This window comes from Callorhinchus milii, unplaced genomic scaffold, assembly GCF_018977255.1.
Source record: "Callorhinchus milii isolate IMCB2004 unplaced genomic scaffold, IMCB_Cmil_1.0 Scaffold5, whole genome shotgun sequence".
In the NCBI taxonomy this organism is placed as follows: Eukaryota; Metazoa; Chordata; class Chondrichthyes; order Chimaeriformes; family Callorhinchidae; genus Callorhinchus; species Callorhinchus milii.
The window spans coordinates 8,098,030-8,365,133 of record NW_024704746.1 but is presented as its reverse complement, the minus strand read 5'-3'; the positions used below and the strand labels follow the sequence as shown (position 1 = coordinate 8,365,133).

At 42.3% G+C, this 267,104-nt stretch overlaps 10 protein-coding genes across 10 annotated transcripts in view; 5 read left to right on the top strand and 5 right to left on the bottom strand.

Moving 5' to 3' along the window:
• The window catches only part of cunh1orf112 (chromosome unknown C1orf112 homolog), a 19,901-nt gene extending 19,450 nt beyond the window's left edge, over positions 1-451 (bottom strand). Inside the window, exon 1 of the mRNA XM_042334910.1 lies at positions 417-451. The gene's annotated coding sequence lies outside the window, so the exon portion shown is untranslated. The remainder of the gene's footprint in view (positions 1-416) is intronic.
• Positions 452-9,573: 9,122 nt separating this feature from the next.
• LOC103180066 (E-selectin-like) lies at positions 9,574-19,247 on the top strand. The gene is made up of 14 exons (XM_042335869.1): positions 9,574-9,706; positions 10,151-10,244; positions 11,247-11,636; positions 12,188-12,295; positions 12,726-12,911; positions 13,022-13,207; positions 13,533-13,718; positions 14,139-14,324; positions 14,745-14,930; positions 15,337-15,522; positions 15,692-15,811; positions 16,202-16,229; positions 16,410-16,476; positions 17,190-19,247. The coding sequence occupies exons 2-13, from the start codon at positions 10,163-10,165 to the stop codon at positions 16,459-16,461; spliced, it is 1,896 nt and encodes a 631-aa protein (XP_042191803.1). The 5' UTR covers positions 9,574-9,706; positions 10,151-10,162; the 3' UTR covers positions 16,462-16,476; positions 17,190-19,247.
• Positions 19,248-30,951: 11,704 nt separating this feature from the next.
• Positions 30,952-37,308, top strand: LOC121849170 (P-selectin-like). Its single transcript, XM_042334962.1, has 7 exons — positions 30,952-31,010; positions 32,604-32,984; positions 35,077-35,184; positions 35,791-35,976; positions 36,092-36,277; positions 36,410-36,536; positions 37,305-37,308. Exons 2-7 carry the CDS (start codon positions 32,612-32,614, stop codon positions 37,306-37,308), a joined length of 984 nt encoding a protein of 327 aa, XP_042190896.1. The 5' UTR covers positions 30,952-31,010; positions 32,604-32,611.
• A 3,311-nt stretch (positions 37,309-40,619) lies between these two features.
• LOC121849169 (L-selectin-like) lies at positions 40,620-44,805 on the top strand. The gene is made up of 5 exons (XM_042334961.1): positions 40,620-40,764; positions 42,266-42,451; positions 43,247-43,363; positions 44,123-44,150; positions 44,631-44,805. The coding sequence occupies exons 1-5, from the start codon at positions 40,620-40,622 to the stop codon at positions 44,662-44,664; spliced, it is 510 nt and encodes a 169-aa protein (XP_042190895.1). The 3' UTR covers positions 44,665-44,805.
• A 2,822-nt stretch (positions 44,806-47,627) lies between these two features.
• dusp12 (dual specificity phosphatase 12) lies at positions 47,628-57,370 on the bottom strand. Its single transcript, XM_042335728.1, has 6 exons — positions 57,072-57,370; positions 55,574-55,687; positions 55,361-55,479; positions 52,376-52,466; positions 51,373-51,550; positions 47,628-50,857 (listed from the first exon to the last, which is right to left on the bottom strand). Exons 1-6 carry the CDS (start codon positions 57,320-57,322, stop codon positions 50,696-50,698), a joined length of 915 nt encoding a protein of 304 aa, XP_042191662.1. The 5' UTR covers positions 57,323-57,370; the 3' UTR covers positions 47,628-50,695.
• A 2,078-nt stretch (positions 57,371-59,448) lies between these two features.
• On the bottom strand, positions 59,449-85,440 carry LOC103179971 (P-selectin-like). The gene is made up of 24 exons (XM_007895535.2): positions 85,253-85,440; positions 83,261-83,348; positions 79,785-80,171; positions 78,623-78,730; positions 77,500-77,685; positions 76,357-76,542; positions 75,423-75,608; positions 74,645-74,830; positions 73,715-73,900; positions 72,618-72,803; positions 71,497-71,682; positions 70,826-71,011; positions 70,167-70,352; positions 69,312-69,497; positions 68,622-68,807; positions 68,073-68,258; positions 67,326-67,511; positions 66,762-66,947; positions 66,157-66,342; positions 64,894-65,079; positions 63,498-63,620; positions 63,068-63,092; positions 61,385-61,434; positions 59,449-60,831 (listed from the first exon to the last, which is right to left on the bottom strand). The coding sequence occupies exons 1-24, from the start codon at positions 85,253-85,255 to the stop codon at positions 60,827-60,829; spliced, it is 3,765 nt and encodes a 1,254-aa protein (XP_007893726.2). The 5' UTR covers positions 85,256-85,440; the 3' UTR covers positions 59,449-60,826.
• Positions 85,441-92,828: 7,388 nt separating this feature from the next.
• Positions 92,829-98,082, top strand: LOC103180065 (NPHS2 stomatin family member, podocin). The gene is made up of 8 exons (XM_007895683.2): positions 92,829-93,187; positions 93,739-93,842; positions 94,451-94,523; positions 95,430-95,512; positions 96,003-96,206; positions 96,528-96,583; positions 97,110-97,188; positions 97,608-98,082. Exons 1-8 carry the CDS (start codon positions 92,863-92,865, stop codon positions 97,890-97,892), a joined length of 1,209 nt encoding a protein of 402 aa, XP_007893874.2. The 5' UTR covers positions 92,829-92,862; the 3' UTR covers positions 97,893-98,082.
• Positions 98,083-98,708: 626 nt separating this feature from the next.
• On the bottom strand, positions 98,709-139,656 carry axdnd1 (axonemal dynein light chain domain containing 1). Its single transcript, XM_007895534.1, has 29 exons — positions 139,610-139,656; positions 138,389-138,488; positions 136,119-136,280; positions 135,649-135,818; positions 135,111-135,214; positions 134,059-134,158; positions 132,622-132,710; positions 131,933-131,989; positions 130,544-130,652; positions 129,222-129,343; positions 128,173-128,313; positions 126,202-126,306; positions 123,611-123,731; positions 122,885-122,986; positions 121,333-121,499; positions 120,419-120,497; positions 119,212-119,446; positions 116,642-116,858; positions 113,960-114,053; positions 113,310-113,500; positions 111,643-111,739; positions 110,470-110,616; positions 109,846-109,923; positions 108,361-108,453; positions 105,448-105,564; positions 104,250-104,378; positions 102,801-102,892; positions 102,449-102,591; positions 98,709-98,882 (listed from the first exon to the last, which is right to left on the bottom strand). The coding sequence occupies exons 2-29, from the start codon at positions 138,474-138,476 to the stop codon at positions 98,761-98,763; spliced, it is 3,471 nt and encodes a 1,156-aa protein (XP_007893725.1). The 5' UTR covers positions 138,477-138,488; positions 139,610-139,656; the 3' UTR covers positions 98,709-98,760.
• Positions 139,657-146,888: 7,232 nt separating this feature from the next.
• soat1 (sterol O-acyltransferase 1) lies at positions 146,889-180,892 on the bottom strand. The gene is given in 17 exon segments (XM_042335822.1): positions 146,889-147,247; positions 148,308-148,453; positions 148,741-148,854; positions 148,857-148,875; positions 149,824-149,922; positions 150,674-150,771; positions 151,708-151,837; positions 152,952-152,997; positions 153,672-153,756; positions 154,712-154,787; positions 155,655-155,937; positions 156,082-156,189; positions 157,030-157,089; positions 157,902-158,053; positions 164,678-164,736; positions 178,942-179,090; positions 180,850-180,892. Coding segments are annotated over 16 exon segments (1,653 nt in total). The 5' UTR covers positions 179,063-179,090; positions 180,850-180,892; the 3' UTR covers positions 146,889-147,190.
• Positions 180,893-192,994: 12,102 nt separating this feature from the next.
• abl2 (c-abl oncogene 2, non-receptor tyrosine kinase) lies at positions 192,995-263,177 on the top strand. The gene is made up of 11 exons (XM_007895532.2): positions 192,995-193,208; positions 243,759-243,929; positions 244,786-245,081; positions 249,803-250,075; positions 251,546-251,630; positions 251,832-252,009; positions 252,795-252,979; positions 253,348-253,500; positions 253,719-253,808; positions 255,915-256,076; positions 256,947-263,177. Exons 1-11 carry the CDS (start codon positions 192,995-192,997, stop codon positions 258,677-258,679), a joined length of 3,540 nt encoding a protein of 1,179 aa, XP_007893723.2. The 3' UTR covers positions 258,680-263,177.
• Positions 263,178-267,104: the final 3,927 nt, after the last annotated feature.

Here is a 267,104-nt window from a genome sequence, read left to right as displayed (position 1 = left end):
ATACCAACTGAGAGATGTCAGAGGCTGCAAGATTGAGTACTGGATTGGGTCCTAAAATGCATCACTTAGCTCAGCTAATCTAAATAACTCTCTAAATGGAGAATTTCCATACAGTTACATGGGGAGGGACAGGGATTGAAGCTTACATTGAAAATGTTTCTGCCTTTCATTATTAAAAATTTTAGACGTCTCAACGACGTGATAAAGTGCTATATCAATTGCAAGAATTATTATTATTACATGACTCTTTCGGGAACACTATAATTTTACTCTACTCCCCTCTCGTGCAAGTAACTTCTCCTTTATGCAAGAAACATTTAAATGAAAAGTAAGTTTCATGTTGTGTTCAGTCTACATTATACTGCATACAGAGAAACATACAATAATTCTGCTGGGGTTACAGAATCAATACTTACGTATTTGCTCACTCCAGCTGGTATTGCACTGGTACATGGAGTAAGTGCTATTAAGGAGAATACTTAATGAGTGACCAAATCTGTAACTTTTTTTTAAGAGTTTATGGAGTCCTGTAGCTCAGTGGTTATAGCACTCGCCTCGCAAGCGAGAGACCTGGGTTCGATTCCCGGCAGGGCGAAACCTTGGGTAAGCTTCCTTACTCCACACGCTTGATAATAATCCCTCAAGAAAAAAATAAATAAATTGATCACTTCAATCCACAACTTTTGTGGGACACTTCTGTGCGCAATTGGCTGCTGAGTTTCCCCCACAAATATCATAGAATCATAGAATCATAGAATGTTACGGCACAGAAGGAGGCCATTCGGCCCATCGAGTCTGTGCCGGCTCTTTGACAGAGCAACTGACTTTTATTAACCCCACTCACCAGCTTTCTCCCCATAACCCTGCAAACCTGTCTTCTCCAGATACCTATCCAGTTCTCTCTTAAAAGCTGTTATCGAATCGGACTTCACTGCCCTTTCGGGCAGATCATTCCAAATTCTAACAACTCGCTAACAACTTTACAGTATATTCTGTGAAGCGCTTTGAGACATCTGGAAGGCATGAAAAGTGCTATATAAAAATACAAGGATTATTTATATTATTATAAGGGATTATAACCCTAGGTTAGCGATCTGCCAATTGACTAACAAATGGATTCCTGCTTGGTGAACATACTTGTGCAGTAGAGAAACATGCCTAAGGTTTTGCCCTGCCTGGGAATTGAATCCGGGTCCTCTTGCTTGCTAACCAAAGATGCAGAAATTATCCGCAGCATGTTACATAACTGTGGCATATCCCATATCATAGAATGTTACAACACAGAAATGATTCATTCAGCCCTTCAAGTCTGTGTTTGTTTTCTCCTTACAGCCTTTGAGTCACCTAATCTAAAATAGGAAAATAGGCTCCATAAGAATGAGAAGATATGTGATTCAGGATTTTGTTCATATCCCTGGAGCCTTTTTCGGGACACGCAGTCTCGCTATGCGAATGCGATGCATTGCAAACAGGATGCTGGCATCTTGGATCAAAGATGACTTTTTCTGCTCTCAGTGGAATACAAAGATCCTCCAAAACTCTGCAAGGAAACTTACCATTTTAAAAAAAACAATGCAGTTTGGAACATCTTTATTTCTGATTGATAATAGAAGAGGTAGCAGCAGCTGAAGGTCAGTATGATTGACACATGAACAATTGAGACTGAAAGAGAGGATTAACATGCGTGAGTTCTTTCAATTCTTCTGCTTAGTTCATCAGGTTCCGGTCTATTCCATGTCTCCTGCCTGACCCGCCCTACCATCGGTGTCCGGGCTTTCAGCCTCTCTGCCCCCACACTCTGGAACTCCATCCCACAGCCCCTTCGCCTCGCTTCCTCCCTTGCCTCCTTCAAGGCCGGTCTCAAGAGCCTTCTCTTTGACCGTGCCTTTGATCTCCCTCCCACCTCTCTGGCTTCCCTCACCCCTACACCACCACTCCCCAATGCTCAGGCCCCGACACCTGACTGTTCAGCGCTTTGGGGAGTCCTCCCAACGTGAAAGGCGCTCTATAAATGTAATTTTGTTGTTTTTGTTGTTGTTAGTAATAATAATGGAGTCCTGTAGCTCAGTGGTTAGAGCACTCGCTTTGCAAGCGAGTGACCTGGGGCAAGTTTCCTTACTCCACATGCCTCTGTTTACCTAGCAGTAAGTAGGAACCCGGTTGATCGTCGATTGGCGGATTGCTTTTCCGGGGGTAATAATTGCTTCAAAAAAAATTATAATTGTTCACTCAATCCACAACTGTTTATGGGACACTGCTATGCGCAATTGGCTGCCGCGTTTCGTCCACAAAGTATACAGTCAATTAACTTTACAGTATATTCCGTGAAGCGCTTTGAGACGTCTCGAAGACGTGATAAGGCGCTATATGAAATGCAAGGATTATTATTATTATTATCACCATATAATGTCATCATGTCTAGCCCCAAAACAATCAGAGTATCTTATTAGAAGTAACAATGTATCTGAATACATCAATTGGACAATTTGTAAACACTTTGATATTGAGGTAAAAATCAACTGGTATGATCATCAACCAGTAAACATGACATCAAAAGGCAACATCGGAATAATCTGTGACTCACAAGTGCATACAGACAGAACAGACCAGATATCATCATAAAAATCACTAGATTGTACATGCAGTATTATTGATATGGCCATTCCAAGTAACTACAACGTACAAAATAAGGAACTAAAGAAGATCAGGATGTATGGTGTTCTACAAATTGAATGTGGAGCCATGTGGCCTTACAAGACAATCATAGTTGCTATAATCAGTCGTGCAACTGGGACTGTTAATAAGACAATTCAGAAATAGCTTGACAAAATGTCCACCTCCTGCAGAAAATAGTTATTTTAGGAAGTTCAAACATACAAAGAAAAGTAATATGGTAATGTTATTGGTGTGAATGACCATCACTGAGAACCACTTAGAAACTACTTTTATAGTGATTCAAACTTTAATACCATAAAAATAATAATAATCCTTACATTTGGATTATTATTATTTTTATGCAACCTTTAACACTGGGAGGACATCCTAAAACTTCATAGGATATAATGTAATATGCAGTGACTGCATTTTGTGGGCGAAAGCAGCAGCCAATTTGCACACAGTTATGTCCCACAAACAGCCATAGAGTGAGTGATCAATTTTATCTGAGGAATTCCGGGAGAGAGAAACTCCCTCCACTTTTCGAATAGTGCTGTGGGATCTTTGACGTCCACCTGAAGAGGCAGAAAGAACCTCAGTTTAATGTCTCATCCAAAGGACAGCACTTCTGGACAAAACAGCACACCTCCAGCACTGCCTTGGAGTGTCAGCTCAGACTACATGATTTCCAAGTCCCAACATAGGGCTTGAACCCACACTCTTCTGACTCAGAGGTGAGAGTGCTACCTACCAACTGAGCCAGGCTGCCACACACATTAGAACACCAGGGTAGAGATTTGTGAGACAAAACAACCTGAACTTATAAATTTTCTGATTTCTTGTACGGTTTCGTGGATTCTAGTGCAGGAGAATGATGGCAAGTAGTTTACATCCTAAAACTATCCAAAATAGAGTCCTGTAGCTAAATGGTTAGAGCACTAACCTCACAAGCAAAAGGATCTAGATTCAATTCTCAGGCAAGGCGAAATCAATAGGCAAGTGTCCTTACTCCGCAACCCTCAGTTTACTTAATAATAAGTAGAACCCAGTTGTTAGTGGATTGACGGATCACTTTCTGGGGGTAATAATCCCTTTAAAAAAAGAAGAATTTGGTCAATCCACGACTGTTTGTGGGACACTGCTGTGCGCAATTGGCTACTGCGTTTCCCCACAAAATACACAGTCGATTCACTATACAGTGTATTCTGTGAAGCGTTTTGAGTCGTCTCAATGACACATTAAGGAGTTGTATCAAATGCAAGGACGATTATTATTATAAATAACTGCCCGCACAAATTATAGATAAAAACTATCCCCGAGTATTATGTCTAGAATTTGCGGTCTTGGGATATATTCTGATGAGACAATGTCAATAGCAGTTTCTCATAGGTGTTTCCTCTTTCAGTATCCAAACAGGAAAGATTGACTGCTCCGACAATCTACTTATGAGAAATCTGGCTTTAATCAACAGAGCAATATTCTTTAATGAGTTGCCAAGATAAATTTTACTGGAACTGAATTTCTCTGTAACTTCTTTTTGTGGGAATCTTAATTTCAATAGAGTATTTGGGAAAGAAGCGCTTAGTTCCAGGAGCCTTTTTTTATGTGATAATCTTTGCCAGAGACGTTCAGGTGACAATCCCTCCCTGCATGGACCCACTGATCACCTTCTACTACATCTACTACATCTACCACTTGCAGAGTCTATAGAGTATTGTTTAGAGCACTCGCCTCACAAGCAAGAGCACCTAGGTTTGATCCTAGAGCAGGGCAAAATGTTAGACACGTTTTCTTGTTAGTCGATTGGTGGATCACTTTTCTATGGGTAACAATCCCGTAAGAAAAAATATAAAAAAATAATAGTTTGGCACTTAATCTATTACTGTCTGTGGGACACTGCTGTGCACAATTGGCTGCCGCGTTTCACCCACAAAATATACAGTCAATTCACTTTACAGTATATTCTGTGAAACGCTTTGAGATGTCTAGAAGATGTGGTAAGGCGCTACATCAAATGCAAATGTAACATCTCGTAAGCGAGGCTAAACTGAATTAGAAAGTGAACGCGTAAAAGAGAATATGAAGAATTGCTAACTGATTTCTCAAAACTGATAAATTCTATTGTGAACAATTCCTTTATTCTATCCTTTGCTTAATTCTTGATTCTGGACTGTATGTACAGTAACAACAACAACTTGCATTTATATAGCGCCCTTCATGCAGGGTAGCATTCCAGAGTGCTTGTCAGTGGCGAAGCACGATGCCAAGCCAGGGAAAGTGGGGAGGTGACCATAAGTACAGTTAAAGATGGAGGTCTTCAGGTGTGACCTAAAAATAGGGAAAGGAGGGGAGAGGTAGAGTCAACGGGGTCAACGGAAGAGTGTTCCAGAGTTTCGGGGTAAAAACTAGTAGTACTTTTAATAATTTTAATAATTATTAAATTATTTTCAGTAGAACTTTTAATAATTCTGTATTAAATTTATAACAATGTATTGTATTGTAACTTGGACAAAAAACATTTAGGAGCTGTGAGCTATACCATGTACCCATGGCAAGTCAGCATGTGACATATGCCATTAAAGGAGCATTTGGGGGTTCATCTACAGAAGTTGATGACAGTTGATCAACCGGTAAGTTGAAACTCGGTACTAAACAATGTGGGTACTAAACACTGCCATAAATGCCTCCCATACTCCTTTCCTGCTCTGCATTGTATTTCTCTTCATATCTGCTCCCTTGACCCCATCCCTACCCCTTTCCTTACCTCCCAGCTCCACCTCCTTGCCCCTCAACTCACAGACATAATAAACCTCTCTCTGTCCACTGGCACCATTCCCATCCCTTTAAAAATGGCCGTGATCACTCCTATCCGTAAAAATCCTCCCTGGACCCATTCCTGCTCTCAAACTACTGCCCTATCTCCAACCTCCCTTTCCTTTCCAAGGTGCTGGAATGAGTCGTTGCTTTCCAGCTTCACTCCTTCCTCTCCCGCCACATCCTTCACAAACCCCTCCAATCGGGTTTCTGCGCCGGAAACTGTCAGACATTAAGTTCTGGATGAGAACTAACTTCCTTCAGTTGAACGTCAACAAGACCGAGGCCCTCCTGATTGGCTCCCGTCAGCGCCTCCACACCTCAGGCGCTGACAGCATCACCATCCAAGGATGCACACTCCACCTTGCTAATGCAGTCCGGAACCTTGTTTGACTCTCAACTATCCTTTCTACCACACATCCGTGCCATGACTCGCTCTGCCTTCCCTCACTTCCGCAACATTGCACTGTCTCATACCGCAGGCCACTGAAACCCTCATACACGCATTCATAATATCCAGGCTTGACCATGCAAACTCCTTGCTTGTTGGTCTCCCCAACTCCTCCCTCCATAGGCTGCAGATCATCCAGAACTCTGCAGCCCTTGTCCTCTCCCACACCAGGCTCCACGACTCTATCACCTCCCATCCTTGCCTGGTCCTCACCTTCAAAGTCCTCCATGGCCTCACTCCCCCCTAATTCTGCGACCTCCTATTCCCCTACCAACCTGCCCGTTCCCACCGTTCAGCGGGCTCAGGCCCGCTTCACGTGCCCCGCCTCGCCTGCCCACCATTGGTGGGTGGGCCTTCAGCCACTCTGCCCCCACCCTCCGGAACTCCATCCCGCAGTCCCTCCGCCTCGCCCCCTCCCTTGCCTCCATCAAGACCCATCTGAAGACCTTCCTCCTTGACTGTGCTTTTGATCACTCTGCTTCCCCCCCTGACCTCCATCCTCCCCAATCCCAATCCCCAGCTTGGGTCCGAACCACTAACTGTCCAGCACCTTGGATGTCCTCCCGACGTGAAAGAAGCTGTACAAATGTAATTTGTTGCTGTTGTTGTTGTATCTGTATTGAGAAACATCAAAGTTCATTACCCAGGTTCGATTCCTGGGCAGGGCGAAACCTTAGCAAGTTTCCTTAATCCTTGTTTTCCTAGGGGTGGGTAGGAACCCGGTTGTTAGTCGATTGGCGGATCACTTTCCAAGGGTGAACAATCTCTCAAAAAAAATTATTTTGTTACTCAATCCATGACTCTTTGTGGTACACTACTGTGCACAATTGGCTGCTGCTTTTCCCCCACAGAACATACAGTCAATCCACTTTTCAATATATATTCTGTGAAGCGCTTTGAGATCTCTCATCAACGTGATAAGGCATTATATAAATGTAATTTGTTGTTGATGGTGAATCCAACAGTTAGAGGACATTGAAATAATATTTGTGTTTTGTTGCTCAAAAAAAGTCAAATAATGACAATTAAAAAAGGATTAGATAAATAGGTGAAGAAAAAATGATTTGGGTAAAAGTACAGAAAATGGGATTAAAGTAGTTGGCTTCACTGGAGTAAGTGATTGTATAGTATCCCCTCAATTCCTGAAACATTCTGAGTCCCAGATGCGTTACAGTTGCCGCTGGATCAGTGTTCAGTCTGGAAGGTCCCAATATCATTGATCGTCTCACGTCGGTAGCACTCTTACCTTTGAGCCAGAAGATTGTGGGCTCAAGCCCCACGTACAGACGTGGAAATCTATGCTGACACTCAATGCAGTATGTTACATTGTTGGAGGTACCGTCCTTCGAATGAGTTGTTAAACCAAGGTCCTGTCTGCCTGTTCAGAAGGATAGTATTGATACATGACACTATTAAAAAAGATAAGGGAGTTTCTCTTGGCATCCTGGCCAACAATCTTCCCCCCAAAATTAATCACTCACTCTCAGCTAACCCGAGACTGAATGGAGACATGGAATAACAATACCATTTGGGAGCTGTGTTTTATCCAAGGGTAAAAGTAGTTGTCTGGCACCTCTTGCTCGACTGTCAGGAAAAGGTTGAGGAGGTCAGTGTTGGAAAAACACATTCTTCCTTCCTTATAGTAAGAGCTTCAATTACAGTACATGAGTAGACACTTTTGTCTCGCAGGTGGGAANTTTTTTTCTTGGCTAACAAGATGTGCGGAAATTCATAAAAATTGGAGGAAGTTTCAATGGCAAGATGTGTTTGAAATGGGCAGGATTTTCAAAGGACGATTTTCTGGAAGGAGAGTAAGATTAATTGGCATAGATAAAATGAAAGTTCTCCGAACCTCTCCCATCAAAATAAATATATGATTTTTGTGATTGAATAAACTGAAAACTCATTACTCTCAAGGGGAACAGAGTGGAGAGTTTGGCATATGTACAAAGCCTGTGTTTCAGTGTGGCGAAGTATAGCGCTCTCTTCTCTGAGTCAGAATTATAAGATTATAGCCAAAGGTGATTTTGCTTAATACAAGTCAACCAGTTTTGTTTTATTTAAAGTTTTGAATTACACACATCAAAGTTACATTCGCTGCATTAACATATACATTATATTGTAATATTGGCGTATCCCATTATCTAGCATAACAACCCAAACAATATTACCTGCGACCCTCCGCCGCGGAACTGTTCAGTTGGAGAAAGACGTCCTTTCTTGCAGACCTCGATGCCCCTCATCTCGAGTCTTTCTGGATAACTCTTCTACTTTGTGCCTTTTATTTCTGTCATCCACGATTTTTAGCACTGACTCTGCATTCCTTATTCACCTGCACATAGCCTTCTAATTACTACAGGATAGGTGTTACTATCTTAACCTCTTGGTGTAATAGATCATCCCCACTATGGCCTCCATGTTTCACGTGATTTATCCTGTAACTGTTTCTTGGACATTTTTCCCTTATCGTGGCATGTGGTCATTTCTTTTAATTGTTATGTGTTACTTATAAAAAGTAATAATAATCCTTGTATTTGATATAGTGCTTTTCACACCTTCTAATCATCTCAAAGCGTTTCATATAGCCCTGCAAACTTGTCTTCCCCAAATAATTATCTACTTCTCTCTTAAAAGTTGTTTTTGAATCGGACACCGATTTAAAATAGTTGCTAAAAGAAAGAGAATTTTTTTCACACAGCGAGTTGTTCGGATCTGGAATGCTTTACCTGAAAGGGTGGTTGAAGTCGATTCAATAATAAATTTTATCAACGTGGTGGCTGAAGGCACGGCCGCTGATGGTGGAGCAAGGATTCGAGGGACAAGGGGGAGACCAGAGCCAGTATAACGGAGGCAGTGGGTAGTGCCATGAGGAGGTTGGAGAGATAGTGGGGTGCCAAGGCGTGGAGGGATTTAAACACTAGAGTGAGGATCTTGAAGTCGATCTGCTCTGTGACAGGGAGCCAGTGGAGTTGGGAGTTTAGTGCGGGTGAGAATGCGGGTGGCGGAGTTTTGGATGAGTTGAATTTTGCGAATGGTGGAAGAGGGGAGACCGGCAAGGAGGGTGTTTGAGTAGTCCAGCCGAGAAGTGATGAAGGCGTGGACAAGGGCAACTCAATCTCTGCGCATTCCAGGTATTCAAACACATTCAAGAGCTCTGAGACGCCATCAGGCGTGGAAGGCGCTATATGAATCCAAGTTGTTGTTGTTGTTGTAACAGGAGGTCTTGTGTTGTCTCGTTTCAATGTAATCCAGGGGTAGAGGAGATGTTCTCCTTAAAATTCAAACAGAGGCTGCCATTATAATAATAATATAATAATAATCCTTGCGTCTGATATAGCGTCTTATCATATCGTTGAGACATCACAAAGTACTTCACAGAATATATTGTAAAGTGGATTGAATGTGTATTTTGTGGTTGAAACGTGGCAGCCAACATGACAAATTAACAATTATATAATGTACATAAGTGATAAAAATGGATAGCTGCCAACCTTTCCCTGGTTGGCGACAGTGTTTCCGAAATTTGACGTACGCTTATGTATGGAAACCAAGATCCGTACGCATCACTGGGAATTTCCAGGAAGGCTGGGAAATGGCTGAGTGGTTGAAGATATAAGGCTCAGGGCTCCAGTGGAAGTGTCAAATCTGTGGAAGTTGAGCTGCTGAGTGCTGCCTTCCTGAACCGACACAGACTGGGAAACCATCAAATACAGTTCATTCAGCCTGAGCCAAAGACTCACAGAGTATCAGAACTAATAACCCTGAACTAAAGAGGAATCTGCTAAGGTAAGCAAGCTCCTCTCAGTGTGGTGATGTGTAAAGGCAGGCTGACTGCACTGGAATGTGAGTGCTAGCAAAGGGTAAATGTTTTTATATAAAGGATATTTTAAGTAAATTTCACTGTAAATTAGAAAGCCAAATCTATATATTGTGATGTACTACAGTATTATATATATCTTAATGAAGGATAAGGCAGCAGAACAGGTTATTCTGGACTTGAACGCCATCTGCTTCTGGTGACTTTGTGTATGTCAGTACTGTATTTGCTTTGTGTTAGTAATATAAAATCCACTTATACATAACTTTACATAAGTCATATATATGACATAACTCACATGTTGCATAAATCAAATTAAGTATATGGTCCCAACTGATATGACTTATGTGAGGTTTACTGTGTTATACTTATAGTTATGAATAAAAACATGATTTTGGTTTTGTCCCCTTTAGATTTATTCCAAGATGAAAACTGGAGCAAATCAACATTCTCTGTCCATTGGAGGAGGTTTCAGCTGCCTGTGGCTCTTCACTATCATGGTCTATGGTAAGATAAATTAATCCTAAAGATCCTTACATTTAATATAGTGCCATTCACTTAAGAAGCAAGGCTTCACAGGATTAACTCTGAAGTGTAGTGAAGTGCAGTAACTGTCCACTGCGTCGGTCAACATGGCAGCCAATTTGCATGCAACAATGTCCCATAAACAGTTGTAAAGTGAGTGATTGATGTTATCTGAAGGATTACTGTCCAGGGCACCAAGAGAAACTCCCTTCTCTTTTTGAATAGTGCCGTGCGATCTTTAACATTCATTCACCTGATCGTGCAGACGGGACCTCGGTTTAATGTCTCATCGTAAGGACAGCTCCTCCAACAATGCAGCTGTCCCTGAGCATTGTATTGGAGTGTCAGCCCAGACTGTGTGAGTTCAACGTCCTGACTTAGGACTTGAATCCATGACTTTCTGACTCAGAGGCATGATTGCAAAACCAAATGAGTCAGTTTACGTTACCCAATATGTCAGTGGTTTGTTCTGTTGTATTATAGACACTGTCCCAGTTGTTGCTAACATCTGTGATATATTGACATATTGGGGTGCAACAATTGGTCTCTGCACACCTGATTTATGGAAAGTGTGTGTGAAGGGGGGAGGGGGGCTGTAGAATTATTAATTTAAGAGGAAAAGGTAGAGAAAGGCAAATGAAACAAGCTTAGGGAAGGGGGACTATTTTACTTTGGTCTTGGGTGTCTGACACATGCAAAAACTCATCACTATGCTTAAAAGTATCCAAACCAAATTGAGAATTCCATGCATCCCACCTACACATGGAAATCCTAGAGATAGATTGTTGAAATGGAATGCACACCCTTTCCCTGGAAGGACACATCCTGCTTACCCAATTACTTACCTACTTCCAAAAAGTATTTGGAAATATTAGTCGATACATTAGTACATTTATTAGTATACATATTTGGAAAGTATTAGAAGATATTAGTATTGGAAGAGGCACTAATGCAGGGAATTAATAGGGAATGCATTCTCTACAGAACTAATGCTGGTAGGAAGAATCAATGGCTGGACTTATCATCATATTAAAGAAAATATGGAATGGACCAAGGCAAGAGATTTCTGTCAAGAACACTACACCGATATGGTTGCCATCCAAAACAAAGCCGAAAATCAATATTTGAATGACTTTCTGCCCTTCGTTCCCTCTTACTACTGGATTGGGATAAGGAAAGTCAACAGTGTTTGGACCTGGATTGGTACCAACAAGACCCTGACCAAAGAGGAAACCAACTGGGCTCCTGTAGAACCCAACAACAAGGGCAAAAATGAAGAAGACTGTGTAGAAATTTACGTTAAAAGGAAGCAAAACCCAGGGATGTGGAATGACATTTCCTGCACTAGGAAGAAGAATCCTTTGTGCTATCAAGGTAAGAACAGGAAGTGATCTTGGGTTAAAAAAAGAGTGCATGGGATGTAGTTTTACACACCATTGCAATTGGGTCATTTAAAGGGCTGGGCTGGGCTGCTTATTGAATCTTCTGAAAACAAGACAATATTCTGTATGGATCTAATTTGTGATATTTCTTTAGAAAAATGTAATCATTGAATTTCAAAACACCCAATGTGCTGAAGAGTGCATTCAATAATGTTTGATTTTTTACCCAACACATTCTATCAGCACATTGGATGTTCTAGACTTTAATACAGATTTTCCATTGAAACACTGCAAGTTAACACCCCATAGTCTCTGAATACAAGGCTCACAAATTCTCTGGAAAGAATTGCAAGTGAGTGGCCTGTAATTTGGATTTATAATGGAGCCTACCCTTAATTACAACATACAGAAGTACTTTACAACATTGGACTGTGATAGCTGCCATGTTAGGTGCTATCCATTCCTGTTCACTTTGTGCACATATTCTGTGGCTTGTATATCAAGGTTCTCAGTATGTATTAATTCCCAAGTTCTTTTTGACAGCTTCATGCCAGAACTCTACATGCAGTAGTCATGCAGAATGTGTGGAGACTATTGGAAATTATACATGTAGGTGCGATAAAGGATACTATGGAATAAACTGTGAGCACGGTAAGAACATGTTCCCTTTAAACCTGAGTAAGATTGAAGTAACCTGAACTAGCCTTTAGTGTGGAAAAAGTACAAATTCAGGCACTTTTTCCAAGTCAAATCCTATCAATTACAAGAAATTAGCAACACTTTCCCTGTGCACAGTTGGCTGCTGCGTTTCACCCACAAAATACCCAGTCAATCCACTTTACAATATATTCTGTGAAGCGCTTTGAGATGTCTCAATGATGTGATAAGGCACTATATCAATGCAAGAATTATTATTATTATTATTTATATGAAAAGTGGAATCAAATGAAGATTCCCAAATAAATTGGTTAGATGATTGAGTCAACGACGATACAAAATTAGGAAATGATGAAAATTATAGCGAAAAGGTTAGTGAATCTGGCACCAAAATTAACTAATTGTTACAATGTTTATTACCCAGTGGTTGAGTGCAATGATCTTCTGGCTCCTGAACGTGTGATCATGGACTGCACCGATCCGATTGGAAACTTCCGCTACTCCTCTACATGTGATTTCCACTGTGAGGCAGGGTTTACCCTGAAAGGGAAACAGAGAGCACAGTGTGCTGAGACAGGACTCTGGACGGAACAGACACCCACCTGTGAAGGTACAGTCTTGTCTTCAATCAAAAGCAGGGGGTTGTTTTTCTTTTCATTTTAGCTGAATTATACAAATAACATTCTGTGCATTTGAGCTCACATCCCATTTCTGTTGCAGCTGTTAAGTGCAGAGACCTGGAGACTTCTGTGGTAGGATCCAAGAAGTGCTCAGATCCCTTGGGAGATTTCAGCTACAACTCAACCTGTGACTTTAGCTGTGATGAAGGGTTTGAGCTCCGTGGGTTAAGGAGACTGGAGTGTGGAGCCTCTGGAGAATGGACAGCACAGACACCCTCCTGTACAGGTACGTTCAGTTCACAATAATACCAGAAAATATCAGGCAGAAGGAAGACTGCCCTACCGTGAATAAAACTCTAATGTAATAATAATAATCCTTGCATTTGGCATAGTGCCTTATCATGTCGGAAGGGTGACTTAAAGCACTTCACGGGATTTACTCTGAAATGGAGTGACTGTGATTTGTAGGCAAACATGGCAGTACAATTGCGCTCAGAAATGTCCTACAAACTGCCAAGTCATATCTGTGTATTAAAAAAAAGTGGTTATATTATACACGTTAAAATGTGTTTATATTATACACGTTAAAATGTGTTTAATTAATGTTTCAGCTGTAAAATGCAGCCACTTGGAGACTCCAGCACAAGGGATCATGGAATGTAACCATCCCACAGGAGACTTCAGCTTTAACTCAACCTGTGACTTTAGCTGTGCTGAAGGGTTCGAGCTCCTTGGGTTAAAGAGCCTGGAGTGTGGAGCCTCTGGAGAATGGACAGCACAGACACCTTCCTGTGCAGGTACACTTAGATTACCCTTATAACAGGGCATATTAGCCAGAATGAAAACTGTCTAATAATAATAATATAGTAAGAATAATCCTTGCATGTGATTTAGCACAATATCAGATTGGAAGGATGTCTCAAATCACTTCGCAAGTTATACTGTGAATAAAAATAAATATTCGCTCTCACTTGCGAGGCAAGCACAAGAAAGGAAACTTGCCTAAGATTTCGTATTTGATATAATGCCATATCATGTCAGTAAGACATCTCAAAGCGCTTCAGAGAATATATTGTAAAGTGTAGTGACATTTTATATGTGAAATGCAGTAGCTGTTTATTTGTAGGCAAACATGGCAATACAATTGTGCACAGCAGTGTCCTTCAAACAGCCAAGTCATATGCTGTGTATTGAAATGTGTTTAATTAATGTTTCAGCTGTAAACTGCAGCCGCCTGGAGATTCCAGCACAAGGGATCATGGAATGTAACCATCCCACAGGAGACTTCAGCTTTAACTCAACCTGTGACTTTAGCTGTGCTGAAGGGTTCGAGCTCCTTGGGTTAAAGAGCCTGGAGTGTGGAGCCTCTGGAGAATGGACAGCACAGACACCTTCCTGTGCAGGTACACTTAGATTACCCTTATAACAGGGCATATTAGCCAGAATGAAAACTGTCTAATAATAATAATATAGTAAGAATAATCCTTGCATGTGATTTAGCACAATATCAGATTGGAAGGATGTCTCAAATCACTTCGCAAGTTATACTGTGAATAAAAATAAATATTCGCTCTCACTTGCGAGGCAAGCACAAGAAAGGAAACTTGCCTAAGATTTCGTATTTGATATAATGCCATATCATGTCAGTAAGACATCTCAAAGCGCTTCAGAGAATATATTGTAAAGTGTAGTGACATTTTATATGTGAAATGCAGTAGCTGTTTATTTGTAGGCAAACATGGCAATACAATTGTGCACAGCAGTGTCCTTCAAACAGCCAAGTCATATGCTGTGTATTGAAATGTGTTTAATTAATGTTTCAGCTGTAAACTGCAGCCGCCTGGAGATTCCAGCACAAGGGATCATGGAATGTAACCATCCCACAGGAGACTTCAGCTTTAACTCAACCTGTAACTTTAGCTGTGCTGAAGGGTTCGAGCTCCTTGGGTCAAAGAGCCTGGAGTGTGGAGCCTCTGGTGAATGGACAGCACAGACACCCTCCTGTGCAGGTACTAATATCTGTCTTTCAATAGCTAAAATTAATTTGATGAGAATTTTACTAAACAATAGATAGATAAAAAGCTTTAAAAAGCTTTAACCCACAGAGCTGGATCTCTTCTAAATTGCTAGAAATAATCGACAACAACAATAGATTACATTTGTATAACAATTTTCACGTAAGGGGGATGTCCCAAGGCGCTGGATATTCAGGGATTTGGCCCCGAACTGGGACTTGATATCAGGAGGGTTGGAGGGATGGAGAATAGGAGGGTGATCGAGGCACGGTCGAAGATGAGGGTCTTGAGATGGGTCTTATAATCGTCATAGAGTGATATATAATAATGGGTATGCACTAAATGGAGTTTATGTTCAGCACTGAGCGCTCATGTTCATGTTATATCCCACCCACTCTAGCTGTGAGATGTGATGCTCCAGAGATTCCGAATAGTGGAGGCATGAACTGCTCCCATCCGAATGGAAACTTCAGTTATAGTTCGACTTGTAACTTTGGCTGCATGGACGGGTTCTGGCTGAATGGTTCAGAGAGCCTCAAATGTGACTCCAATGGAGCCTGGACAGGACCTGCGCCAACCTGCCAAGGTGTGTTGAAGATTAACACTATTTTTTTTAAAAGCTGAACTTAATTATTTGATGTAAAACACTGTTAAAATTACCTGCACAATTTCCAGTAATGCAAACTTTAAGTCATGAAACTGAAACAGAAATAATACCAAGTTTTTAACCTGGGGGCATTTTGTGTACTCTTTAGATTCTTCTCCTAAACTCAGCATTGAGAATCACATACCCATACTCCTAGCCTCTGGAGGTTTAAGTCTCATCTCTGCCGTGAGTGTCATAATTTGGATTGCAAAACAGCTCCGAAAGAAAGGTAATTACTAAATTGCATAAATTCCTTTTCATAGCTGTAGATTCAAAAATAGAAGTGAGTTTTTTTCTTCCGGTGTCATGGCCAACCATCCCTCTAATAAAATTGGTCACTTAATTCACGTCTGTCTGTGGGACACTGATGTGCGCAATTGGCTGTCTCATTGCCCACAAAATACACAATCAATCTACTTTACAGTATATTCTATGAAGCGCTTTGAGACGTCTCAATGACACAATAAGGCACTATATCAAATGTAAGGATTATTATTATAGAATTCTATCCAGATTTCCCCTTTTTTCTGATATCTGTTTAGTACTGTTGGTCAAAAGTCTTTTGAGATCATTTAACATTCCCCTCTAAATCATGAATTCATTTTCTTTTGTCTTTTAGCAAAAGCATCAAAGTTTTCCCTTCTAAGGTAAGAATTTATACTCTTTCATTTTCTGATCACTTCAAAGTCACGTACTGATATGTGACTCTATGTAAATTCAATGTCGGTGATGTTCAATATAACATCTGGCTTTGCTGACTGTTAATTGTTTGGCATTCAATTCATATCAAAACGTGCAATCATTTTGATCTCCTTTCCTTTTTACAGTGATACACAGAATAAACCACCGGGAATTTACAAGTCGAACAGTGAGGTTTAGTCATCATATGCACAGGTAAGGTACTTATAGTTAGCTAATCGCTTTAGTTAGCTAAAATCTGTACGGAAGCTGATTATATAGCTTGCCAATTGCCCCTAGCAATCATCGAAACTCTCAGAAGGCATTTTTCTTTGCCCTTTCATTCCTAACAGTGCTGGGGTATTGCCCCACAAACTAGGCCACTCTCCACTATCTTTGCTGAAGTAAACTGTCCTCCTTTGTGAGCCAACACACCTTGGCAATGGGCTATTTGACATTCCATGGCAATTGAGAATTAGAACCAGGGTTCATGTATTTTTCCCCACACTCCCTATCCCAAGCTATGAGTTGTTGCTTCTACGGCCACTCTGGCAGAGACCAAAAAATGCAGTACAAATCAGTCTTTCTGGATCTATATAGTTCAGTTCCACACAATTTAGTGATGTTACCAACTGAGCACGTCAGCACAGCTATCAGTAAAGGTCCAGTGGAACTTCTGATTCTAAGGGCGGGGGCTATGTGGGTCATTTGGATATTGATCCAGCAATGTCCTACCATTTGGACCAGGGTAGGACATTGCTGTGCACAGTTGGCTGCCGCATTTTCGCCCACAAAATACACAGTCAATGCACTTTAAATTATATTCTATGAAGCGCTCTGAGATGTCTCAACAACGTAATAAGACGCTACATCAAACGCAAGGATTATTATATTATTATTTCTAATTATATTTTACATATTATTTGCAGGTCGTTCATAATTTTATTGGAAGAAAAGTCGAGAGAGAAAAAGCTTTTTGAAGTTTTCCAAGAATCATTGGGTTTGCACCCCAGACCTTCCAAAGAACCGTCTAACAATGAGGTGGATCTAAATTCACTTAAGATAAAATTGGACTGGACTTTCAGCATTCAGAACAAACTACGCTGTTCAGAAACGTTTTGCCCAAATACCAAGCTTCTCTGTAGAGCTATAGTCTTTGAAAGACATTTACTGAGATACAATGTAAGACTTATTCCTATTAGGGTCATAATGGGATCATATTAATTGTTTTGGCAAATCGGGTATAGGCACCTTTCTGTGTAGAACTGACAATGTGTTAACCACATAAAGTATTTCACCTTAGAGGGCCAAGCGTGGGTTATTGTATGATCAATGCAAAGTTGCTTGTTGGCTCAGCAACTATGGTGTCAGTGCAGTTTTATTTCTGCACTATTTGCTGTCCAAGTAGCCAGTTAGAGGATTCCTACAATTTATTCACTGAGACAAGTGAAAATTTGTGGTGAGTAATTGCATTCACCCTGATGCTCCCACTCAGCCCACCCGAATCCTGCATTCAATGTTCTGTCTTCAGTAAGTCTACTTCCAGGGTACTAATTGGCTCAGGAGACAATTTTCCTTCAATATTTCTCTTGTCTCTGCTCTAGTTCCAGTTCCAGTTGATGGTGCTGTTGAGTTGAGATAAGAACTGTAGGTGTTGGGCATGCTGCAATCTGAGTTGTCATTGCTGCATTCACTCTTGCAACAAACATCATCACAAATCTTTGAGTGTCCCAGCTACAACCCCAATCTAACTGCAATTTAACCTTTATGAAAACAAAGCCTGAAAAGAGCTGATGGGTTAACAAATAGACATTGAGCTGGTTGCAATTCTAATGAAGTAAGAGTTAAGCAGCACATTGTGAACCAATTGAATGGTTCTTTATCTGCACAAATGTATTACAATGTAATACAAGGATGCAATACAAAAATGTATTATGACTGGTATATTAATTCAGTACAGTGGCCCCAAAGTGTCTTCGGGCTCAGGATAATAATTGAAAATTGCGCACCGTCCAGATTTGGTTTGAATCTAGCTTGCCCAATTTAATATGTATGTTACATGTAAGTAAATTATATTTATTTTTAGTTTATTTAATTCCTTCCTCTGGGATGTGCCAAGAGATAGGATGTTTGGATGAAGTGTTAAGATTTTCCATGTTAGTATAATCATTTAGACTCAGGTTCTCCTGGTTGATGTAACAACCATACAAAGGTTTTGTATCTGTGTTGTGCAACTCAGAACTGCCAGGATGTACAAGTTCTCTTTCTCTCTTTTTGCATTAATTTCTACGTGTTCCTCAAAATCCAACTGGAGGAAAAACTCACCATTGTTCAGCCTTGCTTCTTTCCATTAACAATGCAAACTAACTCAGTTTAGTCATGTGAGCAAAAATGTAGCAATGTCTACCAAAAAAAAGCACTGGTTTTGTTCCCAGCATTAAGAATTTTTTGCGGCTCGTTCATCAGAGCTTCTAATTTCACAGAGAAAGCTGACGTCACATTTTTCAGTGACTTCCAATCTTTCAGTGAAAAAATTTGACAAGATCTTCGCCTGACAAAATCTCTGCTAAGTATAGAGTGTAGAACATGTAAAAGCATCATTTTCAGTGAGGTTATGCATTAAATGTGTTTGTTGAATTTAAAGTGGGAAAATTGTCTGCTTATCTGTGTGTGTGTGTGTTTGTATGAAATGAAACAACACATCAGACAGTTTAACAACAATAAATGTATATATGTATAAGGCACTTTTCTGGTCGGGAAGATGTCCCAAGGCCTTTAGATCTGCATGTTAAACCTGGCCTGTGTTTTAAAACCCAGCCCATTTGAAAGCATTATGTATGAAAGTGGAAAATAAAGAAAGGTGTTGTTTAAATGATTTTATGCTACTGTATTTGTGTATGTAATGTGGCTTATTTGAGGTGGATTCAATAACTTATTTGTATAAGTTGAAACCACACCTGTATGAATTTGTATGTTAATTATAATAAAATGTGATTCCTGAATATAAACTATCGGCTGCTAATCGCTTCCTATATCACCAAAGATTGAACGGGACAAATACATGGACATCTTTAGCTACAACCTTACCCTATATTCTTTACCCTTGTCCTTTTATCTGTTAAATTGAAGGTTAATCCACACTTTCCCATTTCTTGCTCCAAAGCAGCTTTGTTGCCAGCATTAGAATGCTATCAATAACCTCTAATAATAATAATAATCCTTGCATTTGGTATGGCGCCTTATCACGTCTTTGAGATGTCACAGAATATACCGTGAAGTGAATTCACTGTGGATATTGTGGGCAAACACAGCAGCCAATTGCGCACAGCAGTGCATTGAGTGACCAAATATTTATTATTTGATGTATTAAACAATAAAATAAATAACTGTTATTTAATTATTTTATTAATTACAGTAAAATCATGTAGTGCAAATGTGTAAATAACTGAAAGTTAATAGAGGTGACCTCCTCTGCAGTTCTCGCTGTAGAAACCAGTCTAGTGCAGCAGTCCTGTCTATCACTTTCAACAACAAAAACAAATTACATTTGTATAGCTCCTTCCATGTTGGGAAGACGTCCCAAGGCACGAGACAGTTAAATGGTGGAGCCGGGCGATTTTGCGCAGGTGGGGGAAGGCAGAACGGGTCATGGTACTGATGTGGGGTCTGAAGCACAGTTGAAAGACACCAAGACTCCTCACTGGCTCAGTAAGGTGTAGAGTGCATCCATGGATGGTGATGCTGTTATTGCCTGAGGTGAGGAGGCACTGACGGGAGACAAACAGGAAAGCTTTGGTATTGTTGACGTTCAACTGGAGAAAGTTAGCTCTCGTCCAGGACTTGATGTCTGACAGACCATCCATCAGGACAACAGTGGCCCTTTCAGTATTGCTCTCAGCAAACAGTCAGAGCTCGGTCTTATTGGGCAGGAAGTTCTCAGATAAACACTGTCAGCATATCTTGGGAGCTGTTACACAGTGTCTTGTTAAATGGTGCGGTAACTGCACTCCTATACCATTATCTTACTCTGTCAGGCATTTCCCGGTGTTTTCTGTCTGGTTTTCCTGTGCTCACAAAATCACACAGGGCCATAAAGGATATTTATAGCTACAATTACACTTTTGTTTTTTGTTGTATTCTCACTTACATCTATACTTCACCCACAAAATGTACAGTCAATTCACTTTACAATATATACTGTGAAGCGCTTTGAGACGTCTCAATGACGTGATAAGGAGCTATATCAAATGCAAGGATGATTATTATTATACTTGAAATTTATTGGCCTAAGCTTATGTTTTGTTATGTATTGGTTATCTTTCTTTGCATGCTGATTTTCCTTTTCTAGTTCTTTCTTTGTTCATTTTCTGTTTCCTCTTTCCCAACCCCACGCTTTTCTCTACTCTTTTATTCATTGATCACTTGAATGGTCTCTTTTGCTCCCTTTTCAGTGGTATACTATCCTCCTTGGAGCCACCTCAGCATCTCCCAGGAGGGAGTAAGTCTCCTTGATGCTGAGGTGGCTCCAATATGCTTGGCAACAGAATGTCGGAATTGAGTCATTCCTCTGTGGCGGTCTCGGTAATCCAGTTCCTGAGATAGGCTGGTCTATCGTATTCCAGGGCACTGCTGATGGCAGCCCAGCCAGCTGGCTTGTCACAACAGGACTTGAAGAAGCAGAGCATTCACCGGGAAGAGCGATTCTACCCACTCAGCTCCTAAGCCAAAACACTATGGGTGAGTGGTCCTTGCTGGATAAGCAGGGTTCACTGTGGCAAGCTATGTGATTTTAGCTAATTAAACTCAAGCAGTACCTGTATACACTGTCTGGGATCCCCAATCCTTGGTTCTTGCCAACCTGCGCCTAATACTCTTCAAAATTAGGTGAACAAAGTGCGTCTCTCTGGGAAGAAAGCACCTATTCCATTCCAGACACAGGGAAATTTCCATGTGTCGGTGATAATGTACAACTCGGGCTGGTTTGGATACTCTTACGCACAGCAATGGATTACCGCAAGTGATAGAGACCAAGCTGATCATTTCAGTGAATTCTACTACCTCGTTGGAATCTATTCTGCAAATAGTGATATGGGCCTGAGTAGTTAAATTAAATGTGGGTGAAGCACAAAGGAAATGGCAAAATAACTGCAAGCCAGACTCAAATGCCTGATTTCCACCAGAGAGATTTTCCCAAATGACAAGAAAATGGGAAATGATTTGAGAACATAGGGGAAAACATTAGTAGTAAATGAGCTTTTGTACGCACTTTATTCAACACCTAATTAACAGTTTCAAAACAAAGCTCAGAAAATTCTATCAGATGAATGCAATACATTCAGTCCACTTCCTTTCCTATACAATTCAGAGAACTTAATAATTATTTTTGTGGCTTTAACATTATAAAGTTAAAGCTGTGTTTGTGTTAAGTAAGAACTCTTGATCTCATAATGATTTATTTAAGAGCATGCTACCCTCAGATTTAATCGGCACTGCCTAATTTTTATCTTCTCCCACTCACTTCCTCCACCTCTTTCTCAGCCTACGACCTTGTTGAGGGCTGGGCTCTCCCCTGGGCCAAGGGGTGTGTGACCAATGTTCCCACTCCTCCAGCGCCGGCTGAGCGTCTCTGTTTAGACGTCAGCTAAACTGGAGCATGGTTGCCATTCTCCAGGGAGGAACCAAACAACACGCAACAAGTTGATTTTGTATGTTTTTTCTTTAGATTAACCCATACTATAACTATAATAATAATATTAATAATCCTTGCATTTGATACAGCACCTTATCATGTCATTGAGACGTCTCAAAGCGCTTCATGGAAAATATTGTAAAGTGATTTGTGGGCGAAACCGGCAGTCAGTTGCGCACAGCACAAACAGTCATGGATTGAGTAACCAAATTATTATTTATTTAAAAAATTACCACCCCTGGAAAGTGATCCGACAATCGACTAACAACCAGGTTCCAAACTTACTGCTCGTAAACAAAGGTGTGTGGAGTTAGGAAACTTGTCTAAGGTTTCGGCCTGTCCAGATCCTCTCGCTTGCGAAGTGAGCGTGTGCTAATTGCTACGGGACTCCAAACACTTCATTGCGGTTCATTTTAATGGGCGAAGTTGTTCCTAAACCCTTAAAAAATTAGAATTTAATTCTGTGGAGCTACCTACATGGCAAAGAGGTGGCAATTTTTCCATGCTTTAATGGGATAGATGATGCCCCAATAGACCAACTCATAGTTTTTCCATGTGACTATATCCAAGGTAGAGTCTGTGAATAAAAGGGAACCTTGGAAATAAGAAGGCATTCAGCTCACTGAGCCACTCTGCCATTGAATATTCAATTATGTATGTAAAACCTCTCCCTTATCCCACCACAATATTTTTTACTATCTACCGATCATTCTTTTAACCAATTTCTCCTCTGGTTTTCTGGGGCCGTGCGCTTCTGATTCATATCACTCACTCCGAGATGAAATCCCTTGATCCTAATGGCCCTTTACCATAATGGTGAGGTCCCATTCCTTAGTAACTGATTGATCTAACCTCACAACATCCTGAAAGCACTCGTGTTTGGGGATCACTCACATAAACCACTGGCCGCAGAATAGGAATAAGACACTGGTCTATTTGGCTACCTGACTCAGGCTGGGGTCAGGACCTTGTGTAGGCCTACTGCTGCCAGGGATTGTCCAGTAACTCAGCCGTTGGGTAAAATTTAACAAAAGTCTTTTTTTTCTGTTTGTAATCAATTACACTCACTAGTGTAATTGATTACAAACTGTGTAACTTGTTCCACCTTTCAAGAGTTCCCTTCATGGAAACTTGTCTTAGGTTTCATCCCATCCAGGTCTTCTCGCTTGTGATGGAGCGTGTGCTAATCACTATGGCTATGGGACTCCAAACACTTTATTGCAATTCATTTTAATGGGCGAAGTTGTTCTTCTAAACCCTTAAAAATTAGGAATTTAATTTTGCCCACAAAATATACAGCATATTCTTGAAGTGCTTTTAGACGTCTCAAAGATGTGATAAAGCATTATATCAAATGCAAGGATTATTATTATCGTCGTGCTCAGCTCGCTGCTTGGACTTGTGTTCTGTTCCATTTTCAGGAAAGGTGACAGAAAAATTCCCAACAACTACAGAACCATTAGTCTTGCCACAGTAATAGGAAAACTAAGTAGAACTTTATACACCACAGAAGAACGAGAAGATCCACATTCCCCATGAGAACAAAATCCAGCCTGTTCCTTTCTGATTACGCCGTGAGCCATCATATGTTTCATGTCTACTTGACGCACCATCTACCGAGACACTGGAACCAATGAGATCCCTCAATGGTTCTTGGTCTAGCTAACCTTTCTTGTAGATACATATCACAAATGTATTCTCAAACACTAATGGTATGTGTATCTCAGACAGGATCATTTTGACCATCTTTAGTAGGGCAGCCCCATGGTGAGTTGACGTTCGTGGTATTGATATGTAAGATCGCCCACCATTCTCCATCCCATCCCTCTGAGCATCTTTTACAAACCCAAGATTAATACTGTCCACACTCGCTGGCTTCCCATTAGCAAGGCAACTGTCTCAGTGTTGAATCTACATCTTCTCTGAGAGACAGATCATAAAGTCCTTCAATATCAAGGATAAGACATGGACGTGGATTATTAACTGTCTGAGAAAAAGAAACAAGGAGAACTGATTAGGGGAGCTGGGTCAAAATGGGAAGAGATAATAACAGTAATAATAACAATAATAATAATAATCTGTGCACCTTTCAAATCAGGAGCACGTCTTAAACCCCTTCATATGATTTATTGTAAAGTTACTGACTGCATATTTTAAGTGAAAGCTACAGCGAATTTGCACACCACAAAAAGCCATGAAGTGAGGACCAGGATCCATGCTGGAGCCCATCCTGTTCCTTGCGTATATGAATGACCTGGAGTTGCAACGTCACAATAGTTACATTTGCAGAAGACACCAAGATAGAGGGAAACTATGAAATCAGCGGAGTCAAACAAGATCTTACAAAGAGAGCTTGACAAGGTACCCAGCTGGGCTGATCTCTAGCAAATAATGTTCATTAATGACAATATACTGCATGTCTATATTCTAAAAGTACCATATGTAGGAAGTACAAATAGGTAGGTATGTATACTCCACAGATGGGATAGAACTTACAAAGTGAGTATAAAAAGATCTCAGAGGCTGGTTTATCATTCTCTATGTCCAAACAATGTGAGGCAGCAATAAAATAAGCAAACAGGATATTGTGGTTGATTGCTAAATCAGCTGTGCTCAGATCCTTAGACGTTATGCTCAAATGGACCTGTGCTCTTTGCATCAAAGTTAAGCAACACTTGAGTGCAGGTGCACTTTTGGTCACTGTGACATAAGGCCTTTTAAAGTAGATTTACCAATATAATAGTCTCCAAGTGTAAGAGGATGAGGGGTGAAAGATAAATAGATTAAACAGTCTTCAAAAGCCACAGATCACAGAGGACCTTAGAGGTATAAACAATTCTAAATGGGATTCAGATATCAAATTTAGAAGAATACTTTCAGATGTGTCAAAGCAGCAGAACAAAACAACAAGATAAAGTGCTATATCAAATGCAAGGATTATTATTATTATTAACAAGAAAGCACAGGTGAAGGACAAGCTTTGGTTAGATATCAGGAAGTATTTACAATTCAACAATATTGATACAGTGACTTTTGGGAAGTTTGGAGGGCAGCGGGGGAAGCAGGGTGATCGAAAGCACGGTCGAAGAGGAGGGTCTTGAAATGGATCTTGAAGGAGGCAAGGGAGGGGTGAGGCAGAGAGACTGCGGGATGGAGTTCCAGAAGGTGGAGGCAGAGTGGCAGAAGGCCCACCTGCCAATGGTAGGGCGAGTGAGGCAGAGGATGTGAAGCAGGCCAGAGCCAGCTGAGCGGAGGGAGCAGGCAGGATGGTAGGGTGTTAGGAGGTCGCAGAGGTAGGAGCAAGACCATGGAGGGCTTTGACGGTGAGGACCAGAATCTTGAACTGTATCCTCTGTGTGATGGGAATCCAGTGGAGTCGGACGAGGATGGGGGTGACAGTCATGGACCTGGTGTGGGAGAGGACATGGGCTGCAGAGTGTTGGATGATCTGCAGCCTATTGAGGGAGGAGTTGGGAAGGCCGACAAGCGAGGAGTTTGCATAGTCGACCCTCGACGTAATGAAAGTGTGTATGAGGGTTTCGGCGGCCTGCGGCATGAGACAGTGGCGGAGCCGGGCGATGTTGTGGAGTTGAGGGAAGGCAGAGCGGGTCATAGCACAGATGTGGGGTAGAAAGGATAGTTGAGGGTTAAACAAGATGCCAAGGTTCTGGACTGGCTTAGCAAGGTGGAATGTTCATCCATGGATGGTGATGCTGTCAGCTGGAACAAGTTACCAGAAAGGTTGATAGAAACCAGAATATGGCGACTCATTCAGCAAAAGGCTTGTAGTTGTCATAGGAAGATGGTAGGATGGAAGGAAGAGATAAAACTATAATCTTTACATTTAGTATAGCAACTTTCACATTGGAAGGATACTGTAAAGTGCAGCAACTGTGTTTTGTGGGGGAAAGGGCTTTTTATTTGATTGTCTTTTGGGATCAGAAATTGCTTTATTTGTTTGCTCAACTAAATTCTTAGTTAGGATTAATCCACTGGATGTTTTCTTAGAATTGAATAGCATTAAATTGCCCTTATTGACTCAAGTAAGTGCTGCATATATCTACGAAAAATAGTCACTCTGAAGCACTCTGAGATGTTTTGATGTAATAAGACACCATAAAAATGCAAACATTTTCTTCTCTGTTTATCTGAAAGCGAGTTGGACCTATTTCTGTTAAGAAAAGAGAATCAAAAATTATTGTAATGGTAATAATTCTTGCATTTGGTATAGCGTCAAAGTGTCTCAGAGTACTTCACAGTTAATTTGCTGTCAAGTGTACTGACCGAAGGCAAACATGGCAGCCAATTTGCACACAGCAATATCCCACGAATAGGCATGAAGTGAATGATTAGTTTTATTGATTTCAATATCCTCATCCTCGGTTTACAACAATAATGATAGCAATCCATACAATTGGTACAGTGCCTTTCACATCGGGAGGACGTCTCAAAGCCCCTCACAAGATATAAGTAGAGTAACTGTTTACTTCCAGGCTGGAGCAAATTTGGGCACAACAATAAGGCGCAAACATCCATGAAGTGAATTTTTAATATGGGGGATTATTGTCCAGGACACCGGGAGAAACTCTCTTCTCTTTTTGAATAGTCTCACGGGATCTTTCAAATTCATTTCAACACGCAGATGGGACCTCAGTTTGTCTCATCCAAAGGATGGAATTTCTGACAATACTGTGCTTCCGCAAACTGTCAGCCTAAAGGTTAACACAGGAATTGACTCACAACAACAACAAATTACGTTTGTATAGTGCCTTTCATGTTGGGAGGATAGCCAAAGGAGCTGGACAGTCAAGGATTTGGACCTCATCTAGGGCTTGAGATCAGGAGGGGCGGAGGGCAGGAAGGGGAGGGATAGGAGGATAACCGAAGGTGCGGTCGAAGAGGATGGTCTTGAGATGGGCCTTGAAGGAGGCAAGGGAGAGAGCGAGGTGAAGGAACTGTGAGATGGAGTTCCAAAGGGTGGGGGCAGAAAGGCTGAAGGCCCAACCACCAAGGGTGGGGCAGGCCAGGCGGGGGACATGGAGCAGGTCAGAGCCCACTGAGCGAAGGGAGTGGACATTTCTGTAGGGACAACAATAACAACTTGGATTTATATAGTGCCCGCCACGCCGGATGGTGTCTCAGAGCGTTTCACAGTTTAGGATCCCGGGACCGGGAGATAGCTTGTCACAGAAGTAAGGAGGAACAAGACCGTGGAGAGCTTCGAACTCTATCCTCTGAGCAATGGGGAGCCAGTGGAGCTGGACGATGATGGGTATGATAGGTTTACGGAATAGGAATGAATAGCTCAAGGGTTCACTATTTACAAATCCTTTTTCTGCAAGTATCACAGATTAGTGAACCATGTTGATAATCTTTCAACTTTGATGATGTGTATGAGACTGAATCAAATCATTTGTAGTTGAATGGGTTCCCAACAGAAGATAAGATCTATCTTGTGTGGTTTTGATTATGAGAATTGTAGGAGAAACACTCAATTATTTAATGCTAATTGTTTGACGTCACCCTTGGTTGGTAGGAAGTAGTTGTGAAGGGGATATAAGACTGAACGTGCCAACAGCAATCTTAGACTTTAAGGACAGTCTCACTCAGAGTAGTACTGGTTGGAGTCCAAGCAAGCTGTAATTCTTTCAAACTGAATAGTTGGATGAAGAATTGAAGCATTGAAAACGAGTCTCTCCTGGGCAACAAGAAATGGTAAGGAACATTAATTATTCTGCTTTGGTTTATGCTTTTATTAATGGAATAATTGAAAATCTATTCCTATTTTATTTTGAAATAGGAAATAAAATCTCTAAAATGGAGATTTTATAAATAAAATTAATTTAAATTAATAAAAATTGAGATTTTATTTCCTATTTCAGTGTCAAAAAACATTGAAATACAAAATAAACAGATGTACTCAGAGCAGAGAAGAATTATATGTGAATTTTTTATTTAGTTATGAACTGTTTGGGACTAACAGACACGAATAACATTGAAAGAAAGTTGAAAGAAACTGTGGCAAGTTAAAAAAAAAAACACCCACAGTAAAATCAATAAACTGAAAGAGAAAAATAATTGCAATTGATTTTATGCTTAAAATATCAAAGAGTCTCAAAGCATTTCAGAGAGATAACAATAACAAATTACATTTGTATAGCGCCTTTCACATCGGGAGGACATAGATATGTTGTAAATGAATGTGTGATTGTAGGTGGATGCGGCAGCCAATTTTTGCACAGCAATGTCCAACAATCATGGAGTGAGTGATCAATTTTAATAGGAGATTTGTTGGCCAGGAACTCCCTTCTCTTTTTGAATAGTGCCATGTCCACATGAACAGGCATACCGGATCTTGGTTTAATGATTGATCTGAAGGATGACACCTCCAACAATGCAGTGCTCCCCCAAGAAAGCACTGAAGTATCAGCCTATTAGCTCGAAAACCTTGACTTGGAGCTTGAGCTCACAACCTTCTGACCTGGAGGTGTTTAGTCCTGCCACCAAGGTAGACATTAGGTACAAATATAGATGGGATGTCCTCCTGATATCCTCCCGACGTGGAAGGCACTATACAAATGCAATTTGTTGTTGTTATTGAGCCAACATAAGTCAGCAACAAGATCTATATTGATAATAATATAATCCTTGCATTTGATATACCACCTTATCACGTCTTCTAGACATTTCAAAGTGCTTCACAGAATACACTGTCAAATGCATTGACTGTGTAGTTGTGGGTGAAACACGGAAGTCAATTGCGCTCAGCAGTGTCCCACAAACAATCATGTATTTGAGTGACCAAATTACTATTTTAAAAAAATTTGAAGGATTTATTACACCTGGAAAACAGATCCACCAATCAACTAAAAACCAGGTTCTTATTTACTGCTAGATAAACAGAGGCATGTGGAGTAAGGAAATTTGCCTAATGTTTCGCCCAGCCCGGGAACTGAACCCAAGTCCTCTTGTTTGCAAAGTGATTGCGAAGCGAAAAGGCATGTTATTCTCCCTGAGATCAGAGCAAAATCTAGAGGGAGTTTCTAAGCAAATGACTAAAATTTAACAAATCTTCCGGTGCTTATTGAGCATAGAAACTAGAAACAAAAACCCCTTGGTTTCTCCCTCTTCAACTCAAAACCTATTGTTGTTTTGTTTCCATTTTGCCTGTGGGCAGGTCAGCAAAACTTTATCATAATTGCTCCACTTGAGCAGAGGGGTTTAATACTAGGAAGGCTAACTTGCATTTCCTTGTAATTGATTGGGTGGTGGGGGGGATATGATAGAAGTTAGTTAAAGATACAGAAGGGACATGCCTCATGGAATCCTGTAGCGTAATGGTTAGTGCTCTCACCTAGCAAGTGAGAGGATCCGGGTTCAAATCCCATGTGGGGCGAAACCTTAGGCAAGTTTCCGTGCTCCATACTCCTCTGTTTACTTAGCAGCAAGTAGGAATCCGGTTGTTAGTCAATTGGCTGCTGCATTTCGCCCACAAAATACATAGTCAATTCATTTTACAATATATCGTGTGAAAGCTTTGAGACATTGTCTTGATATGATAAGGTGCTATGTCAAATGTAATGATTATATTTATTATTATCATAGAGTAAATGGAAAACCATCTCCTGTATTTGGGGAATTTCTGGCAAGTAGGCTCAGGATTGTTGGCAAAAAAATTAGGGTGAGTTTAGATGGGATTTCTTCACTCAAAGGATTGTTAGGGTTTGGCATTCCTTACCACTAGTACTGTATTGAGAATTGAACATCAGAATTGTTCAAAGATAAGTGGATAAGCAACTGAGTGCAAAAAAACATTACGAGGTAAAGAAACAAATTTGGGATTAATAGAGGAGAGAACAATTCAGTAAAACAGATAGCATCAGGCAGACAACAAGAACAACTTGCATTTATATATTGCATGTTGTAGCAAGAGTTCTCACCATTACCAAAGTAGTGGTTAGGGAAGAAATCCACACATGAGTACAGTGCTGTTTCAGCGATGCTGTCTGAACATATTTTTAACATTTGCCTTGTATTATAAATCTATGCTTTAAATCAATGGTTTAGAAATTCATTTTTTAAAAAGCGTTAAACATTTGGGGATTTTTTTTCAGCAAAGAAGAAAATTGTATTCACATTCCCCCCTCCCTTGCCACCTTCAAGACTCATCTCAAAACCCTCTTCAACCGTGCTTTCGATCTTCCTGCTTTCCCCCCACCCCACCCCGCCCTCCACGACCCCTAGCTCGGGTCTGTAACTCTGTCTGTCCAGCGCCTTGGGACGTCTCTGCCCGACTTGAAAGGCGCTTCACAAATGTAATTTAGTTATTGTTGTTGTATAGCGCCCCTCACACAGGGTAGTGTCCAGAGTGCGTAATAAATGGTCCTCTTTTGCTCATAAAACTTCTATTGTTTTAGTTTTAGTAATAATAATTCTTGCATTTTACAAAGTGGCCTTTCACGTCAGGAGGATGCCTCCAAATTACAGAATTTACTGTAAAGTGTAGTGGCTGTGTATTTTGTAGATGAATGCAGCAGCCAATTGCATACATCAAATCCCACAAACAGCCATAAAATCAGTGACCAATTTTATTTGGGGGATTGCTGGCCAGAACACTGGGAAAAACTCCCTTTTCTTTTGCTCAATAGCGCCAAGGGATCTTTAACGTCCATCTAAACAGGCAGATGGGACCTCGGTTTGATGTCTCATCCAAAGGACGGCACCTCCAACAATATAACAATATAGTGCACTCCAAGCACTGCATTGGAGTGCAACCTTAGGCTATATGAGTTCCAAGTCCCTACATGGGGTTTGAATCCACAGTCTTCTGACTGAGAGGCGAGAGTGCTATTTCTACTTGAAAAAAAACAAATTCAATCAGCTGTATACAATGTAAGAGGTGAATTTGGTTTGTTCTTGTGGCTTTATATACTGATTTTGTTAACTTTGAATTGCAAAATATAGATCTGTGGCTTCCTCCTACAGGCATCTTGTGCTAAACAGAGACGACTTCAGATTCAGGGGGTTGCCGCACTCCATTGGCTTTTAATCATTCTCTATGGTAAGGACTTCTACGCTTATTACTTGGGTAACAAAGGGTCTTATTCTTAATGTCTCATCCAACAATGTAGCGCATCGCCAGAGATTTCAGCTGCTGCTCCTGCTTTCCAGAACTCTCTTCCAAAACCCCTTCCCATAACTCCCTCCCTGTCGACTTTCAAACCCTGTCTGAAAATATATCTCATTGACTGTGCCTTTCAACAACTAACCCCACCCAGGTCAGGCTCTCACTCTGTCTTTGTGAAGCGCTTTGAGACACATCCCTTTTTCCATCTCCCAAGTCTCACTTCCAATCCAGTATTTCCATTCTTCCTAAGAACTCATCCTATTGATCACACTCTTGACTATTCACTTTCTCCATGTTTTCGTGAGGTTTCTCAGTATTCCTCTGAGCAATCGTCTCACTACCTCCTTTGAAGGCAGGTAAAAAAAACACAGACTGTGGACTATAGCACTTTGGGCATTAATTCCACTCAACAGTTTATTTTAAACAGGTGACTTTCAAAGCCCACATGGAAGAAATATAGGAAAGTAGAAAAACAAGAGCAGGAGGAGGCCACTCAGCCCATTGCGCCTATGTCACAAATTTGTTAGTGTCTTGCAGATCTTGTCATCCCAATGCTGTATCCTTTTGCCATATCTCTACTTCCCAATATATCTGTTGGGTTCTCTCCTTTCAACTCAGAGGTAAGGTCTCCAGCAAGAGAAAAAACTTTGACTCAGTTGGTTTCAATTTCACTTCTGATTCAGAAGGTTTTAAGGTCAAGACCCAAGTCAGGTCTTTGAGCTTGCAGTGTAGGCTACCATTCCTAACAGCAGTCGGGGTAGGAGTTCGGGTGCCATCTTTGATCCCTTACTTCAATGCCTATCTCTCTTTAGAATAGATTTCTATAAAGCTCTGTTTTCATTGAACTCCCTCTAGCTTACCTTACATCAACCCTCTTCGCCAAGCTCCACTGTCTCACCAGGGTTCTGCAGATTGATTTCAAAGCTCCATTTTTGCATTCAATATAGCGCCTTTCACATTGGGAGGATGTCTCAAAGTGCATCACAGGATTTAAGTGTAATTGTTGTTTATTTCCAGGTAAGTGGAGCAGCTGAATTACACACATAATGAGCCACAAACATCCATGCAGGTGGATTATTGGCCAAGACACCGGGGGGAACTCGTTTCTTTTTGCAAATAGTACCATAGGCTCTTTAATACCCATCTAAACAGGCAGACAGGCCCTCTGTTTAATGACTCACCTGAAAGATGGCACCCTAACTCCTACCCCGACTGCTGTTAGGAATGGTAGCCTACACTGCAAGTTCAAAGACCTGACTTGGGTCTTGAACCCAAAACCTTCTGAATCAGAAGTGAAATTGAAACCAACTGATTCAAAGTTTTATCTCTTGCTGGAGACCTTACCTCTGTTGCTCGGCAACGTTCTTTCTTCTATCCTGTGAAAGCAACAATAGACACATAAGTGCCAAAGCCAGATGAAGCATAGCTCTTTGCCCGAGAGTCCTGAAAATCATTGCACAAATCTGTAAATAAATTATGTTCAAGTAAGTTCACCCTTAACGGGACATTATACTGTCATTTTCACAGAGTTACTGATGGGGGAAGGAGCCTGTGGCTGGCAATACAGCTATTCAAATGACAACATGGCCTGGACAGATGCCAGACAGTACTGCCAGAAGACTGCAACAGACCTGGTTGCAATACAGAATGTTGCAGAAAATAATTACCTGAATAGGGTTGTACCACTAAATCGAAATTACTACTGGATTGGAATTAGAAAGATAAACAATATTTGGACATGGGTTGCTAATAATAAGTCATTGGATGAAAAAGTAAATCTATGGGCTACTGATGAACCAACTCCTGGGTCACAAGATTGTGTAGAGATTTACATAAAGAGGCCACTGGACACAGGAATGTGGAATAATGATCCGTGCACAAAGACTAAAAGAGCACTGTGCTATAAAGGTAAGAATAAGAACTCACTGCAGATACATTATTACAGTTTATTGAGCAAATTCAACAAGCTCTGAATGCCAAAGTGTGTATCTAACTCTAAACCACGCATTAACTAGAGAAGCATGTATGTCATGCGATGGAATGAGAGGAAGAGTCAAATCACCTTGATTAATTCTCAGTCTTATGTGTTGTGTGATTCGGCTACAGCAGTATCAAGAAGTCACAGAGGCTGATGTATTTTTGTTGCTCAAAGCTGTGGTCCATTCACCATGTGATCATGTGTGAACCCTTTCAGTATAATCCTAGCATTTTGCTTTGTTCATCCCTCCCAGCAAGTAAAAATAATCCTTCCATTTGATAATAATAATCCTTGCGATTGATATAGAGCCTTAACAAGTCTTCAAGATGTCTCAAAGCGCTTCACAGAATACACTGTAAAGTACATTGACTAAAAGTAAAGTTTATTGTGTGGGTGAAACATGGTAGCCAATTGCACACAGCAGTGTCCCACAAACAGTCGTGGAATGATTGACCAAATTATTATTTTCTTTTGAAGAGTTTATTACCCCCGAAAGCGATCTACCAATTGACTAACTGCTAGATGAACTAGGTAAACAAGGGAGTGTGGAGTAAGGAAACTTGCCTTATGTTGGTCGAAGCAGTACCTTTCACGTCGGGAGGATGCCTCAAAGCACTTCCCAGGATTCATTGTAAAGCATAGTGAATGTGCATTTTTTAGGCAAACAAGCAGAAAAAGCTTCCCAGTTCATTCCTGAGTCAATCTCTGTCTGGGCTCGCACATGACGAATGGAACTGCACTCCAGTGTGAATCAGTGATTTCAGGGGAAAATCACAAATAAAATAATAATCCTTGCATTTGATATAGCACCTTATCACATCATTGAGATGTCTCAAAGTGCTTCACAGAGTATACTGTAAATTGAATTGACTATGTATTTTGTGGGTGGAATTTTTTTTAAAGCAGAGGCTCAGTGGTATAGAATCACAATTTGTTTGCTTAATTGAGAGTAAATGACTAGACTCACAAGATATGCTCAGAGGTACATTTCTTATTCTTATGCCTCGTCATAAAAATCTTGACACCTCAAGCGACATTATGCTTTCCATAAGAAGGAAGTCTCATCTCCTTTTCTTCTATATTGGTTGTGAATCATACATAGAGAATTAGATTAAACTTGGGTCAAGTTATTAAAACGTACCACTTCAAGTTAAACAATCCTATGCGATGACTGGAGTTTGAGGCCATTCCAGTCGCTGTACCAGAATGACCTAAACAGATCCAAGAACTTTCAGTAACAAAAAAAAATTCAATACCTCCCAACCCTTGCCAGTTCTTGGTACTGAGGTAGAATTATAGAAACATGGAAATTTGTAGATTAAGTATTAACCCATCTTGGTTAGAATTTATTACTATAGATTGTGAAGACTGTACAGACTGGGTGGAGGGAGGGGGGGGGGGGGGGGAGGAGTGGGGGAGGGGGGCAGAGTTGGGGTGGGAGGCAGGGGAAGTCAGTAGGATCTCTTTCAGCTGAGATGGCTCCAAGGTACCATGCCTGCAATGGATTATCAGAATCAAGGTTGTTCCCCAGTATTCCAGGGCACTGCTGCTGACAGTCCAGCCAGCTTGACTCACTGGAGGCAGGGATTCTTCCCATTTGGCTCCTGATAACCCTGTAAGACAAAGGGTTGGGCAATGCTGAATCAACAAGCTGCAGGAAATTTCTCTCTCCCCGTGTCCCAGCCAACAATCCCCCAGATAAGATTGGTCACTCACTCCATGGCTGTTTGTGGGACGGATATTGGTTTGCATAAAATGCCACCTCAACTGCAAGACGTTTAAGATGCTTCAGAATTTGGTAAGCAGAGTGCATCCCTCCTGGGAGAGAGTGGGCACTCCATTCCAAACACAGGGAAATCTCCACGGACATGGTCTGGATACTCCTAAAAATGGCGATAGGATTCTGCATGTATCAGACACCCATCTTGTTGCAGGCTGAGGGCATTCTTGCTGATTTATTTATGAGTCTGTTTTTCCCTGAATAGATGTAAACTCCTTTGTTTATGCCAATTTCTTTAACAGCTTTGTGCCAGAATGATTCGTGCAGCAGCCACAGTGAATGTGTCGAGCATATTGGAAATTATTCATGCAAATGCAATGAAGGTTATGAAAGGCCTAGGTGTGATCATGGTAAGAGTTCTCGTTACTTTAAACTGAAAAAAACCCCAGGGCGTAAAGGGGATTTGGCATCAGTAGCCCTTTCAGTGAAATAGACTCCCACAACTTGGGATCTTTTGTATCAGCCTGCTTTGTTGGAAGCATCCTCACCTCTGAGTCAGAAGGTTGTTGTTCAAATCTACTCAGCGGGACTTGGAATTCATATCGTCTGTCCTGACATCCCAGTATAATGCTGTGGGTGGGCAGTGTTGCATTGTTGGTGGTGCCATCCTTTGGATGAGTCATTAAAACAAGGTCCCGTCTGCCTGTTCAGGTGGATGGTAAAGATCCCATGACACTGCTCAAAAAGATAAGGGAGTTTCTCCAGTGTTCTGGTCCAACAATCCCTCAGATATAATTGGCCATTCACTTCGTGGCTGTTTGTGGGATATTGTCGTGTGCAAATTTGGTTTGCACACAAAAGCTGATAACCCTGTTAAGCACAGCTATTGTACTTTACCATATATCCTGGGAAGTGCTTTAAGAATTATTATTTTATTGTTAACCTTGTTTTTTGGGGGGCAGTCAACCAATGTGTTTTAAGTCTGTGGAACCTGACGTGCTAAATGTATGTTTCAGCAATAAAATGCAAGGATCTGACATATCTGAAACGATTGACCATAAGCTGTTCGCATCCCATTGCACAGTTCAGCTTCAAGTCAAACTGTAGCTTTAGCTGTGGTGAAGGGTTTAAGCTCCAGGGACTAGACACGCTGCAGTGTAAAGGCAATGGAAAATGGAACGGAAATATACCAACTTGTAAAGGTACAGACTCCACTTGTCTTTCCACAAGAAGCGCAGGCTTGATTTTACAATGTGTTAAAGACTGAATGGTACAAAATGTTCTGTGCATTTGAGCTCGCACCAGTGTCTCTTTCAGGTGTTTCATGCCCGAATCTGAAAACTCTTGAAAATGGAAACAGAATATGCTTACATCCCTTTGGAGATTTCAGCTTAAACTCAACTTGTAACTTTACCTGTTCTGAGGGATTTAATCTCCGAGGGGCAAATAGTATAAGGTGCACAAGCTCCGAAACATGGACAGCAGCAGTACCCACCTGTGAAGGTAGACTCAGTTTACAGTTATATCTGAGAACTTGAAAAAGAAGAAGGAACAAAGCCAATCTAATCTGGCTACAGCTATAAAATATCGTCAATGTTTTGTCCTATAATTAAATATGTTCACTGTACTTTTCAGCTGTTCTATGCAAGCCTCTGCTCTATGAGGATCAGAATGTGATCACAGCTTGCATGCATCCCAACGGAAAGTACAACTACAGCTCAACCTGCGAAATTACCTGTCCTGTTGGCTATGAGCTCCAAGGGTCAGAATTGTTGACATGTGAAGCCAATGGAGAATGGTTGGGAAAAATACCCACCTGTCAAGGTGAAATCACTTGATAATAATACACGGGAACCTCGTCATTCACAAAGTAACATCAGCAGCACTTCTGCAACAAGAGCAAAGTGGGTGGGGCTATAACTGGGTTTATCTGTACCTTGGGCAATCTCGGTGGTCCTGCTCCTGAACCAGGTGGGTCCGCAGTATACCAGGGCACTGCTGATGACAGCACAGCCAACCTGGCCCATCGGAAGGACGTGGAAAGGCAGACCAATCACTGAAGGGAGGGATTCTTCCCATTCAGCTCCTATTAACCCTGCGAACCAAGACCCTAATGCGTAGGGTGGTCCCCACTGGACAAGCAGTGGGAAGCTGATGACAATAAGGTTTTGGCTGGTTAAACTCCAGCAGCCTAACCCCAGTAACCCAACTCTGGGATCCATAAACCCTGTATCTTATTCACTTTGAAATTAGGTAAGCAGGGTGCATTCCTAGGGAAGTGAGAGCACATTCCATTCTAGACACAGGAATTTCCATGTGTAGATGGCATAAAAGCTCTCTCAAATTGGTTTGGATATTCTTAACCACAATGATGTGTTTGTGCATATGTCAGACACTCAGCTAATCAAAAAGAATCTGGGAATAAGGGGAAAAAAGGGAAAAAATACAGTCTAATTTGTCTAAAGTTTTAATTCTCATTTGTCATTAGGTTTTTTTCTTGGTATTGAATTGTGTCAAATGTGTGTTTCAGTTAAACAATGCGTAACTCTGGAGTATCCAAAATATGGGAACATGAACTGCACCCATCCTCTTGGCCATTTCAGCTTAAACTCAGTCTGTGACTTTAGCTGTCCTGAAGGATTTAATTTCTCTGGGACAGACCACCTGGAGTGTTCAGAGTCTGGAGAATGGATAGGAAGTGAAAATGGATACCTACCCAGCTGTGAAGGTACACTCAGTTTATACCACCACCTGCCAACATGAGAGAAAGGCTATTTGGTCCATGTTGCCTGTGCTGCCTCTCAGAAATTCAATTTTGTTCCATGCCTCCTGCCTGCTCCCTCACACTTTACATATATTTAAGAACATAAGAATTTGCTGGGCAAAAGAAGACCGCTATCTGACCTGTTCCTCAGATACATGGACGACTGCGTTGGGGCTGCTTCCTGCTCTCGCAATGAGTTGGAAAATCACCAATTTTGCTTCCACCTTCCATCCCTCCATAACATTCACATGGTCCATCTCCGACGCTTCCCTTCCCTTCCTCGACTCCACCATTTCCATCTTGGAGCATAGATTATCAACAGATATCTTTTACAAGCCTACCAACTCCCAGTTACCTGGACTACACCTCTTCCCACCCCAGCTCCTGTAAAGACACCATTGCCTTTTTCCAGTTCTTCCGCCTCCCCTGCATCTGCTCTGATTATGTCACCTTTCACATCAGAGAGGCTAAACATGTCTTCCTTTATCCTCAACCGAAGATTCCCATCCACTCTGGTAGGGAAGGCCCTTGGCCATGTCTGTCCTATTTCCCGCAACTCTGCCATCACCCCTTCTCCTTCTTCCCAGAACTGTGATAGGGTACCTCTTGTCCTCACTTTCCACCCCACCAGCCTCAACATCCAAAAAATAATTTTCCGCCTTTCCGGCACTTCCAGCGTGATCCAACCATTAAGCATATCTTTCCCTCCCCACTCAGCATTCCAAAGGGACCATTCCCTCTGAGACTCCCTGGTTCATTCCTCCATCACCACCAACAGATCTTCTCTTCCCCATGGTACCTTCCCATGCTAACACAGGAGATGCAATACCTGCCCTTTCACCTCCTCCCATAACACTGTTCAGGGCCCCAAACACGGATTTCAAATGAGACAATGACTTACATGTACTACACCCAATGTAGTTTACTGCATTCCTACTCACAATGTGGTCTCCTCTACATTGGAGAGATGAAACATAGATTGAATGACCGATTTGCTGAACACCTCTATTCTGTTCGCGAGCACAACCCTGGGCTTCCAGTTTCTGGCCAGTTCAACACTCTCTCCCACTCGCACTCTGACCTCTCCATCCACGGTCTCCTACGCTATTCCAGTGAGCTGTAGCTTGAGAAATAGCACCTAATTTATCTGCTAGGGACCTTACAGCTCTCTGGCCTCAATATTGACTTCAACAATTTCAGACCATACCAGCTCACTGTCTCCTTCTCCTGACCATTACCACATCATCTTGGTCCAGATACACCCTTTCTCTCTCTGGTCTGCCTATTTTGTTGCAATTTTTCCCCCCTCAGTTTGTCAGTATTAACACCTCTATTCCCCTGCTCTGTTGCAATCTCCCCCCATTGTTTCGCATCATTTAATCCATCATCCCCTGTCCTCTATCCCATTTTCTCCTTTGTCTTCCTTGCCCTGCCCTCCCCCCTCTCTGTTAGCCCTTACAAGCCTCTCCCTCCCAACATGCCCCAGTTCTGATGAAGGGTTGTGGACCCGAAACATTGACTCACTTTCCTTTCTACATAGATGCTGCCTGACTTGCTGAGTGTTCCCAGCGATTTCTATTTTTGTTTTAGATTTCCAGGATCTACTGTGTTTTCATTTTGTTAAAAGAAGACCAAGTTCAGGTTCCACATTCTAGCAGTTGCATGACACATTGTGTCCCAAGCTATATATTGTATCCCGAAATATTATTTCCTAACAGAAATCTATCTAATTTGTTCTTGAATGATTGAACACTTTCTGCTTCCACCGTCTCTCTTGGGAGCCTGTTCCATCAGTCTATTACTCGCTCACTGAAGTAGTGTTTCCGCAGATTTGTTCTGAATTTACCATCCTCCAACTGCAGGCCGTGTCCTCTGGTTCTACTGTTCAGTACCAGATGGTGTACATTTAGGCACATTTTAGGTGTTCAGTTCCCTTTTAAAACTTATTACAAATTCTACTTCAACCTATTCTACAGCCCCAGTTTCTCCTCATAACCCTAACGACACGACTGCTCACTTCACTCAGTGGGCACCAGTTTGCTTAATTGCTATTTGAAAAGAGAAGAGTCCTGTCTTGACCAATAATCCCCCAATAAAATTTGCACACGTTCCCGCCTCCCTCCGTGCCACTATCAGTACCCGAGCCTTCATTCACAATGCTCTTCTGGAGCTCCTTGCCTCTATGCGGTACTGAAGATCCATAGCATAGTAGTTAGAGCACTCGCCTCAAAAGTGAGAGGAAGGGTTTGATTTCCTGGTGGGGCGAAACCTTAGGCAAGTTTCCTTGCTCCACATTCCTCTGTTTACCTAGTAGTTAATAATAATAATAATAATCCTTGCATTTGATATAGCGCTTTTCATGTCGGGAGGACGTCCCAAAGCGCTTCACAGAACACACTGTAAAGTGAATTGTATATTTGTGGGCGAACGCGGCAGCCAATTGCGCACAGCAATGTCCCACAAACAGTCGTGGATTGAAAATGACCGATTTATTATTGTTTTTTTGTTTTTTTGGAGGGATTATTATTAGGTGTGTGGAGTAAGGAAACTTGCCCAAGGTTTTGCCCTGTGCCTGGAATTGAACTCAGGTCTCTCGCTTGCAAAGCGAGTGCTCTAACCACTGAGCTACAGGACTCTACAGTTAATAGGAACTTGGTTGTTAGTCGATCGACAGATTGTTTTCCTGGGGTAATAATCCCTCAAAAAAAATCTGGTTACAACTGTTTGTGGGATACTACTGTGGCTGCCATGATTCGCCCCCAAAAATACAGTAAATCCATTTTACAATATATTTTGTGAAGCGTTTTGAGACATTTCAACATGATAAGGTGCTATAACAAATGCAAGGATTATTATTATTATTGTCCCGCCACTAAATTCCACCTTAAAACACCATCTATGGTCAATTCCCCCTCCTCTCTTGCTCACATCTATCTGTGAAGCGCTCCAAGATGTGATCTGGGCGAAGGATGCTGCTTAATGCAAGTTGCTGCTGTTGTATATACAACATTTTGACTGTGTATTTCAATGTAAATTCCAGCTTTGCGATGTGACCAACTGCAGAATTCAGAAAATGGGATCATGGCCTGCATCCATCCCATTGCCGAGTTCAGCTACAGATCAAAGTGTACCTTTCAGTGTGTTTTGGGGTTTATGCTCAAAGGATTAGAAGAACTGGAATGCACATCCTCTGGCAGGTGGTCAGCACAGACACCCACCTGTGAAGGTACATTTGATCTTACAATAATACCAGGGAATGATCGAAGATTGTCGGGCTCCGCCACTGTTAAGTACTCCGAGACACTGCCCCCGTGAAGGGAGCTACATAAGTGCAAGTTGTTGTTGTCTATGACTGACTGTGAAGTCATGCAGAATTCTATGGCCTGTGTGGCTAACATCAAGTCCTGGATGAGAGATAATTTTCTACAGTTGAATGTCAACAAGACCGAGGTTCTCCTAATTGGCTCCCATCAGCGCCTCCACACCTCAAGCACTGACAGCATCACCATCCAAGGAAGCACACTCCACCTCACTGAGCCAGTCCAGAACCTTGGCATCTTATTTGACCCTCAACTGTCATTTCTACCCCACATCCGTGCCATGACCCGCTCTGCTTTCCCCCACCTCCACAACATCACCCGGCTCTGCCACTGCCTCACTCCCCAGGCCACCGAGACCCTCATACACGCATCATATCAACCAGGCTCGATTACTCAAACTCCCTGCTTCCCGCCTCCTCAAAACTTTCCTTCCACAAGCTGCAGATCATCCAGTTCTCTGCAGCTTGTGTGTGTCCTCTCCTGCATTGGGCTCCGTGACCCATCACCCCACCCTCGGCTGACTCCAATGGCTTCCCATCCTGGTCCTCACTTTCAAAGCCCTCCATTGCCTCGCTCCTCCCCAACTCTGCAATCTCCTAATTCTCCTAATTGCCTGCTCACTCCGCTCATTGGGCTCGGCCTGCTTCACATCCCCTGCTGCGCCTGCCCCACGATTGGCCGCCGGGCCTTCAGCCACTCTGCCCCCACCCTACCCTGTGCCTCAACCCTTCCCTTGCCTCCTTCAAGACCGGTTTCAAGACCCCCATCTTCGACGATGCCTTCGGCCACCCTCCTTCACCCTGCCCTCCCCAATCACCAACCCCAGCTCGGATCCGAAACACTAATTGTCCAGTGCCTTGGGATGTCCTCCCGACTTGAAAAGCGCTATACAAATGTAATTTTGTTGTTGTTATTGTTGTTGCAGTTGGTATCTGTGCAGGGTATCTATCACAGGATTGTGCGATTAATTCAGATGAAGAAGGCCCTTTGGTCCATATGATCTCATCCCTTCAAAACACCTACCCTACCATCCTCCCATCACAGCATCTATGAAAGAGCTATCCAATTAGCCCCACTCCCCTATTCTTTCCCCATAGCCTTGCAATATTTTGGGTTTTCAAGTAAACATCCAATTCCCCTTTGAAAGTTATTACTGTAACCTGTGACTATATTTAGACTGAGGGTGTATTTGTGTGGGCACTAAATCATTCACGTTTGAGCTGTCCTAACTGTAGATTGATTGAGAAGTTAAAACCTGGAAAATGCTATTCTATTCAAAAATGAATTACTCAAATGCTCAACCCTTGAAGCTCAACGAGGGTTGAGTGTCAAGTTGACACTTTTGATGCTCACCCTTATCATCAAGGTTCAAAAAACCCTGAGTTTTTCATCTTTCTCCTGTTCCAGATGTGATTTGCCAACCACTGATGATTCCTACAAACGGGACCATGAACTGTTCCTATCTGATCGAAAATTTGAGCTACAGCTCAACCTGTGCCTTTAGCTGCTTGAAGGGGTTTTCACTGAAAGGACCTACATTTCTCCACTGTAATGATCATGGAATCTGGAATGAGCCAACACCAAGCTGCGAACGTATGTATTAAAATGAAATGCTTCAGAGATGAGAACTTTTGATCTGTAGTTACTACACCAGGTCGAATCCTGTAGCGTAGTGGTTAGTGCATTTACCTCTCAAACTAGAAGGCCCAGTTAGATTGTCGGGTCCCCTCCACAACTGTTTGTGGGACACTATTGTGCGCAATTGGCTATCGGGTTTTCTCTCACAAAATATACAGTCAATTCATTTTACACTATATTCTGTGAAGCGCTTTGAGACGACTCGAAGACCTGATAAGGTGCTAATAATAAACCTTGCATTTGATATAGTGCTTTTCACTTCTTCTAGACGTCTCAAAGCGCTTCACAGAATGTACTGTAAAGTGAATTGACTCTATATTTTGTGGGAGAAGCACAATAGGCAATTGCTAAATCAAATGCAAGGATTATTATTGTTATTATAGTCTACAGCATGAATACAATGGGTTCCAGGTATGATTGGTTCAGACCATGGTGAGGGTGAAGGAGAAGCCTTCTATATCTTGCTAACAGCAAATCTGCAATACAGGAATTTAAACCATTTTAAAGGGGAGAGGATGCGAGCAAGACAGTTCGACTAGATGAGATAGGCAGTGGGCAGAGAAGACCCAATGAAATTCTAATGCCTCTATTTCTGTTCTACATTTCTATGGTTTTGTCATTGAATCCCATGGGAAAATCCCACAAACCTATGCTTTCAAAGCCACTTAGAAGTGAGCGGAATATCACGCTCCGTGCTTCACAACAATTTCAATTAATTTCTGCCCTTTTCTTTATATTCCACTGGTTTAGTAATTACTCTTTCCTGGGTGGACAAATTGCGAAATATTGGAATGATCACTTTAGCAGTGGTCTCCCTTTTGTTCCTGATTCTGATAATCTGGATCATTCTAATGTGGCGCAGAAAGGGTAAGGATTCATAAAAAATTACTTTTTCCTCCAACCTTTCTCAAAACTCTTGACTTATTCTTGACTCTTACTGTGGTGCGTAATTCTCTCTTCGTACCTACTAGAATGATCCCGTGGATAAGGAACTTCAGTTATGTGGCGAGACTAGAGAGGCTGGGTTTGTTCTCCTTGGAGCAGAGAAGGTTGAGGGGAGGTTTAAAAGAGGTGTTCAAAATTCAGAAGGGTTTTGATAGAGTAAATAAGGAGAAGCTTTTTCCTCTGGTGGGTGGGTCGGTAACCAGAGGGCACAGATTTAACATAATTGGCAAAAGAACCAGAAAGGAGATGAGGAGACATTTTCTTCCCCAGAGAGTTGTTAAGATCCGGAATGCACCACCTGAAAGGGTGGTGGAAGCAGATTCTATTGTAGCTTTCAAAAAGGAATTGGATATGTACTGGAAAAGAAAAAAAATTGCAGGTCTATAAGGTAAGAGCACAGGAATAGGAATAATTGGATAGCTCTTTCAAAGAGCTGGAACAAGTACGATGGGCAGAATCGCCTTCTTCTGTGCTGTAAGATTCTATGATTCTACACTTATTGTTCCTCTTTCATTGCATCTCTCTCTTAGTATTTCTCTCCTTATACCTTTCTTCCCGTACCTCTCTTCTTGTGTCTTTCTCCTTGTATGTTTGAATGTCAAGTCGCGAGGCTTGACTGCAGTGACATGCACAAATAATGTGATGTTTGAAAAGTAAATTGTTGTTTTTCTTCCTCTTCAGTTAAGAAAGAAAAAGTTTCACCTTCAAGGTAATAGTTTGTGTATATACTGTACTATAAGTAATCATTTATTTGTTTGAATACTGGTAGGAATCCATTAATCACTCTAGGATTTGGATTGACACTGTCCAAAATGATACTCCAAATGCAGGGCTGGGTGGAGGGGTTGTTTCCTTGTGAGAGGTGCCGTCCTTCGGATGAAACGTTAAACCGAGCTCCCATCTACCTGTTCAGGTAGATGTTAGATCCAATAGCATCATTTGAAAAGAGAAGGATGTTTCCCTTGGTGCCCTGGCCAACAATCCCCCTTGTAAAATGAACCATTCACTACTGTTGCGCAAATTGGCTGTTGCATTCACCCACAAAACACAGTCACTTTAAAGTACATCCTGTGAAGCCACTTTGAAATATTCTCCAAACATGAAAGGCGCTTTATAAAATGTAAGAATTATCATTATTATGTTTACTTAAACCTGACAAGCTAAGGCTCTATTTTGTTTCCTTCCATAGAAGGAAATCCCTGAGAGAAACATCTACAGTTTAGCGGTGTAATGTAATCAGTGTGCTACAGCTCATGTAGGTAAAAAGTGCTTCATATCTGTAAGTTCCTAACATAGAGGAGAGAGAGGGTCGTACAGCAGAAGATTGTGGATGGGAAACACACTCAGCTCTCAATGGTGGCAGGTTGAATTACCCAGAGCCTCGAAATAACATGTCAAATCCTGAGGGGTAACCCACTTTTGCTAAATATTTTGCTAAACAAAGGTTGAGGGGTGATCTGACAGAGGTCTTTAAAATTATAATGAGGTTTGATAGCATCAATAGGAGAAATTATTTCCACTGATCAGTGAGTCAGTGACGAGAGGGCATCACTTTAAGATATTTAGTAAATGAGCAAATGGGAGGTTAGGAGTTTTTTTTCACAGAGTAGTTGGATATGGAATGCCGTGCTGGGAGAGGTAGTTGAGCCAAAATTTTTCTTGGCCTTCAAGAGGAAACTAGACAGAAAACTTAAAAAAGTGTCAACTGCTGAGGTGTGGGGAAAGGGCAGGTAAGAGGGGTTGAAACAATTGTTCTTGATGAGCCGAATGACCTTCTGCTGTGCCATAAATTTCTGTGGTTTTCTACAGTTCTAAATGGATTTCGTTACTAATAATTGTTCTTTATTTTGGAAAAAAAATACTCAGATCTTAACAAATGGATGAATAAACTTCAGATTTTGTGGCAACCTCACAAAGAAGCTACAGCTTTTTAGGAACAAGACACATCAAGCAGCATCAGCTCCAAGTCCTGGCCTTTGACCACAGTACTCCGTTGTAATTCATTGGTTAATCCTGCACCCGTTATGCCCAACCTCAACTCCACTGGCTCCCAGTAGATGGTCTAAGATCCATTTCCTTACCTGCATGGTCTCGCCTCTCCCTAACCACCCAATTTCTTCCATCAACTCCACACCCCAGCCCCTCCTTCCAGGAAGATAGTTCCTTAAGATAGACCTATTTTCTTGCCTGTTTCCTTCATTCTTCCGATTCCGATGTTTTGCTTGTTCCTCACTCCTTCCTTTGGTCCATTCACAGCCAAAGCTTTAGCCATTGAGCTATATCTCTGGAACTCTCTTCCAAAATCTCTTCACCTTGCTCTCCCTGCATTCAAAAATAATGCCTAAACACAAAAATATATTTCTTTGGTAAGCACCTTTTTCCCTGCTCGTTGACCTCTATAAGACTTTTGAGATGTTCATAAAAGTGCTGCGATAAGAAATCTTTTTCAATAAATTGCCTCTTCTTTTGTGTTCCTGGTGCAAATTAGCTGCTATATATTTTACCCAAAAAATATAGTCAATTCACTTTCCAGTATATTCCTTGAAGCGCTTTAAGACGTCTTGAAGACGTGATAAGGTGCTATATTAAATGCAAGGATTATTATTCTTATATTATGTAACATTCCCTTTTATTTGTAATCAATTCAATTTTGTAAAGCATATTTTAGAGCATATTTATTTTTATATGAAAAGTGCTTCATATAATCACTCCATGTTTAATCACTCCAAAATAAGCGCTCCAGAACGCTATCCATATTACGGGTGCTATATAAAGTTAATCCTCCCTCTAAAGATATTTTAGGGACATGCACTTGTTGGATGTCAATGAATCGATTAAGGACTATCTTCCTGGAAGGAGGGTCTGGGGTGTGGAGTTAAGCCTCTTGGGGCTGAGCTGATTCCGAGGTGATGTGCTGGCAATGGGATGTCAGAATTGAGTTAACTTCTGCAGCAGTCTCATGTAATGATCCAATTCCTAAGCTAGGCAGGTCCACAGTACTTCAGGGCACTGCTGATGTTAGACCAACCAGTCTAGTCTGGGAAGTTTGCCAAACAGTGCTCTTGATGCAAGCTGTGAGGTTTTAGCTGGTTAAACTCTCCCAGCACCCTGACACTACGGGGAGCTCTAACCTTGGCTCTCATCAACCATTACCTCATACCACCGCCCCCCAACCCCCACTCCACCCAGGTGGAGAGGGCAGAATATTCACTCTCAAAACAGAATTTCCACCCTAGGCAGCATACATACGTCCAGTTTGGATTCTCTTAAACATGGTGCTGAGTTTCCATGTGTTTTTTAATTTTAATATGAGATTAAGTGATTAAATCTGATATAATGGTCAGATTCTCCACTGCATACATTGTTTACTATTATGCCTCTTAACACTTATCCCTCATGATGTGTCAGCCTGTCTCAAGAGTCAGTAGGTTGTGGGTTCAAGCTGCACATCAGGCCTTTTGAACTCATAATAGAAGTTGACACTCCAGTGCAGTACTGGTGGGGGTGTTGCATTGTTCAGATGAGATGTTAAACACAGGTCCTGTCTACCTGTTGAGGTGGACATTAAAGATCCCATGGCGCTAATTGAAAAAGAGAAAGGAGTTTCTCCCTAACCAACATTCCCCCAAATATTGTAGGAACCCACTTGTTAGTCGATTGGTGGATTGCTTTCCAGGGTTTTAATAATCTCTCCCCACCCCCCCCAAGTTAATTCTTCCTTCACGGTTGTTTGTGGAACATTGATATACTGGAGTTGTAGATGATGAAACAAAGGAGCCAGGCAAGAAGTGCATCAGAGAATATTGAAGAAGTCGATCCAGGAAGTACCAAAGGCCTGAATAAGAACTTCAGTGGAATTTCATGAGATAGGGATGAATGCCAGCCAGCATTGTGGCAAGTTAAAGGAAAGCGGTCTTGGTCAGGGACCAAATTGTGGAATTTGTGGAACTGAGACTGGGTGGCAGAGCTAAACTACATATAAATAGGCAATAACCGCTCTGAATGTAAATGAAAATTAAACAGTGTGCAGTATTATACTTGCAGGGGAAATCTGGCTTTCAAAAAGAAAATCATATCAAATGTAGAATTGCACCTAGCAATACAAGCAGACTTCAGTACTTTAACGAATTAATGATCTATGATATTGGGTTTGTAAATAATCCTATTAAAACCTCTCTTTATCAGGTTGTATTCCAACAAACTCCTTTAATAAGTAAAAGGTGAAAACAGTGATCAAGGGCCCATATTTATCACAAAACTCCACATATTAGACCAACGAATGCTAGTTATATTTGGTATTACCCATTCTGTTCCTATGCACATTAGTGACAAAGTAATGTTGCTAGGATATAGCAATTGATGTACCTTTCAGATTGTAAACACCATTCCAATAATTAATTTTCAGCACCTTATCCAAGTTGGGTTCGTGCAAATTTATTACAATGTACGGTGATGTTCAATAAAATAATTGCTCTGGATGCAATAGTTTGTTATTTTGTAAAAAAAAATCCACCGGTTACTATTCTAACTTTCATTGCATTCCTGTCAGTTCGCTTCCCACTCAAATAACAGGTGGGAAGTTCCTGTTTTCGTGGAGTGGAGGAAAAATATTTGCCTTTCCTGCAACAATATTTGTTCCTCCAATTTTCTCCCCTCCTCTTTATCAGAGGAATTTTGATGACCTCACTTGAATGGATGACCTCACTCTGAGCCAAGACATGAGAGCTGGCAAGTGATATTATTATTATTATTTGACTATGGCAGGTCTCCAATCCGGTCCTCGCTCAATATCTATAGTGATAAGGTGCTATATCAAATGCAAGAATTATTATTACAAGGATTATTATTATTATTTAACCTCAACTGCTGTCCAGTTAAGATCATCAAACTCAATGCAGACTGGGATTCAAACCTGGAATCTTCTGGCCTGAATGATACAAACCTTCTAAACCAAAGTGGGGAGAACAAGCAATTAGTCACCAAGCTGATCCCCAACACCTTGTTAACTTGAGTCCCTTTTAATATACAATGAATATTTAATATACAATGAATACAACAGACATTGTATTACAATCTTACAGACATTGCCTGTAAATGCAGTGAATCAGAAAGCAGTGACGCAGTTTGCTGAGCATTGCGCAAAAGAGGACTACATATTGGGGCAGTTTTATCAGCTCCTGCAGCAACAGAACATCAAGGAAGTTAGTGACTGATAGAAAGAGAACAAATGTGTCACTGCCTTTGCGTAATTGGCACAGTTGTATATTTCACTGTTAATGTGGTTGAAGTGGATATTCTGGGCTACAGTCTGGAAAATACAAGACTAACTTTTTTATTATCAGAAGGAACCAGCTCTTGACTTGCGTCAAGACTATTGAAAGCAAATAGCCAACTATTAATTATTGTAGAAAGATATGAACAAGCTGAGATTTCAAGATCTAGACATTGAGGCGCGTGGGTTATGAGTCAAATTTAGCACGAAACCAGAAAGTATTGCAGTGGGTAATCAATAGCCAGAACGGGGTTACCAGGAAGAGAGATCGAAGCCAGGACACTGGACCTATTTAAGAAACAGCTTTATGCTGTAAAGAGAAAATCATAAGAAAATGAAGTAATAAAGATAATCCTTACATTTGATATTGCGCCTTTTCACATCGTTGAGACTTCTCATAGTGGTTCACAGGATATATTGTAAAGTGGATTGACTGTATTTTGTGGGTGAAATGCAGCAGCCAAACGGGCGCAGCAATGTCCCACAAAGTCATGGGGTGAATGACCAAATTTTTTTAAAACTAAATTACTACCTCCGGAAAGCAATCTGCTTATTGCTAGCTAAACAGTAATGAGTAAAGAAACTTGCCCAAGGTTTAGAGAGTTGATATCTTTAAGATACCCTCGAGCTGAAAGGGCTTTATTGTGAATTGAATTTAAAATAATTTCCATTGAGGTAATAGATTTCTGAGTAAATTTAAAATAACTTCTCATTAGGTATCTGCTTCTCCTCTGAGGGAGGAGTTTGTTAGAAAAACTGAGCTGGCTGAAATCTTGCCTGGTTGCAAACATATATAAGGCCAAAGAAACAGACTGCACATACAAAAATCACACGTCCACTTTTTGAAATCAAACCATTAAATTACAAAGTAATGAGCATTCATTTGAAATACACACATATCCTGTAAAACGCTTTAAGACATCTCAATGGCGTGATAAGGCACTATATCAAATGCAAGTATTATTTATTATTATTGAGAAGGATTCTCCTTTAACTTTTTTTTCTGGCCTAATCGAGAAATAAAATCCAATTCGTAGACAAGTTTGAACAACACTGGACTGACATAAAAACAACAGACTTCACCGCAAGCCTGCAAGATTTCAGCTCGTTTTTTTAAAAAAAACATTGGTAAATGCAGTAATGCTGTACCAGTAACATTGGGCAACAATATTGTCAGATTTCACACAAGACAATGAACTCTATAATTGCACAATTAAACACACAACTACAAAACTCTTCAATGTGCTAGGACACTTTTGATTCATTATTTCATCCAAGAAATCTTCTGTGTTGGATCCAAGCATTTAACCAGTGAGGAATCTGTTAGGATAGAATACATTGCATATCATCTGTTGGTACAATGGCAATTTCAGTCATTTCATTACCAGCTGGGGTGAGGGATAAGACCAAGCCTCAATGCTCCATCTGAAGTGTCATATTCCATACAGCTGCCACTCCTGATTTGATGATGTGAAAGCGTAGCTGGTGCTGACAAATATATAGAGAGCCGGAGCCGCCGAGATGAAATGGAAACGTATCAGGCCTATGAAAATTGACTCAAAGTACTTATCACTTGTCTGAATAATTCTATTAATGAGGAAGCTTTGACCATTATTAGTCACAAAACAGTTTAGTGACATAGACAACCTCACAAAAAAATACTGGCTGGTCATATATCTTAACTACTCATGTTAAGTCAGGAATGATACCAGACTAGAACTGCTTTAAAGATATGTGGTCTGACCCCACGCTTGATGTATTAAATCATTTTTGATGCATTTCACAGTAAGATGGTTCAAACCAAGGCAACTTCCAAAACAAATGCCTGCACACACAGTCTTAATTGGCCCAACAGGGATTACTAATGTGTTGCTGTGTTACACTGTACCATTGTTTAGCTTGAATGTTCTCTGTGGCTCAGCTGTGGTTCAGATGGCTGGAGTCTGTCCTTTTTCAACGTACACTCACACATGTTCTGTCTTTCAACTATTCGTATTTCTCACGCTGGGTAAATGTAAGAGCTTGACTTCATCCACGCGATTTTTATGGATCTGGAAGGCAGGAGTCACCCAGCGAGCACAGGAACATCTCTCCCCGTACCAATTGAAGGAACCCAATTTGGAGTTGCATTTTGGGCAAAGCAGCTGGAAAAGATTTTTTTTTTACAATTTTGACTATATTGTAAATCCACACATTGCACTGTACAAATGTCAGAAAATCATTTTAAAAAAGGTGTTAACTCTCCCACTTTTAAGAGAACCTTTTTTGGGAAGGGGGGTAAAATTTTACTGGGACCATTACGTTTGAAATAAAACTCAAGATCAACCAACCCAAGTGAAAAAAATCCTCACATCTCTCTTTAGTAACCACCCCACCCCTTACACACCCCGTAGCCCTGGCAACATGTTGCTAAGGCTGAAATTTACTGGAGTATTTAGTTTAAGGAGCAGATACAAATATGAGAAGATACATTATATACATATAATGCACACACACACAGCTTACACATGCGTGAGAGTGTCTTGGATACTAACACACAAGTATAAATATATATATCTCATGTTCTGAATTTGCAGCACATTGTGCCTTTAGGCTTCTGCTTTTGTCATGACAACTGAACTTGAACTAGAAAAAAGTCCCCTTTCTGAGGTTATTTTACCTGTCCGTCCAAAACCCCAAGTAGTGCAGGTTCCATCCACTGCACAGGCTCAATAAAATATGACGTACAGTTGGTGTGAATGCCTCCCGCGGTCTGTGCTGTCCTCTTGTGCGCAAAGGCTGTCGGTCCGTTCCCAGACTCGTGACTCAAAACACTCGAGCCACGAAATAAAGAGCGACTGAAATGAAAAAACGTTTCCTGGTTTCGCGAATCTCAAGAGTAACATTAGGAGACGATAATGGGCACAGAAGCAGGTGGAGCAGAGCAAGTTTCAGGGTTGGACTCTGTTATAAGTGCAGTGTTTTAGATAAACTCAGATCCTGTTGATATTGTAAAATCACTGCCACTCAGCGCTTCCCGTTTGGCAGGTCACTGATGATGTCACTTAACTACACTGCGCAGGTGATAAAAAAAAGCCAGCATCCAGTCTCATAAACATTTTGAGGGGTTGCAAGGAAACTTTCTGAGCCTGCATGCTGTACGCCAGTATGCCTTAAGCTTCCAGTACATCACAGATCCGCAGCGCACCCGTGCAACAAATGGATCCATGTTATACTGTATTTATAACAGTTATATCAAGAGGACATATGGGGTAATTCGAATAGGCTCCCTTAGGGAGATGGTGGAAGCAGAAAGTTGTGTTTCCTTCAAGAACAAATTAGATAGATTGTTAGAAAATATCTCGGGATACAATATATAGTTTGGGACACGACATGTCAAGCAACTGCCAGGATGGTGGAATGCTAACTGGATGGATCCTGGTTTTCTTTCACCGAACAAATTCTTATGTTCTTATCGGTGACCAAGCCTTGACCCCTTTCTCTCCAGAAGTCGCCTCCCACGCTCCCCGCCTTCAAAATACTCTTTTTTAAAAAATAACATTCAACACAGTTAAATTTCCCTCACTTTCCAGTTGTTATGGTTTCCTGTTTTTGTGAAGCACTTACAAGAGGTTCACGAAAGGGACTAAAAGGGTCAATCAGCAAAAGCAAAATCCTCCTACCTACACTTTCTGCATCTGTAGAGATCTTCGTTCGTTTTGCCTAGCCTTGTCGGGTCTAACGCAAATACTTCTCGAGGTAAATTCCTTAGCTCTGTGTAGAAAAACCAGCACAAGATTGTAACTAAATGCGGCAACCAGTAATCCTTAAAAAGTGTTGACTTCTTATGGAAACTATACAGTCAATTCACTTTACAATCTATTATGTTAAGCACTTTGAGATGGCTCAACGACGTGATATCAAATAAAAGGATTATTATTATTATTCACAGAAGTTAGACCTTCTCCTCCAGTAACCCCCCACCCCCCACACCATCCCACGAAATACAACGACGACGACAGGGATTTATATAGTGTCCTTCACGCCGGACGGCGTCTCAGAGCACTTTAACAGTTTAGGATCCCGTGACCGAGCCGGGGGAAGGGGAGGAAGGTGACAAAAGGCGCGGTCAATAAGGTCTTCAGCAGAGACCTGAAAATGGGAAGGGAGGGAGCGAGACGAAGGGAGTGAGGAAGGCAGTTCCAGAGCCTCGGGGCATAGTGGCTGAAGGCACGGCCGCCGAGGGTGGAGCGGAGGACTCGGGGGACGAGGAGGAGGCCAGACCCGAAGGAACGAAGGCAACGGCTACTGTGCTGAGGAGAGAGGAGGTCAGAGAGGTAGGGGCGCGCTGAGGAGTGCAGGGACTTGAATACGAGGGTGAGGATCTTGAAATCGATCCTCTCTGGGATAGGCAGCCAGTGCAGTCTGGCAAGGACTGGGGTGATCGGGGAGCGGAGTTTCATGCGGGTGAGAATGTGGGAGGCAGAGTTCTGAATGAGTTGGATTTTCTGGATGGTAGTGGATGGGAGACCGGCGAGGAGGGCGTTTGAATAGTTCAGCCGGGAGGTGACAAAGGCATGGACCAGAGTTTCAGCGGCTTTTTGGGGAAAGGTATTAGCGGAGACGGGCGATGTGTCGGAGGTGGAAGAAAGCGGTACTGGTGAGGGACCGGATATGGGGGAGGAAGGATAATTGGGGGTCGAACCTGACGCCGAGGTTGCATACGAGTTCAGAGAGTTTTAGGGGGAGTTCGGGTAGGTGGAGGTGAGAACCATGAGAGTTTAGACGTTGACGAGAGCCAAAGAGTATGGCTTCCGTCTTGTCAACGTTGAGCTGAAGGAAGTTTGCGCTCATCCAGCCCAAGATCTGACAGGCAGCTGACAGAACATCAGAGGACTGATGGGTGGGGGGGTCGCAAAGAGAACTGGAAAAGTAGAATTGGGTGTCATCTGCATACATGTGGAAGGTACCCCATGTCTGCGGATGACATCCCCAAGAGGGAGCATGTAGATCAGAAAGAGGAGGGGACCAGGTGAGAGCAGGAGGAAAAGCCGTTTATACAGATGTACTGCTGGTGGTTTGTGAGGTAGGACTTGAACCAGGTGAGTGCGGTCCCACTGAGATCGATGACGGAGGAAAGGCGGTGGAGGAGGATGGCGTGACCGACTGTGTCGAACTCGGCGGAGAGGTCCAGGAGGACAAGGAGGCAGAGGGAGCCCTGGTCACAGATAGAGAGGATGTCGTTTGTGACTTTCACAAGCGCAGTCTCTGTACTGTGGGGAGGGCGGAAACCGGACTGGAGGGGTTCGAAGAGGGAATGGGAGGAGAGGTGTGCGCAGAGTTGGTTTGCAGCAACGGGTTCTAGAATTTTTGAGAGGAAGGGCAGGTTAGAAATAGGGCGGTAATGGCTGGGGTTTGAGGGATCTAGGGAGGGTTTTTTCAGGAGGGGGTGATGACAGCAGTTTTGAGGGAGGCAGGGACTGATCCGGAGAAGAGGGACTGGTTGATAATGTCAGCCAGTAGTGCGCAGAGGAGGGGGAGCTGTGTGACTAGTAAGTTGGTGGGGAGGGGGTCGAGGCAGCAGGTGGTGGGTGAAAGGGAGAGATGGGGAGGAAAAGAGTGTAGAAAGGGGGTGGTGGTAGGAGCAGATGATGAGGAGGGAGACAGAGAGTGGTGGGTGGGTGACAAGGGGCAGGTGGATGAGGCTGCTTGGTGGATGTTCAGTATTTTAGTTGAAAAGAAGTCCATGACCTTGATACGAAGATTGAGGAGGCCTGAGGGGGGGCACGGAGGAGGTAGTGAAAAAAAAGATTTTGGGGTTGTGTTTAGCCTCCAAGATGATGTTGGAGTAGAAGGCCGTTTTTGCGCGTCAAAGAACGGCGGTAGCTGTGAGATGCTCGAGCCACAGTTGGCGGTGAATTGTCAGGCCAGTTTACCGCCATCTGCGCTCGAGCAGACGGGTTTGGGTTTTTTGGCGGCGGAGATGGCTGTTGTACCAGGGGATCGGGTGGGTTTGCAATTGGTCCTGGATTTTAGGGGGACGAGGGGAGTTTAAAGTGGAGGAGAGGCGATCATGGAGCAGCTGGACGGCTGCTTCAGGATCTCCGCGGATGGAAGACCAGACGGATAGGTTGTTTGAAGATGAGGACCTTTGTGAGGGTCACAGGGGATAGCCTTTTCCAAGGGCGGTAGAGGATGGTTGAGGGCTTGGTGGATGAGAGAGGGATGTAAGAGGAGAAAGAGATGAAAAAGTGGTCCAAGATGGCCTTGTCCACTATGCTGAGGTCGGAAATGTCAAGGCCATGGATGATGATGAGATCAAGTGCATGACCACAGTTGTGGGTCGGTGAGTTTATATGGAGGGTAAGGTTTAGGGAGGAGAGGAGGGCAATGAAGATACAAAGAACTTTGACATATTTTAAGGACAGAGGAAACAAAAATAGTCACTGGACCTGAATCCAATTGTATATGAAGCCCTTCGGGATGGATTGACATTATAGGTACTGCTCCAAAAGTAAGGATTATTATTAGTAATAATAAAATTAAATTTCAGAGTGGTCCAACCAGCAGACATTTCACAAAGAGGGCATCGGCTCTCAGTAGCCAAAGGTTGGACTATCCTGAAATAAATTATCAGCATTCATTTAGTAGCAGTAATACATGGCTACCTGGGTACTTCTCAGTGACCTTCTGCAGTCGATACTGTTTGTAAATGGCACTAGTTATATCGACCTCACAGCCCATTGCTTCATACAATTTCAGCTGATTCACAAACTCCTCATTTATCCTGCAACACATAAAAAACGCAGACTTCACTTTTAATGCACTTTTAACAACAACATAACATGGAGACAGAATCAGCACAGAAACACGTTACTCACTTGATGTCTGGTTTAACGGCCTGGAGTTTAATATACGCTTCTTCAAAGGGCACCTGATCAGTTTTCATAATAAATGCCGTAACCACAGCTGCACTTCGACTGACTCCTGCATGACTGAGAAGGCATTGGAGACAAAAGATTCCAAAAGTCAGAGCCCACAAAATAGGGATCATTTTTTCCCTTGCTCGGGTCCCTGGCCAATACAATCACAGCCGGGGGTCCGACACATGTGCTTAAAGAGTATCCAAATTGAACTGAGAATTCCCTGCATCCCACCAATACATCTAAATTGGATTGAAATATGCACTCTCTCCCTGGAAGGACCCATCTTGCTTATCCAATTGTGGAAAGTATTAGGCACAGGTTTGCAAGAGCCAAGGCTTGGGAACCAAAGAGTGTGTGTTGGGAGTAGAGCTGGAGACTAACCAGGGGAAGGTGGAGTAAGGAAACTTGCCTAAGGTATTATCCCACTCGGGAATCGGGGCAAAACCGTAGGCAGGTTTCCTTACTCCACACACCTGTGTTTACATAGCAGTAAGTAGGAACCCAGTCATTAGTCAATTGACAGATCGCTTTCCAGAGATAATAATGCCTCCCCCAAAAATAACAATAATAATGCAGTCACTCAATGTTTGGGGGACACTGCGGTGCGCAATTGGCTGCCGAGTTTCACCCGCAAAATACAGTCAATTCACTTTGCAGTACATTCTACGAAGGGTTTTGAGACGTCTCAACAACATAAGGCTAGCGCTATAGATTATTATCATCATCATCGTCCCACTACCTTACCCCCTCTCTAACCTGTTGTTAAATACCACCTCTCCCTTGACGGGAGTCCAACCCCATCACTGTGAAGCGCTCTGAGATATTATGTGTGTGAAGGGTACTGTATAAATGCAGCTGCTGTATGTATGTATGTATGTCTGTGTGTGTGTATGTATGTGTGCGTATGTATGTGTGTGTGTGTATGTGTGTGTGTGTGTGTGTGTATGTGTGTGTATGTGTGTGTGTATGTATGTGTGTGTATGTGTGTGTGTGTATGTATGTGTATGTATGCGTGTGTGTGTATGTATGTGTGTGTGTGTATGTGTGTGTGTATGTGTGTGTGTATGTGTGTGTGTATGTGTGTATGTGTGTGTGTGTGTGTATGTGTGTGTATGTATGTGTGTGTGTATGTATGTGTGTGTGTGTGTATGTATGCGTGTGTGTGTATGTATGTGCGTGTATGTATGTGTGTGTGTGTATGCACACATGTACATACAGTACTTGGGACTGTGTATTTCAATGACAAGTGCAGCGGCGCCAGTGCACGAGGATGATCTGCTGTTGTTGTTGTTGTTGTTGTTAAATTCCAGCTTTGAAATCTCGAGCATCTGCAGCGTCCGAACAAATGGGTTCATCCCCATCGCCGGCGGCGTTCAGCCGCAAGACCTGACCTGTGGACCTGACCCCCACCCCCCGGCGCGGCCGCTGCGTGCGAGCTCCAGGCCAGGCTTACCAGTGCACCAGCACGGCCTCGCTCGCCTTCGCCTCCTGCACGAAGCGCACGCACCGGTCCAGGCGGCTCAGCAGGTCGGCGCCGGCCTCGTCCGGGGCCTCCACGAACTCGGTGCGAGCGACGCCCGGGAGCGGCGGCGGCGGCCGCGAGTCCACCGACAGCACGTGCGAGACGCCCGCCTCCCACAGCGCCCGCGGCTCGCTCACGGCGTCCAGGCCCCCGATGTACAGGCCGCTCCGCACCAGAATCATATCCCCCCCCCGAACCCGAACCCGCCTCAGCGAGAGCGGCCCCGGGACGCAGACGGACAGCGAGGCCGAGGCCGAGGCCCGACGCGCGCAGGGACGTGGTGACGCCACTCGCCAACACGTGACTCTTGCCTTAAAAGGGGCGTGGGCACGTGACCAACAGCCCGGGGGGCCGGGTGGGGGGGGGGGGGGGGCAAGAGCACGTGGTCAACACTGGGGTGGGCGGAGGCCAAGAGCACGTGGTCAACAGCAAGGTGGGGGGCAAGAGCTCATCGTCAACAGTGGGGGGGGGGGGGGGCAAGAGCACGTGGTCAACAGTGGGGGGGGGGGGCCAAGAGCACGTGGTCAACAGTGGGGTGGGGGCAAGAGCTCATCGTCAACAGTGGGGGGGGGGGCCAAGAGCACGTGGTCAACAGTGGGGGTCAAGAGCACATGGTCAACAATGGGGGGGGGGGGTGGGCAAGAGCACGTGGTCAACAGCAGGGGGGGGTCAAGAGCACGTGGTCAACAGTGGGGGGGGGGGCCAAGAGCACATGGTGAGCACATGGTCAGCAGTGGGGGGGGTCAAGAGCACGTGGTCAACAGTGGGGGGGTGGGATGGGCAAGAGCACGTGATCAACAGCAGGGGGGGGGGTCAAGAGCACGTAGTCAACAGTGGGGGGCCAAGAGCACATGGTCATCAGTGGGGGGTTGGGGCATGGGCACGTGATCAACAGTGGTGGGCCAAGAGCACGTGACCAACAGTGTGGGGGGTGGGGGGAGACATGAGCACGTCAACAGTGTGGGGGGGGGGGGGGGGGGAAGAGACATGGGCACGTGACCAACAGTGGGGCAATAGTTTATGTATTCCTGCCTTTATTTCCCATTCCATTTTCTTCCCGTCTCTCCTCGCGCTGCCTCAAACAACCTTGTGAGATGCAGCGCAGAGAGCGACAGGAAGGTGTTGCTGCTAATGGCGCATAACCCCCCATCCCGGTTTTCAATGGTAGGGGACTCATGACAGTGTCAAGGTAGCGGCCGCGTGATCAGGCTAATAATCACGAGTTTTGGGGCCAATGATTGGTCGACTGCCCTGATCAAATTGGGTTGATCGGCTACTTTTGTGGGAAAAGAGAGACAGACTACAACAAAGCACAAATGGATTTGACTATTTTATTTTAACAGTGTAATTTTATTGAACAAAATGTTTCTTTGGTACGTGAATATCTGTACTGCAAAACGTATGAATGCTTGTGTTTTGAAGCATATACAGGCTCTCTAAACATAGCCAGAAACTTCCCCTCCCCCCTCCCCCATAGAAACAGTATCAGGTTGTAGCGGAAAGAAAGAACTTAGCAATATACAGAGGAAAAAGTTAAACGAAGAACCACCCTGGGCTTCACTCTGCATCCACTTCCATCCGGTGGTGATGCTTACATTGGAACATAGGAATTACAAGACAAAAAAAGATTATGGAGGGCTTTGAAGGTGAGGACCAGGATCTTGAACTATATCCTCTGTGTGATGGAAAGCCAATGGAGTTGGGCAAGAATGGGGGTGATAGGGTCGCGGAGCGTAGTGCGGGAGAGGACACGGGCTGCAGAGTTCTAGATAATCTGCAGCCTGTGGAGGGAGCTGTTGGGGAGGCTGACAAGCAGTGAGTTTGCATAGTCAAGCCTCGATGTACTGAAGGCATGTATGAGGGTTTCGGCAGTCTGCGGTATGAGACAGTGTCAGAGCCGGGCGACGTTGCTGAGGTGGGGGAAAGCAGAGCGGGTCATGGCGCAAATGTGGGATAGAAAGTTGAGGGTCAAACAAGACCCCAAGGGTCTGGACTGGCTTAGCAAGGTGGACTGATAGCAATTAATCATGTGTGGGTTAGTGAACCAACACAGTGGAAAGCTTTGGGAACCTTAGATCTAAAGTTCCCTAGTTCCTCCAAGCATGCTACACATGTCATGTAGGTTCTTTAATACCAAGCTAATGCAATTTCAGTCACTTCACACATGTGAAGCGCTTTGAGATGGCCACTGCACAGTCAAATGTCCTAAATCAAATAATGTTATTACTACAATTAACAGCAAGGGAAGGGGAGAACTGTTGTTGTATTTTCAGCCTGGACCTGGACGTCGGGAGGACGTCCCAAGGCACTGGACAATTGGGTCAGGACCCGAGCAGGGGGGAAATGGTCAAGATGAGGGGAGGGAAGCAACAGAAGGCTTGGATCTGTGGCTAAATGTCTGAGCCACTCTTTGCCACTTCTCAGTGCGAGGCAGGCTCTGTTGGTAGCATCCTCGTCTGGGCATCAGAAGGTTGTGAGTTCAAGCTCCACAGTGGGATCTTGAACGCATATAGTCTAGGCTGGGGCTGGGGGTACACCGCTGCAATGACGGATGTGCCATCCTTTGGATAAGATGTTAAGCCAAGGTTTCATATGTCTGTTTAGGTGGATTTTGAAGATCCCACAGCACTATTCAAAAAGAAAAGGGAATTTCTCCCAGGGTTCTGGCCAGCCATCCCCTAATTAAAATTGGTTGCACTCTTCATGGTAATGTTGGTGCTTAAAAAATAGCTGCCAAGTTTGCCTACAGAATGCACAGTCATTAGACATGACAGTATATTCTGTGAAGCTTTCTTCTGACTTGAAAGGTGCTATATCAAATGTAATGATTATTATTTATCAGGAGTTCACAGCTGATTCACATTTGAGCACTTCTTGATGCAGAGTGTTGAAAATATTCAGTTTGATTGAGAGTGATTGAGCCTGTGTCCTCACCACTGCTTTAAAACAATGCCATTCAATGTGATGACTGATCAGTCAATTTTGATCAGTTGTTAACACTCTCCCCATAGGGCCAGATTGTTGTAGATTTGAACCCCACATCAAGACTTGAGATCATAATCGCATGCCGTTCTTCAAACAAAACATTCAATAACAGATTATTCTTATTGTTTGGCTAGAAATTAAAGATTCTGTAGTGCTAATTCAAAGAAGGGTAGTGAATTGTCTCATTGTTCTGGCCAATATTTATCCCTAGCCCAAACCCACCAAAACATATGAAATAATCATTTGTTTCATTGCTATTTGTAGGATGTTACTGGTACAAATTTGCTGGCAATGATATAGATAGCTGCAATACCAGAATGAAAATTAGCCCCAGCACAGGCACAATGTATAAAAAGGCCTCCTTCTGTGTTGCATAGAATGTGGTCCAAGGTGGAAAATCATAGATCTCAGTGATTTTTTTTTAAAGAAGTGGGAAAATTTAAATCCTGACAATGGATGGGTGAAAAGCCATCTGGAATAGGGGTCCAAGTGTGAATTGGTCAACTGCACACCTGGAACGTTTGGAGTCAAGAATATGACTCCAAATATCCAAACCAAGGCTCTTCCCCATTCTCAGGTTAACAGGCTATAGGGTATAGTTATAAAGTGCATGCTTGAAGCAGGGTGAGGCACATTGAAGTATTCTGCTAGACGTTCAATTTGTTTTCACTTGCACGGCCTTTGATGTTAATTTTTCCTCCTCATTCTGTGAAAAAGAGATTACTATTGAGTTACCTCTGCATTCTGTCACAAAACCAAAATCCACTCGCAAAGCTAAAGGTTTGGCTTACAACAAACCCTGCATTAGGGTGTACCTGTATGTATTGGTGTCACATATTCCGGTAAACGTTCATTGGACTATCAAGCAGCTGAATGATGTACCAGTGTGGATCAGACCAAACACGAATGATCCTGGGTTACTTATTTCATCCCGACTTAGACACAAGAATGTGAAAAATGCCTTGCCTGGAAAATTCGCTTGTTTACCTAAAGGTGAAGCAGCTAATATCTGATGTAAACCAAGCAGTTGTCAGTGAAGCTGTGACAAAGTTAGGCAAAGCAAAGTCAGGCGTCTAACGAGTAGGAAAGATTTTAAACAGCTGTAACATACATTATTAGCTATGTGCAGGGAAGGCTTAACATGAAAGAACACCCTCCGTTCCCAGTAAAGCTCGACTTTAAACACATTGACTAGGGCTATACATAGGCAACCATTCAGCGATCAAGTCAGCTAACTTGATTGGGATCTGTGGTCTTACCTATATTGAACGCTGGATTTTCCATCATCTCTAATGTGCTAAGGTCGTCACTGTTAGAAAAACAAGTTATGGTTTACTGTTAACTTTTTTTCTCCCTTTTTAGTTGTTTCATCTTTCGTGGCAAACACAAGGACTACAACTAACCTGTTTTCATTGTTTCCGCTGCTAATACTTTGTAATTAAACAATAGGGGATGTGCTAAAAAGAGGCTTGGGTGATCAGTGCGTTGTTCACTGATTATGATCTCCTCCTTTCGTTTGCCCTCCACTCAGCCACTGAGTGTCTGAGATCAGGAATCTGACTGTCCTGCAGACAGTCAGAGATGTACTTTCACCTGCCGTTTGTCATCAGGCTGACGATGAAAGGTAGAACAAGTTTAAATTAAAAGAAAAGTTAAAAGAAAATTTTTAAGATGACGGGGTGGCAGAGTGCATTTAACACTTCTTTTCACCCCTGGGATCTGGGCTTCAAGCCAATTAGTCTGTGCTGATGGGGTGAACGTTTCTTCATTTTATTGTCTCCAAGGGCGATAGGTAAGACGCGTGACCAGTTCTTGAGCATCTAGTCCCCACAATCCCATCTACCTCTTCAGGTGAATGTTAAAGATTCTATGGCACTATTTGAAAAGAGAAGGGAGTTTCTCCCACTGTCCTGGCCAACAATCTCCGAAATAAAAACTGGTTACTCAGCTTATGGCTGTTTGTGAGAGACATTGCTGTGGGTAAATGGCTTCACCCACAAAATACACAGTCAATTCACTTTATAGTATATCTTGCAAAGTGCTTTGCGACGTCTCAACGATGTGATAAGGTACTATATCAAATGCAAGGATTATTACGATACAAACTATCTGTCTTATTCAGAGATTCCACAAGGAAGATGGAAATGGCAATACACGTTTTTCTGTGCAGATCAGATCATCATGCTACTCCACATATATTGTAACTCTAGACAGAGTGCAGCCTAGATTTATAGAGAACAATTCCTTTAAAAGGTATGTTTTGATAAACTATCAAGAAAGATCGGGCAGGTTGGATGGAGTTTTTGTCTCTGGAGGTGCGACGATTGAGAGGAGACCTAATAGTAGTGTTTAGGATCAAAACGGGATTTGATAAGGTTGGCATTGATGGGATGTTTCTAAAGGTCCATAAATATAAGATAACAGATTTAAAAGGGTGTTTAGGAGGAACTTCTTCTCCCGGAGGGTGGTGAGAATATGGAATCACTGCCAGAAGCTATGGTTGAAGCAAAAAACCATCATGATTTTTAAAAAAATGGTGTGCACGTGTTAAATGTATTTCAGAGGAAATTTGGGGCAGAAGGGAATAGAGAGGTATAGGAGAGGGGGATTAGGAGCGATGGAGGCTTAGATGACTGAGTGACCTGCTTGCATGCTGTATAGAGTCCTGTAACATAGTGGTTAGCTCGCTCGCCTAGCAAGCAAGAGAACTTGCCGGGTTTGGTTCCCGGGCAGGGAAAAACCTTAGGCAAATTTCTTTTCTCCACATGCCTTTGGTTACCCAGCAGTAAGTACGAGTCTGTTTTCAGTCAATTGGTGAATCGCTTTCCTTGGGGGTAATAATCCTTCCCCCCAAAAAACAACATGCCAAATAAAGGTGAAAAACACGACATATCAAAGTTAGGAGAAAATAAACATGAGAAAGGAGGGGAATTAAAATGTACCTGTCCTGCTTGATAATGTATTTATCTGGAAAGAATGGAGAGAGTGTGCACTGTTAAAATTGATATTTTGAAACTTGTATTTTTAATATATTTTTATAAACTTTCATATTAAAGATTGGAGCAAAATAATTTTTTTTATTAATAACCCTGATTTAACTAAAATTTACAGATGATCTGGTGCAGACAGTAAATAGAACTGACCATTAAATAGGACATCCTTCTGACGTGAAAGAAGCTGTAATTTTGTATAGTATTGTAAACCAAATAGCATAATGGGTGACCCACAAACTAAATGCAAAATAATCTCATTCCTTATTCGTCCCTTATGACCTGGAAGTCGGCCATTTTGTTTCGTAGTCGGAAATTAAACAAAAAGCAACCCTAATCATATTGCACTGTAACTCGCTGCTGGCCAGTATAAGCCTCTTACCTTTTTTTTTCAGGTGCCGTCTAATCGAGACCGCAGTCATAACGGTGAAAAGAGCAGCGAGGATAGCCGCCATAACTGCAGCCGTGTATGTCATCACGTTTGCCAGATAGGACCCTGCATCATCTACGAGATACCACAAAGGATTAGACTATCACTAGAGAGAAATATAAAATAATATAAAAGTAATATAATAATCCTTGCATTTGATTCAGCATATTATCATGCTGTCAAAAAGTCTCAAAGTAATTAGTGGGATTTGTTTTAATGGTTTGTTGTGGCAGTCAATTTGCACACAGCAATGTCCCACAGAGAGCAATGACTATTTTTTTTAATATCTGGAAAATTGTTGGCCTGATATCAAGAGAAACTTCCTTTTCGAATAAGTAAGGTTTGGACTTGAAGGCCCCTTTGATCCATTTGCTCTCAACCTTCCGGTACGCTTGCCCTAACATCCTGCATTGCAACATTAAACTGTTAAATGAGCCCAGTATCCCTGCCTCACCCACCATTCCTGGTAACTCGTTTTGGTCATTAATTTCCCTTTGTGTAAAGGAACTTTCTTTGCTCTAAGGAGAACAATCTCAGCTTCTCTTGACTCTGCACATAACTGAAGCCCCACATCCCTGGTATCATTCTGTTCTCCTGCATTTGGATATATAAAAGTATTGTTCTGGGTTTACTTTCTCGAATCCATCCTATACAGAATTTAATACACACCTCTGAGTCTGCAGATTGCAGTCTTGCATTCCACACTCCAAGGTCCCTCCAGGTAACTTCAATTTGTCACAGAATCATAGGAGACTATTCAGCTTATCACATGTGTGGTAGCACAAGCTCTCCCAAAGAAGCTATCTGCTCTAAACCCATTACACCTCTATCTTCTCATAACTTTTATCATTAAGGTCATTCTCAAGACCTGTCTCTTTGACAGCACTTTTGGTCATCTTTCCCCTCTCCACCCCCAGTCAATACTGTTAAACTTTTTGTTTGATCTTCCCGCTATATAGATGTACATTTGTAGTGTATAAGTATCTATTCAATTCTCTCTTAAGATGTTAAGGAAGTTTCTCCTGGTGTCCTGGCCAACAAATCCCCCAAATAAAATTGTTCCCTCGCTCCATGGCTGTTTTGCAGGATATTGCTGTACGCAAACTGCATTTCACCCACAAAATACTCAGCCAATCCACTTTAGAGTATATCCTGTGAAATGTTTTGAGAAATCTCGACGACATGATCAGACAGTATATCAAATGCAAGGACTACTATTATTATCGGACTCAACACTATTAACACCATTCCACATTGTAACCACACTCTGTGTAAATAGATGTTCTATGGCCTCCCCATTCTTTCGTTTGGCAATAAACCTGTACAACTGGATTCTTTGAAATAATACCGTTACAAGTTGGAAGTGGATCCGTCCATTGTCCAGATTCATTGCATTGGAGCCTGGCAGATCCCTTCAGTAGATATCCTTGAGCACAGCTGAAGTTACACGCCGAGCCATAGCTAAAGTTTGCAGCAGAATGTGTACAGTTCATGATCATTGGGGGATGGGTGATCAGGACCTCGCACTTCATGGCTGTGTTGGATTTCAAGAAATAGCATTTTTCAGGCCAACAATAAAAACAACCACAACCAATTACATTTGTACAGCACCTTTCACGTTAGGAGGACATCCCAAACAAATATTGTGCAAGTCAATCAATCCTTTACCTTAATGGCTACAAGTTTTCAAAGCCATAATCTCTCAGGGTCTCTTTTTGAGGCTGAAGCTTACTGGTTTACTTTACAGCCATCAGAGAGAGAAGAATCCATCCCTCAGCCTGGGCTATGATTTCAACATATTACATGACATTATGAAGCCAATACAAAAACAATAACCTCCACAGTGTAAAATATACAAAATAATGTTGTTTATCACAAAATGTTTATTTATCAGAAAATGTCTCCTTAATATGATCCTCAACAATGCCGCGCTCCCTCAGCCTTGTACTGGAGTGTCAGCCTAGATTGTCTGCTTAAAGTCCCGACATGGGGCTTGACCCCACAACCTTCTGACTTAGTGGCATGCGTGCTACTCACTGAGACAGGCTGACACCAAAGATGAACTGTGTCTGGGGCCACATCAGTAGTGGCCTTGATTTTAACTTAACACTGCCACAACTCTGTTTGCTATTCTGCTACTAGAGATTAAACAGACCAAAGCAGGGTGGGTGAAGTGAAGCTCATGAGAGGGTAGAAACACGGAAACATAGAAATCTACAGGACAGAAGGAGGCCATTCAGCCATCAAACCTGCTTCGGCTCACAGAGTAAAGATATCATTTCAATCCCTCTGCCTCTGCCTTAACCCCATTCCTCTTCAAGTCCCTCTCTTTCATTGACTATCTACCTCCCTCTTGAAATGGACTCCGTCTCCACCATCTTCTTGACGGGGTGTTCCCACCTAGGCTCTGGGTGAAAAAAAATTGCTCTTCGTGTAGCTATCTCGCATCTGTTCCCTAGTTACTGCCTCCTCAATCAGTGGAAATAACTTCTCTAAAGAATAGGTTATACATGGTCTGTGGAAGGGGAAGCTTCAATGGGTCAGATGATCTTCTCTGCTGGGAGCAAAGGGTGGGAGGAGACAGGGTGGGGGAAAGGGTTATTGCTGCTACCTTCACAAGTAGGGGTCTCCACTGTCCACTTTCCAGGCACTTGGCACTGAAGCCGGCCCAATCCATCCAGTACAAACCCTTCATCACAGCTGATATCGCATGTCGAATTGTAGCTGAAGTAATCAATGGGGTGGGAACAGTTGATGGTCCCTTGTCGAGGCTGTGTCAGCACCTTACAGAGTACAGCTGAAATACAAACATGAGGATTCAGCCAAAGATGTCACATAAAAGATACTTGTATATGTTTAGAAAAAACAAAAAGCGGTACAATTTTTTAATAACAACAACCTGCATTTATACAGCTCCCTTTGCATAAGACAAAGTCTCAGAGTGCTTCACAGTGGTGCAGTTGGAACAATGGAGAAAGGGAGGAGATGACCATAGGTGGAGTTGAAGAGATATTTTTCAAGGGTAATGTAAGATAGTTAGATAGAGGGGGGAGAGATAGAGGGATAGAGGCAGAGAATTCCAGAGTTCAGGGGTGGAATGACTAAATACTCGGTCGCTGTTGGTGAACAGGAGGGAGCGGGGGACGTGCAACAGGTATGTGTTAACTGAGCGGTGTGGGTTGTACACCAGTTTAAAGTTGCCGCTAAAAACAGTACCTTTACAGGTGGGGACTGACGCTGTCCATTGCCCGTCAGCTCCACATCGAAGTCTATCCGATCCCAGCAAACCAAAGCCTTCACCGCAGCTAAAGTCACACATCGAGTTATAACTGAAGTCTTTGATGGGATGTGAGCAGATCATGTCCCCTCGATCAGGCTGCACCAGGGTCTGGCAGGTCACAGCTGAAGTAAGGTAGAGAAATTCAATACACACTTTGAAATTTAGATGGAATCGAGAAGGTAAACCCAGAACAATATTTTCAGAGACACCAAGGCAGCGGAACAAGAGGTTTGCACCTTCGGGATGGCAAAGGGAAATTCAAGGTTAACTACCAGGAATTATTTCCATACCCCGAGGGTAATTAACAACTGGAATGGATTAGTAGGAAAGGTGGTTTAGGGTAAGATGCTGAACTTATCTAAGTAACAGTAGGATGTGTATTCTGGAAGGATGTGATAATAATAATCCTTGCATTTGATATGGTGCCTTATCATGTTCAGACGTCTCAAAGCGCTTCACAGGATATACAGTAAAGTGGATTATCTGGAGTTCCCAAATACCTTTGCAGGTGGGAGTCTGTGCTGTCCATTCTCCAGCAGCTCCGCACTTCAGCCTGTCTGCTCCGTACAGCACAAACCCCACGGCACAGCTGAGGTTGCACGTTGAGGTGTAACCAAAGTTCGCTATGGGGTGGAAGCAGCTCATCACTGATCGTTCAGGCGGTGACAATATCTGGCAGTTTACCACTGGAATAAAAGGTTGTAATTTTGATCAGAAGGTCTAAAACAAATGCAGACACACATACGCAAACTAATAATAATAATAATTCTTGCGTTTGATATAGTGCCCTATCACGTCGTTGAGACATCTCAAAGTGATTCACATGATATATAGTAAAGTGGATTGATAGTCTATTTTGTGGCCGAAACTACACTTTACAGTACATCCTTTTGAGACACCTTTCCAATATGAAAGGCATTATATCAAATGTAAGGATTATTATTTTAGAAAACACATATTTTCACAAGTACTTTACAACTTCACCCATTGTGGACGCAAAGCCTCAGTGATAAGAAAGCACACATTTAAATTACATTAACAACATCAAGTACAACAAAAATTTGCATTTATATAGCACCCCTCACGCAGGTTAGGGTCCCAGAGCGCTTGACAGTGGCAGAGCACAACGCCGAGCCGGGGAGGTGACCGTGGGCAAAGCCGAATAGGAAGGTCTTCAGGCGCTAGTCACAAAATAATTAAAGGTGAGGTTAGAAATCCCGTTAGAATTTCCAAACGCACAATTATACCTTTACAGGTGGGGTTCTGGGCTGTCCATTGTCCAGAAGACAGGCACTGGAGAGTATCTGATCCTTGCAGAGAAAACCCTTCAGAGCAGCTAAAATCACACTTTGAGCTGTAACTGAAGGTAGTGATGGGGTGGGTACAGTTCATCACCCCTCGGTCAGGTATCATCAGCTTCTCGCAGTTAACAGCTGAAATGAAAAGTTTGCAGCTTTCATGAAGACTTTCATATCAGTTGGTGTTGCTCAAGACTTTTGTACGTTTACTAAACAGCTCAGATTACTATTCATCTCAAAGTTTTTTTTTTTTTAATCGGTCCCATTGCTCCAGCACCTCTGTCTTTTTAACCAGCTAAAACCATATAGCATGCCATTGATATCATTGTTTATTATGGCTTTGGATTGCAGGGTTAACAGGAGCTGAGGGGGATGATTCGCTGCCCTCAGTGACTGGCCTGCCGTTCTAATCCTACCGATGAGCTAGACTGGCTGTGCTGTCATCAGCAGTGCCCTGGAATACATTGCTGTTGAATAAAATACTGTGTTGCTGAATACCTTTGCAGGTGGGAATCTCTGCTGTCCAATATCCAGAAGCTCCACATTGCAGCCTGCCTGATCCGTGCAGTACAAACCCTTCAACGCAGGTGAAGTCACATGTTGAGGTGTAACTAAAATCTCTAATGGGATGGGAACAGTTCACAGCTCCTCGTTCAGGCTGCACCAGTGTCTGACAGTTTACAGCTGAAACGCAAGTTCACAACTTCAATGTAAATTTCAGGGAGTTTTGAAGAGAAACTAGAGTTGGTTACACCAGAGCTAAGATGATTAACGATTTTACAAGGTAGGGCTCTTCAATGTTGAAAGCAGATGCCTCAGATCAGAGCTTACACAAGATTTTATGTGGGATTGAGAAAGTAAACCCAGAACGATACTTTCAGACACACGCCAAAACAAGAGGATACAGTTTGCATTTGCAAAGGGCAATTTCTGGTCAGACACCAGAAAGTATATTTTTACCTGGAGGGCAAGAGAGCAACTTTCAGGGAGTTTTGAAGAGAAACTAGAAAAGTTCGAGCTGTTTATACTCGAGCTAAGAATATAAACAATTTACGAGCAAAGGAAAATAACCAGTGCAGGTCTGATGGGCTGAATGGGCTGTTTCTGTGTTGTAACAGTCATTGTTGAGAAACAATGTCAGCTTTTGTTGAAGGAATTGAGGCAGATTTTCCAAACGCACAATTATACCTTTACAGGTGGGGTTCTGGGCTGTCCATTGTCCAGAAGACAGGCACTGGAGAGTATCTGATCCTTGCAGAGAAAACCCTTCAGAGCAGCTAAAATCACACTTTGAGCTGTAACTGAAAGTAGTGATGGGGTGGGTACAGTTCATCACCCCTCGGTCAGGTACCATCAGCTTCTCGCAGTTAACAGCTGAAATGAGAAGTATGCAGCTTCCATGAAGACTTTCATATCAGTTGGTGTTGCTCACAACTTTTATATGTTTACTAAATAGCTCAGATTGCTATTCCCCTCAAAGTTTTCTATTGGTCCCATTGCTCCAGCACCTCTGCCTCCATTGCTTTGTGCAAAATCACTGTTGAGTTCATATCCAATCACTACATTTCCAGTAAATCCTGTGAAAGGCTTCGAGACATCCTCCCGACATGGTAGGAGCCAAGGCTTGGGGACCCCAGAGTGTGCGTTGAGGTATTGCTGGGGTTTCAACCAGTTAAAACCACATAGCTTGCCATTGATGTCATTGTCTGGCAAGCTTTCCTGCTGCTTGTTCAGCTGGGAACACCCTACTTATTATGGATTTGGATTGCAGGGTTAACAGGAGCTGAGTGGGATGACTATTTGCCCCCAGTGACTGGTCTGCCTTTCCAAGTCCTGCTGATGAGCCAGGCGACCTGTGAGGTCATTAGTATTACCCTGGAATACCACAGAGCCATTATTATATGAATCAATATATCAGCATTATCATATATTAATTCTTATTCCCTGATTCTATGAAGACAGCTTTGGCTACCGCATTCAGTCAATCTTTTAAAACTGAGTAAAATACATTGTTGTTGAGTAAAATACTGTGTTGCTGAATACCTTTGCAGGTGGGAATCTCTGCTGTCCAATATCCAGAAGCTCCACATTGCAGCCTGCCTGATCCGTGCAGTACAAACCCTTCAACGCAGGTGAAGTCACATGTTGAGGTGTAACTAAAATCTCTAATGGGATGGGAACAGTTCACAGCTCCTCGTTCAGGCTGCACCAGTGTCTGACAGTTTACAGCTGAAACGCAAGTTCACAACTTCAATGTAAATTTCAGTGAATTTTGAAGAGAAACTAGAGTTGGTTACACCAGAGCTAAGATGATTAACGATTTTACAAGTTAGGGCTCCTACAAGGTAGGATTTTATGTGGGATTGTGAAAGTAAACCCAGAACGATACTTTCAGACACACGCCAAAACAAGAGGATACAGTTTGCATTTGCAAAGGGCAATTTTTGGTCAGACACCAGAAAGTATATTTTTACCTGGAGGGCAAGAGAACAACTTTCAGCGAGTTTTAAAGAGAAACTAGAAAAGTTCGAGCTGTTTATACTAGAGCTAAGAATATAAACAATTTACGAGCAAAGGAAAATAACCAGTGCAGTTCTGATGGGCTGAATGGGCTGTTTCTGTGTTGTAACATTCATTGTTGAAAAACAATGTCAGCTTTTGTTGAAGGTTTTGGGGCAGAATTTTCAAACACCCAATTATACCTTTACAAGTGGGGGACTGGGCTGTCCATTGTCCAGAAGACAGGCACTGGAGAGTATCTGATCCTTGCAGAGAAAACCCTTCAGCGCAGGTGAAGTCACACGTTGAGGTGTAACTAAAATCTCTAATGGGATGGGAACAGTTCACAGCTCCTCGTTCAGGCTGCACCAGTGTCTGACAGTTTACAGCTGAAACGCAAGTTCACAACTTCAATGTAAATTTCAGCGAGTTTGAAGCGAACCTCGAGAAGTTAGAGCTGGTTATACGAGAGCCGAGAAGATTAGTGATTTCACAAGCTAGGGCTCTTCAGTGTTGAAAGGAGATGTCTCAGATCGGCACAGATACAAGAAAGTAAACACAGAACGATACTTTCAGACACACACCAGAACAAGAGGATACAGTTTGCATTTGCAAAGGGCAATTTCTGGTCAGACACCAGAAAGTATATTTTTACCTGGAGGGCAAGAGAGCAACTTTCAGGGAGTTTTGAAGAGAAACTAGAAAAGTTCGAGCTGTTTATACTAGAGCTAAGAATATAAACAATTTACGAGCAAAGGAAAATAACCAGTGCAGGTCTGATGGGCTGTTTCTGTGTTGTAACATTCATTGTTGAGAAACAATGTCAGCTTTTGTTGAAGGTTTTGAGGCAGATTTTCCAAACACACAATTATACCTTTACAGGTGGGGTTCTGGGCTGTCCATTGTCCAGAAGACAGGCACTGGAGAGTATCTGATCCTTGCAGAGAAAACCCTTCAGAGCAGCTAAAATCACACTTTGAGCTGTAACTGAAGGTAGTGATGGGGTGGGTACAGTTCATCACCCCTCGGTCAGGTACCATCAGCTTCTCGCAGTTAACAGCTGAAATGAAAAGTTTGCAGCTTCCATGAAGAATTTTGTATCAGTTGGTGTTGTTCAAAACTAGTGTACTTTTATTTTAAAAAACACACACGTGTTTCAGCCTGGCATTGTGATATCACTCTCGGTTCTGAGTCAGAAGGTTATGGGTTCAAGCCATACAACTTGGATTCACATCATCTAAGCTGACACTCCAATGCAGTTCTGTGGGTACCGTCCTTTGGATGAGACATTAAACGAAGATCCCATCTGCCTGTTCAGGTGGATCCCATGCCACTATTCGAGATCCCATGCCATTATTCGAAAGGAGAAGGGAGTTTCACTCTCCAATTTTTCCTGGCCAACAATCCCCAATATAAAATTGGTCACTCACTCAATACATAATCATTCCACTTGATAGTATACTGTATGAAGCACTTTGAGACATGTCAACAGCATGATAAGGCACAATATTTAATGCAAGGATTATTATTAAAAATCTCAGATTGCTCTTTGGCTTAAGATTCTCTATCAGTCTTCATTGCTGTAGCATCTGTGCCTCCATCCTGTCCTGTATGGAAAACTGGACTTCCTGTGTTAAGCTGTGAAACGCTCTGGGACACTACCCAGATTGAGGGGCACCATATAAATGCAAGTTATTATTGTACACTCACACACTATTCATCTGCACTGTCACACACTGTTGACCTGTATTGTCACACACTGTTGACTTATACTCTCATCTGCTGTTGACTTCTTCTGTGACACATTGTTGGGCTGCATTCTCACATGCTGATGACCTGTATTGATGTCTCAACAGTGTGTGAGTAAAGGTCAACAGTGTGTGAGCAGAGGTCAACAGTGTGTGAGTAGAAGTCAACAGTGTGTGAGTAGAGGTCAACAGTACATGACAATACAGGTGAACAGTGTGTGACAGTTAATCAAACTTGGCGAGTTACCTTCACAGGAGGGTTCCAATGCAGTCCATTGCCCAAATGCTCCACACCGAAGCCTGTTTGACCCATTCAACATGTAGCCTTCTACACAGTCAAAGTCACAGGTGGAGTTATAACTGTAGGGTCCAATCGGATGGGAGCAGTTTTTGAACCCATGTTTTAGTTTTCCTGGTGTTGTGCACGTCACAGCTAAAACATAAATGATAACATTTTACGTCAATTGAAATTTGCAAGTCAAATTAATTCTGGAGTGTCAAACATAACATATTTTATTAGACCTTTTTTCTATAGGTGGAATGATACATATTTTATATAGTCTGTATCAATACCTCACATCTATTTACACAATAACATTTCCCCTATTTTACTTCTTAATTTTGGGAAAGTTATCAGATTGAGATTGTGGGGTTTTCACAGATAACATAGGAAAGTGTGAAACAAGAAAAGGCTACTTGGCTGGGTAGAGGTGGATTATATTTCTTAGTATTGGGGAAATTAGCTCGTAATCTAACTGTGATGTTTAAAATAATAAAGGGAAATTGACAAACTAGACAACAGTTAACTCTTCCCTCGCACCTACCATTTTACCCATAAAACGCAGTCACTCCACTTTACTGTATATCCTGTGAAGAGCTTCGAAACGTCCTACCGACATGAACAACGCTGTATATTAGTGTTAGATCATAATATTGGTTTGGATGAAAAAGGCCCTTTGGCCCTTCTGGTCTCTTCCCACCAGAATACCCACCTTCTCCCATCACAGGATCAAGCTGCTTTTAACATGAGAGACCAGTGATTATTTACCCTCTAAGTAAAGAAAAACTCTCTGGTGTCTGTCCTAAAATTGCCCTTTATAACTCTAAAGCTATGTCCTCTTGTTCTACTATCCTGGTGAATCCTAAAGTATTGTTCTGGGTTATATTTTTTCAATCCCATTAAAAATTCTATGCACCTCTACGAGGTCCCATCCGAGTTATCTTCTCTCAAGACTGAATTGCAAAAAAATTAAGCTCAGACCCTGGAGCCCAGTGTTGTATTTGGTACAAATTCTGCAACAACAGTCTAGTCGCTATGAGTAGATTCTGAAGACATTGTGATACCTTCACAACTGGGAGTCTCCTGTGTCCAAAGTCTTGAAGCTTGACATTGGAGTCTATCTGATCCATTCAGTACAAACCCTTTGGAGCAGCTGAAGTCACACGTTGAGCTGTAGCTGAAGTCTCCAAAGGCATGACTGCAGTTAATGATCCCCGACTCGGGACTCTTCAGCAAAGGACACTGTACGGCTAGAATAGAAATTCACACAAATCACGGAAAACTCTTGCTCACCCCTTCCCCACAGCAGACAAAATCATGCTTTTTAAAAAAATATAAGTGGTCAAGTACCAATGTGGAACAGAACCAATTTCTCAACCATTTGTTGGATGCCCAGTGTTGGATTGAGCATTCCCAGATCTCTGATCACAAGATAATAATCCTTGCATTTGATCTTTCACGTCATTGAGATGTGTTAAAGTGCTTCACAGAATCTACTGTAAAGAGGATTGACTGTGTATTTTGTGTGTGAAATGTGGCAGCCAATTGCGCACAGTAGTGTCCCACAAACAGTCGTCGTTTGAATGACCCATTTTTTTTGGGGGGAGGGATTATTACCCCTGGAAAGTGATCCGCCAATTGAATAACATCCGGGTTCCTATTTACTGTAAGGTAAACAGAGGCATATGGAGAAAGCAAACTTGCCTAAGGTTTCACCCTACCTGGGAATCGAACCTGAGTCCTCTTGCTTGCGAGGCGAACATGATAACCACTATGCTACAGGACTCTGTAAATGGGACAACCAGGGGGAAGGAGCATTTAAAAAGCAGCTTGATGCTTTGTTGGGAGGATGGCAGGGTGGATATTCAGGAAAGCATTAGAACAATTGGACAAAAAGTCTTTCTTCATCTGATCCTCCTTTACGATCTATTGTGAACATTCACAGTATGTTTAACAGGGAATCTTCATAGATACTAGTCAGCTGCGCATTGTACCTTTGCAGCTAGGTATCTCTGCTGTCCAGTTACTAGATGCTTTGCACTCCAGTCTATCTGAACCATGTAAGATGAATCCATCTTTGCAGTTAAAGGCACATGTTGAGTTGTAACTGAAAGGCCTGAAGGGATGTTGACAGTCCATGAGGAGACTGTGAGAAATCTTCAACTCGTCACACTTCACAGCTGCAATAAAACAAAGGGAGATGGTTTGCATGCCCTTAAACAGACCCAATGGACCCCGAAACAGTTAAAATGTTTTGAGTTAGTAAAGAAATAATATCATTTTTATTGCACCTTACTGATTTGAGATGTCTCATAGTATTTTGAATTACTGTCCCAAGAGGTGATTGTTTTAGTAGGCAAATGCAGCAGCTAAATTTTGCCTATGAGGTCAAAAAACATTCTTGGGTTTGATATAGTGCATTTCAGGTCGGGAGGCTACCTTTAAAGCACTTCACATTCTTTAGAGCTGAACTGGCTCCAAGGTGGCAGGTATGATAAGGGAATATCAGAATCGAGCAATGTCCCACTGACAACTATAAAGTGAATGACCAATTTTAACTGGGAGATTGTTGGCTAGGGCACTTGTTTGAAATAGTACCATGGGTACTTCAACATTCACCTGAATAGGCAAACGGGACTTCAGTCTGCCTTTACAATGCGTTCCGAGCCCCGATATGGAGCTTGAACTCACAACCTTTTAACACAGAGGTGAGCCGCCTGACTCCTAAACTATAGTCAAATCATTACTAAAGCCGTAGAAGTCACACTGTACCTTCACATGTCGGAGCAGGGGCCGTCCACTCCCCAGAAACTCTACAATGAAGTGTGTCCAGTCCCTTTAAAACAAACCCTTCTTGACAGCTGAAGGCACAGGTAGAGTTGTAACTGAAATCTTCTATTGGATGGAAGCAGCGCATGGTGCTGTGGTCAGGTACTGCCAGAGCTTCACATACTTGGACTGCAAGAATCAGAAACAGCACGAGGGTTATTGTTTCACTGACAAAATGGTTAAACACTGTAACATAAACTTGGGTCTGCTGTACATCCCTCACACTCCCCCCAAACCCCCCCCCACACACACACACTCCCTTTCAGCCACTACACCGCTACTCTCTGTAACTTTTTCCCAAGGGTCACGTTTCCATTTCCCACCCCCTCTTACTGTTTTCAAAACTCAGCTAAACCCTGAAGTGCAGAATAATAATAATAACAATAATTCTTGCCTTAATTCTTCCCACTGATATAGTGCCTTATCTCGTCGTCAAAACACATCAAAGTGCTTCACAGGAATTACCTTGAAGTGAAATGATTGTGTATTTGTAGGTAAACGCAGCAGCCCATTTGTCACCAGGAGCGATCCATAAACAGCTATGAGGTGAGTGACCAATTTTATCTGGGGGATTGTCGGCCAGGACAGCGGGGAAACTCCTTTCTCTTTTTAAATAGTGCCATAGGAACTTTAATGTCCACCTGAACAGGTGGATGGGACCTATTTGTAACGTCTCAGAAAGTACCTTTGATAATCCAACAAACCCCAGCACTGCCCCAGACTGTGAATCTAGACTATGAAGTCAATATCCCAGTTTCAACTCATCAATGCCACTTTTGATAACATGATTTTACCATTTAGGAGTGAAATCACTAAGCATTTTTTCACACAAAGGGTATTATGCAATATGCATGCTCCTATAATGCAAACAACGTACCTTCACAGAAGGGATTATGTGCCGTCCATTTTCCAGAGGATAAACACTGGAGTCTGTCTGATCCATGTATCACATAACCTTCTCTGCAGCTAAAAGTACAGGTTGAGTTGTAACTGAAGCGATCAAGTGGGTGAGAGCAGTTCATGAAGTCCAGGTTGGAAATCTCTAACGTGAAACAGTTCACGACTGGAATTGATAGAGGAGAACAACTCACATTTAGACAGTGCCGTTCGGGGGAAGGAAACGTCTCAAAGCACTTTGCAAAATATAATTACAATGAATGATGTATATTTACACAGCACGGAAACAGGCAATTCATCCCAACTATTCCGTGTTGTTGTTTATACTTCTCATGAACCTCTACCCCTCCCTATCCTTCTCCCAATCCACCTTCGATATACAGTAGGGGAGAAGGGAATACAAAGGTATAGGTGGGAGTTGGGAGACTCAAGTGAAGTATAAAACCGGCACGGTCTAATCATGCCGAATGGGCTGTTTCTGTGCTGTAGATTCTATGTAAATCTATGTAAGACGGCGTTGCCTTCTCCCTCATGTGTGTATTAAGTTTCCTCTTAAATGCATTAAATGTAAATTAAATTAAAGTGAGGGTTGTTCTACAGGCAAATGCAACAGCTAAACTGAGCCAGTAACATGCCATGGACAACAATGAGATGAGGAGCTGATTTGAATTTGGGAATAAAAGTTGGGATGAGGAAGACAATGACTATGTTTCTTTCAAATAGCAATAGTAGGCAGTCCCTTGATGTCTATTTGAATCACAAGGCAAACAAAATCTAAATGATTAACACTATCCCAAAACAGGACAATGATCCAGAAATCAATAATAAAGGTGCAAATAATCCAGAACGATATAATGAGGCCAATCTGCGGAGGCAATGTCCCACATTTAACAAGTCAAATTAATTTGTAAATAGAACTAATAATAAAACTTTAATGTAGCATTTTTCACATCAGGAGGGTGTCACAAATCGCTTGACAGCATTTACTTTGAAGTGTGGTGACTGTATTTTATAGGCAAATGCAACACGTATGCTCGTACTGTACTGTACTGCGTGGAAATTAGAGTCCATTAAAGACCTTCTTAGTATATATCACAGCTTAAAGTTGTGACTGTTTCTGTACCTGTGCATTCTGGAGCGGGTGCAGTCCACGCCATAGTAGATGTGCACTGGAGTTTGCTAGTTCCTGTCATTTCGTACCCTTCCACACAGCCAAAGTCACACGTGGAATTGTAGCTGAATTCTCCGTAGGGTTTGGAGCAATTGACAACTCCTCTGTCAGGATTTGCCAGTCTTTCGCATTTCACGACTGAAAAGATTCATTTCAAGATCAAAGTCATGGTTACAAGCCTCTGCTCCACCCCCAACTGCAGCTCCATTTCTGATGCCTCACATTGTCCTCATCTCCCTCCCAAATTCCTAGGCTCTTTTGTGACTGCCTGCCTGATGCCTGATGTCTTGCCTCTCTCCAGCCACTGTTTTGCTGGCTAGGGCAGCAAGGAATAATAATAACAATAATAATAATAACCCTTGCACTTGATATAACAACAACATCAACAGCTTGCATTTATGTAGCAGCCTTTATGCAAGGTAGCATCCCAGAGCGCCACATCACATTGTCGAGACGCCTCAAAGCGATTCACAGGATATACTGTGAATTAGTTTCACTGTGTTTTTAGCGGGCGAAATGTGGTAGCCACTTTGCGCACAACAATGTCCCACAAATAGCCACGGAATGAATGACCGATTTTATTTGGGGGATTTGTTGGCCAGGACAACAGGAGAAACTCGCTTCTCTTCGTTTTCCCCAGCACTGCATTTGAATCAGCTCAAAATCCTGACATGGGGCTTGAATCCACAACTTTCTGACTCAGAGGTGAAGGTGCTACAAACTGAGCCAGTCTGAGCATCAAAATTCTGTTTTAGAGGCAAGGATTTGCATTTGATTGAGATCAGCCTGATTGGGATTAGGGGGTCAGTCTTTGGCCTCATTTACATCAGAGCACAGTTTTCCAAATGTCCTTCTGATCACAACAAGCCATCACTAACACCATCATCATCATCAACAACAACAACAACTTGTATAGCACCCCTCATGCAGGGTAGCATCTGGGAGCATTGAACAATGGCATAGTTTGATGCTGAGCCACGCAGAAAGAGGTGGAGATCGTAGGCACGGTCAAAAAGGACAAGTAGCATTTTGGCGGCAGATTTTTGTATTAGAAAGAAAATCAGTACAGACTCACCATGTTCACAGTAGGATCCGTAAAATCCTTCACTGCAGCTGCATTTAAAATTGTTAATAGTCTCCACACATTCTCCATGACCACTACAGGAGGTAGCATTGCACGAAGCTGACAAAAGATGGCAAAGGGACTTAATATGTTTTATAGCTATTTTTGCAAAACATGTGACTGGTTAATAATATTTTCACACAAAGGTATAATTTGCCACAAGTAAGTGAGCCTTTTTTAAATAAGGAGCCTTGTTAGAATTCACGTTGACCCACAAGACCTCAAAAAATTGATAACGACGGAGCTGAATTCCCACAGGATAGGTTTGACATACTTCCATTTACCAGAAGGAGCCCCATGTGGGACTGAGATTCTTATTAATGGGTTTCCCAGGGATAGGTAAACGATCAATACTTAATTCTCTAATAACCTGGTTGCTACCATTATCGGGCCTTGCGATAATGGGTTGTTGCTCACGGACTGTGGAACTATCAAAGAGCTTCACAAAATTTACTGAAAAGTGAATTGACTGTATATTTTGTAGGCGAAACGTGGCAGTCAATTGCACACAGCAGTGTCCCACAAACAGTCATGCAGTGAGTGACCTTTTTTTTAAGGGATTATTACCCCCATAAAAGTGATCCGCCAATTGACTAACAACCGGGTTCCTATTTACTAATAGGTAAACAGAGGCGTGTGGCATAAGTTAACTTGCTTAAGGTTTTGCCTTGTGTGGGAATCAAACCCAAGTCTCTCGCTTGCTACAGGAAACAATTACACTACAGGAAACAGTTGCTTAATAGACAAATTGCATGCACATTATTTCATCATTAATTAAAAATTAAATTTAAATTTTCCGTAAGCCTTTATATCCCAATTCCTTTGGCACAATAATATCCGGGATTCTATAGTCAATTGAGGTTAGAGTTCATGATTCCATTGGGGGAACTAACACAGTATTTGCACAAATTTACATAATGTACAACATGGATATAGGCCATTCGGACCAACTAATTCATGCTGGTGTTCATACTCCATATGAACCCCTTGCTTCCACCCATAATCTTCTATCCCTTCTCCCTGATATCCGAAGCTGAGTTCCTGCAGCTTGATGGGAATCCAAAGTTTATCTGTTAAAAAAAACCACAACCCAGACCTCAACTTTACAACTGACCTTCGAAACACAATGGCCTTTTCCTTTTCTTACAGGATTCGTCGTTCCATTTCCCAGCAAATTCAGATCGGATGGACTGCATTTCCACACAATGTTCGGTCAATCTTTTGTCATTGGGTTCACCAGGCGCCCAATTCAAGGTGAAATTTTCCACGGGCCGATGAGTGGCAATCCAGGTCCACTTGTCATTGATCTTCTTCAATCCAATCCAGTAGTGTTCGCCTTGTCCTGGCAGAGTATTTTTCAGATACGCGTTCTCCTCTGGGTTCTGGATTGCCACAATGTCAGTGTGGTGGGATTGACAATAGGACCTGGCTTTTGCCCACCTCACTGGTTTATTGGAGTAATGATATGTCCAGCCATGAGTTCCTTGCAGAAGCAGGATTTCTGTAGAGAAAATAGCTTTGGATTTATTATTATTAATACTATTATTAATTAATTATTAATCCACGGCTGATCACCTCTGGGGCCTGGAAGGAACCTGCATGTGGGCCTCTGACATTACTAATAATATTAATATTATTAAGAAGACCGAAAAGCGCTATATCAAATGCAAGGATTATTATTATATTTTGTGGGAGAAACATATCAGCCAATTGCACACAGCACTATCTCACAAACAGTTATGGATTGAGTGACCAAATTATTATTAGTTTAGGGGATTATTACCCCCTGGAAAAGCAATCCGCCTGCAAAAAGTAGCTATTTTAGGAACTTGGAATATACTAAGAAAAATAACATATGTAACGGGGCAGTGTTATTGGTCTGACTAACCATCACTGAAAAATACATAGAAATTACCTCTATAGAGTGATTTAAACTGTAATAACATAGTATAATATAACATAATGATAGTAATAATAATAATCTTTACATTTGTTATTGCTCTTTTCACATTGGGAGGAAGTCCCAAAGCACTTCACAGGACATACTGTGTAAAGTACTGTAAGTGTATATTTTGTGAGCGAATATGCAGGCAATTTGTGCACAGCAACGTCCCACAAACAGCCATGAAGTGAACGACCAATTTTTATTTGAGGGATTGTTGGCCAGGACAGTGGGAGAAACTCTCTTCTCAAATAGTGACATGTCTAGGCAGACGGAGCCTTGGTTTAATGCCTCATTTGAAGAACAGCATCTCCAACAATGCAGCACATCCTCAGTGCTGCCTTGAACGATATAAGATCCACGTGCCACTGTGGAGCTTGAACTCGCAACCTTTGTACTCAGAGGGGAGAGTCATACCAACTGAGCCAGGCTGACAAACCAGTAGAAATAACTTCAGGCCTCTAGAAACAATTGGCAATCAGCCAGTGGAGGTGAAAGTGCTTTTTTTGTTTTGTTTTGTAAGTTGTTTCTCTCTACATATACATCCGGACCATTCACAGCTGATCACCTCTGGGGCCTGGAAGGAAAACTGCATGTGGGCCTCTGACATTACTGCTTTGTAATTTTGCCTGTCCATTAAACCTCTTTTCTGCAATATTTATGTGCTCCCACTCAGCGGTTTCAAAATAGTGGGAAGAGGTGAGAAGGCACTGATCAGAGGGCTTCCATCTCTGACATTCAACTGGAGAAAGTTAGATTTCATCCAGGATTTGATGTATGACAGACAATCTTTCAGGACAGCAGTGATCCTGGAGTTGAGGGTGGTGGCAGAGAGGTAGAAGTGGGTGTCATCCGCATACATGTGGAAGCTAACCCCATGTCTACTGATGATATCACCGAGCGGGAACATGTAAATTTTATAAAGGAGAGGACAGAGCTCTGGGGAACACTGCTCTTGAAGGTATGAGGGCTGGAGGAGGAGCTGCTAATGCATACAAAGTGGAGACGATAGGAAAGATAAGATTGAAACCAGGCAAGGACAGAATCAGAACAGAGAGCTCTGGTCACAGATGGACAGACTGTCATGTGTAACTTTGACTAAGGCTGTCGCTGTATGGTGGGCAGCGCAGAAACCAGATTGGAGGGGTTCATACAGAGAGTGGCAGGAGAGGAAAGTGTCAAGCAACGATTCATTCCAGGTCCTTGGAAAGAAAAGGAAAGTTGGAGATGGAACGGAAGTTAGAAAACACAGATGGGTGAAGACAAAGTCTTTTGAGGTTGGGGGTGATGACAACAACAACAAAATGACATTTGTATATCGCCTTTCACATCGGGAGGACATCCCAAGGTGCTGGATAGTCAGTGTTTCGGACCCAAGCTGGACGTTGGGTTTGTGGAGGGTGGAGAGCAGGGGGGGAAGCTGGGTGATCAAAAGCATGTTTGAAGAGGAGAGTGTTGAGACGGGTCTTGAAGGAGGCAAGGGAGGGAGCGAGGTGGAGGGACTGCGGGATGGAGTTCCAGAGAGTAGGAGCAGTGTGGCAGAAGGCCCATCCGCCCATGATTATTTTTAAGGGGGTAGGAACAATGCCAGACAAAGAGCAGTTGAGGAAACAGAAACTTTCAGCATGGAAGGAGATTTTCTAGCCACTGCGTCTTTACCTATTTTACTAAATCACCACTTTTATTTGATTAATCTCACATTCCAGCTCTTTCCCCGAATCCCTTAATGTTTTTGAGTTGCATTTTGAGTTTCATTCAGGTACCCATCCAGATCCCTTTTGAACGATGCATTTGATGATTGTGGAGTCCTGTAGCTCAGTGGTTAGAGCACTCGCTTTGCAAGTGAGAGACCTGAGTTCAATTCCCGGCAGAGGGCGAAACCTTGGGCAAGTTCCCTTACTCCACACAGAGCCTAATAATAATCCCTCCAAAACAAAACAATAATAAATTGGTCATCTTTAATCTATGACTGTTTGTGGGACATTGCTGTGCGCAATTGGCTGCCGCGTTCGCCCACAAATATAGTCAATTCACTTTACAGTGTGTGTTCTGTGAAGCGCTTTGGGACGTCCTCCCGACGTGAAAAGCGCTATATCAAATGCAAGGATTATTATTATTATTATTATTATTATAACCTCATATACTACTACAGCCTCTATTGTGGTGATGAATTCCCAGCCCCAACAACAAAACAACAACTACCTGCATTTATAGAGGGCTCTACAACTTGCATTTATATAGCACCCTTCATACGGAGCAGAGTCTTGGAGTGCTTAAGGAGGGAAAGCACACTCTGAGTGAACAACTCTCTGAGTGAAGACATTTCTTCTAACCCCACCTAATTTTTTCATTAACAAATCTCAGACAATGCCCTTTGTCACCAATTCTATATTTTGATAGATTATGTCTTGATATTGGATGCAGGTATTAGGCAAGGGTGAGGCTAGCTTCCACCTTATCTTTCTTTCCTAACCTCTCTAATAAGGGTCTTGTCCCTTAATAGATCCTTTGACTTTGACTGGCTAATACTATAATAATGTTGATGATAAGTTATTTTTTGTAAGTGCTCAAATCTAGGCAAAGCAAGAAGATAGCACCAAAACCACAACATCAGAAAATGCAAGGGGACAAAGAAAGTGGAGTCTTACCGTAGCTGAACACAACTAACGCCAGCAGTTGGGGTAACTTTCTCAGTCTCTGCAGATATCCTTTGCTCTGGTAGCTTCTGTGAGATGCCTAAATGTAATAGAGAAGGGAAATCTTCAATCTAAATACAGATTTCCATACCTGGCGTTATTTTATTCGCTTCATCACATCACCGAATTGTCTCAAAGCCACTGGATTTATTGTAAAGTGTAGTCACTGTGTATTTGTTGATGTGTTTTCATCCTCAATCTTTTATCCCCCAAACCTTCACGACATTCACACAAGCAGGGATATGGCTGCCCAAGTTGATTACTTTGACCCAAGTGTCAATTAATAAAATAATAGTCCAAATTATTAACAATTATTATTACTAATATAATTATTAATAATAATCCTTACATTTGGTTATAAAGCCTTTAACATGAGAATGCCATCTTTGAGGATTTACAGGATTTACTACCAAGGGTAATGTTATTGTGGGCGAACACGGCAAGAAATTTGCACACAGCAATGTCCCACAAACAGCCATGAAGTGAATGACCAATATTCTGATAGATATTCACACCGCAGTGTGGGCAGTTCAGAATGTTGCCGAGTCTCTTTGTGTGGGAAGCTGGCCGAATCAATAAGATATAAACGCACCAAAACCTCAGCTGCCAGCGTCAATAGGCTTATCAATTGTATATGAGATAGCCCTGCAGAGACTGCCATTATCCAATGCACAGGTACATTAAATGCAAATATTATTATTACAGCTGTACTCATACATTGCAATTGACCGGTTATCTCAGTGACAATATTAAAAGCTTAATTTTGCCTATCATTCATACGTAAGTAAAACATCATAATAATTGTTGGTCAAGTAATAATAAGAACATAAGAATTGCTGGACGAAAGAAGGCCAAGGTCCATCCAGTTCGCCTTCCACCATTCTGCCAGCACAAACTATATACATGTCATGTCCCAAACTATATACTGTATCCCAAGATATTATTTCCTAAAAGGAATCTATCCAATTTGCTTTTGAAAGAATCAACACTTTCTGCTTCCACCGACTCCCTAGGAAGTCTGTTCCATACATTTCCTACTCGCTCACTGAAAAGTGATTATGCAGATGTCTTTTAAACTTATCCCCCTCTTTTCAAATAGTGTCATGGGATCTTTAATGTCCACCTCAACAGGCAGATGGGAACTCAGTTTAATGTCTCATTCGAACAACAGCACCTCTGACAATGACTACTGCATTGGAGCGTCAGCTTAGACTATGTGAGTTAAAGCACCAGACACAGAAATGAGAGTGCTACCGATGAGCCAAAATAAGATTAATACTAATAATCCTAGCATTTGATATAGTGCCTTTTATGTCCGTCTCACAGAGATTCACAAGCCTTTATACTGTAACCTTTATAACATGCAGTTATGCTATACCATGATGTTGTGAGCACTGCATTTGGGCTGTAATTCCGGTGCATATTCGTCTCCTAGAAAAGAAGGAAATCTAACATTCTTTCCTTTGCTTGCAAAAAGATACAGTAACTTCACTTTACAGTAAATCCTGTAAAGCGTGACGTGAAAGGCTCTATATCAAATCCGAGGATAATTTTTTAAATTTAGTAATAATAATCCTTGCATTTGATACCGTGTCTTATCACGTCTCAAAGCATTTCACAGAATATACTGTAAAAGGAATTGACTGCATATTTTTTGGGTGAAACGTAGCAGCCAATTACGCAAAGCAGTGTCCCACATACAGTCGTGCATTGAGTGACCAAATTATTATTTTTTGGAGGGAATTAGTAAACCTGGAATGTAAAGGTCGGGTCGTCTTTTGTCACTATTTAAAACGTTTAAGTAACTTCCTAACTTCCTGCAAAAGGCAGCAATCACCAGTGTTTTTAAATCTCTCTTAAGTCATCAGAAAAAAGGAATAATTTCACTAAATTATCTCACAAATTCCTATGGACTGCAATGAAGAATGAAAAAACGGGACTCACCATCCTGGATCTGCTCTCAACTTGAGTTTTACTCAACCTCTTGTGATCACTGTCGCAACTGCAATATTAATACTCAGTACACTGCATTTCCTGAATGTAGCAATAACCCATCCCTTTCCCCATTCTTTTTCTGTTCCATTAGCATTTGTTTGCAGTCTCTCCTGTATGTATTATCTACTGGGACCAAACTTCCTGCAGACTATCAATCAACAGTGTAAGCATGAAATATTGAATCATTCAATCTACAGCTGTTTGTGGGAAGTTGCTATGCACGATTGGCTACTGCGTTTCACCCACAAAATACGCAGTTGACACTCCAATGCAGTGCTGGGGTGGGGTGTTGCATTGTTGGAGGTGCTGTTTTTCAGATGAGACATTAAACCGAGGTCACGTCTGCCTATTCGGGTGAACGTTAAAGATCCCATGGTGATATTCAAAAAGAAAAGAAAGGGGAGTTTCTTTCCTGGTGTCCTAGCAAACAATCATCCAAATAAAAAATTGGCCGCTCACTCTAAGGCTGTTTGCGGGACTCTGCTGCGCATACGCATGAGTTCAACGTAGGGCTTGAACCCACAATTCTCTGAATCAGAGGCAAGAGTGCTACCAAATGAGCCAGGTTGACATACAAATGAGGTCCTGATGTGGGGGTGCCTATAACCTTCTTAATGCTAATAACACAGGTGTAAATTGTACAGAAGTTAAGATAATAATATAATAATAATAATCCTTGCATTTGATAGAGCGCTTTTCACGTCTTCTGGACGTCTCAAAGCGCTTCACAGAATATACTGTAAAGTGAATTGACAATATACTTGAGGGCAAAACGCGGCAGCCAATTACACACAGCAGTGTCCCATGAACAGTCATAGATTGAGTGACCTAATTATTATTGTTAAATAATAATAATAATGCTTGGTTCAGGTGTTTATTACACTGTAATTTTCCATGACATCTATCCAAAAGATTTTTACTAACAAGCTGACTTGCACAATTACAAAATTGCAGCAATATAACAAACTGCTAAGGCGTGAGCTTCCTACAAACTTTTCAGAATCGACGTTCAAGGATTCCTATTACTCTCTGGATAATTGACAGGAAGAACCGTGTTTACAATTATACCAACATATCTACAATGACAATAGAATGCTTGACAACTATATTTAGCTCGTCTTATCTATTCCAGTGCAGTTCTGAATTAATATTTTACATTCCATTTCCTGAAAACCTATAATGTGTTGGATAAATACATAGGTTGGATAAATAAATAAATAGGTTGGATGTCCAAGTGTCAACTTGGCTTAGTTGGTCACTCTCACCTCTGGGTTTAAGACCTATGTCAGAATTTGATCTCAAAATCCAGACTTACACACCAGCTCAGTTCTGCGGAAGCGCTGCATTGTCATTTAGATGAGACTTTGACCAAGGCCCCTCATTCATGCCTGTTCAGGTGGATATTAAAGATTTCATGATACTAGTCAAAAAGAGAAGGAAGTTTCTCTTGGTGTCCAGGCCAACAATCTTCCAGATAATTTTGCCCACAAAATATACAGTCAGTTCACTTTACACTATGTTCTGTGAAATGCTTGAACTTCTCGATGACATGATAAGGCCCTATATCAAATGCAAGGATCATTATTATTATTACTTATTATTATTATAAAACTGTGGTTAAAGCAAATAGGATTATTGGGTCTATGTCATGTTTGGATTTCTAGCATTTGGTGTCTGAAGCTCTCAAGTAGTAGATTGTTTCGAAATAGATTTGATATTTCTCAATATTGGGTTGGATATGATGACATTTCTCTTGCTACACAACTACATTTCCTCTGCAAACATGTTCTACAAAAACAAAATAAAATCTTATGTGCAATCTGTACAGGAAAAAACTTTAAGCTTGTGCTGTCCTCCATTGGAAAAGTTCAATACATCAGCCTTGCTTAATTGATAGCACCCTTTATTTTATAAATAATTAATAAGTAATCCTTGCATTTGATATAGCGCCTTATCACATTGTTGGGAAATCTCAAAGAAGTTCACATGATATATTGCAAAGTGGATTGACTATATTTTGTGAGCGAAATGCCAATTGCATTCAGCAATGTCCCATTAACAGTCATGGAGTGAGTGATCAGTTTTATATTAATATAAAAAAATGTGGTCACTCAATCTACGACTTTGTGGGACACTGCTTTGCGTTTCATCCACAAAAAAATAGATACAGCCAATTCACTTTGCAGTATATTCTGTGAAGTGCTTTGAGATGTCTCAAAGACGTGATAAGGCATTATATCAAATGCAAGGGTTATTATTATTTTTAGGGGATTGTTGACCAGGATATCAAGAGTAACTCCCTTCTCTTATCGAATAGTGCCGTGGGATCTTTAATAGCCACCTGAATAAGCAGATGGGACCTCGAAGGACTGCTTTCTGTGGGATGTGGCTGTGTGCAAGTTGCACAACGTTTATCTGCAATTATTTCTTTCCTTTCACTTTCAGATTAACAGTCCTTAGAATTACTCTCCCTTGACAACAACAACTTCCATTTATATATAGAGCCCCTCACACAGGGTAGTGTCCTAATATGCTTGACAGTGGCAGAGCTCAATGCTGAGGAGGAGGGAGATGACCGTAGGAAGATCTTCAGGCACAACCTGAAGATGGGGATGGGGATGGGAATAGGGATAACAAAGTGGAGGGATAGAAGAAGACTGTTCCAGAATTTCGGGGCATAGTAGCTGAAAATGCGGTCACCGTTGGTGGAACGAAGGGCACAAGGGACAAGCAGGATGCTGGAGCCAGTCAAGCGGAGGCAACAGGAAGTGGGTTAGGGAGTAAGCAGGTTGGAGAAGAAAGGACGTGCCAAGGCATGAACGGAATCTGTAGATGAGTGTGAGGATCTTGAAATCAACAATACCAGGAATCCTAATATGGCTCATTCGGCTTCCAGGTATTGTTGGGATGAGAGACAGGAGTTTGCTTTTATAAATAGAGCATTCACTTCTTTTATATGAATTAGAATAATGGAAAGAAAGCAAACATGAATGGATATAAATGACGGAGTGACATTTTTACAGCTGACGTGCATGTTTGATTCACGGGAATTGGCGGAAGTATTAATCATTGAAGAGATAAGCAGGTGTTTACATCCAGAAATGTTTTATTACCAGATAGCTCTCATCAACCTTCACACAATACTTTACAGGATGAGATAAAGAGAGTGCATCCCTCCAGGGAGAACTATTAAGTTCTGTAAATCACTTTGGGATGTCCACCCAGTATGAAATGTGCAATAATGTATCAAATGCAAGGATTATTAAATTCTTAAAAGCCATTGCCAATATTTGCCAAGCCCACAAAACACATAACCACTGCACTTTACAGTATATCCTATGAAGCACTTTGTCCCCCAGAGGTAAAAGGTGCTGCATGAAATGTAAAGATTTTTAATATTATATATTGCTTCATAATACAAATCAACTCGGGTCCTTAATTCTGTGCGCTTTACAAATGTAATTTTGTTGTTGTGTCCTGGCCAACAATCCCCAGATAAAACTAATCATTCACTTTGTGGCTCTGTGTGACATTGCAATGCGCAATTTGGCTGTTGTGTTTGTCTGCAAGTTCAGAGCGACTACGCCTTACAGTATAGCCTGTGAAGCATTTTGAGGTGTCTTATTGATATGATCTGGTGCTTCATCAAAACACCAAGATTACTGATAAACACAGGATGGCATTTATCAAATCAACTTTATCTGTGAACCCCACCTCTCCTCATCTTCTGCTTTTCCCACAAAGCTAGATTATTACTTAGATTGCAACATCTACAGCAGAAAGCAGCTGCTGTCAATCTCCATCCAGCCAGCAATCGCTGCAACACATCTCTGCAAAACTTGGCTACATTCCGTGACACCTCACTCTCTGCACTCTTAGCTTAATAAACACAAAACTCTCCACATTTAACCTGGAACTTTAAGCTTGCATTCTTTTTTATTTGTTTGGGTAAAACTTTTTATTTCATTCTTCTCTTGTGAAAATGCACTGCTGGGTTTCATCACAGAATCTTACAGCACAGACGGAGGCCATTCGGCCCATATGCCTGCGCCAGCTTTTTGAAAGAGCTATCCAACTAGTTCCACTTCCCCGCTCTTACCCCACAACCCTGCTATTTTTACTTTTTCAACTACATGTCCATTTCCCTTTTGAAATCTAATATTGAACATGCTTCTTCGCTGTTTCTGGCAGTGCATTCCGGATCGTAATAACTCACTTGGTGAAAACATGTCTCCTTATCTCCCCTCTGGTTCTTTGCCAATTATCTCCAACCTACTATCACCCTACCTACCTGCCCGTACCCTCGGTCTGCTCCACGTCCCCCGCCCCAATCGCCCTACCATCGGTGGCCGGGCCTTCAGCCTCTCAGCCCCTGGGCTCTGGAACTCTATCCCCCAGTGCCTTCGCCTTGCTTCCTCCCTCTCCTCCTTCAAGGCCGGTCTCAAAACCTTTCTCTTTGACCGAGCCTTCAGCTCCCCTCTCGACTCTTACCCCTCCTCGTTCCCTCCCTTCACCCTGACCATTTCCCCCCTCCTCGCTCCCTCCCTTCCCTCCCCTCACCCTGACCATTTCCCCCCTGCTCGGGTCCTGACCCAACTGTGCAGCGCCTTGGGACGTCCTCCTGACGTGAAAGGCGCTTTATAAATGGAATCTTGTTGTTGTTGTTGTATCGTAAATCTGTGTACTATGGTTACTGACCCACGTGCCAGAGAAAACAGTTTCTCCCAACTTACTCTATCAAAACCCTCATAATTTTGAACACCTCATTCTTCTGATGAGACACTAACCGAGGTCCCGTCTTCCTGTACCTTTAATTGGACATTAAAGATCCCATGGCACTATTCGAAAATAGAAGGAAGTTTCTCACAGTGCCCTAGTCAACAATCGCCCAAATAAAATTGGTACATTTACTTCAAGCTGATTGCAGGACATTTGCTGTGTGCTAATTGGCTGCTGCGTTCGCCTACAAAGTACATAGTCACTACACTTTAGAGCATATTCTTGTGTTGCAGTATAGCAGTGTATCAAATGTAAAGATTATTAATATTAGTATTGTAAAAATTCAATAGAACTTCCTCTAAATTAACAGGTAAATCTTCTCCGCGCCTCTTATTGAGTCTTATTCAATCCGACAAAAAAATAAATTAGTTTTAGCTCCAAATCTGGTAATGTTTTGGACATTGGTGACTAAGCGGACGAGTGCACCTGATCAAATAGTATCTATTTGATTGGCAATTGGGTGTCGCAAAATACATAGTCCATCTACTTTGCAACATATCCTTTGAATCGCTTTGAGATACAAATAAGATAAGAATCATTTCTGTAGAGTCTTGGCATGGGTCTGCTTCCTTCTGAGAACTAATTGCTTGACTATGACATATTCTTTCACTTTCAGTCGAATAGCTTGGTTCCACTCAGAGTCAGAAGTTTTTTGTGGGGTCATGTCCCAGGCCAAACATGTGAACTCACTGTGGTGGACGTAATACTTTTGAGTTTTCCTTCCAGAAAAATAAAAGCTACAGACTTTTTCACAGTCTCAAAGCTCTCGACACTGCTGGCTGGGCACCCGAGCTGGGGTTGGGAGCCAAGGAAGGTGGGTTGGGGAAGGAAAAAGTTATTAATAATAATAATACTTGCATTTGATATAGTATCTTATCACCTCTTTGAGACATCTCAAAGCGCTTCACAGATCGACGGTGTATTTTGTGGAAGAAATGCAGGAGCCAATTGCACATGGTAGTGTATTGAGTTACCAAATTTATTTATTTTTTCTTAATTTTTAAAGGGATTATTTACCCCACAAAAGCGATCCAACAGCTGACTAAAAACTGGGTTCCTACTTACTGCTAGGTAAACAAAGGCGTGTGGAGTAAGAAAACTTGCCTAAGGTTTCATCCCACCCGGGAAGATGACTGAAAGCGCGATCATAAAGTTAGGTCTTGACGAAAAAGGGGAGGGAGGGAACGAATTGGAGGGCCTCTGAGAGTGGAAGTCCAGGGAGCGGGGCAAAATAGCCAGATAAGTTTGATACCCCTGAGGATGACTCTAAAGATGCCACGCGCTATTTGAAAAGAGAAGGGAGTCTCTCTTTCCTGGTGTCGTGGGCAACTATCCTCGGGGCGAAATTGGTTATTCGCTTTGTGGCTGGTTTGTGAGATTTTGCTGTGTGCAAATTGCCTGCCGCATTCGACTATAATTTACACAGTCACCGCAAGTTGCAGGTTTGTGAAGTGCTTTGAGATGTTCCTGACATTATAGGTACTATAATAAACCTTGCATTTGATACAGCACCTTACCATGTCTTAACATGCTTCACAGAATATATTGTAAAGTGAATTCACTGTAAAGTATTTTGTGGGGGAAACAAATTTATTACAACAAATGCAGACTATTATAAACTTTGCACCATCCAGTCTGCCTTAAATGTTCTCCTTTTCTCAATTAGCTTTTGTATGTACTGTGGCCTGTTAATTAAAGCGCCGTGCGTCAAACATTGGATGCTAGGGAGACTCATTTCACAAAAGACCACAGGTCATCTGTCCGACTTATTAAAGCGTCCTTCACCACTAAATTACACTGTGTCCATCAAACAATCCACCTCATTTTTGTGGCCAAGATACTTGGGAATGTTTCCCTCAAATACCAGTCATGCCTGCTGCACAGATATTGCCACACAGTGGTCAAAGGTGATGAGGGAAACACTGAATGGAACATTTTGTGCCATTCTGGCTCAGTGGTAGCATTCTAGCCTCTGAGTCAGAAGGTTGTGGGTTCAAGCTCTATGTCAGGAATTGGAACTCATATAGTCTAAGATGACACTCCGATATAGCGCTGGGGGGGGTGGGGTGCTGCATTGTCGAAGATGTCATCCTTCAGATGTCCCGTCTGCTTGTTCAGGTGGATGTTAACAATCCATGGCACAATTCAAAAAGAGAAGGAAGATTCTCTCTGTGTCCTGGCCAACAATCCCCCAAATAAAATGGCTGTTTGCTATGCACAAATTGGCTTCTACATTTGTTCATGAAACACACAGTGACCACACTTTATAGTATAACTTGCTAGTTAACAAGTAATTATAATCCCTCCAAAACAAAACAATAATAAATTGATCATTTTCAATCCACGACTGTTTGTGGGACACTGCTGTGCGCAATTGGCTGCCGCGTTTCACCCACAAATATACGGTCAATTCACTTTAGTCTATTCTGTGAAGCGCTTTGAGACGTCTAGAAGTCATGAAAAGCGCTATATCAACTGCAAGGATTATTATTATTACTATTATTATATCCCGTGAAGCTCTTTTGGGAGTAAAGATTATTAGTTTCCCATTCCAGCATCTTGAGCCAGTGACTTTAATTAACAACAACAGGAAGGGAGGCTGTTTTCTTTCAAACCAAAGGAAAACACTCATCTTAATCAATAGTGGCTCTTGGCATCTTACCAGATCTGGAAGGATGAGTAGAGGTATGCAGCAGAGCCCGAAAGATAAATAACAAGGGTTGGTTTTCATTTGGTCGGTGGGCAAGCTCTCAGCTGTTGGAATCTGTCGTGCTGTAGAAATGATGGAGAGAAACTCCAGGAGCTTGTCTCACCCCTTAAGGGTTTCACAAAGGAAAAGCAAAAGTTCGTTGGTCAAGGAAGGCAATGCACGGAACAGGGGGTTGAGACCCAGGAGAGGACGGAGTCTCAGGGCAAAGGAGGGGAAGACTGTGCGGGAGGAAAGAAAGGTGATGCAGAAGCCTCAGGGTAACGCAGACAGCCAGGCTAAGAACTTGCTCGGAGCCGCTGAGCCCGTGACAAGGTCCACTGTGGTGGACGTGGATCATGTGCTCAGCTCGGACGACGAACAAGCAGCTCTTATGGAAATCGAGACACATGAGGAAGGTAAGAACAAGCGTGTGGGTGTGGGGAATTACATACATTTTTACTTTATAATAATAATATAATAATCCTTGCATTTGATATAGCGCCTTATTGTGTCTTCAAGACGTTTCAAATCGCTTCACTATCGCACTATAACAGTCCAATAGTCCGATGCGCTATATAATAATTATAATAATCCTTGCATTTGATGCAGCATGTTATCAGACATCTCCAATTACTTCACAGAATATACTGTAAAGTAAATTAACTGTAGATTTTATTGGTGAACCACGGCAGCCAATTGTGAACAGCAGTGTCCCACAAACAGTCATGGATTGAGTGATCGCTTCACAGAATATACTATAAAGTGAATTGACTGTGTATTTTTTGAAAGGATTATTACCCCCAGAAATCAATTCGCCAATTGACTAGCAATTGGGTTGCTACTTACAATAGGTAAACATAAGCGTGTGGAGTAAGGAAACTTGCCTAAGGTTTCACACCACCTGGGAATCAAACCTGTGCCTTCTCATTGCGTGGCGAGTACTCTAACCAATATGCTATTTAATCAGGTTTCAAGCAAAGAAGCCCAGGCATCTGTGAGTGGCTCCTGATGCTCCTCTGTGTGCTGCTGCTCCTTGTCTCATTCCCGGTCTCTATCTGGTTCTGCATTAAGGTAAGCATCTTGTTTGCAAAGGGATGGGGGCATCATGTCTAGGAACGCTGGTAGAGTGGAGGGGCCAAGAGTAGTGCAACAGGCCCAAGTTTGTGGAATAGTGGAGGGTGGTGGGGTGAGGAGGGGGTGATATTACTAGACAGGAGCTAGAATGGGGCTGGAGGAGGTTGCAGAATTTTTTTTTGATGAGCGAGGTTGCTCCCCACCCCTCCAGAAAGCTGAATTAAACCAAATCAAGTTCCTCAAACTGAAACTTGGGTTGGGTTGCCCACCCCACTGCAGGCAACACATCTCCCCACCCAAATCCGAGACCCAAATTGTCAAAGAACGACGCAGACCTGATTCTTTGCATCACGACCACTCGAGCAATTTGATTGTCTGCATGATCCTGCTTATTGAGAGCACTGTCTGGCAAGCTTTCCCACTGCTTGTCCAGCTAGGATTATCCTATCCGCCAGGGCTAGGGCTTCCAAGGTTAACAGGAGCTGAGACAGAAGACTCCCTGCTCCCAGTGACTGGTCTGCTCTTCCAGGTCCTGGGAATCGACAAACACATCTGGCAACAGTATCCACCAGAGTAACAATTGTTCTCTCTCTGTTGTGGTGTAGATAGTCCAGGAATATGAGCGTGCTGTGATATTCAGACTGGGTCGCCTGCTGCCAGGGAGAGCCAGAGGACCAGGTACATCACTGTGCATTCAGATCACTGTAGATAATTATAATAATCATAATAATAATCCTTGCATTTGATATGGCGCCTTTCATGTCGTAGCTCTTCACAGGATATCCTGTAAAGTGGATTGACTGTGTATTTTGTGAGCAAAATGTGGCAATCAGTTGCACACAGCAGAGTTCCACAAACAGCCATGGAGCGCGCGAGCAATTTTATTAGTTTTGTTGTCTAGGACCATGGCAGAAACTCCCCTCCCTTTTCAAATAGTGCCATGGGATCTTTAACATCCACCTGAACAGGCAGATGCAACCTTAGTTTAACATCTCATCCGAAGGATAGCAACACCAACAATGCAACACCCCCTCTAGCATTGCAAGCCGAGCTCGCAATCCAAAACGCTACAGAACTATTAATTCAATTTAATTTACGCTATGGGACTCCATTACGCTACAGGACTCCTTATGTTTCACTTTAGATCTGGTTCTACTTTCTGAATTATAAGAACCTCATATGGACACATTCAAGTAATAATACTGCTGATAACCTTTGCAACTGATGTAACTTTGAGAAATGCTTCACAGCTAAAATATATGCAAGTATAAGGACTGTATTTACAGGAAGGCATTCCAGTCAATATCCCATAATCAGCATGAATTGAATAACCAATTTATCTGGTGGATTGTTGGCCAGGACCAACATACTATGATAAAGTTCTCCCCTTTTTCCAGACTTTCATCCCTTGACTCTTGGGATCAGTTGTCTTATTTTTCTCTGCACTTCTTCTGACACTATATTTTTTATGTATTACCTTTGAGGAATTTGGAAGTGTGGACTGAAGAGAGGACACATAAGAACAGTGAATTCTTTTTTGAAAAAAACGCTTGAAAGCTTTTTTGAATTTAATTCTCATTCCAGGTCTTTTCTTCCTCTTGCCATGTCTGGACACTTACCGCAAGGTGGACCTTCGTGTCAAGACCTTTGAAATCCCATTTCATGAAGTAAGTGACAGCTTAGAGGCAGGAGGAAGGTTTATTTGGCCCTTTGAACCTGTTCTACTATCTTATCAAGTCCTGGAAGATTTTTTAATCATTGGCATTGTCTAATGGGCTAGTTAACTGGTGGTACTTTCTGCAGCTGAGTTGCCATGAGTGGTTTATTTCCGATTACATTCGATGGAATGATGCAGGATGGAAACAATACAATCTGCCCTTATACAGTGCCTTTCATATTGGGAGATGTCCCAAAGAGCTTGACAATTGTGGTTGGGTGGGGGAGGGGTAGTGTTGGCTGACAGAAGGAGACAGACCATTTGGCCCAACTCGCCCATGCTGGGATTCTTAACGAGAGAAATCCCTTTAAGAAACATTGCAAAACTGAACCCTTCTGCAGGACAATGAATGGAAGTGGTTTCTGGGCTGTTGGTGTTTAAATTCTTGGTCACTAATGTGAAATTGTCCCGGTAACTCAGTGCTGATCTTTATTTTACAGGTGGTCTCCAAAGACATGGTGACCGCAGAGGTGAATGCTATCTGCTATTATCGGACGGAGAATGCCTCACTCTCGCTCACGAGCGTGGTCAACCCCTCTAGTGCTGTCTCACTGCTGACACAAACCAACATTAAACGAATCTTGGCACATTGGAAATTCAGTGAAATTCTCCTTCAAAGGAGACATATTGGTGATGAGATTAAGGTGGGAACCATAAAAATGTTTGAACTCCAGATGTAGGAGTTACATGGTTTGCATTGTACCATTCCACGAGCACTTCCAAAGATCCTCCTTCAAATGAAAGAGCAGATAGCTGAGAAGACAGATAGCTGTTAAATGATCAATTGAGGCACTTTAACAGATCCAAATTTTATTAGGGTCAAAATTGGTGATAGTTATCATATCGGCCAAAAACTCAACTCAAAAGAAGTCAATATCCTTTATTTGTACATGACCTAAAATCCTTTGGGCATGTTGCAATTTCTGCCTCCTCCTGATATGCCTAATCCCATGTTTTTTCTGTAGGTGGCATTGGATGCAACAACCTGTCACTGGGGAATTAAGGTGGAACAGGCTGAAATGTAAGTAACATCCAGTGCAATTAAGAAGGGGTTTTACTACTTGGAACCCTTAAAGAGGCAGGGGGAAATCTTACCACAGAAACATTTCACAAATACTTCAATGTGTCAATTGAACTGATATTTGTAACTAAAGGTAGCCCAGTAGTAGTCCTGCAATAACTTTTAATTCATTTACTAAATGTACACATTTTTGTTCATAGTGATGCTGCTTTTGACGTTAAAAACATCTTGTTTATCAATCCCTTACTGATAACAGTGATAATTGCCATCCAATTCTTGATCTTGGGCATCAAGAGGGCTTTGAATCAAGAAGAAGAATGCTGCATTTGATATTGCACCTTGAATCGTAGAAAAATCGCAAAACACATCAAACGATTTTACTGCAGTATAGTGACTGTGCATTTGTAAGCAAACACAGCAGGCAATATTGCCTCTGAGGCTAAGAAAGGTGTAGAAGCCTGGATTTAAGATTATTTGAATGGTTGATAAAGTCAGGCTTCTGATGAATATGTATCTCTGGTTACAGCAAGGATATCCGTCTACCAGCGGAACTCCAGCACTCACTAGCAGTGGAAGCAGAGGCAAATAGACAAGCCAAAGTCAAGGTATGGGAGCCAAACCATCTGCAAAAGCTCCACAGCCAAGCCAATAGCATGAAGGCAACTCATCAGATTGTCCTTTTCAATCTATGAACAGAGATAGATACAGTAGAACATTTTTAAACCAGAAATTGAAGCTTGGGTGCATTTTACCAAATTGCCACCTAATTCTAAAGGCTGCAATGGAAGTTACCTACATACTGGCTGGTTCCTAGTCATTGTTTCTCAGTCAGCTTCTTGTCCTGGATATAGTACAGACTCCTTTTGATTAGACAAATAGAACACGTAACATCCACCAGAACAACAGATACCTTGGTTCTGATTGTCAGCCTAGATACAAAAGTGTAAGAGTTAAGGACTTTTACATTGGAAATAAAATTCATTTGTGCGAATCTAACTTTGCCATCTTTTCCAATAAATCTCAGGTGATCGCAGCAGAAGGAGAGAAGCAGGCCTCAGAAGCACTGAAGACCGCGGCAGACATTCTGTCTGTATCTCCAGCTGCTGTTCAGCTCCGTTACCTTCACACACTTCACAACCTCTCCACTGAAAAATCACCCACCGTCATCTTGCCACTGCCCTTTGATCTCTTTAACATCTTGTCCTCCTCTCCCCATAAACCTTTAGCGGCCAGTGGTGCAGCAGCAGATGTACAGAGACCTGCAGAGCCTCAGAACAAAGAAACAAAAACCGACTCTCAAATGTTGTAGCATCTGGACCAAAGCAGTACCCGATAAGACAAAAGCTATGATAATAATATTCCTTAATTTTGTATCGACCCTTATCACGTCAAGAAGGACATCTCAAAGCGCTTCACAGCAATTACTGTGTAGTGGAGTGATTGCGGATTTGTAGGGAAATGCAGCAGCACAATTGCGCACAGCAATGTACCAGAAACAGCCATGGAGTGAATGACCAATTTTATTTGGGGGATTGTTGGCCAGGACACCAGTATAAATCCTTTTCTTTTTGAATCGTGCTACGTCTACCTGAACAGTTTAGTCTCATTCAAAGGTTGGCACCTCCATCAATGCAGCACACTCTCAGCACAACATTGGATTGTCAATTTAAGACTATGCGAGTTCAGCTCCTGACGTGGGATTTGAAACCATAACCTTCTGACTCAGAGACCACACCTTTCCTTGCAGTAAGAGCCTATGATACAATTTTGCAACAGGCTTTCCGTAGGTTAAGACACACATCTGGTTACTGGCAGTCTTTACTATTTGCAACTCCAAGTCTTTACTATTTGTAACTACATTGTGAGTAGTGCATTTTCAACCCCAATGAAAACCTCCAAAGAAACTTAAATCCTTAAATGCACAGGTGGCAGGAAAAAAATTACTTACTTTGAAAGGTTTTTTTAAAAATTATTTTGGAGTGATGAGTGCCAACTAGCTTCAATGCTTCCTCCCTGATCATGCCAAGCTGTTAGCACAGATACCCACTTCTGACACGCATCTTCATTTGAAACATTGAACTCAGGAAGTCTGGTGTTATGTTGCAAAGGCTTTCAAACAATGCAAACAAGTCAAAGACTCTTTATTGCTAAAGACACAGTATGAAGTCAAGTGACAGCTATGGTTTTTTCAAAGTCTTGAGTACTTGTTTAGCAGGTTTGGTAGTCTTAGATTTTGAACGACTCATCTTTACGCTTGACTTTAATTGCTTAGAGCTCTCCGCTGTGGGCACCTCAACACCTAGAAGAAAAGGGAAATAAACTTGATGTCAAACATATTGTCAGAATATTGGTCGAAAGGCAAGATTTCCAACTGCCCATGCATCAAGTGTGACAAAACATTGGATAAACCTGTTTCCTGTGAAGCTTAAAATGCATGCTTGGAAACCCAAGCTTTTGAAGGCCACATTAACAAGGTAAACAAATAAAATGTAGAGAGTAGCCATGTTGTAATAAAGGTTTGTTGTGCACTGAAAGTACAAATACTGAATTCTTTCTTATAATGTATTGAAATAATGATTTGTTGCTTCGCATGAAAGTGGATATGAAAAAGGTCTCTGCAATCGTTGAATTATTATAACTTTTATTGTTTGGTAGAGGGTATATATTTAGGTTACCTTACTTCTGCAGAAAAGAAAACTGGGATATCGATGATGTGTTATCAGGATCAAATGGGTCATTGGAAGTTCATTGATTTTAGAAGTTAACGATTGCAATGTAGAATTCAAGTTGTCAGGACGGGATATATAGCTTAGATTCATTAGGAGTTCTTTTACCCTAATTTGTTGACAACAACAATACAACTTACTTTCATTGAGAGCACTTCACATGGGGTAGTGCCTCAAATCAAACATAGATCAAACATCAAAATGCATCAAAGGCTCAATTCCACTTTGTCTTTAGCCTCTAACTACATTCATCCTAAAGTCGAAGATTACACAAAATTGTGTAATTTTTAAAAAATATTTCAGTTGGGAGAACCAGTTTTCTGCTATTCTGAGCAATCTTACATTTTAATATAAAAATGTAACTGACCAAGTGGAATTTCAACCTCTGCAGTAGCCCACCATCCTTCCAAATGAGACCCTTTTTAATTTTGTGCTAAGTTAGTGAATATTGATGAGGTCTTCATTCCTATTGTTAACATGTTTGTAACCTGTAGTGACACATCTCACATCACCCTCAAAGGACATCGTTTAGCAATACGTCTCCTTCCCCTGAGCATTTGGACATTTCCTCTTCATCTAGACTCCATTACCTGCATCTGTTGGTTTCAACTTCTTCCTTCGCTTATTCAGTCTAGGTTTTGTGTTCTGTTCGTGTGTCTCTAAGATCCCCACCCAAAGACGATTCAACCTCCTTCGCTATAGCTTTTTACTTGTAACTATATCCCATTGTCTGTGTCCCTTGGTTTCAATTTCTTCCTTTGCTTATTCAGCCTAGGTTTCACTGTTCCTGCTTGTAATTTTTCTAACTTCTCAAGTTCCTTATCTCCTGATAGATTTTCCTGATAGAACCTGCCTTCCCTCTCTTGTCCATCATCCAGAACTTGCAATAATTTGCTCTAATTAACTGGCAACAACACAGGCACACTTCATGGTTCCCTTGTGGCTTTGCATTCATCTCAGTGCTGCCACCAGTATGACATCTGCTGCACACATTACTATTTCTTAAACGCTTCGTATTCTAGCAACAATTCCTCCAAGCGGAAATCTTTTCCTCAAGGAGTGGGATTGTTTCTGTTTGGAAAAGCAACCTCTGTTCTTTCTGAAATTTCCCATGCAAAATATTTCACATTCAGGATTTCTCCGGAGTCTCATTTCAAACATCCGAATTCCCTTCAAATGGTGGACGTCACCACACAAACTAGGAGTTCACAGAACTGAAGAAAACTACCACATTTATTTTAGTAGACAAGAAACATAGTAAAATGCAAAATCAACTTTAGCAGGTGCAATATTTTGTAGATTAGGTTTGTTATTGGTCTGAACAACTGAATGCTTATATTGAAATTATTCTGGTAATGTGAATTTGTTATTGTTGAAGCATTCAAATTGCATTGGGAGCTCATACAATTTGCTATAAAATAAAGGATAGTAAACTGGTTAAAAGGTTGTCTTCCCAGAGGTCCTACCTATCAGGGGTGCACGATATACAAGTGCAGCATATCAGGATTAATTGTGAACAAGCAATCTTGCAAAGGAGATTTTTGTATGAAAATGATATTATGTTGAATGCTTGGTGGCAAAGTTGTTGTATTTATTTACCCTGTCATTTATCTTTATCTGCTTTGTCAGCACAATGATGTTGCCATTACATTACACAAAACTACTATGATAATTCGAGGTGGCGGCTTCTTGACCATTATAATAATAATAATAAATAATAATCCTTGCATTTGATATAGCGCTTTTCACGTCGGGAGGACGTCCCAAAGCGCTTCACAGAACACACTGTAAAGTGAATTGACTGTATATTTGTGGGCGAACGATTTGTGGGCGATTATGATCTATGTGCTCTACTCCCAGGTGGACAGGGAATTATTTTATCAGGTTTTATATGATTTTTAATCCCAGAGAACAAATCTAAAATCAATATTCATAAAACAGCATTGTCTGAGAGGTCACTAGGAAATTTCGATCATAGTTTTGATGCAAGAATGGAAATAGCATGAAGCAAAAAGAGATTTTGACTGTTTAAGATTTGGAGCAAATTGATCTCACCCCAAGTCGCTACTTGAGTCACAATTTCAAGTGGAAGAAAGGAGATTCCTCAAGAAAGACACCAACAGTGTACTAAAGGATGCATGGACTGAAGACTATATGTTTTAGAAGGGTAAAATGACTTTCCACTTGAGTCAATGGTGATCAAAGATAGCAATCCTCCGCTCTTCAGTTACTGTACCAAAATTCTCAACAAGAGGTAAAGCATATTTCTGGTTAGTTAACTGGAAATGTTATATAACTATTTGTATTGGTTATCTCTTCTTTAGCTTGCAGTGATTGAGTTACAACTGTGAATCCATAAGTGTGAACATCAGAGTGCGTCTACAGCACCAATCCGCTCTCCAATGACGTCTACCTCGACGCCCACTAAAGGCACAAAAGTGAAAGCAAGTGAATTAATCACTTAGAGACATGGGTAAATTTTAAAGTTGATAAATGCACGGCAATCAATACTGGAACAAGACAGATTAAGCAGATAGAGCAGGGTTCAGAATAGGGAAGAATGAACAGGCTTGATCAAAGAAATAACGTTTTCTCATTCCATGCTTTCTTACATTCCTGCTGAAAATTGATGACAGTGGCAAAATTAACACTAGGGAGAAGGCATTTGAACATCACTAATAGGGATGTTTATGGGGAATGTAGATTTGCTCGGAAGGTATTAGGGATGAAAGGATATAATTAAGATGAAAAGCTTTAAAAAGCTGGGTCTATATTCACTGGATTAGAAAGGGAAAGAGGTGAAACAATTTAAATATTCACAATTTTAAAATGGTTTGAGAGGGTAAATGTACCAGTTTATTTTTTTTACTAATTGGCGATCAGCAACAAAAGGAACACAAACTCAAGATTATGACCAGAACCACGAAGACGATATAGCCAAAGCAGTACTAATTACTAACGTGAGACTCATTATTGAAGCTGAGTGATTGAAGATATTAAAAAAGTTTGTGGAAAGGGAGGGGAATGTGATTAGAGCAGATATGTGAGGTCGCTGGCATTGTACAGCATGGTATAGCACAGTCGACCAAACGATAGTTAAGAAAGCAACTGCAATGTCTGTGATTGTAAATGCACTCACTCAGCTCAGAAGTCGGCGATGGCGTTTCAGCTTTGCTTTCTATCTCTACTGTCATATCCTTTATTTGTTCCAAAGCGGATCGCAGCTGCTCATCCAGACCAAGCATGCCCTGCTCTGCAAGCTGTGCGCGCTTCTCCGCTTCCCTGCCAAAGAATGCCAAACTAAATTGCTCATGAGATAAAACTTGATGACATAGATTGTTACTAAAGAGGCTTTCTGTTCATTGAGAAAGCTGACCAAGCACTCAGGATCTTTATAGTAAGCATAAAGGATCGTTCCAAATCTTGAATATACATCTGTAAGTTCATGTGGCTACGAGACTAGGAGGGAGGGAAATAATTGCTGTACTCACAGAAGTTGTCCCTGCAGGATTTCCACAACAGCCAGTGACTGGAATATGTGTTTTGATTTGGAATTTTCAGGTCTGACAACCATGGTTCCACCCTGTTGCCAAACAACTGTATTAGGTGAATAATTGATACAGGAAGTATCCAGAAGTCTGCAGCTCATGTTCTGCACTAGGCTCAGCGAGCCTATCACGTCATCTTCAGCCATCTCCACTGGATCAAGTTCAAAAATCCTTGTCTTAACCTTTAAATCACTCTAATGTCTTGCGCCATCCTACCTCTGTCACCATCTCAAACCCTACCAACCCACTCCTTTGGTCCTACCCCTAGCTTGGGTGAAAGCCCTGGACTGTTCAGCACCTTGGGAAGTCCTCCTATTGTGAAAGGCGTGATATAAATGTAAATTTGTATTGTAAGTGCAATGTTCTCCACTGGAGCGTAGAATCTCATATCTGCAATGCTTTCTTGTTCTGAATAACTTCTCCAATTTGGTGAACAGTGTGACTTGTGTTATATTAACATATGCTGAATATATTGGAATACCAGTTTTCCCCAATCATTTGGTTAGTGGAGCTGGGATATAATAAATAATAATATTTCATATTATTATAATAATATTAAATTAATTAATAATAATATTAGGATCTCACCAACTGGCAATCCAATAGCCTGATCTGCAAGTTCAATGTCTGTCAGGCATCTGAGTGCAAATATGATAGCGAGTTGGGGAAGCTCAATTGCTCCCTCTGACTCACCAATTCTGAAAGCAATGACTGATATTGAGATAATGGATCCAATGAAGGTAATAATCATGTCTTCTAGACGTCTCAAAGCACTTCACAGAATATACTGTAAAGTGGATTGTCTGTATATTTGCGAGCAAAACGCTGTAGCCAATTGCACATAGCAGTGTCCCACACACAGTCGTGGACTGAGTGACCAAATTATTTTTTTAAAGGGATTATTGTCCCCAGAAAAGCGATCTGCCAATCGACTAACAACCAGGTTCCTACTTACTGCTAGGTAAACAGAGGCATGTGGAGTAAGGAAACTTGCTCAACATTACACCCTGACAGGAATCAAACCCAGGTCTCTCACTTGCGAGGTGTGTGCTCTAACCACTGAGCTACAGGACTCCACTTAAGGTAACACATTAAGCTGCTGCTCTTTGTACATGTTGGAGAGTTTTGATGAGCTGGTTGACTCTGGGTGTATCACAGCTGAGCCCGTTTAAGGAGCAATGGTCCCGAAGTGGGATTTCTAGTCAACTGACCCTCCCTCTCTCACAATGCTAAAGCTAACTGCCCCATGTCAGATCAGATCTCCAAGGTTCTTAGTTTGTAAAGCTTTCTTCTATATTACACATTTACCCATTGAGGTTTTGATCACCATGCCTGTAATGCCTTGTATTTGCCGTCTGTGACATGAATAATGATGGTCAGTCATATTCTTACCTGTACAACAGGCACCAGAACATCAGTCAGATCCTTTGCATGGATGTTATCATCAAGACCTATGTACCTCACAGTGTCCACGGAGGGCTGAAAAGATCCCGAAGCTGCTTCAGTAGAGTGGCCAGCATCCTATATAGAAGCAATACTTCAGCAATTCCCTTGACAATGTTCAGACCATAATACAATCCCATAATGTCCACCACTATTTCATCTCTGGTCTTCAGTAGACCTGGTGTGTAATGGCGTGTCCAGCTAAGCAATACTGCTTTAGACTCTGTCTCCTCTGCTACCCCATGAGAGTGGATTATTGTGCAACTGTTCTTTGCCTATTTTATGCCAAACTCTTCATTCAGGGCTTTGGCTAGCAGGATTTAGAACATGTCTGCACTTCTATGTTGCTTTGGGTTACCAAAGGTTTGCAATGACATTACTAGTCATGCCTCATTCAAACGGAGCTCTCATTTTATTAACCTTAAAAGAGTGAAAGGCTGAGAGTTAACAGTATTGCCCATGAATCCAACTCAGATCATCTGATCTACTGTAGCCCTGTGATGTACCATGTGCCAGACTAGTGGTGGAAGCTCTATCCTACAGATTTATAATAATTTAAATAACAAATAACACAGTTGTTTCCCCCAATTGACTCTGAAGAAATTCATTATAAAGACGCAGTTGAAATTTTGTGTAGGAGATGTGGGATTAAAAAGCAATGTGTGGTGCAGCCCAGCTACTGAAACCACTTTGAGCACTTTCCTTCATCGTGATATAATAATAATAATCCTTGCATTTGATATAGTGCTTTTCACGTCTTCTAGACGTCTCAAAGCGCTTCACAGAATGTTGTAAAGTGAATTGATTTTATTATTTATTATTATTTTTATGAATTGATATCAACTCATCCTCCCTGCAGTGCAAATACACAGAATCCAAATTGATTCAATATCTTTGAAACATGACCCTTCAAAAGTCTTTTTTCAATCTTATTAACACTCTTTAAAACATATAAGATTACTTAGCAGAGCTGGGAGTGGGTGCAGAGAGCTCTCCTCAGCCTTAGTAAGTTTTTTTTGAGCAGAATGTAAAATACCCACCATGCATCGCCGAATCTCTTCACTGCTGAAAACAAGCTTGTATTCCAGCCGTATAAACTTGGAATAAAAGATACACTCTAAGAAATGGATTTCTAGCTCTACCGTACCTCTACAATCTCAGAAATCTGAGTCTGAAGAACATCAGCAGTCTCAACTAACATCTCAGTTAGCTGATTGGATTCCTTCTCCGATAACTCTGATAAAAATTGCTCAAGGTTTGGATCCTGCAATGATGAGGAGAAATCATGGTGACTGAAACAAATCTGCAACAGTAAATTCATGATACAATTGACCACGAATTGATCACCAAGTCCCACTAGTCTCAGCCCTTGGAAAAACAAGTCTTGGAAAAACAATAATCTAGGAAGCCTTACTGTTTGGACAGAGCAGCAAAATATACTTTGCCAAGATTCTCTGACATCAGACACTACATCTGTCATTTGGTTTCAAAATTTGAAGTAGTTGGACCACAACTTATTTTGGCTTCGCATTTAATTTAATTACAATGGACTATTACGACTGTTGTGGTTGAAGGTTTTTTAAATTATTTATCTTAACATTAAGCCTTTTCCTAATCTCCCGCCAAGTTTTTCTGCTGAATAAAATAACACACAATCTTATTTCCTTACAGGATGACTTCTTGGCATGTCAAATAGGATGGGGGCGGATTAAAGAGTAAAAGAGAGAAGTGCGCATCATACCTTAAATGGTATGCTTGACAGTTTGACAGAAATAATAAGGGCCCCCTTATTCACGTATTCACTGATAAGACAGTGAACATTGTCTTCAGTGTCATTTCCAGGCAATTTCAATTCAACACATCCAAAAGGTTAAGAGGTTAATCCTCTTTTGTATTATATAATAATTACTAGCTGTACCAGTTGCAGCTGCGCTTGCAACCAAAGGATCCAATATGGAATGTAGATTTCAGTGATACCACTCACAAACCATTTAACATGTCATAAACACTGTGTGTACATTTTAAGCAAAACTGCCAAACTTGTGCGTTGAGCTTATTTGGGTCATAGCTCATGAACGATAGAAGATCCTATCAAAGGGTCATAGCTCATAAACGATAGAAACTCCTATCAAAGCTACGCTAACCAAAGGGGTTTACTGTGTGATCTGGCAGGTCCTCGAGTTATTACAAGGCTTTTGTGTAGACAACATTTGAAGTTTTTACTCCTTTGGCCACTATGTACACATTTTGGGATGAACCCACACGTGAGCATCCAACATAAAATTGTCAATGGGAAAAGCAGGGTGTAATCAAGAACAGGCCAGCAACCTTTAAGCTCTGCCCCTGTGCCTTGTTAATTGACATGGCAAAGCACATTCGAACAAGGAGTTGGAGCCTTTTGAACTCAAACAGGCAGTCACTTGGGAGCAGTGGGATGTGAGGAATGAATACATCTTCCCCTTTGAACTGACCGATCAGAATAGTTGCTTCTCTAACATGTGGCATCAACCGCTTTACCACCAACCTTGTGCCATTGCATAGCTTCACTGTATTTAGATTCCTCAGCAGCATGAGTATCCAACCTTCAGTATGAGTTTGTGTGGCGGGATATCCGATGGTGCCAAAGAGTTTAAAAACTCAGTTAGGTAGTTGATAGCATTTTCAATGTCAGGAACAATATCTACAGACTTGTACAGTTTCTTGGCCAGGGATGTCATTGAGTAGCTGGGAACTGATCTCACTGGCAGACTCATTTTTTGGAGTAAGGATTGCTCGTTCACACAACCACTTATGATTTGTGTAGTTATGACTGAGGTTCAGGAAAACTTTGGTTTTGAGCTCTGCTATATCTTGTACAATGTTGTTCTTTGAGTGGGCAATTCAGTTTTCTGTGTTCTTGCATGCCTTTCTGCGTCAAAGTCCAGTCATGCTGTTGTTTGAGCGGGCAATTAATTTTGCTGTGTTGTTGCAGTCGTTTCAGCATTCAAGTCCAGCCATGGTATTCTTTGTTCTTGTTTCATTTAATCGGCCTTCTCTTTTTTGGCTGGCATTTTTATTTGTCCTTGAAAGGCTTGATCTTCACTTAGGTATGTTTATCCCTTAAGATTAAGAACATCTGCTATTGGGAGGATTCCTGGTTGGGAGGACTCTAACTTCCATGACAACCCAAAAAAACTGCTGTACATTTGTTGTAGAATATATTAGTATATGTATCTCTCTAAAAGGGTGTGTACTTTCCTCTGTCACTATTGTTGCAGAATACTATGCATACCTTTTTGGGGGCTTAATTAAAGCACTTTTTAATATTTTTTTAATATAGCTCATCAAAGATAGGAGATCTGAAAAATAATATGCACATGACACTCCCCCATGCAATACTTTTCCGATGAGGTATAAATCATGTCTCTACATCAATCGCTTATTGCGTTATTGGCAGACACAGACACTTTGTCTTTATTAGTATATACTATAGTAATATGACTGAATTCTGATTGGGTGATGTGACTTGCAGCTGGCTGGGATTTTATACCATTGTTGATGGAGAATTCTGCGTCTCCCCAAGAAGGGGGATGGTGGAATTAAATGTGCTGACCGACAAATAACTACATATAACTACACCCTTTCATTATCTGAAGTTAGCCTGGATTCATAACGCCAACCCTAAATTCAGGGTAGTTGGGACGAGTGAACTGTTTCCGTGTCCTGCCACTATGTAACAATACAAAATTACATTTGTAAAGCGTCTTTCATGTTGGGAGAACATCCCAAGGAGCTGAACAGTTATGGATTAGGATCCAAGCGGGGTGGAGGGGGAGTAACCGTTTCAGTTGCCAATTTTAGTGTTGTTCAGAAATAACATGTATTGTCGCAAGTTATTTTGTTGACATTTTTTGTCATTATACTGGATGCAACACCCTAGAGCTTTCACTGAAAACAAACATGCAGTTTGCTAACTACAGCAATGTTTTCACTGTGCAGCTGAAACTTGGCTGAAACTTGTCAACATGGCATGCTAACCTCAAAACTCCTTCTCAAGAAAATGTCCGTTGCATTACATTACCTCCATACTAGCAACCACAGAGGAACGTATCCCTGGTTTCAACAGCTCCAAGATTCGTGGGTCGTGTGAGCTAAGGTTGGTAATGCTTGTCCCCTGTGATATGAAGGGAGGCAGAAGAAGGAGCAACAATAACACAGCAGTCTCAATAACTGGCATGGACAAATAAATAGCGTCCAGAGGGACTTGGGTGTCCTTGTACACCAATCACAGAAGGTTAGTCTGCAAGTGCAGCAACAATTAGGAAGGCGAACGGTATGTTAGCATTCATTATGAAAGGATTAGAGTATAAGAGTAGGGAAGTCTTGCTACAATTGCATAGGACCCTGGTGAGACCACACCTGGAATACTGTGTGCAGTTTTGGTCTCCTTATTTAAGGAAGGATGTACTTGCCTTGGAGGGGGTGCAGCGTAGATTTACTAGGTTAGTACCAGGGATGAAGGGGATGAGTTACGAGGATAGGCTGACCAATTTGGGCCTATATTCTCTAGAATATAGAAGAATTAGAGGGGATCTTATAGAAACCTATAAGATCATCAAAGGGCATGATAGAGTATAAGAACATAAGAACATAAGAATTAGGAGCAGGAGTAGGCCATTCGGCCCTTCGTGCCTGCTCCGCCATTCAATAAGATCATGGCTGATCTTCTCACCTAACTCTGATTACCTGCCCTATCCCCATATCCCCTAATCCCTCTATTTTTCTAGTAGATAGTGGGAGATTGTTTCCCTGGTTGGAGAAACTAAAACCAGGGGTCACAACCTTAAAATCAGAGGCCAGTCTTTCGCACTGAGTTGAGGAAGAACTTCTTCACTCAAAGGGTGGTGAATGTATGGAACTCACTACCACAAAGGGCTGTTGACGCTCAGTCCTTGAACATATTCAAGACTGAGATAGATAGATTTCTTATTGCAAAAGAGATTAAGGGATATGGGGATAAGGCAGGGTCAAGTTATTAGCTGGAGTTAGATTAGAAGATCAGCCATGATTGAATGGCGGGGCAGGCTCAAAGGGCTGAATGGCCTACTCCTGCTCCTACATGTTATGTTATGTTAAATAATGTTCTGAGGTACATAATACAGAAGAAACAGCAACAAGGACATTCTTCATGACTGTACATCAATATGAACATCAAGCTGAGAGTCAGGGAATAAAGTAAAGAAGGGTTTTATTGTGCACAATGTGTACCAAAGTGTACAAACTTCACTTCTTGTACATAACCAACCACTCTCCACTTAATGTATGGAATTTTTGTACTTCTTAGCAGACCACTGCTCAGATGAAATGCACGGGTCTTGCATTCATAACAGGGTCCCATCACACGTGCAATGCTAATGCCTGCAATCTTTGCGTTGCAGACAGACCTCAGTACCACAGATTGCTGCCTCAGTGATGGTTGGCAAATCATATACAATCTTACAAGCAATCTTACACATACTATATAAAGAGTTTGTGAAAGCAAACAGGACTAGTCGCCTGACACTACCTCTGAAGATTCCACTTCCATTGTGATGTCAACATTTCCAGGTTCTCTGGATGGAAGATTGTTGAGCGAATCCAGCCTCTGCAATTAGAAGAAGGTGATGGGAAAGAGTAACATGGTTTAAGCTGGTGGCCAGGACATGAAGTAAAGAATATGCAAGGTCAAGTAACTTTCCCAGAAACTATTGATCAATAATTATGTTGAACTTGTACAGTGACTGAAAAGGAAAGGAAGCAAATACAATGAGAATGCTGGTCTTCTTCACAGAATCTAAATTGTTCAGGCTACAGACATTTTTGTGGTTTGTGATTATGTCACTTTAGTACACCGATAGATATTTAACGCATGGAATTGATTCAGATTTGCATGCTGCAGACCTCCCTCTCAAACACTGATCTCAATCGAGAAGTACATGAAACTAGTCCCACAGCATTGGGTGTCCCAAGATTGAGGCAGCCTATGTCAGAGGCTGCCAAACCCATCCAAAAGATCATTGTTAAGTATTTGAATACATTACCTCATATTGTTTTGATGGAGTATCATAGAAAGCTTACAGCACAGAAGGAGGCCATTCTGTCTGCATTTGTGCTAGCTCCTCCTCCTCTGAGCTACTTCAGCTATGCTTACCATTATACATGGGCCACACTTGTCTAGCATTGTGTTTGGGATGAATGTTTCTTCTTGGGCACTTCCAGTTGGCAGTAATTGAACTGGATCACTTTTAACGTCTGAAAGCAGAAGCTCACAATTCCTTATCCAATTTGTGCGCTCCACCTGATAAATGGAAAGAGAGTGAAAATTATTGTAACCAGCTAATGGAATAACTAAGACCTCACTGGGCCCGAAACCAGTATCATTCGACTCATTGGATTACCGATTTACCTCAACAAAAAGGGTCCAATCCAAGAACTGGCAAGTCCAGTTGTGGCTAGCTTTGAACCTAACTATTAATATGAATTATTAATAATCTTTGGAATTTACATAGTGCCTTTCATATCTGGAGGATGCCTCAAAGCACTTCACAGGAATCACTAAAAAGTGTAGTTACTACTGTTTATACAAATGCAAGGAAATTGCAAGGATTATCTTTGTAGACAAATGCAGCAGACACTTTGCCCATAGCAAAGTCACACAAACAACTTTGAAGTGAATTACAAACTTTACTTTGGACATTGTTGGTTAGAAGACCAGGAGAAACTCCCTTCTTTTTTAAATAGACAAATGGGACCTCGAACTAACATTATACCTGAAGGACGGACAACATTTCCAACAATTCAACACAGCCCAGCAATGTATTGAAGTGTCAGTCTAGACTTACCAACTGAGTTTATTACCAACTGAGTTTATTACCAACTGAGTCAGGTGGATGCCTGGAGTTGGAAAGATGAACAATATTCAAGCAAGTGTTGTAGTTATCAAATGGCTGCATTAAATACCTTTACCATCATTGTGAGAATTATTCCTGCTGTCAACTAAAATATCATAGGTCAGAATATTCACCCCAGTTATTAGACAGCTTATACCATAGTGAAGAAGGGAAGCTTCCAGCAACTTCTTAAATTTCATAGTAACATAGAACAGTATAGAGTCTGATTAGCTCAAGGTGTCCTCCTGGCTCAGTCTGTAGCGCTCTCGCCAGTGAGTTAGATGGCTGTGGGTTCAAGCCGGAATGCATTTTAAGATAAAATGGTCTTCCAGGTTAAGACTAGGTAGAATCTCAGGCCTTAACATATCACTCTAATAATGCATTGTCTTTTACCTGTCTAACATCATTCCTTTCAATTTAGTAATGAAATGTACCTTCATTTTTTCCAGCTCCTTCAGTTCATGGTCTGGAATCTCATCATGCATTACCATCCGTTCCTTAAAAATGGCTTCAACTATGTCACTGCACCAACTGTTAAAACAGACACAATGCATAAGGATATGATCATGCCAATAATTCTCTCTCAACAACTTGGATTTATATAGCGCCCTTCACGCCGGACGGCGTCTCATAGCGTTTTACAGTAACGGATCCCAGGACAAAGCCAGGGGGAGGGGGGGTGGGGGGGTGAAGGTGACCAAAGGCGTAGTCGAAAAGAAAGGTCTTCAGCAGAGACTTGAAAATGGGAAGGGAGGGAGTGAGATGAAGGGAGTGAGGAAGGCAGTTCCAGAGCCTCGGGGCATAGTAGCTGAAGCCACGGTCGCCAAGAGTGGAGCGGAGGACTCGGGGGACGAGGAAGCGGCCAGACCCGGAGGAACAAAGGCAACGGGTACTGTTTTGAGGAGAGAGGAGATCAGAGAGGTAGGGGGGGTGTAGAGGAGTGTAGGGACTTGAATACAAGGGTGAGGATCTTGAAATCGATCCTCTTTGGGATAGGCAGCCAGTGCAGTCTGGCAAGGATGGGGAGCGGAGTTTCGTGCAGAGTTTCTCTCATCTTTTCTAGAGATTTTTCAATATAACAGAATGAGAATTTGGTCATATCTAATTATCAGAAAATATTCAGAATTAGTATATTTATGGAATTGAGTGGAGCTTATTGGATCGAGGTGGCTGCAGATAGAACAGGGAAAAGCAGGGAGAAATGTAGCTGTGACTGGGAAGAAGTAGCTTAAAGTTCAACGCATTTAGAATGTGGAAAAATAAGAACTAACATTGGAAAAATTGGCCACCAGGTGGTTAATAACTGGCTTGAAAGGCTAGTTTTTTTTATTTCTTCAGCCAGGCTTAACTGCCCAAAGATACCATGGTTTCAAAGTGCTAACAATAGCTGTTATAAAAACTCTGCAGTTGATAAAATTATACTAAAATAAAAGTCAGCTGTAGCTCAAATACCCTGTTTGAGGTCAGTTAACTTAGCACCTTCCTAATGATTTGATAAACTTTCTGAACGAGCTCTATCTATCAACCACTATGGCCCCAAACTCTGGAACTCTCTCCCTCAATCCCTTTGCCCTGCCCCATCCTTCTCCATTTTCAGGTCATGCCTGAAGACCTTCCTCTTTGATCGTGCCTACAGTCACCTCTCCACGGCTCGGCGTCATGCACCGGCACTGTCAAGCATTCTGGGATGCTACCCTGCATAAGGGTGCTATATAAATGCGAGTTATTGTTCTTTCTAAACAGTTAGAGACAATAATAATAATCCTTGCATTTGATATAGCGCTTTTCACGTCAGGAGGACGTCCCAAAGCGCTTCACAGAACACACTGTAAAGTGAATTGACTGTATATTTGTGGGCGAACGCGGCAGCCAATTGCGCACAGCAATGTCCCACAAACAGTCGTAGATTGAAAATGACCAATTTATTATTGTTTTTGGTTTTGGAGGGATTATTATTAGGCGTGTGGAGTAAGGAAACTTGCCCAAGGTTTCGCCCTGTGCCTGGAATTGAACTCAGGTCTCTCGCTTGCAAAGCGAGTGCTCTAACCACTGAGCTACAGGACTCCAGACAAGTTATGCATGCCAGTCCTTTCATTCCTACTTGTACATATTTGTGGTGTAGGCATCCATCTGCGGAGCTACTTTTGAAGCTTCCTCCTCTAGTTTAAGGAGTATAGATGTGCTGGATAGGTTATTGAAGTGGTTTCCTGAGATGGCACCGGCAGGGTCTGGTACCAGGTGGAGCAACATATCCACCATCCAGCGAGTCAGTTGAGTATGAAGGTTGTGAACCTGGAGATATAAAGCAATAGAGGACCCAGTGAGACTATCTGTAGACAACAATGGGAATGCAATCATACTCTGGGCAATCCCTTTCTCTGATCTCTTCTTGCCTGCCCGCTAGCAAGCTGATAAGGCTTGGTGCGAGAGCTGCTGAAAGGTGTTATGTTTAGTCCGAGTTTGTGAACACAAGTTTGTGCTCCTATCCTTATGTTCCCTGGCACAATTTTATTATGTGCATGTACAGAGAATGTGCAGGAGGAAAAAACAGCAACAAATTACATTTGTGATATCAAACTGGGAGAACCGCCTAAAGCGCTGAATGCAGGAAGCAAAACAAAAATCAGGAAACTGAACCATATAAAGGGAAAACATTGTGGTTTACGAGAAATATCAGATCATAATCTGGGCTTTCTTGGTACTCCATTTCGTTAATAATACAGCAGAGCATGCATATCCTGCGCGACATACCTCTGTAATTTGGTTGACGTTCACATTTTCTATTAATTCGATTACCCCACGCAGCCAAATGTGCAGACTTTGATTAATTTCTTCTAGTCTCAGCCTGGAAACAAAAAGTTTATGCAAAATGTCTTTTATAAATAGTGCATAGAATAATAATAACAAGTAATAATAATCCTTGCACTAGACATAGTGCCTTATCACATCGTTTAGACATCTCAAATAGCATCACACGATATACTGTAAAGTGGATTGATTGCATTTTGTGGGTAAAATCCAGCAGCCAATTGTGCACAGCAGTGTCCCACAAACAGCCACGGAGTCAGTAACCAATTTTTTATTTGGGTTGTTATTCATAGAATCATACAGCACAGAAAGAGACCATTCGACACATTGTGTCTGTGCCGGTTCTTTGAAAAGAACTGAAAAGAGCTATCCAAATCAATCCCAATTCCCCTGCTCTCTTCCCATAGCCCTGGAAACTTGTCCTCCCCAAATAATTATCTACTTCTCTCTTAAAAGTTGATATCAAATTGGCTTCCACCAGCCTTTCAGGCATTCCAGATCCAAACTTGCTGTGTGAAAAAATTCTCCTCACCTCCCCTCTGTTTCTTTTAACAACTATTTTAAATTGGTGTCCTCGGGTTACTAACCGATTCGCCAGTGGAAATAGTTTCTGTTTGTTCACCATATTGAATCTCCTCATAATTTTGAAAGTTTCTATTAAGTCTCCTTTTAACCTCCTCTGCTGCAAGGAGAATAATCCCAGCTTCTCTATCCTCTCCTCATAACTGAAGTCCGTTATTCCTGGTACCATCCTGGTAAATCTCCTTTGCATCTTCTCCAATGCCTTGACATCCTTCCTAAATTGTGGTGCCCTGAATTGAACACAGTACTCCCTCTGCCTCCTCGTCCTCCTGGATCTCTCTGCTGCATTTGACACAGTCAACTACGCAATTCTCCTCCACTGCATCTCCTCCTTCATCCACCTTAGTAGGACTGCATGGTTCGAGTCCAACTTAACCAACCGCCTCCATTTCATCTCGGCAAATGATTTCTCCTCCCACCCCCGGCCAGTCACCTGTGGGGTACCCCAGGTCTCTATCCCTGGCCCTCTTCTTTTCCTTATCTATATGCTCCCTCTGGGCGATGTCATCCACAGACACAGGGTAAACTTCCACATGTACGCGGATGACACACAAATCTACTTTCCTCCTCCAGTACCAACTCCGGGTCTGCCAATGTTCTATCAGCTTGTCTGGCAGACATCAGGACCTGGTGAGTGCAAACTTCCTGCAGCTGAATGTGGACAAAGTCATACTCCTTGGCTCCCGTCAACATCTTCACTCCTGTGGATCTGAATATTCCTTTACTTTCCTGGGCTCTCCCTCAGACTCACCTAACCAGTGCGCAATCTAGGTGTCCGGTTCGACCCCCAGCTGTCCTTCCTCCCCCACATCCAGGCCCTGACCAGAACAGCCTTCTTCCACCTCCGCCACATTGCCCGCCTCCAACCATACCTTACCCCAAATGCAGCTGAAACCCTCATGCGTGCGTTTTGTCACCTCCACCTGGATTACTCAAATGCACTCCTCACCGGTCTCCCCAGCTCTACTATTCAAAAGATCCAGCTTGTTCAGAACTCTACCACCTGCATACTGACCTGGACCGAACTCCATACCCACACCTAACCAGTTCTGGCCAGGCTCCACTGGCTCCCCATCACCGAACAGATCAACTTCAAGATACTAACACTCATGTTCAAATAAATCCCTTCACTCTCTGCCACCTCCCTACCTCTTCGACCTTCCCACTTCCCAGTCTACCACCCAGCACCACCACTCGACTGACACCAGCCTCCTGCTCGTCCCTCGCACCCTTCCCCCCTACCAGCAGAGGTCACGGTTTCAGTCATTATGCCCCAAAACTCTGGAACACTCTCCCTCAATCCTTCTGCCTTGCCCCCACTCTCCCCTTTTTCAAGTCCTGCCTGAAAACCTTCCTCTTCGCCCGTGCTTACGGCTACCTCCCTCCACCGCAGTTTGAAGTCAGGCTCCGCCACTTTTAAAGCTCTGAGATGCTCCCCTTTGTGTAGGGCGCCATATGAATGCAAGTTATTGTTGTCCTCCAGTTGAGGCCTAACTAGTGTTTTATAAAGGTTCATCATAACTTTCTGACTTTTGTGTTCTATGCCCCTATTTATAAAGCCTAGTATCCCGTATGCATTTTTAACAGCTGCCCAGGACACCAGGAGAAACTCGCTTCTCATTTTGAATAGTGCCATGGGATCTTTAACAACCACTGAACAGGTAGACGGGACCTCAGTTTAACATCTCATCCAAGGGATGGCATCTCTGACAAGGCAACACGCCCCCAGCACTGCATTGGAGTGTCAGCTTAGACTGTGATTCCAAGTCCCGACATGGGGCCTGATCCCACAGATTGGAGCATTACAGACAAACCCAATCCTGCGATGCAGGGGGAACTTTAGATATTGCTCAGAAGCAGGACTCCCGACTGATTTTCCCTTCTTTAATCCAGTAACTCGGAGATCAATTAAACATAACAACTGATGCGCTCAACTAACTCTATACAGATATGAAGCTATTCTAGCCTTCTCCACTGGGTCACTGGAAACCTAATTTAACTACTTTTAAAAATAGATCAATACATTTGTGAAGTTGACGATACCTTATGGGAGGCAGTTTATTCAGTCTAGTACGTAAGGTGTCAGCTGAATCAGGCATTTCCAGAGCCTGTTCCATCAGGTTTATCCAAGTGGGAAATTGGTGGAATAGTTTTAACCAGTCAAATTCTGACAGTCTTGTACTACCTCTCTGGGTGCTGTCAAATTTAATTCGCCAGGATTCCACCATCGTAGTAAAGGACATTAAACTCGAAAGTGAACCTGTTAAAAACAAAGTGATAAAAATCATCCCAGGATTGTCAAACCACGCAATTTGAAGAGTGGTCAAAGACTGAACTGGAATCACCTAAGCTCACGATAGAAAGGAAAAAAGAGTTTGTGCATATATATGACTACAAATTGTAAATATGCTTTCAACATTCTGGGAGAGTAGATATTTGACACCGACTGAGATATTGAATGGGGAGAAGAGAGGGGAAATTCAATTAATCTATAATAATAATATAATCCTTGCATTTGATATAGCGCTTTTCACGTCTTCTAGACGTCTCAAAGCACTTCGCAGAATATGCTGTAAAGTGAATTGACTGTATATTTGTGGGCGAAACCCGGCAGCCAATTGCGCACAGCAGTGTCCCACAATCAGCCGTGGATTGAAAATGACCAATTTTTTATTGTTTTGTTTTGGAGGGATTATTATTAGGCGTGTGGAGTAAGGAAACTTGCCCAAGGTTTCGCCCTGCCTGGAATTGAACTCAGGTATCTCGCTTGCAAGGCAAGTGCTCTAACCACTGAGCTACAGGATTCCACTATATCATGCGGCAAATTTCTACACCAGCATATATATATGACTACAAATTGTAAATATACTTTCAACATTCTGGGAGAGTAGGTACTTGACACCGACTGAGATGTTGACTGGGGAGAAGAGAGGGGAAATTCAATTAACCTATATCATGCTGCAAATTTCTATCTAATTATGACATTTCATCAGTCTTGTGTGTCACATCAACCTGAGCTGTTTATTTGCTGCTCTTAGCAGCTGGTGTGACAGTGGTATTGGCAGATAGCAGAACATTGTCCTATCCACTGGCTTATTCTAGAATCAAAACCTCAGAATCTATTTGGCATCTCGTGACCAGATTCTGGAAACATGCAGGAAATCAAGCTATCCCAAAATGCTGGCAAGTTTTAGCACAGAGTTCTAAATCTCAGCTGTGCTTCTCTTGAGAAATGCCAAGGAGAACTTCTCCAGCAATGAATCATGTTAGGGTATCTCTATTTGCAATTCTCAAGACACTGGCTATAGAATAGCACTGGTTGAGGCCTGGGGAAATACATCCACCTGCCTGAGGTTCACTTGGCGAGTATAATCTGAAAAATAAAGCAAAAATACACTTTCTCCCTTCCGACTTGTCAGACCAATAATGTTCATGTTCTGCAGTCCTCCGGACAATTTTTTCTCAGTCTTTTTGATACCGAGGACCAGATCAGCTTATTCTTCAAATGTTGCAGACTGCTAGTACATGAGTTGATCAGGCCACTCAATTTGAAGGGATCTCAGTTGAGGACTTGCCATTAAGTTATCGCAGACCTTTTGCCAGACATTAGGAAACACTGCTCTAAACTAATTTGCAGGAAACTGCAGTCCTGGATTGGCACGAATGACACCTAATATTATTCACATTGTCTGGCTTTTGCTGCACTTTTCTCTGCTTCAGCTCATGCAAGCCAACACCTTAATGGGTATGGTAACCCCAGCTAGACAAGCAGAAGAAAACTTGCCAGACAGTACATTCTATGGCAAGCTTATGTATAGCTGGTCAAACTGCAGCAGTATCTGGTACACACTCTGGGAGACCCCAAGCTCTTGCCAATTGTACCTAATTCTCTCCGGGAATTAGGTAAGCAGGGTGTGTTCTTCCAGGGAGAGAATCAGCATTGCATTCCAGATGCAGCAATTTCCATATTTAGGTGGCATTCAAGGAACTCTCAGTCTAGACTGAATACTCTTAATTCAGCATGGTGATGTGATTCCGTCTGTGTCAGACACCCGGCTGACAAAACAAAAAAGAATGATCCAATAATTAAGGTTGGTTAAAGTTAGTGGAGTCCTATAGCTCAATGGTGGGAGCACTCACCCCGCAAGCGGGAAACCAGGGTTCGATTCCCGGTAGGGTGAAATTTTGGGCAAGTTTCCTTATTCCTTACACGCCTCTGTTTACCTGGCAGTAAGTAGGAACCTGATTGTTAATTGATTGGTGGATCGCTTTTCCGGGGGTAATAATTCGTTAAAAAAAATTGGTCACTTCAGTCCACAACTGTTTGAGAGACACTGAGGTGCGCAATTGGCTGCTGCGTTTTGCCCACAAAATATACAGTCAATTCACTTTGCAGTATATCCTGTGAAACGCTTTGAGACATCTCGACGACATGAGGCGCTATATCAAATGCAAGGATTATTATTATTATTATTATTAGTTGAGTGATTCCTGCTGAGGAAAAATCCAAATTGGATTCTTACCTTCATCATTGGACACTATATGGTTTTGAGTGGGAAATGAAAAACGTAAGGGAAAAACACTGTATGTAAATAAAATAGGTCTACTGTTACCATTTTTTCCCATTATCCTGGCTTCATACTCATTGCAGAGTTCATTTATAACCATATTTATGTCATCCATTGTCTTCTCCTCAGCAAAGCGAGCCGCATAAGGCTTCTGGTGCCGTCCAAATACAGCCATTGTTAAATCTGTCCATTCCTTTTCTAGGTTGAACAGTTCATTCAGAGCTTCCTGGCTGTCTAAGAGTAATGATCCCTCATACCGCTCACAATCTTGTATAATCATCTGGAAAAGGAACAATACATTCACAATATAATTAAGATTTATATAGCGCCAGTCACACCTCAAAGACGTCTCAAACTGCTTCATACTGCTGGCTGGGCATCCGAGCTGGGTGCTGAAGAACGGGATGAGAGGGGAAAGATACCAAAAGCATATCCAAAGAGGTAAATATTGAAGTCGGCTTTGAACATGGGGAGGGAAGAGGTGAGTCAGAGGAACTCATGGATGGAGTTCCAGAGAGCAGGGGCAGAATGGCTGAAAGTTTCCCCGTCAATGATTAGGTGGATAAGGCAGACCTGAGTTCATTGAGGAAAGTGAGCCGGCAAGTCAGTTGGATTGCATGACGTAACAGAGATAGGGTGGGATGAGGGCATGGAGGGAAGCTGGGAAGCCAGTCATGGTGTGTACATTGGGTCAAGGGAGCAGATTGTGTTCTCCATACAGTAGATGAAGGAGGAGAGGGTTGAGGGGAAAGACAAGGTTGGAGATCCGATAGGAAGGGCAAGTGGGGCCCATGTGGAGGGCGGGGAGGATTCTAGAGGCAGTGGAGAGGGTGGAGACAGTAACGAAAGTGGGTATAGCGGTGGCAGTTGAGTGAATCTTCTTGATGATGGACTCAATGCAGGTAGCAATGTATTATAATATTATTATTATGGTGTCATAACAGAAAATATGTACCAAATAGTTCACCTAATAAACATATGGAGAACAGGAAAGTGCATTAGGAGATTCACTAGAGTTTGAGTGTTACAGTGAAGTATGAGCTACAGAGAATAACTTGTAAATATTAGTCTAATAATAGGAATAATGAGGATTCAATGACAGGAAACTATGGTCTTTTCTAATATTTTTCTGCCTTCCTTTAATCCTTCCTCATTGCCTTCCCCAATTCACATGCCTTCCAAAAATATTCCCAGGCAGTCCAGGAGAGACTGATCTTTTGTGGTCATAAAGCCTGGGAACTGAATCTCTTACCTCTTGCCATCGTATTAAATCAGCATGCAGTGACCGGATGGTATCGGGGGATAAACCTTGGAATCCAATCTGAGGGGGCCTGAAAGCAAATAAAGAAGAAAGCTCAAGGTTGTAAAGCTCACTCGTATCACTCGTATTCCCACAGTGGAGCTACTTCATCAGACCTAGATGACCATGCCGTGGTCAGCTCATTCACAAGGTGAGTCAATTTTCAGCCCCGTTAAATTCAAATGGAATTAGTAGCTTTCCTGCTCCAGACATTAAGCATGAGGGTTGGGCTCACACTCTGGCTGTAATGATCTTTTCAGCTGGATTCAAGGACATAATATTCAGAATGAGGAATTACACCAATCTGTGACCAGCCAACGAAGAACCCACTAGATAGATCTTTTGTATGGTCAGCCGGGAGTCTGACACACGTGAAAACCAATCACTCCACTAAAGAGCAGATAAAATTGAAAGTTCCAAATCTATATGCCACTTACAAATGTAGGTGGCTCATTGGCAGGATCTAGAAGGGCAGACCAATCACTGAAGGCAGGGGTTTACCACACTCAGCTCCTGTTAATCCTGCAAGCCAAAGCCCTAAAGGGTACAGTGGTCCTAGCTGGAAAGCCTGCCAGACAGGGATATCAATGGCAAGCTACGTGGTTTTAGCTGGTTGGACTCCAGCAGTACTCCTCCCCACCAAGAAGGATAATCACTCGTTGGTCATTTGACATCCAGCAAGCATGAACTTGAGCCCTCGCAAAGTCATAAAACATAAGAGCTTTTGCTGTTTGATGCATGAACATAAAACTGAAAAATATGCAAGCAAATACAAATACTAATAGGCAGGAAACTGGAATTGTTTAATCCCATGTCCTGCATGACTTGTTAGCAATGTACCCTCCAATACACCCTGAAATACGCACAGGATTTTTTCGGAAAAATATTTGTGCCACTTCTGAATCTCCGAAAGAACCAGCTTCCGTTTTTCCATGCTTGAGTTCTCAAAGTGTTCCAACTTTCCAGTGAATTTTGACATCAGTTCCCTCCAGTGCTCAATAATTTTCTGGATCACCCCTAAATCTTCTGTATCCTGGCAATGAAGAAACAAAACTGAGAAAGATTTTGGATGTTTTTAAAGATGATTGATTGGTGGTTGGTTGGTAGATGCCAATTTTTGCCAAAAATTATTTTTTGCCAATTGGGTGGGGTTAGGCCTGAAGTCTCTGGGTTGATAAAAAGTTTACTTTTTGGTTTAGGAGAGTAATTTTGGCCCTCTAGGGCAAAAATAATATTAATAATGATCATTCTTGCATTTCATATAGTGCCTTATCACATTGGCAAAATGTCTCAAACTGCTTCACAGAATATACTGTCAAGTGAATTGATTGCATATTTTGTGGATGAAAGGTAAAACAAATATATGCTGGCAAAGGAAAATTAAAGATCCAAATGTAACGTACAACTTTTTCCCCTCACTCTGTCCCTATCTTGATTATTTCACTTTACTACTTTACCCATTTACCTACTTTCACTTAATTTAATCCCAAATGGCATAGTTCTTCGGCAGTCACCAAAAACCATGATCAGCATTGAGAATAGCGGTGGAGAGGGGTTAGGTCTACCATCGATACACCCAGGTAATTTCTATTCAATATTTTAGGAACTTTCAAGTTAAATCAAATTATTGATTAGACTTCAGTGTGTACCCCAAAGCTGTTTCTCTAATTTTAAATCCATCCTGATTGTGACCACAGGGACCACAGAACACCTTCTAGACAGAGTTGTGAACACAAGGCTGACCCATCTGAATTAAAGATACCTATTTTGATACAGCTTTTTATTTTTAAATGAATTTAAAAGATGACAGGTTAAGATGTATATCTACAACAATTGTCCAAATAAATTGATCATTCAGCTTAAGGCTGTTGTGGAACCTTGGTGTTCACAAATTGCCTCCTGAATGCACCTTTCGAATACATATTCACAACACTCTGCAGTCTGGCTCAGTGGGTAGCACTCTCACCTCCGAATTAGAAGGTTATGAGTTCAAGCCCCCGCGTCGGGACTTGGAACTCATATAGTCTAGGCTGACACTCCAATGCATTGCTGCATTGTTGGAGGTGCCATCTTTCAGACAAGACATTAAACTGAAGTCCCATCTGCCTGTTCAGGTGGACATTAAAGATCCTATGCGTTTTCAAAAAGAGTAGGGAGTTTCTTCCCATGATTTGGTCTCCCTATTAAAACTGGTCATTTACTTCATTGCCGTTTGTTGGATACTGCTATGTGCAAGTTGGCCTCCAAGTTCACTCACAAAACACACAGTCTTTACAATATATCCTGTGAAGCGAAGGCACTATATCAAATGTAAGGATTGTTATTATCATAATTACCTACAAAGCACTTTGAGATGTTGATATAATAGGCATGATAGCATATGCTAGTATTATTCTGATTATTAAATCAAAGAGCTACCTTTAAGCTGAGAATTATGGCAAAGTGTTCTCCAAGTTTGGACCAAGACTTTTCGCTGACTTGGAGTCTGCGAGCCAGCTGCAGCCTGTTATCTTCAATCACCTGAAACAGAGCCCAGATCAGGAATTAAAAAACTCAGGCTATATTTGCTTGTGGAAGTTCCAGGGGCTGGCTGGCATCCAACACTGGACAGTGGAGTCATTTTCTTTGTACATCAGCAATTAAACAGTACCACAAAACAAATGACAGTGACAGAATGAGTGCTACAACTAAGGCTTTGAATGGAAAAATCCTGGGGTGCTGACAAATCTCAGCCATGTTGCATTTCCACTTTCATGTATCTGACAAATATTGCAACATTGGAATAATAGTCAAGCTTCACAAGTGGTTCCAATGAAGCATACACTATTGCTACTTGGACAATTTGATGGTTGCATTTACCTGAGTAAGAAATGGCGAATGGGTCAGTAACCCGAGGACAAATGATATAAAATAGTTGTTAAAAGAAACAGATGGGAGGTGAGAAGAAATGTTTTCACACAGTGAGTTGTTTGGATCTGGAAGCATTACCTGAAATGGTGGTGGAAGCCAATTAGATAACAACTTTTAAGAGAGAGAGGTAGATAATTATTTAGGTAGGACAAGTTTGCAGGGCTATGGAGAGAAAGCGTGGAAGCAAGGATAAAGTATAATATGCACTGTATAATATACAATGTAACTGGTTACCTTGAGTGCTAGGCTATAGGCTGCTGCACACCACCAATCCCTTTCCTGGGTTAGACTTCTTATTTGTTTATCTAATCTCCGTCTTTGCAGCTCATATAAGACGTGAAACTCTTCCACCAAACTGAATTAAAAAGACAATTAAGGTATTGTTATTAGTTAAATATTATGTTATTTCTCACCTACATTTGTACAATGGTCAGCTACTGCTGTACAGTCGACCATCTTTATGTATAATGAACCCAATAGTTCTTCAACCATTTGTTAGACAGTGCACTGAGTATTTGCCCTTAGAGATAAATGATTGACAGCGCCAAGCAAGCTGAGGACAGGGCTAATTTGCGGTAAATTTGTGAAAGTCTGTGATCTGGGCTGCCATTCTTCCTGTAGGGAACAAAAAGACTGAATGAAGAAGAGGAGTCTAACCATATGAACACCCAAGTAAACCATTATCTAACCTAATTGGTGCCTTAAACTGGAGGTTATTTGGTACATTAACAAGGCAGATAAATTAGTCTCTTCAATATCCGATGAAATATCTCAGAGAGGGTATTATGAGCTATACAAAACCCCAGACAATTCTTTCAGCTCTTCCAGGGCAACAAGAGTTCACCGGCTCAGGTATGCTGTTGTACGAAAAAGGCAAGTTTAGTATATTGTAAGTTATTTCTTTACATGGGAATGGGTTAAGAGAAACAATGTTTGCAGCCAGAACATTGACTTTTTTTTAAAAAGAAACCACTTGTTGCTGTAATGAAGGCAGTAGGATTTGTATTGTGAAAGAATGAGATTCAAAGGGTCTTCTTCATGTCTTGATCCCAACCTCTTTTGGGATTTAGTCCTGATTAGGTAGAGATAAATTGGTAATAGGGAACAACAACAACAACAAGATTATATTTGTATAGCACCTTTCACGTCAGGAGGACGTCCCAAGGCGCTGGACAGAGTACAGCATTTCAGACCCGAGCTGGGGTTGGGGGGGGGGGGGGGGGGGGGGGGAGGGGAGGGGAAGGGGAGTGGCTGATGGCATGATCGAAGAGGAGGGTCTTGAGGCGGGACTTGAAGGAGGCTAAGGAGGGGTTGAGGTGGAGTGACTGGGAGATGGAATTCCAGAAATTGGGGGCAGAGTGGCTGAAGGCTCTCCCACCTATTGTGGGGCGGGTGGGTCGGGGGACGTAGAGCAGGCCAGAGCCGGCTGAGCGTAGGGAATGGGTGGGTTGGTAGGGGGTTAGGAAGTCACAGAGGTAGGGTGGGGCGAGGCCATGAAGGGCTTTGTATGTGAGGACCAGGTTCTTGAACTGGATCCTCTGAAGGATAGGGAGCCAATGGAGTCGTGCAAGTGTGGGGGAGATGGGGTTGCGGAACATTTATTTAGATACCAAATTGTCCTCTAAAAGATTGACATGGATCAAGGTTGGTTTATTTTGGAATTGCTCCTTGATGTGGGAATCCTGGTCAGAGCAGCAACTAGATCCACTGTTGGATTAAAACAATAACTCATGCATTTCTGCCCTCTAGTGGGAAGAATCATAGAATCATACAGCAGAGAAGGAGACCATTCAGCCCATCATGTCTGTGCCGGCTCTTTGAAAAGAGCTACCCAAATCAATTCCATTCCCCCGCTTTCTCTCCATGGCCCTGCAAACTTGTCCTCCCCAAATAATTACCTACTTCTCTCTTAAAAGTTGTTATCTAATCGGCTTCCACCACCATTTCAGGCAATGCATTCCAGCTCCGAACAATTTGCTGTGTGAAAACATTTCTCCTCACTACCCCTCTTTTACATTTAACAAATATTTTATATCGTTGACCTCAGGTTACCGACCCACCCGCCAGCGGAAATAGTTTCTCCTTGTTCACCCTATCGAATCCCCTCATAATTTTGAAAACTTCTATTAAGTCTCCTCTTAACATTCTCTGCCCCAAGGAGAATAATCCCAGCTTCTCTAGTCTCTCCTGATAACTGAAGCCATTCATTCCTGGTACCATCCTGGTAAATCTCCTTTGCATCCTCTCCAATGCCTTGACATCCTTCCTAAAGTGTGGTGTCCAGTACTGAACCCAGTACTCTGGCTGAGGCCTAACCAGTGTTTTATAAAGATTCATCATAACCTCCTGACTTTTATACTCTATGCCCCTATTTATAAAGCCTAGTATCCTGTATGCTTTTTTTAACAGCTTTATCTACCTGTCCTGTCGCCTTCAAAGATGCACCATCAGCTTATATTGCCTCTCCTCATTCTTCCTCCCAAAATGCATCACTTCACATTTCTCCACATTAAACTTCATTTGCCACATATCTGCCCATTTTACCAGTCTGTCTATGTCCCCTTGCAGTCTGCTACTATCCTCCTCACTGTTTACTACTTTTCCTAGCTTAGTATCATCTACAAACTTGGAAATTGTACTCGCTATCCCAAGTCCGGGTCATTTATATAGATAGATATGAATCTATAAAATGTGGGAACTATGATTAAAATGATTAAATGTGGGAACTATGTATGGTATCATTAACCCTTGTACTATAGAATCTTTTGTGAAATTACATGTTAGCAATGGCTCTGATTAGCTTTATTAGAACATTATACACTTACTTAGCATTTTTCCGGGACTCAAACAGTGCCTTGGCCAGCTCATCCTGTGCTGCCTCTGTCTCCCTTGTCACCTTCAGGTCATGCTCTCGAATCTCACTGAGTTCACTGGGGGCAAGGGACACCAAGCATGCTTCAGCGAATTGAGTCAAAGGAGCCACCTGTGATCTGCAAACTCAAAATAATACTGGCCACCCTCAACAGAGAGAGAGGAACAGGGCCAATATATTCTGGCAAATGTTTACCAGTTATTTAGACTACTTTTATGTACTTATAGTAGTTATGACCATTTTTGAAATAGATGCTAAAATCCTTCAGCATTTTCCAAACTGAGAAAGTTTTCAGGAAAATCTCAGGTTCCGTCTCTAGCTTGGGCTGGGTTAGTTGACCTCAACAAGTAAAATGGTGAGAGTGACAATTTGGTATTGTCCATGAACTGGGAACATTCAGCGAGAATTCTTACCATGAACCACTAGACCTTTCTGGGAAACAGAGCCCACCACCTCACCCCCACACATGTGCATACTAATACACACAAACTCAATCAGTCATTGGTACTTGTGCGCTCTCTCCCTGGAAGTGTGGGTTAGGGTACTATTAGAGTTAAACCATATAAAACTGCATAGCTTGCATTCAAAGCACCATATGCCAAATTCCTACTGCTAGTAGGAATACAGTAAAATACAGTAGTATTTTACAATACAATTTGCATTTATAAGGCCCCTTACATGTCCGGGGGATATCCCAACACTGCTGGCTGAGCACCCGAACTGGGGTTCAAAGTCAAAGCAGGTGGGAAAGGAAAGATGACTAAATGTACGGTCAAAGAGGCACATCTTGAGATGAGGTTAGGGAGGGAGCTTTTCCAGGTAGAACCACTATACCAGTCAAGACTTTGCACTGCAGGGTTAACAGGAGCTGAATGGGAAGAATCCTTATTCCCAGTCACTGGTCTACTCCAAGTCCTGCAATGAGCTAGGCTGGCTGGTCTGTCATTACCAATGCTCTGGAGTATTGTGGAGAGTAACTATTGCTAGGGAGAGGAAGTCACAAATAGGCATTCTGAGTTGCTAAATACTATATAGCTACAACTCATTGGGTGTGGTGGATACATCTTACTTAAATCCAAATTAGCATTGCGTTTAATTAAGTGGAGAAAGATGTATTCTTAGTGATCTAAGTAGAGGGCTTGTATCCAGTAGGTGGTTTATGTATAGAAACAATCAATATCTAAGAGTAAATTACAGGCCAGAATCTAATCATGGGATCCAGATAGTTCAACAAGATAGCCAGTGGAGCATTCAATGGTTATAATCTAATCCAAAGACACTAAATGGTTATGGATGGAAAAAAAAATAACGGCCAATCAAAAGTGATCATAGGCTGCAATGCAACCATTTCACATTGTTCATTGTACTTTGACCTCCATCGAGTGTTTATTCAGTTCCTGGTCTGGATTCTGTTTTATGTTGTGCCTCCTAATCAGATTGTCCATTGATGGATCACAATTAATGTACAATAAAACTCACATAAGTCTGATCTGTATAAATCATATTATTGCTTAAATCACACATCTGTTGAAGTCCTGTTCAAGAGTTTATATTCAATGCAAGTTTGACATAACTCATACTTTGCACAATTAGTCATATTAAATATATGGTCCCAAATGATATGACTTATGTGAGGTTTACTGTACAACAAAATACCTAAAATTTTAGCAAGTGATGATCAGCAGCTGGTTCAGTAAATAGTGTAGACAGTATATGTTGTAAATATAGTACAGTAATGCCCAGAGACCCTATTCTACTTTATGAAGCTGTCACAAATAACATCAACAATGCAGGGAGCATCTTATGGCTTCAATGTTGAACCTGGATAATTTAGAAAAAAAATATTGTTTTGCAAACTGCCCACACATTTACGGACTAGTGGATTGTTCCCACAATAAAATACCCAACAGTCATTGTGCGTTACCCGCTGAGTTCTTCAATTGCCGTCTTGAAGAGAAACAGTTCCTGCACAAGATATCTGTCCAGAGCCCGTTGCATCAAGATTTCATCATGTAGGCATTTCACATGGCGAGGGATGCTGTCCAGTAAATTCACATACCTTTGTCTGAGTCAGAAAAAAAAATCAGAAAGTTAGAGCAGTAGTATCTTTATTATAATTTTAATTATTTTCCCCATTTAATTCTTCCTTCCGAAAAATGCTTCATAATTCACTTTGTGTACCAGCTATCCTTGTGGCCAATAAGTGGCCAAATTGGGAACTGAATTGAAGCTCCACAAAATAATTTCAGATAGGACCATTACAACCATCAGAGAGGAGATTGTAGTTCTATCAATATAAACACAGAAGTCACTGGGAAAACGCAGCAGGTCAGGCAGCATCCATGGAGAGAGGAAAATGAGTTAGGGTTTCAGAACCTATACGCAGAAGCTGAAACGTTAACTCATTTTCCTCTCTCCATGGATGCTGCCCGACCTGCTGCACGTTCCCAGCTGGTTCTGTGTTTATACCGGATTTCCTGCATCTGCAGTACTTTGCCTTTTGTCATTCTATCAATCTATACTGGATTTGAAACCTAGTCTCAGCACAGTGTGTTAACCCACTTTAGCAACTACAGAAACTTCCAATAATATCTTCAGCCTCTTTGAGGAAGGCTGCTTATGCACTCTGGATCAAATATCTCCAATCTTCTGGGAACAATAAAGGAATAGGGGAAGATTATGACTAAAGCTACAAATGTCTTGATGGGAGAACCCTCTGATTATTCTAAGAAAGCTTTTAAATGGGATTAATATTCCATAATGGTACATACTAATAAGCTGTGGACTGCATTTTTTATTTAAAATGCCACCACAGAGATCGAATATCTGTCCTTTGCCTACCTCTAACTAGCAATCTAAAGGACTAAACAGAGTAATAAAGTGGCAGACAAACCAGTAGGTGTATAAGTTTCTCTCTCCAGCAGAATTCAGTAGAATATAACTCCCTATTAATGAGCTCTAGTGGTGACTGACCTGACTTTGGATAGCAATTCTCCTCGTTCTGCACAATCTACAGTGATCTGTCGGATCAGCTCGTGGAACACAATGTTATAAATGTTCTGCTCCTGTTTCACCAGCTCCAGCAAATGATGTAGCTGTGCAAATGGACATTGAAATAGTCTCAGGGTTAGCCTTGGAAGTTCAACTGAGCACAGAATGATTGATATGTAGGCTGTTTAACTGGCAATTTGACACAATATCACAAGAGGTTTGGGTATAGAAAGTCTTTTAATCCAATTTGACTTAATCTTTCCAAGATATTACCCTACCATGTTTCCATTCGAGCATCAAGCGTTTCTGAAATGAGTCCAGAATGAATTTAGCCTATAGCTCAGGTGCAAAACCTTGGGAAGTCCTCCCGAAAGGCGCAATATATACTGGATTAGTGTGTTTCTGTTGAGTCGTGGGCTCAACCACCCTTCCACTTAAATTATTCTAACTATTGATTACCCTTTTTGTAAAGAAATACATCCGGCCCTCTAAACTTGTCCTTCACAAAGTTTCATCCACCTTCATCCCTGCCTTGCCCCCAACAAAGCCAAAACAAACTCTCCTGCGTGCCTTTGTTATTACCAGACATGATTTCTCCAATTCTCTTCCCACTCAGGTTTCTAGCTAAAACCTCTATAAGCTACAGGTTTTCCAGAACTTTGCAGTCTGTATCCTCTTGCAGCTTGTATCCACGAGTCCCAACATTCCCATCCTCACAAGTCTTCACTAGCTCCCTATTCCCTAGTGGAATATTTCTAGGATCCTCATTCTGATTTCCAAAGACCTCTGCAGTCTCCTCTTGTCCTATTCTCTTCACTCTGAAAACAATCAGGCCTGCTGCACATCCCCTCCCCTTTTGCCCCATCATTGGCGGCTGAGCCTTCAGCCAAATGTTCCTAAGTTGCTTCCAAAATTGCTCTACACTGATCTGTCCCTCCCTACTTTAAAACACTTGTAAAAAAAAACAACTTCTTCAAATATGGATCTGATCACCAACCTGCCCCATCTCCCATTTTACTCAGTTTGCTATTCTCTCCCTGTAATCCACATAAAAATATAAGTGTGTTCAAGATGCTAAATAAGTATATGCTGCTGTTGTTGCTGCTGCTGTTAATAAAAAAATATCTACACATACCTCACTACATAGGCAAATGTACAGTCAATTTGTCCAAAGGAGGTTATTGGTTTTCAGCTCCTTAAGCCTACCTAGAACTTGTAGATTTGACATTGCTATTGTCAAAGCCCCAAACTAAACATCATATCTCATTTACAACAATGATGGTTCCACATCATGCTTCCAGTACCTCAGTCTCCCCTTTCACTTCCAACTTCGGATCATTAAGCCCAGCCTTTTCAAACATTGAGTCCATCACTTTAGATAGTTGAATGACTTCAAACTTCTTGTTGGGTTTCCTAGCATCAGATGCAAATCCTAAAATTACTCAATTGTCTTGAAAGACAGACGCCAAGGTATTGTGAAGTTAATGCAATGCTGGAATTTAATAAACTTTACATTTTATAAAGTACCTCATTATGTCATTGAGATGTCTCAAAGCACTTCACAAGAATTACTATAAAGTGCAGTGACTGTGCATTTTGCAGGTGAACACTGAAGATTTTGGTTTAACATGTCATGCAAAGGACAGCACCTCCAACAATGCAGCACATCCCTAGTCCTAGTGTCAGCTTGGACTATGAGCTCAAAGGTTTGATGCAGAGCTTTTGGACTCAGAGACGAGAGTGAGACCAATTGAACTAGGCTGACATAGTTACAAGTGCAACTTATAAGTCTGAGTAATCTTCCCACCGTTTGTCCAGCTAGGATTCCACCCAACTGTTAAGGTGTTGGGTACAAAATATGTTTTGTATCCCTCTCCAACTCCCAATGATAATAGTAATAAATAATAATTTGATAATGGCATCTTTTTACATCCGTGAGATGTCTCAAAGCCCTTATCCCATAAAACAGGCAATTTTATCTCGGACACTGTTGGTCAGGACACCAGGAGAAACTTCCATCTCTTTGAGTAGTGTCATGGGACACTATTCATCTGTTTACTCTCTCCACAACTGTTTGCAGGACACTGGTGTGGAGCACAATTGGCTGCCATGTTTCTCCCACAAATACACAGTAAATCCACTTTACAATATATTCTGTGAAGCACTTTGAAACATCACAACAATGCAAGAATTATTATTCTGATTTTTTTTTACAGGTGTGGGTCTACACCATCAACTGGATACTGAGTTGAAACTTCCCGAATTCTTTTCATTTATTGCACTGACAAGTTAGATTTGCAGAGAAATTATTTAAATAACCTGAAAAGTCATGGGTTGGGGCAAGTCCCCAGAAAAGTGTTCCTGATGTTTGCAAAGATTTGCAGATAATTTTGAGCAAATTTGTCAACAAAACAAATAACCACTGCATTTTATAGTGTATTTTGTGAAGAGTTTGGGGAAGTCCTTCTGACATGAAAGGCATTATGCCAAATATAAAAGCATTATTAGTATTATTATTAAGCGGACAGATAATTAATGCAACAAAGAAGCAGGTTGAAACTTTCACAGGGTTTATTTTAGAGTTTAGAGTTTCTCATTCCTCATGGTAATCGGTTAATACCTCTACTGTTGACAAGGCTTTGTGATTTCACCAAACCCAACAGCTGATTGAGTTCATTAAGGCAAGTACTCACAAAGATGGAAACACCCTCAGTTTCTGCTCATCATCCTGCAGCAGGGTTGTGTATTTACTGAAAGAAAGTTCACGTACAGATCAATGGGTATTCTGATTAGCTTCTTAAAACCATATTCACTTAGATATCAACAGGATATACATACAGTGCAAATTAGTTTTTAAAAGATGACTAGATGATACTTGCAAAAATATACTGTCATTACATACTGCAGGTTTTCACAACACATCAGAGCTTCAATATCTCTTGGCAAGTTTGCTCTCCAATGAATCCTTTTCTTCCTTCTGACTTGGTCATGGATTGCTAAGTACCCCATAGTTGTCAGTAGATCAGGCAAGGCCCTTTCTTACATTCCAAATCCCACTGGCTAATTTGGGATTTAGTGGACAGGCACCCACGCTCAACTCTAGGAGGGGTTACTTGATTTGCGATTATTGTGTTCAATCCTGCTCACCCGAGGTGAAGAGATTAAGCTGTGATCAGAGGTTGAACAATACTGGTTTATATTCCACACAGCTGACGAGGTGGTCTGACTGAGGTCTTCAAAATAATAAGGATAATGCATCTTTCCTCTCGTTGGGGAATCCAGAATAAAGGGATTATAATTTTTCAATTTGATCTAAACAAGCTAGAAGTGGAGAGGGATAAAAACTTCATATCAATATGGGAGATATTAGAGGATTACTCACTCTTCATAGTATTCCAATGGCACAATTCCTTTGTTCTTCACAATGTGATATTCCTCTGGTATCAGACTATCGGGCAACAACAATTGTTTCTGTCACATGAAACCACAACATCAGCACAATTCAACTGAACTGAGAATTGGTACAGCATTCCCAGACCACCTAGCTTAAAAGTTATAGAAGAAAGAACTGGTATCTTGATAGTGCTTTATCACATAGAGATGCCTCAATGCGCATCAAAGGTAAATATCTCATCCAAAAGGTTACACATTCGACAACACAGCACTGCACTGGAGGCTAAGCCTAAACGCTATGCAGGAGATTTCAGCCCACTGATGCACTCAATTAACAATGTTCGCAGACTGATGCAAGTCTGATTCTAAATGTACCAAAAAATAACATAGTCACTCCACCTTACAGTATATCCAGTGAAGCTCTTTGAGATGTCCCCCTGCCATGAAATGCACTGCTCAAATGCAAGGATTATTATTATTGTGAGGAGCGCACCCCCCCCCCCCTCCCCCGAGGGGGATCAGCTCTGTGACCTCCTGCAACTGTACGAATCTGGCTGATCCTTTCAAAGCAAATACTGGCCTGGTTCATGATGACCCCCATCCTACCTCCCTAACCAACAGTGGGCAAGCGTTCAGCAATCCTACCCCCACTCTCCAGACATCTGGTCTGATTTACCTCCTCCTTCGCCACTTTCAAAACCCACCTCTTTAACTGCACTTTCGTTCATCTTCACCCCCTCCCCCCACCCCCCGCCCCAATCTACCCCACTAGCTATGGAAAGTGCTTTGAGACATCCTCCCAAGACGCACAAATTGCATAGTATGCTCACTCTCTCCCTAGAAAGAAAGTATTTTTCTCATTAAATTCCTGAGTTTAAATGAGTTGCAAGAGGTGAGGCTTGGAGACCCAGAGAGTCAGTTGAGCTACTGAACATAAGAACATAAGAATTGCTGGATGAAAGTAAACCAAAGTCCATTCAATTTGCCTTCCACCACCCTGGCAGTTGCATGCACATGTCGTGTCCCAAACTATATACTGTATCCCAAGATTTTATTTCCTAACAGAAATCTATCTGATTTTTTCTTGAAAGATCAAAATTTCTGTTTCCACCATCTCCCTCGGGAGCCTGTTCCATACGCTTACTGCTCGCTCATTGAATTAGTGTTTGCATTAACCAGCTAAAAGCACACAACTTACTATTTCTAACAGTGGTAAGTTTCCTACTACTTGTCCAGCTAGGCCTACCCTACTCATTGGAGCTTTGGTTTGCAGGGTTTGCAAATGGGAAGAATTCCAGCCCCCAGTGCCTAGTATGTTACCTGCTCTCTTGTGCTTGGGCTCAAGTTCATTGCAGGCTAGATAAAAGCAAAGATAACAGCTTTGTTTCTAACCTGTTTGGTCCATCCAAATCTATCACTTACTCACAGAGACAGATTCCTGGGACCGAAAAGCTCTTCGTAATACAGGGCGCTCCAACTTCTCCGAATATTTGGGAGCAAGTGCATCGTATATAAAGGAGATATCCCTACAATAAGATTAAGAATTTGAAAAGTTATAACAAATTGATCAAACTAAGTTATAAAAAAATCTACCAAGAAACAGATGCTCCGTACCGAACTACTCAACTGCTTTGACGTATATGGAGGTTTGAACAAAATACATCGATGATGACATTAACCACATTTCATTTACAAAAGCATGTTCCCTCTTGTTTCAATGAATAAAACTGCATTATTTTAACATGGGGAAGCATAAGCAGGAGACTGGAGCCAGTCAAGTGGAGGCGACAGGCATGAAGGGATTTGTAGACGAGGGTGGGGATCTTGAAGTCGATCCGTTTTGTGATAAGGAGCAGTGGAGCCTGGCAAGGACTGGTGTGATGGGGGCATGGAGTTTAGAGCAGATGAGTATACAGGTGGAGGAGTTCTGAATTTGTTGGAGTTTGTGGATAGTGGAGCTGGGGGGATTGGAATAGTCGAGGCGGGAGGTAATGAAAGCATGGACCAGAGTCTTGACCGCATTGGGTATGAAGTACAGTTGGAGGCAATGTGACGGAGTTGGAGGAAAGTTGGTTAAGGACCAGATGTGGATGCGAAGGTCAGCTGGGGATTGAACCGGATGCATAGATGACATATGGGTTTGGTAAGTCTTAGAGAAAGGCCAGGGAGGCTGAGGAAGTCAGAGCATCAGGAGCGAAGATGTTGATGGGGATCAAGGAGTATGACATTGGTCTTGTTGAGCCTTGGAGGCTTCGCAGGTGACCTGGTGGGGATGGCAGGAAAAAACGTTTGCAGAGACAAAGTGATGGGGTTGGTTAAACAGGACTCGAATCAAGCGAGTGCGGTCACACTGAGGGAGATACTGGATTTAAACCCATCATGGCTATCAATAATAAAAACACTTTTTATAAACAGTGGAGTTTCCCTGTAAAGATGCACTCTCTCATCATCCTTTCACTTTTCCCCCAAATCAGTTACCTTCCAGCTGAAGTAAACGAGACAGGTTGATCTATTAGGAAGTTCAGTTTTGTCCTCCGGGTTGTGTGATGCCATACAGCATCAGCTGGTCGGATACCTCGTATCTGGGAAGGAAGAGAATGTGGTTCATTTGGATGAAGGAGATTGCCCTGAACTGCTGAAAATTCAAGGAGGGCTGTCTTTATCCTATCACTGCCTGTGAAAAATAACATCCCCACATGTAAGGTTTTAAAATTTAAAAGTATGTGAAGTAAGCCAAAAATATTCTGAATGTCCAGATGTCTCTTATTGGAGACATTCCCAAAGATGTAGAAACAAGTTTTTATTTTTAAAACTTACTTTAATAGAACAACCAGCTAGTTGCTGCTTGGTTGAAACCAAGGTGACAAGCAATAAGGCTAAAGTGAAGCAGCATGTTTCCTATCAAACAGGCTACTTGTGCTCAGTGGGATTGCTATTGCAGAGCAAGTTATTAAACAGTCACCATTTTTCTAAAGCACTTGCAAATTTATGAATTTGGAAGATATTATCTCCTTACCTTCAAGTCTTTTGGAGTTTTTGTTAGTTTGGGTGGTCCAATGTAGAAGGGACGAGCACCCTTTACTGATGCATTTGTCAACTCTTGCAATATTTCATCAGGGATGAAGTCACTCCGGAAAGATAACGGAGTCTTCAATTGATTTTCGGGACAGGAAGCAACCTCTATTTCTGCAAACAAAGGTGCAGAACTAAACTAAATTGTGCGACATTTTAATTTGCAAAATAGTCTGAAACTGTATAATGGCAAAATGTGAAACAGTTATTTCTAGTTAATTAATGCAGGGTGATCTCATGTCGAGACATTTTTAAAATTACAGTATTTAAAACATCATTTTGGCCAGTCCACTGACTATCAGGAAAGACAAAAACAAATTGGAAAAATTCTTTGTAATACTAAATAATTATTTTCAAAGGACACGACGACAATGAATTTTGACAAATATGTCATTCCATTTGTTCTGCATTTACCTTCGCTTTTTGTTGGTTCTTCATTGACTTCTGCAACTGTGGGCACTTTCGTTTCTTTGAGTTTTGCCCACTCAGATCCATCCACTTCGTTAGTAACAGTAAGTTCACTAATATCATTGGATATTCTAATGACCCCTTTGTTAGATTCACTTAAACTTGGTCCTAAAAAGCACACAGCATAGCAATCAATAATTTTCAATTACCATTGTACCTATTAGATTATTGTAGTACCTATTTCTACACATAGACAACACACTCAAACACAATATATATGTGAAACAAAATTTTCCAAACCATTTATACCCCTAAATACTTCTTACTAAGTCCTAACTCTGAGAAAGAAAAAAGCCATACATCAATTATGTACTCTACCTGACCCACCCAATCCAATCACCTAAGGCCAGATCTCTCTTACGAAAGGAAAATTATCCACTGCTCCAGAAAGTCTATTTGACTTCAGACGCAACATTATTCAGCATTTTCTTTCACTTCTATTTACTTCTATTCAGACCATAGGCTTTTTTTTAAATGAAAAGTGTGTGGGAACTCCTGCTGTATAATAAAATTATTTTTAAAGCAAATGTTATAAACTCTGTAATCTGTAATTTGTACGATAACATTTAAAATCTAGTGCAACACTAGACCACAGTTAAATTTAGAGTTGGGAGGGGGAGGAGAAAAATCAGCCAAAACCTCCTGCTTCTGATTACAAAATACATAGTCAATCCACTTTACAATACATCCTGTGAAGCGCTTTTAATATCAAATGCTAGGATTATTATTTACAAAGGTGACCATGTGTTGAGGGCTGAATTTCAGCATGATTTGAAGACCATCCATGGGATGGGACCCCCTCCCCCCTCAGAACTCCATATACTTGATAGTTCAAAGCACTGATGCTGCTAACACAAACTCCAACCATCAACTTTAATTCTTCCATCTCCGGTCTGCCACCTTCAATAGTAGCGAAGGTATTGGGGAAGCTGAACAGTAGCTCAGAAAACTATGTCACAAATGATTTAGCCTTATGAAGCTGGTAATTAAATAAAATCGATTCCTAAATAAATATTGGGGAGGTGGGGTATTGTTTTTGCACAAATCCTTAATTATCTTTCATGTCAGTCTGGGGAAATACCCACACTCTGCGGATGCTTCTTGAAAACCTTTCTCTTCAACCGTGCTTAAGGCAACCTCCCCCAACAGGCTTCGCCACTGTTAAGCGCTCTGGAGGACGCTATATAAGTGCAAGTTGTTGCTGTTGAACAGTGTTTAATACACAGTCTTTTCTTTAGAAGATAAAGGCACTGAAAATAAAATTTCAATTAATTTGCCTCATTTTTATTTGTGGGACAATTACTAGTGTAAATATATTAATCCTTATATTTGATAGAGCTTAGAACCATAGAAATTTGAAGGAGCCAGCACAGCACAGAAGGCCATTTGGCCCTCTGTGTCTGTGCTGGCTCCCTCAAGAACCATTGGTCTAGTTTCTTCTTGTTTGGGTTCTCCATCTCAAAACTCTTCCCAAGACAAACTGTAGAGTGTAGTGACTGTATTTTGTGGGCAAAAGTGGGCAATATAATGTCTCACAAAGAGACATGAAGTGAATGATCAATTTTATTTAATTAGATTGGCTGCTGGGTTTTATTTGAGGAACAAAATTCATATACATATTACTGATCATCATCCTTTCATGATTATGTTAATAATTTAAGTTCCATCTGCTCTATAATTCAGTTGAGCATAAAGGGACCCAGCGACTCATACCTCTCCTCCCACCACCACTATTTCAAAGCAAATTGTAGTTTTTCTCTTGATTATTGTGACTTTTATTGCCTCCTCATCCTCAAATTACATGAATTCCGTTTCTCATTGTTTCTGGGTTGTTGTCCAGAACATCTACTTGATTTGCCTATTTAATGGGCCTATTTTGTAAAATGCTTTAAAAGACGTGAAAAGCGCTACATCAAATGCAAGGATTATTATTATTTTACAGATAATGCGCTCTATCATAGAAACATACAGCACAGAAGGAGGCCATTCGGCCCATTGTATCTCTGCCGACTCTTTGAAAAGAGATATCCAATTCAATCCCACTCCCCCGCTCTCTCCCCATAGCCCTGCAAACTTGTCCTCCCCAAATAATTATCTAATTAACTATATAAATGCAAGTTATAGCTGAATCTTTTAAAAGATTTAAAAAGCCCATGATGGTGGCATTTGCACTTTGAATTCCAGCTTGGTCCTTTCAGTCTTTGCCCCACGTTTACCTGATGACAAGGTAATGTCTGAGCTCTGACTAGATATTTCATCTTCAGATTTTGTCTCCTCATGTATGATAGCAGATAGTTTCAACATGTCTAGTAAAACCTGCAGTTAAAACACATGTAACCATTGCTCATTAGTTTCCAATTCAACCATAACCACCATTTGCACATATAGATCGCATCATCCAACACTGCAGATCTAAATCTAAATGTTCCTGAACTTTAAATCCTAAATATCTGAAGCAAAATGGGAAAAGTCCTATCCATCATATCAGTACTTTTCCCAAACCGTCTGATCTCCCGAGGAAAGAACTTCAAAGTTTCTCTCTGTTCCTGATCTCACAGAAAGGTAATTAAGCAAAACTTTACGAGATGCATCTAACTTTGCGCTTAACAATTTTCATCCACTACATTTACGTTTGAATTCGGGTCCAATTACAATTTGTTTTGAACAAAACCTTTGCTTTGTGACTAGCTTTCATATTTTAGAAAACAAAAGGGCTGATGGGCTCAGAACTGCAAGTGCAGACCATCTTCCACACCATTCTTCACAGCGAGCGCGACAGGTTATTTGACGGTGACGGCTAAACACAACGCGTTGTCCTTCCCTCACGTCCCTGCATTCACCTTTTGCAAAAGGGAGGCAGCTTTCCGCAATACCAGGCAGAGCCTTCACCGCAAGGCTTCCCGAGGGTACAGTATAACCTTCGGCGTAAGAGAACGCAACCGTTAATTGTGCTTAAAAAGTGAAGAAGAAAAACAAACTGTGCTTGATGACAACAGGCAAGGCGATGCCCATTGGTTTTGTTCGGCCGCTGAACGCAGCAGAGATTAGGTCTCGCGCTGTTCAACGTTCTCCTTCCCCGGAGACGTATGTGATTTTCTTTCTCCAGAGGTGTGGGTTGACCCTCACCCTCACCCTCACCGCCGCAGTGTCCCGCAAACAGCGGTGGATTGAAAATGACCGATTTATTATTGTTTTTGTATTGTTTTGGAGGGGTTGTTATCCGGGGGGGGGGGGGGGGTGGGGGGGGGGGGTGGGGGTAAGGAAACTTGCCCAAAGCTTCGCCCTCCCGGGAATTGAACCCAGGCGTCTCGCTTGCAAGGCGAGTGCTCTAACCGCTGAGCCGCAGGAGCGAGGCGGACACATGTCAAGAAGGAGATGGTGTGGTGGCTACGGCGCGGGTTAAAGGCCAGAGAGCCGAGAGAGAGACGGTTACCCACCTGGTCGGTGTCCGCGACCACTGCGCAGCCGCCCAGACCGGGCGTCTCCCCGTTGCTAAGCGCGGTCGCTAAGTTACGTGCCCGCGTGGCCCCGTCGCCACGGCAACCGACCGACCGTTTGGAATTTCAAGCCGTTTCAAATCCCGGCGCTCGCTCTCGCTCTCGTTCGCGTTCCGTTCGCCCGGGAAGAATCTTCTCGAACGGCCGCGCGAAGGATTCGGCGGCGTGTGGGAACGGATCGTGGAGTCAGTCGGGCGCGCTGCGGGAGACCGGGGGACAGGGTCCTGCTGTTGCCTGGCGACGTCGGTCGCACGGCGACGGCGTCAACACAACACTGCAACGGGAGACGGCGAAGGTGAATCCCCCCCTCCCACATATACTCCTCCCCCCCCATACTTACACAGCATATGCCTCCCTCCACTCCCCCCCAAATGTATACACAGCATATGCCTCCCTCCACACTCCCCCCCCCCCATATATACACAGCATATGCCTCCCTCCACACTCCCCCCCCATATATACACAGCATATGCCTCCCTCCACTCCCCCCAAATGTATACACAGCATATGCCTCCCTCCACACTCCCCCCCCATATATATACACAGCATATGCCTCCCTCCTCCCTCCCATATATACACAGCATATGCCTCCCTCCTCCCCCCCCATATATACACAGCATATGCCTCCCTCCTCCCCCCCCATATATACACAGCATATGCCTCCCTCCTCCCCCCCCATATATACACAGCATATGCCTCCCTCCTCCCCCCATATATACACAGCATATGCCTCCCTCCTCCCCCCCCCCATATATACACAGCATATGCCTCCCTCCTCCCCCCCCATATATACACAGCATATGCCTCCCTCCACACTCCCCCCCATATATACACAGCATATGCCTCCCTCCCCCCCCCCATATATACACAGCATATGCCTCCCTCCACCCCCCCCATATATACACAGCATATGCCTCCCTCCTCCCCCCCCATATATACACAGCATATGCCTCCCTCCTCCCCCCCCCATATATACACAGCATATGCCTCCCTCCACCCCCCCATATATACACAGCATATGCCTCCCTCCACCCCCCCATATATACACAGCATATGCCTCCCTCCACCCCCCTCCCCCATATATACACAGCATATGCCTCCCTCCCCCCCCCCCCCATATATACACAGCATATGCGTCCCCCCCCATGTATACACAGCACATGGCTCCCTCCACCCCCCATATATACACAGCATATGCCTCCCTCCCCCCATCTTTCCCTGTTCCCCCCCCCCATCTTGTTTTGCATCACACCGGCAGGTTAGTTTGCCATATCAGTGACTTAAAGCTGGAGTCACAGGCACCCACTTTAAAAGAAATGTTTCTTAAGGAGGTTCAAGGCAAAATTGAATTCAGAGAATTCAGACTCTGTGAGACGTCAAGTGATAAGACACAACTAAGTTTATTGGGAATTTTAAAGTACAAGTTACAAGAAACGATTGGTATCAAAATATCCTGCCCACTTCACAGCAGCAACAGGACAGGTTTCCACAGTGACAGTACAAATTGGAAACTGCTGGTACAAGGAGTAGCTATATTTTTGTGCCACTTGTATGGAGTTCTATTGCACTTCGCCTGACAACATAACATGAGCAAAGCCCGACTCAGGAACAAAGAGATAAAGAAAAATAAAAGTTACAAAACAATCACCATGTAACCATATCAGTTTTCCTCAACTCTCCACTTTGTCTACACACAGTCGAACAATCAGGGTTCGCCAACATGGAAAGCACAATCTATATAAAGGAACTGTCTATTCGGCCTAATGCCATCTTCGCATGGTGAGTTTTTGTGAGGCAGCATGCTAAAACATTGCTCCAGCAGTTCTTGGGCAGAATACATTTTTTTTATAAATTGCACAAGGCTGCACACTAAAAACTCTGTATAACAGGTGCCAAAAGAGCAATTCATCTGCCATTATTGGCAGAAAATTAAGATCTTGCAATATCCACAACATAATTTTGCTCAACTGTAGTTAGATTGGTAAGGATGATGCTGTATACTCTCCTAGTCTCTGACTTTGCTTGTTTGACTGAATTCCCAACGAGATCTAGCTAGCACAAACATTTCACCCAAATATTTATCTCCTAGGCATATTTATCAGAATGTAATACTCTTATGTGTGGTTCTATGGAAAACTGACAAAAAGTGGCACAGCACAAATTCGCAAAGAAATGAAACTCCTGCACCGAATTAAGTTTGTAAGCCCATTTCTTATCCAGTTGTACACAAACATTTGTCTTCAACCAATTACCCACTGTAGCTTCTACAGACGTATGTCACAGGTAGTAGAGGAGTCTTCAGTTCACTGGAATATTGGTTTGATACAAAAGAGTTTCTTTAAACAAATGGACATGTTAAATTCTGAAAACTGAATCATTCAATGATCCACATCAAATGGCAGTATGGTGCAATGTCCAAATTAAAGTAGTCACTTTATAACATCATAATTTTGTTTCATTTCAGTTATACATCATTATAAAAGGCAACAATTAAGAACTAGATATGGTACAGGGTATAACTAATGCAGAAACAGGTACTTTACTGATCAAGTGCCTATAAAGACAACTACTGACCCCCGTTCCGTTTTTCAAATTCCACTGAAGCAGACTTTAGTCACCATTCCCAATGGCTTCTGCATGTACAGTGATAATTATTTCTGACCTTATCTTATATCTAAATTAGTTTATCCCCAAGAGGAAAACCTGCTCTTGAATTTCACAAACAGAAAAATCTATCCTCAACAAGCATTAGATGATGCACTTTGATTCCTGTCTAACTAGAGTAAATTACCAATGCGTAGAAGATGCTATCTTAGGATAAACACTATGTAGTCTCAATGATGGGGTCTAATTTGCAGGTTGTGCTAACCATGGAAATTTCCCTGCACCAGAAATGGAATGCATATTCTCTCCCTGGAGAGATGTCATCTGCTTACCTTATTCCAAAATATTAGGTGCAGGTCGGCAAGAGCCAAGGCTTGGGGACTCCTGAATGTGCAATGGGGTACTGCTGGACTTCAACCAGCTAAACTGCAAAGCTTGCTGTTGGTAAATGATGTCCATCCTACTCAACAGGGTTTTGGCTTGCAGGGTAGGAAGAATCCCTGCTTCCAGCGACTGCTCTATCCCTCCCACCGCTACAAATCCTGCCGATTATCCAGACAATGAGGAGGATTAAAATCACTGCAATCCTTTACAATGGCTAATTACGGGCATCTGCAATTCTTCTTTAGACATAATTAGCAGAAACTGCTAAATCAGCCCCCTATATCTCCTTCCTTTTCCCACCCAGGTTAGAAATGTTTGTTACTCTTGCATTAAAAAAAGAAGATCATTTTTAAAAAAACATTTTGGCACAAAATAATAACCTTGGCACAATTCGCTTAATCACAATGATTTGGAAGGACAGACCATATACAGTATATATCACATTAACATCCAGACTGGGGTGTAGATTGGGCAGGGAGGCAGAACAAACGAGATAAAATCTGCATAATACAAGCAGCAGAAAATAGATTCAACAATTCCTCCCCTAAATCATGGAAATGGGAGTGCATTTTTCAAGAACACAGACATTTTAGGCAAGGTCAATCTCTACAGATAAAAACATATCCTAGCCTCCTATAAAGAATCAACGAGTTCTGGTAACACATCACACACAAGTCAAAGGTTTAGGTTACCATAACATTGTATCCGTTCTGTTTTACATTACTCTCACCCTTTTCACATTGGTTCTGTCCTTCCCTCTATGTCTGATGCACAATGCAACACAAGAAAACAAATGTATGATTATTGTAAAATACAAGATCTGTGTCAGTGAAGTGCAAGTCGCAACTCAATCCTTTGGTTCTTCTGATGTCCATAAACCTCTCATGTTTATTTCTTGTAGTTTCTCATCAGAATCACAGTATTCAACTGAATCACTGCCTTACAATTCTCTGGCAAGTTATATATCTTCCATAGGTATGCATGAATTTGCGTGCAAATGTCCGCACACTGGCTGTGTGGTGCAAGGGTCAAGTAAAACAAGTTAAATCAAATATTCAAGTAATCTAACCTCTCCCCCAATTCATACACCTGTTAAAAAGAACATTGATACAAGAATCTGGTACAAATACGGACTGCATATCGAGCCAGCTTTATATATTTTTAATCAGATATTTCTGCCTATTCATGCAATAGCCTGTCTTTCACAAGGGCAGCAGGGACATTTGTTCTGAAAGAAATTCGTCAATATGTGGCTAACAGTGAAAAGTATTTTCTACGATAGACTCTTGGGCAGTGAATGTTTAATATTTAAGTCCAAAATGGAAACTATCCATAACTGAATAAAGTACAGATTTTTCCATGAGATGACACTCTTTGAGATGGAAGTGTCCCATATGTACCTTTGCTGACAAAGGTCCAAGACAACACATTACACAAGGACATTAATATATTGCAGACATTGCGAGACAAACACTTGTGGCGTCGCATATTACTTTCAATTTGTTACTTACTACAGAATAGAGAAAGGAACAAAATGTTGAGATAAAGAAGTTAGAAATGTGCAAGTACCAACAGCCTTTCTTTCCCTTTCCCACCCCTCCAAAAATCATGGTTCATGTAAATAGCACATGAATAAAAATCCCTGCTCTCGCAGTTCAGATGTATTTAATATATACAATTAAATTGCAAACAAGTATAACGGAATTTTGCTAGTCAGCAAAATGCAAGCAACATATGTTTGAGCATTTGTGCTGTAACACTATGAGGCCTCACATGAAGCTCCCACCTGGCAGAACAACAGGGATCCTTCATATCAAAACAGCTCTGTCGCTACAAATCAGGATAAGTGAAGTATGTGAACGTGCACAATAAAGGATAGAAAATCAATGCAATTATAAACCATAATCATTTTTTTACTTCAAATGTTTTTCAGTTGGCTGGAATATACAAGATATACAATTCAGCAGACTTTTCGTGCTCTCCAGTCTGCAATTTTAAACCAATCAACCTATTACTCAAAATGGTTACTAACGGTGGCCTCATTCTGCAGTACTTGGGAGCTGCAAAACAGACTCAAAATAACTTATTGCCTATTCAGTGTCTATAACTCACAAATTAATCTCGAACAAAAATTTTACAAGGTCCCTTTCATGGACACATTCAATCTTCAGTTAAAAGATAGCAACAAACACTGATTTACTGTGTTCCCATTTTACACATCTTTGGATAACATAACTGTGTTACATGTTTTGTATAAGATGTAATTCACATCTGATCTGTGCTCTTTCTCTTAAACCGAGAGCACCTTACTGCGTAATCTCATATTGAAAATACTGCAAGTTAGAACTGAATTATTCCCCCTCCGCTCAACCCCAAAGAGGAACAATATATACATGTTTAAACAAATAAATTGGTGTTGAAATTGAAGATTTCTCTATTGGACAAATAAGTGACTAAAACCAGTGAAGCAGTATACATCTAAGTGTGTGTGGGGAGGGAGGGAAGGTTTCAGAGCTTAGGGAAGTAGCACTTTCATGAGCATCATACATTTTGGTGGTCAAGGAGACATTGACATTAATAATGAGCAGGGACAAGTTGTACTAAATTTACTTAGCAATGCTGCATCCCCCGACCTACCCAGCAATATATATCTTGACTCCAACTTCTTTTATAAGGATTGCAAGGTAGAGTTCCTTCAGTTTACACAATTCACACCTTCTGTTTGAACACGCTATATTGTTTGGAGTTAGACACAAGTCCCAACAAGATGCTCCCAAGAGATCTGAAATGTAGTGAAGTCTTGGTCATTTTAAAGCCACAGCCCTTTCCAGAATTACAGTTATAGTAAATATTTGGTGTTATAATTATTTATGTAGCACTCTGAGAAGAAGGGAGGGCAGGAGAGGTAATCGAATTCGGTTCTAACTTTTACATGTCTCAGTAAATATGCAAAACAAGACTAAACTGATCCCAAACGTTTCATATTCCAACACAATAAAACATAAACTAAATGTGAACTGTAATAAGCAGCCACCTATCTGGAGCAAAGTTATTGCATATGAAATAGTTTTAAAATCCCTACAATTCTAACAAAACCCCACTGGCTTCTCATTATTTAAACTGAAACCACTGAAGGAAACGTCTAACTTATCAGCTACTAAACTGATAGTTCCAGAATGGAAGCCTTGTTCAAAATCCTGAAACTACTCCACATTAAATGCATTGTTAAAAGTAATCGCGCTCCTTTGTGCCTTGTGTCATGGACGGATGATGAAGGCAGTGGAGCTAGAATGCAGCCCAGGATATCAATGGAACAAGCCCTCGATTGCAGGGGCCTGTAGAGTTTTGCACATTGACCTAAACGAGCTAGCATGGATTTTTCTCAGCACCCATTCCCTGAGGCGCTTGGACCTTCATGTAAAACCACCAGTGAGAGGACATTGCAGCTTAAGGCGTGATATGAGAAAAAATAATAATCCTTGCATTTGATACAGCACTTTTTATGTCTTCTAGACGTCTCAAAGCGCTTCACAGAATAGATTGTAAAGTGATTTGACTGTATATTTGTGGGTGAAACTCAGCAGCCAATTATGCACAGCAGTATCCCACAACAGTCATGGATTGAAGTGACCAATTTATTATTGTTTTTTTTCTTGAGGGATTATTATTGGGCGTGTGGAGTAAGGAAACTTGCCCAAGGTTTTTCCCCTGCTGGGAATCGAACCCAGGTCTCTCGCTTGCCAGGCTCGTGCTCTAACCACTGAGCTGCAGGACTCCACAGTGTGAATTACAGACACCCACCAGAATGGGCGCTGACAAAAATCCATGTTAGCTCATTTAGGTCTATGGACAAAACTCTTCAGGCCTCTATAATCAAGGGCTTGTTCCATTCGTGTCCTGGGCTGCTTTCTGGCTGCACTCTACAGGTTTAACACTCATGATATCTTTGTATTGAAAACTCAAATCTTATCAATACTGCATTTTGGTTTGTTCCTTTTAAGCCAGAGAAAAATAAAAGTTGAAATGAGGCTTTTTAAAAAAAATTCAATTGGCACTTCTGCACTCAAGTGAGAATATCTATTGTGTCTAGTGTCTATCGAGAGTGGACATGTGCTTCCAAATAAACAAAAACCTAATCAAAGTTTTCATTTGCACCTCATTTCTTTTACTCAGAGAAAACATTTCAGACCTTCTTCCTTCCCCACCATCCCTTTCAGTCCCCCACCCCCCCCCCACCAACCACCCCATAACCCCAGCATCAGTATTTTGTTTGTAAAACTTTTTCTAACCACCACTGCAGGAGGTGGCTGCTCGAAACAGGCTGCACAGCATTAACTTCAAATACAGCCTGTGATTGACGGTTCAGGGAAATGCTTGGCTCTTGGACCACAAAACCTAATAGAAGACACAAGCAGGCACTATCTGGTGTGACGGAAACATTCATTTGGTTTACGAAGGGCGTTTCCACAGTCCAGCGGACATACATTCCCAAATATCCGCAAGACGAGGGTGGGGGTCCTCTGGTCGGATCCATTAAGAGTGTGAACGGCAGGTCCACGACCGAGGCTTCAGCAGGTCTAAGAAGGAAGGCTGCAGAGAAACAAACAAAAAAAATCCCCTCAAAATTCTACAAAACAGATTAATTGTATTGACAGCGATTAATAAATAATCCTTGCATTTAACATAGGCTCTTATCAGAGTATCAAGACATCTCAAAGCTCTTCACATGTTTTAAAGATCTCATGGCATTATTCAAAAAGAGAAGGAAGTTTCTTCCGGTGTCCTGGCCAATAAATCCCCTCCAAATAAAATTGGTCACTTATTCCACGGCTGTTTGTGGGACTTTGCTGAGTGCAACTGATTGCTGCGTTAGCCCACGAAATAGTCAATCCATTTTACAGTACATCTTGAAGCGCTTTGAGACGTCTTAACAACGTGATAAGGTGCTATATCAATTCAAGGATTATTGTTATTTTACTGTGAAGTGTATTTGCAGGCAAATTAATACTATAGTCCACGTCAGTGATCAGTATCTGGGTCCTCCACCTATCTCTGTGTGAACTGCCAAGAGATGTTACAACTTTTTTTTGCTCATTCACCTCCAAGTGGCTGGTTGAGAGCAGCAATGGCCTGAGAGACGGTTGTCCGGTCAGAGAAGAAAAATGAGATGAGATCTGTATTCATCTATATTGAAAATCCGTCATAGGTAATAGGTCATAATTCATAATACAGTTGCTCACTTCTCTTTTTAACCACTGTCCTCCCCCACCCGTTCATCATAGTGAGTCAACCCCAAAACAATCTGCCTCAATTGTGAAATCTATTGCATCAGACATTTTTTAAAAAATACAATCGAGAGGAACCTTGATGCATGAGAAAGTAGTGAATAAAATAGTGTAGGAGCTTGTTTCAGTGCTGTACGGTCGATGTAGTTCTACGTAACAATTCTTTCAGTCACTAAAGATGTTTGTCTAGACGTAGGCAGTCATTAGACTATTGAGACGTTTTGATGACACGATAAGGCAAGATATCTTTGAACCAGGTATCAAATGTAAGGATTATTATTGTTTATACAATCTACCGTAACTTTATAAGACAGTCCTCCACTCGTAATTAACTTTGCAAACTCAGTTTTGTCGATGAAACTTACATTTTCAAGTGGGCAGTGCTGCTGGGCATACCACTCCTGAGAGTATAAACACACTAACATGCCCTGACCCAGAAACAGTGACGTCCACATCACCACGTTCCACACCGGTCCTTTCCGGCGGTCATGCAGCACAAAATTGAAAGCCACTAATAGATAGAAAAAAGAAAAATGATGGGAGACATAAAACCACAAACACTCAGCAAGAATTTTCCAACATCAGCCCCACAAGTTCTTAATTTATTTCATTGGAATACACAATGGATACCCAATTTTTGTCTCAGATAAATCAAGGGTTGACTTAATTAAGCTGCATTTAATGACCTTTTTGAAATATATACATTTTGCTTTAATACATATACTGATCCCTCAATCACGTCTTAATCCAATATAACCAGACGAACAGCATAATTAGAAGAGAAAAAAAGATACTTACTCCCAAAGCACATGAAGAGGCAGAAAAGGACTGGATAGAAAAACCCAAAACAAACAGCCAACACGTACTCGTGAACGATAGCAGACACCGTGAAGACGGACAACATAGCAGCAGCTTAAACCGGTGAGTAAACAACTGTAAATTGACAAGAAATTCAACAGAGTTAAGTCAGAAATTCAAAACGAGCACTATTGATAAAGTATTCCTTTATAGGCAGCTGGGTAGTCAATGGTTATAAGGTTTACCATTGACCTTTTGATTCTGGTATACTCCAACCTATTCAATTTCTTGTTAGGTAAAAAGATTAGTCTGAAATGGAGGTGGTTTTGCTGGTCTGAGCTGATCAGATCATCTCAACCAAGGTGCTTCTATCCAATGATAAGAGAAGGAACATCAAATCTAATAAACAGCAAACAATTTGCATTAATACAGTGCCCTTCGTGAAGGACAACATCTCAGAATGCTTCACAGTGGTGGGGTTGGATACTAATTGGGATTTGAAAATCGAAAAGAGGGGGTGAAGCGGAGAGTTCCAGATATTGAACAGCAGTATGTGGCAAAGGGTGTTGTCCAGTAATACACCTATGAGCTATTATACACCAAGGCCAAGTGGGTAGAAGACACATACGGAGTCCTGTAGAGTAGTGGTCAGCACACTCACTGCGCAAGCGAGAGGACCTGGGTTTGATTCCTGGACAGGGCAAAACCTTAAGGCACATTTCCTTACTCCACATACCTCTGTTTACCTAGCAGTAAGTAGGAACCTGGTTTTTAGTCGACAGGTGGACCACAGCTGTTGGGACACTGCTGTGAACAATTGGCTGCCACATCTCACCCGCAAAATACACAATCAATCCACTTCACAATATATTCTGTGAAGTGCTTTGAGATGTCTCAACGACATCATAAGGCGCTATATCGAATACAAGGATTATGAAATATTATTATGTGAGAAGAGTTTGAAAGGGTCCGTGAGGAGAGGTTTAATTGTAGAACATTTTTTGATCCGTGTATTTTCAATGACAATTCAGGTTTGATTTTAATGACACCTCAGAGCTTTAAAATGATTGTTAATTCCCTTACCCAAAGGAAGTCCCTGTACGCATAATAATACAGCCAGTCATGGACCACAACGTTCCAAGTGCGGTAATAGTTGGCAAAGGATGTGGAGTTCCACCAGTCCTGAATGGAAACGTACAAAAAAAGAGCATTTATATCTACGTTCATTTCAATTTAGCTCTCACTGTTTGAAAGAAAATATATTCAGTTGAAATGCTGCATCATCGTAATAAGTGGTATAATGGGAAACCTCTCTACACACACCGTTTTTCTCAGTCATACTGGAGTAGAGATTGCACCCTAGTCAAGATTTACTCTGATTTTTCTTAGCATTTCAGCACACCCAGAATTTGGCAAACTCTTCAAAAAAGAGTTAATCTTGAAGTTGGTTTTCTGTAAATTCTCACAAAATTATACTATTGGTTTGGATGAAAAAGACCCCTTGGCTCATCTGATCCAATCTCTCCAGAACATCCATCCTACTGTTCCCCCATCGCCCCAATCACAGCATCAAGCTGCTTTTTAAATGAGTCCAGTGTCCTGGCTTCAACCACCTTTCTGGGCAACCTGTTCCAGTCATTAATAACTCTGAGTAAAGAAAAAGGTGCTGGCAACTATCCGGAAATTACCCCTTTTTCAACTCTAAACCATAAGAATCTCAGGAAAAAAAAAGCTTCAAAGTTAAAATTTAATTAAACAAATTACCAAATTCTGCCCTCTTTGAAACGTCACATAGAGTATATCGAGACTCAGGTGGAAATTCTTCCTCATTATGCTCATTACTGGGAAAGAGTTTATTTATCAGAGAGAAAGTGAGAGAAGGAGATATCAAAATGCTTTCTCAACTTAAAAGGTCAAGACTAAAAAAAACTACCTTGTAGAACATCCTGTCAGCGAATTGTAACATTTCGGCAAAAGCATTCAGCCAGCAGTGGAGGAATGAAAAGAATGCGAGGAACAGCACGAGCACACCTGAAATACAAACCCCAAAAAGGAATCAACAGTGAGGCAAAAAGAAAATAAGTTTTACAAAGTTTGTCATCTTCTGCTCATTTTCTCTTCAGGTCTCCCGCAATCTCAGACAGCTATGTCATTTCGATAGATTCACGGACTTAACCGCATTAATAAAAGGCATGTCCATTCACTCCCTTACATAATTTGCTTCTCACTGAATGTTCCAGATTCCTGTCTGCCATAGCTCTATATAAAAAAATTCTGTGCTCCAAGATATCTGATCAGGAGACAGTCCCGCAACCAATTATCTCTCCTGAATTTTCTCTTACAGAGAGCAAGGGTAACAAAGGGAACAGCGTTGCTCAATGAAGACATATCAGACAGCAGGCAGTGAAAGGGGTTCCCAGTGGACTGGGGGAAACCAGAAAAAAAATTGAAACGTTAATGTCAACCTATATATAAACCTCACTTGGTGTAGTTGCTATCACCATGCAAAAGCCAGAATTAGAGAGGGGTAAATGGATAAAACTCTTCTTAAAGCTAACATGGATTCGGCTTCAACACAGCTCCCGGCCGGGCATTCCATATCCTAATGACAGTGCATGAAAAAATTCTCCTAACCTCCCTATCTGCTAGCTTGCTAAATATTTTAAATTGATTATTATTATTAATAATAATAGTACAATAAGCTTTGAGAGCTGGCTCTTTACAACAACTTGCATTTGTATAGCGCTCCACATGCTGGGTAGCACCCAGAGCGCTTGACAGTGGCGGAGTACGACACTGAGCCGGGGGGAGGTGACGGTCGGAGAGGAAGATCTTGAGGTGCAACCTGAAGATAGAGAAGGGGGTGGCAAGACAGAGGGATCGAGGGAGAGTTCCAAAATTTTGGAGTGTAGTGGCTAAAAGCGCAACCCTTTCACCTCCCCCGAAGATGGGGGTTGAGATGCTAACCTGGCAAGATGGAGTTGAAGATACAAAGAACCAGGACTTTCAGACTGAATGGCTCCCGGCTGATATTCCGAAATAAAGGAATGCAGAGCCGAACAAAAATATAGTAGGCATAAAACAGGCACCCCAAAACCTGTAAGAAACCAGAATCAATGGTCAGCAGAGGAACATTTTTTTCTCTGTATCACGACACCGTGGTTGCTCTTACATAAAAGCATAAATGAATAAAATAATAATCTTTACATTATAGAGCCTTTCATTTTGGGAGGACATCCGAAAGCACATCACAGGACATACTGTAAAGTGCAGTGACTGTGGGTTTTATGGGTGAAACGTGATAGCCAATTTGCACACAGCAATGTTCCACACACAGCCATATAGTAAATAAATAAATTTTATTTGGGGGATTATTAGCCAGGACCTCAAAATAAAGTCCTTTCTCTTTTTGCCTTGGGATCTTTAAAGTTCACCTGAACAGGTTTAGTATGTCATTTGAAGGATGGCACCTCTGACAATGCAGTAGACACCCAGCACTGCACCTGAGGTAGAAGGCTGGAACCCAAAATCTTCTGCCTCAGATGCAAGAGTTCTAGCATCTGAGACAAGCTGACATAACATGGAAAGTTTCAATACAGAGAGGCTATTCGGCTTTTTTTTATTTTTTGTTCGGTACATTGCGGCTTTTTATTTATATTAGCCACCTTGATTATGAATTCCACCTTTCAGCTCTTTCCCCAAGTCTCTTCATGTGTTTTGCAAAAGAAGAGGTCATTTCACACAGTCAACGCAGCATGCAGATTGGCCATCACTAGCAGGATATTTAGCAGGATATTTCCATTACTGTTTTACACCTGCCAACACACTGTGCCACTTTGACAGGCTTTTTTTGTCAGGTTGCCATGAGGCAAATTTCTCTTTGGCAAAAAAACAAGTTTCAGTCAGCTGACAGCAGAGTGCAGTGAGCTGGCATTCAGAATAATGGGGATGGAGAGAAAAAAGGAGGCAAAGGACTTCATGTACAAACAACCTTTTCCTCACAATAGGGCAAAATATACCAGATGAATACTCAATGCAGCGGGGAAGGCACTGATAGTTACAGAAGCATATTGCAATAAGCAGATCTCTTAAAATAATGCACCTGTTCTTCCCTCTCCGCGCCTCATCTTTAACTGGATGGCATTTTGCCACAACTAAGTTAGGGAAAGGTCGCAAGGTTACAGTGACTTTTATTGTAAGAAAATGATTACCTGAGCAAATTTCGTAACAACATAGCCCCACCTAATTGTCGGGTTCCTGTAACATATGAAGAAGGCATTAGCACACATCTATGCAGAATTCAATCATCTAATCTTAGTTTTGATGAGTTTTTCCCTTTGCAAACAAATATACTGCTCAGGTCTTAAAGAGATAATTTTTATTCCATTATAAAATCAAAGGGGTCCGATAATGAAATCTAGTGTGCCACATACGCAAAGACCCATACAATATGGTCACTATTTCCAACGTCACTGCATCTTATACCAGTTATACCAGTTAGTGAGTTGCCTCCTCACTAAATAATAAAATACTTGATTTTGATGTAGTGGCTTATCGAGACATGGCAAAACCCTTCACTGATATCACCTTGTATTTGTATGCAAATGCAGCAGCAAATTTGCACACAGCAATATCCCACGAACACCAATGAAGTGAATGAACAATTTTATTTGAGTAATTGTTGGCCAGGACATCGGAAGAAACTCTGTTTTTGAATAGTGCCATGGGATCTTTGACACCCACCTGAACCGGATGATGATATCTCAGTTTAACGTCTCATTTGAAGCACGTCACCACCACAATGCAACCAGCACTAAACTGGAGTGTCAGTCTAGGCTACAAGTTCAAATTCCCAACTTAAACCCACATCTCTCCGAGTGCTATCAACTAAGCCAGGTTGGCACCTTGTGGAACGTGTTATCCTTGCTTACCTTGGATAGTTATCCCTATAGATGAGAGTTGGAGCGAAGAGGAAATACAGATATTGGGAGAAGTGCGGGACCTGCTGCAAACCAGCTGAAACACAACATAAAGATAACTGTCAAGGAACTGCAATTCTATTAAAACAAACAAAAGAAGGAACACAGTTCTCTGCCTTCAGTGAGGAGACTTTACCAACAACATCACCCCTCCACCGTAAAATCTCTCCATTAGCAAATCTAATGGCACAAAATGGGTTTGATTCCTGGGTTGGGTGAAACCTTAGGCAAGTTTCCTTACTCCACATGTCTTTGTTTACCTTGCAGTAAATAGGAACCCAGTTGTTAGTTGTTTGTGGCATACTGCTGAGCGCAACTGGCTCCCACATTTCACCCACAAAATACAATCAATTTACTTGGCTGTATATTCTATGAAGCACTTTGAGACGTCTTAATGACATAAAGTGCGATATCAAATGCAAGAATTAGTATTTTTATAGCGCAATATCAGATCATTGAGGTGTCTCAACGCACTTCACAGAACATAATCACACCGTTAAAACACTTATATCTACCAAGACAATTCTATTGTGTAGGGTTGGCACCTTTACGTTCCAAATGATTTAAAGAAGTTAAATCTTCATTGTAAGGGATAAAGTGGTGTGACTATGTTTTGTGGGAAAAATGCTGGGTTCCTTCGAGATGTAGAGGGGAGACCAAGTGATTCTACAATTTGGAGGGGGCGGGGGGGAAAAGAGGAGGAGAGTAGTTGTTAAAGTTGGTAAGAAGAGGGAAGCCTCCAAGTGGTGAGTAATGCGTACATGCCTTTGCAACACCTTCCCCAACAGCAAATACAGTGAGCAGACAACTTTATTGCTCAACTAACTGAGAAAGAGACTATCTGGGCAGTTTTAGAGTTCTCTTTTAAGCAGAACACAAACAGAAGATGCCTTCACAGCACAGAACTATTTGTCTTTTTCTAGTTTGTATCTGCTTCCCATCCCACCAACACCTCTTTCCCCCACAACACCACTGACAAACTCTAAACTCACAGTTCTTTTCTTTAATCGACATCACTCTGGATACATTCTCCCGTGTGAAGGAATGTGCTTTCATGATCAGACGGACCTGAATGAGATCAAAGTATGAGAGTGTGAGTCTAATTTGCATAGGATGCACCAAAAAAAACCTACTTGCATTGTGCTGAACTAATTTCTAAACTGCTGACCAAAATATTCCTGCATAGTAGTGTTACAGCTGAAAGGAGAGGGCGCCATAAAATCTCGCAGCTTCAGAATTAATGCCACACTCGCAGTCATGCCACAATACAAGGACACACAGGTTCACTTCACAAACTCCCCAAGACTTTCAATTTTAATTCAAGACCAGTCGTCACATCCGGTTGTCCTTGAATTGCCACGAAAATGGCAATTCAAACACAACTTGCTATCTATGTTCTCCAAAAGCATTTCGGTCACTCAATCCACGATTGTTTGTGGGACACTGCTGTGCGCAATTGGCTGCTGCATGTCACCCACAAAATACACAGTCAATTCACTTTACAGTATATTCTGTGAAGGGCTTTGAAACATCTCAATGCGCTATATCAAATGGAAGAATTATTACTACTACTAAGGGAAAGCAGCTGGCAAGATTGTAGCAGCTTTCTTAAAGGTTGTTGCAAACCAAACCTTTTCTGCGCTACTTTCTTGGCATTACAGGTGGACCTCAAGAAGTTGAAATGGAAATTTCTGTATCATTCAACAACAACAAGCTTCCATTTATAGAGCTCCTTTCACGTCGGGAGGACGTCCCAAGGTGCTGGACAGTTGGGTCAGGACCCGAGCAGGGGGGAAATGGTCAGGGTGAGGGGAGGGAAGGAGCGAGGAGGGGGTTCCTCACTAGTTCAGACTACCGTTGCATCTGCAGTGATATAGACTAAGATAAAAGAAAACCCTCAGACAACTCCTCAGTACACCTGGAAAGGTCACGTACCTGTTCTAATATAATAATAAACCTGGAGGCTGGAGGTAGATTGTAATGGATCACGATGTAGACTGGAGCGGTCCCCAAGCCCAGCATTTGAAATGACATGAATAAAAGACCAAAGCACACCAATCGCAGGACTCTGTGCTTCGATGCACGATGTCCGGACTCCCATTGGTAAAACAATCCATAAGGAACGAGGAGAGTGGACAAGAACATGCAGAGCCAGCTGGAGATGACAATCGGAAACCTTCCAAAGGCATAAACCAACAGGTCGAAATCGAGGACCAGCCTGCAAGATTGAAGAATGCCAAGTCAAGGCAAATGAGTTACGTGCACCGGCGGCAAAGGTATTAAGGCAGTAGTTGTAGAAAATGGAATTAAAAAGATTAAGAATGATGGATCTGATGTAAAAGAGCCCAAAACTCATCATTACCTTCCTTCGTCAATGAAATCCATCACCAGGGTGCTGATGATGAACACGATGAGTAAAGCGATGAACATGTGATAGATGGTCCGGATATGGTTCACTTCAAACAGCTCACTGAACGAGAGAGAGAGAGAGAAAAAAACTTGTCAACTCTCAGGACCAACCCAGTGCAGCGTCCTGTCCTCAATGAGAGGTTACAAACGGGTTAAAATCTATACGAATGACTAAACGTTGCAAACCTAAACTGATAAGTAGGAAACTTACTCCGCCAGCTGGTACAGTCAGTATTGAGAGAGACTTAGAAACAAGCCTACATCTTAACTGGTGAATGGTCTATGACTAAGTTCCACAATCAGCACACTTTCAGCTTTCCTTCTTCGTCTAAGCATTGGTATCTCTATCTTCACGTAATGCATTAAAAGTGCCTGATGGTAAGGCTCCGTCTTAAGCTCTCGAGTAGATGAATTTGATTTCAAGAGCAGAGTTTAAAAACACACAACCAGACAATATTTCCCATCAAGTGCTGGTTTCAGAAAGAATTTGACGTCTAATTCGAGGAATCCACTTCAACTCAAATGAACACAGCCTGATGCGGAGCAATGCTCAGTCATCACAGTAAATGCTGTAACATCTCTCCTTCCCACCACCAGCTCCCCTTATATTACAAATGTCAAACAAACTGACTTTTCCAGAAGGTGATTCATTTAATGTGAAGAAATAAATGGCTGGGCTCCCAATGGGATGACTTGTACGTTCCCTAAAATCGGTGAGGATTCCTCCGCTTTGGGGTTCAGGTTAGGAAACCCGGCTTAAAGAGTTATCTGCACCGCCGGCAAAGGTATTAAGGCTGCCCTGCCCCCCGTTTACTGTGCTAGTGACAATTTCAGGGTTTCAATATTTGACCAGAAAGGCAGTCACTTGTTCGATATTCTTTTGTGTTCAGCTGATACTTACTCAAGCAGCGATCGTCGAGCCATGAAGTGTTTTCCCTTTTCTGGGGGTGCCCGCGTTTGTCTGTAATCAAAGCAGAACTACCAATACCATCTTTTAACAGCACCCAAACGTTTAACACTTACTCGGTATTTCTCCAAGCTAATGCAAAAAACTATTTCCCTAAAGATACACCAATTGCATCAAAATTGAATATATGCCTGGGTAAAGATGCCACAAAAATTAACTTTGCTGTGATACTTTGAGATACAATCAAGTGTAACATTCAACACACGGTACCTAATGTGTGGTATCATAGAGGAATTCTATCTCCCACCATGAATTACAATCATAGGCACAGACATTATGTTCCAGGTTGGACTGACAACAATTTTATTCCACATACAAAGGTCAATGGTGAAAAACCGTATCAAGGTCACAGGCAGAGGATCCTGTTACCCCCCGTTTTTTTTCTTGCAAAATTTTTTTATTTTTTGTTGCAAATGATTCGAGTGTAACAACGTCTAATACCAGTAACTTCCTCACCACTCCATCCAAGTTATAGAAGATGCTGCACTGAACATGGCAATGGATCATTATCTGCCACGAAAATGATGGTGCTCACACACACCTATCCTCTGCACCTCTAAATACATTTAAAAACTTGTACTGAATACAATGAACTACTTCTAAATACAATTATCATCATTCTTCCATGCGTTTCAGTGTGTAAAAAAAAAACATGGGGGTAACAGGACTTTGTGAACACCCTGTGGAGTAGTGATAATGAGAAACTCAGTGCCAGTACTGCCAGCAGTGCTCCATTGCAATGTATTCTGCCCCCAATGCATCCCTTCATCTACCTCCAATGTTAATTGCTCCCCAACACTACTTACTTGTGAGCTGTAGTTGGCGGCTCTTTATTCAAGAGCATTGCAGGTAAGGAAAGGGCAGCTGTGGAGTCCATCACAGTTGTCTCATCGATCAGCTTGTCCACAAACTCACTAAAATGAGAGTCGAACTGCTTCAGCAAATTACTCTTCATTTGCTAAGTTAAAAGAAAATAAAAGCGGTAAAATTTGTGAAGCTCATCACTAGAACATTCTCAGGACGTTTGGTGCCAACATTGCAGCAAACCAACAACAAATCTTGGCTCTTGCCAAACTGTGCCTAATATTCTTAGGAATTAGGTAAGCACCCCATAAGGGTGGCATACATATGTGTAACTCTCAGTCTGAATAGGATACTCTTAAGCATGGAGATGAGTTGCTACATGCGTCAGACACCCGTTTGACCAAAAAAAAAAAATATTAATAATCCTTGCATTTGATATAGCTCCTTATCATGTTGCAAGATGTTTTATTTGTGTCTGATACATGGAGTAACCCATCACCATGCTTAAGAGAATCCAAACCAAGCTGAGATGTCTCAAAGCACGTCATGGAGTATACTGTAAGCGAATTGACTGTATTTATTGTGGACGAAACGCGGCAGCCAAGTGCGCACACAGCTGTGTCCCACAAACAACCGTGAGTTGAGTGCCCAAATTAATATTTTTTTCAATAAGTGATTATTATTGCTGGAAAGCTATCCACTAATCGACTAACAACCGAGTTTCTATTTACTGCTAAGTAAACAGAGGTGTGTAGAGTAAGGAAACTTGCCTAAGATTTTTCCCCACTTGCGAATTGAAGCCGGGTCCTCTCGCTTGCGATTCAAGTGCTTTAACCAATACGCTACCGGACTCCACTAAATTTACACGAAAGGATCGTAGACCACATGAATACTGCTGGAACCCTGCTGACTCAAGTAGAAGGTGAATTCAAGGAACCAGTCCTAATTCAGAAGGTACAAATTGCACTGGGCTCATTCTGGGAACATCAAATGGGTAACTTTTGATGCTCTTAAAGGAGCAGTTGGCTCTTTAAAAAACAATGAAGCAAACGTGCTATTTTAGTGTTGAGTGGATGTGTCAAAGTTCACAGGTGCAGAACACCAAAATGCAGGAGGTTTTTAAACACTCAATTCACAGTGATGTGAAACAGGACGCACTTTCCAAAAATCACACTGCCCTCGGCACATTCCTGCACTCCTAAAAGCAGTCCAAGCAGCGCAAGCTAAATATAGTATAACATATAATACATAAAATAAACAAAATGGTAGGTGTTAACGTGCACACACACATACAATATATAAATTATTCAGGTATCCATAGCAAATATTGTATTATTTTCTCAGGTAAAAGCAGTACAAGTGTTAATCTCGACCTACAACTACTTGAATTTATATAGCGCCCTCCACACAGGGTAACATCTCAGAGCGCTTAAAGACCTAGTGCCCTTGGTTTATATGGCCTGTGATCAGTACTAAAAAAAACTTATATTTAGATGACAGACAAGGACAGGATCACTGTGAGCAAGGTAGCCTTGCAACACTCAATCCCTAGGCTCTTGCACGAAAATTCCCACTGATGTGAGGTGCCACAGGACAGCTGACACCCACGTATACTAGAATGACGACCAATGTTTTCCTGCAAGTTGGGATGGGGGTGGGGCAACATCCAGTCATCAGTGAATCGATATGACAAAGAAAGCACATGATAAAGTGGTGATGTGCTGCGAGTGTACTGAAGAATTGAGTTGAGTGAGTTGAGTGCCCAAATTACTATTTTTTTGTCCCTGCTTAATATTTGTAACCAAAGCAAGCCTTGGAATTATGTAATCTTCCAACCCAATGAATGACTCAAGTTTAGAAATAGACATACAAAGGAAATCACATGAATAAGACATTGATACTATGTAATTGATCAGATTGGAGATAGGGGTCACAAGATGGGTTCATTTAACCACGTGCCAGAAGGAAGAAAGTTTACTATTGTAAAAGGTCAAAGTACTCAGCAGATGTTCATTGCCCAGTTGGCCTGGAAACGTTTAAAGAGTTCAATTCATCATTTGAACACAGGGCTGAATGACAGTTCCCCCTGCCCTCCACCAGTGGTTCATTATATACTGAGATTATTCAGCTCAATTCATAATCACACCGAGATTCCACAAAGCATTTAATTCATCATAATCTGCCCAATTTGCTGCAACGCTCATGTTCTGGTTTGTAAACCTTATTCTGAGTGCACGGCCTTTGCTTGCCAAATGAATTTGGACATACACTGGAGCGCAGAAGGGCATCTCATTTCCATGGCAACTTTGGTCCATGCAGAAAGCCTTCTGAGGGTACAGTGTGTTCTCTCTCTGTCTGCTCTTTCCTCTGCCACCCACCAACTTAAAAAATCTTATCAATCTGCGTTGGCGTTAAAGATACTGAGATTTTCAGAGCGGATCTGCTTATCCTGATTGCAGGAGGGGTAATTGAATAAAATTCTGCGATTATATTGAATAAGAGAACTCGTTTGCAACAAACCCATTTCCTGTCACTGAAAATAGCACATTTTCTCTCCCCCCCCCCAATCCCCCCACTGTAGATGATTTGCTAGGTTTAACCTTTACTGAGTTTTTCCATTTACTAGACACAGTGGAAAAAACATATCTCAACAGATGGAAAAATAACTTATATTAATTACTGACTTCCATAGGTAAACACAACAGACAGTTATTTGCAAGCACCAGCAGGGTCCTATAAATTAACAATTTAGCAGTAGGATTGTTAGTCAGGACATGGGAGAAACATCAAGGGATCTTTATATCACTAACAATCCTTACATTTGATACAGCACCTCTCACATTAGGAAGACACCTCAAAAGTGTTTCCCAGGATATTCAGAACTAAATAATAATTTGGTCACTTAATCCATGACTGTTTGTGAGTTCCTGCTGTGCGCAATTGGCTGCTGTGTTTTGCCCACAAAATACACAGTCAATCGATTTTACAACAAAGTGTGTGTGTGAATTATTAAGATTAAGTGTAACGACTGTGTTTTAGGGGAATGCAGCAGCCAATGAAACAGACATGAACGAATCACAAGTGTGGACACACAGGAAGGGAAAATTCAAGAGAAAATGTGGGAAAGGAATCATCCTCTTGCATCTCAAAGTAGAGGACTGATCCGGGAACAGATCTTTCTTGCCTGGAATAAGTGTGATTCTTCTCCCTGACCTCAGCTTAACCAACTTCCAGTTTGAAGTTGCAATCGCCATCTACAGCTCTCAACGTAGGGAGGAGCCTGTGACTGGGACGTCTCGAAAGGGAAGTAACTCTGTAAAGTTCTAATACTGATCGAACCTCGTGCTCTTTAGCAACAGCACTCATCAAGGGACACTTCCTGCTGAATTCAAAAGACAGGAACCAGGAAAGTGGGGGAAGGGAGGCATTCAATGTCAAATGGACACACTAAAGAGAACATATCCCCCGCCTGGTTCTGGCTTCAAGCGGTTTGGTTCCTTTCCAGACACGTCAGGTTTACAACAAACAAAGGATAACAATCGGATCACATCTCAAAGTGCTTACATCCGTTGGATTTCTTGACATGGATTATTTGTGAGTTACTCAGCCAGAAAGAGAATAACCACTTGATATAGTCATGTTATCAGTCCTTCGGATGAGACGTTTAAACCAAGGTCTCATCTGTATCTGTTCAGGTTGAAAGTTAAAAATTCCATAGCACTATTTGAAAAGAGAAGGGAGTTTGTCCTGGCCAACAATCCTCCAGATAAAATTGGTCATTCACTTCCTATCTATTTGTGGGACAATGTTGGGCACAAAATTGGCTGTCGTGTTTGCTAGAAAATATACAGTCACTACATTTCGAGATATTGTTTTTGTTTTAATAGTGTGATAAGCTGTTATATCAAATGTAAGGACTATTAAATTAGCTTTACAATTCAAATGGACACAGCATGAAACAGTCACTTAACCAGCATTTGACTTCACAGAAAATCTTGTGTTAAAGCTACAGTGTGTAACTGAGCAGATTCGACCCATTACTCAACAGATGAGAGGCATATGCTTTTGCTACAATATTATTTCAGCTTACAGTTAGCTTGTAATCTGAGTAACTATTTTGCTAATTGGAAGTTATTCTCCATTGCATTGACGTTGCTCACTGTTAAGAGCTGTCCCACTTTTGAAAGCCCACTTTCCCAATGATAAGGGCCACCCCAAGTGCCACCATTAGTGGCCGAGCCTTCAGCTGTCTCCCAACCTCAGAACTCTCTGCCTCCCCCTTCCCTGCTCTCCCAGCCCCCATCTTCAAACCTTGAAACCCATCAAAAAACATAAGCTGTACCTATGAGCTCCTCCCTCCTTCCCCTTTCCCCTAGTTCGGGGTCCAACCCCACCTCTCTGAAGGTTCTGAGACACGATACTTGTGAAGGAGCCTTGCAAATTGTTGCTGTTCTCCACCTTCTCCCAATCAATCAGCCCTTCAGCTAAATGTCACATTATTAATGAGAGACATGATGGAAATATCCACTGCCCACTCACAGTTTCTCTTCTCACTTCCATTTGCAGTGAAGTTCATGCTGAGCCTGCTGTTCTATTTGTGAGATATCTTATCATTTCCGCTGATCTCGCCCTGACCACACACAGTCCTTGAGAAAGGCCAGAGAAAACAGTGCTGTGTACCATCATCAACTCTCATTTTTCCCCCACAAGAACATCCTCCCACTTTATTCCTCTGGTCAGCCGGAGACATGCCCATCACCATGCTTAAGCATATTCAGACCAAACTGAGAATTCCTTGCATACCACCTACACATGGAAATTCCAGAGATTTATTGGAATCGAATGCACTTTCTCTCCCTGGAGAGACACATCCTGCTTATCTTATTCTGGAATGTATTAGGCGTAGGTTGGCAAGTGTCCAGGCTTGAGGACCGCAGAGTGTGCTTTGGGATAACTAGTCTAACCAGCTAAAACCAAATAGCTTCCATTGACATCGCGGTCTGGCAGGCTTTCACGCTGCTTGTCCAGCTAGGACCACCCTACCCGTTTGGGCTTTGGCTTGCACGGTTAACGGGAGCTGAGTTGGTGGATTCCCTGCACCCAGAAACTGCCCCTCTGGATGAGCTAGGCTGGCTGTGCTCTCTGCATGATTCAAATCATTCTACAATTCAGCTGTCAAATTGCCTCAGTTGATATCACTTTAGTCTGCTTGTCTAAAAGTTTTGGGTTAAAACCCTGAGTTGGAGATGTGAGCTCATTAATTTAGGAGAGCACTGTGGAGTGCAGTGCTGGGGAAAGCACTCCATTGTCAGAGGTACTATCTGAAGATGTTAAACCAAGATCCCTCCTGTTCAGGTGGATGTTAAAACTCCCACTAATGACACGACTGGCAAAGAGGATGAAGCTTCTCCCAGTGTCTTGGCCAGCAATCCCCCAAAGAGAGACAAAAATGGATCATTCCATTCACAGCTGTTTGTGGGATATTGATGTGTGCAAATTGCCTGCTGCATTTGTCTCCAATTACACTTTACAGGAAGCACTCTGGATATGTTTTAACATAAGGATTATTATCATGAAAACACCAATACTGGGAATGTTTAACTCCATGAATCTCCCACAAAATACAGAGTCAATTAACTTTACAATACATTCTGTGAAGCACTTTGGGATGTCTCAACAATGTGATAAGGCTCTATAAGAATTGCAATGATGGTTATTATTATTATTGTTATCTCTTCAGCCTCCAGCATTAAGATTGCATTCGGAGCAAACTTGTTTCATTGAAGTTGAGTATGCTTTACCTTTGAACGCTCAGATTGCCCTGCTTTGCTTGAGAGCAGGAAAAGCAGAAGGAACAGCACTAGATCCCAGTTTGGAGAGACACAATATAAACAGTTTGTCAAGGACCCAGGTGTAGTGTGATCATAATTGGACAACTAGACCGAAAGTGATCTCAAAGGAGGATTATCAATACTCAGAGAACTTAACTCAATTTCCACCCAAGTTATTAATCCCAGGACACACTCTCTCTCACATAACATCTCACACCCACCCATCACCCACCCACCCCATCCACCCACTATTCCTAACTATAACTAAGACCCACACAAATTCATTGAGATTAAAATATTTTCCATGTCATCAACAGAGATGACTAACAAAGTCTCTCCCCTACACAGTTAAAAGCAGGAGTGTTAAGGATTATGTAACGTACAGCCCACTCAAAACACGAAGTTTGATTAGCTCACAGTATTAACCCTGCACATCTCAGCTATAAGATGAGTCCTCAGCAATGATAAAATGTTAACTGCAAATGTACAGAACAAATAAAACAGCTGCAGGAGAGGTAATCTCATTAGCTAGAGAGGCACAACTCAGTGTAGTTCTGAGCCACAGAGGCTTAGAGAGAGTGAAAGAAAAAAATGATAAGGGCATTGGGTTGCGAGTGGAAGAGAGAGAAACTTAGCAAAGAGAAAAAACTTTAGTCACATTTTAAGAGGTAAACATTAATCTGAAACTGTTCAAATCATGCACATTCCACATTTTGAAAGCACACTTTGCTTAAACGTGACCTAAGCAACTAGGTGAAAGTGCATTGCAAAATAATTTGCTTAGTCAACAGGAAATGACTGTCTGGAACTGGGGAATGTTTTGGCTATTGGTATATTTGGATACAGATACTTGGATCAAATTACACTGGTTTAGGAAGAAAGATAAAGTAAAACCAGTTAATGATACACAAGAAAACCTTGCAGGATGATGCATTTGGAATACTTACCTCGGCCTTCAGTTTCAACTGCATCTTTTTATTTGTCACGTGGTCAACATCCAACCTGCCTGCAGAGCAAACAAGAGAGCTTCATTAAACCCAAGGACTCACCCACCCATCCCAGGCACCTGGAAATCCTTCCCACTGAGCCTTTGCACCATTTCAATCTAACTCTCTCTACATAGTTACCATACATTAACAGGAAATCCTGTAAAGCACTTTTGAATGTTTCGACGATGTGATAAGGCTCTATATCAAATGCACGGATTATTAAACAGAGGAAGAAATTACCCACCCACCGCCAGTTACCTATTTATCCCTTCTGCAGAACCATTACATCATTCCAATCTGAACACAACAGCCCATCTTCATTAAGCGTTGGAGTACTCTCTCCACAAGCACTTTCTCGCCTGTGTTGTGTCAAGTCTCTAACAGACAGACGTGTGCCACACCAGGCTCCGCTTACAAAAGAACCCATTAGCTTTCAGCATCCTTTTCCTGTACCATTTTGTGAGTGTTAATCATACCATTGTGGCCAGCAGGAGGTAATGAGCCAAACCTGTAAGACATCCACATTAATAGTGGATACTCATTAGCAGAACCTCAGCTCCTCACATCTTCAGCCTTTTCAAACAAACTTCTCCCAGCGGAGAGGTCTACACTCACTGTTGAACAAGGATCAATAGATAAACAGAAATCAGAAGGTTCCTGAAGTCAATTAGGAGTTTGAGTCAATTTGAGCCTTGATGCATGAAGGCAAACAAGTACTGCTCGTGACTCCCTGTTAAATTGGCTGCCGTGTTCATCCACAAAATACAATCAATCCACTTTACAGTATATCCAGCTACATCAAAGCAAGGATTATTATTATTATAATAATTTGCAGCACTTATTACTTCTCGATCTACCTCATCTCCTCAATTGAACCAAAATGGTGTCTTCATCTTTGGATCTTTACCCTTCAGCCAAATTTCTCAATAAAAATAATCTAAGTCTCTAGTACTAGCTATGTAACATAAACCTCAGGCTGCATACAACTACTAATGCAGTAGCCATCATAAATGGTTCCTAAACATCAATTTCCATCACTTCAGAGAACTGGACTGCCTTTTAAAGAACTTTGTTTTTGCATTCTGTTGATCTTTAGTTGCCTTCATGCATCAAGGTCCAATAACACTAGGGAAGAAACCAACTGCACGGTTACTTCACCCAATGGTACAGCTACAACAGCTTGCATTTAATGGTGCCCTTCATGCAGTGTAGCACCTCGGTACTCACCAATTAAAGTGGACAATTATGACTGTGTCCTATGTGACCTAGCCAATAATCCTCCAGATAAAATTAATCATTTGCAGCCATTGTACTCACGACTGAAAAAGCTTGTCTCCGCATGCTCACATGATGGAGCGGTTGCTAAGGAAATCTTTGCTGTTTAGAGATTTACTGCAGTGTGCAAGAGACAGGAGATGTTCTGAATTTTAACAGTTCAAACCTTTCAAAAATGCTCCCCCCCCCACCCCACCACCCCCAACGAGAAACAAAGCTGATTAGTTCAAAACCATTCACAATGAGCTCATACCGCCCATGCTATGCAGCCAGTAGAAAAGTGGTTAACACACAATAAAGCATACTTTGTACATATTCTTTATCTGGGATTGTTGGCCAGGACACCAGGAGAGACTCCCGTCTCTTTTCGAATACTGCTCTTTAACGCCCACCTGAACAGGCAGACAAGACCTTTGTTCTAATAGCTTAAAAAATATAACGATACCTCTGACAATGCAGCACACTCAGCACTGGAGACAGCCTAGAATATATGAGTTTAAAGTTTTGACGTAGGGGCTTGAACCCACAACTTTCCGACTCAAAGACAAGAGTGCTACCGACTGAGCCAGGCCGAAGAGATCTACTATAGGAAAAGGGTCTTTAGACTCGGTGCCACAAAATACTCACAGGCGCATCACTTTACACTACATGCCGTGAAGGGCTTTCAGATATCTCGACCCTTTGTAATTTTTACATGGTAGCTAGTCTTTAAATACAAAATAAATGATATATTCCCATATATATATATAAAGACTAGCTACCATGTAAAAAGCTAAATACTAGCTACTGCATGCTATTGTTATCTTAGGTAGAGTTTGGGAATACTGTCGTCATTTTGTCTCAGACAAATATTGTTGACACTATTTTCAAGGGGAGATGAAAGGCTTGGAAAAACACAGGAAATTAGGAACAGTCCATCGAGCTAGCAATGAAGGTCATGTAATCATAAAGCTGTGGAACAGGCTCCTTAGGGAGACAGTTGAAGCAGGAAGTGTTGATTCTTTCAAACACAGATTAGATAGTTTTCTTTTAGGAAACAACATTATGGGATATAATACATAGGCAGTTTGGGCAAATATGTGCATGTTACCACCAGGAAGGTGGAAGGTGAACTAGGTGGACCTTGCGTTTTTTTCGTCTAGAATTTCTTATGTTCTTAAAGCTAGAGTCTTAAGGATCGGTTTCCCTTGGCTGGACCTCTCATAGTGGAGACCATTGAGCCTTTGCAGACAATTCCACAGCTTAAGTGTGTCCCCTAATCCTGCCTCCCAAACATCTTAAATCACTCAACTGATTCCTCACCTTTGGCTTTCTGGAGTTGTACACATTTATACATATAAACAAAATAATAATACTTGCATTTGATTCAGTGGCTTATCACGTTGTTGAGATATCTCAAAACAGAATAGTCTGGAGAGAGAATTTACAACAACAATTTGGATTTATATAGCGCCCTCCACGCCGGACGGCGTCTCAGAGCACTTTACAGTAACGGATCCCAGGACCGAGCCGGGGGAGGGGGAAGGTGACCAAAGGCGCGGTCGAAAAGAAAGGTCTTCAGCAGAGACCTGAAAATGGGAAGGGAGGGAGCGAGACGAAGGGAGTGAGGAAGGCAGTTCCAGAGCGTCGGGGCATAGTAGTTGAAGGCACAGCCGCCAAGGGTGGAGCAGAGGACTCGAGGGACAAGGAGGAGGCCAGACCCGGAGGTATTGACGAAATGAGTCAGCCAATTGTGCTGTCAGTTGTGGAATGAGTGACCAAATTATTATTTTTTAGTATATCATTTAAATTTTTTTTAAAAAGATCAACCCCCCCCTCCCCCCCGGAAAGCGTACCCCCAATCCCAGGGCCTCTCGCTTGTGAGGTGAGTTCTCTAACCAATACGTTACAGGACTCCATATGTATCACTCTCTGTCAGAAGAAACTCTTCCTCATCTCACTCTCCAAACATTTTTCTCTAATTTTAAGGTTGTGCCCTCTCACCACTGATGGATCCAGGTGGGGAGAAAATCATTCACTGTTTATTTCACAACATCAACACTTATTCAAACTGCACAACAATTTGTTTCTGGCAAAAGAGGAACGCCCAATAAGCGCTGTGCCCAGATCAACATGAAGATTCAGGCAAATACAACCATTAATACATTGAAAGTTAAGTACGATTGAGTTCACTCCACCCCAGACAATTCCATAATTGTAGTATGTTGAGTCCCCTAATCCTGCCTCCTACGCATATCTTACTTAAATCATTCAACTATGTGTCAGGCAGGTTGTGGATTCAAGCCTTATGTTGGGACTTCGAATCTTATAGTCTAAGTTCACACTCCAATGCAGTGCCAGGAGTGGACATAATCCACCCAAGACCTTGCTATAAAACACAATAAAAAGAAAACGGTTTCCAATTGTAATAATAAACTGTAATTCTATAACAGCTTTAAAAAACTAAATATAAATCATGACTAAGATGAAAATGTTTTTATTGTGCCTACAATGCTGAAATTATCTCAAAATACTTGACAGTAATTACTGTCTTGTGTAGTGCCTTTTTTGTACGTAAATCCAGCACCCATGTTGCACGCAGCAAAGTCCCACAAATGCCTATAGTGAACGGCTAATTAATGTGGAGGACTGTTGGTCAGGACAGTGGGGGATACTCCCTTTTCTAATAGAGCCATGGTAGTTTTAACATCCACCTGAAGATTGAAATGGTTTCATGTCTCACCTGCACACCCAAATAACAGTGCTTTCCCAGTACTGTACTGCAGTATCAGCCCAAACAATAAGCAACATGGGGCTTCCACCCACAATTTTCTGACCCAAAGTCGAGTGCCCTTATGTAAGATGTACGCTGTTTATAACTCCACCCAATTGTACAATAATGGATGTTGGTGACAGGGTGGGGTGCAGTTTCCAGGTTACCTTCGTGATAGGATGCTCAAAGTATAATTACGGCATCAATTTGCATTGTGCCATTCTATTCTCAAAGTGCTTTATAGTCTTGGGGCAGATGCTGAGCAGAAGGGAGGTCAACATAGGCGAAGTCGAAGAGGGTCGTTTGAAGGCATGTCTTGAAGACAGAGAAGTGAACTCTTCCCTCCAGAGGCTGCACATCATCCAGTACTTTGCAGCCTGTGTCCTCTCCAGCATCAGGCTCCGTGACCCTATCAACCCCACGCCCGACTCCATTGGCTTCCCATCACACAGAGGATACAGTTCAAGATCCTGGTTCTCACCTTCAAAGCCATCCATAGCCTTGCTCCCCCCTACCTCTGCGACCCCTAGCCCTCTACCAACTTGTCTGCTCCCTCTGCTCAGTGGGCTTTGGCCTGCTTCACGTCCCCCGCCCCACCACTGGACTTCATCCATTCTGACCCCACCCTCTGAAACTCCATCCCGCAGTCCCTCGCCCCCTCCCTTGCCTCCTTCAAGACCTGTCTCAAGTCCCTCCACTTCGACCATGTCTTTGATCACCTTCCTTTCCCCCCCACCCCTTGCCCTCCACCCTTCCCAATTCCGACCCCCAGCTTGGGTCCAAAACACTGATTGCCCAGCGCCTCGGGACTTGTTTTCAAATCCATCCATTCCTCTGCACCTCCCTACCTCTCTGACCTCCTCTCTCCTCACAACAGTGCCCGTTGCCTTCGTTCCACCGAGTCTGGCCTCCTCCTTGTCCCCCAAGTCCTCCGCTCCACCCTCAGTGGCCGTGCTTTCAGCCACTATGCCATGAGGCTCTGGAACTCCCTTCCTCTTTCCCTTCGCTCCCTCTTTTCCTATTTACAGGTCTCGGCTGAAGATCTTTTTTTTCGACAGTGCCTTTGGTCACCTTCCTCCCCCTCCTCCTGGCTTGGCCCCGGGATCAGTTACTGTGAGGCGCTCTGAGACGCTGTCCGGCGTAGAGGGCGCTATATAAATCCAAGTTTTGCCATTTATGGTGTTGAAATTCCTTTCCCACCACCTTTGCTCAGATTTGGGGAGAACACAGGCAGCTGGCTTTGTTTGACCTTAATGAGAATGGAATACAATTGACGGCAGAGAAACTGGAAACTCCAGTTTAGTTCTCAGAAAAATAGTATCTCACCAAATAAACATTCAGTTATAACAGCCGAGAGAGGAAAAGAACTCTCAACTTTAGCCAACATTATCGTCAACACAAGCTAAGCTCGGTGATGAAAGAAAGATCATGAAAGACATCGGTCATGAGACATTGCAACATACTATTTGAAAAGAGTAGGAAGTGTTTCCTGGTGTCCTGGCCAGCAAATTGGTCATGACTGTGAGTGGAACATTGCTGTGCTCAAATTGGCAACCACATATACCAAGAGGTACATAGTCACTATATGTTATAGTAAACCCCGTAAAGCACTGCATAATGTTAAGGAAATAATGTGCTACATCAAATGCAAGGAATATTATGAATCAATGCATGTCCAGTCTTTGAACCTCATGTATTACGCTGCCAAGCAAAAACACTTTTAAAATTTACAAGCCCACTTTACCTTCCATTGTGCTTCTTACTACATGTGTTCAATGATAATTTGGCACCAGTTTCATAAATTTGGTACAGACTGAATCTTCCAATCGTAGGATAATCTCAAAAATCACATTTGTTTTGGNAAAAACAAAATTCTACAAACATTNAAAAAATTATGCTTTTGGCTTTTGTCCACAGCAAACGTACAGCTCTCGGGATACAGCCCAGTTGCAGGGCTGCAACACAACAGAGTAGGGTGCGTTATTTCAACCAATTTTCTCTTCTTCTGAAGATGATGTAAAGGGCGTCATATAAATGAGGGGGCAAGTGTGCCGGGTGAGTGTGGAGATGCAGGCTTCGAGTTGCCTAATGGAGTTACAACCATCCCTCCCTCAGGCATGTGTTTTACATGCAGTAAGGTGGTGCATTGTTTATCCAGATTTTCCCCGATGCTCCCCAGTCCATGACCAGAAACGAGCCAGCAACAACAACAACAACAACAACAAGATTCCATTTATAGAGCGCCTTTCACGTCGGGAGGACGTCCCAAGGCGCTGTACAGTTGGGTCAGGACCCGAGCATTGGGGGGAAATGGTCAGGGGGAGGGAAGGGAGGGAGCGAGGAGGGGGTAGAGAGTCAAGAGGGGAGCTGAAGGCACGGTCAAAGAGAAAGGTCTTGAGACCGCCTTGAAGGAGGAAAGGGAGGAGGCGGCGAAGGCACTGGGGGATAAAGTTCCAGAGCCTAGGGGCTGAGAGGCTGAAGGCCCGGCCACCGATGGTAGGGCGGTTGGGGCGGGGGATGTGGAGCAGACCGGAGCCAGAGGAACGGAGGGTACAGGCGGGTAGGTAGGCAGGATGGGAGTTGACCTTTCTGGTGTCAGCCAGTCTCAGATGGTAGCACTCTCACCTCTAAGTCAGAGGGTGCAAACCACACGTTGGGACTTTGAACTTACAGACTTAGGCTGACCCTCCAGTGCAATTGCGGGGTTGCATCAATTATTAATCGTTGTTATGATTTGTCCTCACATTTGGTTATAGCGTCTTTCACTGTAAGGTGAAGCGACTTTTTTGGGGGGCAAACTATTCTGACTTTACTGTTCTGAATTTTTCTCCATTTATATCTCCCCTCACCCCCACCCGTAGGTCACCAAACAATAAGTTAAGTTTACTTTCATACACTATAAGATTCTCTGGCATAATGGCTACAGTTACTCTCAGCGCATCAACATCAAAAATATTTAACCAGGGAAAGAGCAAGTAAATGTTTGTATTGGACAAATATAAACAGGGAGGGGAGGGGGGGTTGGAAAGAGAGAGGTCTAAGGCTTCAGTTTTACCTACACTCTATACTTCTATGCAAACACACGGTTCACAATGCCAGCAATGGACAAACAGTACTGAGCACTAACAGTCAACACCAGCAGAACACTCGTGAACCCAATGTATTTTTATACTATGTCAACATAGCTGTGAAAAGCACCCAGAAGCCCTTCCAAACCATTACCACAGAGGGCTGCTCGGCTGTCACATTGGGGCAGAACACTGATGCAGGGTTCAGTGGCAGTAAGCTAGGGAATGAATTAAGAATAATGCACAATAATGATAATAATGTTTGTTTTTGATAAATAATAATAAGAGTGTTTCATATAGCACCATGTCAAGCCGTCATCTCAAAGCACCTCACAGAATATACTGAAAGTGGATTGACTGGATTTGTGGGCGAAACACTGCAGCTAATTGCGCACAGCAATGTCCCACAAACAATCATGGATTGAGTGACCCAATTTTTTTAAAAAAGGAATTATTACCCCCGGAAAGTGATCCGTCAATTGAAAAACAACAGAGTTCCTACTTAATGCTAGGTAAACAGAGGCATGCGGGGTAAGGAAACTTGCCTAAGGTTTTGCCTTGCCTGGGAATCGAACCTGGGTCCTCTCCCTTGCGAGGCGAGTGCTCTAACCAATATGCTACAGGATTCTATGACTCACGATAGAAGTATCTTTTCAAGCAGTTGAAACATCTCAGTTCACTTCACAAAAACTATACTTGTGCCAGAGAACCTTGCAGCATATTGGCACATTGAAATATATTGGTTAAATATGTTTTCCAATAGGGCACTCATACCGACACACCAAATGCGTCAAGTGGAATGACAGAGAGTTCATGCCAAAAGCTTTTTTGTTGCAATTCATTCAAGAAAAACAATTTACTTCCTAGTATTCTAGCTAAACACAGAGCCCAGTGGACCAGTTCATTTCTCATTCACTATCATTGATAGAAACTGAGACCCCAACACATTAAAGAGAGGACATCTCACTGTTAGCACCTTGTGGAAAATCATTTTAAGATTAATTCTGATAATTTCTCCGAAAAGGATCGATTTCAAGATCCTCAGCCTCACCTTCAAATGCCTTCACAGCCTAACACTTCTCCACATCTCTGACCTGCTCAGGCCCCTCTAACCAACCCATTCACTCAGCTATCACAGGCCTCCTGGGGATCCCCCCATCCCTCCATGTCACCATCAATGGCTGTGCCTTAAGGCAGTACACCTGCCTCGACCCCTTCACCTCACTATCATTTCATCCATCCTTAAATCACACCGTAAGATCTACCTCGTTTTGCCCGCTTAATATACTTTACAGTATATTCTGTGAAGCACTTGGGAGCCATCTCGAAGACTAAGGCTCTATATCAAATGCAAGTATTATTATTAACATTATTACCTCTTCAACTGCATCTATGGTCATCTCCCTCTTCTTCTTTTGCCTGGCACCCAAACACTGTGCAAAGCTTTGAGATGCTATCCTGAATGAAAGCGGCTCCATAAATGCAAGTTGTTGTTTTTGATGTTTTTACCATTTTGGTATTTCTGTTGAGTTATTGAGCGCTTGTCTTGGAACAGCAAACAGTGGGGTCACAGAATTGCTCAGGAGTTGTTGAGCTGACAGCAGAGATAAAAAATATTGACCAAAGGTAATTTGGCAGTTTGTCGCTTCAACTAAACCCTTTGATTTCCCTTTCCACTGACAGCCTCATTAACTCATCCCTGCCAATCCCAACAATGCCATCAGCTCTCCTCCTGTAGGCATTACAGGAGCTGCATCAAGTGCAGGAGGAGTTAGCTCATGGGTACAATATAATAATAAGCTTTGCAATTGATTGAGGGCCTTATTCTATCGTTGAAACATCTCAAAGCGCTTCATAGAATATACTGTAAAGTGAATTGCCTGTATATTCTGTGGGCGAAACCTGGCAGCCAATTGCGCATAGCAGTATTTCGCCCACAAATATATGGTCAATTCACTTTACAGTCTATTCTGTGAAGCACTTTGAGACGTCGAGAAAACGTGAAAAGCACTATATCAAATGTAAGGATTATTATAGCAGTATCCCACAAACAGTCATGGATTGAGTGACCAAAAATTGTTGTTTGTTTTTGGAGATATTATTACCCCTGAAAAAACAACCCACCATTTGACTAACAACAGATTTCCTATGTACTGCTAGTTAAACAGAGACGAATGGAGAAAAGAAACTTGCCGAAGGTTTGTCCTGCCCGGGAATCAAACCCGGGTCCTCTCGCTTGTGAGGCGAGTGCTCTGACCAATATCAATAACAGGACTCCAATATCAAAGAGAGGACGGACGATATGCTCTGGGTAAGAGCTTGATAGACTACATTGTTTTACCATTTCTTTCAATCCAATCTTAAAATGTTGTGCCCTCTGGTAATACAGACACTTGATCACTTTTGTGCAGCGTGATTGCTCTGGCATAAAAAAATTCTGGATGAATGATTATGCGAGCTGACACACAAAGCTTTGCAGAATTGTTCCAATCAATTTCCTGAAACTCAGGTCCGAGCATAACATTCCCTGGTCAAGTGAAATTCACTCATCAATGAAACTGATACATAATTACTTACGGATGTAGCAACAGTATTAAAAAAGGTAACTTTGTTTCCTGAAAGAGTGGCTTATACAGTAAAACTCACATACCTCATATCAGTCGGGACCATAGCATTTAATAGGACTTATGCAAACGCCAAGTTGCAGACAAACTGTATAAGATGAGATGTTTAACGTCCACCTGAACCGGCAGACAGTTTAAGATCCTAAACCACGATTTGAAAAGAGAAGGGAGTCTCTCCGAGTGTCGTGGTCAACAATCCCCCAAAATAAAATCAGTCACTCACTCCATGACTTTGCTGTGTGCAGACTGGCTGTCGCATTCGCCCACAAAATACACAGTCCATCCACTTTGCGGTATATCTTGCAAATCGTTTTGAAATATCTCGACAATGTGATAATATAATCCTTGCATTTGGTATAGCGCCTTATCACGTCTTCGAGACGTCTCAAAACGCTTCACAGAATACACTGTAAAGTGAATTGATGTATATTTTGTGGGTGAAACATGGCAGTCAATTGTGCACAGCAGTGTCCCACAAACAGTCATGACTGAAGTGACCAATTTATTATTATTATTACATTTTTTTGAAGGAATTATTAGTCTCGGAAAAGCGATCCAGCAATCGAGTAACAACCGGGTTAGTCGATTAGCGCTATATGAAATGCAAGGATTATTATTATTTACCACAAGTGGCGACCTGGGTTGGATCAATAGATGTGGAATGAGCTTTAATAAGGAATTAATTTTGAAAAGTAGGTGAACTAAATCCTTTATACAAATGGGGAATTTATTCTGGAAATGAAAGTAGCTCGCTGTGATGCAGCAGCTGACCGACCCCTGGACAAGGTCAGGTTAGTGCGGCCCCAGAGAATTTGCATGTTATGGATTGAGAAGCAGGCTTATAAAAAGATGTACAGGCAAGGAAGTTTCTCCCAGTGTCCGGACCGACAATGGGTCATTCACCTCTCAGCTCTTTGAGGGAATTTGCTGTGCCCTCAAATATACAGTCATTACACTTAACAGCAACTACAATGAAGCTCTTCACATTATTTATGGTGAAGCACAAGGATTATTGTTATAATTACATTAACTCACAGCCGCATTTCTTGGCCAGGGCCTACGTTCACTAATAATAATAATAATCCTTGCATTTGATATAGCGCTTTTCACGGCAGGAGGATGTCCCAAAGCGCTTCACAGAACACACTGTAAAGTGAATTGACTGCATATTTGTGGGCGAACGCGGCAGCCAATTGCGCACAGCAACTAAATTGGCTAATTGTCTCCCTCCCCCTCACCCGGGGCCTCCGCTTAACAACTTTTACAGAATTGTTTTGTCAAGTGTGAGTGAGATAGCAGAAGCTGCCGGTGACACTGGGGACCAGAAACACTAGAAATGCACAGCAGTCAATCAGCAAATAAAATAATAATCCCTCCAAAAAACAATAATAAATTGGTCATTTTCAATCTACGACTGTTTGTGGGACATTGCTGTGCGCAATTGGCTGCCGCGTTCACCCACAAATATACAGTCAATTCACTTTACAGTATATTCTGTGAAGCGCTTTGGGACGTCTAGAAGACGTGAAAAGCGCTATATCAAATGCAAGGATTATTTAAAAGAGAAACTTACATTAATGTTTCAGGTTCTGAGGGGAGGTGAGAGACCCAAAGAGAATGAACGCATCTTTCTCTTTCCCACCTACAGCCCATTTCCAACAAGATCTGGATTGGAGATTTCCCCTTTTCATTGTTCTCCTCCCCCCCCCTACTTTTACCAGGTCAGATTTTGATTAAAATCTAATGAAATCTTCTTCAACTCAGTGAAACTGTAAATCAGGCTTCTGTCATTTAATAATAATCCTTGAATTTAATATACTGCCTTAACACGTTGTTGAGACATTTCAAAGCACTTCACAGGATAAACTGTAAAGTGGATTGACTGTATTTTGTGGGCAAAACATGGCAGCAAATTGCGCACTGCAGTGTCCCACAAACAGGAGATTGAGTGAGCAGAATTTATTTTATTACCCCGGGAAAGTGATCTGTCAATCAACTAACAACTACGACTCCCACTTACTGCTAGATAAACCGAGGTGTGTGAAGTAAAGAAACTTGCTTATGATTTCACCCTGCCCGGGAATCAAAACTGGGCCCTCTCGCTTGTCAGGCAAGCACGCTAACCACTGCACTATAGGACTCCACAAATGACAGTACTCACCAAATGTCACAAGCCAAGGCCAAAGAGAGAATGTTCCTGATCCACTGCGGTGAAAACGATACATGCAAACACAAGGCAGTAACACTTCAAAGCTTGCCTATTTTCAATCAAAACCCACAGGATATGAGGAAATTCCTTGCAGAACTTAACTAAGGTCCAAAAGGCACCATCTAGGCTGCTGAGCAGATTACTTACTGATGAAGTAGTCATTCACCTTAGTGCTGTTTGCAGGACTTTGTTGTGTACATTTAGCTAAGTTTGCCTACAGGTACACAGTTACTACATTCAATATTGTGAAGCTTTTCGAGGTGAATGGGCACTATGTATTGAATGCAGGTATTATTATTTGCTACTTGTCAAGTATTCAACTTAGCCCCACAGAAGTTCTCTGACCCAGGAGAAGAGAGTGCGTGGGAAGTGGGTAGCTCAAAGGAAAAATGGAACATTTTCAAATTTGCTTACTGCCAATTATAATGCATTTACTGGTGCCAACAGATTAAAATGATAAGAGATTGACACTGAATAAGATCACACAGAAGTCACAAGTTCAAATCATGTTCTGCGCTGAGTTTGTTGATTCCCTCCAGAGCAGTATTTTGGGACACTACTCCCTACACTACTCCATATCTCTGTGTGACCAGGGAATCAGCCAGGATTCCCATTACTCATTACTGCTCACTACCTCATGACTGGCCTCACTGACCTTCTTCTTTGGCCATCCCTTCAGTTACACTCCCAACTCCACCCATCTTGCCCTCAAGTCCTCACAATTCCAATCCCAGGGTGCAAACCCTTCACTGTCCAGCATCTTGAGACATGCTCCCCACATGAAAGGAGCTTTATAAATGCAATTTGTGGTTGTTTTGACTCCAAATTAAAAGTGCTACCTACTGAGTCAGGCTGACACCTAAAGTCATATAAATAAAATGGAGAATGTGCGTTTTTCCCTGACTTTCCTGAACAAAGTTCCAAGATACACTGCTCAAGAGGTAAATGAGAAGCCTAAAATGGAAAAATACTGTGAACAGACTAGCAAGTTTCCGCACAGGTCAAATACAACTGCTCCTCTCATGGGAAAACAGGTTAAGATAGAGCCCTGTCTCTCACACAATCGGTTACCAGTCATACTGATTTCTCAACACAAGATAGAAATTCTACTCTTACAAAACCCTGAATTATATGGATTTACTTCTTACAACCTTAACTGATGTAAATACACAGCTGAAAAGTGGTTGTAGACCCAGCCAAGATTATATGAGCTCAAAGTCCCATTCGCAAGTCACGTGCAGGTACGAGAATAGCTCATTTTGAAGAAGCCAAAGCATACAGAAAAGCAACTTGCTTTGAATTTTACGATAAAATACATTTTGCAGTTTTCAGTTACGCAGTCACGTGATGCAGACTGAAAATGGCGAGAAGGGAGGTGAGAAAGAGAATTTGAAAAAGAAAGATTTCCTGATCAAACCACAAAGAAAGCATTTAGGAGCGAATAGTGTTTGAAAGATTAAACAACTTCTGTCCACATGTTTTGGTGGTGCGGTGGAGGAATGAAGTTCCAGCTGTAGAATTAATAAATATAAATCACTGAGTGTGACTTACATCATTGTGAACAAAAGACTCACTGTGATCTTCAAAGGGTCCACCCCGCACAACAAAGTGGTCACGGTTGAGGGATAAGGTTCTGGAAAAGTCTGAATTACCCAATTTGAAAGCAAGACTATTCAAGTGACTGGTTTGATGCTCAAAGGCATCACTGCCAAGAAGACAGACACCACAATCAGCACTTATTGCGCCCTACCTTTGCGACCTCCCACGACCCAACTACCCAGCCGCTTCCTTTCTCCGCAAATACCAGCCTGTTTCATGTCCCCTACCTGATCCACCCCACCATCGGTGGGCGTCACTTTCAAACATTCTGTCTCTTCTCTCTGGAACTCCATCCCAGAATCCCTCCAACTCGCCCCATCCTGGGAATCCCTCCAACTCACTCCACTCCATCCCTCCTTACTTTTAAGACTTAACTCTTTGACCACATATTTGGTCATCTTTCCCCACCCTCTTCAGATCCGCCACCTTCCCTCCACCCAGGTTGACACACTCTTGTCAGAGGAGCTTCATAGATAGTATACACCTCTACGTGACCTTAATCTGTTACTCGGACCTCCTTCAACCTTCAGAAGAGAAGTAGCTTTCTTTCCACTCTTGCTTCATTCAATTCATGCCCTTGTCTTTCACCTGAGACGCACAACCTGCCAAAGGACTAATTTGAAGCTCAACTACCAAAGCGTTATGTTTCGGCCATTATTGAAGAAAAGTGGGTAGGTAGAGGTCGATGGACTCACCATTGCTGACAGGACGGGGATGTCCATCCTCCTGTCTCTCCGACCCTCTCGAACCATCTTCATCCACCAGTTTGGCTGTCACACGCCGGTTCCTCAGTGCCTTCCCCGTTTCACTCGCCATTCGGTTCAGGAAGGCCGGGCAATGAGTGCTGAAAAAACAGTTTAGCAATTTATTAATATATATTTGTATTGATTATAAACTTTGTGGAGTCCTGTCATGTATTGGTTAGAGCACTCGCCTTACAAGCGAGAGAACCTGGGTTCAATTTTCGAGCAGGGAGAAACCTTAGGCAGGTTTCCTTACTCCACATGGCTCGGTTTACCGAGTAGCAAATCAGAACCCAGTTGTTAGTCGATTGTCGGATCGCTTTTCCGGGGGCATTAATCGCTTCAAAAAAGTAAATAAATAAAAGGGGAGAAGAAATTAAATAAAATAATAACAATATGGTTCACTCAATCCCCGATTTTTTGTGGGACACTGCTGTGTGCAATTGGCAGTCGCGTTTCTCCCACAAAATATACAGTCAATTAACTTTACCCCCCTCTCCCCTTGCTTTACCCCCTTCTCGCCTTGCTTTACCCCCCTCTCCCCTTGCTTTACCCCCTTCTTGCCTTGCTTTACCCCCTCTCCCCTTGCTTTAACCCCCTCTCCCCTTGCTTTACCCCCCCTCTCCCCTTGCTTTCCCCCCCTTCTCCCCTTGCTGAGTTCAATTCCCGGCAGGGTGAAACCTTGGGCAAGTTTCCTTACTCCACACAGAGCCTAATAATAATCCCTCCAAAACCAAAAACAATAATAAATTGGTCATTTTCAATCTACGACTGTTTGTGGGACATTGCTGTGCGCAATTGGCTGCCGCGTTCGCCCACAAATATACAGTCAATTCACTTTAGAAGCGCTTTGGGACGTCCTCCCGACGTGAAAAGCGCTATATCAAATGCAAGGATTATTATTATTATTATTTACCCCCCTCTCCCCTTGCTTTCCCCCCTTTCCCCTTGCCCTCCTCTCTCCTTGACCCCCTCCCCCTTTTCTTCCAACCCTCTCCCCTTGCTTTACCCCCCTCTCCCCTTGCCCCCCCTCTCTCCTTGACCCCCTCCCCCTTTTCTTCCCACCCTCTCCCCTTGCTTTACCCCCCTCTCCCCTTGCTTTACCCCCTTGCTTTCCCCCCTCTCCCCTTTGCTTTCCCCCTCTCCCCTTGTTTCCCCCCTCTCCCCTTGTTTCCCCCCTCTCCCCTTGTTTCCCCCCTCTCCCCTTGTTTCCCCCCTCTCCCCTTGTTTCCCCCCTCTCCCCTTTGCTTTCCCCCCTCCCCTTGTTTCCCTCCTCTCTCCTTTGCTTTCCCCCCTCTCCCCTTGCTTTCCCCCCTCTCCCCTCGTTTCCCCCCTCTCCCCTTGCTTTCCCCCCTCTCCCCTTGTTTCCCCCCTCTCCCCTTGTTCCCCCCTCTCCCCTTGTTTCCCCCCTCTCCCCTTGCCCCCCTCTCCCCTTTGCTTTCCCCCCTCTCCCCTTGCTTTCCCCCTCTCCCCTTGTTTCCCCCTCTCCCCTTGCCCCCCCTCTCCCCTTTGCTTTCCCCCCTCTCCCCTTGCCCCCCCTCTCCCCTTGCCTCCCCTCTCCCCTTTGCTTTCCCCCCTCTCCCCTCGCCCCCCCCCTCTCCCCTCGCCCCCCCCTCTCCCCTCGCCCCCCCCTCTCCCCTGGTCCCCCCCTCTCCCCTCGCCCCCCCTCTCCCTTGGTCCCCCCCTCTCCCCTCGCCCCCCCCTCTCCCCTTGCCCCCCCCTCCCCTTGCCCCCCCCTCTCCCCCTCTCCCCTCGCCCCCCCCTCTCCCCTCGCCCCCCCCTCTCCCCTCGCCCCCCCTCTCCCCTCGCCCCCCGGGTTTGCTCAGTCTCCGCTCCCCACTCACTCACTCACTCACTCACCTCCGCGGTTACAGTGAAGCCGCTCCGCTCGGCACTGGATACCGAGGGCGCTGCGCAGGCGCAGTCCGGGCCATGGTGAGGGGGGGGGGGGGGGTCTCTGATCGCTGGTAACCCCGAGCACAGCGCTGTGGGCACATGGCTGGTGGTGACCTCACGGTCCATGTGGGGGGAGTGTGGGAGGAACAAGAAGGATCCAACAGCAAAACAAAAGGGAAAAAAAAGGAGGAAAAATTGCATCAGCGCCGAAAGCGAATTCATTTCCCAAATATTTATTTTATGTCCTCTACTGCATTTGGAGATTTACCCCCTCCTCTCCCCCCCCCCCCCCCCCCCACCCCCCCACGCACACACACACACACACACTGCAGTTGAGAGGCTGGTAATATATTTGTGTGGGATAACAAAGGCCGTTTCTAAGCCTCCGCGGAGGTGTCGTTCGCACGCGCTTGAGTTTTTATTTCTTAATTTTGCCACACGGGTTCGTCTGCACAAGTTACACACGGACGTTGGACCTTGTCGCCTGGAGACATCCTCCCGGGTCGTACCAGGCAGGAGAGCGTTGAACAGTGGTGGAGCCTGTCTCCGAGCTGGGGGGGGTGGGGGGGGGCTGGGGTGGGGGGGTGCAGGTGACCGTAAGGGAGGAGAGGCAGCGGAGGAGGATGGAAGTGGTTGACTGTGCCGAACGCGGCAGAGAGATCCAGGAGGGCAAGAAGGCAGAGGGAGCCCTGGTCACAGATGGATAGGACGTTGTTTGTGACTTTGACAAGCGCTGTCTCTGCGCTGTGGGCAGGACGAAAACCAGACGGCAGGGGCTCGAGGAGAGAGCAGAGGGAGAGGTGTGACCAAAGTTGACCTGCAACAATGTATTCCAGGAAGGGTAATAATCCCTGCATTTGATTTAGCGCCTTATCACACCACTGAGACGTCTCAAAGCGCTTCACAGAATATATTGTAAAGTTGATATAATATAAAGCCCCTTTATCATTTTAAACACTTGATTGCATTCTAAATGAGATATCTGTTTATTAATAATAATAGCGCAGTGTTTACCTGCAAAAAACAGTCGCTACGCTTTATCCCATAAAGTGTTTTAAGATGTTCTCCCGATATGAAAGGCGCTATATCAAATGTGAGGATTATTATTTATTATTAATCATCTCATTCTCTTTGTAGGACATTGCTGCTCTTCCTGAATGAACTCATTCCAAGATGACATGCTTGGCAACGGAATGTCGGAATCGATTCAATCCCCTGTGGCGGTCTCGGAAGACCAGTTCCTGAGCCAGGCAGGTATGCTGTACTTCAGCGCAGTGTTGATGACAGCCCAGAGAGCCTGGCTCATCGGCAGGACTTGTAAAGGCACACCAATCACTGGGGGCAGAGATGCTTTCCATTCAGCTCCCATTAACCCTGCAAGTCAAAGCACTAACGGGTAGGGTGGTCCTAGCTGGACAAGCAGCGGGAAAGCTTGGCAGACAGCGTTATCAATGGTAAGCTATGCAATTTTAGCTGGTTAGACTCCAGCAGTTTCCCGAACGCACACTCTGGGGTTCCAAAACCTCTTGCCAACCTGTGCCTAATACTCTCCGAATTCAGTAGCAGGGTGCAGGCAGGTGGGACCTTGATTTAACATGTCATCTGACATCTACAACTCTCTCACATCTGCAGGGTTTGTGAGGAATTTACCTTACTGCCCTCTGTGCTTGATTCAGTATTCTCAGTGGTTTCACCCTCACATAATACTAATTCTTGCATTTGGCATAGGGCCTTACCATGTCTTTGAGATGTCTCAAAGCGCTTCACAAGATTTACTGCAAAGAGAATTGACAGTATATTTTGTGGGCGAAACACGGCAGCCATGCAGTATCCCACAAACAGTCGTGGATTGAGTGACCAAATCATTATTAGTAGTTTTTATTTTGAAGGGACTATAATGCCCAGAAAAGCAATCCACCAATCGACTAACAACTGGGTCTTGATTTACTGTTAGGTAAACAGTGGCGTGTACAGTAAGGAAACTTGCCTAAAGTTTTACCCCACCTGGGAATCGAACCCGGGTCCTCTCGCTTGCAAGGTGAGCACGCTAACCACTATGGGATAGCTTTGCTCTCACGTAATCACACATGAAGGGACGCTTTCTTCTGAATAAAAGCATTTCACTTATAATGAGAAGCGGATTATGAGTCAGACTCCATTCGCAGGTTGCATCCCATTGTGTAAACAATTAAAGGTCGTCAACTCCTGCTGATATGATTCCCTACACACAATGAGTTTGACAACACTCAAATTGTACCATTAGGGGGCATGAAGTACACACTATCCATAAATTATCACCAACCAGCACGAGAACCCCTCAGTAGAATCAGCCTAACAATGTTTGACCTTCCAAGAAATGTCTTAAAGTTCAAACAATGGATGCATTCTGTCTTTTAATATGGAATATCTTGTGTCGTGACTGATAAACTGTACTGATTTAACAATAAGCAACTCGTCCTTGACTTTATCACAACAACTACACACTTACAATCAATCGTTGATTTTTCCAAGCACAGCAAGTGGGGGTGGGAGAATGACTGAAGACATGGTCAAGAAGGAAGGGCTTGAAGAAGGCAAGAGAGGGGAAGAGACTCAGGGATAGTGTTCCAGAGGGTGGTGGCAGAATGGCTGAGCCCGACCACCGATGGTGGAGCTGGCAGGGTGGGAGTAACAAAATAGACCCGTGCTCGCCGAGCATAGGGAGCGGACAGGTTGGTAAGGATTTAGTAAGTCAAAGAAGCAGGGAGGGCTTTAAAAGTGAGGATGAGAATACAATACAATTTACAACAACAGCAACAAGATTACATTTGTATAGCGCCTTTCACGTCGGGAGGACGTCCCAAGGCGCTGGACACTTATAAGCACCTTTCACGTTGTGTAGGTGTCCCACAAACCGTAGTAATGTCCCACAAAGAGACGTGGAGTGAGTGACTAACTTTATTTAGGGGATTGTTGGCCAGAACGCCAGGAGAAACTCCCTTCTCTTTTCAAATAGTGCTGTGGAATCTTTCATGCCCACCTGAACAAGCAGACAGGACAGTTTAATGCCTCATCTGAAGGACGGCTCCTCAACAATGCAATACATCCCCAGCACTGTATTGAAATGTCAGTTTAGACTATGTGATTCCAATCCCAAACGTGGGGCTTGAACCCACAACCTTCCGACTCAGAGGTGGGAGTGCTACCACTGAGCCAAGCTGACATGTATTGTAAAGTGTAGTGATCCTGTATTTTGTGGGCGAATGTGGCAGTCAATTTGTGCACAGCAATGTCAAACAAAGAGTACCCAAAACATGCTCTGTTCCTTCAGAAAAGCGAACACTGGAAACTGGGTGTTAGTTGGAAAACTAAACCACTGTGTGGGTGTGTGAGAACGCTGAGGTGTCAGCTGATCCTCTTGAGCAGGATTTGCTGCTTCTGCATTCCTAAAGCTTGACCTGCATACGGATGCCTTTCACCTCCATCAGGTATGACGCAAGGCAAGGCAAGGCTTGCCTCTTTTGTATATTTGCAACACCTCAAAAGTGTAACCTTTGTAGGCAAAATGGATTAGATGGATGCACAGCGCATAAATTTTGGGTTGTGGTGCAATGTTATTTCAGGTATTGGACTATTCAAAAGTCTACTGTATTGAGCAGACCGGATAGAGAAGTCCTGTAGCTCAGTGGTTAGAGCACCTGAGTTCAATTCCAGGCAGGACGAAACCTTGGGCAAGTTTCCTTACTCCACACGCCTAATAATAATCCCCCAAAACCAAAAACAATAATAAATTGGTCATTTTCAATCTACGACTGCTTGTGGGACATTGCTGTGCGCAATTGGCTGCCGCGTTCGCCCACAAATATACAGTCAATTCACTTTACAGTGTGCTCTGTGAAGCACTTTGGGACGTCCTCCCGACGTGAAAAGCGCTATATCAAATGCAAGGATTATTATTATTATTATTATTTGCCAGCTTCAAGCATGAGGTGGTTTGAGAAAGCAATTCAGGAGTCTGCTTTGGGTCTATAAGTCATCAAGTTCAGCAGGAGAAATAGCGCAAATAGTGGGGTACAAAGGTTCATCTCAAAAGCAAATGGGCAAAATAAAAATTTTGAACCTCAAAATTAACCTGACTGAACCAGGGAGCCTCAAAATACAAATGAGATTTGTACAAAATATTGCTGCTTCCTGTGTAAAAAAGAAGTCACACAGTATTGAAGCCTCGCCGTACGCAAGCGTTTCTGAGTCTCTCGCAATATTTTCTCACAAGGGTCATGTTGGTTGAGTGTGGTGACTTTGTATGTATAGGCAAATGTAGACAAAGCAATTTTGCGCACAGAAAAGTCCCACAAATAACCATTAGGTGAATAAACAAGAGTCCCATGTGGGACTGCTCTTTAATAAAAATATCTAGGCAAACCTAAGGCAAGTTTCCTTACTCCACTTGCCTCTGGTTACCTAGCAGTAAGTAGGAACTCAGGAACTGATTGGCGGATCGCTTTCTGGAGGTAATAATAATCCCTCCAAAAAGAAAAAGAAGTTGATCCCTCAATCTACGATCGTTTGTGGGATACTGCTGTTGGCTGCCATATTTCGACTTCTAAATGCACAATCTACTTTACAGTGTATCCTGTGATTCTCTTTGAGATGGCTCAACAACATGATAAGACGCTGTATGAAATGCAAGGATTATCATTATTATTTAACAGATTTTAGATAGTATTTAACAAGCTGCAAATGTAGCTCTTTGACCACGCTTTCGGTCATCTTTCCACCTCCCCACCTCGTCTTCGACCACCACCCCTCAGCTTGGGAGCCCACCTAACACTGCGAATGCACTTTGGGATTGATCTCCCAATGTAATAAAGGTGCCATTGCATATAAATGGTGTTGTATTGCAAATGAGGAGAAGTCCGAAATCAGGAGCTATTGTGTTAGTGGCCCGCAATGCAATTCGCTTCCAGCAATATTTAAGCACAGTATAAAATGTTCTGTTTTTAAATGCTATCTTAGCTGTTTGCTGGCACTCACAGTGGACACCAGACAGATTAAACAGAGACTCAATATCACAACCACTGTGGTGACACGAGGCCCTCTAGCGGCTCTAGTGCGTACCTCAGCCAAAACAATTTGCATTCAGGTTGGAATTTGTCGACTTTATTTTAAGGAAACCCATAGGAAAACAGAAACAGCCCATTCAGCCCATCGAGCCTCTTTCACCTGTTTATTAGATCTTGGCAGATCTTTTAATCCCGATACCCCTACTTTCACCATATACCATAACTCTGATGCCTGTATACACTCTCCCTCAATTCCTCCTTCCCCATCTTCAGGTCGTACCTGAAGATGTTCCTCTTCAACCGTGCCTACGGTCACCTCCCCTCTTCCCCCGGCTCGGTGTTGTGCTCCACCACTATCAAGCGCTCTAGGATGCTACTCTGCATGAGGGGCACTATATAAATGCAAGTTGTTGTTATATCTGTCCTGGAGAAACACTGCAGCTTCTGTTTAACATTAAATCAGCTGGGTATCACTGTGGAATGACAGGGAGATATTTGCACTGCTGCTTCTGGCCCAGTTGAGGGTAAAATGAGACATTGTTGGTCGTTCCTAGAGAAGCAGAGTATGATCAGTCCTTCAAAACCTACATAATTCTTAAGGCTTCCTTGAGAAATAGAGGAGAGTAAACCCAGTGACTGGAGCATGCTTTTAGTTTGGAAGAAGCTTTCTCTGTTCTGTGACTCTCACTTACTTACTAAGTCCCGTTAGGACTTATAACTTATGTGAAATAGTCAACAAAATACACACAGTGTCACCACATTACAGTATATCATGTGAAGCGCCTTGGGACATCTTGGCAATGTGATAAAGTGCTATATCGAATGTAAGAATTATTATTATTAAAAATAATAGTAATACTTGCATTTGATATAGCACTGGGGAGGACATCACAGGATTTCACTGTGTCGTGATTGTGTCTTTGTAGGCAAACATCAGCTCATTAGAGCACGGTAATGTCCCACAAACAGCCATGAAGTGAGTGACCCAATTTATTTTGGGGAGATTGTTGGCCAGGACACTGTGAGAAACTTTCTTCTTTTTGAGCAGTGGCTTGGGATGTTCAATATTCACCTCCAACAATGCAGCACACCCCCAGCACTGCACTGATGTGTCTGTCTAGACTACAGTATATGAATTCCAAATCTTAATGTAGGGCTTGAACCCACATCCTTTGACTCAGAAGCTGTGCAAACTTCAAGACAGTCATTTCACTCAGAATGTGTAGTTATGCCTGGGATGCATTCTTGCACCAGTCAGCTTCAGGACACTTGGGCTACGACACTTGTAAACTACGATAGAGAGAGAGAAAGGGAATCGAGATCCTCTGTCACAGGCTGTGCCACACATTAAATGTTGGAGGGACTGTGACAAACGAAAGTGGAGATTGTGAAATATTAACATCTTACTTGACAGAGCATTCCGCATTGCAAGAGTGAAAAAATTCTCCTAAGCTCTGTTTTCACTATTCTTATGACTTATAACTATACTTACTCACTTCCCAACCAGAGGAAACAACTTCTCCCTATTTTTGCCCACAACATATACACTTTACAGTATATTCTGTGAAGTGTTTTGAGATGTTTCAGAGGCATGCTAAGGTACTATATCAAATGCAAGGATTATTCTATTTATTATTATTATTATTTATCCTGTCAAAACTCCTCATAATTATGTACAACTCTATCAGGTCCCCTCTCAACCTTCTCTGCTCCAGCGGAAACAGACCTGACTTTTCCAATCTCTCCTCATAACTGTAGCCCCTCATCCCTGGTAATATGAACAGTATTTTGCTATGTAAAAGATACTGCTGTACTCTTTGAGCTTATCTGCCCTCCTTTCCACATGAACCTTTGTAACCCTTGGTTCTGTCTGAACCAAATGACCTGTTGTTGATGATGACAGACCAGCCTGGTTGATTGGCAGGACTTGGAGGGGCAGAGCAATAACTGGAGGCAGGGATTCTTCCCACTCCGCTCCTGTTAACCCTGCAAGCAAAAGCCCCAAGGGAAGCTTACAGATCGTACTCTCAATCATAAACTGGGCCAATACAAAAGTGTGGAAAAATTTGCCAAAACTTATGGAGAAATTTTGCAGCAAATTTGCTGGGAAATTTGATAAATTTTGCAGGAATTGTGGGCAGTTGATTGGTGCTATTGAGGTACATTTTACTGCCAAACTTACATTTTTTAACTTTATTGATGAAAACTAAACATGTAGAAATAACACATATTAGATTGTTGCAAAACATTTTTATTAATTTCTTCTTTAATAAAAACTGGGTGACCGATTTGGGACAGGGAGGGGAACACCAGCACAGGCCCAAAGGGCGTGGCGATCCGTCAAAAAACAGTCAGAGAGCGAGACACACACACAACAACAACAACAACATTCCATTTATAGAGCGCCTTTCACGTCGGGAGGATGTCCCAAGGCGCTGTACAGTTGGGTCAGGACCCGAGCATTGGGGGGAAATGGTCAGGGGGAGGGAAGGGAGGGAGCGAGGAGGGGGTAGAGAGTCGAGAGGGGAGCTGAAGGCACGGTCAAAGAGAAAGGTCTTGAGACCGCCTTGAAGGAGGAAAGGGAGGAGGCAAGGCGAAGGCACTGGGGGATAGAGTTCCAGAGCCTAGGGGCTGAGAGGCTGAAGGCAGAGAGACACTCTTAAATACGCACACATATAGAAGAGACACACAAAGGCACACTCACAGACGCATACATACAGAGGAAAGAGAGACACAGATACACTCACACAGTGTACTCACACAGAAGTGAGTAGGGAGGGGGGACATGAGTTAGAACAGTGATCACTGAAGGATGGGAGCTAACTGGGTGTCAGTTGTACGAAAGATGACAGAAAACGTGGCTTTGAGACGTGGTGAGGGAGCCGGAGGGACTCCAGGATGGAGTTGCACACTTGGAGGGACTGGGATAGAGCTTCACAGAACACATTGCAAAGTGAATTGACAATATTTTGTGGGCGAAATGCGGCAACCAATTTGTGCAGTGTCCCACAAGCAGTTGTGGATTGAGTAACCAAACTATTTTTTTCAATAGCATATATTTTCTTTTTTGAAGGGATTATTACCACTGGAAAAGCGATCCGCCAATCAACTAACAGCCCGTTGCCTACTTACTGCTACATAAACACAGGCGTGTGGAAACTTGCCCAACGTTTCGCCCTGCCCACTAATCAAATCCAAGGTCCTCTCACTTGTGAGGCGAGTGCTCTAACCACTACATGACATGACTGACTTTGGACAGCTACTCTGAACCAGGCCTGACATAGTAGCAACGCTAAACCAGTGCTGGCAGAAACTGAACCAGCACTGACTTGGGCAGCTACACTGAACCAGCCCAGACAGACATTGACTCAGCAGCTAAACTGAACCAGGCGTGAGACATTAATTGTGCAGCCAAACTGAGCAAGCCTTGGCACACATTGACACAGTATCAACATTAAACCAGCTCTAACAGAAACTGACTCTTAACTACACTGAACTAGCCCTGGCAGATCCTGACTTACTTCAGCTGAACTGAACCAGTGGTTTCTGACTCTTAACTCTCTGCAACTGTACTAAACGAGCCCTGACAGACGTTGTTTGTGTAGCTACCCAGAACGTGTCCTGGCAGACACTGACTCTTGGCAGTTACATTAAACCAGGTACTGGAGATGCTAACTCAGCAACTGCACTGAAACAACCCTGAGAGATGTGGACTATCTTTTATCCTGTACTTTCTCTTAAATCTTAACATGAACTCTCTGCAGGGTTATAGCTCTTTGTGCTCTGCCCCAACCACCCCACCATTAGTAGCTGACCTTTCAGCTAACCAGGCCAGAGATTTCTGAGTGAAGGGAGTGGTTTTCTCAGTAGGATCGCAGTAAAGATAACTGAAAGAGTAGTAAAGGAGGGTTTTGAACATTGGGATGGAGCAAATCGGAGGGACTCTGGGATGAAGTTCCCAAGAGTGGGAGCAGATGGTTGAAAGCTTAGTGGGGCAGATACTGGTGTTCGCTGAGCTAAGGGAGCAGTCTGGTAGGCAGGGTTGAAAATGCTGAGCAGCCCCCAGTACTGCATTGGAGCGTCACCCTAAACTGTAATTCAAAAAGTGGCCGAAAGCATGGTTGAAAAGATAGATTTTAAGATGGGTGGAGGGACCCCAGGATGGAGTACCAGAGAGCGGGGGCAGAATGGCTGAAAGTTCGCTCACTGATGCTGAGGCAGATCAGCTGGAGGACGTGAAGCAGTTTCCTGAGTGGAGGGAGCAGCCGGGGCGGCAGGGTCAAAGGAGGTCACAGAGGTAGCGTGAGACGAGGCAGTGAAGGAATCTGAAAGTGAGAGCAAGGATCTTGAATTCAATCTGCTGGGATATGGGGAGGGAGCCAGTGAAGAAATGAAGGAGAATAATGAGGGTGCTTTTGAGTCCAATGCTGTGCAAGTTGCGTTGAGCGCAGCGGTGAATGAAATATTTTCTCTTGCTTTCTTATAGGGAGCCAGCAGCCTCGAGACCGCAGCCAGAGTTGGATGCATTGATGTATCTTGCAACTGTTTGTGGAAACTTGTTCAATAATTGCATGTTATTACATGTCCACCTTAGCCGCAGCTCGTGTGAAAATAAACAGTCTCTACTTGTAGATATAATAATAATAATAATCCTTGCATTTGACATAGCGCTTTTCACGTCGGGAGGACGTCCCAAAGTGCTTCACAGAGCACACTGTAAAGTGAATTGACTGTATATTTGTGGGCGAACGCGGCAGCCAATTGCGCACAGCAATGTCCCACAAGCAGTCGTAGATTGAAAATGACCAATTTATTATTGTTTTTGGTTTTGGGGGATTATTATTAGGCTCTGTGTGGAGTAAGGAAACTTGCCCAAGGTTTCGTCCTGCCTGGAATTGAACTCAGGTGCTCTAACCACTGAGCTACAGGACTCCAGGATATCCAGGCATTTAACAATTTAATCTAACTGAATCTTGAAATGGTGACTAAAGCTCTCACAGAATGGTAGTAAAAGAATCTCATATTAACAACATAACAAAGCCAAAGGATGTAATATATAATTTCTCTGTTTATGTTAGGAACAAAAAAATTGGGGGAGGGGGAAGCACTGTATCATTGGAGGTATTGTTCACCGGATGGTCGTAGTGTCTTTTCTGCACCCTAGATTAATAATATATTAATCCTTGCACTTGAAGGAACTAAATAGAGAGGAAAGAAGGACAAAAAATATGGAGACTAAAACCTAGCAAGTCAATCAGAAAGAGAATATTAGGCTTAGCCCACACTATAGGCTGACACCCCAATACATTGCTGGGGCTCTGCATTGTCAGAAGTGCTGTCCTTTGGATGAGATGTTAAACCAAGGTTCTAAACCAAGGTGGACAGTAAGGATCCCATAACACTATTTGAAAAGAAAAGGGAGTTTCTCCCAGTGTCCTGGCCAAATATCCTCCAACAGGAGTAGGTTGGGGCCCCGGGAAGCAGAGACATAGATTTGGAGAGCAGAGGAGTTGCTGGGGAGGGTTTGCTTGACGCACAGTGACGAGTGGCCAACAATCCCTCAGATAAAATCGGTCACTCACTCCACAGCTGTTTGCGCGATTTCACCATCCGCAAATTGGCTGCCGTGTTTGCCCGCAAAGTTAAGTCGCTACACTTCACAGTGTAGTCTGTGAAGCGCTTTTGAGACATTTTGACGATGTGCTAAGGCTCCACATCAAATGTAGGAATTATTATTATTACAGCATCGATTGCAAGTATTATTATTATTATTTTAATTCCCGCGATGCCCTTCCAGGCACCTCGAGGACACGATAAACTCAAGGATTATCATTATACTGTCTGCCTTGTACAGTGAGTGTTGAAGATCCCGTTAGCGCTAATCGAAAAGAGAAGGGTTTTCTTCTCCTCCCCCCCCCCCCCCCCCCACGGTGTCCTGGCCAACAAATACCCCCGAATACAAGTGGTCCCTCACGAGTTTGAAAATCCTCGTCCTCACTTTCAAGGCCCCCCTCCCACCGCCCTGACCTGCCGACCCCCGACCCCCCCCACCCAACAACAACCCGTGCGCTCCCTGCGCTCAGCAGACCCCCGCCCGCTCCGCTCCGGGTCTCCCGCGCGACCACGGCGGCGGCCGGGATTTGGGCCTCTCCGCCCCCAGACTTCGGAACTCCATCCCGCAGTCCCTCCGCCCTCGCCCTCGCGCCCTCGCCGGCCTCCTTCGAGGTGCGACTCAAGACAACCTCCTTTACTGACCGTGTCTTCGGCCGCCCTCCAAACCCCCTCAGAACCTCCCTCATCCCAACCCTGCGCCACCCCCCCCCCCACCACCCCCCCCTCACACACACACACACGCGCGCGCGCTCGGGTCCTGATCCCTGACTGTCCAGCGCCTCGGGATGTCCTCCCGACGTGAAAGGCGCTTTTTTTACACGAATGTAATTCCGTCGTCGTTGTTGTCGTCGTTGAACGTCAGTGTCGTGAAGGTGGTGGAGGAGGAGGGCTCACTTCAAAAGCACAATGGCGCGGCTCGGAGGACTCGCCCCCGGAGGACCAATGGCGCGGCTCGGAGGACTCACCTCGGAGGACCAATGACGCGGCTCGGAGGACTCGCCTCGGAGGACCAATGACGCGGCTCGGAGGACTCGCCCCCGGAGGACCAATGGGGGAGCCGGCTCCACGAGCCAATGGCGGAGGAGCCTCCTGGAGGACGAGCGCAGCCAATGGAGGTGGAGCGTCAACAGAGCGCCTCGTTGTGGCTCGGGGGCAGAGAGTGAGAGCGGCCGGCGGGGCCGCTCGCTGCGCAAGGCAAAGGGCCGCCCGTTACACAGAGTGGCCGGGGCTCTCTGTGAGTGAGGAGTGACACAGACTCCCCCACCCCACCCCCCCCACCCCCGACCCCCCCCCCCATCACCGAGGGAAGGCAGCCCCGCCGACCCCCCGCTCCGGCGGACACACACAACGTGGAGGAGGAGAGGGAGCAGCCTCCGGCGGAGCGGAGCCAGGAGAGGATGTGAAGCCACACGCAGGCCCCGGGCAAGGGAGGGAGGCGCAAAGGGAGACCGGGGATGGGGCAGCAGCAGGGCCGCGTCGGAGGGGCTGCAGGAGGGGGCGGCGGAGGAGGAGGAGATGCGGCTCAGCCGGGCAGGGGCAGGCTGGGCTCGGCCAGGCCTGGCCACGGACACGGGGGAAGGAGGAGAGAAGCGGCGGCCTCGGCGGCGGCGGCGGCTGCGGCGGCGGCCCGGGGGATTGAAGGAGCCTGTAACATCTTCACCCATCACGGTGAGTGAGAGTCAGCCTCCCGCCACACACACCCACACACACACACACATACATACACACACCCACACACACACACCCACACATACACACACACACCCCCACACATACACACACACCCACACACACACCCACACATACACACACCCACACATACACACACACCCACACACACACACACACCCACACACACACACACCCACACCCACCCACACACACACCTATACACACATACACCCACACCCACCCACACAAACACACACACACACACCCACACACACACCCACCCACACATACACATACACACACACACACCCACCCACACACACCCACATACACATACACACACACCCACACACACACACCCACACACACACACACCCACACATAAACATACACACACCCACACACCCACACACACATACACACACACCCACACATACACACACCCACACACACACATACACACACACCCACACACACACACACACCCACACGCACACACCCCCACACACACACATATACACACCCACACACACACCCACCGCTCAGAATAAGACCCAGTTGTCGGCAATGTCATGTCCCTGGAGGTGGCCGGGCTGCAGGGGCAACAAGCCCCCCCCTTCAGGGACATGACATGCCGACTGCTCTTTTCCTGGGTCTTTAATGATGAGCAATCTCTGTCTCTTCCCCCCTCTTTGTGTTTATGGTTTGCTTCTTCTTTATCTTCATCTGTACAAGTGCATGTGTGGGGGGGAAATGATATGGTGTCAATACAGAGTACATAGGAAACAATGACAATCCACCCTGCAACCAGCCTGGACGCGGCTGGGATTCAGCTCCACGGTAAATGTATGCGCTGAACGCAGTACTTCCGCTGTTTGATGCAGCGCCTTATCGCGCCATTGAGACGCCTCAAATTGCTCGGGACTAATGCCGCTGAGAAGTGCAGCATCTGTGTTTGTAGCAGTAATGCATACACTATGTTACAGGGGATAATAAATGCATCTATCTGTCAGTTGTTAGCCCAGCGCCTTGGGACTTCCTCCCGACGTGAAAGGTACTATACAGTGTAGTTTGTTGTTGTTGTTGTCCTGTCCTTAAGCACCACTGGCAGCTGCTACTTTCAGTGATTTTTTTTTAAAAAAAGGGTTTTATTGAGTTCCGATTGATGGTCATAAAAAATGTTGTGTGTCACAAAGGACTGCCCGTGTATGGCCGTGAGTGGGTATGTTGCACTTCCCCCAACGATGGGTTACTTTGGAACGGTGGGGTGGTATCATAAGTTGTTTATCCAGGTCTTCGTCCCTCCAGACTGATTTTTCCAATGCTCTCCTCGCTGGTCTCCAGTGCAGTCCTTCCTTCTGTCCACAAGTTCCAGCTCATCCAAAATTTTGACTGCTTGTATCCTCTCGCACCAAATTTTGCTTGCCCATTGTCTACACCCGTACTTTGTTCCTTGTTTTCCTCCCTGTTAATTGATTTTATGATCTTCACAATAGTCTACAAATCCCAACATGTCCTCACCCCTTCCTTATCTCTGTCACCTTCTTTGGTCCGCCTCCTTTGCTTAGAAAACTGGGGCCTGCGATGCATCTTTGCCTCCTCCTTTCTCTCCCACCCCACTCCTTTCTCTTTATAAGCTTCCTGAAAGATAACCTTTGACAGTGCCTATAGTTATCCCATCTCATTTCCCCACCCACCCTGCTCAGTGTCTGATACCGTCTATTCACTTTACAGTATATTCTGTGAAGCGTTTTGAGACATCTCGAAGACATAAGACATGATAAGGCGCTATATGAAATGCAAGGATTATTATGTGAAATGTTTCAAGGTGTTGCCCAATATACTATATAGAAATTGATACTGCTAGGTGATGCAGTTCGTCAGCTGTGGGATGTTGGGCACTGTGATAGTGACAGTGTTCGGATGCTGTGACATGGAATGGGAGCCATGAGTTTACCTTAATGGATCTCCACATTGAGTTCTCGATCTGCAGCGAAGGTGTTCAGGGAATTGGTGTCCCGGTCAACCGGTACCATTTGCAACTTCTTGATCTGAATTCAGTACACAAGAGGGGTAAAGAAGAAAAGAGGTGTATAATAAAGCAAAACAAAAGTCTGTATAGCAATAGTGCTATTAGGTCTTATGTAGAGTATTTTAATGGATATTGTTAAGTGGTTTACAGGGCCACTTTGCTGGAATGTAGCAGGATGCATGCTTACTTAAAAATGAGCAACATAATGCAGAGGTCCAGTTAACTTGGATTAAATGCATTAAATAAGTGGCTGTGCACCATTTAAGCTTCAGTTTTGCATTGGATACAGAAAGCATAAAGACAAGAAAACTGACTTCCAAAGCAGCAGACTTGTACAGACATATTTCTTAAAACTACCATAAGTTATTTTAGGACCGTTTGTGGGACACTGCTGTGCACAATTGGCTGCCGCTTTTCATCCACGAAGTACACACTCGATCCAATTTACAGTATATTCTGTGAAGTGCTTTGAGATGTTTCAACGAAGGTGCTAAATGAAATACAAGGACTATTATTATAAGTACTGATATCATATGAAATTTCTTGGAGTTTTTTTATAGGGTGAAGTTCCACACACGATTTTCTCCCTTGCCTCTTGGTTTTCTTGTGGTCAAAGAGTCAGATAATTTGCTCCCTAACCTTCCGTCAGGTCACTGTGAAAACTTGAAATTGTACGAGTGGACCAGGGATGCCTTCCTTCACCTGTAATGAAAGACCTGCTTAGCTTCTGCTCAGCACCTCACAGTATGAGTTTTCAAACATTTCCAGTGTTTTTTCTTGAGTTGTGAAACAAGTGGTAATGTTTCAAGGAAATTTATCCCGATGTCCCATCCAAAGAACCTCCTGATAAAATTGCCAATTCACTTCACAGCTGTTTGTGGGACATTGCTGTGTGTAAACTGGCTGTTGTGTTCAGCTACAAAAAGTCATTATATTTTTGATAACTTGTGAAGTGCTTTGAAACATCTCAGTGATGTAATAAGATGCTGTATCAAACGTAAGGATTATATTCTAATTATTTCATAATTAAATCTGTCGCAAACAGTGCATTTGCAGTAAATTTGTTGACATGTCCTGCATCATGGCATTTATTGCACTAAATTGCCAACTGTAGAGTGATGGGTGGCTGAGTCCAAGCAGTGGAATAGCAGTCTATTTAATAAAGCCACATTGAGATATAACAACAACAACAAGATTTCATTACAGAGTGCCTTTCACGTCGGGAGGACGTCCCAAGGAAAGGAATGCAGCTTTTGGAGGTGCCTGTTAGAGGTAAACTGCATAGTGTACTTTGGGTTATTAGCAGTGTTAGCTCTATGAGTGGTGCAGACATCTCAAATTGGTAAACTTGTAAGAGGCTTATTATATTTAAGTGTGAAGGAATTGAGTGTTAACTGAACCTATTCTTATCACATCAGTTTCAATGACAAGGTGCAGCTCATACATTGTGTCCAACAGAGACAGCTGAACAAGATTGATTGCGTTTGGTGGCATCGCATTTGTAGGTTATGAATTAATGTCTGAATGTTCTCTTGTCTCTTCATGTTCCTCCCCTCCCCAAACTCGGGTCAAATGCTCTGTACATACATAATATATCATATGCTATGGGAGAGCCAATTTTCTTTGCTTAATCCTCCAACGAAATGGCTTTGAGACTGGGGTAGTGTAGATGCATATAGCAATTGGCTGTGGTGGGTAAAGGGTGATCAGGAGGGAGCGAGGATTTAGAGTGGATTAGTCGGATTTAGTTTGTGACTCATTGCCAATTTTATTAGCTTGTGTTTGAATTGCCAGGACTATACCCACTGTGTGGTGGTGGTGCCAATTTGTACATTTGGGTTACACAGAGTTGGTTTATGGTTTTATGGCTCAGAATCTGACTTGGAGTTTGCTGTTTGAAGGTTCATTTCTCATTTCATTTTTTCAAGAATTGTTTTGAACCACCGCTACTTCCACTGGCCAACACCATAATCTCTTGATCAGTACCAAATGTAATTGTATTAATCTAGCAAAGGTGGGCTGACATCATTAAAGTGAAGCATTTATCCATGGCTGTTGGTTAGATTTTACTGAACTTGGTTGGTGTGGAGCGAACGTTCAATTGCAGTGTCTAACGTCTGTAAATGCGGAGGCACATGTGCACTGTTGCTGGTCAAAGCTTGCATCTGTCGGTTGATTTCACAGTGGCTTAAAGCTATGGTATCTTACAGTTGTCCCCATAGTTAAACGTTCCTGTGAAACTGTAGAAGCTAAAGATATACACCTCAGTGTACTGTCTTTTTTGAAAGGCAGTTTAAGGGAATACAGATGGAGGTCAAATACTAAGCAATTTGTATATTCATACCACTATCCCCTGCCTCAGATTCTTGGCCCTGTTGTGGTAAAGCTTCTGAGCATTTGCTGAAATTGATCTTCCCTGCAGAACCTTGCATCAATGGTGTGAATGTTTAGCTACCACCTACATCCAAGCAAATTTTTAGCTATGAACAGTTTGTAAAGAATAGCGGTTTCAGAACACGTAAGCTTTTATTCCTATGAAATATAGCATACTTCCCAAATCCATTCAACTCCTGTGTCTGAACTACTGGGATGAGTACAGAGTGGAGCAGTTATGAATCATTTCATGTGGCCTCCTGTCCTTTAGAAATAAACCCATCCTGTGGTTCATATCTACCAATGACATGGTTCGAGACCAGAAGTGCATGTCTGGCAATGTTTCCCGGCTGCTGTTCAGCTAAGACGATTCAACCCATCAGGGCTTTGGCTTTCAGGATTAACAGGAACTGAGTGGGAAGAATCCCTGCCCCCTGGAGTGAGGCACCATCTTGCCACTTGCTGGTAAAGTATTGCTGGTTGAGCTGCCATCAAAATTGTTTAGCCTCCAAAGCAGGCGTCTACATAGCTTTTAATGTGTCCACTGCACATAATGATGCACTTAGCTGCTGTTTGTCTCCGGAGGAAGCCAATCTTATTGTGATTCCTTTGTGGAGAAAAAAAGCAAATTTAATGCATTGGGAATAGAAGCGATTGTCTCTGTGTTTGATATGTAAGTAATTGCCACTGTTCTGATGATTTTAATTTCTAGTCTTTCCTGATTGTATAAATAAATGACTAACCAGTGCAGTGCTGAGGAGTGCTGCAGTGTCGGAGCTGCTCGCTCTCCTTTAAATGACATTGAACTGAAGTCCATCAGCTTATTCTTCAGGTGGATGTCAATGATCCTCCATCCTATTGCTGTTTGTGGATCTTCTGTGTGCAAAATACATGTTGCAGTTGCCTCCAAAAAGTCGCTGCTCTTGACAGTAATTACTGTGAATCACTTGTGATAATTTATTGTGATAAAAGTGCAAGTTAATAATAATTCTTGCATTTGGTATAGCGCCTCATCACACCAGAAGCAAGTCTCCAAGCTAATATACAGGATATACTGTAAAGTGGTTTGACTGTATTTTGCAGGCAAACAGGCAGCACAAAAGCACACAGTAATAACCCGTAAACAGACATTTGAAACAGCATGCTCAAAAATGAACACCTATGGTATGTAATTTTTTATATCAGAATGTAGCAATTTATAATTGCATCAGAGTATTGTTTTGGGTTGCAGGAGGTAAAACAAGTAAAGTAGAGAAGCAGGAAACAGTTGGATATTTACTGTGTGAAATAGGATGACTGGAGGATCCAGGCTGGGGGGGGGGGGGGCGGGGGGGCTGGGGCGCCCTGGCCAAAGCCGAGAGGGTTGGCAATCCTAATTATTTGTTGCTCATCTCAATACAAGTTATTGAGGAGTCTCTGGTGCTGAATTTTCTGCTTCCATTAATCCAAAGCACCTCAGCTCCCCTACAGAGGAATGTTATTCATCCTTTGTTGATTCATGTACTTGTAGCTTTTTCTTGGTGGAATTTAAACAGATAAATGGTGATCCCATGTTGTCATGCTGGTATTGTGTATGAAATTGACTTGCTTTTTTGTACATTTGGTCAATAATAGTAAAACTAATAATACTTGCATTTGATATAGCTCCTTATTGTGTCATTGAGACCTCTTAAAGTGCTTCAAAGAATATATCAGCCACTACGCTCGGAAACTCTGGAACACTCTCCCTCAATACCTCTGCCTCACCCGCTCCGTCTCCATCTTAATGTCGCGCTTGAAGACTTTTCTCTGATTGTTGTTATGGTCACCCCCCCCCACCCCAGCTCAGGGTCGTGCTCCGCCACTGTCAAGGGCTCTGGGACGCTACCCTGTGTGAGGGGCGCTGTATCGTATTAAGTTGTTGTAAGGTGGATTGACTGTATATTTTGTGGGTGAAACGCTTGTGCACAAAATGCATGTATGCCGATGTTACTTTTTTTTAACAAAAAGAAGATTTTGCTTGTGTTCATTTTAGAGTTCAAAATGTTAGGCTGTAACAGATGGCAAATATCCATGTAATCTACTGTAGAAAATATCCTTGTAACATGCCTTCCTCTCATGGGATGCTGTATTGCTGAAGACTTTCTTCATGCTGCTTGACTTGGTTCCTGTCACGTGAGAGCAGCACTATTCCGCACTTGGGCTAAGGAAACAAGCCCAGTGATGTTCCACTGTATCGATTAAGTTGAGATGCGGAGCATGTTTAGAAGACTAATATAAATTCTTGTTTAGATTGTGCTTTGCTTTCATAATTTGATGTTGTCCAAGTGCCTACGCTTTGCTTTCATAATTTGATGTTGTCCAAGTAACTGAGCTTTGCTTTCATAATTTGATGTTGTCCAAGTGCCTACGTTTCATCTTTCTCATATGGAATGGATAAAACAGATCATCATATACACAAGCCATTTAATAATAGCCTAGATTCATGTCCAATAGTGCTTAATTCGAATGGATCACTGAATGTCATGGGCAGGCGCACAGGCAGGGAGAAGGAAGAAAGAGGTGAACCCATTCTTGCTTTAATATTGCTCTAATAGTCTTATATTTAGTATACGTTTGCAAAGCTTATCTTAATGCTATTGAGGCTTGTAATAAGCACTTCATACAATACAACAAAGAACATCCTTAAGCCACTTCTGGGTTATCATTGAATTGTTTTGAAATGGCGTTCTTGAAATGCTCGCTTTGAAACGCATCATTTATGCAGGTAAAGCATTTGTATGGTCTCCCATGAGGCTGGAGTGTAACAAGCCAGTCACGCATGGGAAATAATGCTTGGCCAGTTTGTTAATGTTACATCAACCTCTTGACGTGTTCTGTCCTTGAAACACACTATGCGTATTGTAACATATGCAGGCAGAGGTGGTGAGGGTGAGGGAGGAAAATGATTCCGTTCCTGGTAAGTTTTGCTTTTGTCCTCGAGAGTAATGTGGATGTTGTACTTGAATCATTTGGTTTGCACTGAGGTCATTGTTTCACATGTTACCTTGTAATGATGCTATACTTTTACTGCGTAGTGTATATTAACCAGCTGCCTGGGGCCTTGAGCACTGCAAAGCCTTTTATATCAGTGAATCAGTAGTAATAATATAATCCTTGCATTTAATATGGCACCTTATTGCGCTGTTGAGACATGAATGGGAATGTATTGTAAAATGGATTGACTGTGCATTTTATTAGCCAAACGCGGCATCCACACAGCAATGTCCCACAAACAGTCATGGATCAAGTGACCAAATTTTTAAAAACATTTTTGTTGGATTATTGCCCCAGGAAAGCGATCTGCCAATCAACTGACAACCTAGTTCTTATTTACTGCTAGTAAAACAGAGGAGTGTGGAGTAAGGAAACTTGCCTAAGGTTTCGCCCCATCAGGGAATCGAACCAAGGCGATCATGCTAACCACTAAGCTAAGGGTCTCCACAGTAAAAGCATCGCAAACCCAAGCTACTTATCATTTGAAATTCAGCTACAGCTTTGAAATTGTTCTAATTGGGATCTCGTTGTTTATAATAAAAGCTGTCTATGTATAAAAGCCATGTTACTATTTTAGACTGTAGTCTTCTGCAACCAGTTTGGCATCAGCAGACATTTATGATGAGCATTGGGACCACTCACCTGAAATGTTACCGTAGGCTTAGTGGTGCCGATGTATATAGTGTGCAGGGCATGTACGGCAGTTTTACTGTCGGACAGCTGAAGGCAATGCAGTAAAATATTAACAACAGAGTCTTCGAGGTCTAAAAAAGCTATTGCTTTACAGAGAGATATTTTGCAGGAAATTCACGTGGCGTGCCTGCAATTCACTCGGTGTGCCCAAAGTTCAGCCCGGTTTAATTTATTTCGAGATCCAAATAATTGAATTGGAATGTGGGAGAAACGCAGAAGCCAATAGCACACAGCAGTGTCGCACAAACAGTCGTGGGTTTTTTGGAGGGATTATTACCCCCAGAAAGTGATCCGCCAATCGATTAACAAGCAGGTTCCTACTTACTGCTTGGTAAACAAAGGCACGTGCAGTAAGGAAACTTGCCTAAGGTTTCACCCCGTCCAGAAATCGAACCATTGTCCTCTCGCTTGTCACAACAGCAGAAGTGTGGTAAGGGAGTGCTGTTGGACAGAGTCAGACGGTTTCTGAGTCTGAATATTGTATGTGCATTTCTCTACAGGAAGAAGTTCCGATCAGCAGTACAAGAAATTGCTCCCTCAGCACCTGTTGTAAAAGGCTGCCTGTGGTGCAACAGGGAGCCAGTCTGAATGTAAAGTGATTTGGTTCCATCTGCTCTTACAAATTTGAATTGCTGATTTTCCATGCAGTCTCCACATACCTGCCTAAGATTGATGCGTTGGATTCTTAAGTTTTATGAAATATCAACTGGAACGAAAGTCCTGTGATTTGTCACCTATTTCCATACCTCCCAGTTTGACAAATGTGACAAGATTGAAATGAGTGGAGATGTTAGATGGACAGTTCAAATTGTGAATGTTCTGGTATTCTTCGCCTGATCAGCACTTTGTAATGACCGCTTCAGGCATGGAATCGGACCTTCTGCTCTCTGAGGCTTAAAGCTGCACCGAGTAGTGATTTTACCCGCGAGACCATCGGAGACAGCCTGGTGTTTCTTTTCTGGACACTGTTAACTGAGAATGTGGCAAGTAAGGTCACCTGTATAGCCTAAGGGGTTCCGTGTAAAACCTAACTGCTGCATGGGTGTGGTATCAGGATGTCATCTGACATGGTGGTACCTTGTGTTCAAGTGGTACCATTTTCAAAGTCAACCTCAAGACTAGCCGCTTTGAGTGTGAGTTCAGTCGTCTTCTCTTTCCCCCCCACACCCAGCTTTCTGGTGTAAAAGGAAGGCTTCAAATCACTGAAATTTGTATCAATGCTCTGAAAGGTAACCTCACAACACTGCAGGTAGCTGTAGTTCTGTATAATGTGAATAAATAATCCTTGCGTTTGATATAGTGCTCTTATCACAGCACTAAAACGTCTTGAATCCCATTCACAGGATTTTATTGCAAAGTGTAGTGTTTGTCTGGGGGATTGTTGGTTTGGATCGTTCTGTCACAGTACTTTTATAAAATCAATTGTGATGTGTGGGTTAGTGGCAAGTGTCTTGACTTCTACCTCTGCAAGAGCTGCTCAGTTAATGCCTCTCCATTTTGCGATGTAAGGGATTTGTAATATGAGTTTCAGTGCATTAGAGAACAATGGCTACAAGGGAGCAATTACAGGCTGTACAGTAGTTTGGTTTGGATGGTGGTTCAGATGGTTTGTGGATAGAATAGTAGACATCCAGGAAGGATTTGAAGACTTTCTTAATTGAAGGATTCAGCTGACGTCAAAAAAAGCATTTGAGCCATTTATAACTGCCATTTATATCTGGGTCTAACAAGTCGATTACTGCTGTATAATCACTCCCATGTATGTGTGCTTTTTATAATGTATATTATTCCAATCTTATATGGTTCAGTTCTGGATCCACTTCAGTGCAGGCAGTGAATAAGTGCGAGTGTTGCCTCTTGGTATGCTTCATGTTGTTTAATACCCTTCCCTACGTTCCGATATTCCGATGGCCTGCCTGCTCCATGTCCCCCGCCCGGCCTCCACTCTCTCCCCGTCGGCAGTTGGGCCTTCAGTCTCTCTGCCTCCACCCACAGTCCCTTCGCCACACTCCCTCCTTTGCTTCTTTCAAGGCTCATCTCAAGACCCTCCTCTTCGACTGCACCTTTAGTCATCCTACCCCTCCTGATCCCAAACCCCAGCCCAGGGCCAAATCCTTGACTGTCCAGCACCTTGGAACGTTCTCCTAACGTTCTCCTGTTGTGAGAGGCGCTATAAAAATGTAAGTTGTTGCATTTTTTTTAGAATATGCCAGTTATTGTCTTCTACGAACGGAATCTGCATTAGAAAACAATAACTCTGACATATTCTAAACTTGCATTTGAATGTTATAATTGTTGCAACCTACCAGCTCTGTAATTTGCACAGGATGCATTTCAATTAAGTACTTAATGTAATTAAGTCAATGAGTGTCAGTTAATGTGCACACAAAGGTTTGGGCTGGTTTGCCTGTGATCTGAGCAGATAGTTCCTCAAATGATTGTGAATTCTGCAGCATTCAACAGAGAGTAGCACAAATGTTGCTCACAATTCTTGGATCCTTATCAGCTTCTAATTCTGAAAAAATAATAATGCTGACTTAAAAAAGTATACAAGAGCAGGTACATCATAACCTAGGGTTATAACACCCCACCCTCCCGTCCCACAATTAATGCAGATGTGGAATCAGTTTTCATTGCGGAAATGTGAGTAAAGCACAAATTTAGTTTTGCCTGCAAAATACTGTCAATCCACTTTACAGCATAACCTGTGAAGAGCTTTGAGACGTTCGAACGACGTGCTTTTTTCTTCCATTGGTGGCCGAGCTTTCAGCCACTACGCCATTGCTTCAATCTGCGCCTTCAAATCCTCTCTCGGACCATTCCTTCTGTCCCGTGCTGAGTGAGTCAAATCTTTATAGAGTGCATGGAGCCTTTGATCCTATATGAAACAGAAGTGCAGATTTTTGTTACAAATGGGACTAATGAAAAACAAGAGCTTTTTTACACCTAGTTTTAAGGTATTAAAGTAATATAGGCGTATTCTTTTAAAATTAATATTTTTGTAGTGGCACTGTCAAAAAAATTATTCGCATGTTGAACCCCAATCTGCCGTTTGTTATTCGTGAAATATCTAAGAATTACGTGCTTTTGCTTTTTACAAAGTCTACATTTTTTTCAAATATTATATTAATGATCATTTAAAATACAAATCACTTGAATCATAATAATAATATTCCTTGCATTTGATACAACGTCTTATCGCATTAAGACATCTCAAAGCGCTTCACAGAATATATTGTACGGTTAATTTACTGTAAATTGTAACTCAAATATTTACTTTTTTTTCATATTCATATATCCATTTGCAGGTCTGTTTTTGTCACTGCCTAATCTGACATGTTGGCAAACTGATCTGAATGGTTTTGCTTTTATTGCTTAATCTAATTTTACCGAAGCAGCAATAACTGTAAACATACACAGCAATTTGGTTGTTGAAAAACGGTCATTGCAACTTCAATTTACCGTAATTACATGTTGTCAAGTGAATGTCACATATTTTATGTCAGTGCTGAGTTTGTCTATCTGCATTCACGTTTGCGTGTGTAAAATGTGTGGGTGTTTGTTTTATTGTGTGGAAGAGCAGATTTCCAATTAGCAGAGGAATTCACACACAAATGTCCGGATATGGATTCTAAAGAAGGGAAAGCTTGGGTAAGACCCATCCCAATCCCTTTTTTTAAAAAACACACACAATGGCCTGCTGCTTACTGACTGTGGTCAATGGCTCTCATCAGTCAGGCATGGTGAGGTTCTTGGGTCCATACTGACCCTCCGCTCAGCGGGCTCCAGCCTTCTCCCTGTCCCCCACTCTGTTCTCCCCACCATCAGCGGTCAGACCTTTAGCCTCTGCCTCTACCCTTTGGAACTCCATCCCACAGTCCTTTTGTCTCACCCCTCCCTTTCCTTCTTCAAGGCCCGTCTCAAGACCCTCCTCTTCGACCACGTCTTCGGTCACCCTCTAACCCTACCTTCAACATCTCCTGATCCCAACCCCCTGCTCGGCTCCAAATCTCTAACTGTCCAGGGCCTTGGGTCGTCCTCCCGACGTGAAAGCCATTATATAAATGTAATTTGTTGTTATTTGTTTATACCCTATTTCCCCAGCTCCACCATCTGGCAGCTAAGTCTTGAACCACTATGAGCCTGTCCTCTATGAGGCATGCTTCCAAATCTACTTACTTCTCAAACCTCCTGAAGTCTTCAACTGTGCCTAAATTCCTCTTACCTCTTGCACTTGACCCACCGTTCCTACTGTTTAGTACTCTGAGACTCTCCGTTACGCAAATAGGACTATGGACAGCACATTGTTGGAGGGTTTTAAGTCCGATTGTGTCAGCTCAGTATATTTGATGCTACGCGTGCAGAAACCATTGTACCTCGTCCACAAATCTAAAGTGGTGAAAAGACCAAGTCTAATACACCGTATTGCTATGGTTCCATTTGCAGCCGGAGTCGAGGAATACTAATTTGTTTCCTGTTGTGGTTTGTGGATTCAGAACGTTTATTCTGTGAATGTACATTGAATGGATTTTCAATAGAAACACAAGTATGGAATGTAAAATGACAGACTCTGCATGAAATCTGAACAATTTTGATTAGAATGATCTCTTTGGAAAAGGGTGGGTTATGTACGCTCTTTGGCAAGTAAACATGAAGATTTTTTAAAGATGTTCTTTTGGTCTGTGCATGTTAAACAGATTGGCATGTGGGAGCACATACTTCCTAATGTCTGCAAATGCTGATACTCCAGTAGTTGTGTACATGCTTATCAAGTCAGCCATGTTATTGAAAAAAATAGTTGTTGTATACTGCAGTTGAGATCAGGGGAGTTTGTGCTGACATGATAAGTTGGTGGTGTCGACAGCCTTTCAGTAAACAGGGTAGTGTAGTAATAATAATAATCCTTGCACTTGATATAATGCCTTATGTCTTAGAGTGTCTCAAAGCGCTTCACAGGATGTACTGTAAAGTGAATTGACTGTATATTTTGTGGGTGTTAGACCTTTGGTCTCTGTCACAATATACACAAATTCCATTTTTTTCTACAGTGCATTGACCAAAAACAATCATGTAGACAAATGATAATTGTATTTAGAAAGTACTGAATATAATTAAGTGGTTAAGTACTTAATTATATTCAGTACAAGTGTTAACTGTATTCTAGACGTCCAGAGGATCAGTGTGAGTGCTATCATTTTCATGGCGGATAATGCTCCATGTCACCATGTTTGGTGCGACATTGTCCATAACATGGATGGAGTGAAGAGGAAGTTCCTGCTATCAGGCATTGTTGCACTCGACTCGTCTGCAGAAAATAAAAAATAAAAAAAATTAAGCATAAGAGGGAAAAACGGGGGTTAATAGGACTTTGTGAACACCCTGTAGATTGGCAGTGCCCACAAGCTAGTTAGGAAGCTCTTTGCGAAGAGAGAAGGCAGGAAATGCAGCTGATTTATTGGTTGTTTCTGTGAGCAATTACATTTTTTTAAACTGTTTTACATTGATAAATGCACGCCTTTTGGGGGGTGATGCATAGGCAGGTAAAGGCACAGGCAAGTAAGCTGGTTCTGGGAATGCGCAGTCAATGAATTCTAGTTATAGGAATTCTAGTATAGGAATTCTAGTTATGAATTGTTAATAGACACTGTGACCTCTCAGGGCATAAAGCTTCATTTTTCAAATATCAAATATTAATAATAATATTTTCAAATTAAAAAAAACTTTCGTTTGCAAATTTGCATCTTTATTTTAATTTCTAGTGACCATCGGTGTGAGCCAGAATGTGCCATGAGTTTGTTGTGTGCTGATGAGTTTTCCATTATTGGGTGAAAACTTAAATAAAAATGGTCATTGATATGCACTGAACCTTACCCCAGCTACCAAGATATTTGTCTAAACCATAAGTCATAATAATGATTGTAATACTTCAATTTGGTATAACATCTCTCACATCAGGAAGACATTTCCTCGTGGAGTGACTGTATTTTGTAGGCGATATTCAAGTTTCTCACATGATATATAAAATGCATTGGTGGGGGGAGAAGGAAAATGAATGGTCCACAAATGTAAATTCAATCCTTTGCTGCTACACGGAGCCAGGAAGGATTGCATTCCATTGGATTCTCTGTTTTAGTCGACAGTGGCCTGAGTTCTTCTGCTGCAGCTCATAATAAAACATCCTTTACAATGCTCGTATCTGATTTTAGTTATAAGGCACATTGTCTTGAATTTGGCAGAATGCCAGTGAGGTGACGTCCTGCAGCATTTTGTCAGTTGTTCTGCTACCATGCTTGGTGCTCGAGTGTCTTTAGACAGCTGTTGTTAACTGTCCTGACTAGTGTTGAACCCATGGTCGGAGGTGGTATGTTTCAGCTCCACTGCTGAATGATGGGAACGCAACGGATTAAACAGTTTGGTTTCGTCGGAGTTGAATCTGTACTGACCTTGTTTGGGACCTTGTTTGGCAAAGAAAAATTGATCTGTTGTTTAATTTGCTGAAACTCTTGTTCAGGCCTTCATCACCTCCAGGCTCGACTGTGCAAACACCCTGCTTGTTGGCCTTCCCAACTCCTCCCTCCACAGGCTGCAGATAATCCAGAACTCTGCAGCCCGTGTCCTCTCCCACACCAAACTCCATGACCCCATCTCCCCCATTCTCGCCTGACTCCATTGACTCCCTATCCTTCAGAGGATCCAGTTCAAGATCCTGGTCCTCACATACAGAGCCCTCCATGGCCTCGCCCCACCCTACCTCTGCAACCTCCTAACCCCCTACCAACCCACCCGCCCCATAATTGGCGGGAGAGCTTTCAGCCACTCTGCCCCCAATCTCTGGCATTCCATCCCCCAGTCACTCAATCCTCGCCCCCTCCTTAGCCTCCTTCAAGTCCCGCCTCAAGACCCTCCTCTTCGACCATGCCATCGGCCACCCCCCTTCCCCTCCCCTCCCTTAAACCCCAGCTTGGGTCTGAAATGCTGTACTCTGTCCAGCGCCTTGGCACGTCCTCCCGACATGAAAGGCGCTATACAAATGTAATCTTGTTGTTGTGGTGTATTTAATAGGATTAAGTAAGTAGTATTTAAGAAAGTACTTTTAATTGCCTTCATGAGAAATGCATGTTTTTTCTTTTACTTTTGATCCAGAACTTAAAACGTAGGTGTAAATTGATGTTTAACCAACTGATGTACATTTTACTTTAAAATAAAGAATAGCCTGTTAAATAAAGGCACTATATCATCCAGTGGCTCGTAGGGTCATTCAAGTAGGCACCTCGTCCACATTGTTCTTGAGTGCCTCTTGATGGCCCATTGCATAGCAGAACCGACAGACATTTCAGAGAAGATTACCTGCCTGCCCAGATAATGATGCATGTGATTAGGGGACAAAACAAAGAAAGAAAACAGCTGAGTAACAGGAGGAATCCCTCGAGTGATCGCTGGTGCGCACAGTATCTAAGAGGAAAAGGCATTTATTTTGCTTAAGTGTGCAGCTGACATTTAACTCACGAGCCTGGGAGTCACAGACATTGTGTAATTAGGGCAGCTCTACTTTACAGAGTAAACTGAGGCCCTCCTGATTGGTTCGCGTCAGCGTCTCCGCACCTCTGGCGCTGACAGCATCAGCATCCAAGGCTGCACTCTCCACCTCTCAAAGCCGGTCAGGAACATCGGGGTTCTGTTCGACCCTGAGCTGTCCTTTCTCCCCCATATCCGCACCACAACTGGCACCGCCTTCCATCACCTCCGGAATATCGCCAGACAATGGCACTACCTCACCCCTCACGCTGCTGAAACTCTGGTCCACGCCTTTGTCACCTCAAGGCTGGACTATGGGAACTCTCTCCTCGCCGGCCTTCCCGCCACCTCCCTCCACAAGCTGCAGGTCATTCAGAACTCTGCAGCTCGTGTACTGTCCCGCACCAGGCTTCGCGACCACATCACTCCCACCCTCGCTCGCCTCCACTGGCTCCCCATCCCCCAGAGGATCGAATTCAAGATCCTCATCCTCACCTACAAGGCCATTCACGGCCTTGCTCCCTCCTACCTCTCTGACCTACTATCCCCCTACCTACCTGCCCGTACCCTCCGTTCCTCTGGCTCCGGTCTGCTCCACATCCCCCGCCCCAACCGCCCTATCATCGGTGGCCGGGCCTTCAGCCTCTCAGCCCCTAGGCTCTGGAACTCCATCCCCACTGCCTTCGCCTTGCCTCCTCCCTTTCCTCCTTCAAGGCCGGTCTCAAGACCTTTCTCTTTGACCGTGCCTTCAGCTCCCCTCTCGACTCTCTACCCCCTCCTCACTCCCTCCCTTCCCTCCCCTCACCCTGACCATTTCCCCACTGCTCGGGTCCTGACCCAACTGTACAGCGCCTTGGGACGTCCTCCCAACGTGAAAGGCGCTCTATAAATGGAATCTTGTTGTTGTTGTAAACGTGGATGTTTTCCTCTAAATACAATAAAAATAAATAGGAATCAACTTTCTATGTCCTAATGTGAAGTGTTTTCATTGAAACAATAGTGTAGTTTAAATAATAATGCTTGTTGTTACATTGCTTGAATTAGAAATAGTGCCTTTTGTCATAACATCTCTGCAAAGGGTAATAACTATGTATTTGTTTATCTCTGAAGTAACTGGATAGGGCTGTATGTTTATAAAGAAGATTCACAAACCAAGCTGAAAGGGCTAAGCCACTTGAGCTTCCTGGGTTTAATAGCAGTTTACCAGTGTTAATTTAACTTGCAATGTGGATTCAATAACAAGCCCTCTGTTGATGTTAATTCAACCCTCTCATCCATTGGATTGAGGAAACTATTCTACCTGTTCAATTTTAATTTCCTTACCATTTCCCACATAACTGAGGAAAAAAATCTTGATTCTATTTTTTCTGAAGTGTTCTGTAATGTTCCACAACACCAACAACAAGATTGCATTTATAGAGCTCCTTTCGCGTCAGGAGGACGTCCCAAGGCGCTGGACATTTGGGTCGGGATCTGAGCAGGGGGAAATGGCCAGGGGGAGGGAAGGGAGGGAGCGAGGAGGGGGTAGAGAGTCAAGAGGGGAGCTGAAGGCACGGTTGAAGAGAAAGGTCTTGAGACCGGCCTTGAAGGAGGAAAGGGAGGAAGCAAGGTGAAGGCAGTGGGGATGGAGTTCCAGAGCCTAGGGGCTGAGAGGCTGAAAGCCCGGCCACCGATGGAAGGGCGATTAGAACGGGGGGTGTGGAGCAGAACGGAGGGTACGGGCAGGTAAGTAGGGGGATAGTAGGTCGGAGAGGTAGGAGGGAGCAAGGCCGCGAATGGCCTTGTAGGTGAGGATGAGGATCTTGAATTCACTACATGTTGCAAGCACTCTTTGCATGCATGTACATGAAGTGCTCTTACTCTACATTAGCTCGTGTTAATGAAACAGTCAAGAAGGAAGCAATCCAGGATTTGGAGAGGGTATTGGTATGAGAGGTGGTGAATCTTAAATTACATTGTTGAGAATTTCTGCTGTGTCCAGCCAAATGTAAATGCCAGTGAGGTTGAGACGGGCGATACAGGCAGGTTGACACTGAAGATGCCTAACTAATCCAATAAGCGAAAATGAGTGATCAGAGTGCTATGGCCAGAATTCTACCAAAGACATTCAGTATTGGAGAAGAGTTCTAAGATGAAATAAATGACTTCCTTACTTGGTAGTTTCTAATTCACTTACGTAGACTATTTGGGCTCTTGTGTATTGCAGCACCTTGAAGTACAATGGTACAAGTACTCAAGCATATCAGACTGTTCCCTCAACTATTGTATTTTGCCCTGTCAGGTTGGGCTGGAATGAATCTGTTGGTGAATGATATGTTTGCTCACAATACTGGGATTTTATGCTGCTATTGTATTATACCAAGGCTCCCGTTGGCAGATGATAATAATCCTTGCATTTGATATCGCGCTTTATCATGTCATTGAGACGTCTCAAATCATTTCACAGAATATATTGTAAAGTGGATTGACTGTATTTTGTGGACGAAATACTGCAGCAATTGCACAAAGCAGTGTCTTAGTGTCTTAGAAACAGTCATGTATTGAGTGACTAAATGTTTTTTTTGTGGATTATTACCCCTGGAAAGTGATCTGTCAATCAATTAACAACTGGGTTCCTATTCACACAACAAGGTTAGCGCAGTATTCATCCCAATATAAAATTGTCCATCTCCTTGCATCTAACTTGAAGCAAGTCGGTCGATTTTGAAAAAGAAAAATTGCGAAAGGGATGGAGGGAACTTAACTAAATGGATAATGCTTTTTCATTGATGGGCTGAATGGCTTTCCTTGTGTGCTGTAAAATTCTGATTCTCTATCAGGTTAAGCAGAATTTTGAAACCATGGAGTTGAGTTTGTTTTTGAAGCAATGGAGGTTCGTTTTCCAAGCTTAACTCAAACTGTTGGATTCTTTTTGTACCAATGAGAATGAAAGTTGGATGCAGTGTAATTTCTTGTTGCTTTGGCAGGAGACCCATTGATGCAAGTTGTTAGATTAATGGCCAGATATGACAAGTCAGGACACAGGAGTTGGGGAAAGAGGAGGAATAAGGCTGTGGCGTAATCTGTATTTGAGTATCGAGGAAAATAATGTGCGTGGTTGCTGAATTGTTTCACAAGACATCTTCCAGCCTCCAAAATGTAGACATCTAAGCACTTTGTTGCATCGGAGGCAATAATACATTTTAAATGCATTTCTATTTGCATGTGATCTGAGAAGAAGAAGCTTAAGGTGTGGGATGTTTGCCTTGGGAGATGTTGTTACTTGCATAGAATATTTTCTGACGTGGAAGCTAGACGTCACGTCCAAGCTCCTCTGGAATGTGGTGAAGGATGCCAAGCTGAACGGTGTCTTTAAAACCACTGCAAAGGGGACCGGGATACAATACATCTACTCCATCCCAAACGGTTCGATCCACTCGTGAATTGATTTCCTATTCCTCTCGAACGGCCTCGTGGCTAGGGACGCAGACATACAGCCTGTGTTCTTCTCTGACCACCGCCAACTGTTAGCCGACCTGCACCTGCAGGAAGGCCGCAGGACGGGCAAGGGGAAGTGGAAATTGAACGTAAAGCTGCTGACCCCAGAGACGTAGAGGAGTTGCGGAAAGAGTATCAAGGATAGAAATCCTTGAGGGATTTTTGTGACTCCTACGCAGAATGATGGGACACGGTAAAGTCCTGCATGAAGCAATTCTTCATCCGTCCTGGATGAAGCAATTCTTCATCAGGGCAAGGCTGAGAGCATAGCCAAGACCAGAAAGAAGTTCATGTCCTGGCTACAGACCAAAACGCAGAACCTCCTGCAACAACAGGCAGCGGGAACTGATGTCAGAAAGGAACTAGAGGAAGCGAAGGGTCAGCAAACTGCGCACTTCGCCACCAAGCCCTCCAGGGTCATCTTCCAATCCAGGGTGCGCACGATAAAACAGGATGAGGCGTGCTCATGCTTCTTCATTCAGAAAGTGGACAAAGCCAGCTCTGTTATCGCTGGGCTGAGGGACATAACGGGCTTGGTGCATGGTAATTTGGCTAGTATGCAGAGGATCACCAGATCCTTTTATGCCGACCTGTACTGTGAGAAACCCACAGAGAGCACGGCCTCTCAGGATTTCCTGTCAGCCCTCACTGAGATGCTGGATGAGGATAGCACTTAGACAGGCCTCTCCCTAGACGAACTGACCAGGGCCGTCAAAGCCCTCCAGACCGGTAAGACCCCCGGAGACCACAACCTCCTGGTGGAGCTCTACTCGGCCCTGTGTGACGTGATGAGCATGGACCTGCTGGAGGTATACAACAACATGCTGCTTGCAAGGACTATAGCAGAGTCTATGAGGAAAGGCTCATCTCCCTACTGTACAAACAGAAGGGGGAGAAGGAGGAGATAAAGAATTGGCGACCGATCTCGCTCCTGAATGTGGACTGTAAGATCCTGGCAAAGGTGATCTCTGAATGTTTAAAGACTGTCCTCGGGCAGGTAATACACCCAGATCAGACCTGCACGGTTCCGGGCCGAAAGATCTCAGACAGCCTTGTGCTGCTCAGGGATACCATCGCTTACGTGCAGGACAGGGCGATGAAGACCTGCCTGATGAGCCTTGATGAAGAGAAAGCCTTTGACAGGGTAGCTCATAGCTACATGGATGAGGTACTTCTCCAAAATGGGTTTCAGGGAGGGAATATGCAAGTGGATCCGACTACTCTACACAGACATCTGTAGCGCAGTCACAGTCAACGGATACGAGACTGAGGCATTCCCCATCAGGTTAGCAGCAAGCAGGGCTGTCCCCTATTTCCTCCACCCTGTTTGTCTGCTGCATCGAACCTTTTGCCCAGGCCATTAGAAGGGACGAGAGCATCAGGTGTCACCATCGGCACACAAGCTAAGGCTTCCCTGTATATGGATGATGTTACCGTCTTTTTCACAGACCAAAAAATCGGTCTTGAGTCTGCTTGGCATTCGAGATGGTTTGAACAAGCCTCGGGAGCCAGGGTCAACCACCAGAAAAGCAAGGTGATGTTAAGCACCATCCCAGACCCCCGCCCAATCACTGAGTGGTCCACGTGACAAGTAGTCATCACAGTTCAAAAGGGGGAGAGGGTAGACCCGATCGGGAGGTACTCTGCGGCGACAGCCAGCTACGTCTGGCAAAACAACTCGTCACCGGCACTGACCAACCATTAAGATATTGGTTGGCGATAAAAGGGGCCCTCCCACTCGGGGCTTTCATGCACAGTTGACGTCTGGGCCAGTCAGCATGTTGCTCTCAAGCCGGCTGCAGAGGCCAGGAGACCGTGGACCACCTCTTCTTGGAGTGATTTTACCGCAAAGACAGTTTGAAAAAAGATGGAATGGATTCTCTCACGGTTCGTCCCTAGGGATCCACTGTCAAAGCACTGTGCGGCCTCTTCCTGGGCACTCACAGCAAAACCCACATTGAGTGTGCCTGGAGGATCATAAACTCGGTAAACTCCCTTTGGCACTCCTGAACCCAGGTACAGAAACCAGGAAAGGAACTATCTTCCTCACTCCCTTCACCTCGCTCCCTCCCTTCTCATTTTCAGGTCTCTGCTGAAGACCTTTCTTTTCGACCGCGCCTTTGGTCACCTTCCTCCCCCTCCCCCTCCCCGTGGCTCGATCCCGGGATCCGTTACTGTAAAGCGCTCTGTCCGGCGTGGAGGGCGCTATATAAATCCAAGTTGTTGTTGTGTTCTTCTGACAGAACGAGGGGACGGTGAGGGTCCTGCCTCAGGCTCGCGCACGCTTCTATACTGAGGAACAAGCTGAAGTTCGGCTCAACCACGGCAAAGGCTAGATGAAGCCTGACCCTGGCAGGAGCCGCTCCAGCCCAACCTGCTCAGGGCACATCCACCAGGTAGCCCACGAGCGCACCTAAAACTGACTGAAGTAAGGGTTTAGAAGGATGCTCGAGATGTAACCAAAGAGTGTACCCGAAAATGTATGTATGGTAAACACAAGCTCGTACCGTGCACATCGGGGCACCTTCTGAAAGCGGCAAGTGCGCCTTATCAGGGTGTGTGCGGGCGTTCACGCGGATGTGGTGTACACAGGGGCGACTCCCGACTGTGTTAATGAGAGCGTCCCCCCAAAAAAAATGTGCATAACCTAAAGTACGGAATGTTTTTTGTATCGGGAGAAAAGGGAAAAATTGTAACAAACGATGTTGTGTTTGTTTGGGATTTCTGTTGTACTAAATATTTATAAATAAACATATATTTTCAAAAAAAAAGGAAATGCTCAAAGTATCCAGAGAAAAGGAAACAATTGTAACAGAAGATGTTGTGTTTGTTTGGGATTTCTGTTGCATGAAATATATTTATAAATAAATATATTTTCAAAAAGAAAGGAAGAGCTAAAAGTGCTGGGAGCTAAACAATAGGAAAGGCCTCCGTTTTGATCGGGTCAGTGTAGTTTTGAAAAGGAAACCAATGTGGTGCAGATTGTCTATAGCCTGGAAAAGTTCAGCCTTTTGACCTTGTTTATTCTGTGACTCAGCCATGATCTGCATTGTGTGGCTTGCCTCCTCCTCCTTATTCTGCATGAGCGCAGTGTCTTTATTCAACACAAGATGCTCTGTGAACACAGTTGACGGTTTTAGGTTTGGATATTCAACCGCGTAGTTTGAAACATAGAAAATGGTGAGATACACTGACTGCCATGGGGTGGAATATTTTCTGCTGATTTGTCCTCTGATTCACTTTATGGTTGGTATTCCTGTGAAACTTGCTGCAGAGGTGGCTGGTCTTTATGACCCTATTAAATCAGAAAGCATTGTTCAGTTGATCTTTATTGCATCAAGGTGTGATATGGGTGAATCCAGATCCTAAACCTAATGCAGACTGCAGTAACTACAACGCTTGGTAATCTTGTGTAGAAACAACATTAAAATACCTATTTTTTTAAAAAATCCTTGAACTGTGCCATATGGCTTTTGTAGTTCATAATGAAATTGCAATTTTGTTGTTATAGTTTTTCCCTATTAGAGCTGGTGGAGTCTTAAGTTTTTTCAATGGGGGAGACAAGTGGGGTCTCCTTGGGACCGTGGTGGCTCCAAGCTGCTTGGAAACACAATGTCGGAATCAAATCAATCGTGGCCATCATGGTAGTTTGTACCCTGGGCGTTGCCGATGAAATGCCAGCTTAGATCAACAGGATTTGGAGGGGACCAGTCACTGACAGCGGGGCATTCTTCCCACTTGGCTCCCATTATCCCTGTTGGCCAAAGCCAGATAGATGGCCCCAGCTGGACAGCAGTGGAAAGCCACATGTGGTAAGTTATGTGGCTTTTAGCTGGTTGAACTCTAGCAGTACCCCAACGTACAGTTCAGGGTCCCCATGCCTTTGCTCTCGTTAATCTGCACCTAATGCTTTCCAGAATTGGCTAACCCGGGTGCATCCTTCCAGGGGGAGACTACACATTCCATTTCCAAACACAAGGATATTTTCATGTGTAGCTGGTGCGGATATGTGGAACTCTGGTTTGGATACTCTTCAACAACAGCAGCAACAAATTTGTATAATGCCTTTCAGGTCGGGAGGACATCCCAAGGTGCTGGGCAGTCATGGATATGGATCCTAGCAGGGGGTTGGGATCAGGAGGGGTAGATGGGTGACTGAAGGCGCGGTTGAAGATAAGAATTGTGATGGGTTTCGGCATGTGATTAACACTCAGCTGATCAAAAAAAGTCTGGTATCTGTTACGAGTAGTCATTCTTTGTCAGCTGTGAGACTGAAATTACATCACAGCTGAGCTGGGTCCAGGACTCAGCCTATGTCCACAGATATGCACTTTCCTTATAGCAATCAAGAATGGGAACAATGACTGTGTGGAATTTTGTTCCCTCTCCGGCCAGCTCAGGCCTATTGTGGCTGGGATGAGTAATCATCTCAGGTTAGTCCAGAACCTGAACCTGTGACCCTCTTGTTAGTTTGGATTAGTGTTGCACCATCAAGGCAGCGCGTGGGAGCAAATTCTTTTTTTTGGGTTGAGAATGATGCGAGGATAAAAGCTGTCAGACACTGTATGCTTTTAATGAAAGAAGTAGCTGAAATGTGTTGAAGGTCTCAAAACACGATTGTCAGCTCGGCAGAGACGTATTTGGGTTGGGAACCAGGGATGGGAGGAGGCATTTTAACTACTTAGATGTCTGTTTAACTCACTTTAAAAGAGTTTGAACAATAAAGTGCTCATGTGAGCCAACTGCAGTCATTTATGTGGAATGTTAACTGTTTAATGGTTACCTCCGTCCCTAGGTTTGCAAGTGCTTTAAAGCATTGCCTTTGAGCCCTGTAGGTAGGTAGGCATTGAATTCTACAAAAGGCAACGTGCTTTACAGATATTTGCAGGCTGAATTCAGAAGGTCTTGGAGCTATGCGAGTTAAGTTTCAAACAGGAAGTTGTGTCCACACAGACAAAATCGTACAGAGTTTAAGGTTATGGACAGTGTCAGAGGAAGTTTAAGGAAGCCTTCTTGAATACATCTTCCAAACAGAATACAGATTGTCTGACCATAGCCTGCATTGGATTTGGCTCATGTTTTGACTGTAATTACCACCAAGTTACAAAACCAGTACTTGTAGAAACTCTTTTATTCAGCCAAGGAAGGCTGTGAGTGGGTGAATGGATTTATGCGTTGAAGCCATCACTGTAGGGGATAATTGAAAGACTGTTTAAAACCAGAGTGAAATGAACAATCTGATTTACTGAAGTGGAACTGAGGGAATTAATGGAAGGGCACAATTAGTGTCTTTGATGTAAGATGGAAATGCTTCAGTCAGGAACGCAGGTGACGAGAAGTGGGACAGGAACAAGTGGAGACTGAGTGAGCAATGTTAGCATAGCTTGTGAATCGTGGTTGTAGGTTCATTCCAGATGTCTTGAAATCAGCAATAATTAGCTGGTGAACAGGGAGAGGAGGTCGGTTAAAAATGGCAGAGTGAAAGATAACATTATATATATATATATACTAATAAAACAGCAGTGCCTGTCTCTTGTCTGTGCTTCAAGAAGGATTGCAATGGCTGATTGAAGTAGAGACATGTGTTTTACCTCACCAAAAAGGTCTTGCATCTGGGAGTGACATGTGTACATTTGTTTTTGGATATCTCCTATCGTTCGTGAGTTATGACCTAAAATGTATTTCAGTTTTGCTTTTTTCGCTACAGTTACACCTGGTGGCCGCCAAGTCAAGTGGCGCTGTGGCATCCTGCGTCACAGAGCAGGCACATAGACAAGCGGAGGAGGGAACAAAATAAAGAACACAGACAAAGCTAAGCCGTAACAATAACAACAAAATTACGTTTTTAAAGCACCTTTCACATTGTGAGAGTGTCCCAGTGATTATAAGTTATACATTTATATTTATCATTATAAGCAAAAATAATAATAATCCTTGCATTTGTTATAGCGCTTTTCACGTCTTCTAGACGTCTCAAAGCGCTTCACAGAATGTACTGTAAAGTCGTACCTTTCAAGGATAAGTACAAATACTAGACAAAAGAGAGAAGGCCCAATAAACGAACTGAAGAACAAAGAACAGCGCAGCTGCAATTCAATCCTGAAAGGACTGCAACAGCGCACCAAAATGAGTTACCCACTCAAAAGAGCAGCACGGCCAAAATTAGTACTCCCACAGGAGTCCTCTCAGATGAGTATAGATAATAAAGATATGTGTGCCTATCAGTGTGTCAACCTACATTCCATATTAGATCGTTTGGTCGCAAGTGTAGCTGCAACAGGTACAGTGTGTGTGTGCGGGCACATAAGGGGCAGCTAGAAAATGCTTTCTTCTAAACAAACCGTACACCTTACCTTTTAGGCTTTGCTCTCTCTCACGCAAGGAAAATGACGAAAATCTCTACCAGTAGAAACCTTTACACAGAATTTATTGGTGAATTGTAGTTCTGATTCTAAGAAAATGGGGAATTAGTTCAGTGGTGCCAAAACCAGAGTTCAGACAGTGGTGCCCTCAACTCTGATAGCTTTCTAACAAAGCAGGTCTTTGAAAAGCCTTAATTCATTGTGCATTCCTTCATGAAACCCTACAGTTTATTTTTACATTTGAGTGTGGGAATCCATACAGGGGAAGTGTTGCTGTGAAGAGGACAGATGATTTGGTGAAGCTCAAGTGCGTTATCTTAGTTCGAATTGTTTTCATTAATGGTATTGCCAGTCTGTATTCTTAATGATCCCATAACTGCAAAAATACAGAAATTCAATATATGCTGAACTGTTGACATAACATTTACGTTGTATTTGCTGGTAATTAGCTGTCTGATCTTAAAATGTCATCCTATGGTGCAGGGTTTCCTTGAGGGCTAGAAAATCAGAGTAGGATTTCATTGATCGTGGCAGAAATCAAGATGTCCTATCGTTCAGATTCAACATCCCTCTCATTAACTTAGGCAGCAGTGCTGCACCATCAATGACAATCACACGTATAATAATAATCCTTGCATTTTACATAGCTCCTATTGCATTGTTCAGATATCTCAACGTGCTTCCGAATACACTGTTAAAGTGAATTGACTGTAGTTTTTTTTGGTGAAACACGACGGCCAATTGTGCACAGCAGTGTCCCACAAACAGTTGTGGATTGAGTGACCAATTTATTATTATTTTTTGAAGGGATTATTATCCCTGGAATAGCAAGCAGCTAACTCAAAAGCTATGCCCTCTGGTTTTCTTGGATCTGTGCTACACTACATTTTGGAGATTAAATTGACACCGAGTGATTCTGTGTATGTTGCCCATTGTGTTTCTAATTTTGGGGGAGAGGTGGGGGGTAAATCGATTCAATGGTGTACAACTATCAGGTTCCAAAAATGCTTAAAGAAAATGACCTGGAATGGTACTGTTCATGAGAATGCCTTCAGGAGGAAAGGAGGTAGTGGAAGACTTCAATAAAAAATGTACTTTTCTTGTCAGTATGTGAAGTCGGCATGAAGAGTGCAACAGGGATTATTCCACAATAAGTTAATGAGGTGAAGTGGTAACATTTAACTTAAATTCACACTGCTTTAAAATCATCGATGCCAAGGGATCTATACATAATTCACTTATTAAAAGTATAGCTCGCTCTTGTCTTTCATATTCTGTGAAGAGCTTTGAGACGTCACGAAGACATGATAAGGCGCTATATCAAATGCAAGCATTATTATACTTGTGAAGTGATAGGACGGCACCTCTAACCATGCAACACACCTTCAGCACTGCATTGGAGTGTCAGCTTAGACTATATGATTCCAAGTCTTGACGTGGAGCTTGAATCCTGTGAACCTTCTGACTCGGAGGCGAGAGTGCTAACACTGAGCAAAGCTGACACACGATAGTAGGCATGACATACTACATCTGCTGTTCTAGAAGGTGAAGGGAAGTGATATAGGAGAGAGGAACAGTTGTGATGCTCCTGTGACTTAAACACTGGCATGGACCATTTGGGCCGAATGGCCTGTTATTGTGCTATATCATTCTATGTAATTCTACAAATATATCTTGCTGTCAGGTGTGGAAACTTTGCCAGCAGTCTTCAGTGCACACCATTAAAATTCCCTACACAAGAGGAGTTTCATCCAACAGTTTGGGCTTTCTTCCCTTTATTTTAAGGCAGAAAAATATGAAAAATGACCTGTTTCACATCAGATTTACCAGAGGTTTTCTGGCAGTTTTGTGAATGAGTTGATTCTTTCATTGGCCCACGTGAATGAGACTCAGAATTTGAACTAGTCTTAGCTTGCAACACCATTTTATCTCTAGAATTTAAGATCCCGCACGAGAATTGTTGCAAAGTCTTAATTTAGAGTCTTCATTTGGCAGTTGGATTATGACCTGCGAAAAAGCACCTAAGACTGAATTGAAAAAGATTCAACAATTCTGCACAATCTTTTGAAGGCAAATAGTTGTAAAGGCTGAAGACTAGATGGAACTATGGGCCTCAACTGTTCCGTTCCCACATGTTAGATTGGATGCATTACTCATACTTTGGAACTTGTATTACTGTTTAATGATTAATTTCAATTCTCTTGAAGTTGTTCTCACAATGAGCCATTGAAACATGTTAAGTTGTGACATGACCTACATAATAGGGATTGAGCAAAACTTATCCCCCCCCCCCGTCATTCAACTAAATTCTGAAATTCTTAGCTTTCATCCATATCCATTTTGTAACAACCCCTCTGAAATGTATCTCTTTGGGGAAGAAGTTTTACATTTAACAATTTATTTTGCAAATAATTTTAATGTTGCTAGTTCCATCCTTTCTGCCACTTTTTGGAAGAAAACCAAGCATTGCAAATCTTAACTTGTTTTGTGAGCATCTACTTGGAATTTAGCCAAAGATGTACAGAGATAAGGATGCCTGCCCGATTTATCATATAGAAAGTATATAATGCACACTTTTGCTTTTACTCTTAGAAAATAGATGAAAGGTTAAAATAATAATAATCTTTGTACTTAATTATAAGCGCTTCGTAAATCATCGGTATGACTCAAAATGTTTCACAGGATTTACTGCAAGGTGCAGCAACTGCGTAGTAGGTTTGTTCAATGGAACAAGAATAAAACCAGTCCCTATGCTGTAGGGAATAATTGAGCTTTTTATAATGGACAGTCCGTTTTAAAAAAAACAGGCTGCATTGGTTATAAATAAGAGAACTTGTATTCTTCAAAATCTTTTAGTACTCATATTTTATTTCAACGACAACAAGATTACATTTGTAGAGCGCCTTTCACATCGGGAGGACATCCCAACCGCAGCAACAATGATTGTTTTCAGTTTAAAGCTGGGCCATTTTCTAGCAGGTGTTGACAAACTAAAGCTATGATGCAAACAACTGAGTTAGGTTTCATAGTTTGGTCAAAAACAGGTGGTAGGTATACAAAACTCAAGGTACAGTGTTTGTAAGATGAATCTCTGGCAAACACTTGGTTTGAATCTCGATAAGTAGTTGAACTCGTTGATCAGGCTCAGAACATAGGAATTCCCTTTCTGTACCATCAGCAGAATATTATCCAGATAAGCACATGAATTGTTGAGCAAGAGTCTTCTCCCTTCACTCGCAGGCATTGGGGAATTCTCTTGATAGGTTGCACAAAAGGTTTTGATGGACAGAATGATTTAAATGATGAAAAGCATGACAGGAGGACTGTTCATTAGGCTAATGTAGTAAAACCTTTATATTTTATCCACTGAGTGAAGACTTATCTCCCGAAAGCTTTTTATCTAGGTCTGTACATCCAGTCAAACGTGGCAGGCGATCTCTCTTTCTCTCTTCCTTTGCCTTCATGATGTGCACTGGCTTTGAAAGCAAAACACACCCTCAATATTTTTTTAAAAAATGAAAGCGACTTGGTAAGGGGCAAAAACATGTTCCAGCTTCACCTAGTCGTTTCGCCAATCTTAGCATGACTTCAAGGACGTTGATAATGTACTGCCTATGTGGTTGGAGTGCCTGACATCTTGTGCACTTGAGTACTATTGTAAGGTGATCATGTGCTAATTTTCGTTGTTACTTAATAATTTCCGTCGATCATTTGCTACTGACGATATCTACGACCCTCCACATCCTCTGTCATCATTGAAAGTTTGAAGCCCCCCCCCCGTTGTACTTGAGGGAGCAATAAATTATTTAAAAATGTGTTGCTGTTTCTAATTTAAGAGACCCCCTCAGAAGAGCAATGTAGTAATTCAGGCGCAAGTATCTACTGTGAGTTCTCCTTCTGGAATAGACATTGTGGGTAGCAGGAATAAAAAATAGTTTAAGGATAGATGCTCTTTTGGTATTTGTCCATATTTGTGAGTGGAGACTTTGTACCCTTGGTCCTCGGAATACCAGAAAGACTCTACGCCTTTTGTCTCCAGTTTTATGTTTTTAAATTTGCATGTTGCATAGACCAAATTATCTGGGTTATACTTGTCTTAACGTTTTGTTGCATATGCAGTAACATGCAATATCTATCCTGTGGAGTCCCATAGTAGAGTGGTTAGAGAGCTCGTCTCAAAAGCGAGAGGACCCGGGTTTGATTCCCGGGTGGGGCGAAACCGTAGGCAAGTTTCCTTACTCCATGTACCTCTGTTTACCTAGAAGTAAGTAGAAATCCGGTTTTTAGTCGATTTTAATCCCTCAAAAAAACTCAATCCACGAATGTTTTTGGAACACAACTGTGCGCAATTAGCTGCTGTGTTTTGTCCTCAAAATACAGTCAATTCACTTAACAAGAATAGTTGGGAAGTGCTTTGAGATGTCTCAACGAAGTGATAAAATATATCAAATGCAAGGATTCTTATCTTGTTCCTTTTAACTGTTTTTTGCTTTGCTCTTTCCCAAAGCTTCCCTTTACCCATTCATTTATTTTCAGACATAAGGTTTTATGCACACAGATACTCTAGCAATATTAAACATAAGTACAGTCTGTTTCCTCCCTTGTGCATTGTCAGTGTTTAATGAATTTTAGCGGATGAAAATAAATTTCCTTTTATAAAATACCAATCTCCTATATTCAAGAATATTTAATTGCCTGTTTCTTATTCCTTTACGCTTTGATCAAACCAGATGTTTTTTTGAAAATCAACAAGCACTTTCTGAATATAAAATTAACGTCAGTCCCATTTAAGAATAATTCATATTTATTATTTCAGTGAAATTGACATGCCCTAAAGCATGCTTGTCTTTGGGGCTTTTAAAACCTATCGCTTAAATCTTGATAGCTGAAATCTCAGTGAAGCATGAAGGGAGATTAGTCACTGAGGTTGCCCTTAATTCATTAAGACAGCTTGGTCTGTTGATCTTTGGGAACTTCTTTTTTGCCTAATTTCAGCCATGCTGGATAAACTGCTGTTGTGTACACAGATTAAGAAAAAGCATAATAGCTTCTTTATTATCTTGGATGTTTTAGTCAAATAAATTCCAAATCTCACTCGGAACTTCTTCATAATCATATAGCTTTTGACTGCTCCACAAGCTCATTGTGGTGCCAGATGTGTTGATTTTTGCGCGGTAGCCCCTCACTGTGAATGTGTCTGGCACAACGTGACATGTTTATGGCTCCCTCAATACCGTGGAACTTTTTTTTAAGGAAGTGGTCTGACCACAACAAATGCTTTTTTCTGTGCGTCAGGAGTGCCACTGTATTAACAGGAATTTGCAACTCTTTGGAAGTCGGGATGGAGAAACCATATTGAATACAATATAACACACCTCTCATTGTAGCATGAAGTGTTTATGGGTATCAAAGAAAAGCTACAGGTTTGTTCTTGCATCACCTGAGTTTGTACAGATCTCTTTACAATCTTCTGTATTGTTCCCAAATGATGTGGTGTAGGGCGGTTAGTCATGATGCAACTATTTTTAGAAATGACACTCACTTTGTAATTTTTGTGTGAAATGTCTTTCTTGAGTGATGCAAGAGCAAAATACAAAGCACACAGTCACTGCACTTTACAGTAAGCCATGTGAAGTGCTTTGAGCCTGATGTGAAAGGTGCTGTATGTAAATGCAAGGATTATTATTAGAACAAACTTGGGGATTTTTTTTGTGTTTGATTGATCCTGGCATTTGGTGCCAGATAATTTGTGTAGGCTTGTGAATTACAGAAATCAGTGTGATGATCAGTTTTGAAGAGTCCAGGGCAGTCCCAATTTTGGCAATTCAAATGTTCCCTCATCTCATGCCCTGATCTTGTGCCCTAAAACCATCTTTCCAGTTTGCTCTAAGGTCTTTGCAAACTCAAGTTGATTTTATGTGCCTTTTATGCTGTATTTAGGCTTCCTTTCGGTTTTCACTTTTTGCGTAACATGCCGTTCTAAACATGCCACAATATTTTATTTGGATGAATTTGCATTTTCAAATCAAGTTGAAACCTAGTCTGGCCTATTAGGACCCATGAGGAAGAACTGATACAGATCTCCGAATCCATACCATGAGTCACACGGGACGCATCGGGATTAGCCAACCAGCCAGGAACGTTTTAATGTTCTCTTCTTTCTATGAAAATCAGTGCTGCTAATTAGTGGGGCGTTTAAAGCTGTGCCTCTGTCTCTTTCCCCTTCCACTGCGTTTGAAGCATTGATCTAATCTGCACTGTACTGGGAGTAGGACTTGAAGGCTCGAGTTATATTTGAACCAATAGAAGTATTGGGAGATTTGTTTATTAGCCGAACAACAGTCAAGAGACTGATATAGAATTTAGTAATTCATATATGGATTAAGTCTTCAAATATATTTTAAAAAAGTCAATTTTTTCCTTGGTTATATCTAAATAAATGAAGGCCTAACTCATAATTGATTGCTGACTCCTTTGAATACGGTTTCAGTTCACATATACAACATTTGCCCAAGGAATAATTAAAGACTGAGAGGCACTGCCAGAATACTATCACGCTCTTCCTGTACTTTTTTGGTGTTTCCTTCATGATTTTCCTGTATTCTCACACGAGCAAGAAACACACCAGGAAAACGGTGAAAACAATGAAACTGGAGATATTTTAATTCAAGGTTATGTTCTAACCTACTGCCCCCATAACGTTCATTCTCTGCTCCACGCATCTTCTGTCAGCTGGCAATCTCTTCACTTTGCAGTTCTGAAATCCCCAGTTAACAGGAAAACAATCAGGCCAGCACTTCCTTCTGCTCTTTGGCCGAGATGAAGCCTAGGAACCAGGTGGAGTGTCAGCATTTGGCTGACATGAGTGGAGTGGGTTGTTGAGAGCAAACGTTTTTTTAAATGGCTGCTAAAATTCTTCACGCAGAATTGTTATCAGGTATAGTGACTATTTGTAGGCTCAATGTGTGACTTCCTATTTTTCCTGCCTATAGAATAATAATCCTTGCATTTGATATAACCCTTTATCACTCAACGCACTTCACAGAATATACTGTAAGGTGAATTGACTATATATTTTGTGGGAAACGAAGGAAGCCCATTTTCTTGTTGAAAATGGAAATTCCTGAAGATATGAGAGGATTGGCAACACTACAGCAGGTTTTAGATTGTCCCATTAATGTCTGTAAACATGATATGAACGTTTGGGTCCAGTGAGCTGCCTCGATGGCACGCTGATAATGTAAAAAATGAAGTTACTCAGCACAATTATGTAATTACATGTCAGGATTTTTAAAAAATATATTTCCGGAGTTATTTCTTTTCCTACTTTAGCAGGATACAATAGATTATTTTCTTACGTAATTGCTACATTGAAGACAAAAAGAAGCTACTTGAGATCTGAAATAGCATCAGTAAATGATAGAAATATACAGAAGGTCAACCTTTAAGTGGTCACGAAGCAGAAAATAATGTTTCACTGGAGTGGATAAAGGCTGTTGTTTTTAAACCTCTTCACAGTACAGTAAGCGATGAAAAGCAGTGCAATACTGGGGAAGTATGAAATTGTTCGAAAAGTCATTTCTTCGGTGATATGTTAATCCGCGTGCCCATTAGCCTGTCAGGTAGATGTTGCAATTCAAAAAGAGAAAGGAGTTTCTCCAGGTGTTTTGAGCAATCATCCTCCAAATACATTAGTTATATACTTTAATTGTTGTTAGGACCTTGCTACGTGTGAAATGGTTGCCACGTTTGTCTACAATAAACAGCCACAACACTTGACAATACTTGAAAACATGTTTTGAGACATTTGATGTGTTGAGATGTCATAAAAATGCAAGTATTTTCATTCTAACCTGACAAATTATAGGTTACCAATAATCACAATGAATAATTTGACTTTTGAAATTGAAGAGAAATAAAGTTTTCTGCAGGTCTTAAAACATTGTATGTAGTGCACAATGCCCCTCCAAAATGCAAATCTAATTTGATCTATAGTAAATCCTGTGGTTTAAGTTTTTGCATCTCGGTTTTCCATATGAAAGATACTTGTGCAATGAGAAATTTGATGTGAGATAGGAATCTCTGTGGCTGCCTAACACAGTTTTGGGAAGGTGCTGGGAAACTATGGCTTCTGAACTAAAATCATCTTTTTTCAGGGCCCAGAGATGTTCATGTACTAACCGGTGTTTTGGCACATGTACCAACTAATCAAAAGCGAATGGAATATTGGCCTTTATCTCAAGGGGCCTGGAATACAAAGAGGAAGAGATGATGCTTAACGTATAGAGCGTTAGTCAGACCCCATCTGGAGTACTGCATTCAGTTTTGGGCACCACATCTCAGGAAAGATATATTGGCCCTGGAAGAGGTGTAGCGCAGGTTCACCAAAATGTTACCAGGCCTAAAAGGACTAAGTTATGAGGAAAGGCTGCGTAAACTTGGATTGTATTCCCTTGAGTTTAGAAGGTTGAGGGGTAATTTGATTGAGATGTTTAAGATGATAAAGGGATTTGATAGGGTAGTTACAGAGAAGCTGTTCCCTTTGGTGGGGAAATCTAAAACAAGGAGGCATTGTCTTAAAATTAGAACCAGGCTATTTATGAGTGAAATCAGGAGCATTTTTTCACTCAAAGGGTGGTAGAAATCTGTAATTCTCCACCAAAAGGCCACGGATGCTGAATCCATCCATAACGTCAAGAGTGAGGTTGATAGATGTTTTTGTAGGTCAGGGTATTAAGGGATATGGGAAGAAAGCAGGAAATTGGAATTGAAAGGATTAGTTGAGTTACAGATCAGCCATGATCTGATTAAATGGGGGAACAGGCCTCAAGGACTGAATGGCCTCCTCCTGTTGCTTTGTTCCTTTCTTTTGTGACAGGTAGTTAACGCCAGTAATTATACTTCTCCAGTTTGACTTGTACTTTGCGTTTGACCTGTAATTGAAAATGAAACAAAGGGGGATTGAAAGGAAATAATAAAAAGAGTCTGTATCATTTCAGTCCTTCTGTTCACACCAGTCGCTGTTTTTATGCACATAAATCCATGGCCTCCTGCATGGTAAATCAGGATATGCATGGGCTTTTTTAAAATTCATTACTTCCTCATTAATATAATAAGAATTCCGAGAAGTGCCTGACAGAAATTACTCAGAGAGCACAATCCAGGGCAGTTATCTCCTGATTCTCACGGGTTTGCTGTGGGAGGGTTGCTTTGTAATCTGATTGGAAAAGTGCCTTTTTTTTGCCAATTCTGACTGATTTATTATTGTTGGACAATAGTTTCCTGATTCAGCAAGCGCATTCCACAACACAGCAGATGAGACTCAGGCTGCTCAACAAGAACAAGTTTATCATCTTTGCAAGATACAAGTACTGTACGATAATGTGCCAATACTTAATGGCTTTGGTGGTCCTGTGTTAGGAAAGGGAAATTGGCCCGGGTTCTCTGTCTTGTTCGCTTCGGGTGAGACCTTAAATCGAGGTCCCACCTGCCTGTTCAGGTGGATGTTAAAATTTCCATTGTACTATTCGAAATGAGAAGGGAACTTCTCCCAGTCTGGCCAAAATCCCCCCCCAAATATAATTGTTCATGGCTGTTTGCAGGACATTGCTGTGCGCAACTGGCTGCTGCATTTTGCCTACAAAAAATCCACTTTACAGTATCTCATGTGAAGTTCTTTGAGACGACTGAACGACATGATAAAGCGCAATATCAAATGCAAGTGTTATTATTACTTTCCCTGCTGGAAGGGAGAATGCTTAGGTGTGGACCAGATCCGGCTCATGCTCAGTGATGCCCCATCATATTCCGACTTGCTTTTAAGTGTGAATAATGGCCACTTGGGTGAGTGGGGTCGTAAGCCAATTAAAGGAAAATAATAATAGTATGTAATATTCCTTGCATTTGATATAGTCTTATCAAGTGTTCGGGACGCCTCAAAGCGTTTCACAGAATATACTGTCAAGTGAGTTGACTGTATATTTTGTGGGCGAAACACGGCAGCCAATTGCGCACAGCATACATTATAACATTTGGGGGAAGAGAGAAAGAATAATAATAAAGCAAACAGGGGAAATTGAAATTAATAGTAGAAAAAGTATTAATACAACTATTGGACATAATAGTTAAATCTCCAATAAACATTTTTATGTCTATTAGAAGTGCTTCTTCTTGCTAAAGTGAAGAAAGACGTGTGATCTCTATGGTTTAGATCATGATTGTAAGCATCTCGATGTCAAATTGTCATCTCCGACTCAGAGGGGTTAACTGCTCTCCCTGTGTGACTGCTGTAACTAGGTGGGGAGGCTGCTGTTTTGGTTCCTGTTTGTGCAGCTGTTGGACAGGTTGGTGAACGTGTTTGCTAACTCTGTATGCCAGATCTCACTGGCTGCTGAGTCGCTTTCAAAGGAGGTCACACATTCCTATAGGAAGTGTCTGCACTATGTGTTCACTGTAACATTTACCGTGTGCCTCAAAGAGCAGTTCAATTAAGGTTATTTTCCTGTCTACTCTCGTTCCGTAAAGGTGAACCTCTCCTGTTTGCACGTTTTATTTGGGAAGAAACTTAGTTAACAAGAGGACTTGACTTCTTTATAATTATGCTGAGTTTATACCATGGTTTATATAGGTTTAATAATGTTTATAATAATTTTTATATAGAGTAGTAGTAAAACCTACTCAACAGAACGCCAGATTGCCTTAGTGCTCATAAATTAGAGGCCACTAAGGTGGCTAGTAATAACCCTGTACGATACACTGTTCATTAGCCCAGTTTCTGGCTAATACTGTACACTGTTCTTTATTTGCATTCCAAATCTATCAATAGTAATGATAATAATAATCCATGTTCATGGTGTTTCCAATATACAGTAGATGACTGGATGAAGAGGTATTTGGAGGTCAGGGCTGATGATTATTATTATAAATCTGTGAGATTGTAATTACACACTGAGCATAGAGGCACCACATAGGACCTGGAAGGCTCAATAATTGGACACCCCCCACAAGTAAGGCCAACTGTAGCAACCTCAACTGTACTAACCTTCCACAGTACTACAACTGAACCATGAGTGCTTAACACGGTTATCACTGTAACCACTGAGCCCTTGAAAGGTCGGATGTGAAGCTATTAATTTTCTATTGATGATGAGCAATAATTATTGTCCGTAATAATTTGGGTATGTTTCTTAGATTGTTGAAGTCACCATTAGAAACTGCTGAGAATTGAACTCATGTAAACTGCTTTTTTAATGCGTGAACCACAACAGATAGCAAGTTGTGACCAATCTCTGATCTTGACCGAGTCTGCTCGTGGTGTGCACTCTGTTGCAGTTTCATGTTCATTAGTGTTTCCAATATAGATGACTAGATGGAGAGGTATTCAGAGGCCAGGACTGATGAACAGATTTTGTCAGCAATAATGCTGTGAATGTTACCAGTGGGAATACTCATAAGGGCACCGTCCAGAGGAACTTGTGTTCGGCAGAGCAACAGTGTCTGTAGATTAGTTCCTCACATACCCAGCATACATGTCATTCATACGCTCATGTGGCTTGTTCAGTCACGCTGGTCATTCGCTTTACCCAATCCTGGTTGACCAGTGTGTGAAACCAACGTATTCTGCGGCATTAAAGGTTTTGCTCCACATATATGCGGCTTGGCATTCACTGGAACTTTAATACAACATTCTACGACAGGAATACCATGCTCTTGGCTGTGGTATCTTACGTGGTATCTCAATAGACCAAAAAGAATCCACTAACTTGGCAGCTGTGGCAAGAGAGATTGCTCACTGTTTGTCTTACCATGATTATGTTTTAATGAAAAATTGACCAAAAAACTGTTGTAAATAAAAAAAAACATTTTTTGAGGCTTAAATAGACTAAAAATGTAATCCATGTGCAGCAAAGCACAAGTGATTAAAACAGATTCTTTTGTGATTATATAAATGGAATGGAGACTGACTGAGAGGAGGGGAGAGGACTTTTTTTGTGTTTTAGGGAAATGTAGATTGAATAATCTTCATTTTTTTTAAAAAGTGTAAACGTTCTTTAAGATTGGCTGCAGTGCGAACCTGATTTATTCGGGTGTGGGTCTCTAGATCAACTTGATGCCTCTGTCAGCCAATTAATGCTGCACCTCACATAAAATTGCAATGAGGTGACTCAAAAGGTGTGGTTAAAAATTAGGTCAGCATAGGCCAAAGCCCTCTCTCCATGCAGCCTCTTCCCCTTTTTACCACAAATCTACCTGTGTTCTTGGCCATGGACTTTATATATGGGGTAAAGTAAACTCCACTGCATGCCCTGGGCACACGTCTTAAACAGGACTATCTTAACCTGCATTGAAATTCAGCGATTATGAAAGACAGTCCCAGAGAGGGAAATGTTCTGTCTAATCAGTCTGCCCATTCAAAACTAATTTCATTGTTTTTTTTAAGAGTTTTATTTTTGCCCAAGACATTTTGAATATCTCAAATTGAGTTCTGTAATCTATTAAACCATCAACATTATGGCTTTTGTAGACAATGGTCCACTTCTACAATTTCCTCATGAATAAGCAGTGCCATTGTTGAGAATGGGATGTACAAGTGCCACACACAACTCAATTTTCTTATAGCCCTCCAGTGCCCCTATCATTCCTAATCTGAAAGGGCATCTCATCAAGTTTTATGTGAAAGCCATTCTGTCACTGGTTACCTGAGAGAAAATGACGTGTGATGGCTCACAGATGGGTCTCTTGTTTTCCTCTTTGCTTCACAGTAACCGATGCGCATCTGGCACCTAGTCTGATGGGACAGGAACATCCTGGCAGGAATAGGTTTGTTCAAGATTTATCAATGCAAGGCTTAAAATGCTGTTTGAATGAACTATTTTAACTAAAAACTATTTCAGCAGTTGCTCATCCTTTACTCTGATTTGGGCCTTTTTACCAGAAATTTCCCTAGGGCATACAGTATGACTTCATACACTTGCCCTTCACCTGTGGTGGATCTTGAACAATACACAATACAGTAGTACTGCATTATGATTATGATGAGTAAAGATTCAGTCTTTCATGTTCCTGTGATTATTTGTTTTCATATGAAACTTACTCAGTGCGTTAAATGAGGTGTTTAAATCACTTATAAAATAATCTTTGCATTTGATACAACACCTTTCAAGTTGGTGGGATTCACTCTAAAGTGTATCGATTGTATATTTGTGGGCAAATGAGGCAGCTAACTTATATACTGTAATGACTCTAAAATAGCCATGATAATTTACCAGTTGTATCTGGGAAGTGCCTTGGGGCGTTCTCCTGACATGAAAGGCACTATATAAATGTAATTTGTTGTTGGGAAACTGTTAGCCAGGATACCGGGTGAAACCCCCTTCTTTCAAATAGACAGAACTTTGGTTTCAACATCTCAGCTGAAGGACGGAACTCTGACAATGGAGAGCTTCCCCCAGCACTGTATTCAATAAAATGGACTGAATGGTCTAACGGGTTATTGTTATTCCTCTCTGTACTTTGATTATTATGTTATGCTTTCAGTTGACATGTCAGCCTTGTTGAGAATATTCTGATTGTCACGTTGAAGTCTGCACATCTCATGCTCCACAGCAAGATGGTGCCATTTCTCCCACAGCTCAACATTTGAACCACCGTCACCGCAAAGCCTAAATAAAGGCATTCAAAAGCTATTTCACTGTGAGAAAGTGTGGCCATTTAATGCGGTGCAGCGTAATATTGATTAGAATTGCATGCCGCTTACAAGGTGTTTGCATCCAACGTTGCATTCATTTGACTTGTCCCATCTCCCAGCCAAACTGTTGGAAAAGGATACAGAGAGGCTGGAAAAATTCATAAGCTTTAGTATTTATTTATGGCAAATAAATAAATAGTGTTATCCAAAACATAAGTCTCACCTTAAATTCACTGTCATTTGCCAGTAGCTTCAGATTAGAATTCTTGAGTCTGGAGGTGATCTAAAACTATGATCACTTAACTGGCAAGTTGCCTGACTGATTTGGTAGTCAATTTAATTGATTCCCGTTAGAATAAGGCTTGAGGGACTGACAGATGGTCAATTTATGAGAGAGAAGTGGGAAGGGTTATCAGTGATCACCATGTCCTGCTGTCAGAGAAATATAAAGTACTCTGGAATGTCAGTCTACATTTCAATAGATGTTAAAATTTGCAGTGGTTTCTCATCTTGTGTGGGTCTGATTCACAAATGCTGAATAAAAGCAACTTAAATTAAACTATTTCAAAATAGGCAGTATTCAAGGCAATGGACTTCTGAAGGGCAAAGCACTGTTATAAATTGGCAGAGCTATGGTTATCTTGTACTGGTTAATGAAGCTGCTGCTTTGTTAGTGTCCTCAATTAATCACAATTATTTTACCAACTTTGTCTGCAAAACATTACCCTGAACATAAAATCCAGCGATCAATTCTTCAGCGAGTTGCTTGTCACAATATAAACTGCCTTGCCTTTCCATCAAGAGTTGTGAGTGTGAAATGTAATGCACAGAATAACCTTGATTTGTCTTTGAACTGGAGCAATAAAGTCAAATCACATGGTGGTAAAATGACAACTGCTGTTCAGACAGAATTCTACAAATAAATGTTCACATTTCAAGCTGTGTTCGAGCAGTTCTGTTTGAATAAGGCATTCATGCTGTTAGATGAGCGGGGAGAAGAGGCTGTGGACTGATATGTTTGTCGAAAGCACACATCAGCGGAAGTGCACTGCTGAGAAAATCGCAATGCTCAAGTGAGCAAGACACACAAACTGGTGAGGCAGTAGGAACGTTAATGCAGAATTTCAACAATTAAGTCAAAGTAATATTAGAATTTAAGAAAACTGAGCACTATTGGATAGGCCTGCATGATAAAAAGGTAACAGAAAATAAAAAGAAAACAATTAGAAAGAGTGACAGCCATTGAAAGTTTTTAACTGTTTGCCTCCTTTAGGCCGACGTAAAGTTGCTATACCAATGTAATTTGTTATGTAAAATTCTATGTTCTAACATGCCTCGAATGGAACATGGTAACTACTTGCTGGTACAGGTTGAGCACTGGGAGAGCCCAGGATGTTTGTTTGCGGCAGTTAATAATGCTGGAGACTTGTGGTTGAGGGTGGGACTTGCAAACATATGCTAGTTGTGTAATTATTATGAAGGCACTTTCTCACTCATGGGAGTGTTTGCTGTTTATCTGCAGTCCTGTGAGTGAGTAAAGCTGCTTTGAGCCAGAGGGGTTGAATGAATGCTCTGCTCTGAGAGCTGATATATAGTTTGGCACAAACTCCCAAGTGTAAGCAGAAATGGAGAAACAAGAGATATGGAGATAGTGATTGAGGTCAATTACAAGAGGGCGTCAAGAAATTAGACGGTTATAGGGAGAAATTGAGATCGCAGGAAGATACTGAACAGGATTTCTGAAACGACAGCCAATTGAATGACTGGTGCAGGGTGTTGTAGACTTGGCATCTTTTCGAGCATTCCTTTTGGTCGGATTACATGACCATTCATACTGTACACTCATGTCAATGGTACAATAATATCATTGTCAAATGACTTCCTTTTATTGCAACAAAAAACTTCTATAATATAGTTGTACATCTCTTAAAAATTTGTACATTTTTTCTACAGTGCACTGAGCAACAACTGAAACATATGATGATAATTGTATCAGAAGTACTTAATTGTATTGAGTACAAGTGTATTTAGACATCGAGCGGATTGGTGTGAGCGAGGCCATCATTTTCATGGCAGATGATGACCTGTTGCCATGTTTGGTTCAACATCTTCCGTAACATGGATGAAGTGAGGAGGGGAAATGCATCTCTGACAAGCTTGTTTCAGCTACTCTGTCATCTCATATCGCTGTTTTGTAACAGGGGGTAAGAGGACTTTGTGGACACCCTATACAGGATAGCTTTCGCCAATGGAGCTGATATCAGCCACAGATCGCCCCAGTCGTCTGTAACTCTGATCTCTCCCATAACATGCACTACCAATTGATCACAGTTGGACCAATTTTGGATCAGAAATAAAAATGAAAATCGTTTTTGCTCCTGGTCTGATTTTTAAAAATGGAATTATTTACCACTTCATCTGCCCAACTTTGTCTCTTATATATTTTCTAAAAAGTTGAAACCTCTTTGTCTTCTGTCTCACTATTCCCACTGTCTTTTGGGGGTAGTAACAATTTGTTTTATAATCAGCTCACTGGATTTTTAAAAGCTAAAGATCTGCATCTCCCTGGCATAATTACATCTAGCATAAATGTGTTTCTGCCTCTGGGATGGTATGTGCCTGTCATTTAGCACCAAGGTAAGTGTTTTTACGTTGACTCCAGTGTAAACATTGGAGATGTTTATGAAGTAAATGCAGATGGCATGACTTTAAATCACAGGCACAGCTTTAAAGTCATTCTGGTGCTGAGGAAACTGATTTCCTGATCTCTCTGCGTTGTGCCAAAATGCCTGCAGAGCAGCATTGTTCCCAGTCTTGGATAAAGATGCCCTGGATTATTCAGATCTATTACAGGATGTAAATTGCATCTCGTACGAGAGCAAAATAATCTCAGTATATTCCCTGGACGAAAAAAAAGCTTTAACAATGCAAGTGTTTCCCAAGCAGTCATTTCCATAAGGAGGGATTTAAAAATGTCCTGACTATTTTCTTTCCATGGTTTTAGTAACCACAAGATGTGTCAACTTATACTGGATTGCATTAAGAGTCTCTTTATTACCTGGGAGTGTGATCATGTAGAAAGTATCTAACCACATTATTTAGATGTCATCATTCATTCCTGTCAAATACATTGTTTTTGTTAACTTTGATGCATAAACTCAATGTATTTGAGTGTGTGTGTGTGTGTGTGCGAGCGGGCGCACCCAGTGAGTGTGGAGGACATTTAGATTGGATATTAGTTTGGGGGCTTTTCTCTGGGTTTTTATCAAGTCTGAAATGTGGTCCATGCACTTTTGGTTTGTTTCCGGCACCTATTGTATTGTTACCTTAAGGATGTAGTTTGAACAGCAGAATTGTGCAAAACGCTTTGTAAAATTCTGGCAGCAAAGATTTTATATCAAACTGAAATCCTGCATTATACTGGGGAAAAAAATAGGATTATATTGAAGCATTCACAGTACCTTTATGTAATGTTTTGGGTCTAGTTTGAAATCACGGTCTGTTCTGCCATGATTTCCTCCAATGGATCAGTTGCTTCAATGTGAAACTGAGTCATTTTGACCAGAAAAGTCCAGGTCTTTACTGAATTACCTGATCTCAAACTGGGTGGCAGTAGTAGAGGAAGTCCTATTTTTTATGTCCAATTTCTCTTCTATATTTTTTCCCATTAGCTCCACTGCTGGTCTCTAGCATGCTTTATGCTAGAATTCAGTTCCACAGGCACTGAAGGTGAGTGTCAACCGGCCATTAACAACAGGTGTTAGCAGCCTCATCTCTCTTCATCTATATGTCAGACTTATTCAGACAATTTAGACGTATTCAAAGGTTGATTTATTTCACTTACAAAATCTGAACAAGGCTACCTTTTTGTGAAGCTATTGAGTTTGTGAAAATGCGTCTACAAGAGCTAAGTCTTGATCCTTCTCTCCTCTCCCCAGAAAACCAAGGCTTAATTACATTCCTGAAGTTCCAACTGAATCCTTGAGGCAGACAGATTAAAGGGTATTAGAATGTCTTTCTGGCCAAAGACCATCAAATTGAAGATTAGAGTCTTAAAATGTTGGTTGACCCTGAAAATCCCATGCCTGAGAGGGATAAGGAATGCTTCTTTGAAGATAATGTATGAATCTTCTCCCCAACCCCCCCCTTTTGAAGGAAGGCAAAATGTGTGATGGCTCAGCGCTTGGAGATTAAGTAGAGCTAGAGTCAACAATCCTAGATACAGTAGCTCTGTGCTAGCCTGAAGCCATCTAAGAGGATGCAATGGAAACGCAGCACAAATTAGAGACCTGGGAGATTTTGTTTGATCTGCTCCAGATCAGACAGGAAGCTGAGTTTGCAAATTAACAGTTTTAAAATGTAGATATCAAATTCACCCAGTGATTTTCTGAAATTATTTCACCAGCAAAAAAGTGCTTAATAATTCAGCTTTACTAGGGGACAAGAGTAAGACATTTGATTTGTCTCTGCACAAAATATGCAGATGGTAATATTCCTGAAGAGCAGATAGTCCTGGTCAGATTGGCGGAATTCGCTATTTCATTCAGAGCTTTGGACTTTGTATCAGCTGGAAACGAGATTTCAGCCTGGTTGCCTGAGTATCCAGCTTGCTGAATATTCTCTTTTATCTTCTCCTTTTTCACTGATAAGGCTGACTGAAGCAATTGAAACCAGTCTTGACATTGATCTTCCTGAAGGCAGACTAGATTCTGCCATCTGTAACTGCTCAGAGAGCTATACTTTGTCCCTTGTTATTACAATTGCCAAACTTGAGCATTTGGTGATAAGTCCAGAATTCCTCTTGTTCTACTGCTGTCTTGGTTTCTTGTTCCCTCCCATCTTATTGCTTATGTAAACAGTGACTAATACTACATTAAGGAAGTGATGCTGTGCCGTAACTTTTCTGAGGCTCCTAGTGATATGAATTCACTCCTTTTATTTTGTGGGTGGATTCCATAGCAACAGAAAATTCACGTGGGTAGCCTTGCCTAGATACCTAAGTTACTATCAGCTTAGCAAATCATTGTAGCCCAGACACTTGTGGCGTAGATGGCCCTTCTCTGTATAGAGTGTTTCTGTTTCAGAACTACTAAGCAAAGGGCTTTTGTCTCTTTCGACCACCCAATGGGACAATTAACTGCTCAGGCTCATCCGGACATCAATATTTAATAATAATGATCCTTACATTTGATATCAAGTTGGGAGGACAAGTTTCATTTATACGTAAATATAAATACCCTTTGTAGCATCTTGGAACACTGAACAATGGCGTAGCTTGACACAGAGCCAGGGAGAAAGACAAGGCGACAATAGGCACAGTGGAATAGACTGGCAAAGAGAGGGAAAGGCAGGAAGTTCCTGAGGTTCAGGGTGTTGTGGCTGAAAGTACGGCCATTGATAGTAGAATGGAGGGGTTGAGGGACCCGAAGAAGGTCTGAGCCAGCTGAGTGAAGGTGGGGTAGAGGAGTGGAGTGCGAGCAGGATATAGAGGCAGGGAGGTGCCCACCACCACTTTTAAGAAACCACATAATGAAAACCATACATGGAGCAAGTGAGCTCTGAAAGTAAAAATCACTTAGAATTCCTTTTTTTTAAAAATATAAAAAGCATCAACTTCGGTGTGTAACCATTCACGATAAAGCCACAGTGAAGCCATGAGAAATGGAAGGAAGGGGTGGCAGTCCTCTTTGTGCGAGCCCGCACTTGTCTTCAGCAGCTGGGTAGAGCTGGGGCCCTCTGAGGATTGAAGTGAATAGTCCAATTCAGGGGTTATCGGGTGCTCACTGCTGCTTGGTGATGTCTGAGCCTGGCTGCAGTGACTGGGCATATGGCATCACTATTACATCAGGTTGTGACCAGCTGTTGGAAGTCGGAGGCTGTGAAAGATCCCGTTGTTAAATTCTGGCGCCACGCAGGGAAGGTCATCAAAGAGGCAGGAAGTGGTGCTTAAACAGGTTAAATATAGATTCGAACAGCTAATCCGAGCGTAGGATTTCTGAAACTCGCAAGGCAGCACTCACATAGTGTTCTTTCGACCACAGGGGTGAAATGGAGCTGCATAACTTGGGGAAATATCGTTCAGTGATCTTCTAAAATGGAGTGTATGCTTTAAGAGTGTTGGCTGCCAGTAACCGTTGGGTTCAATTGATCACTTCAGCCGACATCTTTGGGGTCTGTGGGTGACTCCTACTCTTGGAAGCATGTACTGGAATCTGAAGTTGTGCTATCTTACTGGATCGCGGCTATTTTCACCCTTTTGCAGAGGAGGTAATGGATAACTGAGTGCTCGTAATGCTTTTAAAATCTTTTTTGTATGTTTTACAATTCTAATACTGTGTTGGTATTTGATACTATGGAGTCTAGGGATGATGGCATTCTTTCCTGAGTCAAGAGTAATTTGTCCTGCACTTTTGTGATACATGATTTTTGATAGATCTTTTTTTAAATCATAATTGACTTAAAAATGCAGAATTTTGGATGCGTCAACGTATTTTTTTATTTTTAACGGGTAGGGTGGTCCTAGCTGGACAAGCAGCGGGAAAACTTGTCAGACAGTGATATCAATGGTTAACTATTCTGTTTTAGCTGGTTAGACTCCAGCAGTAGCCCAATGCACACTCTGAGGTCCCCATATCTTGCCTCGTGCCAACCTGCACTTAATATTTTCCAGAATTAGGTAAGCAGGATTTCCATTCCAACAATCTATCTCTGGAATTTCCATGTGTAGCTGGGATGCAAGGAATTCTCAGTTTGGTTTGGATACTCTTAAGCACGGTGATGTGTCAGACCCCCAGCTGACCAAAAAATAAAAAAGGATTTTTTTTTATATAACAGTGTTTTCTTCAATTCTCTCGGAACATCATCTGCAGATCTGATCCGTTCTTTAGGACAGAACTGGAGCAAACTAATAAGCTAATCAGAACAAACAGTGAGTTAAGCATGTGTCTCTGGATTCCATTACCCGAAATGTTCTGTTTACACACTTGGAAAAACTGGGTGTTTGTTGATGAGGCAAAAGACCTACATCAATACACTTTTCCCAGATCTTTTAGAATTTCTGTCAATTAGTGTGACTGAAGTTCAGTGTGTAACCAGTAGCGAACGTCAGTGAGTTTGGACCACGTCTGTAATGTGTGTGTCATCCATCCAGCTCTACTTTCACTACTTAAGGAGAAGAAGAGATTGTAAAATCATTTTGCACAAAGATTACAGGCGAGTCTTTCAAACCTTGTGTGTCTACTTTCTTATTTATATTGGAATTTGTGGGCAAGGGGATAGGTTGGAATTCTCCTTTGTATCAAATTGAGATATTTTCAAGTTTGTTTTGGCCCCAAAATATACTGTCAATTCACTTTACAGGATATTCTGTGAAGCACTTTAAGACGTCACAATGTCATGATAAGGTGCTATATCAACTGTAAGGATTATTATTATTTTTGGATTCCATTCTGATGGCTATGCTTCATTGCTCTGAACAAAGTGTAAAGCACTGAATATTTAATATTACATTTATATTGGAATCTGTGCCAAACGTTGCAATGGGAATGAGGGTCCACCTTCCCCGTAAAATATCCTCGGTGCGGCTCTCAACACTGGAACAAAATCTGTCGGCATATGGAAGCGAGTACAGATATCTAACTGCCTTGAATCCATCTGTTCAAAGTGAGATGGAGAAATGCGGTTGGAATGGAATTCTCCCTGTAATTTCACCCCCTTAATTGCTCAAATTCTGAGAATGACCCCTTGAAGCATGGACCGTAAACAACTGTTCACTTGCTGACATTGAAAGTAAGTTCATGGTTCATTTTCAGCACTTGTAACATTTAACATCTACATCTGATTGAAAGACTTGTTTACATGTCCTGAATATTCAAAATTGGGAAATTACTATAAATTACCTTTTCGTTCCACTTGAACAAATTTGATAAGTACTTCTATAAAAATATACAAAGATCAACATTACTGTAATTTTAAAGCAAATAATTTACTTGTGTTTGAAGTTCTTTCCTCTGCCCCCCTAAATGCACATCTAAGAACTGTGAAGTATTGATAAAAAGTTCTGTGTAATAGGTACTTAATTTAATGTTAAGTCTGTTATGTACACTTCCTTTGTTAGAAGGTTGTTGTCCTCCCAAACCTTTGCTTCTACTATTGTGGTTCGTCATGACACTTCCAACCCACATTTGATGATGTGCAAAGTGTTGTCTTATGAAATTCATGTTATTAGAAAAGTTCCATCAATGTGGAGGTAGGATTCCAGGAGAGGGATAGGATGAAGTGGTATAATATACAATAAAATAATAATAATAATCCTTGCATTTGGCATAGTACCTTATCACGTCTTTGAGACATCTCAAAGCTATATTTTGAGATGTTTCTCAAAGCTATATTTTGTGGGTGTATATTTTATTTAGGAGGAGAAAAGATTCTTGACCCGGAACCTGACCTTTATCTTGTATATTCTATAAAACTAGAGATTTAAAATGTAATTTAAGATTCAATTTAAAGAAGATGTACAGATAGGTATTGCACAGAAGAAGCAAGCAAAACAGTAAGATCCGATTTGCAAACCAAATTGGTACGTGTCCAATATATTCTGTCATGAAAATGTTTCCATTGATCATGAAAGGGTTTACTGTATGAATCGTAGTGCAGTGGCTCAGTTTTATGTAGACGTGGGTCTCTGGTGGTTTCAAGTCCCAACTGTATGACTCTCTGCTTAGGAATGCTCTGATGTGAGTAATTAATTGATCCGGGCTTAACTTCAGCGTATAAAAATTGTTGCAGCATGTCTTCCCACATGATGACGTCAACTCCTACCCTGCTTTGATAGGCTAGAATTTGAATATCTTTTTCTTAGCCTAATTTCTCCGGGTAACCTAAATCTTAGACCCGCCCAAATTAATTCCATTCTCGAATAGTGCAATGAATCTTTGTAGTACTGTGCCTAGCACAAGTGATTGGATTCCCTGAAACAACATGAGTACTGGAATGGTTTTGCTGCCATCCAGTAGTTTTGATGAAGATAGATATGGGCTGACCAGCCTTGACCGAGCCTTTTCTGATTTCTTTCAAGTGGCAGGTACAGTGTGGAGGAAAAGCTGGCTAGCTTTCGTAAAGTTTTCCTCAATATTTGACATGTAATGACAAGTTTAATGAAAGTTATTTCTCAGTTGAATTGCTTGTTGTACACAGGTCTACGTGAAAGATTGAGCTAACAATGTGTGTGAAGTTGCTAGATATGAAGTTGAGATGAATAAAATATAAACTATTTTATCATAATAATCCTTGCATTTGACATAGCTCCTTATCGTGTCGTTGAGATGTCTCAAAGCGCTTCACAGAATATAGTCTAAAGTGAATTGATTGTGTATTTTGTGGGCAAAACACGATCGCCAACTGCGCAACGCAATGTTCCACAAACGACCATGGATTGATTGACCCAAAAAAATTTTTGAAGGGATTATTACTTCTGGAAAGCTATCCTCTAATCGACTAATTTCATATTTAACTTCACATGTTATATGTTTCTTTTTAATTTTAAAAGCCGTTATGAGTGGCCTGTTAAGCTTAATGCAGTTTGTGAGTCATCTGGGTGGCTCTACTTTTTCAGTGGCTGAAAAGAGCATGTCTTTTAAGAGAGACGTTTAAGAAGATTTAATGGTTGTACTGCAATTGCCTTTGATGTCTGAGATTGTTGTCTTTGAGTGTGGTGACTTACTGTGCAGAGGACTCATACAGAACAAAGAAGTGATTATTGATTCAGAATGCAGAATCCCCTTTAATTTAGTTACAGAAGTTGAACAGCTTTTCAGAAACTTTTTTAATTTTGATGCATTGGAAGCCAGGCACCATCATATTCTTCCATTTACAGTATCTTTACAAGTCAAAACTATTGTGTAGACAAGAACAAAATGCATTGTCCAAGATATTCAAGGTCCATTGGGAAGTAAACTGTTACAGTAGTCACCATTGGCTTGCTAGTTGCTTCAAGCTTGATACGTTGGTTACATTAAGCTCAATGCATTCAACAACAACAACAAGATTTCATTTATAGAGTGCCTTTCACGTTGGGAGGACGTCCCAAGGCGCTGGACAGTTGGGTCAGGACCCGAGCAGGGGGGAAATGGTCAGGGTGAGGGGAGGGAAGGGAGGGAGCGAGGAGGGGGTAGAGAGTCGAGAGGGGAGCTGAAGGCACGGTCAAAAAGAAAGGTCTTGAGATCGGCCTTGAAGGAGGAACAGCATTCCCGTTGCTTGTCCAGCTAGGAGCACCTTACCTGTTAGGGCTTTGGCTTGCAGGATTAATAGGAGCTCAGTGGGATGATTCCCTGNCCCCCCCCCCTCCTCCATGACTGATCTGCCCTTCCAAGTCCTGCCGATGAGCCAGGCTGGCTGTACTTTCATCAGCAGTGCCCTGGACTAATACGGACCTGGTTGGCTCAGGAACTGGTCTACCGAGACCACCACAAGAGGCTGACTCGATTCTGACATTCCAGTGCCAAACGTGTAACTTAGAGTCACTTCAGCTCCAAGGAGACCCCGATTACTCCCCCTCCCCACCCCAGGAAAGAGACATCAGGCCTCCTACCCGGCAAAATTTTACCTTAACTGACTGAGCTGATAATGGAGACCAGCTTCAATCTGAAGTGGTTATACATGCATCTCGCAATATTTAATATTATAAACCTGATGGGATTTATTGCCTGTGGATGGTTAATTATTGCTATATTATTGGTGTATATTTACTGGTCTCGAAGTCAATTAATGCTCATTGTTGTTAGATGGGCACTTGTCATTCATTAGCTATGGGTGTGTTTTTTTCCTCTGAGAGTATGAAGTCCTGTTTACTCTCTAATACATCTCTTGGGCAATATGGCACATGTGCTCATGCGTTTGACTGAACCTATGACCCACTCCTGGCCTCTCTCAATGGTGTTCTCTGAGACAGCTGCAAGGAGGCACCTGACAGAAGCCAAGGACAGCACTTTCTCCAAATGTTTTGCTTCTTTCTGTAGGGCAGTGCCTTGGGTCCGCACAGTGTCTGTCTCCAGACCAGTGTAGCATTGCAACATGATCAAATCTGTGTTATGAATGATAATATTCCTTGCGTTTCATATAGCATCTTATCATGTCAAAGGGCTTCACAGAATATACTGTATAGTGAACTACTGTATATTTTGTAGGTGAAATCTCCATCTCACACTCCATCTCTCACTCTCACATGTACACTGAGTCAATCAAAGAGAAAGGTCTTTCATGGGTTATATGTTATGGCATTGATTTCATGCACCATGCTATTGTATACTTGCCTGACTTGAACATTACGTTTGTTCATTTGTGAATATGCTTTTAATAATAGATTCTCATGAACGCTTGTTCTTTTCTCCTTGCAGAAGCACTGCACCGTCCATTTGGTTCTGACATCGACTCTCAGACCCTGAATGAAGCAGTGAGGTGGAGCTCAAAGGAGAATCTCCTGGGAGCTGCCGAAAGCGATCCCAATTTGTTTGTTGCACTTTATGACTTTGTTGCGAGTGGTGACAACACACTGAGCATCACTAAAGGTAAGGGGCAACATCCCTATCTGTCACTGTTTTAAAGTTATCCGGTCATTCAGCCATGTTTTGTTTGCCAGCTTGACACCAACATTAGGCTAACAGTACAAGGTGGAGTGATTTGCTATTTCTCCTTAGGATTTCCTCAGTGCAGCATCTCCCACCATTACATTTTGTTTGTTTAATGTTTAATTGTTTGTTTAATGGGCAGTAAATTGCAAGACTTTCATTCAGTTCAATGGTTCTGATGACAGCCTACATGACAAAAACGCAGTGCAGGATGCATAAAATTCTCCACAGAACCATTAAATCAATCACTGTTGTGCTCGAGGGCAGACCAATACTTTCATAATCATTGCCTTAAAATAATGCAGTTTTCCTAATTTCACCTGACAACATGATAGAGATGGAGCAAAATAGGTGAAAAGAAAACAGTAACCTGTCACTTGGCTCATGTTTAATAACTTCTTAACTCACTGGATTGCCAAGAGTGCACTGTGCAATATATTGTTTTTAGAATTATAGCTGCACAGAAAGGAAGAAAGTGGACTCGACAACAACTTCACAGGCTTTCACTTTTCATGGGTTATGTATTATGCCATTGATTTCCAGGTGGATTCCCATAGTGTAGCGGTTAGCAACCTCGCCTTACAGACCAGAGGACCTGGGTTCAATTCCTGGGCGGGGCGAAATCTTAAGCAAGTTTCCTTTCTCCACACACCTCTGTTCACCTAGCAGTAAGTAGGAACTCAGTTGTTAGTCGATCAGTGGATCGCTTTCTGGGGATAATAATCCCCCCAAAAGCAAACAAAAATGTGGTCACTCAATCTACGACTGTTTTATAATTCTGTTTTCATCTCAACAGGTGAAAAGCTCCGTGTGCTGTGCTATAACCAGAATGGTGAGTGGTGCGAGGTGCGTTCGAAGAATGGACAGGGTTGGGTACCCAGCAATTACATTACGCCTGTCAACAGCCTTGAAAAGCATTCCTGGTACCACGGTCCTGTCTCGCGTAGCGCAGCCGAGTACCTGCTTAGCAGCCTCATCAATGGCAGCTTTCTTGTACGGGAAAGTGAGAGCAGCCCAGGACAGCTTTCTATATCCCTCCGTTACGAGGGTAGAGTTTACCACTACAGAATCAACACTACACACGATAACAAGGTAAGGAATGCTTTAGACAATTCCAATTGGTCGACTCTTTTAATTCTTCCCCATAAAATCTTTGCAACATTTTTAGTTTGGGTTTCTCAAGTTATTTTCCGTTCCTATGAATCAAGAGCTACTAGTCCTTGATCAACTGGGTAACTTATTTTGAACCGTTCTACTTTTTCTTATCCACAATTGCATACTGTGAGCATGTTGGCAACTAAATTATTAATTCCAGTCTTCATTGGAAGTATTTTATTTCCACTCTGTTTGCCAAGTGTTGTCTTGAACATTACTTCAGGAAACTTATCTGTGTTTAGTTACTCAACCAATGCATTGTGCTTTCGGGCTACCTCTGCCACTGTACTCCAATGTAACTAGCATTTTATCATGCAGGAATTTTCCTTGCCCTTTTGAAAGACAAGATGGAAGCTGAAAGATTTGGATTAAGTCTCTCCAAAGTGGTGGTAGTTAAAGGCGCTATGCTCACTAGGTCACCAGATTCCAGGGTTACAGATTTACATCCCAGTCTATCCTGATTTAGCTGACATCAGCTGGGGGAGCAGTAGAGGATGCTGGAGTTGGTATCTGTGCCTTAAAGTTAGGTAGGGGAGAATCAGTCATCTTTCCATCTCCTGGCCACTATACAGGAGCAATGGACTTTGGGCCAGTAGAACATGAGGTTTGGCTAGAGTGGCTCCTGTAGTTTTTTTTAAAATAGAGAATATCAGCAATCGCTGTCAAGCTCGTATCAATGGCATCTTTACTAGGTATTTAACAGTGCCCATGAAACCTCACTTTCAGGATAGGAGGAGAGAAAATTGCCTGAGAATAATAAAAAGGAAGGGGAGAAATAATCTATTGGATTATATTCATTAAAGTTTGCGCATGTCTCAATGGAATGACTGCACCTTCAAAAATGAGGTGGAGAAATATTTTTGCTCTTAGCATTTTCGAGATTTTGTCATTCTTGTTTACCTTGTGATAAAGCTTTATTGCCACACCTTTAAGCAATATGGGGATCAGGTTACTGGGGAGTCTCCACTGTATTTCGGCAATTAGGTCACACCAAAACCATGAACTTAACAATTTTGATCAAGTTTATCATATTACTGGAGCTTCTCAGCCTATGCATGTCTTAAGTACGTAAAGCTTTCATAGAGGCTTTCAGCCATTGCACCCAAAAGTTTTGGAACTTTCTGCCCCAATCCATCCGCCTTGCCCTCCTTCCTCTTTTAGATCATGATTGAAGACCTTCCTTTTTGACCATGCTTATGGTCCCTCCTCCCTCTCCCCGACTCAACATCAGGCTCTGCCACTGTTAAGCACTCAGAGACTCTGCACCGGGTGAAGAGCGCTATATTAATCCAAGCTGTTGTTGTAAACAAAGTACCTGCAAACCTATCTATTTCTATCCATACTTAATCGTGGGTTTCAATGCAGGTTTAGGCTCTCATGAGCTCCAACCCAACAGCACTAAGGTACATTTGATCACGTGGCTGTTCAGATGCTTCATTAACTGACTCTCAGCCATAGGAGTAAGTGGGGGACCGCATCTCAGGTGGATACCAATCAACTGTACTAATTTTTTGAACCTGAATGCTACAAAGCTACCCGGCTGGTTTCAACTTTCACCACCACTACAACACAGCCTTGATTCTAAGGGAAATGTAACAATAACAAATTGCCCCTGTAAATCATCTTTCACTTAGTTAAATGTCTCACAGTATTTTACAACAACCAAATTACATTTATAGAGCGGCTTTCACGTTGGGAGGACGTCCCAAGGCGTTGGACAGTCAGGGGTCAGGATGGATTGGGAGCCCAAGTAGAGTGGGAGATTTTGTGTGTGTGTGTGGGGGGGGGTGCGGTAGGAGAGAGATGACTGAAGATCTAGTCCAAGGCTTAGAAGCTCACTACAGTTGGGCAAAGGGATGAGGGCTATGGACGAGACATGAGTTCATGGAGTGGAAGGGATGTAGGACAACAGGAGATGAGGGCAATGTTGGGCAAGGGCATGAAGACTTTTCAAAGTTAGAATGAGGGTCTACGCTAATTTGTTGGGGAATATAGTTGTTCTCACCTTTAAAGGCATCCATGGTCTTCCTGTAACCTACCTCTGTGACCTCTTAAAACCCTACCAACTTGCCCACTCCCTTCTCTTGGCAGGCACTAGCCTGCTCCACATGCACTGCGCTCCACCATCGGAGGTCGGCCCTTTAGCCTTTCTGCACCCACCCTCTGGAACTTAATCCCGGAGCCCGTCCCAAGACCTTCCTCTTCGATCCTGCCTTTGGTCATCTTCCCACCCCTCCCTCCCCTCCCACCACCCCTCTTGACTCCAGCCCGCAGCTCGGGTGCAATCACTGTCCCACACCTTGGGACGTTCTCTTGACTTGAAAGGCGCTATATAAATGCAATTTGTTGTTGTTGAATAGGGAGCCAGGGAGTCATCCAAATAAAGGGATCGATGTTCCTATTTAGTTCAGTGTTGTGTAATTAAAAGAGTAATGAGGCAACGACTGAAAACAACTTCCACGCAGAGATTGATGTCATGCTCCTGTGTATAAGTGTCCCACCCACATACTGTACTAATGAAGCTCAGCTACCGCAGTGTGTCTCATTTGGTCAAGTATTGACATCATGCGTGGAGCCTGGGTGGGATTTGATAAACCCAGACATGTCCCTGCTTTAAACTGGCGACAAAGATGAGGTCACATCATGATTCAGATTCCTAATACTCACTGAAATACTTTATAATAACAACTCTTTAGTGACTTACACCAATTCGTGCACATTTAGGGAAGAGCAAAAAGGTTTTGTTTTCTATCAGTTAATCGTCATTGTATACTGTTTACCACCGTGCAGGCTGATGATAATAATAATCCTTACATTTGATCTATCGCCTTATCAAGTCGTTGATACGTCTAAAAATGCTTCAAAGAATATATTGTAAAAAGGATTGACTGTATTTTTGTGGGTGAAACATGGCTGATTGATTGATTGTTTTGCTGTGATCTGCGTTTCTGTGTGATTGTTAGCAATGCTAGGTAAGTGAGGGTTCAGTTTGAGTGGAATGAGTTGAATGATGTATCTTGTCAAACTTCGAGAGCATATTCTGTTTTTTCTTTTGATGCTGTCAGGTCCTCTCGACAAGAACAGACAAAATCCGTTAACGATTAACGAGATTTTGAGTAATTGGGACTTTGCGAGGAAGCCAGAGTTACACCGGGTTTTTGTTTGAAATAACCTGAATTCTCACTGGTCTTGAAGTCCACTGTTGATCAACTTTCTTTTTAATCCTTTAATAATGCTGGTATTTGTCTTTTACCTTACCGTACCTTACCCCAAATGCAGCCTAAACCCTCGTGCATACATTTGTCACTTTCCGCTTGGATTACTCAAACGCTCTCCTCAACGATCTCCCCAGCTCCATTGTTCAAAAGATCCAGCTCATTCAGAACTCTGCCACCCGCATACTTTCCTGAACCAAAGTCCGTACCCACATCTCAGCAGTTCTGGCCAGGCTCCACTGGCTCCCCATCACCGAACGGATCAACTTCAAGATCCTCACACTTGCAGCACTTCCCTACCTCTCTGACCTCCTCACTCCCCAAACCATCACCCGGCGCCTTCGCTCAAATGGCACCGGCCTCCTGCTTATCCCTCACACCCTCCACCCCACCATCGGAGGTCGCGCTTTCAGCCACTACGCCCCAAAACTCTGGAACACTCTCCCTCAATCCACCTTGCCCCCAGACTCCCCTTTTTCAAATCCCTTCTGAAGACCTTCCTCTTCGACCGTGCTTACACCACCCCTCCCCCGGTTCAGAGTCGGGCTTCTCACCACTGTTAAGCGCCCTGAGATGCTACCCTAAGTGAAGGATGCTATATAAGTGCAAGTTGTTTTATGCTTGTAATTTATCTCTTGTGTAAAATGATTCCAGATTTCTGGCCCCACTTGGGGCACGGTTTGAACAAGTGAGAGAAGCTCAATGTTTGGGATATTAATCTTTGTGTGTCATACATTGCCAGGGTCCAGAAATCGTGTAAACATTAATCTTAGTGCCCTGTCAGAATAAGAGATTAATTTGAAACAATCTGGGATAAAGAAGACATTTCTATAATTACAAGCTTGTTTAAGGGCCCAGCAGTGACAGAATGGTATGGGTTTTGAACCCTTCAAGGCATTGCTTTGGGCTTTTTAAATTTTATTGCAAACTAAACTCTTTACTTTTACTGTACCAATGCAGCATTGAGACACTTCTAAATTCTGATGAGCAAACCACTTAGTTTGCCCACAAAATGGGCTGTTTGGTCTGTTTCTGTGACTGGAGTGAATTCACAGTATTAGTAATTGTGGCTGTTTATATTACTTGTGTGCCTTGGGAAGTCCTCCCGACCTGAAAGGCGTTATATAAATGCAATTTTTGTTGCTGTTTGTGAATTGTCTTGGCAATAGGCATTTCTGCATAATAAGCTAAATGATGTATATGTTTGTAGAAATGGACCCTTTCATTTAACTGAGATTGACTTAATTTAGTTAGAATGAAAAGGAAACGCTTACCAGGGCAATAGATAGTATTTATACCCTTCTGCCCATTGAGTCAAAGATAGTGCTAGCTCATCCTCTCTGCTCCACCATTTTGCAGCCCCCCATTGTACTAAAGTAATTTATTTTGATGGAATCTATTTGCCATTTGTGAAAGCCCGTTCTAAATGTGCTGTTTCTTTAGGTGTATGTGACAGCAGAAAGCCGGTTTAACACATTGGCGGAGCTTGTTCATCACCATTCCACAGTGGCCGACGGATTGGTCACAACCCTGCACTACCCTGCCCCAAAATGCAACAAGCCCACCGTTTACGGAGTCTCCCCAATACACGACAAGTGGGAGATGGAACGCACTGACATAACCATGAAACACAAGCTGGGCGGAGGGCAGTACGGTGAGGTGTACGTCGGAGTCTGGAAGAAATACAGCTTAACTGTAGCAGTAAAAACACTGAAGGTATGTCATGGCCTTTTACACTTCTTACAGATTGAAACGAACATTGTACCCGGCCATAAGTTTTGTTAATGTAACATATGATAATCCATCAGCTATCTAACATTGTCTGTCTTGACATATGGAAGAAGTGAATATCAGAATCTTACGTAGGAAGGAGGTAATGATTTGGTTAGGTGGCAGGTGATGACTCGGATCTGGTCTAGAAAAGTATGGTTTAGTCTTTGTTCTACTTTGCCCGCAGATTTGTTCATTTTGTTAAGGTGCTTCATAAGTTGTATGGTACACAGAAAGTCCTGTTGATCTCATAGACCTGTCAGTCTGATACAGATTTGTGAGGGCTATTCACTGGAGCACATGGGAATTTTGGTCAGAAAATACCCCCCCCCCCCCCCCACACATACACACACAATTTTTTCTTTTATAACTAAAATCCATTGCTTTTGCAGGAATGCAATTTTTAAATAGGTGATGTCTTTGTTGCTTTTGTTGCTTGTTGTTCCTTTCCCAGATATGTTTAAACCACCTATTTTACTTGCTAGTCAGCTTTGTAACTTTTCAATGAGCAGAAAATGGTTACAACTGGATAACTAGAAATTTCAGCTAGTTTAAAATGAAACCCTACCATTTTGTTGCGAATCTAACTTGCCTCCGAGTTTTTCCTCTGTTATTTCGTAAGCCTTTTACTTAGTAATTCAATGAATAATAATCCTTACATTTGACACCTCAAAGCGCTTGACAGGATTTACTGCTAAGCCAGTCGTTGTATTTGTACACAAATGCCACATTGGAGAGAACGGTTAGAGCTCCACATGGTGGTCATGTCATTTAGCATTATCCACACAAAGAACTGCACAGCAAGTCAGTGTGGGAAGGAAGAGATCACATGATGAAAGAGCCTTTAAAGATGTCAGGAGCAAATGATTTGTCACTCAACGATAACAACGATGTATATCTATATTGCACCCCTCACTCAGGGTAGCTTCTGAGAGCGCTTACTCAGTGCAGAACCAATGCTGCTATCATGGGTCAGGTATTTCTTTATTCCCCTCAAAGTCTGGAGCATGCTCCTGTATTATGCCTTCGGCACCATTGACTTGCAGTACCTAATAATATCTGATGCTGGGCTTTTAATGCTTATGTCTTGATTTGCAGTTGGCGTCACGTATAATGCCTGTTCAGGTGGACGTTAAAGTTCCCATGGCGCTATTTGAAAAGAGAAGGAAGTTTCTCCTGGTTTCCTGGCAAAAAATCTCCCAAATAAAATCTGTCACTCACTCCATGGCTGTTTGGTGGACAGTGTTGTGCGTGAAACTGACTGCCGTGTTTTGCCCATAAACACATTTTATAGAATATTCCGTGAAGCGCCTTGCGATATCTCGATGATGTGATAAGGCGCTATACCAAATGCAAGGGTTGTTATTATTAATAATCATTTACATTTCTTTTACTTGTCTTTTTTAAACAAACAAGGAGGACACAATGGAGGTGGAAGAATTTCTGAAAGAAGCTGCTGTAATGAAGGAGATTAAACATCCCAACTTAGTCCAGTTACTAGGTGAGAGTACGTGTGGAATCTACAGTTCATTTGGACCATGTATTTAAAAAAAACTTAGCAATCTCAAAATTGCACATTTCTGAGGTTGTGTTTCTAACTATGCAAATTGGTGACTGAATAAATAGTAGATTTTGTTAGTGTTTATGCGCTGTTGGTGAGTGTTGAGGTGCTCTGAGTTAATGCAGGTTTCTGTATTTCTAGGCGTCTGTACTCTGGAGCCGCCCTTTTACATTGTGACTGAATATATGCCCCATGGGAATTTGCTGGATTACCTTCGCGAGTGCAACAAGGAGGAGGTGAATGCTGTGGTGCTGCTTTATATGGCCACGCAGATCTCCTCTGCCATGGAGTACCTGGAGAAGAGGAACTTCATTCACAGGTCAGACATTTTGCAAAGTTTACAGGCGTTGTTCTCAAATTGACAGGACCCTACTGCCAAATGAAAGCCAGCCTACACATGGTGGCTGACACCCTCTTGTGCATTCCACAAAGATAATTTAACAAAGTAGCACTTTAGGGCTTGGTACAGAATTATTGATCTGTATTTGGGGGCAGAGTTGTGTTAACAACAAATTGCATTTATATAGCGCCTTTCACGTCGGGAGCACATCCCAAGGTGCTGGACATTCAAGGGTTTGCACTTGAGCTGGGGGCTGGAATCGCGAAGTGTGGATGGTAAGGGAGGTGGGAGGATGTCCGAAGGCATGGTCAAAGAGGAAGGTCTTGAGACGGGCCTTGAAAGAGGCAAGGGAGGGGGAGAGGGGAAGGGATACCAGGATGAGCTCCATAGGGTGGGGGTACAAGGCTATTTTCCAGATGTGATTCAGAGCAGTGTAGTGACAGGAAACCAACAACTGTACCTGGGAGCTTGAACTGGGTACGTGGGGAGCTGAGAAGGTTGGGTTGGTGGAGAAAAGTGACCAAAACACAGACAAAGAAAGCCCTCAAGGCAGACTTTAAAGGTGGGAAAGAGGGTGGGGTGGCAAGAGGGAAGCATACCTTACTTTTGGACTTCAATTTTTAGAGCTGAGAATTTAAATTGTGAGCTACCTGAGGTCATGCTGTAACTGAGTATTGAGTGACATTGATACCTCATCACGCATTTATAGACTGATCTCAGTTGTAACTGCACACTGGTACTGATCCTGCCTCTCTGTTCTACAGAGACTTGGCTGCTCGTAACTGCCTGGTCGGTGAGAACCACGTGGTAAAAGTTGCAGACTTTGGCTTGAGCAGGTTAATGACTGGCGATACTTACACTGCCCACGCTGGAGCTAAATTTCCAATTAAATGGACTGCACCAGAAAGCCTTGCTTACAACACCTTCTCCATCAAATCTGACGTGTGGGGTAAGTACAGCTGCTTGATATTTGCTCAGCGATTTCAACTTGTAATCATTATTGAGTAGTTTCCTGGCTCAACACGCCACTATTTACCTGGCAGTAAGTAGGATGTCAGTTGCTAGTCGATTGGCAGATTGCGTTTCAACGTGCCTTTCACGTTGGAAGGATGCCTCAAAACCTTTCATAGGATATATTGTAAAAGGTAGTAACTATTTTGTAGACAAATTTTGCATTGAATTTGATGAGGCAGTTTCCCACTAATAGCTACCATTTCTATTTCTCTTTTTTTCATTCGCTGACCTCTGTTTGCCTTGATTTACTTGTCTTGTGCAAGAAATTATGTGCTTACTCTATATCTTTCTAATCCCAATCAGCCTTTGGTGTGCTCCTTTGGGAAATTGCCACGTACGGTATGTCACCATATCCAGGAATCGATCTGTCTCAGGTGTATGATCTACTTGAGAAAGGATATCGAATGGAACAGCCTGAAGGATGTCCGCCAAAAGTCTATGAGCTAATGGGATCATGTAAGTATGGAGAATATGCTAATTTTTAGGCAGTTAATGATCTTTCAAGGGAAAAATGTACTGATCAATAAGGACCTCTTCTGTTAGCTTGTCATGTATCCAAATAGTTGATTTTAAATCTAATAAATACAGCGTTGATAAGTGTGTTTGTTTTAAATGAATCTTTCATGATACTCTTAAGTATCTCGCCTTTCTCATGGCCCTGTTTGTTCTCTCAGGTTGGCAGTGGAATCCAATGGACCGCCCATCGTTTGCTGAGATCCATCAAGCATTTGATTCCATGTTTCACGATTCCAGCATTTCAGAAGGTAAATAGATTTGTGGAATTTGGCAAGCTTTCATTCACATTTCTCTGGACTGTAGTCATTGTCACAAGCAGTTTCTTTTGACAACTGTTGATTGCTCCAGATCTTGATATAGAGATATTTAGTCCTAATATTGAGGGTAGTGCAACGTCTTTTTTAAAAAAGAACCAAGTAACTTCTTCTACAGTTGCCCTTTGTGCGTTTTAAAAAAAAAATCTGCCTTCTTATGTTCTTGATTCCACAGTATTTTAAACCTTCCTGACATTGAACAATTTTCCCAGATCAACCTTGTGATTTCCCCCGTTATTTGAAAATCAACCTCATTGTCTCCTCACTCATAAGCAGAACAAGCACATTTTGTTAACTGGCCACTGTATTTCAATATTTATGAACTGTTATCCTCTGGTTTGTGTCTTTACTCTCAAGGGCAATATAGTCATTCCTGAAGTGTCAGGATGGCTCAGTTGGTCAAAAGCCCTAGTGCGCTGCATTGATGCAGATGACACCTTTTGAATGAGACATTCAACAGGGATAACCATCTCCTTTTTCAGATGGACATCAAAGATACTGGTTTCTCCCGGTGTCAGCCAGCAATCTTCCAGATAAATTGGATTTGTTTGCAAATGACTGCCACGTTTGCCAACAAAAAGTCAGTACACTTGACAGTAATTACTCTTGAAGTTCTTTGAGATGTCCTTTAGCTAGTTACTGGAACTTTCAAAATTGTCTGAAAGCCTTTTTTTAATATACAGTTGATGATAAACATACTACCTTCCGCATTTCTCTCGATTGTTTGCATTTTTTAAGTTTCCTGAATTTAATGAAAATACAAAAGTGTTAGTTGAAAGAGCACTAATTTCAGTCCCCCTTATTTCCTTTAAGGCTCCCGAGTCCAAGTTGATCGGAACAGGTACTCCCAAGAAACTAGCTTTTGCATAACTGCTTTTATTGTTGTATTGAATGCATTCAAACTTTCTCTTATTATAGAGGTTTTTTTTAGCACAGCAGAGAGCCATTGATTCCATCACTCCTGTGCCGTCTCTGAAATAAGTATCTGCCTAGTTCCACTTCCTTGACTTTACCCATTTAGAATTTTTCTTTTCAAATATTTGGCTAATTATCCTTTAAATATAATTTAAGGATTCTACTTTGACATGCTTTTGGTTGGGCATTCCATGGTCTAATAATCGTCTGTGTGTGAAACAATATTCTTCCACTATCCCTTTTAGCTTTAGTTTTGATGATAATCTTAAATTTCTTACCTTCCATTTGTGTACTCGTTGAGAAGTGAAAACCGTTTCTCCCTATTTACCTTCTAAAATTGTCAATCCCTATCAGGTCTCTTCACAACGTTCTCTATTTTAGTCCAAGGTTGTAATCTCTTTTCATAGGTATCAGCCTGGCTTAGACGGAACATCTCACCTCTTTGTCAGAAGTTTGTGAGCTCAAGCCTCACTTTGGGGACTTTGAATTAAAAATCTAGGCTGACACTACAGTATAGTGCTGGAGATACACTGAATTGTCCATAAAATAGTCAATCCACTTTACAATATATTCTGTAAAGTGCTTTGAGACGTCTCAACATAATAAGGCGCTATATCAAATGCAAGGATTATTATTATCATTATTGTCAGAGGTGTCGTCTTTCGGATGAGACGTTAAACTGAGGTCCTGTCTGCCTATTAGGTAGATGTTAAAGATCCTATGCTACTACCATCATGGGTCCTGGCCAACAATCCCCCAAATAAAATCTGTCGGATCAGTCATTGGCTGTTTCTGGGACATTACTTTGTGCAAATTGTCATGGCACCACAATAAAAATCTTTGAGATGTCTCGATGAGGTGATAAGGCACTATTATCAAATGCAAGGATTGTATTATGATTATGGCAATATCTGTTATTCCTGGAAGACGATGATCGGGTGAGAGGTTCTTCAATGCAATGTTTTGTTTTGGATAAGTTGGTGACATTTATATAAAAAAATTGTAGAAGCTTCTTCAAAGGTTAATTAAATGTAACTGGAGAAGGCTGCAGTTATAGGAAATATGCAGTTTTGAACACTTTACAAAATGAAGTGTCGTCACTCTCAATGCTCTTTGCTCCAACAGAAGTTGCAGAAGAACTGTGCAAAACTGCGTCGTCGTCTTTGATCAGCCATCAGCCTCAGTTACCTTTGCTCCCAACAAAAACTCGAACACTAAAAAAAAGTGCCGAAAATAAGGAAAACATGGACATGGATCATCCCCCTGCAGCTCATACCACAGTGTCAGGTACTCCTGTACCTTCCGGTTCGCTTTTTTTTATCCCTCTCTCCTGTCCTTTATTGTTATCTCTTCCTAACTTCTGTATCAGCTTGAGTTATTAGAATGACAACTGAATAAGCTAGACTTCCTCCGTGACCTGCAGTCGCTTTATGTAAAGAAGCCAATCAGCAAATCTGGCAGCCATCCCAGTTACCCTCGTCATAAAAGAAAGATCCTGGCTGACAAGTAGTAGAGCTTTTCTTGATCAGAAATCTAGGTGAAGGGCCATAGGCACTTAGTGCAGTCCGCTACCAAGTTTGAATTGGAGAGAGGAACTGGATGAATCGGGGAGGAGTGATTAGCTGAAGCCAAGCTCAGGTTTTAAAAGGCTGTGGATCGCAGCACAAATCGAAGGAAGTATTTCCACAGTCTTAAAGTTTTGTTCAAGAACGGGTTTGTTCAAGTGTGATGTGTCTTGATTTTAATACAACTTGAATTCCACTGGTAATTAATCGTGAGACTCAATCACATTATGTAGAGATTCTTGTAGTGCTTGTAGCTGCAGTTTCCTCCTATTTTTTTCTCCTTATTGTTACCCTAGCTCCTGTAATAATCATAATAATAGTCCTTGCATTTGATAAAGCGCCTTATCACGTCGTTGAGAAGTCTCAAAGCACTTCAAAGAATATATTGTAAAGTGGATTAACTGTATCTTGTGGGTGAAACGTGGCAACCAATTGCACACAGCAGTGTCCCATAAACAGTCGTGGATTGAGTGACAAATAAGAAAAGGGTTCTGGAAGCACAAACGTGAGGGAAAACGATTTTCGCTCTCAGGGTTAAACATGCAATTGAGTACCATTCAGTTCCATTCAATCTCATTTTGTTTTCCACTAGGAATGGGAACAAGCACAGTCCCTTGTAGCGTCTCACCAGCACTGCCTCGCAAGCAGAGAGACAAATCGCCAAGTGGTCTGCTGGACGATAGCAAAGAGACCCTTTTCACCCGGGACAGAAAGGCTGGCTTCTTCAGCTCCTTTATGAAGAAGAAGAGTGTCCCTATGCCTCCCAAACGCAGCAGCTCCTTCCGAGAGATGGAGAACCACCCACACAAAAAATACGAGATAACGGGTAACTTTTCTTCTTTCTCGTCTTTCCAGCACTCAGATGGTCTTACTTTTGTCCAGTCGCACGCCGAAGCCAATCACACCCCAGCGAGGTGCTGCGGAAGGGGTTCCGAGCAAAGAAACTCTAACGGGGGCGTGACTGGAGGAAGTGGGTGGGCGGGATTTGCTGGGTTTTTCACTCCGCGCTTAATAAAAAAGACCCTTGGCTTGAAAGCTGGAAAGCCTTCAAGCAACGACGATTCAAGCCTGGAAGGCACCAAACCCTTCCCGCGATCCAACTCTACTTCGTCCATGTCATCGGGGCTTCAGGAGCTGGATCGTCTGGCCTTGACTCTTCCCAGGAATTGTCAGCGGAATCGGATTCAGCTGGATCACCAAGCACCCATTATCAGCAGAGAGGAGGGTCCAGGGAGATTGACTGATCCACTGCACAGAAAAGTAGAGGACGGAACCGGTTCGCCTCGGGACAAATCGAAAGCAAAATTCTTGGCGAGGAGTGCTGCAGCCGCTACTCTAGCTGCCTACGTAGGCGACGGTGCATCAGGAGACTGTGACTTCCCGCAAAGCCCCAACACAGTGACAGCGGGACGTGGGGAAACCAACAGCAGCTATTCAGGAACCATGGGCGTCAAAGAGGATGTGGACAAGGTGGGTTGGATGTCCCCAGCAAAGGCCTGTTCTACACTCCCGACCACCCACAACCACAAAGTACCTGTCTTGATATCACCAACTTTGAAACACTCCCCTGCGGAGGTTCAGCTGATCGGAATGGATTCTCTGGGAAATAAGTTTAAGCTTTTGTCCGAGCACCAGATTGGGTCGTCTGACAGGGAGAGGCCGAGACTTGTGAAGCCAAAATGCGCGCCACCCCCACCCCCTCCGCCTTCTCTAAAACTTTTACAGCCTCCGCCAAGCACCGGACTCAACATCACGGAGACGTCAGGGGATTGTGAGAGCACTTCAACAGGACAGCCAGAGCTTGAGATCAACGGTGTAGGTGGTAAAAGGCCAACGGTGGCAGTGGGTGGTGGTAAAATCTCTCGACCGTCCATGCCGCCCCCTCAAGTGCCTGTAGCTTTATCCGTTTCCCTGGCAGCGATATCCAGACTTACCAACGGTGCCTCGGTATCGACCGGTGCCCGCGTTTCCTTGCGCAAAACTAAGCTGCCACCGGAAAAGGTGCCGATGGAAAAAATCAGCAAGGAAGCATTGCTGGAGTGTGCTGAGTTTCTGTCCAGTGCCATTGACAGCAGCTCAGAGGTGACGTCCAACAGTCAGTTAGTTGAAGCTGGGCACCGGTTGCTGGATTATTCTTCTGGTTATGTGGACTGCATCACGCAAATGAGGAATAAATTTGCTTTCCGGGAAGCTGTGGGCAAACTTGAACTAAGCCTGCAGGTCCTGCAGGTGTCCTCCACAGCCTCCACGGGACTGCCTACAAACCCTGTGCTCAGTAACTTGCTGACATGTGTCAAAGAGCTCAGCGACATTGTACAGAGGTAGCTGTGATGCTCTTGCTGTCGGCGTGAGGATTGGTGACTCGAGTTTTGTTTTTAATTGTCTGAAGTACCTCAGCAAATGTTCAGCTCTTCATTGTTTACAGATTCATCTCTTTTAGTCCGTAGAGTCCTGGTCCGAGCTGTCTGTGCATACCAAGAGCGAGCGAGCGTGTGTGTGTGTGTGTGTGTGGGAGGGGGGTTAACACTGCCACCTCCCCCGTTTAATGGGTGGAAGATTTTTCCCGGTTATTAATAAAATTGTAACACGTGTGTTTTACGGATGAGGTCCAAAACCAACTATTGTGGGTCATATCTGAGGTGAAGGCTTTATTCCACCGCTGATCAATCTTAAGGGATTCTCGTTCAAAGAGGAATCATACCCCAATTTTCTGGGATTCCCGACGTATCACGTGATCAGTTGTATGTGTCCTCAGTTGCTTGTGCCTTCACCGGCTTCCTTTTTACAATTGCCAGCTGTTTCCTCTTGAAAACACTGCTTGTTCAAGGGAGCAGCCTGTAAGGTGTAATTGTGGCTTGACCTCTTAACAATTTAATTGAGGATTTTTTTTTGTCCTTTGCAATGCCCTGGGTTTTGGTTTGGCTCCCGCTATCCGATTGCGAAGCCAAGGCAACTTTAAACGTCCCTCAGAACTGTGCAGGATTAAAGGGGTACCTCATCGAGGTTGCTTTCCAGAATGGGCCTTGTGTACTTATTTGTGGTCAGCAAAAAAAATTATCCCACGAAATTCTCTGCTGTGACTTGAGAACATCAGTGTAAATTTCATTACCTTGGGGATTTCTGAGTGAAACTACTGTGTTTGCTGTGAGTAGATAAAGCATCCTTAAATCATGTGCACGTCCGTGCTCTGCTGCAGTCAACATTTAGAGCAGGTTAAACCCCGTTGACTTATCCTGTGGTGCTGGAGGGTCTTGAACGTCTCACAGGATTATTGCAGCTGTGCTTTCTCTGTTCACAGCAATAGATTATCAAGCCAAACACTTTGAAATGACCTGGCCTGTCTGCCAAATGTCCAGTACCATGGTTGCAGAGAAATCTGGATGAAGGATTTGCTTTGTGGCTACCTGTTAACCCTGGCCTCCAGGCCATAACCCTGACTTTGCTATCAAGAGGGGCTGCCAATTCATTTCACGCAAAAAAAAAAATCCAATTAGAAGTTGGTCTGAAAAACAACTGGGCGTTTGATCAGTTACCAGGAGGATGCTCATGGATTGTGAGAGAGATCCCATTGTTTGTACAGCTGAACCACCAGAGTTGAAGGCCAATGAGCTAGGCTGTATCTCATTTCTTCGCTGTTACTTACATTTGCCCATAGTCCTTTTTAAATTGACCGTGATTCCACCTAATTTCATGCCACAGATTGATTCCTGTGCAGTCTCTTCTTCCCCAGATGTGATCACACTAACTACATTATATACGACACTACAACACTAACGGTCATTCAGCCCCACAAGTCCATGCTTCTATTTGTACTTCACACAAGTCCCCAACTTTCCTAATCCCCTCACATACACTCCTATTCCTGTCTTCCTCCACGTATGCATCAAGATTCCTCTTAAATATATTAATATACACCCTCTTACACTTCAGTCTCTGACACTAATACTCACCCACCTATTAAAGTTGCTAACACAAAAACGTGAAGCCTATTCAGTGCAGACGTATTAAAATCTTTTTGGTAAAATGCATGTTGGATGATAAACTCTTTCCAAGGCAAAACACTGGAGTTGAACTTGAGGCTTAGCAATGCATGGACTAGTGAGGCACCAGAGATTGCTGAAAAGGGCACATTTCCTCAGTATACCAGAACCTCAATTTTCCACCGTAAGTGTGAAAATGGATAATCCACTACCTAACTCAGCTTCCATTCTGCTCCCCTTCCCGAGTGGCGTCAGAATCACAAACAGCCCTTTCCTGAGCTGTGGCCAAGCTTTCAACCCTACAGAGAATTTACAGAACCACCCACACAGGTAATCCCAAACTTCTGCATTGCTCTGGCAAATGGGTGTTTGCAGAAAGTCTGATCGGCCCAGAGAAGGACCATATGTTATGTAGTAATTTGACAGTTAAGGGACGATGGCGTGCAATTTATTCTTACAATCACAATCAGATGAACTGTCGTATTTTTTATTTTTAAACGCTGTAAAATCATTGCATTTCACTGCATCGAACAATGAAAAGTAACTTTTTTCAGAACCGAAATGGTCTATCAATGTCTCTTCCGTTGACTCATCACATTGGAACAATCAATGTAATTTTATCTGAAAGACCAGGGAAAACCATCTGAAATGTAAGATAAAAGTGATAGCTGCAGAAATTTGTTATTTTCTACTTAGTTATGGTTACTTGATCCTTGGCAAACTGAACGTGCAGATTTCTGAAGCTAATAGAATTCTGCTGTTCTGTATTTAAAGATATATGGACCTATTTTGCAGATTCTAATATTAAATTATTGTGTATACAATTTGTATGGCAAAGGTATAGGGATTGGAATTACCATGATGTGGAATTATTTTTCCTTTAATATATTTTAAAATATTTGAAGATTACTTTCTGTTCAGGCATTGCTGAAACTCACTGGGTTGCTCAGCTCCTACTTAAATACAATGGGACTTTAATTATCCACCAATGTCTATTATCCATGGAGGAGAAGGAGGAAGGGTACTTCATTCTGACAGGTAATTAAGGTCCCACTGTTATTCGGGTTTAGGTCTTGACTGCATGTGCACTGGTCAATGATAAAATTACACTTTGTAATAATGCAGAGTGTTGAATATGTTTGTAACAGGTGCCTATGTCACACAGAATATATCCTCAGAATCCCTCAAAATATGCTAGAGTTTTCGACAAGGCCAGGATAAATCGTCTTTTCTATCTGAAAACACAAATAACCTTGCCATGTCCAGTAAAATGCCGAATTTGTTTTGGCTCTCAATGCTGTGACCATTCGATTGATCGTGTATACAGTATTACCTGTGGACTGTCATTTCAGACTGCTTGTCGCTGCTGAGGATTGCAGAAGTACTCTGTGCATTTATACCAAAGGCCACTTGGTTCAGTCATTTTAGTGCAATTTAGGCTGGGCCAAGGTCATGTCTGGTTTCCTGGGTGGATCTGAAATATACTTAAAAGCTCAGTGTAATCTATAATAACTGCCCAAGGTGGGGAGCACAATCTAGTGTTCCACACCAATGTTAAACTGCTGCAGAGAATAGTGTAAAGCACTCTATCTCACACTCTGATTCAAGTAGCACCCTCACTGTAGCCATTTGGACAGTCTGGCATTGCACACTGTAACTTTGCTCCATATTGCTTCAGATACCGTCCACAACCTCTCATTCTTTCGTGCAAGATTTGCATTGGCGGGGGAGAGGAGAAGCACAAAACCTTCAGAATGGCTTGGCACAGAAAGCCACTCGTGTTCAAAACCTCCCTTGTTTTAATCTATCTTCCAACTTGAGTTAAGACTCTACGAGCCATTGTAAAAAAGAGGGAGAGCAAAGTCTGCAGTTGAGACCTTTGAACAAAAGGTAGATGTTGCTCCACTCCACTTGTGGGGCTGCTCTTGAAGCCTCTTCCTTCTGGTAAGACTGGGTATAGATTTCGGTGAGAATGAACAAAGACCCCTTTGACGATAGTAGTATTTGGTGGTGAACGATTATTTTGAATCCTTCTCGTACATCAAATGGGCAATTTGAGAGGAAAGTGGAGGACAGAAGACTACAGCCCCCTTTTGAATATCAGAACACAGCTGCACATGTAATTGGATTTTTCTTGAATGATTCAGTATATTTGGTACAATAATCTACAGGCAGCAAATGAGGTTTATTGGTTTATTGCAAAATACAGTTGTGTGTGATGGTGGTCGGGGTGGGGGGGTGCAGGAGATTCTCTGATCCCAAGGAAATGCAGTTTCACAGATATCCCATCAACTTTCAGTTCCTAGCGTAAATCTTAGATAGGGAGTGTCAGATAGGAAGTTCCTAGATCACGAAAGGAGAGGTGTCATTTCAGACTGTAGATTTTATTCTCATTCAGTCTTACAGATAGGGCCCCCGCTAGCAATGGGTAGTGATGGGCGCAGGCTAACTCTGTCGTCAATCGTATATCTTGTATTTTCATTTTCACCTGATGATCGTACTTGAGCAAGAGCCAGGAAAATGTTTTGTGATACTTCAATTACTGTGCAATTACTATCTAATATCCTTAAATTAGTAGGAATACAGCCTGCTGTGACATCCTTAAATGATCAGATGTAGAGAGTTGACAAATAATGTTTGAATTTGATACAGCGCTTTATCGTGTGGTCGAGACATCTACAGGAATTACAGGAAGGACAGTGAGCAATTGTATGCAAACGAAAGAGATGGCATCTTACATCGTTCCTCGAACACTCCCTACAGCTGGAACTTCGGCCTCGACCTTTTTGTCTTAATATTTAGGACTGCGCAGAATTGTGGAAAATTCTTAAATCCAGTCTTAAACTGGAACTTGTTTTCTTTATAATAATTATTGAAAACCAGCTTCTAATTTAAGATTCGTTTTAAGAACTTCTACAGTTCTATGTGATCTTTACTTTTTAAGATAAAATAATCTTACAAGGTAAGATTAGGTGAATTTTTGGGCCTCTTGTACACTCATTCTAACTGCTACAATCCAATTGGTGATTAATTGGCGTTAACCATATTTAAAGCAGACCAGCAAGGGGTTTCCTTTTGTTTCTTTTAAACAGTATTTTCTGGGTTCAATTGCAAATCTAACACAAGAGAAGGAACATGTAGATTAAGTGGCAACGTCTTACCTATCTAGTCTGATGTACTGTACTGAAGAGCCATAAATATGAGATGTTTTGAGAACTAGGATCACCTAAGGATAGTTTAGCAAAAAACAGCCTAAAAGCTGTTTTGAGGTGGAATTTGCAGCATGTCTTGACTTTCGACATTGAAGGACATGAATGGAACAAATATGCATGACCATGATTCAGAACATTGGTGGTTATTATTCATGTACTCAACCTGCCTCTTGCTTGCATGCTGCACAATTTCACACACACTGTTTTGCTCAAGATGCAGAAAGTTATCTTGTCTCTTTCCTTCCCCCCCCCCCCCCCCCCCCCCCCCCCCCCACGCAGTCAGAACTGGGATATTATTCATCCAAAACTACAGACTTGTAGATGTGTGATGAACACTTGAGTGCAACTCTCCCTTGGACTGATTAAAATACTCTTTGTGTGTGTGTTTGTTTAATAAAGTGTGGGTGTACGTCAGATTTAGCGAGAAAGCAGAAACGATCTTGTGCCGGCCTTTAAAACACTCTTAAGATGTGTAAATATGTGAATTGACAGGGGTTTGAGTAAGGGCAGAACTACCAGAAATACACTCGACACGAGCAGTATTTTGTTCTTTTGTACTATAAATTGTTTTGAGTTTGTAATTAAATTATCAACGATAGAATTATGGTGCAACTGTGAATCTTTGTTCCACGTTGGCTTAGTGTAACCACATGAACACCTCAACCATCTCCGTTTCTCAATATAGATTCCAGCAAAAGTCCAACACCTTGGGCCTTGCCAACCTGCACCTAATGTTTTCTGGAATTGGGTAAGCAGGATGTGTCCCTCCAGGAAGAGAGTGCACATTCGATTCCAACAATCTATCTCTGGAATTTCCATGTGTAGGTGGGATGCATGGAATTCTCATCTTGGTGTGGATACTCTTAAGCACGGTGATGGGTTTCCATGTGTGTCAGACACCCGGTTGACCAAAGAAAAACGGATGATTCACAACCAGTTGAGTGGGTGGGGAATGTTTTGTTATCAAAGAGAAGGAACTAGTCAGTTCGACATATGTTCTTCCTCCTTTCCAAATGGAAACCAAGACTAAAGTCATCATTCTTATCCAACAAGAAAACAAGTGGGTAAAATTGCATCATTCTGACATACTCAGATAAGTAAGCGAAACCACAATATAGGCCTAAAGAACATATCTGGTAGTAACTTTCCTCTTTGCAACTCAAAATCTGGAACTGGAGCAGAAGTTTCATCAGCCCCACATGAAGTGTTGCAACCTCTCTCCCTTCTTGAAGGAGTGAAGTGAGGTGCAGTTACAGATGTTGCCCAAGTATCTTACTGAAAGCCCAAACAGTAAGTGCTAACTAATTATACTGGACAGGAACAGGCATCACAGCTGATCTGGATTCTATCCTGACCTGATGTCCAGCTACTGAGAGGCAGAATAATGATTAAAAGGTAAAAATGAATGCAAATTTGGTCTGATGAAAAGTACAATTCAGGGATTGGGATTAGCCTAATATAGTGGTTAGTTTCTCCTATAACGACCTGAGCACATGCAGGTCGTAGCAGAAGGAACAAAAAGGAAAACAAGCCGAATTCTGCTCAGAGGTAAACTAGACCTGGTTAGTTGCTGTGCACGGGCCTCCACCTCCCGTACACTATTCACTTACACATCTCTCCTGCAGTCCCTCTTTGGGGAGGGAATGAAGAAAACCCTGGACAGGCAAACACGATCTCAGTTTCACATCTCATCTGAAGGACGGCACCTCCTGTACTGATGCACTCCCCCGAGAAGTGTGTTGGAATGTCCCCAATTCAAAATTGAACCCGCAAACTTCTGACCCAAAGGTGAGTGAGAATGCTACGAAACCGAGCACGGGCTCCATAGAGATTGAATGAGGAAGAATCCCACGTACAGATAGATATCTAGTCACTTGTTTCCTCCCCAGGGGCAGCCTGACATATTTCCAGTCATGGTCAAAAGAAATGTTGACTCTGCAATCTTGCAACAGCATCTTGATGCACAGATTGACCACAAAGACGGCTGGAATTTTATTAAGCAATTTGGGGAAGGATATTGCAGGATGTAAGTGCAGCATCGATCAATACTGTTCAATTAGCCTTTTGTTACTCATAATTGTAGTATTCACTAAACCACAGCCTCTAAATTTTTGAGGGGAGCCTTTAGGTCCTGAACAAACTCCTTGCATAAAATGTTTTACACTGAGCTGCTGTCTTCCAGCGTGGATACAGATGGACAGCAGTGCTGCTTTCTCATTGATCACCATTCAATGTGCTTCATTTCTGTGGAGTTCTGTAGTGTAGTGGTTCGAGCACTCCCCTCGCAAGCGAGAAGACCTGAGTTCAATTTCCGGGCGGGGTAAAGCCTAAGGCAAATTTCCTTACTCCAAATGCTTCCATTTACCCAGCAGTAAGTTGTAACCCAGTTGTTAGTCAATTGCTGGATCGCTTTCTGGGGTTAATAATCCCTCTTTCTCCCCATCCCCCCAAAAAATTGGTCACTCAAACCACGACTGTTTGTGGGATACTGCTGTGCTTAAATGGCTGCAGCAATATGCCTACAAAATATGCAGTCAATCCACTTTACAGTATATCCTGTGAAGCGCTTTGAGACGTCTCAACGAAGTGATAAGGCGCTATATCAAATGCAAGGATTATTATTACACCAGAAATCTAGCTCGGTAGAAATCCCGACCATGGCCCCATGAGGGAGCCTGATCAGTAGAAGAGAGGCAGTCACTGACTGGCTTTTCACAGCTCTGATATAATGCCTTTCGTGTTTTAGTCTGTGCTGGTGCTTTTCATATGATGCCCCTATTCTGATCCAATCCCATACCATTTATTTATTTATATATATATAGTTTAAATGTATCCACATTTTTGTAAAATAATTTATGTTTGTTCATGTTTCCATTGGGACAGCAAGAAGAATCCATTACCAACACTCACGCTTAACCCACCACATCAAATCTTACACCTGGCAACATGTAAACTTTGCACAATTGGCCGCCGTGTTTTGCCCACAAAATGCACTCTCAATCCATTTTACAGTACGTCCTGTGAAGCAGCTTCAGACATCTCAACAACGTGATAAGGCGCTATATCGAATGCGAGGATGCAAATGTAAAGTACTTTGGTGTGTTTATTTGACATGAAAGGCACCATATAACTTGCAAGCTATAACTTGCATTGGGACAAGGTTGCCACAATTCTTGTTTTAATCTCCAGCTGCTGATGTTAATTCACTCTTGTATTTTTTTTAGCTTATAACTCTTCCCAGTCTCAGGCCCATCCTCAACTGAAGTCCACATAACAACAACAACTTATATTTATATAGTACACTAAATGTGAGACAGCATCTCAGGGTGCTTATGTTCCGACAGGGATCACTTAACAGCGATTAAGGAGCAAGTTATTATAATAACAATAACTAACCCCCACTCCACTTTAACTAAAAGATACAAGTTGTAATGTCCCTGTCGTCCACCTGATTAAGATCAGTTAACTCAGCATGTTGAATACCCTTTAAGAAAATAAGGACCAATTAACTAGGACCAATGAAAGGGGATCAGGAGTTAGAAAAGCGATGTTAAGCAC

Coding starts and splice junctions, on each gene's coding strand:
- abl2 (XM_007895532.2), top strand. CDS start 192,995: ATGGGGCAGCAGCAGGGCCGCGTCGGAGGGGCTGCAGGAGGGGGCGGC. Junction 250,076..251,545: donor TAGCAGTAAAAACACTGAAG/GTATGTCATGGC, acceptor TAAACAAACAAG/GAGGACACAATGGAGGTGGA. Junction 253,809..255,914: donor CGATTCCAGCATTTCAGAAG/GTAAATAGATTT, acceptor TTGCTCCAACAG/AAGTTGCAGAAGAACTGTGC.
- LOC103180066 (XM_042335869.1), top strand. CDS start 10,163: ATGAAAACTGGAGCAAATCAACATTCTCTGTCCATTGGAGGAGGTTTC. Junction 12,296..12,725: donor TGGAATAAACTGTGAGCACG/GTAAGAACATGT, acceptor TTTATTACCCAG/TGGTTGAGTGCAATGATCTT. Junction 12,912..13,021: donor ACAGACACCCACCTGTGAAG/GTACAGTCTTGT, acceptor TTTCTGTTGCAG/CTGTTAAGTGCAGAGACCTG.
- LOC103179971 (XM_007895535.2), bottom strand. Junction 66,343..66,761: donor GTCAGTCCCCACCTGTAAAG/GTACTGTTTTTA, acceptor TTTGTATTTCAG/CTGTACTCTGTAAGGTGCTG. Junction 61,435..63,067: donor TACATTATCAAGCAGGACAG/GTACATTTTAAT, acceptor TTTTTCTAACAG/TGACGACCTTAGCACATTAG.
- LOC103180065 (XM_007895683.2), top strand. CDS start 92,863: ATGATGGAGAGAAACTCCAGGAGCTTGTCTCACCCCTTAAGGGTTTCA. Junction 93,188..93,738: donor AATCGAGACACATGAGGAAG/GTAAGAACAAGC, acceptor CTATTTAATCAG/GTTTCAAGCAAAGAAGCCCA. Junction 94,524..95,429: donor AGGGAGAGCCAGAGGACCAG/GTACATCACTGT, acceptor TTCTCATTCCAG/GTCTTTTCTTCCTCTTGCCA.
- dusp12 (XM_042335728.1), bottom strand. CDS start 57,322: ATGATTCTGGTGCGGAGCGGCCTGTACATCGGGGGCCTGGACGCCGTG. Junction 55,688..57,071: donor GAGGCCGTGCTGGTGCACTG/GTAAGCCTGGCC, acceptor ATGCCTTCTCAG/TCATGCAGGAGTCAGTCGAA. Junction 52,467..55,360: donor GGTCACTGAGAAGTACCCAG/GTAGCCATGTAT, acceptor TTTTCTACACAG/AGCTAAGGAATTTACCTCGA.
- LOC121849170 (XM_042334962.1), top strand. CDS start 32,612: ATGGGGGAAGGAGCCTGTGGCTGGCAATACAGCTATTCAAATGACAAC. Junction 35,185..35,790: donor AAGGCCTAGGTGTGATCATG/GTAAGAGTTCTC, acceptor TGTATGTTTCAG/CAATAAAATGCAAGGATCTG. Junction 36,278..36,409: donor AGCAGTACCCACCTGTGAAG/GTAGACTCAGTT, acceptor TGTACTTTTCAG/CTGTTCTATGCAAGCCTCTG.
- LOC121849169 (XM_042334961.1), top strand. CDS start 40,620: ATGGCCTGCATCCATCCCATTGCCGAGTTCAGCTACAGATCAAAGTGT. Junction 40,765..42,265: donor ACAGACACCCACCTGTGAAG/GTACATTTGATC, acceptor CTCCTGTTCCAG/ATGTGATTTGCCAACCACTG. Junction 43,364..44,122: donor TCTAATGTGGCGCAGAAAGG/GTAAGGATTCAT, acceptor CTTCCTCTTCAG/TTAAGAAAGAAAAAGTTTCA.
- axdnd1 (XM_007895534.1), bottom strand. CDS start 138,476: ATGTTGAAACTATCTGCTATCATACATGAGGAGACAAAATCTGAAGAT. Junction 121,500..122,884: donor CCATAATTCTCAGCTTAAAG/GTAGCTCTTTGA, acceptor CTTCATTGCCAG/GATACAGAAGATTTAGGGGT. Junction 119,447..120,418: donor ATTTAATACGATGGCAAGAG/GTAAGAGATTCA, acceptor TTCCTTTTCCAG/ATGATTATACAAGATTGTGA.